General features: G+C 43.9%; 8 protein-coding genes, 1 long non-coding RNA gene and 1 pseudogene across 19 annotated transcripts; 2 read left to right on the forward strand and 8 right to left on the reverse strand.

Annotated features, from left to right (window-relative positions):
- Positions 1–74,693: 74,693 nt before the first annotated feature.
- On the reverse strand, positions 74,694–81,381 carry LOC115141827 (dynein light chain 2, cytoplasmic). 2 transcript variants are annotated; one of them, XM_029681064.2, is made up of 6 exons: positions 80,868–81,381; positions 80,037–80,389; positions 76,539–76,639; positions 76,351–76,399; positions 75,323–75,459; positions 74,694–75,151 (listed from the first exon to the last, which is right to left on the reverse strand). In XM_029681064.2, exons 5-6 carry the CDS (start codon positions 75,452–75,454, stop codon positions 75,014–75,016), a joined length of 270 nt encoding a protein of 89 aa, XP_029536924.1. In that variant the 5' UTR covers positions 75,455–75,459; positions 76,351–76,399; positions 76,539–76,639; positions 80,037–80,389; positions 80,868–81,381; the 3' UTR covers positions 74,694–75,013. The 2 variants fall into 2 exon arrangements, with proteins under 2 accessions (XP_029536924.1, XP_029536923.1); XM_029681063.2 differs by lacking the exon at positions 76,539–76,639.
- A 217-nt stretch (positions 81,382–81,598) lies between these two features.
- Positions 81,599–89,792, reverse strand: LOC115141826 (serine/arginine-rich splicing factor 1A-like). The gene is given in 5 exon segments (XM_065000354.1): positions 81,599–81,708; positions 81,828–82,000; positions 88,766–88,883; positions 88,886–88,973; positions 89,333–89,792. Coding segments are annotated over 5 exon segments (573 nt in total). The 5' UTR covers positions 89,524–89,792; the 3' UTR covers positions 81,599–81,705.
- Positions 89,793–93,380: 3,588 nt separating this feature from the next.
- On the reverse strand, positions 93,381–97,905 carry LOC115142177 (fructose-bisphosphate aldolase C-like). Its single transcript, XM_029681639.2, has 9 exons — positions 97,819–97,905; positions 95,892–96,028; positions 95,467–95,678; positions 94,992–95,046; positions 94,693–94,853; positions 94,482–94,565; positions 94,211–94,385; positions 93,818–94,017; positions 93,381–93,552 (listed from the first exon to the last, which is right to left on the reverse strand). Exons 2-9 carry the CDS (start codon positions 96,001–96,003, stop codon positions 93,466–93,468), a joined length of 1,086 nt encoding a protein of 361 aa, XP_029537499.1. The 5' UTR covers positions 96,004–96,028; positions 97,819–97,905; the 3' UTR covers positions 93,381–93,465.
- Positions 97,906–101,462: 3,557 nt separating this feature from the next.
- On the reverse strand, positions 101,463–109,941 carry LOC115142178 (ribosomal protein S6 kinase-related protein-like). Its single transcript, XM_029681640.2, has 12 exons — positions 109,772–109,941; positions 108,296–108,574; positions 107,952–108,035; positions 107,757–107,825; positions 107,375–107,444; positions 106,639–106,746; positions 106,489–106,529; positions 106,340–106,367; positions 105,717–105,806; positions 105,539–105,627; positions 105,270–105,380; positions 101,463–105,170 (listed from the first exon to the last, which is right to left on the reverse strand). Exons 1-12 carry the CDS (start codon positions 109,796–109,798, stop codon positions 104,868–104,870), a joined length of 1,299 nt encoding a protein of 432 aa, XP_029537500.1. The 5' UTR covers positions 109,799–109,941; the 3' UTR covers positions 101,463–104,867.
- Positions 109,942–110,178: 237 nt separating this feature from the next.
- LOC115141828 (bridge-like lipid transfer protein family member 2) lies at positions 110,179–139,433 on the reverse strand. 7 transcript variants are annotated; one of them, XM_065000355.1, is made up of 39 exons: positions 138,306–139,433; positions 135,479–135,605; positions 132,300–132,349; positions 132,006–132,150; positions 131,793–131,911; positions 131,621–131,681; positions 131,322–131,505; positions 131,064–131,187; positions 130,826–130,950; positions 130,598–130,665; positions 130,305–130,441; positions 129,942–130,096; positions 129,265–129,458; positions 128,681–128,978; positions 128,302–128,507; positions 127,118–128,195; positions 126,028–126,219; positions 125,613–125,815; positions 125,379–125,497; positions 125,014–125,237; positions 124,490–124,680; positions 124,067–124,166; positions 123,638–123,837; positions 122,366–122,672; positions 120,913–121,070; positions 120,550–120,756; positions 119,862–119,961; positions 118,422–118,601; positions 118,027–118,148; positions 117,518–117,673; positions 117,162–117,283; positions 116,794–116,974; positions 116,441–116,527; positions 115,302–115,412; positions 115,004–115,139; positions 114,159–114,286; positions 113,761–113,862; positions 112,752–112,886; positions 110,179–112,127 (listed from the first exon to the last, which is right to left on the reverse strand). In XM_065000355.1, the coding sequence occupies exons 1-39, from the start codon at positions 138,371–138,373 to the stop codon at positions 111,939–111,941; spliced, it is 6,789 nt and encodes a 2,262-aa protein (XP_064856427.1). In that variant the 5' UTR covers positions 138,374–139,433; the 3' UTR covers positions 110,179–111,938. The 7 variants fall into 7 exon arrangements, with proteins under 7 accessions (XP_064856427.1, XP_029536926.1, XP_029536929.1 ...); XM_029681066.2 differs by having other exon boundaries at positions 129,244–129,458; XM_029681069.2 differs by having other exon boundaries at positions 129,942–130,060; positions 131,322–131,508.
- A 98-nt stretch (positions 139,434–139,531) lies between these two features.
- On the reverse strand, positions 139,532–146,405 carry LOC115141831 (glyoxalase domain-containing protein 4-like). The gene is made up of 9 exons (XM_029681074.2): positions 146,316–146,405; positions 145,850–145,899; positions 145,601–145,721; positions 145,348–145,492; positions 141,587–141,723; positions 141,217–141,303; positions 140,241–140,354; positions 140,068–140,154; positions 139,532–139,976 (listed from the first exon to the last, which is right to left on the reverse strand). Exons 1-9 carry the CDS (start codon positions 146,403–146,405, stop codon positions 139,911–139,913), a joined length of 897 nt encoding a protein of 298 aa, XP_029536934.2. The 3' UTR covers positions 139,532–139,910.
- A 315-nt stretch (positions 146,406–146,720) lies between these two features.
- LOC115141832 (rRNA methyltransferase 3A, mitochondrial-like) lies at positions 146,721–148,761 on the forward strand (annotated as a pseudogene).
- Positions 148,762–149,746: 985 nt separating this feature from the next.
- LOC115141830 (nucleoredoxin-like) lies at positions 149,747–206,558 on the reverse strand. The gene is made up of 8 exons (XM_029681072.2): positions 206,030–206,558; positions 163,251–163,368; positions 160,202–160,335; positions 157,394–157,494; positions 157,075–157,181; positions 156,056–156,235; positions 155,257–155,381; positions 149,747–150,433 (listed from the first exon to the last, which is right to left on the reverse strand). The coding sequence occupies exons 1-8, from the start codon at positions 206,336–206,338 to the stop codon at positions 150,251–150,253; spliced, it is 1,257 nt and encodes a 418-aa protein (XP_029536932.1). The 5' UTR covers positions 206,339–206,558; the 3' UTR covers positions 149,747–150,250.
- A 4,810-nt stretch (positions 206,559–211,368) lies between these two features.
- LOC115142179 (uncharacterized) lies at positions 211,369–213,082 on the reverse strand. Its single transcript, XR_003865477.2, has 3 exons — positions 212,570–213,082; positions 212,201–212,282; positions 211,369–211,445 (listed from the first exon to the last, which is right to left on the reverse strand). It is a non-coding gene; the product is annotated as an uncharacterized LOC115142179 (long non-coding RNA).
- Positions 213,083–213,639: 557 nt separating this feature from the next.
- On the forward strand, positions 213,640–240,727 carry kiaa0753 (KIAA0753 ortholog). Of its 4 annotated transcripts, none has more exons than XM_029681075.2 (17): positions 213,640–214,053; positions 216,542–216,829; positions 216,947–217,214; positions 217,449–217,621; positions 217,717–217,938; positions 218,399–218,591; positions 219,589–219,773; positions 219,901–220,043; positions 220,151–220,306; positions 220,850–220,939; positions 221,244–221,331; positions 221,792–221,878; positions 222,093–222,263; positions 222,464–222,545; positions 222,751–222,871; positions 236,502–236,732; positions 237,898–240,727. In XM_029681075.2, the coding sequence occupies exons 1-17, from the start codon at positions 213,952–213,954 to the stop codon at positions 238,049–238,051; spliced, it is 2,754 nt and encodes a 917-aa protein (XP_029536935.2). In that variant the 5' UTR covers positions 213,640–213,951; the 3' UTR covers positions 238,052–240,727. The 4 variants fall into 4 exon arrangements, with proteins under 4 accessions (XP_029536935.2, XP_029536938.2, XP_029536937.2 ...); XM_029681078.2 differs by having other exon boundaries at positions 221,795–221,878; XM_029681077.2 differs by having other exon boundaries at positions 219,904–220,043.
- The last annotated feature ends 3,066 nt before the right edge of the window (positions 240,728–243,793 follow it).

Genomic DNA, 243,793 nt, shown 5'->3' on the forward strand with positions numbered 1-243,793 from the left:
ACTGAGGAATGAGCCAAATAGCTGCACTAAAACCAGACATGTAAGGCCTCAGCTAAATCAAATCAAATCAATCAAATCAAATGTTATTTGTCACATACACATGGTTAGCAGACGTTAATGCGAGTGTAGCGAAATCCTTGTGCTTCTAGTTCCGACAATGCCGTAATAACCAACAAGTAATCTAGCTAACAATTCCAAAACTACTACCTTATAGACACAAGTGTAAGGGGATAAAGAATATGTACATAAAGATATATGAGTGAGTGATGGTACAGAGCGGCATAGGCAAGATACAGTAGATGGTATTGAGTGCAGTATATACATATGAGATGAGTATGTAAACAAAGTGGCATAGTTAAAGTGGCTAGTGATACATGTATTACATAAAGATGCAGTAGATGATATAGAGTACAGTATATACATATACATATGAGATGAATAATGTAGGGTATGTAAACATTATATTAGGTAGCATTGTTTAAAGTGGCTAGTGATATATTTTACATCATTTCCCATCAATTCCCATTATTAAAGTGGCTGGAGTTGAGTCAGTGTGTTGGCAGCAGCCACTCAATGTTAGTGGTGGCTGTTTAACAGTCTGATGGCCTTGAGATAGAAGCTGTTTTTCAGTCTCCCAGCTTTGATTCACCTGTACTGACCTCGCCTTCTGGATGATAGCGGGGTGAACAGGCAGTGGCTCGGGTGGTTGTTGTCCTTGATGATCTTTATGGCCTTCCTGTGACATCGGGTGGTGTAGGTGTCCTGGAGGGCAGGTAGTTTGCCCCCGGTGATGCGTTGTGCAGACCTCACTACCCTCTGGAGAGCCTTACGGTTGTGGGCGGAGCAGTTGCCGTACCAGGCGGTGATACAGCCCGACAGGATGCTCTCGATTGTGCATCTGTAGAAGTTTGTGAGTGCTTTTGGTGACAAGCCGAATTTCTTCAGCCTCCTGAGGTTGAAGAGGCACTGCTGCGCCTTCTTCACGATGCTGTCTGTGTGGGTGGACCAATTCAGTTTGTCTGTGATGTGTACGCCGAGGAACTTAAAACTTACTACCCTCTCCATTACTGTTCCATCAATGTGGATAGGGGGGTGTTCCCTCTGCTGTTTCCTGAAGTCCACAATCATCTCCTTAGTTTTGTTGACGTTGAGTGTGAGTTTATTTTCCTGACACTACACTCTGAGGGCCCTCACCTCCTCCCTGTAGGCCGTCTCGTCGTTGTTGGTAATCAAGCCTACCACTGTTGTGTCGTCCGCAAACTTGATGATTGAGTTGGAGGCGTGCGTGGCCACGCAGTCGTGGGTGAACAGGGAGTACAGGAGAGGGCTCAGAACGCACCCTTGTGGGGCCCCAGTGTTGAGGATCAGCGGGGTGAAAATGTTGTTGCCTATTCTCACCACCTGGGGGCGGCCCGTCAGGAAGTCCAGTACCCAGTTGCACAGGGCGGGGTCGAGACCCAGGGTCTCGAGCTTGATGACGAGCTTGGAGGGCACTATGGTGTTAAATGCCGAGCTGTAGTCGATGAACAGCATTCTCACATAGGTATTCCTCTTGTCCAGATGGGTTAGGGCAGTGTGCATTGTGGTTGAGATTGCATCGTCTGTGGACCTATTTGGGCGGTAAGCAAATTGGAGTGGGTCTAGGGTGTCAGGTAGGGTGGAGGTGATATGGTCCTTGACTAGTCTCTCAAAGCACTTCATGATGACGGAAGTGAGTGCTACGGGGCGGTAGTCGTTTAGCTCAGTTACCTTAGCTTTCTTGGGAACAGGAACAATGGTGGCCCTCTTGAAGCATGTGGGAACAACAGATTGGGATAGGGATTGATTGAATATGTCTGTAAACACACCAGCCAGCTGGTCTGCGCAAGCTCTGAGGGCGCGGCTGGGGATGCCGTCTGGGCCTGCAGCCTTGCGAGGGTTGACACGTTTAAATGTTTTCCTCAAGCCGGCTGCAGTGAAGGAGAGTCCGCATGTTTTAGTTGCGGGCCGTGTCAGTGGCACTGTATTGTCCTCAAAGCGGGCAAAAAAGTTATTTAGTCTGCCTGGGAGCAAGACATCCTGGTCCGTGACTGGGCAGGTTTTCTTTTTGTAATCCGTGATTAACTGTAGACCCTGCCACATACCTCTTGTGTCTGAGCCGTTGAATTGAGATTCTACTTTGTCTCTATACTGACCCTTAGCTTGTTTGATTGCCTTGCGGAGGGAATAGTTACACTGTTTGTATTCGGTCATGTTTCCGGTCACCTTGTCCTGATTAAAAGCAGTGGTTCGGGCTTTCAGTTTCACGCGAATGCTGCCATCAATCCACGGTTTCTGGTTTGGGAATGTTTTAATCGTTGCTATGGGAACGACATCTTCAACTCACGTTCTAATGAACTCGCTCACCGAATCAGCGTATTCGTCAATGTTGTTGTCTGACGCAATACGAAACATATCCCAGTCCACGTGATGGAAGCAGTCTTGGAGTGTGGAATCAGATTGGTCCGACCAGCGTTGAACAGACCTCAGCGCGGGAGCTTCTTGTTTTAGTTTCTGTCTGTAGGCAGGGATCAACAAAATGGAGTCCTGGTCAGCTTTTCCGAAAGGAGGGCGGGGCAGGGCCTTATATGCGTCGCGGAAGTTAGAATAGCAGTGATCCAAGATTTTTCCAGCCCTGGTTGCGCAATCGATATGCTGATACAATTTAGGGTGTCTTGTTTTCAGATTAGCCTTGTTAAAATCCCCAGCCACAATGAATGCAGCCTCTGGATAAATGGATTCCAGTTTGCAAAGTATCGCACAAGCAAATTCAAACCCTGAAAAGAAAAACAATCAATTTTCACTCTTTGTCTGTTTCACACACACACACACACACACACACACACACACACACACACACACACACACACACACACACACACACACACACACACACACACACACACACACACACACGTGAGTATGCACAAGGCACACACACACAAACGCACAAACACTCATAAATACATACAGTATCTCCATTGACCTCATTCAGATTAGACTGAAAGCAGAGTGTGCCAAGAAAAAGCTAGGTGTGGCGGTTGGTTGCTATAAATCTGCTGAGAGAAAACCGATGAAATTCTGACTTGACTTGTTAGATGAAAGGAATTCAAATCAGATACAATCCATTAGCTCCTGTTCTCAACGGTTAGGCATACATGACCTCAAATCCTGGAACAGCCTGTTACAAAATGTATAGCACGTTACAGTTTTTCCCAATTGCTAAAACACAATTTTGCAAACTAGGCTGGTTTTATCAAAATACTTAACACATCTCACAAAACCACACCCCCAAACTGCAAAATACCTCATATATCCTACAAAATGAAGCACTGCAACCAAAACTACATATAGCATTATCAAAATCAAACATTTGCACAAAATGGCACACACTTCATTCATATTACCAGATTTTTGTCTAACCAACTACACACTGTTGGGCATAATGAAAAGAACTCTCATCTTTCGTATGCTTTGCCATAATACTAAAATAGTTCAAATTGTAGAAAATTCTTCAGATGCACAGAAAGATTTGCAGATACACACACATGCTGTTGAAAAATGTATTTCTTTATTTTTCACCAAACAAGTCAGTGCAACATATACACAGCAGATATATTTACATTGGACTGAACAAAAATATGATCACAAAAAAACAGTAAACTGAAAAATAAAATTGCAGAAAAAATATATAGAAAGAAAGAGGCAAGAAAAATAATAAGGCAGCATCTTGCCGCACAGCTGGGTCTGGCCACAACGCCTCGTCCACATCACAGGCAATATCTTCCCTTGCCAGACATCGAGGGAAGAAGCGCCTTGAGTGCCTTATCCATCCCTGAATCACACCCACATCAATCTCATCACGTGCCTCTTCCATAGCCTGCACAAGAGGCCTGCGCACAATGGGCTGCCGGTCGTATACCTTCCACCGCCATGCCGAAAATAACTTTTCTATGGGGTTCAGAAATGGTGAGTATGGAGGGAGGTATTGCACAAGAAATGGTGGGTGGTCAGCAAACCAGTTTTGGACTGGGGCTGTACGATGAGAGCTCACGTTGTCCCATACTACAACGTACTGGGTTCTTTGATGGTCTACATCATTCAGCTCTGGTGGTATGAGAATGTTGTGGAGTCTGTCCAGAAATGTGAGAATATGGGCTGTGTTGTAAAATCAAATCAAATTTTATTTGTCACATACACATGGTTAGCAGATGTTAATGCGAGTGTAGCGAAATGCTTGTGCTTCTAGTTCCGACAATGCAGTGATAACCAACAAGTAATCTAACTAACAATTCCAAAACTACTGTCTTATACACAGTGTAAGGGGATAAAGAATATGTACATAAGGATATATGAATGAGTGATGGTACAGAGCAGCATACAGTAGATGGTATCGAGTACAGTATATACATATGAGATGAGAATGTAGACAAAGTAAACAAAGTGGCATAGTTAAAGTGGCTAGTGATACATGTATTACATAAGGATGCAGTCGATGATGTAGAGTACAGTATATACGTATGCATATGTGTAACGGCTTTCTAATGGTGAAGGAGAGTCGGACCAAACTGCAGCGTGTCGATTGCGATTCATGTTTATTCAAACAAACGTAAACACGACTAAACACGAACACTACAAAACAATAAACGAAACGAAAACCGAAAACAGCCTATACATGTGTCAACTAACATCAAACACGGACATCAAGACACTCAGGACAATCACCCACAATACAACCAAAGAATATGGCTGCCTAAATATGGTTCCCAATCAGAGACAACGATAACCACCTGCCTCTGATTGAGAACCACTCCAGACAGCCATAGACTTTCCTAGAACACCCTACTAAGCTACAATCCCACTAACATACACACCAAAACCCCCAGACAAAACACACCACAATAGAAAAACTCCATGCCACACCCTGGCCTGACCCAATACATGAAGAAAAACACAAAATACTTAGACCAGGGTGTGACAATATGAGATGAATAATGTAGGGTAAGTAACATTATATAAGGTAGCATTGTTTAAAGTGGCTAGTGATATATTTACAACATTTCCCATCAATTCCCATTATTAAAGTGGCTGGAGTTGGGTCAGTGTCAATGACAGTGTGTTGGCAGCAGCCACTCAATGTTAGTGGTGGCTGTTTAACAGTCTGATGGCCTTGAGATAGAAGCTGTTTTTCAGTCTCTCGGTCCCAGCTTTGATGCACCTGTACTGACCTCGCCTTCTGGATGAACACGGGGTTCAACACGGGGTGAACAGGCAGTGGTTCGGGTGGTTGATGTCCTTGATGATCTTTATGGCCTTCCTGTAACATCGGGTGGTGTAGGTGTCCTGGAGGGCAGGTAGTTTGCCCCCGGTGATGCGTTGTGCAGACCTCACTACCCTCTGGAGAGCCTTACGGTTGAGGGCGGAGCAGTTGCCGTACCAGGCGGTGATACAGCCCGCCAGGATGCTCTCGATTGTGCATCTGTAGAAGTTTGTGAGTGCTTTTGGTGACAAGCCACATTTCTTCAGCCTCCTGAGGTTGAAGAGGCGCTGCTGCGCCTTCTTCACGACGGTGTCAGTGTGAGTGGACCAATTCAGTTTGTCTGTGATGTGTATGCCGAGGAACTTAAAACTTGCTACCCTCTCCACTACTGTTCCATCGATGTGGATAGGGGGGTGTTCCCTCTGCTGTTTCCTGAAGTCCACAATCATCTCCTTAGTTTTGTTGACGTTGAGTGTGAGGTTATTTTCCTGACACCACACTCCGAGGGCCCTCACCTCCTCCCTGTAGGCCGTCTCGTCGTTGTTGGTAATCAAGACTACCACTGTTGTGTCGTCCGCAAACTTGATGATTGAGTTGGAGGCGTGCGTGGCCACGCACGCCTTGTATGGTCCAAGGTTGGCATGACGGTGGAGGACACCATGCGTATTGGAGATGGCAGTGCACATTGTGATGTTCCCACAACGTTGTCCAGGAACATCTATAATGGCTCTGTGGCCAATGACGTTTCTCCCCCTTCTTCTGGTCTTTGCTAGGTTGAACCCAGCCTCATCTATAAAGATGGACTCATGTGGAATTGCATGAGCATCAATTTCCAGTACTCCCTGAAAACAAAGAACAAAAGCAGTCAATATGGTGTTATCCAGTACACTGGGAAACAATGTTGCGTGTAGTGTACTGCAGTCAATATTGTACTTACATCCACATATGCTCGTCTGACCTCTTTGTTTCTTTGAGAGTTTCTCTCAAATGGCACCTTATGAAGTTGTTTCATTCTGATTTGGTTTCGCTTGAGAATGCGAGCCAATATGGACAGACTGACTCGTTGAATGTTGTTGAATATGGTGTTGTCTTGGATGATGTGGTTTTGAATTTCTCGTAATCTGATTCCATTATTTTCCAAAACCAAGTTTACAATGGCAGCTTCCTGTACCCCGGTGAACATGTGGCCCCTTCCTCCACCATGGTTGGCCCCTTCCTGTACCCCGGTGAACATTTGGCCCCTTCCTCCACCATGGTTGGCCCCTTCCTGTACCCCGGTGAACATGTGGCCCCTTCCTCCACCATGGTTGGCCCCTTCCTGTACCCCGGTGAACATTTGGCCCCTTCCTCCACCATGGTTGGCCCCTTCCTGTACCCCGGTGAACATTTGGCCCCTTCCTCCACCATGGTTGGCCCCTTCCTGTACCCCGGTGAACATGTGGCCCCTTCCTCCACCATGGTTGGCCCCTTCCTGTACCCCGGTGAACATGTGGCCCCTTCCTCCACCATGGTTGCCTCTCTCAGCCCTTTAGAAAAACAAAAAAACAAAAATATAGGGCTTGGACAATGCAGCCTAAAGATATTTCCCCCACAGTAGAGTAAATTCTACAGGACATTTGTGCAATTAGTATATGACATCAACCATTCATGAAGTAAACAGGTGTCACCCAACTGATACACTATGACATGGGGTGTACTACATAGTGTGAAAGAAATGTTGGTTACATACTTGTACTCCAGTCTAAATGTCAGGATGACACAGGCGACAGTAAAACGGCTCAAGTTGGGCTGCACTCTCTGTCCAGCCTCTCGCATTGTCAGCCCATGGTTGATGACATTATCAACTAAGGTTGCTCTGATTTCACTCTCTGTCCAGCCTCTCGCATTGTCAGCCCATGGTTGATGACATTATCAACTAAGGTTGCTCTGATTTCACTCTCTGTCCAGCCTCTCACATTGTCAGCCCCATGGTTGATGACATTATCAACTAAGGTTGCTCTGATTTCACTCTCTGTCCAGCCTCTCACATTGTCAGCCCCATGGTTGATGACATTATCAACTAAGGTTGCTCTGATTTCACTCTCTGTCCAGCCTCTCACATTGTGAGCCCATGGTTGATGACATTATCAACTAAGGTTGCTCTGATTTCACTCTCTGTCCAGCCTCTCACATTGTCAGCCCATGGTTGATGACATGATCAACTAAGGTTGTTCTGATTTCACTCTCTGTCCAGCCTCTCACATTGTCAGCCCATGGTTGATGACATGATCAACTAAGGTTGCTCTGATTTCACTCTCTGTCCAGCCTCTCACATTGTGAGCCCATGGTTGATGACATTATCAACTAAGGTTGCTCTGATTTCACTCTCTGTCCAGCCTCTCACATTGTCAGCCCATGGTTGATGACATGATCAACTAAGGTTGCTCTGATTTCACTCTCTGCCCAGCCTCTCACATTGTCAGCCCATGGTTGATGACATGATCAACTAAGGTTGCTCTGATTTCACTCTCTGTCCAGCCTCTCACATTGTCAGCCCCATGGTTGATGACATGATCAACTAAGGTTGCTCTGATTTCACTCTCTGTCCAGCCTCTCACATTGTCAGCCCCATGGCTGATGACATGGTCAACTAAGGTTGCTCTGATTTCACTCTCTGTCCAGCCTCTCACATTGTGAGCCCATGGTTGATGACATTATCAACTAAGGTTGCTCTGATTTCACTCTCTGTCCAGCCTCTCACATTGTCAGCCCATGGTTGATGACATGATCAACTAAGGTTGTTCTGATTTCACTCTCTGTCCAGCCTCTCACATTGTCAGCCCATGGTTGATGACATGATCAACTAAGGTTGCTCTGATTTCACTCTCTGTCCAGCCTCTCACATTGTGAGCCCATGGTTGATGACATTATCAACTAAGGTTGCTCTGATTTCACTCTCTGTCCAGCCTCTCACATTGTCAGCCCATGGTTGATGACATGATCAACTAAGGTTGCTCTGATTTCACTCTCTGCCCAGCCTCTCACATTGTCAGCCCATGGTTGATGACATGATCAACTAAGGTTGCTCTGATTTCACTCTCTGTCCAGCCTCTCACATTGTCAGCCCCATGGTTGATGACATGATCAACTAAGGTTGCTCTGATTTCACTCTCTGTCCAGCCTCTCACATTGTCAGCCCCATGGCTGATGACATGGTCAACTAAGGTTGCTCTGATTTCACTCTCTGTCCAGCCTCTCACATTGTCAGCCCCATGGTTGATGACATGATCAACTAAGGTTGCTCTGATTTCACTCTCTGTCCAGCCTCTCACATTGTCAGCCCCATGGTTGATGACATGATCAACTAAGGTTGCTCTGATTTCACTCTCTGTCCAGCCTCTCACATTGTCAGCCCCATGGTTGATGACATTATCAACTAAGGTTGCTCTGATTTCACTCTCTGTCCAGCCTCTCACATTGTCAGCCCCATGGTTGATGACATTATCAACTAAGGTTGCTCTGATTTCACTCTCTGTCCAGCCTCTCACATTGTCAGCCCCTCTGATTTCACTCTCTGTCCAGCCTCTCACATTGTCAGCCCCTCTGATTTCACTCTCTGTCCAGCCTCTCACATTGTCAGCCCCATGGTTGATGACATGATCAACTAAGGTTGCTCTGATTTCACTCTCTGTCCAGCCTCTCACATTGTCAGCCCCATGGTTAATGACATGATCAACTAAGGTTGCTCTGATTTCACTCTCTGTCCAGCCTCTCACATTGTCAGCACCCATGGTTAATGACATGATCAACTAAGGTTGCTCTGATTTCACTCTCTGTCCAGCCTCTCACATTGTCAGCCCCATGGTTAATGACATGATCAACTAAGGTTGCTCTGATTTCACTCTCTGTCCAGCCTCTCACATTGTCAGCCCCATGGCTGATGACATGGTCAACTAAGGTTGCTCTGATTTCACTCTCTGTCCAGCCTCTCACATTGTCAGCCCCATGGTTGATGACATGATCAACTAAGGTTGCTCTGATTTCACTCTCTGTCCAGCCTCTCACATTGTCAGCCCCATGGTTGATGACATGATCAACTAAGGTTGCTCTGATTTCACTCTCTGTCCAGCCTCTCACATTGTCAGCCCCATGGTTAATGACATGATCAACTAAGGTTGCTCTGATTTCACTCTCTGTCCAGCCTCTCACATTGTCAGCCCCATGGTTAATGACATGATCAACTAAGGTTGCTCTGATTTCACTCTCTGTCCAGCCTCTCACATTGTCAGCCCCATGGCTGATGACATGGTCAACTAAGGTTGCTCTGATTTCACTCTCTGTCCAGCCTCTCACATTGTCAGCCCCATGGTTAATGACATGATCAACTAAGGTTGCTCTGATTTCACTCTCTGTCCAGCCTCTCACATTGTCAGCCCCATGGTTAATGACATGATCAACTAAGGTTGCTCTGATTTCACTCTCTGTCCAGCCTCTCACATTGTCAGCCCCATGGCTGATGACATGGTCAACTAAGGTTGCTCTGATTTCACTCTCTGTCCAGCCTCTCACATTGTCAGCCCCATGGTTGATGACATGATCAACTAAGGTTGCTCTGATTTCACTCTCTGTCCAGCCTCTCACATTGTCAGCCCATGGTTAATGACATGATCAACTAAGGTTGCTCTGATTTCACTCTCTGTCCAGCCTCTCACATTGTCAGCCCCATGGTTGATGACATGATCAACTAAGGTTGCTCTGATTTCATTTGAAAGTTGTTGTCTTCTTTGGCCATGAACTCCTCTACCAGCTCTACCCCTACCTCTCACTCTTCCTCCCCCTCTCATTCTCACCCTCCCTCTTCATCTTCCTCTTCCTCTCTCTGCAACGGCTTCCATTGTTGTTGTAAAACAAAAGGTGCTCACCTGTGGTCTTTTCATAATGCTTACTTCCTGATTGAAGTGGTAACAATTAACCATTGAAGTTTTTGGCCAGGTAACACATGTATTGGCCAATTAGCTCATGTAGTGTCATTTTCAATGGCAGTGTTTTGAAATGGCAAACATGTGACTTTATGTCAGATTGTTGTGTCTTATGCAGAGAACCGTGTGCAGTGCATTTAAAAAGTGCCATTTTGAATTGCAAAATGTGTGTAAAGCAGAAAATGTGTTTAGACTTTTGAAGACTTGAGGAGAGGTTTTGCTCTCTGTGCGTCAGTTTAAATAATTGTGCTGTGCAGGTTATTTTAGTGTGTTAGCAATTGGAAAAAAACTGTAAAAGCCCTCTTTATTTAATGATACATTTAAAGTAGTTGCAGTGTTACGTTATAATCCATCCACTCCAAGTTGACACAATGGACACAAAGAAAATGGCAGATAAATGTTCCCGAAAATATATCTCATTGTGAAACTTGTGTAAAATCTATCTGGTTGATTGTTGAGACAGTTAAGTGAAAACCTTTCTTGCTTTCTTGAGAAATAGTCTCAGTAATCTTTATTCCAATGTAATCCAATTTCCTGTTGTTGTGGATTTGCATAATGCAATCAGAGGAAGAGGTGGGAGAGAGTGGAAGATAAATGGGACAAGGCAGAGTTTACTCTCCCAGAACTGATTCTAACAGGTGGATTTAATGAGGCAGAATCCTCCCTCATCTCCATGCATCACACACACACACACACACACACACACACACACACACACACACACACACACACACACACACACACACACACACACACACACACACACACACACACACACACACACACACGCACGCGCACACACACACACAGACACACTCACACTCTCATTGGTTGGTCGATGCCCGGGCTTGTTGGTCGATACCCGGGCTTGTTTCAGTGACCCACAATGCTCTTGACCAGAGCACTGATGCATGTTGGGGTGAGGTCTGGCTAGGAGTCAGGAGTGCATGTGATTTTGGCCACCCTCCTCCTCCTATGCTTCCCCTTCCCCCCTCTTTTCCCTCCCTCCCTCCCTCCCTCCCGCCCAATGTTTCCCTTTCTCCTCCTCCTCTCCACAATGAAAGATTCAGAGGTTATTAACTGCTTGGCTTCCTCTGCGATTAGAGCCGGGTTCACTGCCCCCTTATTAATGCAGAGGCACACACCACTGCCATTAGCAGCCATGAGAAGTGGAATGTTCTGACTGAGACCCTGCGGAGCAAACATCGGCACACAAACACACTCTGTGACACATGCACACACACACACACACACACACACACACACACACACACACACACACACACACACACACACACACACACACACACACACACACACACACACACACATAGACAAACACTCACACAGGCACACACATAGACAGACACACACACACATTGACTGCACACACTTAGCATATTTACCACAGAGGGCACATTCTTTGGCACATAGGAGTAAGAGAGACTTATTTCAGTAGGCTATCATTTAGACCATAAGAGGTCAACCACAAGGGGTAGACCATAAGGGGTAGACCACAAGAGGTAGACCATAAGGGGTAGACCATAAGGGGTAAACCACAAGAGGTAAACCACAAGGGGTAGACCACATGGGGTAGAGGGAAAAAGCACCTGAGTGAATACTGGTACTACTAGGTAGGCCACAGGTTGCATCCCAAATGGCACCCTATTCCCTAGCCTAGCCTATATAGTGCACAACTTTTGACCAGACCCAAATGGGCCCTAGTGCATTACTTTTCACGAGACCCCAATGGGCCCTAGTGCACTACTCAATATTTGGAAGGTGTTCCTAATGTTTGGTATACTCACCGTATAGGGAAATATGATGCATTTCAGAAGCAGCCACAGATTCACCATTCCCTAGAACAGCCAACATTTGCCTACAGTGGGGAGAACAAGTATTTGATACACTGCCGATTTTGCAGGTTTCCCTATTTACAAAGCATGTAGAGGTCTGTCATTTTTTATCATAGGTACACTTCAACTGTGAGAGTCGGAATCTAAAACAAAAATCCAGAAAATCACATTGTTTGATTTTTAAGTAATTAATTTGCATTTTATTGCATGCAATAGGTATTTGACCACCTACCAACCAGTAAGAATTCCGGCTCTCACAGACCTGTTAGTTTTTATTTAAGAATCCCTCCTGTTCTCCACTCATTACCTGTATTAACTGCACCTGTTTGAACTCGTTACCTGTATAAAAGACACCTGTCCACACACTCAATCAAACAGACTCCAACCTCTCCACAATGGCCAAGACCAGACAGCAGTGTAAGGACATCAGGGATAAAATTGTAGACCTACACAGGGCTGGGATGGGCTACAGGACAATAGGCAAGCAGCTTGGTGAGAAGGCAACAACTGTTGGCGCAATTATTCGAAAATGGAAGAAGTTCAAGATGACGGTCAATCATCCTCGGTCTGGGGCTCCATGCAAGATCTCACCTTGTGGGGCATCAATGATCATGAGGAAGGTGAGGGATCAGCCCAGAACTACACGGTGGGACCTGGTCAATGACCTGAAGAGAGCTGGGACCACAGTCTCAAAGAAAACCATTAGTAACACACAACGCCGTCATGGATTAAAATCTTGCAGCGCACGCAAGGTCCCCCTGCTCAAGCCAGCGCATGTCCAGGCCCGTCTGAAGTTTGCCAATGACCATCTGGATGATCCAGAGGAGGAATGGGAGAAGGTCGTGTGGTCTGATGAGACAAAAATAGAGCTTTTTGGTCTAAACTCCATTCGCCGTGTTTGGAGGAAGAAGAAGGATGAATACAACCACAAGAACACCATCCCAACCGTGAAGCATGGCGGTGGGATGCTTTTCTGCAAAGGGGACAGGAACGACTGCACCGTATTGAGGGGAGGATGGATGGGGCCATGTATCGCGAGATCTTGGCCAACAACCTCCTTCCCCCCGGTTAGAGCATTGAAGATGGGTCGTGGCTGGGTCTTTCAGCATGACAACGACCCGAAACACACAGCCAGGGCAACTAAGGAGTGGCTCCGTAAGAAGCATCTCAAGGTCCTGGAGTGACCTAGCCAGTCTCCAGACCTGAACCCAATAGAAAATCTTTGGAGGGAGCTGAAAGTCCATATTGCCCAGCGACAGCCCCAAAACCTGAAGGATCTGGAGGAGTGGGCCAAAATACCTGCTGCAGATCTTTGTAATTGCAAACAAAGGTTTCTATACCAAATATTCTGCTTTTCTGATGTATCAAATACTTATTGCATGCAATAAAATTCAAATTAATTACTTAAAAATCATACAATGTGATTTTCTGGATTTTTGTTTTAGATTCCGTCTCTCACAGTTGAAGTGTACCTATGATCAAAAATTACAGACCTCTACATGCTTTGTAAGTAGGAAAACCTGCAAAATCGGAAGTGTATCAAATACTTGTTCTCCCCACTGTATATGTTATAGGATAGAGGGTAGGTACTATTATACACTGAGTGTAAAAAACCCCCATCAAGAACACCTTCCTAATATTGAGTTGCAACCCCACTGGCAGAACGGGTGTTGTATGTGGAGGATGAGGGCTGCAGTAGGTTTCTCAGATAGGGGGGAGTGAGGCCTAAGAGGGTTTTATAAATAATCATCAACCAGTGGGTCTTGCGACAGGCATACAGAGATGACCAGTGTACAGAGGAGTATAGAGTGCAGTGATGTGTCCTATAAGGAGCATTGGTGGCAAAGCTGATGGCCGAATGGTAAAGAATATCTAGCCGCTCGAGAGCAGCCTTACCTGCTGATCTATAAATTACATCTCCGTAATCTATTAGGATGGTTATCTGAATCAGGGTTAGTTTGGCAGCTGGGGTGAAAGAGGAGTGATTACGATAGAGGAAACCAAGTCTAGATTTAACCTTAGCCTGCAGCTTTGATCTGTTCTGAGAGAAGGACAGTGTACTGTCTAGCCATACTCCCAAATACTTGTATGAGGTGACAACCTCAAGCTCTAAATCCTCAGAGGTAGTAATCACACAGGTGGGGAAAGGGGCATTCTCTTACCAAACCACATGACCTTTGTTTTGGAGGTGTTCAGAACAAGGTTAAGGGCAGAGAAAGCTTGTTGGACACTAAGAAAGCTTTGTTGTAGAGCATTTAACACAAAATCCGGGGAGGGGCCAGCTGAGTATATGACTGTATCATCTGCATATAAATGGATGAGAGAGCTTCCTACTACCTGAGCTATGTTGTTGAAACTCTACAGCCTTAAAAATGAGCTTTGTATTTTGGCTATAAACAGGGACAATATAAGCTGAAAACATGACAGTAGCGAGGATGACCTTTGGGTTCAAGTTCTTTTTCTGTCAGCAATGTATTTGTCTTGTCTGATAGCCACAGTAGCAGGTTATCTATCCCTGTCTATGAGCTCTTTTTATTTCGGCTCAATGTTAATAGATCACTAAATGTGTGAGGAATCAGCACATTTCCTTTTACCTCAGAAACCAATCAATGCTGGTGTGGCCCCACAGAGAGAGGAGGACTAAATGAGAGCATTGTTGAGCTCACTTACTGTACAGGTACCTAATCCTCATCCAGATATAGAAGACCACAATCACCTTCGGTGCTATAAAGACTTAAGAAAATGAATGCAAAAGATTGCATCTCACCTGAAGAAGAATGATTTACAGTTGAAGTCGGAGGTTTGCATTCACCTTAGCCAAATACTTTTAAACTCAGTTTTTCACAATTCCTGACATTTAATCTTAGTAAGAATGTCCTGTTTTAGGTCAGTTAGGATCACCACTTTATTTTAAGAATGTGAAATGTCAGAATAGAATAGAATAGAGAGAATTATTTATTTCAGCTTATATTTCTTTCATCACATCCCCAGTGGGTCATAAGTTTACGTACACTCAATTAGTATTTGGTAGCATTGCCTTTAAATTGTTTAACTTGGGTCAAATGTTTCAGGTAGCTTTCCACAAGCTTCCCACAATAAGTTGGGTGAATTTTGACCCATTCCTCCTGACAGAGCTGGTGTAACTGAGTCAGGTTTGTAGGCCTCCTTGCTCGCATAAGCTTTTTCAGTTCTGCCCACATATTTACTATAGGTTTGAGGTCAGGGCTTTGTGATGGCCACTCCAATACCTTGACTTTGTTGTCATTAGGCCATTTTACCACAACTTTGGAAGTATGCTTGGGGTCATTGTCCATTTGGAAGACCCATTTGCGACCAAGCTTTAACTTCCTGACTGATGTCTTGAGATGTTACTTCAATATATTCACATAATTTTCCTTCCTTTTGTGAAGTGCACCAGTCCCTCCTGCAGCAAAGCACCCCCACAACATGACGCTGCCACCCCTGTGCTTCACGGTTGGGATGATGTTCTTCGGGTTGCAAGCCTCCCCCTTTTTCCTCCAAACATAACAATTGTCATTATAGCCAAACAGTTCTATTTCTGTTTCATCAGAGCAGAGGACATTTCTCCAAAAAGTACGATCATTGTCCCCATGTGCAGTTGCAAACCGTAGTCTGTCTTTTTTATGGCGGTATTGGAGCAGGGGCTTCTTCCTTGCTGAGCGGTCTTTCAGGTTATGTCAATATGGGACTCTTTTGACTGTGCATATAGGTATTTTTGTACCTGTATCCTCCAGCACCTTCACAAGATCCTTTGCTGTTGTTCTGGGATTGATTTGCACTTTTCACACCAAAGTACGTTCATCTCTAGGAGACAGAATGCGTCTCCTTCTTGAACGGTATGATGGCTGCGTGGTCCCATGGTGTTTATACTTGAGTACTATTGTTTATACAGATGAACGTGGTACCTTCAGGCATTTGGAAATTGCTCCCAAGGATGAACCTTGAGATCTTCGCTGATTTCTTTTGATTTTCCCTTGATGTTAAGCAACGACGCACTGAGTTTGAAGGTAGGCCTTGAAATACATCAACAGGTACACCTCCAATTGACTCAAATTATGTCAATTAGCCTATCAGAAGCCATGACATCATTTTCTGGAATTTTTCAAGCTGTTTAAAGGCACAGTCATCTTAGTGTATGTAAACTTTTGACCCACTGGAATTGTGATACAGTGAATTATAAGTGAAATAATCTGTCTGTAAACAATTGTTGGAAAAATTACTTGTGTCATGCAGAAAGTAGATGTCCTAACTGACTTGCCAAAACTATAGTTTGTTAACAAGACATAGGTGGAGTGGTTGAAAAATGAGTTGTAATGACTCCAACCTAAGTATATGTAAACTTCCGACTTCAACTTTACATTTATATGTATTCATATGTATACAACAGTGGAGGCTGGTGAGAGGAGCTATAGGAGGACAGGGTCATTTAAATGGCTGGAATGGAATAAATGGAACGGTATCAAATACAACAAACCAATATAAACAACATTTGACTCCATTCCATTTACTGTTTCCTGCCTACCATCCAAGTGATAACTCCAGATGGAATAAGGACAGGTCTGATAAATGTGTTGTTCCAATCAGAAGATAAACAGAGGACCACATGGAACAGGTCTACTGTACACTACACCAGCAGACGTCGGCTATGTTATTATCTAAAGCCTACAGAACATATCCATAACCCCTCCTATGGAAATAATGGAAATGTGTAGCTACTGTTCTCTATAAATTTAGGATACTATAGGCCTACTACTTACAAAGCTCTAATGTTGATCACAAGTAACAAATACTTCAAGAGCCCCCATTGGGTCTACTCTGCTTGTTTAAATTGGTTTAGAACTTGAACAAATACTAGTCTGGCCCTTTGCCACCTAATGTGAAACCTAAGTTATCTATTATAATATGAGTAAAGAGAAGAGCTTCACACTCAATCAACCATGGCGTCTGTCTTGTCCCTCTCTGACAGCTTGAAGCAGCTACAGTCACCTTCCACTCTGAGTGTGTGTTGTCACCAGACATGACTCTTACCTCGTGACAAATGACGATGATCTTCACAAGAGGAAATCAAGGTTATTTCTTGATTTCAAATAAGACACACAATAATATCATTAAATATTGACTGAAGATTTGTTTGAATAATAGCAGTACTGAAGTATTTCCACAGTCACTTATGAAAACAACTGTTGTCACAACCGACAGTTGAACGTAACAAACACCTGATTAGGTCAACCGACAGTTGATTGTAACAAACACCAGATTAGGTCAACAGACCTAATTGTAACAAACACCAGATTAGGTCAACAGACAGTTGACAGTAACAAACACCAGATTAGGTCTACCGACAGTTGACAGTAACAAACACCAGATTAGGTCAACCGACAGTTGATTGTAACAAACACCAGATTAGGTCAACAGACCTAATTGTAACAAACACCAGATTAGGTCAACAGACAGTTGACAGTAACAAACACCAGATTAGGTCAACAGACAGTTGACAGTTACAAACACCAGATTAGGTCTACCGACAGTTGACAGTAACAAACACCAGACTAGGTCAACCGACAGTTGACAGTAACAAACACCAGATTAGGTCAACAGACAGTTGACAGTAACAAACACCAGATTAGGTCAACAGACAGTTGACAGTAACAAACACCAGATTAGGTCAACCGACAGTTGACAGTAACAAACACCAGATTAGGTCAACAGACAGTTGACAGTAACAAACATCAGATTAGGTCAACAGACAGTTGACAGTAACAAACACCAGATTTGGTCAACCGACAGTTGATTGTAACGATCACCAGATTAGGTCAACAGACAGTTGATTGTAACAAACACCAGATTAGGTCTACCGACAGTTGACAGTAACAAACACCAGATTAGGTCAACAGACAGTTGACAGTAACAAACACCAGATTAGGTCAACCGACAGTTGACAGTAACAAACACCAGATTAGGTCAACAGACAGTTGACAGTAACAAACACCAGATTAGGTCAACAGACAGTTGACAGTAACAAACACCAGATTAGGTCAACAGACAGTTGACTGTAACAAACACCAGATTTGGTCAACCGACAGTTGATTGTAACAAACACCAGATTAGGTCAACAGACAGTTGATTGTAACGATCACCAGATTAGGTCAACAGACAGTTGACTGTAACAAACACCAGATTTGGTCAACCGACAGTTGATTGTAACGATCACCAGATTAGGTCAACAGACAGTTGACTGTGACAAACACCAGATTTGGTCAACCGACAGTTGATTGTAACGATCACCAGATTAGGTCAACGACAGTCTCTATCAATGGGAAAGCATCTTAAAGGTCTTGGCCGGTGGTCCTTTGGCCTGGTAAAAACAGTTTATGATATTCTCTATCATGTAGGATAATGTGTACCCATCTCTGACACTTTTCTGTTGGTAACTGATTCATTTTAATGGGTATGTTTTTGTGTGTTATCGTTGGCATCACTATTGTACCAAGTGAAGCGTGTAGTGCCATGATGATCACTGGGGGTCAGGGAGCATGTAGGCAGATCCACCTGACAGTGATCAGGATGAGGATGAGTGCCAATGGAAGTGCCCAGATCAGCCCCCTCACATTACCACCCCCTAACCCCCCTCTGCTCCCCCCACCTCCATGGACTCTGCCCGCTCTGTCTCCACGCTCCTCTGCTCATCCCTTAAATTAATTCATCTGCACATCTCTGTCCCTTTAACACCACATTAACCCCGGCCACGGGAGGCATCCTGTCGGAAATAAATGTCCCTATGTGACTCAACAGTGCAACATCAGTTTGACCTTTCCAACTCTACCCCTGAGCACCCCCTGGCTTTAGGCATGTTTCATCTGAATTTCTACACAGGGCCAATGCGTAACATACCCACCCAACCGCCTGCTCATCTCTCCCTGCTCTCTAACATTTCACAGGGTCCAGGTGTATGGGGAATGGGGAACAGGGGTTTTGAGATGGGGGCTTTGTGTCACTGTGCACCATCATTTCAACCCCCCTAGTTCAAGAAAATACATTCACAAAACCTTGCTAAACATGTGCTGTTGTGTAATGATAAAATATCTCTATTATTTCCATGGAGAGGGATGTCATTGAGCTGGGTCATGCTACACTGGCTGCTATCTGGAGGACAGAGAGGGTGTATTAGCGATGACTCAGGACAAGTCATACAGTATAGATTGAGACTTGGTGACTGCACAGCTGCATCAGTACCCCCTACCTGTGTGACTCCCCAGCCCCCCTGGCTCCCCCGAACCCCCACATGATCCCCTCAGTCTCACATCACACACACAGACACACACCCATACACACACACATACACACACACACACACACACACACACACACACACACACACACACACACACACACACACACACACACACACATACTGTCATACAAACATTGAGAAAAATATGGGTAAGTAACAACTAAATGAGATAAAATATCACTTTTATAACACCTTTACAATTGTAGCAGAGCAATCTAGACCCCACACATTATCTCTGACACAACTTGGTCATTTATTGTAACTAAACATGCAGTATTTTACCTTTGTCAGTATTTCTGTCCAAGCACACTGTACCTCACCACTGTTTAAATGTTTTGAACCATTTCCCTCAAGAGGCATACAGTACATGTTAGATTCCAACGCTATAGGGAAATGTACTGTGTATTTGAGGATGTTTCCTATTCCGGAATCATTTACATAAATCTTCAATCTTGGAAACTTTTACCAGGAAAGAAAGGGCAGCCAAATGAGCTGAGGGTGAACAGCACTGACGGCTTGGCTGGCGGACTGTTTCAGTGCCTCTGCCTCCATTTCAGAGCAGTGCAGTGTAGGCCCTGCAGCCTGGGAGGCAGAGGCACTGATGACCTGGCTGGCGGACTGTTTCAGTGCCTCTGCCTCCACTTCAGAGCAGTGCAGTGTAGGCCCTGCAGCCTGGGAGGCAGAGGCACTGATGACCTGGCTGGCGGACTGCTTCAGTGCCTCTGCCTCCACTTCAGAGCAGTGCAGTGTAGGCCCTGCAGCCTGGGAGGCAGAGGCACTGATGACCTGGCTGGCGGACTGCTTCAGTGCCTCTGCCTCCACTTCAGAGCAGTGCAGTGTAGGCCCTGCAGCCTGGGAGGCAGAGGCACTGATGACCTGGCTGGCGGACTGCTTCAGTGCCTCTGCCTCCACTTCAGAGCAGTGCAGTGTAGGCCCTGCAGCCTGGGAGGCAGAGGCACTGATGACCTGGCTGGCGGACTGCTTCAGTGCCTCTGCCTCCACTTCAGAGCAGTGCAGTGTAGGCCCTGCAGCCTGGGAGGCAGAGGCACTGATGACCTGGCTGGCGGACTGCTTCAGTGCCTCTGCCTCCACTTCAGAGCAGTGCAGTGTAGGCCCTGCAGCCTGGGAGGCAGAGGCACTGATGACCTGGCTGGCGGACTGCTTCAGTGCCTCTGCCTCCACTTCAGAGCAGTGCAGTGTAGGCCCTGCAGCCTGGGAGGCAGAGGCACTGATGACCTGGCTGGTGGACTGCTTCAGTGCCTCTGCCTCCACTTCAGAGCAGTGCAGTGTAGGCCCTGCAGCCTGGGAGGCAGAGGCACTGATGACCTGGCTGGCGGACTGCTTCAGTGCCTCTGCCTCCACTGCAGAGCAGTGCAGTGTAGGCCCTGCAGCCTGGGAGGCAGAGGCACTGATGACCTGGCTGGCGGACTGCTTCAGTGCCTCTGCCTCCACTGCAGAGCAGTGCAGTGTAGGCCCTGCAGCCTGGGAGGCAGAGGCACTGATGACCTGGCTGGCGGACTGTTTCAGTGCCTCTGCCTCCACTTCAGAGCAGTGCAGTGTAGGCCCTGCAGCCTGGGAGGCAGAGGCACTGATGACCTGGCTGGCGGACTGCTTCAGTGCCTCTGCCTCCACTTCAGAGCAGTGCAGTGTAGGCCCTGCAGCCTGGGAGGCAGAGGCACTGATGACCTGGCTGGCGGACTGCTTCAGTGCCTCTGCCTCCACTTCAGAGCAGTGCAGTGTAGGCCCTGCAGCCTGGGAGGCAGAGGCACTGATGACCTGGCTGGCGGACTGCTTCAGTGCCTCTGCCTCCACTTCAGAGCAGTGCAGTGTAGGCCCTGCAGCCTGGGAGGCAGAGGCACTGATGACCTGGCTGGCGGACTGCTTCAGTGCCTCTGCCTCCACTTCAGAGCAGTGCAGTGTAGGCCCTGCAGCCTGGGAGGCAGAGGCACTGATGACCTGGCTGGCGGACTGCTTCAGTGCCTCTGCCTCCACTTCAGAGCAGTGCAGTGTAGGCCCTGCAGCCTGGGAGGCAGAGGCACTGATGACCTGGCTGGCGGACTGCTTCAGTGCCTCTGCCTCCACTTCAGAGCAGTGCAGTGTAGGCCCTGCAGCCTGGGAGGCAGAGGCACTGATGACCTGGCTGGTGGACTGCTTCAGTGCCTCTGCCTCCACTTCAGAGCAGTGCAGTGTAGGCCCTGCAGCCTGGGAGGCAGAGGCACTGATGACCTGGCTGGCGGACTGCTTCAGTGCCTCTGCCTCCACTGCAGAGCAGTGCAGTGTAGGCCCTGCAGCCTGGGAGGCAGAGGCACTGATGACCTGGCTGGCGGACTGCTTCAGTGCCTCTGCCTCCACTTCAGAGCAGTGCAGTGTAGGCCCTGCAGCCTGGGAGGCAGAGGCACTGATGACCTGGCTGGCGGACTGCTTCAGTGCCTCTGCCTCCACTGCAGAGCAGTGCAGTGTAGGCCCTGCAGCCTGGGAGGCAGAGGCACTGATGACCTGGCTGGCGGACTGTTTCAGTGCCTCTGCCTCCACTTCAGAGCAGTGCAGTGTAGGCCCTGCAGCCTGGGAGGCAGAGGCACTGATGACCTGGCTGGTGGACTGCTTCAGTGCCTCTGCCTCCACTGCAGAGCAGTGCAGTGTAGGCCCTGCAGCCTGGGAGGCAGAGGCACTGATGACCTGGCTGGCGGACTGCTTCAGTGCCTCTGCCTCCACTTCAGAGCAGTGCAGTGTAGGCCCTGCAGCCTGGGAGGCAGAGGCACTGATGACCTGGCTGGCGGACTGCTTCAGTGCCTCTGCCTCCACTGCAGAGCAGTGCAGTGTAGGCCCTGCAGCCTGGGAGGCAGAGGCACTGATGACCTGGCTGGCGGACTGCTTCAGTGCCTCTGCCTCCACTTCAGAGCAGTGCAGTGTAGGCCCTGCAGCCTGGGAGGCAGAGGCACTGATGACCTGGCTGGCGGACTGCTTCAGTGCCTCTGCCTCCACTGCAGAGCAGTGCAGTGTAGGCCCTGCAGCCTGGGAGGCAGAGGCACTGATGACCTGGCTGGCGGACTGTTTCAGTGCCTCTGCCTCCACTTCAGAGCAGTGCAGTGTAGGCCCTGCAGCCTGGGAGGCAGAGGCACTGATGACCTGGCTGGTGGACTGCTTCAGTGCCTCTGCCTCCACTGCAGAGCAGTGCAGTGTAGGCCCTGCAGCCTGGGAGGCAGAGGCACTGATGACCTGGCTGGCGGACTGCTTCAGTGCCTCTGCCTCCACTTCAGAGCAGTGCAGTGTAGGCCCTGCAGCCTGGGAGGCAGAGGCACTGATGACCTGGCTGGCGGACTGCTTCAGTGCCTCTGCCTCCACTTCAGAGCAGTGCAGTGTAGGCCCTGCAGCCTGGGAGGCAGAGGACATCGAGCGGAGCCACACTTTAACAGTCTGTCCCACTCATAAAGAGTTGCATGGTTTTATGACCCCGTTGCTCAACATCATGTGTCTCCACTGCCTGGATGTAGCCTAAGATAAGGCTGAGGAGAGAATGAGCCATGTGCTGAGCTCTCTGGCTACTCTTAGACTACTCACAGTTACACTACTCACAGTCACACTGCTCACAGTCATACAACAGTGGAGGCTGGTGAGAGGAGCTATAGGAGGACAGGGTCATTTAAATGGCTGGAATGGAATAAATGGAACGGTATCAAATACAACAAACCAATATAAACAACATTTGACTCCATTCCATTTACTGTTTCCTGCCTACCATCCAAGTGATAACTCCAGATGGAATAAGGACAGGTCTGATAAATGTGTTGTTCCAATCAGAAGATAAACAGAGGACCACATGGAACAGGTCTACTGTACACTACACCAGCAGACGTCGGCTATGTAATTATCTAAAGCCTAAAGTACATATCCATAACCCCTCCTATGGAAATAATGGAAATGTGTAGCTACTGTTCTCTATAAATTTAGGATACTATAGGCCTACTACTTACAAAGCTCTAATGTTGATCACAAGTAACAAATCTTCAAGAGCCCCCATTGGGTCTACTTTGCTTGTTTAAATTGGTTTAGAACTTGAACAAATACTAGTCTGGCCCTTTGCCACCTAATGTGAAACCTAAGTTATCTATTATAATATGAGTAAAGAGAAGAGCTTCACACTCAATCAACCATGGCGTCTGTCTTGTCCCTCTCTGACAGCTTGAAGCAGCTACAGTCACCTTCCACTCTGAGTGTGTGTTGTCACCAGACATGACTCTTACCTCGTGACAAATGACGATGATCTTCAATTCAATCAGAGAGAGGAGAGAGGAAATTCAAGATACAACGACAGCCCAGTATTGGAAATTGCTACTGCCAACTACACCAACAAAAAAGCCCACTGAATGAGACTTGTCTGATCCTGGCTCATAACAACAGCAGTCTATTTCATACCATGGCCTACTTATATTTCTTTATCAGAGGACAGGTCAACCAATAGCCCACCATACTGACCCTTTGCCATTTAGAACATTTCACTTCAATGAAAGGGGGACGGTAAAACCACTGAAATGCCCTTGTTGCTTGCAGATTCTATAAATCATGTCTTTATGATAAGCTAATTGCCTTCTCCTTGACAGCAGCTTGCAGTGAGGGCAGTTAAAGGGGCAGGATTACAAGACGATGGCCTATAAAGAGTTTAGCTCAGATTGTAAGTGGGTGTGTGGGAGGGAGAGGGAGGGAGGACTGGTGACTGGCTTTAGGTCAATAACAACTATTTTTTCTTCTGGATAATCTGAGACAGATAGCTACTTACTGTATCCCTGTGAACTATTCAAATATTCACTGTCACCACATTGATAATCATAATTTATCAAGGAAAAGTTAAAAAAAATATCCCTGTTTCTGCCTGTCTGTCTCTCTCTCGCTCTGAGTGTGTGTGGACAAGGTAATAAAAGTGCAGCTATCTATCAAATACAAGTATTGCGGCCCCATGAAAGACAGCCTTTTCAACCTTTAACCTGTTTCCCACCTCGTCATGCAACTCCATGTTGGCTAATCCCATCAAGACAGAAATCAGATTGGAGCTTCTATTCACAAGTGTTTTAAAGTTGTTTGCTTTCTCCTTTATAGATTCATTTTATGATCACCTTTGCACTATAAAAACCATATCAGTGGGAGAACTGCTTGGATCCAGGGGTAAGTAAAACTGCTGAAACTGCTAAAGACAATACATGGGAATATATCGAACTGAACAACCACAGACTGTTCCAGTGATGTGATGGACAACATGTGAATGTTGTTTTGAAATTCCTCTCACCCTCTCATACACCATGACCAGTAATTCCCCCAGAGATGCCTAACTTGTGTCTTTTCATTAGTCTGAATGGGTTTATTAATGAGTTCATAACACATGAGTGATACTGGACCAGAGAGAAACTGCATAGCGTGACTGCCTCAGACTACTTCCTGCATTGCTTTGCAAAGAGCCTCATGGCTGTTGGCTGCCCAATCCATTCAGAGGAAGCCATTAGAACAAACGACTCTCGGGGGCAGCAAAGCAGACCGGGCATGACATTTAGAAACATAATCACCTCCCAGTCCCCTATGCAAGGACAAACCACAGACTGTCTGCATACAAACACAATGAAGACAAGGTGAGGTGAGGGACTTCTACTGATATCCCCATGCAAGGTCCTTGTTTAATCCACAAGGCTTCTGGACAGGTCTAGAATGAGAGATTAGACAATGAGGAAACTCTTGAGGAAGAAAGACAACATTAGTTTTGAAACAGAGACTATCCCGATTCCCTTTACATACACTACCTGTTTCTTCCTGCCTCTCGACCAAACGCATCCACTCTGTTCTCCCTCACTCTCTCTTGCGCTCTTTGTCTTTCCCACTGGTGGCATCAGAAACTGTTAATGATTATTACCTTGTTCTGCTTCAGAGCCACCAGGCCGCCAGCTGACACCTGAGGGTGTGGAAAGGGGCTATTCCTCTTCATCCCAGGGTAACCCAGTGAGCCTAGAGAAGAATGATGTCACCTCTCTCATGGCTATGTTACGTCCATTGTCCGGAGAGGACATAATCCCAGTAGCTGAATACCTGATGTTAAATAGGATCCTTGTGTTTTTGTGGTCAGTCTACTAACCAAGGAATTGTATTGTTTGTGTATTCCAGAAAAAAGGTACATACACTACTGATCAAGTTTTAGAACACCTACTCATTTAAAGGTTTTTCTTTATTTTTACTATTCACTACATAGTAGAATAATAGTGAAGGGCCTCTCGGGTGGCGCAGTGGTTAAGGGTGCTGTACTGCAGCGCCAGCTGTGCCATCAGAGTCCCTGGGTTCGCGCTAGGCCGTCCGGGTTAGGGAGAGCTTGGTCGGTAGGGATGTCCTTGTCTCATCGCGTACCAGCGACTCCTGTGGTGGGCCAGGTGCACGCTGTACCCTCAGACGCATTGGTGCGGCTGGCTTCCGGGTTGGATGCGCGTTGGGTTGTGTATCGGAGGACGCATGACTTTCAACCTTCGTCACTCCCAAGCCCGTACGGGAGTTGTAGCGATGAGACAAGATAGTAGCTACTACAACAATTGGATACCACGAAATTGGGGAGAAAAAAATTAATAATAATAATAGAATAATAGTGAAGACATCAACACTATGAAATAACACATATGGAATCATGTAGCAACCAATATCTTATATTTGAGATTCTTCAAACTCTTTACCTTGTTGACAGCTTTTAAGAATCTCAAAAATAAAATATATTTTGTTTAACACTTTTTGGTTTACATGATTCCATGTGTTATTTCATAGTTTTGATGTCTTCACTATTATTCTACTATGTAGTGAATTGTAAAAAAGAAAGAAAACCCTTGAATGAGTCAGTGTTCAGTGACCGGTAGTGTATATTTTTCCCTTGTACACTGTCTGTCATCTTGACAAAACCATATTTTGATATCAAACTACTTAGAAAGGATGTCACTTATGTTGTTGCTTTACATTTCTCTTCCTAAGAACATGACCATAGACGACCTGCAGGAACGGTCAGTGAAGGCGATTGACTGGGTGGTCAGTGTAGTCAATTAAGTGGTTCTACCTGCTATAGCCTTGTACCAGAGATGACATCAGCACTGGGCAAGATGGATGACCTCTATAACCAGAGAAGTGCAGGTAAGGCGGTTTGTTAGTGGCACTATAGCCCTGCAAAGCTTCACGGTTGTTTCTTCGTTTGTTGTTTTTGTTGGCAACATTTTAAATAAAAAGGAAAATGTACGCTCACCACGCTGCACTTTGGTCCACTTCTTTTGATGGCCGTGAAACCAGGAGACAATTTCTGTGACGGTAATGGACCATGCCCTCTTCACATCTGGATTGGAGAGCCAAAGTGAGTTCCTCTCCACAGAGGAGAAATTTGAGCTGGTCAAGGTGGTCATTGGAATTATCGTTGACTAGCCTGGTTGCCTCTGCCCGGATGAGAACAGCGTCTCTGCAGAGTCATTGGTTGACAAAGTGATAGTGGCTTGTAACATTATCATGGTACTTAGAAATTATTATACAGTGCAGAAAACAATTATTGAGGAGGAAGAGGAGGGCATGGAGACTACCCCCTGCTGGTATGTTGCCTGAACCACACTTTGGTAAAGGATGCTGCCAGTTAGCTTGAGGTCATGAGAGCTCATCCTCAGGTCACCTCAATCCAGTCCACCATTGGTGAGGCAGTGCTGGGGAGAACTAAGGTACGGGATGCCCATAAAGCCTTCTGTCCTATTTCAGCCCAGTCTGATACATTGGCTGCTGTATGTATCACACACACACACCAACCCGTACTTCTCCTGAGTCGTTAATAATGTGCTGATGACAATATTGAGGTTAGTGACCCATAGCAACACCATTAATCACACAATACACCCATCATATGATTGTAATAAATATGCTATAGATTATGTCTCAGTCATGTGCACATCCTTTATTTTGTGTTGTGTAAAAAAAAGGACACATTTGATACAGGAAGGATACATACTCCATATTGTTTGCTCCTAAATCAGCATGGTGAACAGAGCTGGAGCAGAGATCAGTCTCCCTCCCACTCTCCCAGTCCATGACAGACTAATCTTTTCCTGCAGAGCCTATGATTTATCTTCTTCTACCACCATCTAGTGGCTATTTAGTGTATGACGTTTCTAGAGTAGAGCCTGAATTATTAGATCAAATCAACAACAAAAATGTCAGATGTGCCGAATACAACAGGTCTTCCCGTGAAATGCTTACTTACAAGCCCTTAACCAACAATAGGTTAAGGGCAGTAATAATCTAAGTATTAAAAAATGTATCATGATCAACATAAACGTGTGGCTAACCGGTTAAGACAGGGAACGTGCACAGGACAGTTGGGCCTGAATGGACATTGGGCCTAAAATGCATCGCTTATGGAGAGAAATGTCCATACTGTAATCATTTTAGCTATTAAGCCAGCTAGTTGAGTAGACTGAGTCGGTATAGGCTACCTTGACCTTGATGTGCAAGACAAGCCATTGCGATGATGATATTTTGCAAGTGTATATACACCATGCATACAAAAGTATGTGGACATTAGTGGTTTCAGCTATTTCAGCCACACCCGTTGCTGACAGGTGTAAAAAAATCGAGCACACAGCAATACAATCTCCATAGACAGACATTGGCAGTAGAATGGCCTTACTGAAGAGCACAGTGACTTTCAACGTGTCACCGTCATATGATGCCACCTTTCCAACAAGTCAGTTCATCAAATTTCTGCCCTGCTAGAGATGCCCCTGTATGTGGTGTTATTGTGACGTGGAAACATCTAGAAGCAACAACGGCTCAGCTGCGAAGTGGTAGGGAACACAAGCTCACAGAACGGGACAGCCGAGTGCTGAAGAGAGCAGAGTGTAAAAATCGTCTTTCCTCGGTTGCAACGCTCACTACCGAGTTCCAAACTGCCTCTGGAAGCAACATCAGCATAAGAACTATTCGTCAGGAGCTTCATGAAAGGGGTATCCATGGCCGAGCAGTCGCACACAAACCTAAGATCACAATGCGCAATGCCAAGCGTCAGCTGGAGTGGTGTAAAGCTTGCTGCCATTGGACTCTGGAGCAGTGGAAACGTGTTCTCTGGAGGGAGGAATCACGCTTCACCATTTGGCAGTCCAGCGGGCGATTCTGGGTTTGGCGGATGCTAGAAGATTGCTACCTGCCCCAATGCATAGTGCCAACTGTAAAGTTTGGTGGAGGAGGAATAATGGTCTGGGGCTGTTTTTCATGGTTCTTAACGCTACAGCATAAAATGACATTCTAGACGATTCTGTGCTTCCAACTTTTTGGCAACAGTTGTGGAAAGGCCATTTTTCTGTTTTAGCTTGACAATGCCCACGTGCACAAAGCGAGATCCATGCAGAAATGGTTTGTCGAGATCGGTGTGGGAAGAACTTGACTGGCCTGCACAGAGCCCTGACCTCAACCCCAACGAATGACTTTGGAATGAATTGGAACAACGACTGCGAGTCAGGCCTAATCGCCCAACATCAGTGCCTCACTAATGCTCTTATGGCTGAATGGAAGCAAGTCCCCGCAGCAAAGGGGGGGAACAACTCTTTAATGCCCATGATTTTGGAATGAGATATACAATGAGCAGGTGTCCACATACCTCTGATCATGTTGTGAATGAACACAGCTGCCACTTCATTAAAGCCGGTAGATGCAGTTTATCATAGCAAACTAATCTTTATTACAGGCAATAGGTTCACTCATCACTGCATTCTCTACCAGAAACTTGGTTGGCCCTTTTGTGTCACATCGGTCAATACATCGCTATGTTCCAATTTATAATGCCCTTTTACAAAAACTCCCACTGTACCTAACATCATTAGGCCTAATAACCTTAGACATATGAGTTACCCAGTGGCGGCCCGTCATTCAGGGTAGGAGGGGCAGAGCCTGTTTTGAGCCCCACCTGTTTAGCAAAAACAAACACTTAAAAAAATAAATTACTATTATTTATTTTTTACAAATGTGTTGCCTGTTTTGCATGTTATTTTGGCACTAATGTGTCACATGTCAGTTTGCAAACAATGCAAAAATATATATTTGAGTTAATTATATAAAGCGGCATACAAACATGGTCTCTTTTTTGCTTTCTTGAGTACGGCAGCTCCCAAATGTAGGTGTTTCAGCCATGCTCAGTGCTTTCTGTGATGGTGGGGCAGCCAGTGGAAAATCCAGAGCGTAGGGGTTGGTAATGTTCTCTAATTGCACGGTGATTGGCTCAGTGTTATGTCACTCATGGGGAAACTATGCCACCGCAAAATCTACAGGGGAGAGCTCAAAAATTAAATCCCTTTGGGTGCTGCCATATATTTACATTAGAAGTGCCCATCCAAGAACGCTCAAGGTCATTTGCCACAGATAAAATGAAGTCAAATCACATATCTACCGTAGCTTTGATTGGACTGATGTCAACATCATCCTTTCAAAATCTTAGCTAGTAAACTAGACAAGCAGTCATCATCATAAATCAAGTTGACAATCTACTTGCAAATCCTTTTAAATCCTTGTCATATGAAGACAAATTATAGATAAAACATCGGTGCTCATCGGCCATTGGACATAAACATTACACAACAAGTTTGAAATCTCAAATTCAATAATGAGGGGTTTGAAAGGAGTGGCTAACTGCAAGCGTTGCAAAGCAATCACTAGCCTGGTATTCAGTGGAGAGTGTGTGTGGTCCAAGTGTGGATTTAATGGTCTCTTTTCCAAGCTTAAAAGGATAAACATTCACATGCAACACCATGGGCCAAAAAAGGTTGAAAACATTGGCCATGCTGTCAATCCAGCATGACTTCTGGACAACTGGAAACTGGGAAATCTCAGAGTTCAGTGAGTTCAAGACAACTAGGAACTCTGACAACAAGCTCCGACTGGGAAATACGTTTTGAACGGTCATCCAACTGGGAATTCCAAGTCGAGAACTCAGGCCTCTTTCTAGAGCTCAGACCTGAAGATCACTGACGTCATGATTCAACCTTGTTTTTTCAAAGTTCCCAGCTGTTTTGAAAGCACCATAAATCCAGAGAATGACAAATTTTGATGACATTTGCCGACAAGAAGGACCGCCGCGCCACCTTCCTGTTAAAGTGAGTACAGCACAACAAGTTGAGTCCAAAAATGTATTGTATGCTGCTGCATAAATGATGTAATATGCCAGGGAGATATGTATACTGTAGCTAAGAAAGTAATACAGTGTATGCTGTGTAGTAAGCTGTTAGTAGCTCATGTGCCTCACCCCAATAATTTGGTATATTCCCACCTCATAACTTAGCCTACTGTTCTGACTTGGTGGTGCATATGTAGCCTATAGACTGTTTTAGAGAAATGTCATCATAGAATATCGTAAGAGCTTTCATTGTCTGCTTATATGCCCCCTTTATTTACGGTTCTGACTTGGTGTACAGGGAGAATACTGTAAGAACGGCCCATGTTCCGAATTACGTCACTGTACATTTCAAAAGTGCGTAAATTCGAATCTGGTATCAGGATAAATATAACAATGAGTCACCGATTTTATACTTTGTAATTTTTATTAGCTAAGTAATAAATGGCAAATGCAACTTTCGTATATAGGGGCTCTCTGTAATACCACGCAGGGCAGAACAGAAAACTGACAGGATGTACTTAAACAGTTGTTCTTATACTGTGATAGACATAGTTCCAACCCGTCTGTTGGCCTATCACAGTAGAGACTGGGCGTGGTTTAAATTTCCCGGCCTATCGCAGGCGCTCAGGCGGGTCCCCGCCTCTTGGCGCTTCTTGGAGTCCTCCCTCCGTCGATGTATAGATCCTTACTGTTCTGGTATCGCAGCCTAGTTATAACAGTGGCTCAGTTCCTGCTATTGTGTTGTTCAGTATTTTTCCATCTCAGTTAAACCTCGTGATGACCACCCCTCCCTATCACAACTTTGCAAGTCACACCATGTGCTCAATATTGTTACATACAAACACAAGGACAAAGCATCTGCTGGGCTGTTATCTACAGTTTTGCAACATGCAGGTCACACCATGTTACTCAGTTCTTGTCACACACAAACAGGCAAGTAGCAAGCAGTTGTTTAATCTCATAATGATGCTCCAGTGCACAAATGCAGACACCTCACACAACCAACATCAGATAATATTTAATCATATATATGCTAATGGCTATTTACATTTACATTTAAGTCATTTAGCAGACGCTCTTATCCAGAGCGACTTACAAATTGGTGCTTTCACCTTATGACATCCAGTGGAACAGCCACTTTACAATAGTGCATCTAGGTCTTTTAAGGGGGGGGGGGGGTGAGAAGGATTACTTTATCCTATCCTAGGTATTCCTTAAAGAGGTGGGGTTTCAGGACCATTATAATGTATAATGTATAATGTCAAATACAGAATCCAACAGGCCTTAGCTCGCTCATGCAATATAACTACGTGCGACGCAGATGCGACGCAGAACTAGAAATAGCCGTACCGGTAATAAAGCTGTAGGTCGAGTGTGAAATCTTGGACTGAGCTCAAATTCAAATAATATTTTCCAGTGAGGGAGCTTTTCTTGTGGGGTCATTCACGAAATACTGTAGGCTGGCAGAACAAGCATGTGTCAGCACTATGGAGATCAGCGCTATGACTGGGCATTTAAAAAATAACCTCATCATCAACGCTGCTACCATTGTGCTGAATGGTACCTGATCGATTTGTAAAGCGATCTGAAATGGTCTACACGTCACTTTAAATTATTTTACAACGTTTTAGACATGGAACATAACTTCCATTTATTTCTTAGGGTTTTGAAAATATAGAGCTATTTCTGTGGATAATAATATGGTTAATAGATTTAATATGTGATTAAAAAGGCATTAATTTCTTTGGTGGGTAGGTGGATGAGGGGCGTGGTCTTGATGCGGAGTTGTACGTGACACAATAATGTCAGACATCAAACGTCATAATGCAACCGATAGAGATCTTATTCATTTGTATTATAATTCCTAATTCTATGAAGCAACCTTCATGTAATGCCAGTTGTAGTTGAATTTTGTAGACATGGCAGGCAAAAACTGAATAGCTTTTTCTGTGCTTTGGAAAGGACCAAGGTTGATGCACTTCTGTGTAAGTAATACAAAATGTGGCGCCCATTCAAACCCCTGCTTTGTGTTTTGTTGATTCCTCTATATCATTTCCCTGGGTTTGTTTTACAGGTCTTGTTTGGATAAACTGCTGCAGAAATGGAGGAAAACTGTAAATCTAAGAAATTACAGAGTTCCAAGCTCAAAGTAAGTCTCACTAACTTGTTAATTAACTGTCAAAAGTTGCTTCATGTGCTGTAATGTATATTTCTCTGTTGTGGGACAATTACACTGTTATAAGCACTCATGTAACTTCATATGGATGGAAGTTGTAAAAATAAAAGCCAACTCTATAGACAGCAAAATACAGGTTGGGAGACTTGAAAGTGGCTGTGAAATGATTTATTACTCACAAGTTAATTGTCCATTGTCACACTGATCAAGGTGGGTAAATGGTCAAATAAAGCATTGTAATCCAGATGAGGTTATGCTATTCTAACAGGTGAACCAACAACAAGCCACACTAGATGTCATAATAAAACATAAAAAGATATCCATATACATACAGGTAACTGCCAAAATTATGCAAACACTTGAGTAAATGAAGGATATAATGTGTATTGAAAGCTGATGTTTCCACACACTTATGGCTCCTGAGTTAATTAAACAATTAACATCCCATCATGCTTGTATAAAACGCTGGGCAGGCCATTATTTTGGCTACCATGAGTATGCCCACATAGAATGACAATTCCTCCATCCACAGGGCACGATGGGTCACTAAATGGTTTGATGAGCATGAAAATGATGTAAACCATATGCCATGGCTGTCTCAGTCACCAGATCTCAACCCAGTTTAACACTTAAGGGAGATTCTGGATTGGCGCCTGAGACAGCGTTTTCCACAATCAACAAAACATCCAATGATGGAATTTATTGTGGAAGAATGTTGTCGCATCCCTCCAATAGAGTTACACACATTTGTAGAATCTATGCCAAGGTGCATTGAAGCTGTAGTGGCTCATTGTGGCCCAATGCCCTATAAAGACACTTCACACTTGTTAGTGTTTCCATTATTTTGGCAGATACCTGTATTCACCATAATAAGACAGTTTCCATACAATTCTATACACAATAAGTACTTCTATATTAATTATGTAGTTCTATCCAATCCTCAGTCAACCAAACAATTCCCATACATTTGATTTTCTATACACAAAATGGCTCTTACATACCAGACCCATTATTATTACGGCATGAGGCAAAACAATAAACAACGTCATTTCAATAGAGCCAAAAAGAAAATGACATCATAAACATAATACACAAAACTTGAAAAAAGTGAAGTGTCTCTTCGTGTGTGTGCATGTGTTGATCTGCAAGTCACAGGAGGCTGCTGAAGGGAGGACTGCTCATAATAATGGCTGGAATGCAGTCAATGGAATCGTATCAAACCATGTGTTTGATATGTTCAATACAATTCCATTTATTCCATTCCAGCCATTACTATGAACCAGTCCTCCCCAATGAAGGAGCCACTGGCCGCCTGTGGTGCAAGCATATGTGTGTTCTTGAGCTGAATGGTTAAGATTGGAACTGGTTTGTCAGGTCAGTAAGTCGTTGTTGTTGGTTAGTCTTAACAGGGTTTTTTTCAGTCAAGTGATTCAAAGTTGTAGTAAGTCTAGTAGTGTTCTTTGGTAACATAATGGGTTAACTCTAGGATTTCCATCTTGTTCCATCTTTCATTGTTCTTCATCCTATTCTAAGTAGTCCCTTGTTTTACTTTAGGCTTTGTTTTGTTCCTTGTGCTGTCCCTTCTGACAGTCACATTTTCTTCTCTTTACTGTAGAGGTGCCACTGTCTCCACTGTCAGTGTGTGTGCTTTGGTGTACTGATTGTCCTGGGGCCAGTTCCCCAAAAGCATCTTAAGGCTAAGTTCATCATTAGAACCATAGGATCCTATGGTTCTAAAATGAATTTAGTCTAAAGATGCTTTTGGGAAACCGGCCCTGGTTTGTTTCTTGAGTTGAACTGTGTTCAGTCTTTCTTTCAATCCCTTATCCAGCTGTAGAGGTGGGTTCTTGTTGATTTCAGTGTTGTCTGTGTTGAGTGAGGTGAGTTTAACTGGAGGATTCAGAAAAGTCTCTTCAACCTCCTTGAGGGAGACTGAACCACTACTCCAACCTTTACATTTCAAGAAGACCTCTTCTGTAAAACCTAAATCAGTAGGATTGATCACTTCAAGGCTACCTTGTCTCTGCAGCTTGACCACGGATGGTTCTCTGATTTCACTCACACTGTCACTGTTTGCAGCAAACATTGAATTTACAGGTAGAGGCTGTGACTCTGTTTTCTGCATCTTTTCCATGCACCTTTGAAGTCCCGGGGCGCTGTCAGTGGGAGAGTGCTCTTTGTCCAAGGATATGTCCTTGGTTTCTTCTGCCTCAGTAATGGAGGTCAATACAGCTTGGATGCTGCACTTTGTCTCCACTACGATATTATATATTTTATTGTCCATTTACAAGGAAATTCATTTTGTGATGTCAGCATAAAAATACACAAACACAACACACTTTAGTACGGAAACCTGTAAAGTTAGTACACAAGTCACAAAAATTCAAAGTCTATGCTGCCTACAGCCCAACCGTGTATTGGGCCTGCATCTGTCCTATGTCCCATTGTTCAGCAGTCTGATGGCTGCCAGAGTGAAACTTGCCAAATCAAATCAAATCGAATGTTATTTGTCACATACACATGGTTAGCAGATGTTAATGCGAGTGTAGCGAAATGCTTGTGCTTCTAGTTCCGACAATGCAGTAATAACCAACAAGTAATCTAGCTAACAATTCCAAAACTACTACCTTATAGACACAAGTGTAAGGGGATAAAGAATATGTACATAAAGATATATGAATGAGTGATGGTACAGAGCGGCATAGGCAAGATGCCTACAGGATGCTCTCGATTGTGACTTGTCACCAAAAACACTCACAAACTTTTACAGTGGCACAATCGAGAGCATCCTGTCGGGCTGTATCACCGCCTGGTACGGCAACTGCTCCGCCCACAACCGTAAGGCTCTCCAGAGGGTAGTGAGGTCTGCACAACGCATCACCGGGGGCAAACTACCTGCCCTCCAGGACACCTACACCACCCGATGTCACAGGAAGGCCATAAAGATCATCAAGGACAACAACCACCCGAGCCACTGCCTGTTCACCCCACTATCATCCAGAAGGCGAGGTCAGTACAGGTGCATCAAAGCAGGGACTGAGAGACTGAAAAACAGCTTCTATCTCAAGGCCTTCAGACTGTTAAACAGCCATCACTAACATTGAGTGGCTGCTGCCAACATACTGACTCAACTCTAGCCACTTTAATAATGGAAATTTGATGTAATAAATGTATGACTAGCCACTTTAAACAATGCCACTTTATATAATTTTTTACATACCCTACATTACTCATCTCATATGTATATAGTGTACTCTATACCATCTACTGCATCTTGCCTATGCCGTTCGGCCATCACTCATTCATATACAGTGTGAATGTCAGGACTGTCACCGGCCCCAGTATGACCAGGTAGTGTCTCCAATGAAACCAGAGCACTGCTCAGTCGCCGATGTTTCTTTTGTCTCTGTATCGTCTCCATCCCCTTTCTTGTAGTCTTTACTTTCAATGTGCATCTCTGGGCATGACTTGGTTCCATGATCTTCTAAGCAGAGAAAACAGGAAATGTGGATTTTGGATGTGTTGTGGAAAAGTTTGGTCAGGTTAGCTTGTGAGCTGATGTTTCTGGCATCTTTGTTTCCTTTATATATTTCATGATCCCTTTCCTTGTCTCATTTCCTTGGTTTCTCCAATACCTTGATTTTTGCTGCTCTGGCTGCAATTTTGGTTTCCAATGCCAACTTGTTTTTTTCTAGCTAGCAATTCATCTGGCTCCTTTCCCAGTGCATTTTTTTTCTTTATGTTAGTGGCACATTTCACGAGAGATGCGCGTTCAGCTTCAGCTTGAGGTTTTAGGTGAGAGATAGAAGTAGCCGATGACATTTTACTGATAAAACTCCTTCCGCTTGACTAAGTAAAGCTAGGCAGATACCACTTGGAATGACCATCATGCTCCTTGTTCTCCTTACACAGTAGTTGATGTATTGATGATGCTTCGTCAGTTTTGCCCTCCTTACAACCCTTTGCATTGCAATCTCTTTGTTACATATTTGCCATTCAGTTTCAATGATGCAATTTCAAAGTTTAAGTTTGCACACAAACAATGTGCATAAAAAATGTTGCTAACAATTTCCACATTTCAACTTCATGATCAACCTGTCGGCAATCGTGACATGAATTCAAGTTTCATTTCATGCAGAGCTTGTCCATCCCATAGAATTAGGAATTAAAATGGACATGAACAACCATGTTGGTCAGGGAGTTAGTCTACCATGGTTTGTTAGTGCTGTGATATTGTGTAAAATAATTCATTTAAAGAATTTATCTGCACTGTACATTTGTTAGCTAGCTAGCCAGTCAGTTTTAGAGGGAAGATTCCATAAATCTTTCAAATTAACTGCCAATATGCCAACATTCCATTTACAAAAATGCAGTCAACCCCCAGTCATACACTGGCTGAAATCAGTTGATGATAGGACGTAGACAAGTTGTAAATGCAACAAGTACTGATATTGTATCCTAATAGCACTCACAGCTTTCCAAGAAAACAAAATCTGAGACATTTATCATCTGTTTACATATATTTTAGAGGCTATTTATACAGGAAATGTGTATAATACCTGTATAAACTGTATTTGTAATTATATGACTATTTTAGGTTGACTGTAATACCATTACAACATTTCTGATACATCACATGCCTTACTTGTATTTTCCTGCATAGGTAAAAGCAGGAAACGCCTCACCTATGCCTCTACTGCCATTCATTCCAAATATACCAGTTTTTGATTTCTCCCTGACCGAGATGGCTGCCATTTTCGCCCCATTATATGACTTTGAGGGTGTATGGCATATGCCACTCTAGTAATTTAATAGGATCTCCATGGTCCTTCCATTCATTTCGCGCATGGGACTTCCAACATTCAATTTTCACATGATCCGACAGACTGACATGAAGACACATTCCACAGCACTCCTAGCACAATCCACTCCACAACCAATTCCACCATGTCCACAATTCAAAGTTCCAATATGCAATATTGCACATTCAAAATGAAGCCACAATATTCACTGCATGATTCAACAAAGTTCCAATATGCAACTCATTCAGGATTGCCACTACTTCATGGCAATTCCATAGTTCAGCAATTCGACAATATGCAATGCATCCAAATATTATGCATTAAACCACTTCATGGCAATTTCACAAAGTTCTAAGTATATTCGCATCATTCAATAGGCTATTGCACACGAGGCCTATCTTCAATAGGCTATTGCACACGAGGCCTATCTTCAATAGGCTATTGCACACGAGGCCTATCTTCAATAGGCTATTGCACACGAGGCCTATCTTCAATAGGCTATTGCACACGAGGCCTATCTTCAATAGGCTATTGCACACGAGGCCTATCTTCAATAGGCTATTGCACACGAGGCCTATCTTCAATAGGCTATTGCACACGAGGCCTATCTTCAATAGGCTATTGCACACGAGGCCTATCTTCAATAGGCTATTGCACACGAGGCCTGTCTTCAATAGGCTATTGCACACGAGGCCTATCTTCAATAGGCTATTGCACACGAGGCCTATCTTCAATAGGCTATTGCACACGAGGCCTATCTTCAATAGGCTATTGCACACGAGGCCTATCTTCAATAGGCTATTGCACACGAGGCCTGTCTTCAATAGGCTATTGCACACGAGGCCTATCTTCAATAGGCTATTGCACACGAGGCCTATCTTCAATAGGCTATTGCACACGAGGCCTGTCTTCAATAGGCTATTGCACACAAGGCCTATCTTCAATAGGCTATTGCACACGAGGCCTATCTTCAATAGGCTATTGCACACGAGGCCTATCTTCAATAGGCTATTGCACACGAGGCCTATCTTCAATAGGCTATTGCACACGAGGCCTGTCTTCAATAGGCTATTGCACACGAGGCCTATCTTCAATAGGCTATTGCACACGAGGCCTATCTTCAATAGGCTATTGCACACGAGGCCTATCTTCAATAGGCTATTGCACACGAGGCCTGTCTTCAATAGGCTATTGCACACGAGGCCTATCTTCAATAGGCTATTGCACACGAGGCCTATCTTCAATAGGCTATTGCACACGAGGCCTGTCTTCACAGCATTTCCCCTTTTTCAATATTCCACTGTTTCAAAATGCAATGCGTTAAATAGGCTGGGCCTACTTGCCGCAATTTCTCTCACCATATTCCAAGCACATTGCATTCCAACGTTCCAGTTCTATTTTCATCCAATGCAGTCCTAACATTAGCAGGGGAATATTTTTATTCACTTCAATCGAAACAGAGCGTTGCATTGTCCAATTCCATTTGATACAAGACAGTTTTCTACTAATGCAGTGGCGGTTCCAAAAATGTAAAAAGCCACTTCTATAGACGCCAAAATACATGTTGGTTGCGTACGTGTTTCCATTGAGAGACGTGAGAGTAGGTCTAACTGTTGCAGTTAAATTATATTTATTACTCACAAATTAATTGTCCATCATTTGTCACACAGATTTCAGGTTGGTATCTGGTCAAAAAAAACTTTGCAATCCAGATTCAGGTTCGACAGGTTGCAAGTGATATGAGTGGCGAAAAAGTAATATCCCAAAAGGTTAAAAAAAAATGATAAAGTAGCAGGTAAATAAAATCAGAATGAAACTGTAGAAAACTGGTTTGTAATCATTAGTCCAAACAATTGCGTTATGCAACAAAAACTAGAGTTTCTATTGGATACATTCAGGTAGGTTCCTCCCTGTTTCATTCCGTTTGCTTCCGTTTAAGAAACGTTTTGCAACAGAATCAGCATAATGAATATGCCCATGTTGCTCTACATGGCATCTTCCAGGTCCTATCAGGCTGCAAATACCTGTCCTAATTAGCTCAACTGATGCCTTCTTTACCCATAACCCTTTAAGTTGTTCTAAAAGATGAACCAACAGCAGGTCCCTAGGTGTCATAATAAAAAATATAATATATAATAAGACAGTTACCATAATAGGTTTCTATACAATTATATGCTAATGATATATATGGGCCTAAGCCCCACCCACATACAGTTTTGTTTCAAATAGTAGCCCAGGGCAAAGTGAGAACCCATGACAAAATGTGAGTTCTAATTCTATGGTTAGAGCCTCTTGTCACTTGGTATTATCATGTCTTTGGTGAAAGTGTTGGTATCTATGGTGATGTGATTTTCTTACTATTGTTGTTAATCTCAGGGCTTTGTGCTAAAGCCTCCATGTGGCCCCAGACCGAGCTGCAAGGCAAAGGCAGGGAGGGAGTTGAGGGGAACAGCTGAGGCAACCAAGGTTAGAGGACAGAGGACTGCTGGAGTCTGCTCAACGCTACCCCCTCTGTCAGCCAACTCTAGTTACAGTGAGTACTGATCAGGAATTCAAGTCTTCCAAATGGTTACATTTTGAAAGAGAACAATCCGGCTCATAAGTATTTTACTGGTTTGTGACCCACTGACACCGCCCCGGGTAGACGGAATAAGGCAGTACAAGAGTTAACACACACAGGGAACTTAATTCCCACACAGGAAAAATGTGAACATGGGGATAGTCTGATTGGCTGAAGCCACGAGCTGGAGGTGGTGATATCTCTCACACAAGGGGGAGAGCTAGACAACATGGGGCCAGCCAGACATAAACAAACAACACACACACTGAAAATTTGTCCCACAGCGCCCTTGGCAGGGGGATTCTTTTTATTATTTTTATTTTACCCCCTTTTTCTCCCCAATTTCATGGTATCCAATTGTTAGGAACTACTATCTTGTCTCATCCCTACAACTCCCTTACGGGCTCGGGAGAGACGAAGGTCGAAAGTCATGCGTCCTCCAAAACACAACCCAACCAAGCCGCACTGCTTCTTAACACAGCGCGCATCCAACCCGGAAGCCAGGGGAGGAAACACCGTGCACCTGGCGACCTTGGTTAGCGTGCACTGCGCCCGGCCCGCCACAGGAGTCGCTGGTGCGCGATGAGACAAGGATATCCCTACCGGCCAAACCCTCCCTAACCCAGACGTGGATCGCCCCACAGACCTCCCGGTCGCGGCCGGTTATGACAGAGCCTGGGCACGAACCCAGAGTCTCTGGTGGCACAGCTGGTGCTGCAGTACAGTGCCCTTAACCACTACGCTCCCTAACCCGGACGATGCTAGGACAATTGTGCGTCGCCCCATGGACCTCCCAGTCGCGGCCGGCTGCGACAGAGCCTGGGCGCGAACCCAGAGTCTCTGGTAGCACAGCTAGTGCTGCGAGGCGGCAGGGGGATTCTTTAACACATTTTGTTGGTAGAATTCTTAAAGATTCTATCCTGGAAGGATCCACCATTCACATCTCTTTTCCTCTCTTTCTGTAGACGTTCTTCCACCTATCAAACGCACAGTAACAGTCACAACACTAAAGACTACCGGTGGGTGACACAGTAGATAGATCAACATTCTTTCCTATGGGATAGCCTGATTTGCTGGTATTTTTATGAATATGACCACGTTCTGCTTCAGAGCCACCAGGCCGCCGGCTGACACCTGAGGGTGGGGAAAGGGGCTATTCCTCTTCATCCCAGGGTAACCCAGCGAGCCTAGAGAAGAATGATGTCAACTCTCTCATGGCTATGTCACGTCCATTGTCCGGAGAGGACATAATTCCAGTAGCTGAATCCCTGATGTTACACCCGTGAGTCTTGCTCTTGCTATGAACCATTTATTGTCCAATAGAATAAATAGGATCCTTGTGTTTTTGTGGTCAGTCTACTAACCAAGGAATTGTATTGTTTGTGTATTCCAGTCAGCAGAGGTTGGTTAAGAAAGTGCTTAGAAAAAGGGTAAATATATTTGTTTTCTTGTACACTGTCTATCATCTTGCCAAAACATATTTTGACACCCAACTACTTAGAAATGATGTAATTTGCATTTTTTTCACCTCCCTACAACAGGACCACCAGGAGGCAGTAGGGGCCATCTGCCAGGTCTTGATTACCAGGGTGCAAGACATCCTCCATGAGACCTGCTATAACCCTAAAAATGCCAGGGACATCATCCAGAAAGGCAGGCTATATTCATAAGCTGTTTCACATATTACATGTCCCAATTCTGAACTGTAACACTAAGTTGTAACTTTGGAGACGTAGGCCAGATTTGGGCCATAATATATTTACTGTCTGAGAAGATACTCCATAGTGCTGATCAAAAACAAAGAAAATTTTAGCTTCAAAACAGTTTTAAGTGTGACTATGTTTTTCTTAGGATTGGATTCTGGGGCTAGGGCCAAGGTTCCGGAGGTCACCAATGAGGAGGGCTATGTAGGGAGTCCCACTCTGGTGGTGGACCAACCATCATGTCAGTTGGAGAGGATCTTCAGCCACTCCCTACTAGCTGGGCCCTCCACCTCAGCCAAGGCAGCATTGGGAGCCCCTGCATATAAGGTGGAGGAGGTGAGAATTGCATTTCCATATGGCCCAGAGGCCAGACAGGACTTGCTGGAGAAGACTCCCTCCATCCTGCAGGGAGATATCCTGGCTAAGGAGCACATTCTGCCACGCAGCCCACAGGGTGACTGTAATCAACTCAGATAAAATGGAGGAAAACTCTAAATCTAAGAATTTACAGAGAACCAAGCTCAAGTCTCACTAACTTGTTTATTAACTGTAACATGTTGTTAATGTGCAGTAATGTCTCTTGGCCTGTTGTGGGACAATTAGGATCATTATAAGCACTCATGTACTGTAGCTTCATATGGGTTGATTCTAAGTTATTTTCTCTACTCAAGACTGAGACCCGTTTGAACACCCAGGCGCTCCAGCGCACTCCCTCCCCAGACCCTGGACTCAGTGAACTGAAACTTTCAGTTGTGGTTCCAGATGTGGTGTGTGAGAGGCAGCTGCCCACAAAGAACAACCCCTTGCAGGTAAGAACCAGAACCCATGACAAAATGTGAATTCTGATTCTAATTCTATGGTTAGAGCCTCTTGTCACTTGGTATTATCATGTCTTTGGTGAAAGTGTTGGTAACTATGGTGATGTGATTTTCTTACTATTGTTGTTAATCTCAGGGCTTTGTGCCAAAGCCTCCATGTGGCCCCAGACCGAGCTGCAAGGCAAAGGCAGGGAGGGAGTTGAGGGGAACAGCTGAGGCAACCAAGGTTAGAGGGCAGAGGACTGCTGGAGTCTGCTCAACGCTACCCCCTCTGTCAGCCAACTCTAGTTACAGTGAGTACTGATCAGGAATTCAAGTCTTCCAAATGGTTACATTTTGAAAGAGAACAATCCGGCTCATAAGTATTTTACTGGTTTGTGACCCACTGACACCGCCCCGGGTAGACGGAATAAGGCAGTACAAGAGTTAACACACACAGGGAACTTAATTCCCACACAGAAAAAAATGTGAACATGGGGATAGTCTGATTGGCTGAAGCCACGAGCTGGAGGTGGTGATATCTCTCACACAAGGGGGAGAGCTAGACAACATGGGGCCAGCCAGACATAAACAAACAACACACACGCTGAAAATTAGTCCCACTGTCACAGCCGTCGAAAGAAGTGGACCAAAGTGCAGCGTGGTGAGCGTACATTTTCCTTTATTATGGAATGACACCAACAAAACAATAAACAAAATGCACAACCGTGACACTTACAGGGCTATAGTGCCAATAACAAAGATAACATCCCACAAACACAACAGGGATAAAGGCTGCCTAAGTATGATTCCCAATTAGAGACAACGATAGACAGCTGTCCCTGATTGAGAACCATACTCTGCCAAAACATAGAAATACCAAAACATAGAAAACAGAACATAGACTGCCCACCCAAATCACACCCTGACCAACCCAAAATAGAGACATAAAAAGGCTCTACGGTCAGGGCGTGACACCCACAGCGCCCTTGGCAGGGGGATTCTTTAACACATTTTGTTGGTAGAATTCTTAAAGATTCTATCCTGGAAGGATCCACCATTCACATCTCTTTTCCTCTCTTTCTGTAGATGTTCTTCCACCTATCAAACACACAGTAACAGTCACAACACTAAAGACTACCGGTGGGTGACACAGTAGATAGATCAACATTCTTTCCTATGGGATAGCCTGATTTGCTGGTATTTTTATGAATATGACCACGTTCTGCTTCAGAGCCACCAGGCCGCCAGCTGACACCTGAGGGTGGGGAAAGGGGCTATTCCTCTTCATCCCAGGGTAACCCAGTGAGCCTAGAGAAGAATGATGTCAACTCTCTCATGGCTATGTCACGTCCATTGTCCGGAGAGGACATCATTTCAGTAGCTGAATACCTGATGTTACACCCGTGAGTCCTGCTCTTGCTATGAACCATTTATTGTCCAATAGAATAAATAGGATCCTTGTATTTTTGTGGTCAGTCTACTAACCAAGGAATTGTATTGTTTGTGTATTACAGGCAGCAGAGGTTGATTAAGAAACTGCTTAGAAAAAGGGTATATATATTTTTTCCTTGTACACTGTCTGTCATCTTCACAAAACATATTTTGATATCAAACTTCTTAGAAATGATGTCACTTATGTTGTTTCTTTACTTTTCTCTTCCTAAGAACATGACCATAGATGACCTGCAGGAACGGTCATTGGAGTCCATTGACTGGGTGGTCATTGTAGTTAATGAGGTGGTTGTCCCGGCCATAGCCTTGTACCAGAAGTCCATAGACGACTTCTGCATTGGGCAAGATGAACGACCTCTCTCATCAGTGTCCCTTGGGGAATCTGTTACCTCTGGTAACACCAGCACTAGCCAGGGATGTGCAGATACGGATATTGTATGTTTCACTCCTAGGTTCAGGAGGGGAAGCCCAGGGTTGCCTCCCCCCTCCTCCCAGGGGTCAGGTAAAAAACGGATCCGGGGGGTTCTTAGGATAATTGCTAAAAAGTTCCACCTGCTGCTGAAGCTTAACTTGGAGCCTAGGTGTAGGCTTATGGGCCGGCATCTCCCAACGCTCCCCTCAGACATGGAGGATGAGCTCCAGAATAGGGCAGCTATGACTGTGGCTGTGATTCTGCACAATGTCCAGCTCTTCATGGAGAGTGATGAAGCTGGACCATCCTCCCCTGGGGCTTTGTCCCTTCAAGGCCTTTACACCTCTGTCACTGATTACTTGGTGTCCAGAATGTCTATGATATCCTCCATGATGTTCTGGAGCGCATGTAGGAAAGCCAAGGAGAAGCTCCATGTTCTAACATCAGGCAGTGACTGCAGAATTTCTGGAGCATCAAGGTTCAACATATCAGAGTTGGCAGTCGACGTTTGTCGGGAGATAAAGGATGCAGCAAGCAAGGATCTTCCCTTCTCTGGTGCTGTAAATAGCTTCCCAGAGGAGAGAATGGCAACCATGAAGATGGGAGGTCTCATATTTGAGAGAGTTGAAGTCCCTGATGCTCTTCCAAGCTTCACGCCATCTCAAGGACGGACAGAGCAGGGATGGATGGTTGAGCACATTGGCTCAGCCCTAAGTGAGGACACCTTGGACAACATCACAAGCACTCCATTGTTCCAGAACATGGACTACAGCCCGGCTACCACGCCCACAGAGGGAAGGGCCTCAACCCTGCACACTCTACAGGACACCATAACTCAGACAGTTATGGACCATGCCCTCTTCACATCTGGATTGGCGAGCCAAAGTGAGTTCCTCTCCAAAGAGAAGAAACTGGAGCTGGTCAGGGTGGTCATTGAAATTCTCATTGACCAGACTGGTGCCCTTCACTGGGATAAGACCTGCATCTCTGCTGAGTCATTGGTTGACAAAGTGATAGTGGCCTGTAACATTGTCATGGTTATCCTAAGAAATTACTATACAGCCCACGACACAATTATTAAAGAGGATGAGGGCATGCAGGAGCTCCTGGACCCCAACATCGATGGCTACCCCCTGCTGGTACAGTGCCTGAGCCACACCTTAGTGGGAGATGTGGCCTGTGAGCTGGAGGTCATGAGGGCTCAGCCTCAGGTCATCCCAATCTGGTCCACTATTATTGAAGCAGAGCTGGGGAGGGCTAAGGGAAGGGACTCCCATGAAGCCTTCAGTGAGGAGTCCCTCCCTATCATCACGCAGAGGCCTGTGGAGGTGCAGCAGGCAAGCAGCCCTGCTAAGAAAATGGACGATACCCAGCCTCCCATCAGTCCCATTTTGGCCAGGTCTGAGCTTGACAGTAACAGCAGTGGCAGAAGAAGACAGAACTTAGACAGAGATGCAGGCGTTACAGCCGATAACATCTTTGATGTCATTGTCAGGCTGGTCTATGCTGACAGTATCAGTGCAGATGATTGTGGGTTGTACAATCCTGCAGCTATGCTCCTGGGACAGATCCTGGCCTCAAGTAGGCTTTGTAACAGGATATTACGGGGTAAGATCCATTTATTTTCTAAAGAGATGATCTGCCGGGTGTACCAGTTGCTCCTGGACACCAAGATGGGCCGGGAGACAGCATGCCGAAAAAGCGGGTCGGAGCCTGTTCTCAAAGAAATGGCGGCCAATCCCAGGCTCTCCAAAAAGTTCTTCACGGACCTGATCTATTTTATCGTAGAGCGGGCAATGAAGAATCTGGTGGAAAACTTATTGGGCTTGCCACACACCCCACCAGAAGAAGCACTACGGTTGAATGACAACTTGGCAACCTCATCCAGTGATGAGTCACTGCATAGCGACAACACCTGGTCGTGTGGGGTGTGGGGCACTCTGGTGAGGGAGAGCTCCCTGGACATGGACTCCTCCAGCTCTTTAAACCAGGACCACTGGGAGGCAGTAGGGACCATCTGCCAGGTCCTGAGCACCAGGGTGGAAGACATCCTCCAGGAGACCTGCGACAACCCTAAAAAATCCAGGGACAGCATCCAGAAAGGTAAACTACATTTATAAGCTGTTTCACATATTACATGTCCCAAATCTGGACTGTAATACTAAGTTGTAACTTTGGAGACGTAGGCCAGATTTTCTGTCTGGGCATATACTTCATAGTGCTAAACATTAAAAAATCACTTTTTTAGCTTTAAACCCTGTTTTCTTAGGATTGGATTCTGGGGCTAAGGCCAAGGTCCCTGACGTGACCAATGAGGAGGGCTGTGTAGGGAGTCCCACTCCAGTGGTGGACCAACCCTCACATCAGCTAGAGAGGATCTTCAGCCACTCCCTACTGTCTGGGCCCTCCAGCTCAGCCAAGGCAGCATTGGGAGCCCCTGCCCAAAAGGTGGAGGAAGTGAGAATTGCTTCTCCATATATCCGAGAGGCCAGGCAGGACTTGCTGGAGAAAGCTCCCTCCATCCTGCAGGAAGAGAGCCTGGCTAAGGAGGACATTCAGCTACGCTTGGCCCACGGGGTGACTTTCATCAACTCAGAGACCCTCAGAGACATTGTGCAGGGGATCATGGGTCACCTGACATTCATGGAATCACTCCCAGCTGGGAGTGTGAAGGCTCCTTTCCAGCTCCAGTCGATGCTCTTCGACAACATACGGCATGTTCTGAAGTATATGGCCGGCATTGTCGTTGTATTCAGCCAACAGGAGAGCATTCAGTTTAGGGGTGATGATGCAGTGGCCGCCATTGTGGAGGCTTCTGCTGATAGACTATCACTAGAGGCAGAGGCAAACAGTGCCCAAATGCACAAAAGTTGTGAGATTGCCATTCAATGCATGGCTGAGACCATCGCATGCAGCATTTGTGATCACGCTGAGCTCTGGAAGTGGGAGGCCAGGAGCTCTGGAAGTGGGAGGTATACCCCCAGCCTCGAGGGAAGTGACAGCACTGTCTCTGAGGAGCTCCTAGACAATAGGGAAGACCTGGAGGCTCCAGCAGAGATAGCTGAAGATGACACTGGCTCAGAGAAGATCAGTGTCAGATCAGAGATCTTTGAAGACGATGCTTGCTCAGAGAAAACCAGTGTCAGATCAGAGGTCTTTAAAGACTACTGTGGTTTGGAGACAGACCACCACATGGCCGACCAGTCACTGGAGACCAACCAGTGTCTACTCAGGGCTGGACAGAGTGCCTTCTCACAGGTAAGGAGAGAGTCAGATACCTGAACTAAGAATCAGTAGGTAATTTAGTTATTGGGAGTTTGATTGTGATGCATTGACTCATATCTGTTTCTTGCTGCTTTCATTCTCAAACCAAGAAGGTGAATGAAGAGGCTGTGGAGACAGGACCCGAGACAACAGGAAAGGGGAAAAACGAAAAGAAGGTGAAGGGCTTTATTTGACTCTTATTTTCTTGGGGAATATTAAGCCCACATGTAAATGTAACAGGCGAGTGTCATTTACATTATTTGGTTTGTTTTATTCACAGAAATCCTCTAAGAACAAAGGAGAAATAGAGAGAAAGAAACCATGTAAGAGCAAAGTGGCTCCCCTTGGCTCTGATGGTAAGAGTCGTAATATTGTTTTCTGTCAAAATATCCATCTGAAGGGCCTCCCGGGTAGCGTAGTGGTTAAGGGCACTGTACTGCAGCACCAGCTGTGCCACCAGAGACTCTGGGTTCGTGCCCAGGCTCTGTCATAACCGGCCGCGACCGGGAGGTCTGTGGTGCGATCCACGTCTGAGGGTTTGGCCGGTAGGGATATCCTTGTCTCATCGCACACCAGCGACTCCTGTGGCGGGCCGGGCGCAGTGCGTGCTAACCTAGGTTGCCAGGTGCACGGTGTTTCCTCCAACACATTGGTGTGGCTGGCTTCCGGGTTGGATGTGTGCTGTGTTAAGAAGCAGTGCGGCTTGGTTGGGTTGTGTATCGGAGGAAGCATGACTTTCAACCTTCGTCTCTCCCGAGCCCGTACGGGAGTTGTAGCGATGAGACAAGATAGTAGCTACTAAAAACACTATTGGATACCACAAAATTGGGGAGAAAAAAAACTATCCATGAGGCTATACTATTGTAATGTGGTGATTAGGTCATGTAATCTGTTCAGGTGCAGTGGCTGCAGATGAGAAAAGGAAGAAACCATCTCTCCTCCAGCACATCTGCAGTGCCTTTGCAAGGGTCTTTTGCTTCTCCCACAAGAAAAATAGTAGATTATTTCCCTCTAATGGAGTGAGAGCTGTGCCTGCACGACTTTTTAAGGCAGCACCTCAACACCTGTTACCAGTCCCTCTGCTTACAGTCCTACAATAAAACATATTTTTGCAATCATCTTGTGTTGTTTTTAGCTCCTTATCTAAAGATATCACAGCCTTATCAACTGTTCATTTAAGTGTAGTTCAACTCTTTTACTATTCCCGTGGTAATGAAACAACACATTTCAACACTGTAAAACAACACATTTCACAGCATCTTTACAGTTTGTGATAATAACATATATATAACATATATTATTTTTGTTATCCTTGTTTATGTAATTTGAGTGGAAATCAATAGTTGTGTTGTGTTGCTGTGAGCCTGTGAAGGCAAACTGTGAATGACAGGTAGGCAGAGTGGATGTTGGTGTTACATCAGGGAAAGAAACATTGGCTCAGCTGACACATGGAACACAGCCTCAGCCTCCAGGCCCTGTTGCCTTGCCAACCCCATCCAGTACTGATACAGAGGGGGTTATGTATAAAACATGGCTGTGCCAACGGAAATATAGGTTAGAGGAGAGTGGGGTAAATTGAGCCAAAGGGTTAGTTGAGCTACCCCTAGATGAGCTGTGGGGGCTAATATAGTATACATGTTTGTCTTGGGGTAAGCTGAGCCAATGGCCACCATATCCCATACAAATGATTACATTTTGTCAGTTTTATTTATAATATGCAAAGTATTTTTGCAATGCATCACGCATATGAACTCAAGATTTATATTGTTTCAGAGCAGACATCATTCCCTGTGGTTACAAATATAAAACAAGCAGGGGTCTAGCCCCCTTGAGGTTCTTGAGAGAGCAGCCAAGGAGTGAGAGAGGGAAAGAAGCCCATTTGAGCAGCAGCGAGGGATGGAAAATAAACTGAAGAGATACATTGTCAAAACAAAAAACATGTATCTGTGCATAAGAGCACTATAAAGTAGCAGAGGCACACAAGGTCTCATCTCATGACATGGAGTCTGAGCTTGCTAAACATATCAACTCACTGGGCACACACTGGGTGCGTTGAACCAACGTGGAATAGGTGTTGAATTAATGTCTGTGCCCAGTGGGAAGAATCACACGGACCAGTTTCATGGGCTTAATAGCCACAAATGCAGAGAACTTGTCTACGAATTGGCATATCGAAACAACTTCCCTGATATTGAACAGAGACAAAAAATTAGGAACACCTGCCTAATTAATTAAAAAAATATATTTTAGGCAAGTCAGTTAAAAACAAATTCTTATTTACAATGACGGCCTACACCGGCCAAACCCGGGCGATGGTGGACCAATTGTGCGCCGCCCTGTGCGACTCCCAATCATGGCCGGTTGTGATACAGCCTGGATTCAAACTAGGGTGTCTGTAGTGATGCCTCAAGCACTGAGTTGCACCCCCTTTTGCAATCAGAACAGCCTCAATTCATTGGCGCATGGACTCACAAGGTGTCGAAATTGTTCCACAGGGATGCTGGCCCATGTTTAGAAACACCTGCTTTTCCTTTAGGAATACATGCTCTTTCCATGACAGACTGACCAGGTGAATCCAAGTGAAAGCTATGATCCTATTGATGTCACTTGTTAAATCCACTTCAATCAGTGTAGATTAAGTATTCTCAATCTGTGGTACGCTCAATGCCATCGGGGGTACGCCAAATAAAACTGTGATTCACATTTTCACATTTTCAAACACGACATTTATATTTTCCAACAGGGTTATACATTTGGGTGATGCTTTTTTCTCGCCTGAGTAGCCTTGTTTCACTGCCAAAAATAAAATGACACCATCTAGTGTTCAGCGATATTAACAACACAATGTTAATTACAGGTAGCCTAGTCAAATAATGAACATCCAATCACATTAACCGTTACTCTCTCGCGGGAACCTTCCCTCTTGCGCAGACATTTAGAAACGAAACGTGACAATTTCAAAAATAAGCCAGAGGATTTTTTTGAGCGAGAATAAGATGACTTTTGAGTAGTTACACATGTTTAAAAGCAACAGATACCATTAATAAGAAGGGTCTGGAAGCATTTTATATGGTGAACTACCGAGTGGCTAGGACAGGCAAGCCCCATACTGTTGTGGAGGACTTAATTGTTTCTGCTGCCGTGGATATGGCTGGGACAATGCTGGGGGGAAAAGATCAAGAAAACTATACAGACAATGCCTTCATCAAACAACACTGTTTCACGACGCATCAGTCACATGGCAGGAGATGTTTTGAAACAGCATTACAGCTGGATGAGTCAACAAACGTGGCTGGCCTAGCACAGCTCCTGGTATATGTCCGTTACATTTATGGCAGATCAATTAAGGAAGACATCCTCTTCTGCAAATGACTGGAAACCAGGACAACATGAGAGGATATTTTCAAAGTACTGGACAGCTTTGTGACGTCAAATGGACTTTGGTGGTCAAGATGTGTTGGTACCTGTACTGATGGCGCAAAGCCATGACAGGGAGACATAGTGGAGTGGTAAGGTGCGTGCAAGCAGTTCCTCCCGATGCCACTTGGGTACACTGCAGCATCCACCGAGAGGCTCTTGCTGCCAAGGGAATGCCTGACAACTTGAAAGACGTTTTGGAGACTACAGGGAAATGGTTAACTTTGTTAAAGCAAGGCCTCTGAAATCTTGTGTATTTTCTGCATTGTGAAATGATATGGGCAGCGACCATGTAATGATTTTACAACATACAGAAGTGCGCTGGTTATCAAGGGGCAAAGTATTGACACGTTTTTTTTAAATTGAGAGACAAGCTTAAAGTTTTCTTTACTGACCATAATTTTCACTTGTCTGACCACTTGCATGATGATGAGTTTCTCACACACCTGGCCTATCCTATTATCTCGGCTGAATGATCTGAATCTAGGATTACAGGGACTCTGCAATTATATTCAATGTGCAGGACAAAATTGAGGCTATGATTAAGAAGTTGGAGCTCTTTTCTATCTGCATTAACAAGGACAACAGACAGGTTTTTACATCATTATATGATTTTTTTGTGTGCAAATGAACTCAAACTTACGGACAATGTCAAATGTGGTACAGCGAAACACCTGGGTGTGCTATTACGCAGGTACTTTCCCAAAACGGACGACACAAACAACTGGATTCGTTATCCCTTTCATGCCCTGCCTCCAGTCCACTTACCGATATCTGAACAAGAGAGCTTCATCAAAATTGCAACAAGTGGTTCTGTGAAAATTGAATTTAATCAGAAGCCACTGCCAGATTTCTGGATAGGGCTGCGCTCAGAGTTTCTTCCCTTGACAAATCAATGCCTTTTGCAACTAGGTACCTATGTGAGAATGGATTCTCGGCCCTCACTAGCTTCACCTGGAATGCTTTCCAACAGTCTTGAAGGAGTTCCCACATATGCTGAGCACTTGTTGGCTGCTTTTCCTTCACTCTGCAGTCCAACTCATCCCAAACCATCTCAATTTGGTTGACGTCAGGTGATTGTGGAGGCCAGATCATCTGATGCAGCACTCCATCACTCTCCTTCTTGGTTAAATAGCCCTTACACAGCCTGGAGGTGTGTTTGGGGACATTGTCCTGTTGAAAAACAAATGACAGTGCCACTAAGCGCAAAACAGATGGAATGGCGTATCGCTGCAGAATGCTGCGCAACACCATGCTGGTAAAGTGTGCATTGAATTCTAAATAAATCACTGACACTGTCACCAACAAAGCACCATCCCATATCATAGCATTCCTCATGAGAGCCTGTTTCATCATAGCGCTTGATGGTTTTTGCAACTGCACTTGAAGAAACTTTCAAAGTTCTTGACATTTTCTGGATTGACTGATCTTCATGTTTTAAAGTAATGATGGACTGTAGTTTCTCTTTGCTTATTTGAGCAGTTCTTGCCATGATATGGACTTGGATGTTTACCAAACAGGGCTATCTTCTGTATTTTGTAATTCTATGTATTCATTATTTAACTAGGCAAGTCAGTTAAGAACAAATTCTTATTTACAATGACAGCCTACCCCGGCCAAACCCTAAGCTGGATGACCCTGGGCCAATTGTGCGCCTCCCTATGAGACTCCCAATCACGGCCGGTTGTGATACAGTCTGGGATAAAACCAGGGTCTGTAGTGACGCCTCTAGAACTGAGATGCAGTGCCTTAGACCGCTGCATACCACCCCTACCTTGTCACAACACAAATGATTGGCTCAAATGTATTAAGAAGGAAAGAAATTCCACAAATTAACAGGCACACCTGTTAATTGAAATGCATTCCAGGTGATTGCCTCATGAAGCTGATTGAGAGAATGCCAAGTGTGTGCAAATCTGATTTGTTTAACACTTTTTTGATGACTACATGATTCCATATGTGTTATTTCATAGTTTTGTTGCCTTCACTAGTTTTCTACAATGTAGAAAATAGTAAAAATAAAGAAAAACCCTGGAATAAGTAGGTATGTCCAAATTATTTTATTTCTTATTATTACTTTTATTGTCCTGCAATGTTGCGGGGTACAGATTTTTACTGTACCCCGCATTTACATCTGCAACCCTGTGACTATTAATCTTCTAATCTACCAGTATTAATGGCCAGCAGGCTCAGACAATATCAATAATGACTATAGCGAAAGGGGAGGGTCGGTGACTTGTGGGGGAGAAAGAACCAGTGGAGGCAGCAACAGACAGGTAGAAAGTAGCAGGGGCCAGGTAGGATTGGGCCAGGTGTCAGGCTAGGGTGTCCTCAGTCACGGTCCTGGAGCATCAGGAAGGAGAGACAGAGAAAGAGAAAGATGAGGATTAGTGAGAGCATGCCTAAAACCATAGTACACCACATACACTAGGGGTAGAGAATAATCAGTAGTGTTGCTGTGGACACTGGATAATCTGACTGACACACACCTGTTTGACCTCGCTGTGATACTGTCGGCCTACAGTGGGGCAAAAAAGTATTTAGTCAGCCACCAATTGTGCAAGTTCTCCCACTTAAAAAGATGAGAGAGGCCTGTAATTTTCATCATAGGTACACTTCAACTATGACAGACAAAATGAGAAAAAAAATCCAGAAAATCACATTGTAGGATTTTTAATGAATTTATTTGCAAATTATGGTGGAAAATAAGTATTTCATCACCTACAATCAAGCAAGATTTCTGGCTCTCACAGACCAGTAACTTCTTCTTTAAGAGGCTTCTCTGTCCTCCACTCGTTACCTGTATTAATGGCACCTGTTTGAACTTGTTATCAGTATAAAAGACACCTGTCCACAACCTCAAACAGTCACACTCCAAACTCCACTATGGCCAAGACCAAAGAGCTGTCAAAGGACACCAGAAACAAAATTGTAGACCTGCACCAGGCTGGGAAGACTGAATCTGCAATAGGTAAGCAGCTTGGTTTGAAGAAATCAACTGTGGGAGCAATTATTAGGAAATGGAAGACATACAAGACCACTGATAATCTCCCTCGATCTGGGGCTCCACGCAAGATCTCACCCCGTGGGGTCAAAATAATCACAAGAACGGTGAGCAAAAATCCCAGAACCACACGAGGGGGACCTAGTGAATGACCTGCAGAGAGCTGGGACCAAAGTAACAAAGCCTACCATCAGCAAGGGCATTGAAGATGAAACGTGGCTGGGTCTTTCAGCATGACAATGATCCCAAACACACTGCCCGGGCAACGAAGGAGTGGCTTCGTAAGAAGCATTTCAAGGTCCTGGAGTAGCCTAGCCAGTCTCCAGATCTCAACCCCATAGAACATCTTTGGAAGGAGTTGAAAGTCTGTGTTGCCCAGCAACAGCCCCAAAACATCACTGCTCTAGAGGAGATCTGCATGGAGGAATGGGCCAAAATACCAGCAACGGTGTGTGAAAACCTTGTGAAGACTTACAGAAAACATTTGACCTCTGTCATTGCCAACAAAGGGTATATAACAAAGTATTGAGATAAACTTTTGTTATTGACCAAATACTTATTTTCCACCATAATTTGCAAATAAATTCATTAAAAATCCTACAATGTGATTTTCTGGATTTTTTTCCCTCATTTTGTCTGTCATAGTTGAAGTGTACCTATGATGACAATTACAGGCCTCTCTCATCTTTTTAAGTGGGAGAACTTGCACAATTGGTGGCTGACTAAATACTTTTTGCCCCACTGTATGTTAATTTTCTGAGTCAATTCAGGTAGCATTCAATGTTCTGCGTTTGTGTTAACAATGGCAGCCAGCATTGAAAATAAAGAGATATGTAGAAAGATAATCAGCCTCTGTGTCCGTGGATCCTTTCTCTTAATGTATTTTTCATGTCAGTCCCTTCTTGTCATGTATTGTCATGTTATGTCTTGTTCCTGTTCTTTCTCTTCACTTCGTTTCCCCCTGCTGGTCGTATTAGGTTACCTTCTCTCCCTTTCCTTCCCCCAGCTGTTCCTCATCTCCTCTAACTACCTTGTTTACTCTCTCCCACCTGTTCCCTTTTTTCCCTCTGATTAGGTCTCTATTTCTCTCTCTGTTTCTGCTTCTGTCTTTGTCAGATTCTCGTTTGCTTCACCCTTGTCCCGTCCTGTCGTAATCTGCCTCTTCATCAGATGCTACGTGTGATCAGGTACCTCTGTCCTCTACAACCCGCGCCTACGCGGAGAGACCAGCAGTCTGTTGCCGCTAACCCTGCTATTCTCCTCTGCTGCTAGAAGGGGACTCTCCTGTAAAGATCAGAGGACTTTATGATTTATTTGTCGCCCTCTCTGCGGGTTGTCTATTTTGTCAACCGATACATCTGAAGAGGATTTATGTCTTCCTGTGTTTGGACATTAAAAGACTGTTTCTGTTAAACCGCTTTTGGGTCCTCACTCACCTGCATAACAGAAGAATCTGACCAAGAATGGACCCAGCGACTTCGGATCCTCTCCACTCAGCCGTCGAGATCCAGGGAGCGATGCTAGGCAGACACGAGCAGGAATTGTCTGCTGCTCGACATGCCGTTGAGACCCTGGCCGCCCAAGTCTCCGACCTCTCGAAACATATTCACCATCTCCGCCTCGATCCACCGGCTACTTCCAGGGCTTCCGAGTCTCCGGAGCCCAGAATTAATAACCCGCCGTGTTACTCTGGGGAGCCCACTGAATGCCGCTCGTTCCTCACCCAGTGTGATATTGTGTTTTCTCTCCAGCCCAACACGTACTCCAGGGGCACAGCTCGTATCGCCTACGTCATATCTCTCCTTACTGGACGGGCTCGTGAGTGGGGCACGGCAATCTGGGAGGCGAGGGCTGAGTGTACTAACCAGTATCAGAACTTTAAGGAGGAGATGATACGGGTTTTTGATCGTTCTGTTTTTGGGGAAGAAGCTTCCAGGGCCCTGTCTTCCCTATGTCAAGGTAATCGATCCATAACTGATTACTCTATAGAGTTTCGCACTCTTGCTGCCTCCAGTGACTGGAACGAGCCGGCTTTGCTCGCTCGTTTTCTGGAGGGTCTCCGCGCGGAGGTAAAGGATGAGATTCTCTCCCGGGAGGTTCCTTCCAGCTTGGATTCCTTGATTGAACTCGCTATTCACATAGAACGACGGGTTGATCTTCGTCACCGAGCTCGTGGAAGGGAGCTCGCGTTATCCGTTGCCCCCCTCTCCGCATCACTACCATCTTCCTCCACTGGCTCAGGTGCTGAGCCTATGCAGCTGGGGGGTATTCGCATCTCGACTAAGGAGAGGGAACGGAGAATCACCAACCGCCTCTGTCTCTATTGCGGTTCCGCTGGTCATTTTGTCATTTCATGTCCAGTAAAAGCCAGAGCTCATCAGTAAGCGGAGGGCTACTGGTGAGCGCTACTACTCAGGTCTCTCCTTCAAGATCCTGTACTACCTTGTCGGTCCATCTACGCTGGACCGGTTCGGCAGCTTCCTGCAGTGCCTTGATAGACTCTGGGGCGGAGGGCTGTTTTATGGACGAAGCCTGGGCTCGGGAACATGACATTCCTCTCAGACAGTTAGGGGAGCCCACGGCCTTGTTCGCCTTGGATGGTAGTCCTCTCCCCAGGATTCAGCGTGAAACGCTACCTTTAACCCTCACTGTCTCTGGTAATCATAGCGAAACCATTTCTTTTTTAATTTTTCGTTCACCTTTTACACCTGTTGTTTTGGGCCATCCCTGGCTAGTGTGTCATAATCCTTCTATTAATTGGTCTAGTAATTCTATCCTCTCCTGGAACGTCTCTTGTCATGTGAAGTGTTTGATGTCTGCTATCCCTCCTGTTTCCTCTGTCTCTTCTTCACAGGAGGAGCCTGGTGATTTGACAGGGGTGCCGGACGAATATCACGATCTGCGCACGGTGTTCAGTCGGTCCAGGGCCACCTCCCTTCCTCCGCACCGGTCGTATGATTGTAGTATTGATCTCCTTCCGGGAACCACTCCCCCCGGGGTAGACTATACTCTCTGTCGGCTCCCGAACGTAAGGCTCTCGAAGATTATTTGTCTGTAGCTCTCGACGCCGGTACCGTAGTCCCTTCCTCCTCTCCCCGCCGGAGCGGGGTTTTTTTTTTTTTTTTGTTAAGAAAAAGGACGGGTCCCTGCGCCCCTGCGTGGATTATCGAGGGCTGAATGACATAACGGTTAAGAATCGTTATCCGCTTCCCCTTATGTCTTCAGCCTTCGAGATCCTGCAGGGAGCCAGGTTTTTCACTAAGTTGGACCTTCGTAACGCTTACCATCTCGTGCGCATCAGGGAGGGGGACGAGTGGAAAACGGCGTTTAACACTCCGTTAGGGCACTTTGAATACCGGGTTCTGCCGTTCGGCCTCGCTAACGCTCCAGCTGTCTTTCAGGCATTAGTGAATGATGTACTGAGAGACATGCTGAACATCTTTGTTTTCGTTTACCTTGACGATATCCTGATTTTTTCACCGTCACTCCAAATTCATGTTCAGCACGTTCGACGTGTCCTCCAGCGCCTTTTAGAGAATTGTCTTTATGTGAAGGCTGAGAAGTGCTCTTTTCATGCCTCCTCCGTCACATTTCTCGGTTCTGTTATTTCCGCTGAAGGCATTAAGATGGATCCCGCTAAGGTCCAAGCTGTCAGCGATTGGCCCGTCCCTAAGTCACGTGTCGAGCTGCAGCGCTTTCTTGGCTTCGCGAATTTCTATCGTCGTTTCATCCGTAATTTCGGTCAGGTGGCAGCTCCTCTCACAGCCCTTACTTCTGTCAAGACGTGCTTTAACCTCTTGCCTCTACTTGGGACGCTTGCGTCCCAACTAGAGCTCTGGAAATGCAAATGCACTACGCTAAATGCTAATAGTATTAGTTAAAACTCAAAAGTTCATTAAAATACACATGCAGGGTATCAAATTAAAGCTACACTCGTTGTGAATCCAGGCAACAAGTCAGATTTTTAAAATGCTTTTCGGCGACAGCATGAGAAGCTATTATCTGATAGCATGCACCAATACACTACAACAGAAAAGCACAGCAGGGGACGTAAACAAAATAATTAGCATTTCGGCGTTACACAAACCGCACAATAAAATAGAAAACAGTCATTACCTTTCACCATCTTCTTTGTTGGCACTCCTAGATGTCCCATAAACACTATTGGGTCTTTATTTCGATTAAATCGGGCCATATAAAGCCAAGATATCGTTATATGTAGACTGTGTGATAAACGAAAAAAACAGCGATTTCACAACGTAACGTCATTTTTTAAAATTCAAAAAGTAGACGATAAACTTTCACAAAACACTTCGAAATACGTTTGTAATGCTACTTTAGGTATTAGTAAACGTTAATAAGCGATAAAAATCATCCATAGGCGATGTAGAAATCATTAGCTGTCGTCTTGGAAAAATTTCAGGAGAGAGCTCTTCCGGAATGATCTGGGCGGAGACCGGAGGTAAGTCGTGCCCCTCTTTCGGTTCAACCAAGAATCAAAGATGATTCAATTCACAAGACTCTAGACAACATGGGGATGCTGTGGGAGTTGAATGCTCGGTCTTATCTAATTCGGCTCACTGTTAACAATTGCTGGAAGTGGCGCAAGGATATTTATTTCCATTTTCTGTGATCAGGTTTTCCTGCGCTTTCCGATGTAACGCACGTTATGTAATAGCCACAGTCGTGATTTAACCAGTTTTAAAAACGTCCGAGGGTTTCCTATCCACACATTCTAACCATATGAACGTACTATATTCCTGGCATGAGTAGCAGGGCGCTGAAATGTTGCGCGATTTTTAACAAAATGTTCAAAAAAGTAGAGGGTCGACTGAAGAGGTTAAGTGGTCCGTTTCTGCCCAGGGAGCTTTTGATCTCCTCAAGAAGCGTTTTACATCCGCACCTATCCTTGTTACACCTGACGTCTCTAGACAGTTCATTGTCGAGGTTGACGCGTCAGAGGTGGGCGTGGGAGCCATTCTTTCCCAGCACTCCCATTCTGACGACAAGGTCCACCCTTGCGCGTATTTTTCTCATCGCCTGTCGCCGTCGGAACGTAACTATGATGTGGGAAACCGCGAACTGCTCGCCATCCGCTTAGCCCTAGGCGAATGGCGACAGTGGTTGGAGGGGGCGACCGTTCCTTTTGTCGTTTGGACTGACCATAGGAACCTTGAGTACATCCGTTCTGCCAAACGACTTAATGCGCGTCAGGCTCGTTGGGCGCTGTTTTTCGCTCGTTTCGAGTTCGTTATTTCTTATCGTCCGGGCTCTAAGAACACCAAGCCTGATGCTTTATCCCGTCTCTTCAGTTCTTCAGTAGCCTCCACCGACCCCGAGGGGATTCTCCCTGAGGGGCGTGTTGTCGGGTTGACTGTCTGGGGAATTGAGAGGCAGGTAAAGCAAGCACTCACTCACACTCCGTCGCCGCGCTTGTCCTAGGAACCTTCTTTTTGTTCCCGTTCCTACTCGTCTGGCCGTTCTTCAGTGGGCTCACTCTGCCAAGTTAGCCGGCCACCCCGGGCGTTCGGGGTACGCTTGCTTCTATTCGCCAGCGTTTTTGGTGGCCCACTCAGGAGCGTGACACGCGTCGTTTCGTGGCTGCTTGTTCGGACTGCGCGCAGACTAAGTCCGGTAACTCCCCTCCTGCCGGCCGTCTCAGACCGCTTTCCATTCCCTCTCGACCGTGGTCTCACATCGCCTTAGACTTTATTACCGGACTGCCTTCGTCAGGGGAAGACTGTTATTCTAACGGTTGTCGATAGGTTCTCTAAGGCGGCTCATTTTATTCCCCTCGCTAAGCTTCCTTCTGCTAAAGAGACGGCACAAATCATCATTGAGAATGTTTTCAGAATTCATGGCCTTCCGTCAGACGCCGTTTCGGACAGGGGTCCGCAATTCACGTCTCAATTTTGGAGGGAGTTTTGCCGTTTGATTGGGGCTTCCGTCAGTCTCTCTTCCGGTTTTCACCCCCCAGTCTAACGGTCAAGCAGAACGGGCCAATCAGACTATTGGTCGCATCTTACGCAGTCTTTCTTTTCGTAACCCTGCGTCTTGGGCAGAACAGCTCCCCTGGGCAGAATACGCTCACAACTCGCTTCCTTCGTCTGCGACCGGGCTATCTCCTTTTCAGAGTAGCCTCGGGTACCAGCCTCCTCTGTTCTCGTCCCAGCTCGCCGAGTCCAGCGTCCCCTCCGCTCAGGCTTTTGTCCAACGTTGTGAACGCACCTGGAAGAGGGTCAGGTCTGCACTTTGCCGTTATAGGGCGCAGACTGTGAGAGCCGCTAATAAGCGTAGGACTAAGAGTCCTAGATATTGTCGCGGTCAGAGAGTATGGCTCTCCACTCAAAACCTTCCCCTTAAGACAGCTTCTCGCAAGTTGACCCCATGGTTCATTGGTCCGTTCCGTATTTCTCAGGTCATTAATCCTGTCGCAGTGCGACTTCTTCTTCCGCGACATCTTCGTCGCGTCCACCCGGTCTTCCATGTCTCCTGTGTTAAGCCCTTTCTTCGCGCCCCGTTCGTCTTCCCCCCATCCTTGTCGAGGGCGCACCTATCTACAGGGTCCGTAAGATTTTGGACATGCGTCCTCGGGGCCGTGGTCATCAGTACCTAGTGGATTGGGAGGGGTACGGTCCTGAGGAAAGGAGTTGGGTTCCATCTCGGGACGTGCTAGACCGTTCGCTGATCGATGATTTCCTCCGTTGCCGCCAGGTTTCCTCCTCGAGTGCACCAGGAGGCGCTCGGTGAGTGGGGGGGTACTGTCATGTATTGTCATGTTATGTCTTGTTCCTGTTCTTTCTCTTCACTTCGTTTCCCCCTGCTGGTCGTATTAGGTTACCTTCTCTCCCTTTCCTTCCCCCAGCTGTTCCTCATCTCCTCTAACTACCTCGTTTACTCTCTCCCACCTGTTCCCTTTTTTCCCTCTGATTAGGTCTCTATTTCTCTCTCTGTTTCTGCTTCTGTCTTTGTCAGATTCTCGTTTGCTTCACCCTTGTCCCGTCCTGTCGTAATCTGCCTCTTCATCAGATGCTACGTGTGATCAGGTACCTCTGTCCTCTACAACCCGCGCCTACCCGGAGAGACCAGCAGTTTGTTGCCGCTAACCCTGCTATTCTCTTCTGCTGCTAGAAGGGGACTCTCCTGTAAAGATCAGAGGACTTTATGATTTATTTGTCGCCCTCTCTGCGGGTTGTCTATTTTGTCAACCGATACATCTGAAGAGGATTTATGTCTTCCCTGTGTTTGGACATTAAAAGACTCTGTTTCTGTTAAACCGCTTTTGGGTCCTCACTCACCTGCATAACACTTATTTTCAAAGAACCCTTACAAAGAAAGATTGCAGTCAGAGTAAAATATATTGACTCAGTACACTGTCCAAAATATCACAGTCGACTGCAGTTACTCCACTTTTACTGCAGTTTCAAAACTGCAACCAATTTTTATAATCTGTAATTGAGTAAAATAAGTAGTTTTGGTCTGGTCACAAGATAATCCAGAAAATTGCGGTAAACAGCATCACACTCAGGCAGAAACTGAATGTTCTATTCTCAGCCAGGCCCATCTTTTAAAAGAAAACACAATATAAACAGAATCTCTATTTGAAAAAAAAAAACGTTTTGTTGTGATGACAAGAAAATTCTAACAGAATCAGGTAATGATGTCAGACAGTCAGGCATAAAAATCTGAATGTTCTATCATAAAGTGAAAACAATTATTTTCCCTGGCTGTTTTGTCACTACACACCAGACGTGATCAGCACTCGCAGGTTGAAATATCAAAACAAACTCTGAACCAACTATATTAATAATTTGGGGACAGGTCGAAAAGCATTAAACATTTATGGCAATTTAAATAGCTAGCTTGCTGTTTCTAGCTAATTTGTCCTGGGACAGAGTCCTCTACTCTGTCAATTAATATCCACAGATAAAAGGGTAAAAGTTTATTTTCAAGTTATCTCTCCTCCTTCAGGCTGCTGCTTCTTCTTCAGACTGCTGCTGCTTCTTCAGGCTGCTGCTTCTTCTTCAGGCTGCTGCTGCTTCTTCTTCTTTAGGCTGCTGCTTCTTCTTTTTCTTCTTCGGGCTGCTGTTTCTTTTTCAGGCTGCTGCTTCTTCTTCTTCAGGCTGCTGCTGCTTCCTCTTCAGGCAGCTGCATCCTCTGCTTCCTCTTCAGGCTGCTGCTTCTTATTTTTCTTCTTCGGGCTGCTGCTTCTTCTTCTTCAGGCTGCTGCTTCTTCTTCTTCAGGCTGCTGCTGCTTCTTCTTCAGGCTGCTTCTACTTCTTCTTCAGGCTGCTGCTTCTTCTTTTTATTCTTCAGGCTGCTTCTACTTCTTCTTCAGGCTGCTGCTTCTTCTTCTTTTTATTCTTCAGGCTGCTTCTGCTTCTTCTTCAGGCTGCTTCTGCTTCTTCTTTAGGCTGCTGCTTCTTCTTTTTATTCTTCAGGCTGCTTCTATTTCTTCTTCAGGCTGCTTCTACTTCTTCTTCAGGCTGCTGCTTCTTCTTCTTTTTATTCTTCAGGCTGCTTCTACTTCTTCTTCAGGCTGCTGCTTCTTCTTCTTTTTATTCTTCAGGCTGCTGCTTCTTCTTTTTATTCTTCGGGCTGCTTCTACTTCTTCTTCAGGCTGCTGCTTCTTCTTTTTATTCTTCAGGCTGCTTCTACTTCTTCTTCAGGCTGCTGCTTCTTCTTTTTATTCTTTAGGCTGCTGCTTCTTCTTCTTCTTTTTATTCTTCAGGCTGCTTCTACTTCTTTTTATTCTTCAGGCTGCTTCTACTTATTCTTCAGGCTGCTGCTTCTTCTTTTTATTCTTCAGGCTGCTGCTTCTTCTTTTTATTCTTCAGGCTGCTTCTGCTTCTTCTTCAGGCTGCTGCTTCTTCTTTTTATTCTTCAGGCTGCTGCTTCTTCTTTTTATTCTTCAGGCTGCTTCTGCTTCTTCTTCAGGCTGCTGCTTCTTCTTTTTATTCTTCAGGCTGCTTCTACTTCTTCTTCAGGCTGCTGCTTCTTCTTTTTATTCTTCAGGCTGCTGCTTCTTCTTTTTATTCTTCAGGCTGCTTCTACTTCTTCTTCAGGCTGCTGCTTCTTCTTTTTATTCTTCAGGCTGCTTCTGCTTCTTCTTCAGGCTGCTGCTTCTTCTTCTTCTTTTTATTCTTCGGGCTGCTTCTACTTCTTCTTCAGGCTGCTGCTTCTTCTTTTTATTCTTCAGGCTGCTGCTTCTTCTTTTTATTCTTCAGGCTGCTGCTTCTTCTTTTTATTCTTCAGGCTGCTTCTGCTTCTTCTTCAGGCTGCTGCTTCTTCTTCTTCTTTTTATTCTTCGGGCTGCTTCTGCTTCTTCTTCAGGCTGCTGCTTCTTCTTTTTATTCTTTAGGCTGCTGCTTCTTCTTCTTCTTTTTATTCTTCAGGCTGCTGCTTCTTCTTTTTATTCTTCAGGCTGCTTCTACTTCTTTTTATTCTTCAGGCTGCTTCTACTTATTCTTCAGGCTGCTGCTTCTTCTTTTTATTCTTCAGGCTGCTGCTTCTTCTTTTTATTCTTCAGGCTGCTGCTTCTTCTTTTTATTCTTCAGGCTGCTTCTGCTTCTTCTTCAGGCTGCTGCTTCTTCTTTTTATTCTTTAGGCTGCTGCTTCTTCTTCTTCTTTTTATTCTTCGGGCTGCTTCTACTTCTTCTTCAGGCTGCTGCTTTTTCTTTTTATTCTTCAGGCTGCTGCTTCTTCTTTTTATTCTTCAGGCTGCTGCTTCTTCTTTTTATTCTTCAGGCTGCTTCTACTTCTTCTTCAGGCTGCTGCTTCTTCTTTTTATTCTTCAGGCTGCTTCTGCTTCTTCTTCAGGCTGCTGCTTCTTCTTCTTCTTTTTATTCTTCGGGCTGCTTCTACTTCTTCTTCAGGCTGCTGCTTCTTCTTTTTATTCTTCAGGCTGCTGCTTCTTCTTTTTATTCTTCAGGCTGCTGCTTCTTCTTTTTATTCTTCAGGCTGCTTCTGCTTCTTCTTCAGGCTGCTGCTTCTTCTTCTTCTTTTTATTCTTCGGGCTGCTTCTGCTTCTTCTTCAGGCTGCTGCTTCTTCTTTTTATTCTTTAGGCTGCTGCTTCTTCTTCTTCTTTTTATTCTTCAGGCTGCTGCTTCTTCTTTTTATTCTTCAGGCTGCTTCTACTTATTCTTCAGGCTGCTGCTTCTTCTTTTTATTCTTCAGGCTGCTGCTTCTTCTTTTTATTCTTCAGGCTGCTGCTTCTTCTTTTTATTCTTCAGGCTGCTTCTGCTTCTTCTTCAGGCTGCTGCTTCTTCTTTTTATTCTTTAGGCTGCTGCTTCTTCTTCTTCTTTTTATTCTTCGGGCTGCTTCTACTTCTTCTTCAGGCTGCTGCTTCTTCTTTTTATTCTTCAGGCTGCTGCTTCTTCTTTTTATTCTTCAGGCTGCTGCTTCTTCTTTTTATTCTTCAGGCTGCTTCTGCTTCTTCTTCAGGCTGCTGCTTCTTCTTCTTCTTTTTATTCTTCGGGCTGCTTCTGCTTCTTCTTCAGGCTGCTGCTTCTTCTTTTTATTCTTTAGGCTGCTGCTTCTTCTTCTTCTTTTTATTCTTCAGGCTGCTGCTTCTTCTTTTTATTCTTCAGGCTGCTTCTACTTCTTTTTATTCTTCAGGCTGCTTCTACTTATTCTTCAGGCTGCTGCTTCTTCTTTTTATTCTTCAGGCTGCTTCTACTTCTTCTTCAGGCTGCTGCTTCTTCTTTTTATTCTTTAGGCTGCTGCTTCTTCTTCTTCTTTTTATTCTTCGGGCTGCTTCTACTTCTTCTTCAGGCTGCTGCTTTTTCTTTTTATTCTTCAGGCTGCTTCTGCTTCTTCTTCAGGCTGCTGCTTCTTCTTTTTCTTTTTCTTCTGGTGGTTGGCAACCAACTTCAAGATGCGTTACCACTACAGACTGGACTGGAGCATAGACCTCAGTTCATCTTTCAATCACCAACGTGGGTATATGCTCCTAAAAACCAATGAGGAGATGGGAAAGGTGTTAAGCGTTAAGCGTCACAAATAGAACCACAGAACCATAGACCTTGATGCTCCTTTCCAATAAATATTTCAGGTCTTATTATGGTGACAAGATGATCAATGCTAGACCGCTGTTTAATTAAATAAAATGATCGCTCTTATCCATAACCTCATCATGTAGACTATCCTACCTGCACAGTATACGCCTTCCTATATTGATGGACATCCTTTTGGTGATGGACATTTGTTGATACACATGGGAAACTGTTGAGCGTGAAAAACCCATCAGAGTCGTAGTTTTTGACACAAACCGGTGTGCCTGGCACCTACTACCATACCCTGTTCAAACGCACTTAAATATTTTGTCTTGCCCAACAAGTAACATCAACAAGTAACATCAATAAGGGATCATAGATTTCACCTGGATTCGCCTGGTCTGTCTATGTCATGAAAAGAGCAGGTGTTCTTAATGTTTTGTATACTCAGTGTACATGCCTACCTTGATGTGAATTACATGCATGTCACTGGCTTTTTATCTATTTGACCACAAGAGGGACACCTCCTCCTATACTGTAGACAAACCACTGACAAAGTCACTGTTACTCACTGTTCGAAATACTCAACACCCACACATACTCTCAAAGGGACACTTATGCTTTCACTCTTATGCCCTCGTTCTTTTCTGAGCCCTCCAGATGACCCTAATCATTGAGCTCAAATCTCTCCACTAAAAATCCCTATAGTCACTGGAAACAGTGCACAATTACTCTGCTGAGTTTAAATGATTATTTGCAACCTTTTAACATCCTCATTTCACTGAAGGGCCAGATGGGAGGAAGAACATCAACATCCTCTGAGGTAGACCAGTTCTGGAGGAACACATTTACTAACATCAGAGGCATACTCTGTGTGAGTGTCAGGTCTGTGTGTGAGCGTCAGGTTTGTGTGTGAGCGTCAGGTCTGTGTGTGAGCGGCAGGTCTGTGTGTGAGCGGCAGGTCTGTGTGTGAGCGGCAGGTCTGTGTGTGAGCGTCACGTCTGTGTGTGAGCGTCAGGTCGGTGTGTACGCGTCAGGTCTGTGTGTGAGCGTCAGGTCTGTGTGTGAGCGTCAGGTCTGTGTGTGAGCGTCAGGTCTGTGTGTGAGCGTCAGGTCTGTGTGCACATGCCTATGAGGGGCCAAGAGTTTGTTAAAAGAGATGCGATTTTGTATGAAATGTTTCCATGTACACTGTGGCCAGTTTATTGGGTACACCCATCTAGTACCAGGGGGGACCCCCTTTGCCTCCATAACAAGATGAATTCTTTGGGGCATGGAAACATGCCCCAAAGACCTCCCCTGCTGAGGGGAGGCCGGCTCATGAAAATGTTTGGAATGAAGTGAATAGTTTCAAGCACATGAAAACCGTGTGTTTGATACCGTTCCATTTATTCGGTTCCAACCATTACTATGAGCCCCTCCTCCTCAATGAAGGTGCCACTGGCCACCAATGGTGATCGCATGCCCACTGGAGCCGTTCCTTGTTGTTTTTAACTGATAGGAGTGGAACCCAGTAAGGTCACCTGCTACAATAGCCCATCCATGACAAGGATCAACAAGTTGTGTGTTCCAGGATGCCGTTCTGCACACTACTGTTGTACCGTTATATGCCTGTTTGTGGCCCGCCTTTTAGCTTGCACAATTTTTGCCATTCTCCTTCAATACTCATCGACAAGCTGTTTTCTCCCACAGGACTGCTGCTGACTGGATGTTTTTTGTTTGCTGCACCATTCTCTGTAAACCCTCAACTGAAGCTAGCCAGCTAACCACCAGCCATGCTAGCGGTCTTCAGCTAACCGGTCATCAGCTAACCTTCAGCCCGGAAAGCTCTCGCCAGTTCGAACAACGCGACTCTAACCAGAGCATAACGGACCTATTTATTTTTCCTCCCCGGATTCATCCCCGGATTCCCACCGCAAACGGAACATTTTTCAGCTGGATCTTCACAACTAGCTATCTACGAACTGTTAGCTTTCTAGCACAGGCCTGCTAACCGTCTGAATCGCCTCGTCCCAAACACCCATCTCTTTTTGATTTTTAATTTGTTTATACCTTCCGGAAACTTGCCTCACCCAATGTGATACGGAATCGCTATTATTTTAAAAAAAAATTTAGAACACACTCAAGAACCTCCAGAAGCTAACCAGCTAACTAGATACAAGCTATTTAGTCATTGTTAGTTAAAAAAAAAAAACTGGATAACACTCGCCAGTCCAGCTTCCCTGCCCCATCCACCGCTGCCCCCTGGACACTGATCTCTTGGCCACATAGCTGATGCACGCTGGACTGTCCATTAATCACGGTACTCCATTCTGCTTGTTTGTTTTATCTGTTGGCCCCGTTGCCTAGTCAACGCCATTTTACCTGCTGTTGTCGTGCTAGCTGATTAGCTGTTGTTGTCTCACCTACTGTTTTAGCTAGCTTTCCCAATTCAACACCTGTGATTACTGTATGCCTCGCTGTATGTCTCTCTCAAATGTCAAAATGCCTTGTATACTGTTGTTCAGGTTAGTTATCATTGTTTTAGTTCACAATGGAGCCCCTAGTTCCACTCTTCATACCCCTGATAACTCCTTTCTCCCACCTCCCACACATGCGGTGACCTCACCCATTACAACCAGCATGTCCAGAGATACAACCTCTCTCATCATCACCCAGGGCCTGGGCTTACCTCCGCTGTACCCGCACCCCACCACACCCCTGTCTGCGCATTATGCCCTGAATATATTCTACCATGCCCAGAAACCTGCTCCTCTTATTCTCTGTCCCCAACGCTCTAGGCGACCAGTTTTGATAGCCTTTAGCCGCACCCTCATACTACTCCTTCTCTGTTCCGCGGGTGATGTGGAGGTAAACCCAGGCCCTGCATGTCCCCAGGCACCCTCATTTGTTGACTTCTGTGATCGAAAAAGCCTTGGTTTCATGCATGTCAACATCAGAAGCCTCCTCCCTAAGTTTGTTTTACTCACTGCTTTAGCACACTCTGCTAACCCTGATGTCCTTGCTGTGTCTGAATCCTGGCTCAGGAAGGCCACCAAAAATTCAGAGATTTCCATACCCAACTATTAAATCTTCCGTCAAGATAGAACTGCCAAAGGGGGAGGAGTTGCAGTCTACTGCAGAGATAGCCTGCAAAGTAATGTCATACTTTCCAGGTCCATACCCAAACAGTTCGAACTACTAATTTTGAAAATTACTCTCTCCAGAAATAAGTCTCTCACTGTTGCCGCCTGCTACCGACCCCCCTCGGCTCCCAGCTGTGCCCTGGACACCATTTGTGAATTGATCGCCCCCCATCTAGCTTCAGAGTTTGTTCTGTTAGGTGACCTAAACTGGGATATGCTTAACACCCTGGCAGTCCTACAATCTAAGCTAGATGCCCTCAATCTCACACAAATCATCAAGGAACCCACCAGGTACAACCCTAACTCTGTAAACAAGGGCACCCTCATAGACGTCATCCTGACCAACTGGCCCTCCAAATACACCTCCGCTGTCTTCAACCAGGATCTCAGCGATCACTGCCTCATTGCCTGTATCCGCTACGGAGCCGCAGTCAAACGACCACCCCTCATCACTGTCAAACGCTCCCTAAAACACTTCTGTGAGCAGGCATTCCTAATCGACCTGGCCCGGGTATCCTGGAAGGACATTGACCTCATCTCGTCAGTTGAGGATGCCTGGTCATTCTTTAAAAGTAACTTCCTCTCCATTTTAGATAAGCATGCTCCGTTCAAAAAATGCAGAACTAAGAACAGATACAGCCCTTGGTTCACTCCAGACTTGACTGCCCTCGACCAGCACAAAAACATCCTGTGGCGGACTGCAATAGCATCGAATAGTCCCCGTGATATGCAACTGTTCAGGGAAGTCAGGAACCAATACACGCAGTCAGTCAGGAAAGCTAAGGCCAGCTTCTTCAGGCAGAAGTTTGCATCCTGTAGCTCCAACTCCAAAAAGTTCTGGGACACTGTGAAGTCCATGGAGAACAAGAGCACCTCCTCCCAGCTGCCCACTGCACTGAGGCTAGGTAACACGGTCACCACCGATAAATCCACGATTATCGAAAACTTCAATAAGCATTTCTCAACGGCTGGCCATGCCTTCCGCCTGGCTACTCCAACCTCGGCCAACAGCTCCGCCCCCCCCGCAGCTCCTCGCCCAAGCCTCTCCAGGTTCTCCTTTACCCAAATCCAGATAGCAGATGTTCTGAAAGAGCTCCAAAACCTGGACCCGTACAAATCAGCTGGGCTTGACAATCTGGACCCTCTATTTCTGAAACTATCCGCCGCCATTGTCGTAACCCCTATTACCAGCCTGTTCAACCTCTCTTTCATATCGTCCGAGATCCCCAAGGATTGGAAAGCTGCCGCAGTCATCCCCCTCTTCAAAGGGGGAGACACCCTGGACCGAAACTAATACAGACCTATATCCATCCTGCCCTGCCTATCTAAGGTCTTCGAAAGCCAAGTCAACAAACAGGTCACTGACCATCTCGAATCCCACCGTACCTTCTCCGCTGTGCAATCTGGTTTCCGAGCCGGTCACGGGTGCACCTCAGCCACACTCAAGGTACTAAACGATATTATAACCGCCATCGATAAAAGACAGTACTGTGCAGCCGTCTTCATCGACCTTGCCAAGGCCTTCGACTCTGTCAATCACCATATTCTTATCGGCAGACTCAGTAGCCTCGGTTTTTCGGGTGACTGCCTTGCCTGGTTCACCAATTACTTTGCAGACAGAGTTCAGTGTGTCAAATCGGAGGGCATGCTGTCCGGTCCTCTGGCAGTCTCTATGGGGGTGGCACAGGGTTCAATTCTCGGGCCGACTCTTTTCTCTGTATATATCAATGATGTTGCTCTTGCTGCGGGCGATTCGCTGATCCACCTCTACGCAGACGACACCATTCTATATACTTTCGGCCCGTCATTGGACACTGTGCTATCTAACCTCCAAACGAGCTTCAATGCCATACAACACTCCTTCCGTGGCCTCCAACTGCTCTTAAACGCTAGTAAAACCAAATGCATGCTTTTCAACCGATCTCTGCCTGCACCCGCATGCCCGACTAGCATCACCACCCTGGATGGTTCCGACCTTGAATATGTGGACATCTATAAGTATCTAGGTGTCTGGCTAGACTGCAAACTCTCCTTCCAGACTCATATCAAACATCTCCAATCGAAAATCAAATCAAGAGTCGGCTTTCTATTCCGCAACAAAGCCTCCTTCACTCACGCCGCCAAGCTTACTCTAGTAAAACTGACTATCCTACCGATCCTCGACTTCGGCGATGTCATCTACAAAATGGCTTCCAACACTCTACTCAGCAAACTGGATGCAGTCTATCACAGTGCCATCCGTTTTGTCACTAAAGCACCTTATACCACCCACCACTGCGACTTGTATGCTCTAGTCGGCTGGCCCTCGCTACATATTCGTCGCCAGACCCACTGGCTCCAGGTCATCTACAAGTCCATGCTAGGTAAAGCTTCGCCTTATCTCAGTTCACTGGTCACGATGGCAACACCCATCCGTAGCACGCGCTCCAGCAGGTGTATCTCACTGATCATCCCTAAAGCCAACACCTCATTTGGCCGCCTTTCGTTCCAGTACTCTGCTGCCTGTGACTGGAACGAATTGCAAAAATCGCTGAAGTTGGAGACTTTTATCTCCCTCACTAACTTCAAACATCAGCTATCTGAGCAGCTAACAGATCGCTGCAGCTGTACATAGTCTATTGGTAAATAGCCCACCCATTTTCACCTACCTCATCCCCATACTGTTTTTATTTATTTACTTTTCTGCTCTTTTGCACACCAATATCTCTACCTGTACATGACCATCTGATCATTTATCACTCCAGTGTTAATCTGCAAAATTGTAATTATTCGCCTACCTTCTCATGCCTTTTGCACACATTGTATATAGACTCCCCCTTTTTTTCTACTGTGTTATTGACTTGTTAATTGTTTACTCCATGTGTAACTCTTGTGTTGTCTGTTCACACTGCTATGCTTTATCTTGGCCAGGTCGCAGTTGCAAATGAGAACTTGTTCTCAACTAGCCTACCTGGTTAAATAAAGGTGAAAAAATTAAATAAATAAATAAATAAATAGACACTTTCATGCGTGAAGAGCCCAGGAGGCTGTCATTTCCCGAAATATTGGAACCGGCGCGCCTGGTTGCTTTGGTCACTCGTTTTGCCCATTCTTTATTTCTTACCCCTTTTTCTCCCCAATTTAGTAGTATCCAATTGGTAATTACAGTCTTGCAACTCCCGTACAGACTTGGGAGACGCGAAGGTCGAGAGCCACGTGTCCTCTGAAACACGATCCTGCCAAGCCACTCTGCTTCTTGACACACTGCTCGCTTAACCCGGAACCCAGCCACAGCAGTGTGTCGGAGGAAACACAGTACAACTGCCGACCGAAGTCAGCGTGTATGAGCCAGGTCCCCCACAAGGAGTCGCTAGAGCACAATGGGACAAGGACATACCGGCCAGCCAAACCCTTCCCTAACCCAGACGACGCTGGGCCAAATGTACACTGCCTCATGGGTCTCTCAGAGCCTGGGATCAAACCCGGATCTGTAGTGATGCCTCTAGCACTGTGATTGCAGTGCCTTAGACCGCTGCGCCACTCGGGAAGCCGTTTTGCCCATTCTAACATTGAATGAAACAGTAACTGAATGACTCAACGCCTGTCTGCCTGCTTTATATAGAAAGCCACAGCCACATGACTGATTGTGGCTCATTCATTGAGTTCAATTGAGTTACAATTGGCTCATTAATTTCCCCTCCTCTCCCCTGTAACTATTCCCCATGTCACTGCTGTCAATGAGAATGTGTTCTCAGTCAACTTATCTGGTAAAATAAGGGTTAAATAAAAAATAGTCTGTAAAAGAAAACCATTTTTGTGAACGACGTGGTGTACCTAATAAACAGGCCACACCATTGTAACACAACACTCAAGTCCATATAAGAAGGCAAAAAGGAACACACAGTCACACACGATGATGAGTCAGTGCCCAGTGGCAGGGACATTGAGTGGGGTAAGAGCGGTCATCAGAAGGGAGCATAGTGTGCAGTACATAACAAGCAGCCTGGGAACAAGGACATTAGCAGGTTTACAGCTTTAACAGACTTTAACTATATAATCTGTATGAGAATAATTTCACATATATCTTACCCATATCACGTGGCATCAAATCAAATTGTATTTGTCACATGCTTCGTAAACAGATGTAGACATATAGTGAAATGTTTACTTACGAGCCCTTCTCAACAATGTAGAGAAAAATACTAAAATTATCCCCAAAAGATTGTACACGAGTACTAAATACACAATGAGTAACGATAACTTGGCTATATACTGTACATGGGGTAGCAGTAGCAAGTCGATGTGGAGGGTTAAGAGGTAGTTGAGATATACAGTATATGTACATATAGGTAGGGATAAAGTGACTAGGCAACAGGTTAGATATTGCATATGGCAATATGATATGGCAGTTCTTAAAACATTTGATAAATAACTAGCTTTATCGGCTCTCTGCTTTTCAGGACTGTTCCTTGAATATTTACAATGTATTCATCTGAATGAGTTTCTATAATCAGGAAAGCACATCTACACACACTACATTACAAAGTGACTGTGACTGTCCAACAGTTCATTGCTGAATGACAGAACTATCTAGAGCAGAGTTTCCCAAACTCAGTCCTGGGGTCTCTCCTGGGTGCGTGTTTTGGTTTTTGCCCTAGCACTACACAGCTGATTCAAATATCCCAAACTTGATTTGAATCAGCTGTGTAGTGCTAGGGCAAAAAAACTAAACGTGCACCTGGGAGGGTGGGGAGTCTATTGACTCTGTTGCAACCCACTTCAATGTACTCAATGTATCTCATCCATTGTCTAGCTCTTTTGTTATTCAAGCCTTGGATAGATTAGCAGTGGAAGAAGAGATCCTTACTGAATGCTTCCCTCACCTGGCTGTCAGGTGACGGACCACACATTGAGGTGCAGTGTACAGTATACGCAGCTGGACAAGAATAGTTACCATGCTGAGAAACAAAAGGCACCTTGTTTTCATAGTAACCACATGCATGTCTGTAATCCATTAAAAAACAAGAACATTGATTGTCAGTGCATGTTTCCCTGCAAGGTCTAGAGTAGTATTTGTGAGATCACATCCACTGGCCACAGTCTGTCCCCACACATAATTTAGTCACTTGTCCTTCACTTGGTCTTCCTCCTCTGTAGCCTTGCCTGCAATTGACCTCTATGCAGGACTAGTGTCTTCTGAACTAGGAAGGGTAACATATACTGCCAATTGGTTGCAAAAGCATGACTAAGATTATAATTAGGCCCCATAATCAATATTACTGCTCAGTTGCAGAAATAAACTATACTCAGGTTATTAGGGTTCAACAGTGTTCACACTTCAGTACTGAAGAGTACTCCAGAGAAGCACACATACTACCACCGTGGTTAATTCATTTGCCAGCCAATACCTGTCTTGATCAGTCACTACATTATTCCTGTTTTGGGGTGTAGCAACCATACTGAAATATAATGGCCAATAGCCCAAAGAATGTGTGGTGGGTTCAACCCCCCATGGTTTCGCAGCAATGGCTACACATTCTACTGTATCGTCAAAGACATGGTTAAATTTCACTGCTGAAAGTGAAGAGAAGACAAAAACAGTGACTTGATTAAACATTTTATTGACTAAATTAAACTTTACTGGGCACCTTTACCCCTTTAAAGGGATACTTTGGGATTTTGGCAATGAGGCCCTTCATTTAATTCCCTGGAGTCAGAACTCATGGATGTCATTTAGAGGCGTTGAAGCAATGTTTGGAAGTACATGGTATTTACTAGCAACATCCATTGATTGCACCAACACTAATTAGCATTTGCTTGCCAAACGATCTCCAACTTCCTTCATACTTGTTCAAAGAATTCCACACAGTCGGCTGAGGAAGTAGATAAAGGGCCTCATTGCCAAAAACCTAATTATTCCTTCAGTGAAGTGCAGTTGTACTCCCATGCAGAGAGGAGGTATGCCTGTGCAAATCATATAGAAATGTGCATCAAACCATAGACAGACTTGAAACGACCAAAGCAGACAGTTAAGTCACTAAGATATGTAAGTCTACAAAAGGACCTGAATGCCAACATAGAGTCCTTTGTTGCACAGCCAGAATAGGTTCAAGTATGGATGGTTTCCCTCTGCAAATGGAACCTCCAAGCCACCATTCTAAAAACATCTGCATGTTAACATAGGAACTCAACTAGCAATAGGACATTGCCAACACCCTCACTATGCCAAATGAGACATTACACCTATGAGATATGACTGGGAAATGGGATCCATAAAAGCAATTGCAAATCTGGGAAGATGTGTCCAAATAGATTGTGCTAGTCTCACTTGTACCTTTGGCAAGATACAGGCATTACAAACTGCTGTAGTAGTTCAAGGTCTGGAGCAACTCAGCACATTCAAACAGTAGCACAGGAGTCACAAAACAGCTCTCTGGGGTAAAGCAGATGCACGACTACATTCTCTAGCTTTCCTTTATTATACAATCAAAGGCCACTGTTAAAGCATTTACAACTTAAGTATAACAAAATGTAGAACAGCATTAACAAAAATCTCTTCGTTGCATTTTATGGCAACTAGTGAAAGTAGTATTTGTACTGTAACATATACACATTAAATATGGTACATCTTAGTCCATGCAGTTGCGCACAGCCAGTTGTGTATCATCATGGTATGTTTTCATTTTAATATTTGAAGTGTGTGGGAAGTTGTGACATCAGCCACCAGTGCATTACAGTCCAGGTTGGGAGGAGAGGAACTCCAGGCCTCACAGAACTCAGCCAGACTTGAAGAGGAGGATGGCCACCTGCCCCAAATAGAAGTAGATGAAATGCTTTGTCTCATGAGTGACGTAGCTGCCGAAGTTCCTCCCAACAATGCAATGCCATGTAGGGTTATACTTCTTGTCAAATTCCTATAGGGATTTATAAAAAAACAAAAACAGGGCTTAAGTAATCCATGACTACACGAGGAAGAAAATGACCTCATGCAGCACATGTCATATTTTAAACAGCTTGCACCATGGAAGACAAAGGCCAAAGGCAGCAGGCCTGACTGGGTTGATTCTACAGTATGCACATCTCACCTTCTTTATGTAGGCTGCAATGTCCTTCTCTATATTGTACTTCTCCATGGCCTGGGTAGCACAGTCCACTGCATCCTGCTGCATGTCCTCTGACATGTCAGCATTCTTGATTACTGCCTTCCTGTCAGTCATGATGCCTGCAAACAAGAACAAAACGTCACAACTAACGTTGTCACTATAGATACAAAATTACAAGTCTAGTGAAGTGATAAAGCCTGAATTCACAGGCAACTACTGCAACTATGGGGCGGCAAGTAGCCTAATGGTCAGAGGGTTGGGCCAGTAACCGAAAGGTTGCTGGATTGAGTCCCCGAGCTGACAAGGTAAAGATGTCATTCTGCCACTGAACAAGGCAGTTAACCCACCGTTCCTAGACCGTCATTGTAAATAAGAATGTTCTTAACTGACTTGCCTAGTTAAATAAAAATGTTTGATCGCTTGCCCTTTAATCTTCACCGTTAACTAAGTCTTGTTTACTGTGAAAGCCAAAGGACAAGTCAATTAAGTACTGATACAATGTGGCAAACTATCAATGTATACGAATGTACTGGGCTACTTTGTATTTCGACACAAGATTACGTTATGACAACGACCCTGTGTAGGTTAGGTACAATACGAATAGGCTACGGAGAAACTCGATACAGGTCGAATTAAATTACAAGGCAAAAATCACATGGCGACATTACATTATTACAATATGGAATTGGTCCCCTGGATGATGCACAGTTCTAGTCTAGTGCAAACATCAATATACATTAGTTAGTCGTTAAATTTCTACACAAATCCTTTAGATTATGGACGATTGAACAGGTCTGAGGGAGATCTGATTCGTGCCAATACCCTGCAGGTGGTAGCGACTGCGCATTAGTTCATAGACTCATCTTTACGATTTAAATCAAAAATAGTAAAAGTACACTACCTTGTATGAGAAACTTCGATTCAATATTTTAAAAAATACACGAATCACCACCATTCATGCGAGTCAAGTGTGAGTGCGTGTAGGCTACTAAATAAACGTTGTCACTCACCTTGTGTAGGAGATGAAGCTTCTTTCCACTTCGCGATCAGGTAACTCACCTTGATGGATATAAAGCTTTATTTACTTACTAGATCGTGCTGCGACAAATAATTTTTATAAGCTTTAGTCAAAGCAAATGTGGGAAACTGCCCTGCAAAATACCTCCCCCGCCCTAACACGCTGCCCTACGCCACTTACACTGCGATTGGCTGCGCTGCCACCTCTTCTTGTGTTGCGAGCATTTTCTACCAGCTCCTCTCTGCCAGCATCTTATTTCATCCCACAATGCATCGTTGACACTACATGGTGAGGTAGGTAGATAAGACCCCCTGGCAAACTCAGGTGTACCGAGTATTTATGCTCAATGTGTAATCTTATTGTTAGCAGCATCAATTAATGTATGCGTGATATCACATTATCTAGGCTATATTATTACATTGTTGTCTTATCATAGAAATACAATCCATGTTTCTACTGGACTTTATATTGTATGTGTGAGATGCACACTGAACAAAAATATAAACGCAGCATGTTAAGTGTTGGTACCATTTTTCATGAGCTGAAATAAAAAAGATCCCAGAAATGTTCAATAGTCACAAAAAGCTTATTTCTCTAATTTGTTTACATCCCTAGTAGTGAGCATTTCTCCTTTGCCAAGATTATCCATCCATGTGACAGGTGTGGCTTTTGTAAGGAATTGCTATTTCGTATGCAGGTGACTAACTTACTGCTAATTACATGGCTACAACTCACAGTAAAGCCTGTGGGGTCCCCTACAGGATAGCTCCCACATTACACACAATCTCCTTTTAATTTTAACCGAACACTGTGTGCCCGAAGAAGATCCTACGATGATGGACAGACAACTGAGCCAATGGCGGAAGACTACAGACTACAACCAGCTGAACCAATCCGGAGATCCGATCTTCCTAGGGTCAACCTACTTTCTGTGACGTATATAAGAGCTGTGCTGACTGTTTACGCTCTCTGCCTGCTGTTCCAACACGAACTAACGGAAGAGCCGTATTTACGTGTACCAGATATTTTCACTCTGAATAAACTGTTTACTTGTCATAAAATTTACCACTTAGTCTGAATCGATCCTTGACCGGCTCACCCATCTACATATCCAATTGCTAACACATTTCAAGAAGTTTTTAAACAGCATGATCATTACACAGGTACACCTTGTGATGGGGACAATAAAAGGCCACTCTAAAATGTGCAGTTTTGTCACAACACAATGCCACAGACATCTCAAGTTTTTCAAGGAGCATGCAATTGGCATGTTGACTGCAGTAATGTCCACCAGAGCTATTGCAAGAGAATGTAATATTAATTTGTTTTAGAGAATTTGGCAGTACTTCCAACCAGCCTCATAACCGCAGACCATGTGTATGGCGTTGTGTGGACGAGCGGTTTGATGACACCAACGTTGTGAACAGAGTGCCCCATGGAGTTGTGGTATGGACAACAAACACAATTACATTTTATTGATGGCAATTTGTATGCACAGAGATAGTGACAAGATCCTGAGACCCATTGTCATAACATGCATCCATCGCCATCACCTCATGTTTCAGCATGACAATGCACAGCCCCATGTTTTAAGGATCTGTACACAATTCCTGAAAGTTGGAAATGTCTTGGTACTTCCATGGTCTGCATACTCAACAGACATCAAGCATGTTTGGGATGCTCTGTGTTGACGTGTATGACAGTATCCCAGTTTCCGCCAATATCCAGCAATTTCGCAGCCATTGAAGAGTGGAACAACATTCCACAGGCCACAATCAACAGCCGGATCAACTCTATTTTTTATTTATTTATTAACCTTTATTTAACTAGGCAAGTCAGTTAAGAAAACATTCTTATTTACAATGACGGCCTATAATGGCCTAACCCGGACAACACTGGGTCAATTGTGCACCGTCCTATGGGACTCCCAATCACAGCCGGTTGCAATACAGCCTGGATTCGAACCAAGGTGTCTGTGGTGACACCTCAAGTACTGAGATGCAGTGCCTTAGACCGCTGTGCCACTCAGGATCCCAGAGACTGACTGGTTTTCTGATCCATGCCCATACTTTTCACGTAAGCACATCTGCTTGAAATGACATTTTCCTGAATATTTTACATTTCCTCACTAATGCATACAACTCATAAACAGGTAGTTTTATCACTTATTGACAAGTTTATATTCAGTTATTTCATGCAACCCATGAGGTCAGTATCCTGATTAAGCATAGTCCTGGTCTAAAAGGTGTGGTCAATTCAGAATCTCCATTGAAATATACTGAACAAAAACGTGAACACATGCAACAATTGCTAAGATTTTACTGAGTTCATAATGAAATCAGTCAATTTAAATGAATTCATTAGGCCCTAATCTATGTATTTCACATGACTGATAATACAGACACGCATATGTTGGTCACAGATACCTTAAAAGGTAGGGCTGTGGATCAAAAAGTCCATATCTGGTGTGACCACCATTTGCCTCATGCAGTGCAACATTTCCTTTGCATAGAATTGATCAGGCTGCTGATAGTGGCATGTGGAATGTTCTCCCACTCCTCTTCAGAGGCTGTGCAAAGTTGATGGATATTGGCGGGAACTGGAACACGCTCTCATATACCTCAATCCAGAGCATGCCAAATATGCTCAGTGACATGTCTGGTGAGTATGCAGGCCATGGGAGAACTGGGACATTTAACTTCCAGGAATTGTGTACAGATCCTTGCGACATGGGGCAGTGCATATTTATGCTGAAACATGAGGTGATGGCGGCGGATGAACGGCACAATGGGCTTCAGGATCTAGTCACGGCATCTCTGTTCATTCAAATTGCCATTGATAAAATGCAATTGTGTTCATTTTCCGTAGCTTATGCCTACCCACACTATAACCCCACGGCCAACATGGGGCAATCTGTTCACAACGTTGACATGAGCAAACTGCTCGCCCACTCGACGCCATACAGGTTCGATGTACTGACAGATTCTCTAAAACACGGAAGGCAGCTTATGGTAGAGAAATTAACATTACATTCTTTGGCAACCGCTCTGGTGGACATTCCTGCAGTCAGCATTCCCATTGCACGCTCCTTCAAAACTCGAGACATCTGTGGTATTGTGTTGTGACAAAACGGCACATTTTAGAGTGGCCTTTTATTGTCCCCAGCATACAGTGCAGCTGCGTGATCATGCAGTTTAAATCAGCTTCTTGATATGCCACATCTTTCAGATGGATGATCTTGGCAAATGAGAAATGCTAACAGGGATGTAAATACATTTGTGCACAACATTTAGGAGAAATAGGCTTTTTGTGTATATGTAACATTTCTGGGATCTTCATAAAACCAACACTTCACATATTGCGTTTTTACTTTCTTTCAGTGTAACTTTAGTCCAGGACTAAGATTAATCTGTGTCCGGGACACCGCCCCATGATGTAGAATGTAATACATTAGAGTAGATGGTCTACTGGGATATTCTTCAATTTGGCCTCTTATTACATAATGGGGCCATTAAGTTCATATTTTACATTACTTCAAAAGAAAAAACTAAAAAACAGGTACGTCTTTTCAGGATTTTATTGAAAATGCTAAACTAAGAGTAAATTAAATTTAAGAAAGACAGACTAACTATACTAAATATAATCCCCAACCATCACAAATTTGAATCCCTTATTTACCAGACTCCTACGTCTCCTTCCATTCTTTGATCCAACTTCCTGGTCCTCAGTTTCCTTTTCTTACTCCAAAAACGTAAATAATCCTTATCCTTTGACTCTGCGCAAATTTACCGCTCAAAAATTGAAATAAACTGGGCCATTCAAAAAGTTGCATCTAGGATTCCTTAATTAGTTCAATTGATTTGATTCCTGGAAAATGGATCCCGCTCCAAGCATCCATTCTTGCCTATCCCTTCCCTAAACGCTCCTCTGATCCGGCTCCAAGCATCCATCCTTGCCTATCCCTTCCCTAAATGCTCCTCTGATCCGGCTCCAAGGATTGGGATCCACTGAGCCACTCCTCCAATCAAAACCTTGAAATACCAGGAAAAAAAAATCAGAGGGAAACCATTAGAATCATGTCTGATTTGGGCCCAGCCCACTTCTTATTTTGTGCATTCATGACATGTCACTACTAAAGATCAATTTGAAAATGTCAGTGAGCACCCAAACCATCAAATTCATACTTTAGAAAATGTCTAATATTTCTCAATGTTTAAGCTGAAACAAGCCCAGAGCCCCTGTCTAATATTAAAACAGCATCTATAAAAATAAAAAAAAATAGATAAATGGTTCTTATATAGCATTAAAGTTAAAAAGGTACATTAAGGACCTTTGTCCTGGCACAAAACCAAAGACATACACTGTTTCAGTGCTAAAAAGGTTGCCAAACAATAGATAGGGCAGGTATATATATAGGATATAGAAAATTGTGCTACATTCAAGAAACAATCATGCATCCTGTAGCAACGACTTTATCAATAGATGCAAATAATCAATACTAAAGCATACCATTGCCTCGACCTGACTCCTCCTAAGATGTCCTATCCTGATCAAACAAATGAAATGTGCTCCACAACTTTTATTCCAAATCACTCTTTAATCCTTATCTTCAGATGTCTAAAGGAAGACACAAGGGTAAAATACAGTTTAGCAATGAGACTCCCGCCATCTCATGAAAAAGTACATACATTTTCCAACACTTACAAAAACATTGAACTTGTTAAGATCAACATTTTTGAAGTTCAGAGCAATAGGGTTTCAAATGTTGCAACATTTTTGGAGGAAAGACAACAGGTCAATTAAAATGAATTGAGAAAGGAGATCAAAACAAAAGGACTAAAGTAGGGAGGGTTAGGGAGGAAAGGTGACAGGAGGGGATACACCTACATACCAAGACCTTCCACTAGGACATCAGGAGATGGAATGCAAAAATTAAAATCTATAGTTGACTTCTGAAAAACTCAAAAGGAGGTAAAAACAAGTGGAAAGAGGAACTGCTAACAGGGGATCCACCAAAATGGCAACAGAGTTTAGGAACGGGAGCGAGAGCGGCTATGGCGTGGAGAGTAGCGAGGAGATCCTCTGCCACCACGGGTACCACCACCGCGAGAGTTGCTGCGGCTGCGACTGGCTGCGCTGCGGCTCCTGCTTCGACTGCGGCTCCTGGAACGGGATCTTCCATAGCTCGGGCTGCGGGGACCATCTACTTTCACGCGAACGTATGCGGTCTCTCCCTGGTAGACACACAAAAAGAACTAGACGTTGAAACAAAAAGCATTTCCACCTCAAATGGTTCCTTCCATTGCATCAAAACAAGCCTTAAGTTCTTGAAAGGCTGCACAAGTAGTCACTGAAAATGGGGAGAGGTTGAGGGGAAAGATTCAATGGTGTTGGTAGTCACTTTACTTACCTTTAACGAAAATATCATCCTAGCCTTATAATCAAATCCAATAAAACCTAAAAGCATACCTCGTGTGATCGGAATTTGGTGTTATCCAGCTTTCGAACAGCGTAGGTCATGTCTTCTTTGCGCACAAACTCCACAACCCCAGTTCCATCTCTGAAAACGTCAGCATAACATACATCCCCAGCCTCACGCATGTGATCCTTGAGGTCCTGCCAGCTGCCACTCTGGGGAAGCCCTTTGAAGAGAAGAGCGAATAAATTAGATGTTTTACTCAAAGTGATTACTTTCAACACTTTACTGAAATGGTACAAACTTGCTCAATAGATCTGTGGCATAGCAATATAATTCAGAATGTGCACAGACCAAATAAACCAGGCTGGTTCTACACAACCAGAAACAATGAACTAATGTGGAAGGAATGGATATCACTATTTAGCCGACCAAAAAAGACCAGTGCTTCTGTCTGGTGAAAAAGGAACTAGCCAATTAGACAGTAGCCTCTGCAGAGTCCCCAACAACTGGATGTTCTGGTTTTCAGGGGAAATGGAAAGAGCACCTGTGACACGACTTCTGCTTTTGGAAGTTAAGGCGACACTCCATCTTGACCACTTCTCCACATTTACTGGATTGGTTGAACAGTGCAGAAGAGAACCTCCCGACAGTTTATTTTCCTTCTTGTCAAGAGCTGAGGTGCGTTCAGTACGCTTCAATGCTTGCTACATTCTTGAACAGACTGAGGTTTGCTGGGTATGGTGAGTTTTTAAATGGCAGTGGCCATGTCGACAGCATTCCCTAAACCTTGACAGTTTTTCTACTGGCCGTTCAGTACAGCAGGGGACCTAGTTTCAGGTGGTTCTTTTACACCTGCTACATTACAGTAGGTTAATCTGGCAGTAACACAGGGAGTCTATTTGTTAGTTAAATAGAGAAGACCACCAGCACTGTGTCATTGAAACATTAAAGACTGGTAAACTACCAATTGCACAGTGCGGTAGTGCAACCAATGATGTATATAAACCCAACCCACATTACACTAGGGTGTTAAGTGACAAAACAATGGACACTAGGCGAGAATTCTACAAAACTGCAATAAATCAAATACATTGTCACTCATTTCAATAATGTGGTCATCAAAATATATAAATAATTTGAAAACATGAATGTGGAAGTTGTTAACCATGTGGAAGTTGATATTTACATGATATGAGCCCAAATGTAAAGTAAGTGCTGTGCTTAGAACGTTCAATTCTGTGGGACAGCATAAAAAAAAAAAAATGGAACTCAATCTGAGCGTTCATATTTGCTCTTTGCGATGGGTATTCCTCACTACCAGAGTAAGATTGATGTGACATTGTATTGCCAACAAGTATGGGAATGTCCTGAGGGTGTTTTACAGTCATCAGACGTCCTTGGACTGCAATTTAAGGTTAAACGTTTTTCCTTCCTCTTCAGTCATTCCACAATGGTCTCAGACTAGACTTAACATAGTGAATGTAAATCCAGGACACTCAAATTAGTATGATATGTTACATTTGGTTCTTAAGGCATAACAGAAAGGAGGGTGGTTGGTCAGGGTGGATGGGTGGGCGTATAACGTGAACATCTAGCAACCCAAAGGTTGCATTTTCGAATCTCATCAAGGACAACTTTAGCAACTAGTTACTTTAGAACTATACTGAACAAAAATAAACACAACATGCAGTGTTGGTCCCATGTTTCATGACCTGAAATAAAAGATCCCAGAAATGTTCCATATGAACAAAAAGCTCATTTCTCTCAAATTGTGCACAAATGTGTTTACATCCCTGTTAATGAGCATTTCTCCTTTGCCAAGATAATCCATCCACCTGACAGGTGTGGCATATCAACAAGCTGATTCAACAGCATGGCCATTACACAGGTGCACCTTGTGCCACGGGACAATAAAAGGCCACTAAAATGTAGTTGTCACACAACGCCACAGATGTCTCATGTTGAGGAAGTGTGCAATTGGCATGCTGAATGCAGGAATGTCCACCAGAGCTGTTGCCAGATAATTTAATGTTCATTTCTATACCATAACCCACCCCCAACATCGTTTTAGAGAATTTGGCAGTACGTTCAACCGAACTAACCATAGCAGACCACCTGGAAACAAGCAAGCCCAGGACCTCCACATCCGGCTTCTTTACACACGGGAGCATCTGAGATCAGCCACCCGGACCTCTGATGAAACTGAAGAGTACGTGTGTCTGTAATAAAGCCCTTTTGTAGGGGAAAAACTCATTTGGAGTGGGTGGGCCTCCCAGGTGTCTTTGCCCAATAATGTGAAATCAAATGTATTTATTGAAATTGACTTATTTACTGATATGAACTGTACCTTAGTAAAATCATACAAGTTGCATTTATATATTTCTTCAGTACACTTAGCATGTTAGCTAACCCTTTCCTTAACCCCTTGAGCTAGCTAACGTTGTTAGCAACAACTAATTGGAATTCTTAAGATATCATACATTCAGCAAATTCTTAACATATTGTACATTTTGCAAAGTCTCACTCACGAATTGCAATTCGTAACATACAGAACCAGTCAAAAGTATGTATACACCTACTCATTCAAGGGTTTCTCTTGATTTTTTACTAAACTCAGCAAAAAAGGAAACATCCTCTGTGTCAACTGTTTATTTTCAGCAAACTTAACATGTGTAAATATTTGTTTGAACATAAGATTCAACAACTGAGACAAACTGAACAAGTTCCACAGACATGTGTCTAACAGAAATGGCCCTAGCCCTCTGATCCAACAGGTCCCAGGCATGCTCAAGGGATTGAGATCTGGGCTCTTGGCTGGCCATGGCAGAAAACCGACATTCCGGTCTTGCAGGAAATCGGGAAATCGCACACAGAACAAGCAGTATGGCTGGTGGCATTGTCATGCAGGATGAGCCTACCGGAAGGGCACCACATGAGTGAGGAGGATGTCTTCCCTGTAACGCAGTGTTGAGATTGCCTGCAATGAAAACAAGCTCAGTCCGATGATGCTGTGACACACCACCCCAGACCATGACAGGCCCTCCAACTTCATCCCGCTACAGAGAACAGGGCTTGGTGTAACGCTCATTCCTTCGACAATAAATGCAAATCCGACCCTCACCCCCGATGAGACAAAACCGTGGCTCGTCAGTGAAGAGCACTCTTTGCCAGTCCTGTCTGATCCAGCAACGATGGGTTTGTGTCCATAAGCGACGTTGTTGCCGGTGATGTAAGGCAGGTCCTCACCAGACAACAGGCCTACAAGCCCTCAGTCCAGCCTCTCTCAGCACTGATGGAGGGATTGTGTGTACCTGGTGTAACTCGGGAATTTACTGCAATCATGTACCTGTCCCGCAGGTGTGATGTTTGGATGTACCGATCCTGTGCAGGTGTTGTTACATGTAGTCCGCCACGGCGAGGATGATCAGCTGTCCGTCCTGTCTCCCTGTCTTAGGGGTATCACAGTAAGGACATTGCAATGTATTGCCCTGGCCACATCTGCAGTCCTCATGCCCCCTTGCAGCATGCCTAAGACATGTTCACGCAGATGAGCAGAAACCCTGGGCATCTTTCTTTTGGTGTTTTTCAGTAGATATGAAAACTTAGGCCTCTTTAGTGTCCTAACTGTGACCTTAATTGCCTACCACCTGTAAGCGGGTATTGTCTTAATGACCGTTCTACAGCTGCATGTTCATTAATTGTTTATGGTTCACTGAACAAGCATGGGAAACAGGGTTTAAACCCTTTACAATGGGGGGGGAATAACTTCTGTGAAGTTATTTGGATTTTTACAAATTATCTTTGAAAGACAGTGCCCTGAAAAAGGGAAGTTTCTTTTTTTTTGCTGAGTTTATTTTCTACATTGTAGAATAATAGTTTAGATATCAAAACTATGAAATAACACATATGGAATCATGTAGTAATCAAAACGGTGTTAAACAAATCAATATATTTCATATTCTTCAAAGTAGCCACCCTTTGCCTTGATGACAGCTCTGCACACTTTGCATTCTCTCAACCAGCTTCACCTGGAATGCTTTTCCAACAGTCTCGAAGGAGTTCCTACATATGCCGAGTACTTGTTGGCTACTTTTCCTTCACTCTGCTGTCCAATTGGGTTAAGGTTGGGTGATTGTGTAGGCCAGGTCACCTGATGCTGCACTCCATCACTCTCCTTCTTGGTCAAATAGCCCTTACACAGCGTGGAGATGTGTGTTTTGGGTCATTGTCCAGTTGAAAAACAAATGATACTGGGACTAACTGCAAACTAGATGGGATGGCGTATCGCTGCAGAATGCTGTGGTAGCCACTGAGGTGCCGTTCCCCTCACAGCTCCATAGGCAAGCACCTATGAGACGTGCGTTACTTGAACTCTGAAGCATTTATGTCGAATGCAATCTGAGGTGCAGTTAATTTCAGATTTCCGAAGCTGATAACTAATGAACTTATCCTCTGCAGCAGAGGTAACTTTGGGTCTTCCTTTCCTGTTGCGGTCCTCATGAGCCAGTTTCATCATAGCGCTTGATGTTTTTTGCGACTGCACTTGAAGCTTTTCGGTATTGACTGACATGTCTTCAATAATGATGGACTGTCGTATCTCTTTGCTTATTTGAGCCCATCTTGCCACAATATGGACTTGGTCTTTTACCAAATAGGGCTATCTTCTGTATAACAACTAAAAGTCTAAAAATGAATCGGCCTTACCGATTTAATTAGGGCCAATTTCAAGTTTATAACAAATCGGTAATCTGCATTTTTGGACGCCGATTACATTGCATTCCACGAGGAAACTGCTTGGCAGGCTGACCACTTGTTACGTGAGTGTAGCAAGGAGCCAAGGTAGTTGCTAGCTAGCATTAAACTTATCTTGTAAAAAACAAATCAATCTTCACACAATCACTAGTTAACCTAGTAATATCATCAACCATGTGTAGTTAACTAGCTTGTCCTGCGTTGCATATAATCAATGTGGTGCCTGTTAATTTATCACCGAATCACAGCTTACTTCGCCAAACGAAGTCAGGGTATATGCAACAGTTTGGGCCGCCTGGCTCGTTCAAACTAATTTGCCAGAATTTTACATAATTATGACATAACATTGAAGGTTGTGCAATGTAACAGCAATATTTAGACTTAGGGTTGCCACCCGTTTGATAAAATACAGAACGGTTCCATATTTCACTGAAAGAATAAACAGTTTTCGAAATGATAGTTTCCATATTAATGGCTCGTATTTGTGTTTGTTATATTATAATTAAGTCTATGATTTGATATTTGATAGAGCAGTTTGAGCGGTGGTAGGCAGCAGCAGGCTCGTAAGCATTCATTCAAACTTGACTGTGTTTGCCAGCAGCTCTTAGCAATGCTTGATTACAGCGCCGTTTATGACTTCAAGCCTATCAACTCCTGAGATTAGGCTGGCAATACTAAAGTGCCTATTAGAACATCCAATAGTCAAAGGTATATGATATACAAATGGTAGAGAGAAATAGTCGACGCACGGTAATACCTATAATAACGGCAACCTAACATTTCTTTACTGGGAATATTGAAAAACCAGCTTTCATATGTTCTGAGCAAGGAACTTAAACGTTAAGCTTTTTATTTTTACATGGCACATATTGCACTTGTACATTCTCCAACACAGTTTTTGCATTATTTAAACCAAATTGAGCACGTTTCATTATTTATTTGAGCCGAAATAAATAAAATCGATGTATTATATTAAGTTAAAATAAAAGTGTTCACTCAGTGTGGTTGTAATTGTCATTATTTCAAATATATCAAAAAAATTGCCCGATTAATCGGCATTGGCTTTTTTTGGGCCATCCAATAAAATCGGTATCGGCGTTGAAAAATCATAATCGGTCGACCTCTAATACCAACCCTACCTTGTCACAACACAACTGATTGGCTCAAACACATTGAGGAAAGAAATTCCACAAATTAACATTTAAAAAGGCACACATGTTAATTGAAATCCAATCCAGGTGACTATCTCATGAAGAGAATGTCAATTGTGTGCAAAGTTGTCATCAAGGCAAAAGGTGGCTACTTTATAGAATATAAAATATATGTTGATTTGTTTAACACTTTTTTGGTTACTACATGATTCCGTGTTATTTAATAGTTTATGTCTTCACTATTATTCTACAATGTAGAAAATAGTCAAAATAAAGGAAACCCCTTGAATGAATAGGTGTGTCCAAACTTTTGACTGGTATTGTATGTTAACAACATGTCCACCTTATTTTAAATGAATGGGCCTACCATCCTGTTTTTTAATTTAATTCCATATAGTAATTTGCGTAATAAGTACCTATTTTGCACAAAGTCATATTAAAAGTTGATTCTAATATATGAAATTGGTGCAAACGTACTTTTACACAAAGCACAAAGATTTGTTAATATGACCACCCTACCTTAACTTTTGGTCTTAAATTACTGTAATTGTGTACTGACTCATTTGATCATATTGATTTAACCCTTATTTAACCCTTATTTAACTTGGCAAGTTAAATTCTTATTTACAATGACGGCCTACACTGGCCAAACCCGACGACGCTGGGCCAATTGGGAGTCCTATAGGGCGGCGCACAATCACGGCCTGTTGTGATACTGCCTGGATTCGAACCATGGTGTCTGTGGTGACACCTCAAGCAATGAGGTGCAGTGGCTTAGACCACTGCGACACTCGCTACTGAAAATGACATTACATTTGGCCACCCTACCTTGAGATATTGGACAAAACCTGTTGAAATATAGACTACATACAGATGGATTTGAGGCCATTATTGATTTGGGATTAACAATGACCAGTCCACAACCTTTTTTCGATCACTTGTAAATGAGATCTCAGCAATTGTAAATCCCTAACCTCATAAAATAGTGTTCCTGAGAAGCATGTCTATAAAATTGAGTACAATACCAAGTATAATACCAAAAGCAGTTTCATTTTGACCCTTAACACCCAAGTTACATGGCTCACCTGAGACAATGACCCTATACTCGGAGCGTCTGGATGGCGGCCCGTATCTGCCTCTAGGAGCGCCACCAACCCCCCCGCCACCACCACCACCACCGCCACCACCAAAGCCGCCTCTCCCCCACCCCTTCCGCTCCGAGGGAATTCAACTCGCAGCCGATAACCGTCGTAGTCATAGCCGTCTCGTCCGTACACTGCATCGTCTGCGTCCCTGAAAAAGTGATAATAGAAAAGTATTACTACACAATCGTCCACACAGCACTCTGCGGTGTGCCTCATTAGCATATTATATGTTACCAGTAGATAACCGGCCCAACTTAACTCCACGATTTACGATGATAAATCTTGGAGTTTGGTCGGCTAGCCACAAACAAAGACACCTTCACAAAATGTAAATGCAGAAACAGAAGCAACTAACTATCAGGCCAATTGATGTTACTGTACATTCCTAAAACGAAAATAGATAGTTACGGTAGAAACATGTGCAGAGAAGATTCACGTTGTCGCATGAGCAGATAACGTTAGAGCAGTGCACGAGTTGCTAACAAGCTAGCCTTTAACGTTAGCTACCTGGGATCTTCAAATTCGATGAAGGCAAAGGGAGGTCCCCCTCTCCGATTTTTCAAATCGATGTCTCGAATAGCTCCGTATTTGTAGAACACGTCCTCGACATCTTTAGTGCGAATATCAGGAGGTAGATTTCCGACATAAATTCGACAATCGTTATTTCCTGCGGGGCCTCTCACGACGCCTCCCGACATGTTAGCTAGCAAGCTAACGTTAGCTAGTTTATTTTAGCGGTAGGTTGAAATAAAAAGCGATTTCGCAAGACGGTATTCAAGTATATCACCGCCGATTATAAATTCATTTGAGTATAGTACACAAACACTGCTGAAAACACGAAATAAGGTATCACTCGCGCTTAAAGTTATGTACTAGATAGCTACACTTCTCCCCGTTCAGAATCGCGCTTCTCCGCGAGGGCATTCATGAACACCAGAAATGTGCTCAGTAGAGAACTAGAAATGGCTACGTCCGCCAAATAAAATAGTCCACGGTAATACAATCTGTAAAAGAGACCTGGGTCTCAGTATGCCTCCCTTATAGAATACATGTCAAATAAATCAACGCAGGTGTGTGATATTGGTATGATTACGCGAATAATTTCAGGTGAGCAGATTCTTAGATTATGATTGTTTGGCCATTTTCATCTTGCAATTTTAAATCATGATTATTTATCATTTGGCCTTATGAGTAGTGTCCAGCAACCTATTATTATAGGTAGACGGCCTACACCAATAATAGTGACTTCACAAGTGAGTGTGCATCTAAAGTATACAGACACTACATTGATTATGAATTAGGACCTTGGAGCCTAATATACTTTATCAACAACCTCTCCCTCAACGTGATCAAGACAAAGGACATGATCGGGGACTACAGGAAAAGGAGGGCCAAGCATGCTCCCATTGTCATTGATGGGGGCTGTAGTGGAGCAGATTGAGAGCTTCAAGGTCCTTGGTGTCCACATCACCTACTATCATGGTCCAAACATACCAAGACAGTCGTGAAGAGGGCACGACAACGCCAACGCCAAAGGAGACTGAAAAGTTTTGGCATGGGTCCTCTGATCCTCAAAAAGTTCTACAGCTGCATCATCGAGAGCATCCTGACTGGTTGCATCACCTCCTGGTATGGCAACTGCTCACATTCTGACCTCAAGGGGCTACGGGCCAGTACATCACTTGGGCCAAGCTTCCTGGCATCCAGGACATCTATACCTGTCAGTGGAAGGCCCTAAAAATTCCCAAAGACTCCAGCCACCCTAGCCATGCCGCACGGCAAGCGGTACTGGAGTGCCAAGTCTAGGTCCAAAAGGATTCTTAACAGCTTCTACCCCCAAGCTATAAGACTGCTGAACAGCTAATCAAATGGCTACTCTGACTATTTTCTTTGACCCACCTCACTTTTTTACACCGCTGCTACTCACTGTTTTTATCTATGCATAGTCACTTTACCTACTGTACATGTACATATTACCTTAATTACATCGACAAACCTGTACCTCCACACATTGACTTGGTACCTGTACCCCCTGTATATAGCCTCATTATTGTTCTTTTATTGTTTCTCTTTTGTTTTTTTACTTTAGTTTATTTAGTAACATTTTTCTTAACTCTTATTTTTCTTAAAATTGCATTATTGGTTAAGGTCTTGTATGTAAGCATTTCACAGTAAGGGCTACACCGAAAACGTGGATGCCGATTAAGAGCCCCCCGCACTTCTCTAATTCAGAGGGCTTGGGTTAAATGCAGAAGACACATTTCCGTGGAACAACTGACTAGATATCCCCCTTTCCCTTACCTGTTGTATTTGTCACACGTGACAAATACAACTTGATTTGATCATCAACTACAATGTTTTGGCCAGTAGATGGTGCCATGGAACAACGTATATGAAAGCAAATCAGACGACAAGCTACAAAGAGCCTACTAGTTTATGGGTGAGGATAAATTAACTAAGAATATTTTCCAGATACACTACCGTTCAAAAGGGGTCACTTAGAAATGTCCTTGTTTTTGAAAGAAAAGCAATTTTTTTGTCCATTAAAATAACATAACCTTTTTCAGAAATACAGTGTAGACATTGTTAATGTTGTAAATGACTATAAAATGGAATATCTATGGAATATCTACATGTAGGCGTACAGAGGCCCATTAACAGCAACCATCACTCCTGTGTTCCAATGACACACTGTGTTAGCTAATCCAAGTTTATAATTTTAAAAAGGCTAATTGATCATTAGAAAACCCTTTTGCAATTATGTTAGCACAGCTGAAAACGGTTTGAACTGTACTGATTGAAGAAGCAATAAACTGCCCTTATTTCGACTAGTTGAGTATCTGGAGCATCAGCATTTGTGGGTTCGATTACAGGCTCAAAATGGCCAGAAACAAAGCACTTTCTTTTGAAACTTGTCAGTCTATTCTTGTTCTGAGAAATTAAGGCTATTCCATGTGAGAAATATGAAGCTGTAGGTTGAGGACTTGTGAGGCATCTGTTTCTCAAACTAGACACTCTAATGTACTTGTCCTTGTGCTCAGTTGTGCACCGGGGCCTCACACTATCTATTCTGGTTAGAGACAGTTTGCGCTGTTTTGTGAAGTACACAGCGTTGTACGAGATCTTCAGTTTGTTGGCAATTTCTAGCATGGAATAGCCTTACTTTCTCAGAACAAGAATAGACTGACGAGTTTCAGAAGAAAGTGCTTTGTTTCTGGCCATTTTGAGCCTGTAATCGAACCCACAAATGCTGATGCTCCAGATACTCAACTAGTCTAAAGATGGCCAGTTTTATTGCTTCTTCAATCAGAACAACAGTTTTCAGGTGTGCTAACATAATAGTAAAAGGGTTCTCTAATGATCAATTAGCCATTTAAAATGCTAAACTTGCCTTAGCTAACACAACGTGCCATTGGAACACAGGAGTGATAGTTGCTGATAATGGGCTTCTGTACGCCTACATAGATATTCCATAAAAAGTCATCCGTTTCCAGCTACAATAGTCATTTACAAGATTAACAATGTCTACACTGTATTTCTGAACAATTTTATGTTATTTTTAATGGACAGAAAATGTGCTTTTCTTTAAAAAACAAGGACATTTCTAAGTGACCCCAAACTTTTGAATGGTAGTGTAGGTATTCTGTTAAAGTCAAGAACTGGATAACATTCTCAGCGTTTAATCCTACGGTAGAAAATATTCTAAAAATAGTGCAATGTGTAGGTAGGCCTACTCTTTGGTGCAGTTACAACAAATCAAAAAATTATGACTAGGCCTAATCTCTCCTGGACAGACTATGGAGCATGAGCATCTGTCCAAATTACGGGATATTTTAATTATGGTGTAACCAAGATTAATTAATGAGAAATAAAACCAGAATTCTCAGATTGTTTCAACTGAACTTAATTTATTGTCATTATGATTTACTTTTGCACGACAGTATTTGATACATCACTTGCATAGAGAACAATACTTAGCTAAATCACAAAAAATAACATTTTACACCTAACATTATTTACTGTAGGTCCAGATGTCCATGAGTTCATCCAAAAGGAGAAGTCTTTGGAACTCTGTGCCACTATGAAAGAACACCCAATTTCTACAAACTAGTGTCTTTACACAGTTATTTTGTTTAGACACACATCTCTAATACACAGCCTGAATGTGGAATGGCAGTATGGTTTCTTTAAAAAGTTCTCCATTCTCATCACACACAATAGGCCTACACCACACACCCTATCTGACGCTTATCCGAGTATGCAGCAGTTTGGAAGGTGGCTTTACATGGCAAAAGATCATTCTGAATCTCATCGAAATATGTAATGAAACAACCAAACATCAATTAAGTTTCATTTTCCTACTACCACAAGAACATGTTGTCATCTCAAAGGTTACAATAATATTGTTGAAAGTGTCTAATCAAAGGCCATCCTTCAATGACTAATTTCATTAGACCCTTATATCTCGTGTGTCCACCAATGTGCAACATTTTTTTAATTACCAGTGTGTACATTCAAATAACTATAATATAACTCCTAGAATACAGATTGTAGATAGCATATGCCTGCGATTGGCCAATTGGTATGGCAGTGACAGCGGACTATGCTATTGGTTGGCCAAAGCTGGAATCACTGGCTCATTAGTATGCATGATTGGCCACATAGATCTGGTCGGATTCACTGTCCCCGCCACCAGTGTACTTCCCCTGACAGGCCAGGCCATTCACCTGATAGTAAGAGAAAGGGGGTGGGGGTATGAGGGGCAAACACACAAACACTGTTAGGAGCAAACTCACTTAATATCAACTGAAAACATAGATCACTTCCTCAAATGACCGTTCCACATTTGAGAAATTGTGAAATGTTCTTAATAGCATTGTCCAGTTTTATTAAAAACAATATTAAGAAGAAATATGTTCCTCAACAATGCTTTCGTGCTAAAAGACGAATGCCAGGTTGATTAAGAGTCTGAAAACAGAGTGATGTACATGCCTCTGCTCGCTTGATAAACTGCTCAGTTGCAGCACTCTCATTCTCTTTATGTCCCCGCCAGGTTTTGAGTGCGGACACCTGCAGGGCTCGGCCGTACGAGAAGGTGAGGGTCCAGGGCTTCACCAGGGAGCAGTTGTTGATGGCATTCAGGTGGACAGAGGCCTCCTCTTCACTCTGACCCCCAGAGAGGAACGTCACTCCTGCACACACAGAAAACAAATAGAGTGAACAGTCAATGGATTTCTATCAGCACCATAAGTGCTTTACAAACTGCCAATAAATTAACCTATGTTCAATATGCCAAATCACTGGTATAGTGACTGAATCTGACACTAGTACTGTATATACCCTCTTTCTGAACTTCTCTGAGAGGCCAATGGCCTATGACCCTACCCGTGACAGCAGGAGGGACGGTGCGGCGCAAGGCAGTGACTGTTGCCATGGCGACCTCCTCTGCGCTGTATTTTGTGGGGCAGCTGTGGCCAGGAGTGGCCATATTGGGCTTGAGCAGAGTGCCCTCCAGGTACACATGATGGTCAGACATGGCCTTGTACAATGCAGCTAGGACCTGCACAACATGGGGAACACATGGAACATGATAAACTGGCAATGTTAGAAATACATATTACACACTAACAGGTTACAGGTTGGGGTACGGTCCCACCTTCTCTGTGACATACTGACAACGCCTCAGATCATGATCTCCATCAGGCAAAATCTCTGGCTCCACAATAGGCACAATCCCATGCTGGGTGACAGAAAAGGGACATAATTAGCATCATGATTAGAAGGTGATGCTGATGTTACGTACTGCAATTATAATATTTTCTCATACCTGACATTGTGCCTTTACACTGCGTTTGCGGAGTTCTTACCTGCTGGCAAATGCTTGAATATCGAGCCAGAACATTTGCATTCTCTTCAATGGACAGTTTAGAGGGGGTGGCCTCACTGATCTTGAACACACAGCGCCACTTAGCAAAGTTTGCCCCGTCCTTCTTATACCGAGCACAGCGTTCTGAGAGCCCATCCAGTCCTACAGGATGAGAAAGAGATGAATAAGGCTGTAAAGGATTGGGATTCACCAGTGAGTGGCAGACTACATTTTGTAATTGTCAAATTCAGATAGTTTTGATGATCAGATTGAGTGTAACCCGAGGGTTCTCGGCCCTACCCTGAGTGGTAGATTCTCCATTGGTTCCTGCCAAGGGGACAACACCCTTGTCAACCTGAAGAAAAGGAGGTAGAGCAGATAATAAAATACAAATGACAATGGTCAATCCTCCCCTTCACACTGATCTTCTCTTTGTCTTAAAGCCAGCTCATTTTCATCCAGATGGTGTTGATATTAATAGCAGCTATTCTATCCATAGCACTGCCATCCATCAGGGGTAGAACTCCTGATCAGAGTGTATCTGTACTACCCTTTGGTCTCCATAATGTTGAAACCTTTTTCCTTCCTGGGACTGTCCATTGGAGCATATCAAGTAGCCTTATGCTCCACATTCCCATTCATTCCTTCCCTCACAAATGTTATATACAGTAGAAGTAGGGTCAAGACGTATTCTTGCCCAAGCTAGAGACCAGAGACATAAAACATACTTCAGATATCACCATTGGCCCTTTTGAACCCTGTGCTCATACATTACCTTGATGCCCACAGTGATGCCCCTGTCCTTGATCATCTTGACGAAGGGCGTGCCGTCGTCAGCGTGTTGGTACAGCGTTTCGTGGAAGAAAATGACTCCTCCGATGCAGCTGTTGATGCGGTCGTCAGCACTGAAGAGGATCTGGCGGTACTGCCGGCGGTTCTCCTCAGTGTTCTCAACCCCTATCTGGTTAAGGCGCTTCGCCATGCTGCCTGTTTCCAGGAACATTAGAAAAAGCATGTTCACAGTCTGGTAAACCTACAATTATAAAAACGGAATAATCTATTGGACACCATCCTGTACCACTGCTTTGTAGAGGGTTCTGTCAAGCACCACTGGAAATGAATGAAATGAATAATTTGTCTAATCGTTTTCATTATGATGGTTTTCCAATGCATAGAGAAGATCCAGAGCTCCTTACTGACCCACAGACTCATCAGCAGCCAGGATGCCCTTCCCTGGAGTGACGATACGAAGGGCAATCTCCTGGAGCTCCCTCTTCTGACCACTGGAGAGGGCTGGGAACTGGTGCGTCATCCTGAGAGATGGTCGATCACACAACCTGCATAGGGATATCATTAGATATCAGATCTTGCACATCTTTGCTGGTCTAAATTGATCAACATTCACTCAGGGAATATTTAGCTAGAGACATAGATCAACAGGTAGGCTACCCTGGGGCGGCAGGGTAGCCTAGTGTTAGAGCGTTGGACTAGTAACTGGAAGGTTGCGAGTTCAAACCCCCGAGCTGACAAGGTACAAATCTGTCGTTCTGCCCCTGAACAGGCAGTTCCCAGGCCGTCATTGAAAATAAGAATGTGTTCTTAACTGACTTGCCTGGTTAAATAAAGGTTAAAAAAAATAAAAAAATAAAAAAAACAGTAGGGGCATATCTCTCCCATCCAATGGAGTAAAGTACTTAAGTAAAAATACTTTAAAGTACTACTTAAGTAGTTTTAGGGAGTTTCTGTACTTTACTATTTATATGTTTGACAACTTTTACTTTTACTTCACTACATTCCTATATAAAATAATGTTCTTTTTACTCCATACATTTTCCCTCACACCCAAAAGTACTTGTTATGTTTTGAATGATTAGCAGGACAGTAAAATGGTCTAATTACATGTACTTATCAAGAGAAAACATGGTCATCCCTACTGCATCTGATCTGGCAGACTCACTAAACAAAAATGCATCGTTTGTAAATGATGTTGGAGTGTGACCCTGGCTATCCGTAAATGATGTTGGAGTGTGACCCTGGCTATCCGTAAATGATGTTGGAGTGTGACCCTGGCTATCCGTAAATGTTAAAAACAAGAAAAGGGTGCTGTCTGCTTTGCTTAATATGAGGAATTTGAAGTAATTATACTTTTACTTTTGATACTTAAGTATATTTTAGCAATTATATTTCGTTTTCATACTTAAGTATATTTAAAACCAAATACTTTTATACTTTTACTCAAGTAATATTTTACTGGGTGCCTTTCACTTTTACTTGAGTCATTTTCTATTCTATTCTTTACTTTTACTGGAGTCTGAGAATTGGGTACTTGTTTCACCACTGCTCACATCCTCTGAAATCCCAGTGATTTTGGCTGAGTGACTGTCCTTATTGGCACATTGTCAGCTGGGATTAGGGATGTGTGGACCTTTGTGCTGACTATGCAGCCCACCAAACAAATAGCCCAGGAGGCACAAGAAAGGTGAGGGAATTCTGTCAGTCCAAACCAGAGAGTTTTTCAGAAATATTACCCTGGTTCTGTGTAGCAACATCAAATTGGCAAGTGAAAAAAAACAACTTAGGAGGTAGTAATACATACAATTCACATAGAGACAATACATTTCTACTGTATGAGTACTATTTATTGAGAGCAGAAGGCCCCTAATCACGCTTCCCACTTGCTGATGTAGCAGCGCTGACTACAGTGATCTGTGGGGTAGCACAATGCATTTGTTGATTCATGCATTCATATCACATCCCTTGATAGTGGGTATGGCAAATCACCATGTCAACACAGACCCTCAGCTTTCGCACTCCACTGTCTACAATAACCAAGGAAAATAAAACAATAGCCAGTCAAAAAAAGTAAATCTACCACTTATCATCATGTCACTCCAATCCAGTCTTTTAATTTGGTTTAGTAAATTGGAAGACAATAACAATCCATTGTAATATCTTTAGTTTTCCAAATAAAACATAAAAAACATTACTTTAATAGCATCATCCACATCTGTGTGCCACTCGTCCAAAAGTTGAACATTCATAGTAGCTCAATATCATATTCTCTATCCTGTTTACTAAAGCTTGCTGAAATGAAAAGTAAATGTAAAAAAAACCTTAAGAACCTTACCTGACAGGATGCTAATTCAGAATTCACTTTTTTCACTGCAGAAGTGATAGCCACTGCGCTGTCTGACAGACTGCTGCTCCCTTGTATCCCACTCAGCTCTGTGACCTCCAAAACCAACACCTCTAGGGCGGGGCTTAATGACAGGGTGGGGCTTGTTGATGTATAATAAATAAATATGGATGAATACATTCAACAAGAGGATGCTGTTGGGAGGAGCTATATGAGAACAGGCTTATTGTAATGGCTGGAATGGCATCAATGGAACGGAGTCAAACAAGTTATTGTGATGTGTTTGATACCATTACATTGATTCCCATCCTCCTGTAGCTCCTCCTACCAGCCTCTTCTGCATTCAACATAAACTCTGCATTCAACATAAACTAATCCATCATTCCAAGTCTTTACAATAATAATGATACACTTTGCAGGTACGGTTGTCCCAATGGCAGTTGTCCCAATGGCAGTTCAATCAATAGTTCAGTGGATGAAACGAAGCTAATTAATCATTCCAAACAACAGTTTTGTGTTTCTCTACATTGTTTTCACATAAAAGTTAGATTTCAAGAAGCCTGGCTACTTAAAACAGCCCCATTTGTGTACACCCAGGTGCCTTGCCTGGTTCACCAACTACTTTGCAAACAGAGTTCAGTGTGTCAAATCGGAGGGCCGACTCTTTTCTCTGTATATATCAATGATGTTGCTCTTGCTGCGGGCGATTCCCTGATCCACCTCTACGCAGACGACACCATTCTATATACTTCCGGCCCGTCCTTGGACACTGTGCTATCTAACCTCCAAATGAGCTTCAATGCCATACAACACTCCTTCCGTGGCCTCCAACTGCTCTTAAATGCTAGTAAAACCAAATGCATGCTTTTCAACCGTTCGCTGCCTGCACCCGCACGCCTGACTAGCATCACCACCCTGGATGGTTCCGACCTTGAATATGTGGACATCTATAAGTACCTAGGTGTCTGGCTAGACTGTAAACTCTCCTTCCAGACTCATATCAAACATCTCCAATCGAAAATCAAATCTATAGTCGGCTTTCTATTCCGCAACAAAGCCTCCTTCACTCACGCCGCCAAACTTACCCTAGTAAAACTGACTATCCTACCGATCCTCGACTTCGGCGATGTCATCTACAAAATTGCTTCCAACACTCTACTCAGCAAACTGGATGCAGTTTATCACAGTGCCATCCGTTTTGTCACTAAAGCACCTTATACCACCCACCACTGCGACCTGTATGCTCTAGTCGGCTGGCCCTCGCTACATATTCGTCGCCAGACCCACTGGCTCCAGGTCATCTACAAGTCCATGCTAGGTAAAGCTCCGCCTTATCTCAGTTCACTGGTCATGATGGCAACACCCACCCGTAGCACGCGCTCCAGCAGGTGTATCTCACTGATCATCCCCTAAAGCCAACACCTCATTTGGCCGCCTTTCGTTCCAGTTCTCTGCTGCCTGTGACTGGAAAGAATTGCAAAAATCGCTGAAGTTGGAGACTTTTATCTCCCTCACCAACTTCAAACATCTGCTATCTGAGCAGCTAACCGATCGCTGCAGCTGTACATAGTCTATCGGTAAATAGCCCACCCATTTTTACCTACCTCACCCCCATACTGTTTTTATTTATTTACTTTTCTGCTCTTTTGCACACCAATATCTCTACCTGTACATGACCATCTGATCATTTATCACTCCTCCAGTGTTAATCTGCAAAATTGTAATTATTCGCCTACCTCCTCATGCCTTTTGCACACAATGTATATAGACTCCCTTTTTTTTCTACTGTGTTATTGACTTGTTAATTGTTTACTCCATGTGTAACTCTGTGTTGTCTGTTCACACTGCTATGCTTTATCTTGGCCAGGTCGCAGTTGCAAATGAGAACTTGTTCTCAACTAGCCTACCTGGTTAAATAAAGGTTAAATAAAAAATTAAAAAATTGCAGTATGTTGGCCCAATAACGCTTTTTTTAAAGCTATAATAACTCTGAACCCTTCAGCGCAACCTCATTTAAGTGTTAAACCAATTTGCTCACTATTTTCCTCTAATTAGTTGAAGTCATAGACTAATATAATTAGGTTGAACTATGCCTTAGGCACATTTCTGAATCTCTTGGCAATTCAGACCTCCCCCTAAGACCCAGAAGAAAAGCTCAGTCTCAGAGCAATGCAAACACCCCTATGCATATCTGCATTATGCATTAGTAGTAAATAATGTGTATTAGTAGGTTCAGAAATAGTGTTTCCAGGTTTCCAGTGGATGGAAATGATGAAATATAGAACTGTGACATAGATAAGAGAGAAATGGGGTCAGAAAGATTTTTTTTATGTGAACAAGATATAACAACAATCAATGTTTGAGTAGTTTACATAGGTCGATAATCAGGTCCATCACATGAAGATCAACAGTGATAGGCTACATTGTATTTATGGTGGCATTTTCAGTTGTTACATTTCCACTTGAAGTGGTTGGATAAAATGCATATGTAATTCTATAAAGAATGACATGCATTTGACAGTAAATACTTAATTCAATCATGCAGGCATTATATAAATTCTCTTCAAGTGTTTGAATTTTATCCTTTATTTGGCAAGTTGAATATCTCCCATTTTCTATATAGAAATGAGAAAATACGTGTTCCCACTTTTCTAAGATATCTCACTTGTTCTAGTGTTATTTTATGGGACTTCTCCATCCCTCCCTCCATAATTGTGTCAGTGTGCTAGAGGTGTCTACCAATGTAAAGATGTGGGTCACTGGACTAACACCACAGACATACTGTACCAGACCTGTTTAAGACAAGGGCCTGAAGGGGAATTCATTGTCAGACCACAGAGAGAGGAGCCCACTACACCTTCCTATTCAGGAGACATTTTAGGAAGATGACTGGGACTTGTGCTTAGATTATATTTAGCCGTCTCCATTGGGGCAGTAGCTATTTTTTTTCTGTTCGAACCTAATTAAAACATTTAATGACGATGCTTTATCTGGTCTTCAATTTTGACATCCTATTAGGTTGCTCCCTTAAGGATTTCTCTGTGTTCTCAGAGTTTTACCAAATAGGTCACCGTCACACCAAGGTCTTGGAAAAAAGTTGGTGTTGTGTATCCAGGTGTAGTGCAATATAAATACTGTACAGTATGTCTTAACATAATATATAAAATATGCCATTTAGCAGATGCTTTTATCCTAAAGGACTTACAGTAGTGTATCATCCATACATTTTCATATGGGTGGCCTGGGCCCCAGCAGGAATCGAACCCATGACCGTGACGTTGCAAGCTCCATGAACCACACGAATTTCAGAGGAAAAACCATTTGAAATACCCAATGAATGATACTCTGTAAGATGTATACTTTTCTGTTTGGTAACAATAAACGGAAAGCCTCCTCTTGTATTGTACTGGCTCAAACATGTGTATGTTCTCTGCTGGCATGACTGATGATCAGGTGTCTGAAGTGACTCAGGCTTTATACCTCGAACAGCTAACATCATCTAACCTAAAAAACCTGTGGAACTTATCAACTCTTTTTTAACACTTCAAGTGGCTCCAAAGAAGAGGCTATGCTTAAACGTACATATTTCCTTTGATATTTCTCCTAGTATATCATGACAGGAGACAACTCCATCGTGAGTTTATAGGGGTTTTCATTATTCAGCTGTTACTGTGGTTGGGTAAAACACATAAAAAATGAGTGAAATCTAATGAGAAATGGGTATACAGCAAGACTTCGTGAACAGTCAAAGGCATTGTGATCAGTCACACAACAGTCAATCAAACATAAAATTAGGCAATCAAACATAAAATTACACAGAAGAAAACATTGTTAAAAAAATATATGTGAACGGATTTTCAGGAAAATAGAGATATTTTTATATAAATGTAATGATAAAGGTAAAAGGTCAAACATGCAGGTGTTTGATCCACATTTTAAAATAGTGTGCTGTGCCTTGAGAGGCTTTGAGTTTCAGTACTGTTAATCTCAATGGGAAATATAATTGTTATAAACCCTTTTTGGTAAATGGTGGTTTTCAGTGTATTAAAGCTCATCTATATTTATCACTCCATTAAATGGGTATGCAAAGAGGTATACAGAGGAAGAGAGGGAGCCAAATAGGTAAAGTAAATAAAGAAAACACAGTCGTGGTCAAAAGTTGAGAATGACACAAATATAGATTTTCACAAAGTCTGCTGCCTCAGTTCATATGATGGCAATTTGCATATACTCCATAATGTTATGAAGAGTGATCAGATGAATTGCAATGAATTGCAAAGTCCCTCTTGCCATGCAAATGAACTGAATCCCCCCCAAAACATTTCCACTGCAATTCTGCAGAAGGCTTCAGGGCGCCCAAGAAAGTCCAGCAAGCTTCAGGACCGTCTCCTAAAGTTGATTCAGCTGCGGGATCGGGGCACCACCAGTACAGAGCTTGCTCAGGAATGGAAACAGGCAGGTGTGAGTGCATCTGCACGCACAGTGAGGCGAAGACTTTTGGAGGATGGCCTGGGGTCAAGAAAGGCAGCAAAGAAGCCACTTCTCTCCAGGAAAAACATCAGGGACAGACTGATATTCTGCAAAAGGTACAGGGATTGGACTGCTGAGGACTGGGGTAAAGTCATTTTCTCTGAGGAATCCCCTTTCCGATTGTTTGGGGCATCCTGAAAAAAGCTTGTCCGGAGAAGACAAGGTGAGCACTACCATCAGTTCTGTGTCATGCCAACAGTAAAGCTTCCTGAGACCATTAATGTGTGGGGTTACTTCTCAGCCAAGGGAGTGGGCTCACTCACAATTTTGCCTAAGAACACAGCCATGAATAAAGAATGGTACCAACACATCCTCCGAGAGCAATTTCTCCCAACCATCCAGGAACAGTTTGGTGACAAACAGTTTGGTGACAAACAATGCCATTTCCAGCATGATGGAGCATCTTGCCATAAGGCAAAAGTGATAACTAATTGGCTCGGGGAACAAAACATCGATATTTTTGGTCCATGGCCAGGAAACTCCCCAGACCTTAATCTCATTGAGAACTTGTGGTCAATCCTCAAGAGGTGGGTGGACAAACAAAAACCCACAAGTTCTGACAAACCCCAAGCATTGATTATGAAGGAATGGGCTGCCACCAGTCAGGATGTGGCCCAGAAGTTAATTGACAGCATGCCAGGGTGGATTGCAGAGGTCTTGAAAAAGAAGGGTCAACACTGCAAATATTGACTCTTTGCTTCATGTAATTGTCAAAAAAAGCCTTTGACACTTATGAAATGCTTGTAATTATACTTCAGTATTCCATAGTAACATCTGACAAAAATATCTAAAGACACTGAAGCAGTAAACTCTGTGGAAATTAATATTTGTGTCATTCTCAAAACTTTTGGCCACAACTGTACAGTGCATTCGCAAAGTATTCAGGCCCCTTGACTTTTTCCACATTTTGTTACATTACAACATTATTCTAAAATGTAATGAATACATTTTTCTTAATCTACACACAATACCCCATAACGACAAAGCAAAAACAGGTTTTTAGAAATGTTTGAAAATGTATATAAAAAAAGTATTCAGACCTTTTGCTATGAGACTCGAAATTGAGCTCAGGTGCATCCTGTTTCCATTGATCATCCTTGAGATGTTTCTACAACTTGTTTGCAGTCCACCTGTGGTAAATTCAATTGATTGGACATGATTTGGAAAAGCACACACCTGTCGATATATGGTCCCATAGTTGACAGTGCATGTCACAGCAAAAACCAAGCCATGAGGTCAAATTAATTGTCCGTAGAGCTCTGAGACAGGATTGTGTTGAGGCACAGATCTGGGGTAGCGTGGCAAAGAAAATATTCAGCATTGAAGGTCCCCAAGAACACTGTGGCCTCCATCATTCTTAAATGGAAGAAGTTTGGAACCACCAAGACTCTTCCTAGAGCTGGCTGCCCGGACAAACTGAGCAATTGCGGGAAAAGGGCCTTGGTCAGGGAGGTGACCAAGAACCCGAACACTCCAACAGAGCTCCAGAGTTCCTCTGTGGAGAAGGGAGAACATTCCAGAAGAACAACCATCTCTGCAGCACTCAACCAATTAGGCGTTTATGGTAGAGTGGGCAGACGGAAGCCACTCCTCTGTAAAAGTTTGCCAAAAGACACCTAAAGCACTCAAACCATGAGAAACAAGATTCTCTGGTCTGATGAAACCAAGATTGAACTTTTTGACCTGAATGCCAAGCGTCCCGTCTGGAGGAAACCTGGCACCATCCCTACAGTGAAGCATGGTGGTGGCAGCATCATACTGTGGGGATGTTTATCAGCGGCAGGGACTGGGAGACTAGTCAGGATGGAAAGATGAACGGAGGAAAGTACAGAGATACACTTGATTAAAACAAGTTCCAGAGTGCTCAGGACCTCAGACTGGGGCGAAGGTTCACCTTTCAACAGGACAACAACCCTAAGCACACAGCCAAGACAATGCAAGAGCAGCGTCGGGATAAGTCTCTGAATATCCATGAGTGGCCCAGCCAGAGCCCGAGCCAGATCGAACATCTCTGGAGAGACCTGAAAATAGCTGTACAGCGACACTCCCCATCCAACCTGACAACGCTTGAGAGAATCTGCAGAAAATAATGGGAGAAACTCCCTGAATACAGGTGCGCCAAGCTTGTAGTGTCATACCCAAGAAGACTTGAGGCTGTAATCACTGCCAAAGGTGCTTCAACTAAGTACTGAGTAAAGGGTCTGAATATTTATGTAAATGTGATATTTCAGTTTTTATATTTTTATACATTTGCAAAATTTTCTAAGCCTGTTTTTGCTTTGTCTATATGTGGTATTGTGTGTAGATTAAGAGGGAAGAAAACAATTTAATACATTTTAGAATAAGGCTGAAACGTAACAAAATATGGAAAAAGTGAAGGAGTCTGAATACTTTCCAAATGCACTGTACAGTAGCTTTTTCACAACCAAGTATACATGCGGTACAAAGTATATATCAAATGTTTCCATTAATTTGCAGGCAGTATTGAGGCAAAGTAGAACAGGCACATCTCATTCACTACAACCCTGAGCTGTAGCCAGAGCCTGGCTCAGGTCAATGTTGGCCAAGGTAGGTGACAGGTCAGTGGGGCTGGTAGGGGAGTGGAGGATGTCACAGTCAAAGTTCTGGAAGTAGTCCATAGACAGGCCCCGCATTGCTTTGACTGGACGATCAGGATGGTTCTTCAGTTCAAGAATTAATTCAACAGGTCTCTTCTGTAGTAGCTGAGAGTCAAAGGAAGTGCCATGGAAAAACATCTGCCTTTTGAAGCGCTCCAGGCTATGCAGGCGATGGGCTGGGTTCTTGCATAGGAGCTGGAGTCACAAACAGGATGGAGAAAGAAAAGCATTGAGAATTTGTTGTGATGGTATTTTGTTGATACTCAGAAAATCCTACTACAGATGACTTCTGACCTCTGTGAGCAGAAGGGCTAGTGCAGGCCTGAAGGTCTTGGGTATGGAGTATGGGCAGTCTCTGACCTTTCTCAGCATGTTGCAGTGGTCTGGCTCTGGAGGTACAGGGAACTATGGAGATGACAGAATTAGCACCAACAACATCTCTAGACTAGCATTTAGATTTGCATGACAGGACAGCTTAAAAAAAGAAGAAAAACAACCTTTCTAACAGCTATTACATCATCACATATTCATTTAATTAAGATGAACTGTGGTGTTGACCACACCTTTCCAGTCACCATTGAGAACAACAGAATGCCGAGAGACCACCAATCAGCAGCATGGCTGTAGGGACCCCCACTCAGGACTTCAGGAGCTGTTTGGACAGAGGACCATCCCAGTGAGATTATAATAGGTGCCTCATGTGTAGTGACCATTAACTTTGCCTGATCCCAAGAATCTCACCCATGTATTGGATTGTCCCACAAATTGTAAATGCTCTTGCGCCCCGCTCAAGACGGCGAGAAAGTCCAAAGTCAGCTAAACGCAGGTGACCTGCATCAAACAGATACAGCAGTATTTTACATACAGTACTTTACAAATCCAATTCCAGTTGTTCTACCTGACTAATATGAAGCTTAAACTACTTTCACCATAAAAATGATATCTTCGAGAATATTCCCAACAACAACAACACTGAAATGTCCACTGTATTATAAGGCCCTCTAGTGTTGTCTTATATTTTTTGCAGTAGAAAGTAAACTAAACCATACGTCAAATGTATGCATGTGTAAAGAACGTCACTCTGTTTGCTTAGCGAGTACAACTTCCTCCCGATTCGGCCTGGTTGCGAACTCGGGATCTCTGCCTCGCAAAATACACGTGACCGTCCTCCCTCAAGCGGCTTAGCTGATAGCGCCACCTCAAAAGCTAGCTAATGAGACGGCGCAAGCAGGACACTTAAGGCTGAGGAGTACATTTCACACATCCCCATGTGCTACACATGCATGACTGTTCTGTAAACTGCTTTGGATAAAAGTGTCTACTAAATGGTTTATATATGAATATATTTTTTAAGCCAGCATTACCTTGGTCAGACAGAAGGACATTCTCCATCTAAAAAATCCAGAATAATCAGATGATTATAAACTTTCCAGTGAAGTTATAAATATGAGTCATTTAGTTGCAAGATTTATGTACAAAGAATCATGTTCATGATCAAAACAAACGTTCATACCTTCACATCCCTATGCATGATCCCAAAGTCGTGAAGGAAACCTACCGATCAGACACACCCATTATAATGAGTAAAGGTGATATTTAAACATTGATCTCATACACATTTTTGGAGAATATACAAGTGTACACACACTTGAGGGACACTCACCCAAAGCACAGCCTAGCTCTGCAGCGAACACCCGGGCCTCATCATCCCCAAACTGGCCCTTCAGTATCCAGTAGGTGTACAGGTCTCCAGTACTGCAGTACTCACACACTGTAGGAAGACAGACACAGTCACACACAATGATCCATCTTAGTACATAACAAGGCTATGTACAGTACACTGATCCAGGGCTGGGAGTAGATGACCCCTGCTGAAACACAAGCACTTGAAAAGGAAGGAGCAGTGGAGGAGAGAAGCAATAGGAGAACATTCATTTGTCGGAAGTCACAGAGATGCAAGTTTTTTAAGGCTGGGGGAAGCATAGGAAGGGAAAGGGCTGATGTTGGGGAAGGAGCTAAGTGTCAGTGAGAGACACAAATGAACTCAAACATGCCTTTATCCACTAATAAGGGTGCTGTTAAAAAATCTAAAGGAAGGGAAATTCGGATCAGAGGCCACAGGACTGTATGATACACACTAAAATCTCAGTAGATGGCAGTATAATTCTTCAGACGAGTCATGGGGCTCAGACTGAGGAGACAACAGTAAATAGCAGAAAGGCCAGATAATGCCATAGTTAACACTCCTGCTAGGGAGAGCAAGACAACCCATTGGGCACACACTGGTTGAATCAACGTTGAACTGACGTACCCAGTGGGAAGCTCCTATGTGAGACACAGGGAGGTTAAAGAGAGGAGCGGATAAATAGGGATCTAGCTATATCACATTAGTCACTCACTAATGAAGAGGTGGCGCTGGGTCTGCCAGCAGTCCTGCAGATTGTGGAGGAATGGGTGGCTGAGCTGCCGCTGCAACGCAACAGGCAACACACACAGCAACAGTGTGGATGTCAGCAAAGACACTCAGTAGAACTAAATGTGATTTAGGAGGGATCTGAATGTAACCAGGTATTTTCAAAGATGGCAAATGTTTTTATTTTATTTTTGTTCAGCAAAAGCTCCATGGGACCATGTTTGTTGTAGCATAGAAGCTCATACGGATAATCGTCATAGTCATTGTTAGAGCTCAGTGAGTCATTGTTTCCAGCATGTTATCCCTAAACTAAGTCAGGAGCTAAGCTAGGATAGCAGCTTTACAGGTCATCCTGCTGTGTGACCTACCTGAATGATGACCTCCTCCTTTGACTGTTCCAGGACCCCATGCTTCAGTATCTCAGACTTGGGTAAAACCTGTAGAGCAACACAATACAATAAAATGAAATGCAGGGTAGGAATAGAATACACTAGATGTGTGTAATGTCACATGAAATATAGTGCTGGTAAAATGTGATGTGACAGGAGGCTGAGGAGACTCACCTTAACGGCATAAGTCTTCTCCTTCGACCTGTCCTTTACTTTCAAGATAGGACCAAAGGAGCCTTTAGCTATGAAGCCCAGGATCTGAATGTCATTGAGAGAGTGAGATTCAAATGTTGCAATATTATTCAATATCATTCAAGGTAGGTTTCACACCAGATAGACCATCATATCATTTATTTCCCCCCCATATAGAATAACCAAGAAGTAATAAGTTACTGATTTATCAGTTGTTTGCCTATCAATGAATGATTTCATTACATCTGCTGAAGAGACAACGTTTTCATCAAAGATTGAAATGTGTGGTCCAGGTGTTCAATCCAAATGAAGTTAAGGAGGACTACCTGGAAATCGTCTTGCCCAGTAAATGTACGGTGTGGGAACTCAGGCAGAAAGACAGAGATGAAGCCAGGGAGAGTCGACTCCATGCCAGGCTTCTGAGGGCTGTGTCCTGGGGGGAGGAGGTCCTCAGGGATTGGGGCTCCGCTGCCGAGCACCATGCCCTGTGTGGCCAGAACAGGTGGGCCAAGGTGGCGAAGTCCATCAGTAAAGGATATTCCAATATTGGAGAGAAGGCCATGCCAGCCTTGATTGCGTCGTCTCTCCTGGCTTGGCACCCGTTTCTACATTGAGGACAGCGGCTTTCTAATTAGTGATGGTTCTAATTACAAGTTGTGCTGTGAGTAGCAAGTAACTATAGCTAAATGTCAAACATCTGTTGATGTTACTTACTGGCATATGCCACACTAGAATCATGCAGGACTAAATCAGCATTGGATAGAGATTTCACATGAACATGTGCCAACATAAACAAACGATTGTTGAAGAAATTCATTAAAAACCTCTTAAAGATCAGCCCCTTTTTATTTATTTTTGTCTAAAATGACATACCCAAATCTAACTGCCTGTAGCTCAGGACCTGAAGCAAGGATATGCATGTTCTTTATACCATTTGAAAGGAAACACTTTGAAGTTGGTGGAAATGTGAAATGTATGTAGGCGTATAACACATTAGATCGGGTAAAAGAAAATACAATGAAAAAACATGTTTTTTTGTACCATCATCTTTGAAATGCAAGAGAAAGGACATGTCTTATTCCAGTGCAGTCGCCACTAGATGGCAGCAGTGTATGTGAAAAGTTTTAGACTGATCCAATGAACAATTGCATATCGGTTCAAAATGTATCTAGACTGCCCAAATGTGCCTAATTGGTTTACTAATTCATTTTCAAGTTCATGATTGTGCACTCAAACAATTGCATGGTAGTCTTTCCATGTAATAGCTACTGTAAATTGGACATTGCAGCTAGACTAACAATGTAAGCTTTCTGCCCCTATCAGATATGTCTATGTCCTGGGAAATGTTCATGTTACTTACAACCTCATGCCACATTAGCTTAACCGTCCCGAACAAGAGAATTTCCCAGCAGCCACAGTGAGCCACTCCCCCGTCCCTTTTAATATAACTCCCCAAGGACCCTTAGGCGCTTTGCATTAAAAACTGTTCAGTGCACTCATATTGGCCAGCTCCACGTGAAATGTCATTGTAAAATATTTACTTAATATCATTGTTCAGTTTACATATACATTTCGGTAAAAAGATTAATATTCCAATGCATATTCATAAAAAACTGTTCAAAGTAAGGTGCTAAACGCCAATATTGTCGCGAGCTAGCGGCTAGCCTACTATACAAAAGGTATAAATGTATCACTTATGTGGAACAGACCGTAGATTTGTAGGCTAAAGCAGTCTGAATAAACATGTGATCAAACCTGATAACGTCATAGATAGGTGTAGACTACGTCTGAAGATCTCTTACCTTGTGTTTACTTGAGTTGCTGCCCATTACATTGCTTGGTAAACCTCGATCAAACCCACATCATTATTTTCCCAATTGGTTAGTTTTAACACGGTATTACAATGCCTTGTAAAACATGGAGCGCACATTCCTGACCCGCCATGACTGAACAGCGAGCAGGGTGGGTCTGATCATCTCGAGAGACGAATGATAACCTCACATTCGATGGTATTCTACAGAAGGCGAAATTCCGCTCCAGTTCACCCTGTCAGATGAATGATCAAATCAGCCACTCACACTCCACTGGGATAACGGCTAAAATCAAAACGCCACATTTCTGTTAACCAATCATACATCTAATTACGAAATAAATGATAAATTAACGGTGTAGTGACCTGAGAACATACATGAAACATTCAGATATAAGAGACATTAGAACAACTATTTTATTGACAAACATTTATAGTTACATATATGGTGCTCATTTCATTGAGGTATAATCCATTTTTCTTGAAATATTTTGACAGAAATATTTGACATCTTGCACTTTAAGGAAGCTGTAACTGAATAACAAACTCAGTAGGTGTAGGTACAGTTGTGATTGAAAAGAAATAACCATGGTTACAAAAATATCTGAAAATACTTTGCTTAAAAAGTGCTGTAGTGTTAAAATTTCAAAACATTATCAAGACAAGCTGCAACAAAATTATTTTTGCAGACTATCAAAGCTGACAGAATAACTGCCATAAAATAGAAAACAAGAACATATTTTCGCACAGATATGTTTAGGAACTGCAGTATAAAACGTAAGTCTGCTGTGGCATATATGTTGTTGGAGAAGTCTCATGCAGGGTACCAAATTATATATGTGTGATCTTTTACAGGGATGCACTTCCCAGTCAGTGTGACAGTATCATATAGACTTGAGTAAAATTCCAACAATATAATAAAAGTACAAGGCTAGAATATATCTCCCCTGTACGAGTGAATCAGACATTTCTAACTGTTGCAACAGACAGCATTTCTATGGTTGTCAAGGTGCTTTCATTTGAGATTAAAATGTTTTACAATCTACCTGATTTACATTTGCTTGAGGATACAGTATTCCTGAACCAGCAGGAAACAATGCTCTCAACAAATAACATTAGCTGCATCTTAAATGGCATCCTATCCAATATAAAGTGCACTACTTCGGCATCCTATCCTCTAAAGTAGTGAACTATATAGGGAAGAGGGTGCAATTTGAGACAGTCAACATATAAACTATGAAATGTTCTAATTGATTTACAGGGGAAATGAGCAGACAGTGAAACTAAAATAAAATACCCATCACCCTGCAACAAGTATAGGCTGCTGATTCTGAAAGTTCAGGACCATGTGTGATGCATTGAATGAAAATTAAATGTTTAATGTATGGCACAAAAAACAAAGATACATTTGGTCAATAAGACCCTGGCATGTTTTTAGCAGAGAAGTGGGCCCCGTATCCATAACACCTCTTAGAAAAAGAGTGCTGATCTAGGATCCGTTGTTACTTTTAGATCATAACAAATACAATTATATGGACAGGAGGGGATTTGATCCTAGATCAGCACCCCTACTCAGACACATTGAATATGGGCTCTGGTCATACATGAAAATACATGCTTCATTGGACAGCAGTTGAGAGAGAATTATTACATACTTTCTATATAGTTTTGTACGTTCAAATATGGACTGGAGTAGTTTATCCTAAAATAATAATTTCAGCCATCGTGGGCCATATTTAATTGGCTGGTGTGCCGGACTTGGCTCGCAGGCCGTAGTTTGTTCCCCTTCACGTAAGAAAGAACAGGGTGTGTTTTATTATCAGTCTCTGTTCCCCATAATGACCTGCTACCTCTATCTTCACACCAGAGCATACAGTATTCAACCAGGTCAAGTGTCATCAGATAATACGCTAGTAAAGACATTGACCTCTCCATGATTCCCTGGGTGTGTGCTAATGTAGCTACCATAGACTGCATCCCAAATGGCACCCTCTTCTCTATACAGTACACTACACTACTTCTGACCAGGAACCATAGGGCCCTGTTTGAATGTAGTTCACTGTGTGGGGTATAGGGTGCCATTTGGGACACTTCCATAGACTAGAGCGCAGTGGTCCAGTACAGTACTGGTTCAGTGTGAGTGTATGTGGGCCTATGGGTCACTTGCGTCGGCTGAAGATGCTCTTCTTGCTGGAACTCTTGTCTGAGCTGCTGAGACCGATGAGGAGTCGGGCCTTCTCATCCTCCTCCTGCTGCTGCTGCATGCTACTGTCTGACTTCCCCTCAAACGCCTTGCTCCGAGAGTCAGAGCCCGACGCCGGCTTCAGACGCAGCTTCTCCTTTATCATCTACACAGAGGGAGGGGAGGACACATGTCATAGGTCACTTCAGAAAATATGAAATAACATATGGTTCAAGAACTCCTTTATCATCTACACACAGAGGGAGGGGAGGACACATGTCATAGGTCACTTCAGAAAATATGAAATAACATATGGTTCAAGAACTCCTTTATCATCTACACACAGAGGGAGGGGAGGACACATGTCATAGGTCACTTCAGAAAATATGAAATAACATATGGTTCAAGAACTCCTTTATCATCTATGGATGTGAAAATGAAAAAGTGACAAATATATAGGACATATGACTGAAGTAACCTATACATAGTCTATATTGTGAGAGCTTTAGGCAGGGATTGGCATTTTGGTAGCTTGGAACATCATGAAGTGCCATTTTTGCCATCAAACTGCTACTGTAGGACATGACCGTGTTGGTAATGAGAGAGGCCAGGGTTCTGTGCAGTATGGAGTAGGATGAAGTTGCCCCTATATGCTGACCCTGGGTTAGTTTGGTATTTCCCCAAATAATGGTCAAGGGGAAGGGGAGGCTGATCCTAGATCTGTATCTAGGCGAACTTCACCCCACAATGGTTGGGTTAGTAATAAGCGGGACAGGGTTCAGTGCAGTACCTGTGCTACCAGTGCTTTCCTGCTGTCCCTCTTAACAGCCATGGCAAAGTCCAGCCAGGTCCACGTGTTGTTGTGGTACTCCAGACAAGGTAGAACCAGGTTCAGATCCTTCCAGTCAACACTGCTTTTCTCTCCCTATGTGGACACACAAGCACAAAATACATAATGAAACTGCATTGTCTGTGAGTTAAAAAGTACAACAGTTGTTCATATAATTCTACAATAATCATATCTTCATTACATGTCTGTGTTTATTTATCTCCCATTTAATGATATTACATTTTCATACACGAATATTACATTTTCAACATTAAACATGTACTCAAATCAGCTATGGGATTATGTAATCTGGAAGGCATGACAATGCTGTCATTGGGAAAATAACGATTATTTTGCAAATCCCTGAAGACATGAAATTGAAAAATCGGAGGATTAAAAACAAAGTCCAAGTCACAAAAAGCCATCAGTGTGAGAAGGTTAACATATACAAACAGATAAAACACATGACAACACACCAGATGTTGAGGTATTTTTTCTAGTCTGAGAACAAAACATGTGACCTGGTATGGGGTCAACACAGAATCATGATGACATCTCTCTTAATCAAATGATGGCTGAGTGAGATTAGTTATTTTACCTTTATTTAACTAGGCAAGTCAGTAAAGAACAAATTCTTTTTTTCAATGACGGCCTAGGAAGTGGGTTAACTGCCTGTTCAGGGGCAGAACGGGAATTTGTCAACTCAGGGATTTGAACTTGCAACCTTTTGGTTACTAGTCCAACACTCTAACCACTAGGCTACCCTGCCGCAACATCTCTCTTCGAGGGGAATGTTTATTTATGAACTCACTGACACACCGACATGTATATAGAATCAATAACTGACTTGAATCAAAGCATTGAGTACCGTTTTCCTTTAGCTAGTTGCAAAATCCAGACAACTTCTGGTACATATCCAGATTTTCCAGAAATGTTGCTACCCTTAACTTCAGCACATGGTGATACCTACCTTATAACTGACACACAGGGGAACCTGGGGGATCTTGATGTAGATGAAGGAGTTATTCATGGCTGCTCTCTCCTTCATCTTGTCGATGTCATCTACAGGATGCTAGGTAGGGAAATAAGACATACTTCGGTTTCAATACAGTATGGAAGACTTAAGGCTGCATCTGAAATGGCACCCTAAATACTCATCATAGTTCACTACTTTTAAACAAGGCCCATAGAGCGCTGGTCAAAATAAGTATATAACAAGAAAGTTGGGAAGTGCTTGTGAAAACAACGAGCCAATTACCCCAGCAGATGTAGCTGGGTGGCAACGTAGTACGGCTGTATGAACATTGGGGATACATCAACACAAAGATACATATTTTCTCATTTCTCATAAAAACAACAACAAAATACCTCAACAGCCTTTCGGAAGGACCTCCTGACCCCAGATGTACGGTTCAAGCCCTGGGTGACCCCTTTGCTGGGGCCCATGACCCCCATGGTGTCTTCCGAGAGCTGCCGAGGCTTGGTGACAGGCATGCCTGAGATACAATTTACATTAGTCATTTAGCGGACACTCTTATCCAGAGCGATTTACAAGTCACTGCAAGTGTAGTAGGAAAAACAACCACATAACATAGTAATTATAGTAGTTATACACCCTTCTTTGAAATAGCCGCAATCAGTAGAACCAGTGCCAGGAAGAAAAACAAGTGTGGATGTGAGTGCAAGAAAGACAGCAGCAGCACCACCACAACCTCTGAATGACTCCACCACCCCTTAGAGTCCACACCCTATACTCCTGTAACTCTGCAAAATGTCCAATAGGGCACCCTATCCCCTTTATAGTGCACTACTTTTGACCAGGGTCATAGTGCACTATGTAGGGAATAGGTTGCCATGTGGGATGCACGGTCTCACCCAGCCCTCAAGGTCACAGTAGACCCAGGCTATTAATAGCCACCAAGGGTTACACAGCAACTACCAATCCAATACCATGTGTGGTATTGAAGAGCTGGCAACGATAATGGAAACTAATATTGATTGGTTGGGTGGAGAGAGGTGTGGATTTCAGGCTGGTCAACATGTGAGGGCAAGTGAACGTATACAGTACAGCATAACTGTTGCACGTCAATAACTGGTAAGTAATAAGCCTTGTCCGAGTCAGAATGGCCCATAGGGCAGGCACCTATCTTCTGCTTCTGCAGCTTGATGTACTCCCCCTGGGCAGGATGCTAACAGCTAGAGGCAATACACACCAGTAGTGACCATTCGGGATTTGTCCTCCTCATCAGCAACTTCCTCCTCCTCCACATTCCTTCCTGGGAAGAAGAATCCCATCATCCTTTTGAAGAACTGGTACATGAGCTGGATGGTGAGAGGAACCACGTTCACCTGGTGACACAAACACATTACAACAGAGAAACACTATCTACCTGTATGCTCCCAATGCTTTCATAATTAAATGTTATGATCACATATGTTATGAGATCTTCAATGTTATGATCGAACAGGTTAACACATCTCTAGTGTTATGATCACATGCTTCCTCCTCACCTCAAAGTGCTCCTTGACTGAGATGCCTCCCACTGGGGGGCGGACCTTACTGAAGATGCGCAGGGCAAACTGACGGCCAGACTGACACGGGCTCTGAGGACGCAACACCACCTAGGAGACAGGTTTCATGAATTTAAAAGTCACAACACAGAGGCTGCATCCCAAATGGCCCCAAAAGTAGTGCACTATATAGGGAATACGGTGTCATTCAGGACGCAGACAAAATAACCACTGGAATAATGCCATGCTCCTAACTGCTGATTCATGAAGCAACCCAAAAATATATTTAATGTCATTTAGGAAACCAATTTAATTCAGAATACAGCATATTCTGTAAAGACAATTAAATGAATCTGAAATGTCTCCATACAGCATGAATGGTGAGCAGGAGGATAAATGAATCAATTCATGGGATTTTTCCTCCCATATGAACAGGAAAACATTTGGAAAACAAACCTGACTTACACAGCGACATAAGACATGGTACCGTAAAACATTCAGATGACGGTGCAAATGCAGTGAGGAGCACGCAATAAGAGGAAGGACTGGAGGTGGGCATTGGAATGACCCAGTCCCATGGTGGACATGCAATGTTGAATAACAAAGGATACGTCCCAAATGGTACCCTATTCCATGAATAATGGACTACTATTAACCAAGGCCCATAGGCCTCTGGTCAAAAGTAGTGGACTATGTAGAGAATAGGGTGCCATTTGGGACATATACATTATATTCTGAGAGGGATTTCCGTGATGCTGACTGGATAAGCATGATGGTGTCAACAACAGTGACATGAACACCCAGTTACTGTACCAGCACCATACATACCCTCACATGCTGCACATAGGAAACCAAGTAGAGAGTTATCAACACAAGCAAACACTGCTTTAGGAGGTCTTTGTGAGCACATTTTGGGTGCAATAGGACCTGGAATCATTGGATCAGTAACAGCAGGAGATGGAAACTTCTTGTTTCTGACAAAAGACTGAAAAACTCAACAAAAAGGCTTGTACTATAAGAGATCCCTTTCAGATGCAATATTTGTAAGCTTCACAGGTTCACAGCGCCACCGGTTGTAAAAATGAGCTGTTGACTACCCTTACCAAAGAAAAGGTCAGAGATAAGCATTATTTCCTGACCTTGTATGCAGCGTTGGGGAGCAGGTTGTTCATGGTGAACCAGCCCAGTTCCAGGAGATGCTCGGCTGTATCATCTGACTTGTTCAGCTGTGGAAGGAGACAGTTTAACAGATGTTTAGCATCAACATCAGGGCCCGCATTCATAAAGCGTCTCAGAGTAGTAATCTAGGATCAGGTATCCCTTGTCCATATCTTATTATCTAAAAGGCTAAACGGATCCTATTTCAGCACTCCTAATCTGAGACTTTTTGTGAATATGGGCCCAGCTCTCTAGCCAAAGCACAGTATCAAAATAGTTATGGTCATCTCCTTGTTAGGACAGAGCAGCAGTGTCCTCCCTGCCCCCTGCTCACCTTGCTGTACATGAACCTCTGCAGCTCCAGCTCAGCGATGCCCAGCTGTCCATCCTCCTCAGTGAGACACCAGCGGGCCTGGGCAAAGCAGATCTCTGTCCTGCGAACCACACTCACGTCCTCCGGCGGCTTACGCAGCTCCAGCTTATTGGTCCTCTGCAGCTGGAAGTCTTTAAAACATCTGGGAGCAGAGAGTGACATGCAGGGAAGAACACAGGAGAGGATGAGTCAGTATTCTTAGGAAGTATCTCAGAACTTCCCATGGCTGGCCGAGTAGTTTTCCTAGGCATTGAAAAGATGGTGTTGTGAAAGTGTTCGGTAGTTTGACTTGGCATTGAATGGTGTGTCTGTGGCGGTGTTGGGCTGACCTGATGAGGATGTTGAGCTCCTCACTCTTCATCTGCATGTCAGTCTTCTCCTGATTGAGCTGGTTCTGAAGCCTCACGTTGATCTCTGACAGCTCATCTCCTCTCAGATCCTCAGGCTGGGCCTGGAGGGGTCACACCACACAGGTCAAATATACTCAAGTAGATATTTCAGTGCTTTGGGGTTCGTAACTCAGGGATGTGTTTTAATCCCTCTCTAGATTATAATTGGATGAAGTAAACTAGGAATTACCTTCACCTTTGGTTTTCACCTCACAAGTAACAGTGCTGAAATCAGCCATTGCCTCGCCACACAGGGCCTATGAGAAGAGTGTGAGTCAGTCCGTCCAATGGCTCACCCTGATATTGGAGTAGATCTGTTTCTCCAGGCGTCTGATCTGGGCCACGTGCTGCCTTACGGCCTCCTGCAGGTGTAGAATGCTGCTACGCTGCTCCTCTGGGTTACTGGAGATCTCCAGCTGGAAACGCACACGCTGCTTCTTCTCACTGTGCTCCTGAGGACAGAGCCCACACACAACATGGTCAGAGGGTAGGACACGAGGCATCCCAAATGGCGCTATTCCCTCTTTTGCCTATTTAGAACCCTGGTCAAAAGTAATGCACTAGATAGGGAATATCATGCCATTTGGGATGCATAAGGGACAGTGTAGAGACCTCAGCTATCATACAGTAGGGGTGAATCCGAACTTCCACTCAAGTACAATTTTCACTTAAGTCTCCCACTGACCTCAAAACATGACTAAGTGAAAATTCGACTTAAGTAGAAGTTAGTAATTGCCCCGTATATACAGTTGCATATGCTATAGGACAAAACACTGCCTAGTCAGATGTTGAGGCATCTCGTTACCTTGCGTTTGGGCTCAACGTGCAGCAGTAGGTTGTTGACGATGTCCAGGATCATAGCATACTGCACAGGGTTGGTGGAGATCTCCAGGTCATGGTGAATGAGGGTGAAGGTGTCCACAGCCCCTGATAGTGAAGTGGGGGGAAAGACACCAAGTCGAAAGGCTCAAGCCTTTACACTGAATAACACTACAGCAACATTGTAAGCATGTTCTGACATTGTATTTGAAGATGTCGGCTGCCTCACAGAATTAAATAGAACAATGGACTTTGGCATCCAAAAAACAGGATTTAATTCAGAAAAAAGTTCATTCTAGAAACTGATTTAAAAAAAAAGTGAAATATTGTATCAAATGTTGTATAAAATAGTGCATATATGAGCTCTATGGGGTGCCTTACCAGCTTGTTTTTTCAGCAGGTCTTCCTTCTCGTTGCGGCGTATCTCTGGAGGTTTGATCTGCGTGGCCAGCTCAGGGTCGATGTCGTGGCTGTAGCCGATGTAGTACATGCGACAGCTGCAACGAGAGATGATACGCTGGACCTGCTGAGTGTCATTCACCTGGGCCGGCTGGTTCCAGTCTGGATTCAAAGAGAACAGAGAGGAAGTGTTACATTTACCTTGACACATAAGTTAAAGGGTAAATATACCACTTTAAAAAGTCTTAAGTGCCACGATGTTAACTACAGAACATAAACACTTTCAGTATACAGATTTCAGTTGACAGATTTCAGTTTACAGGGCATTCGGAAAGTATTTAAACCCCGTGACTTTTTCCACATTTTGTTATGTTACAGCCTTGTTCTAAAATGGATTAAATAGATTTTTCCCCTCATCAATCTACACACAATACCAAAGCAAAAACAAGTTTTTAGAAATGTTAGCAACTTTATAAAAAAATACAAATTTGAAATAATACATTTACATAAGTCTTCAGACCCTTTACTCAGTACTTTGTTGAAGAACCTTTGGCAGTGATTATAGCCTCAAGTCTTCTTAGGTATGACGCTACAAGCTTGGCACATCTGTATATGGGGAGTTTCTCCCATTCTTCTCAAGCTCTGTCAAGTTGCATGGGGAGCGTTGCTGCACAGCTATTTTCAGGTCTCTCCAGAGATGTTCCTGCCGCTGAAAAACATCACCCACAGCATGATGCTGCCACCCCCATGCTTCACCATAGGGATGGTACCAGGTTTCTTCCAGACGTGATGCTTGGCATTCAGGCCAGTGAGTTCAAAAGAGTCTTGGTTCCAAACTTCTTCTGTTTAAGAATGATGGAGGCCACTGTGTTCAGGGGGACCTTCAATGCTACAGACATTTTTTGGTACCCTTCCCCAGATCTGTGCCCCGAAACAATTACATTTACCACAGGTGGACTCCAATCAAGTTGTAGAAACATCTCAAGGATGATCAATGGAAACAGGATGCACCTGAGCTCAATTTTGAGTCTTATAGCAAAGGGTATGTATAGTTATGTTAAAAGGTATGTTTTAATTTTTTATATATATATATAAAAATTTGCACAATATTTCAAAAAAAAAAAAACTTTTCTCTGTCATTATGGGGTATTGTGTGTAGATTGAGATATTTTTATTTAATCCATTTTAGAATAAGGCTGTAACGTAACAAAATGTGGACAACAAAATCAAGGGGTCTGAATACTTTCCGAATGCACTCTATGTAGACACTGGCATGGTGCTGGAGATAATAATATATATATATATTATTAAATATGGAATTTCACTTTAAGGAAAGATTCACATCAAGATGAGATTTTCAGCTTTGAAGGGCCAGGGTTTAAACATTTCATGAAGTAGAGTATGTGCGAAGAGCAGCAGTACCTGTTGTGGTGCTGACCATGCCTCCAACAGCCTGGCCACTCTCCATCAGCTCCAGCACTGAGTCCAGGTGACGCTGCCTGTGCTCCTCAATGTTTTTCACCTGCAGACGCACCATGCACAACCAAGGCAAAGACACACGGTCAAAGCTGTAACAGCACCCTGAATCTGAAAGATACAAATATGCTCTCTACTATGCACCTACTATAAAAATACTCTGTCGTGCAACTTGGACTTGAGCCCGAATGTAAACCATACACAACACATCATCATTCAACGCTACAGATGATCATTTATGGTAGTTCTTGTTAAAGCTTTTGGGTGACCTGACCAAATTCACATGGAAAAGTGAGCGTTTTTGATCTGTCACTCATTGAAAGAAAGTCTAAGAAGCGGTAGATCTGTTCTATGCGCGCCATTTCTATGCTTCTCTTTTCTTAAGCTCCATTTTTGCGTCTTTTCCTTTTGTTGTTTTGTACACCAGCTTCAAACAGCTGAAAATACAATATTTTTGATTATGGAAAAGATTGTACCATCTACACCGCTGGGATCTATGATTCTCTACACTATACTTGCTTCATCACAAACTGAAATTAGAAACTATTTTGAATTTTAGCAACCAGGAAATGGCGGAGTGATTTCTGGATAGTGCATCTTTAAGAGCCTGTTAATAATGTTTTCACTGGCCCACCTCAAGCCACAACTGCCAGTCCTCCTGCTCTGAGGGGTTGGGTTCCATGGTGGCAAAGTACTGCATGCCGTCAAGCAGACAGGTCCAGGTGGTCTTCTGCTTGAGGGTGTCGCTGTACCAGGCCGGGTGGTGCTCACACTGCAGCAGCTGAGCCTTGGCAGCAGACACCAGCACGCAGCCAGCTGTCTCTGTGCCACGCAGCATCATCTACAGACAGACAGCAGAGAAGGATTATAACTTTGGGTCCTGTTCGCAAACATTGTTACATTTGGGGGCAAATAAAGTGTGATTGGCCCACTGGGCTTTACAATCCAAATCTGATTTGCCATGAACCTAAACTTCCAGACTAGTTGTCAGTTGTACCTGACAGTTGACCAGCTCGATGAACCAGTTGCGGTTGTAGACGTCGTCTGTCTGGCAGGCAGCGATGCCACACAGTTGATCACTCACACCAGAGTCCTCCTCTGAGAACACCACAAACTTATCAGTCTCCTCAATCAGCTTCTGCAGCATGGATGTCCCTGCAGAGTGAAGAGGAAGGAAGAGTTGAAGAAACAGTCAGTAAATTCTATTCAAAGACGCTTTATGTGGCATGGCTGGCCTAGCAGTAATACTGCAGCCTCTAACATACATACACTACACGACCAAAAGTATGTGGACACCTGCTCGTCGAACATCTCATTCCAAAATCATGGGCATTAATATGGAGTTGGTCTCCCCTTTGCTGCTATAATAGCCCCCACTCTTCTGGGAATGCTTTCCACTAGATTGAAACATAGCTGCTGGGACTTGTTTCCATTCAGCCACAAGAGCATTAGTGATGTTGCGCGATTAGGCCTACCTCGCAGTCGGCGTTCCAATTCATCCCATATCGATGGGGTTCAGGTCAGAGCTCTGTACAGGCCAGCCATGTTCTTCCCATAACAATCTGAATGTACCATTTCTGTATGGACTTTGCTTTGTGCATGGGTGAAACAGAAAAAGGGCCTTCCCTAAACAGTTGCCACAAGTTGGACGCACAGAATCGTCTAGAATGTCATTGTATTCTATAGCGTTAATATTTCCCTTCACTGGAACTAAGGGGCCTAGCCGGAACCATGAAAAACAGCACCAGACCATTATTTCTCCTCCACCAAACTTTACAGTTGGCACTATGCATTGGGGCAGGTAGCTTTCACCTAGCATCCGCCAAACCCAGATTCGACCATTGGACTGCTAGATGGTGAAGCGTGATTCAGCACTCCAGAGAAAGCCTTTCCACTGCTCCAGAGTCCAATGGCGGCGAGCATTACACCACTCCAGCCAACGCTTGTCATTGTGCATGGTGATCTTAGGCTTTTGTTGCTCCTAGACCTTTCCACTTCACAATAACAGAACTTACAGTTGACTGGGGCAGCTCAAGCAGGACAGAAATCTGACGAACTGACTTATTGGAAAGATGGCATCCTATGACGGTGCCACGTTGAAAATCGCCAAGCTCTCAGTAATGGCAATCTATTGCCAATGTTTGTCTATGGAGATTGCATGGCTGTGTGCTCAATTTTATACACCTGTCAGCAACTTGTGTGACTGAAATCGCCAAATCCAATAATTTGAAGGAGTGTCCACATACTTTTGTATATACTGTATAGTGTATCTACAGTGTTGACATGGGTTGGAAACCGGCCTAGTGGCCTTTGACACATCATCCCTCTTTCTTTCCCCACTGTCATCCTCGATCACTATCTGTTCAACACAATCTGAAAATACCTTCAAAATATATATTTAAAAAGAAAATACCATAAAATACCATCAACTTAGGCTGCACTTCTCCTACCTTCGTGCTGGCTCTTCTCAGGGCGGCTGGTGCTGGGCATGGTTGGGGTGGAGGGGGCCGTGCTGGGGCCGCCGGAGTAGTTGGACAAAGAGCGCTTGAGCTTCTTGGCAGCTTGCAGTGTAGTGTCTATCCTCAGGCCCTTCAGAGCCTCTGTGGAGAGGTTCCTCTTGAGAACGGCTGCCTTCTTGTAGCCGTCGTACAGACCGAACGCTATGTTCCTGTTAGTGGTGGTCCAGGAGGCTCGCAGGTCAACCAGGCACAGCTTGTGGGTGTAGGGGGCATTTGCCTCATCTTTTGGGTTCCCCTCCTGTCACAATGAGAAACACCATCATTACACTTCAGGTTTTTACAAGAGATCTAGCTTCACCTTTTGACTGGAGAACTACAAATGAAGGGTTGAAACACAGAGCCAGAACAAATATAATTCATTTAAACCTGACTACAATGGTTAAGAAGCTACTGTGTGCGTCCCAACTTGCGCCCTATTGGTCCTGGTCAAAAGTAGTCAATGACATAGGGAATAGGGTGCAAATGGAGACACAGCCTGTGCAATCAACTTTGGGGTGTCTACCATGCCCTCCCCATCAGTTGCGGTTCGAGCTTGTGTGGCTTCCTGGGCGAACCCCCCCCATAACATTTAAAACTATATAAATATATACCAAAATAAGACTCATAAATATCAAAAAGTAACTAAGACAAATATAAACAAATTGTAGTATATAAACACAAATAAAAAAAGAGAATCAAAATTACACCATTACTATTGCTAACAAAAGACACAAATGAAACTTAAATTGCACAAATACACAAATAGAACACACTTAAAGAGAACATGATTATTACACTATTGCACTTCAAACAAGAGAAACACACTAAATTACTCAACTAATTGCATTACTAATTGTACAAAGTTAGAGGTGCGCTATTTGATAAGATTCCCCGTTCCACCTACCTCGGGCATCCAGCGGGGAGACCTGAGGTCAACCTACCCCCCCTCCCCATATCGTACTTCTGAATTGGAGACCTTCCCAGGCAGTAGCCTGCCTAGCTCACAAACTAGAATCAGGGCGCCCACTCCGACAAGGATAATTGACCCACAGTCCCACACGGTGACATGACTTCATTGATGTGACGTGCAAAAGAGCGATAGAAAACCGATCGCGCAAATGTCACCATTCCAAATGTGTTTTTTGTTGTTGTGCGGGTGCCCTGTGACACCCCCGGCAAGATGCCGCCTATACCTAAATCCGCTACTGCTCCCCATCGTCTTACCTCCTCCATACGGTTGCTCTGGCGCTGGTAACTGAGGGAGGACAGGCCGAGCAGGTGGGTTTTCTTCACCTGGGCGTTGATCTGGTGGTCAGCCGTCTCGTCCCAGGTGGAGGCCATGAGGTGCACCGTCATCAGGGACAGCTCTGACACCATCTGGGTCACGTTCCACTCAGAGATCAGCCTCCTCATCACCGTGCCCGCTGAGAGAACAGACAGACAACACACACACAATTGAGTTAGACCAACAGACAGGCTGCTCAACAACTCAGTCTCAAATTATACCCAATTCCACATATAGTGCACTACAGTATATGGGAATAGGGTGTCATTTGAGAAGCAAACATTAAAATAAAAACCAATTAGACCATTGCTTGAGTGTGTAAATAGCTTGTGGCATTTCTATGCCCGTGTTGTGCCCTCTCTTCTTACCCTGTGGGATGAGTCTCTGAGCCCCTCTGGTGAAGACGTGGCCTTTGCTGCATTCCACCTGGATGCCCCTCTGCTGAGCAAAGGAGGCCCAGTAATGCACCTGGGGAGGAGACAAAGTCAAATCTCAAATGTTAGCGCTCATTGGAGGTAACAAGACCATGCAACGGACAGCGCACTCTGAAAACATGGAATCAGTCAAAATAGAACATATAAGGTCTTTAAAAATGTCAATTGTATCCTATATTGACAAAGAATTGTCTGCTTTGTTCTTTGGATGTAGGCTGAACATAAGCAGTGAGTGTATGGGTCCCAAATAGCACCCTATTCCCTATATAGTGCACTACTACTGGTAAAAAGCATCGCACTATAAAGGGAATAGGGAGCCGTTCGGGACGCGTTGCATAGTGTTGGTGATTTACTCACTTGTAGTTGAGGAAAGGCTGCTGTATAGGACATCTGTTTGTAGTGCTGGCCCAGCTTCTTTCGGATGGGTCTGAGGCTGTGGAAGAGCTTGCCTCTGCAGATGGGTCTGGAAACGCTGGTCCAGGTGGCCCAGAAGTTCTGCATCCAGCGCAGGGTACTGCTGTACAGGAGGATTCTGGGCTGGCATGGCTCTGAGAGAGAGAAACAAATGCCCTCAATAAACAGACAGTCAACATTAGAGCTAATGATTTAAAGATGAATAACAAAACATTATCGCATGCAAGCTAAATACAGAGACTTGATTTGACAAGCGTTCACAGTATCCCAAATGACACCCTATTACCAAAATGACTTACTTGACTGAGAGCCTGACTCACGGAAACTATGGGCACTGATCATAATTAGTGCATTATATAGGGAATAGGGTGCTATTTGGGATGCAACCTCTGTGGAGAATTCCTCAGTGAACCTGGAAAAAAGCCAAGCCACACAGCTATCACAAGGTAACTGCTCAACCGCCTCACCGGTGCCACAGTGTTGGTTGAGGTCCATGGTGATGGAGAGGTTGAGGTTCTCTGAGCGGAAGGCTCTGAAGGAGTCGTGAGGTTGTCCTGATGTCACATCAGCTACATTCTCTGCACAGCAGAGCATTACAGCGTGATGGTCATGGGGGTTGCCATGGCAAAGCCACTGGAGGTCAAGGGTCATGCACAGATTTGGCAGGTGCAGGAAACAGATGTCATCATACCTGAGAACAAGAAATATATATATATATATTTTAATCAAATTATGAACAATTTCATGAAACATGAAAATCTAAACGTTTCACAGGTGAAGCCGGTTGCAGAATTTCTGATATTTGAAAGCCAGATTTCAGTCTGCCACCTACTTGGAGGCTGTCCTGACGTTGACATCCATGTCACCTTTGAAGACAAACTGCCCAGGAGTCCACTCGTAGTTGACTTTGTTCCATTCCCAGTGCATGTTCTCTGTAGTGTTATAGGGGTCCTACAAAAGACCAAAATTATGTCAAACAATTGCAGATAATCCTAATTCTCAGGCCAACACATTTTTCAGAGGCAGTAAGTGGCTAAGAAGTGTTGCTCAGACTCTGTGTTTTAACCTCCGTGGCCAGCTGATGGAGGTTGGCCTGTTCTATGTCCATGATCCAGCGTCCATGTACCAGCAGACGACTCTTGTCCCACCAGGCCAGAGGAGGGGAGGGGTCAACCGTGGGTTTGGTCAGCAGATCAACCACCTGGCCAATCAGGGTCCAAGCTGGGTCCCAGCAAGGCCCCCACACTATAGTGTACAAGGATATATTGGCTGCATGGAGAGAAGAGGAGATGGGAAAATAATAGTTAAGAGTTGAATTTGCACAACTGCCAGTATATGTTTAGAAATTAGATGACACTACATCAAACAAATTCATACAAAGTTATGTGATCGTCCGCTATGTGTCTATTGCCTATTGTTGAAAATAAATACAAATCATCACAAAAAATGAGGATTGTGCTTCATTGAAACACTTTACTTACATTTAAAATCGCAGTAGAACTTGAGTGGTGGCATGTTCCTGTGGACGGTTATGTCGCCCCATGGCTGGCCAAGTGGCACAGTCTGCCTTCGGCGAGCCCGGCCCTGCCCGTCCTGCTCTGTCCCGATCAAGCGGCCTGACAGCTCCCAGTCCCGGATCTCAAACAAGTAACGAGGATAGTCCCGGATTCTCACTGTCACAGGGAGAGAAATAATAAAAAATGATATATGTATCACCTCTTCACTGTTGACGTTGAGACCGGTGTTTTGCGGGTACTATTTATTGAAGCTGCCAGCTGAGGACTTGTGAGGGGGCTGTTTCTCAAACTAGACACTAATGTACTTGTCCGTTTGCTCAGTTGTGCACCAGGGCCTCCCACTCCTCTTTCTATTCTGGTTAGAGCCAGTTTGCGCTGTTCTGTGAAGCGAGTAGTACACAGCGTTGTACGAGATCTTCAGATTATTGGCCATTATGAGCATGGAATAGCCTTCATTTCTCAGAACAAGAATAGACTGATGAGTTTCAGACGATTTGCTTCTGGCCATTTTGAGCCTGTAATTGAACCCTCAAATGCTGATGCTCCAGATACTCAACTAGTCTAAAGAAGGACAGTTTTATTCTTTAATCAGAACAACAGTTTTCAGCTGTGCTAACATAATTGCAAAAGGGTTTTCTAATTATCAATTAGCCTTTTTAAAATGATAAAATTGGATTAGCTAACACAATGTGCCATTGGAACACAGGAGTGATGGATGCTGATAATGGGCCTCTGTAGATTATCCATAAATTAATCTTATATATATATATATTTTTTTTTTATCACCCATTTCCAGCTACAATAGTAATTTACAACATTAACAATGTCTACACTGTATTTCTGATCAATTTGATGCTATTTTAAATGGACAAAGAAAGGTGCGAATTCTTTCAAAAACAAGGACATTTCTAAGTGACCCCAAACTTTTGAACGGTAGTGTGTGTATATACAAAAATAGTATCAATATTAATAATTAACGTATGGAACAATGGTCAAATGTAGTGCACTATCAAAAGCAATAGGGTGCCATTTGGGACGCACACCCATCACTCACCTAGGAATGCAGTGAGGTTGAACGTGACTGCCCGGCACCACTGGACCACCAGGGGGAGCCCGTCTCTGGGGAAGGGGCTGACTCCGTCGATGTCTCTCAGATGCTCGCGGACGCGCTCCGGCCCATGGAAGGACTGGTCGGCCAGGGACACCAGCTCCAAGTCGGACACCGTCCAGGTCAGCAGAGACTTCCTCATGGGCGTGTTGGAGTAGAGGCGACGGGAGCGCTGGATGTAGATCTCTATGTGTTTGCGCTCTAGCGACGTATACAGCTCTTCTATCTTCCTGGCAGGCAACAGTTCTCCGTGCTGCTTCCGTAGGTCAGCCACCTTCTTGTCCAGCAGCTGGAGCCTCTTGGAGCTCTCCTTGCTCTCATCCTTCATCAGCTCGTAGTTGTCCCTCAGCTTGATCTCGAAAACGTCATCCAGGAAGACGAAAGAGAACTGACTGATCTTGAAGACCAGGTCTGGGGGCAGGCGCTGGGGGCCTGGGGTCTGACCAGGGCTGCTATGCAAGGACTTGAGCCACTTCTGAACGCTGATGAACTTGTCAAAGGTGTTGGAGAAGTTGTACTGGTAGGGGAACTCCACAGCCAGGCAGGGGCAGGTGACCACCCAGGCACGGTTGTGTCGGGTGGAGAGGAAGGGAAAGAGGTGGCGTTGGTCCAGGGCCTGATCAGGGTGTGTCTGGACCTCCAGGCCCTTGAACGAGAATATGTTGTTGCCGTCGAAGTTGAGAAACATGTGTGGAGAGCGGACGTTCATGGAGCCGGAGTGAGTGGAGAGGGACAGGGCGTCTGTGTGCAGCAGGAGGTAGTTGTGCTCTGTCACCTGGGCTGTGAAGCGGGTTCTGCCCAGTTCTACACGCACAGACAGGTCCTTGACCGTACTGTGGACTGGAGAAGTCTTAGTAGATCTACTCTCTGGAGGATCTGCTAAACTCTCGTCATTTCTTCTCTCTGTCAGGCCTAGAGAATCACACAGAGTATGCCAGCAACCCAGGCTCTCTGTCACGTGGTGATATAAAAACATGTGGTCTGATGGCGTCCACTGCACTGCCAGCTCCTCTTCACACTGGACCTGCACAAGGGAAGAGGACAAGGCATGTGAACTTATCTGAATAACACAATCAGGAAGAAGGAATAGGCCTGATGGACTGACGGTAGGAAGAGTAACTGTAAGCTACCTCCACGTTCCCGGTGGCGACGTGGTAGCAGATGGCCAGGGTGGAGAGGCTGAGGACAGGGTTGGGGGTTTGGGCTGAGGGACAGCAGGGCTCCATGGTCTCTGTGAGAGCCTTCACTACACATAGACGTACACCCTGGACAGACAATGTGGAGCTTTCCGCCGAGCCTTGGGCCTTCACTTTGTCCACCCGCAAAGACACAGCTCCTAACACAAAACAGGAGCCAATTACCATACAGAATGTAGGCCTAGCTGGAGATGGAGATTAAGCGTCCATCCAAAATGGCACCCTATATAGTGCGCTAATTATGACCAGGGGCCATAATATAGGGGATAGGGTGCCGTTTGGGACGCATCCCTAAATAACACTTTTAACTTACCTGCTACATTAGAGAGTGTGAACACATTGACATCCTCCAGGTTACACTCAATCTTAAAATAAAAGGCGCCCTGACTGGGGGAGGTTGTCCCATCAACAAGGGCAGGAACAGGCACCACATCTGGCTGCTCTGAGGCCTCCAGCTTCCTGCCATTGGCCAGGTTACAGAGGGCCAATAGGCGGGACAGGCACATGGCACAGGTCTCGGAAACCTCCAGCTGTAGGCCCTTCAGATTGGACTCCACACTCACACTCTCAGAATGACTACTGGACTCACTCTGGGGCTTGTTGAAGCTCCCCTGGGGGGACAGAGACAGCAAATATAAATAATGTAATATTGGTCAAATACTAATCAGGGCTGTGATCATCAGGTCAACACAGTAAATTAGGAAAAGTATGTTATTAGCTTAGAGGTAGGTCAATTTCAATGATCTATGAATAGAGTGTAATTTCAGAAAAGTAGGATTTCCTGTAGCCTGATTTTGATTTTCTTTATCACAACATTGGAACTGAGGAAAAACCACAGGGAGTAGTAGTGAGTAACCCTAAATAGTTAATGCCTACCTTGTTGTATGCCTGCGTTACCTGCAGTGTAAGGGAGTCCAGGATGAGGGCTTCTCCCCACACATGTTTGCCAGGGGGGTGGGGGGCCTGCTGGATGTGGGACCCCTGGCCTACCCTCCACCAGAAGTGGTCCAGGGACAGAGCGAGGCGGCGGTGAACATTCTGGAACTTGAGGCTCTCTGCGTTTGTGCTGATGTCCAGGAGGTGCTGCATCTCTACATTATACATGACATATTCAGATCTACAAGATCACAAATCACATTACTATATTTTGGGATGCAATTTTAACTCAACTCACTATGTGTAGGTGTGTGATGATTCCCGTGGTGTAAAAGGATATTGCATTTAATTCCCATATTTTCAGGGATAAAGTAATTGTAGTTAATGTGTTACAGACTGACAAAAGCTGACTGCCTTACAAAAACACTTCTGATGACTTATCTAATCTATCAGGGCCGTATGTTTGGAAAGGGTTGATTCAACAGCACGCCAAGTACCATGATTAATCTCTTGAAACCGCTGCAATGTTGAACGCAGAATGAACTGAAGAAAAACACCCACTGCTCTCCATTAGCATTCCTATCATTCCTCTCCAGGCAAGACTAAACTTTGTGTTCCCACAACAACATGCTCGACCTTTAATGCAATGGGAGTATATTTTGACCATGGCCTGTGTGAGTATGTGTGTGGTGCTGTACCTGAGCTGACTGAGATGAAGCCCAGGGCGAAGGGAGGAGTGTCTCCCAGCTGGACAGAAACGTTGACATTGGACACAGAGGAGCTGATCATCACTGGGGCGTCCAGATGGGGGAAGTTCCTGTAGGACGGGAGGGTATGCAAATACTCCACTGGACTACACACCACAATACACAACAGAAACATGAAGATGAAGACAGGAGAGGAGTGTTAGTTGATTTCAGGTGGGCTCAAAATCAAAAGAAGTCATGCTTTCTGGCCAGGTTAGTAATATATGTTGGATATTGTCTTTACATCTGTTTGAAGCAATGAACTGGTGTGCTTGACATTCTCCAGTCTGGTTTGTCAGTTGAAAATGCTCATACCTCTTTCTATGAGCTTCTTTCCTATGAATAAGCTGTTTCCAAGGAAACAGGTCTAGCCAATGGGAGAACTCCTGGTGACGGTAGTGGATGATGCAGGTGTTGACTGTGACTGACCCTGAAATGTCCACTGATGTCACCTGGGGACATGAGTGGGAGATGAGCAAGAGACTTCAGATCAAACAGATTTCTTACAAGAGGTCAAATGTTAAGCATATTTACAAAGAGCTTTGATAATGCGGTGCAACTATGATAACTAGTAACCGTATCAATCAAATCCGAAGCACACCACTCACCTGCAGGACAGTCCTGAGGGTGTTAAGACAAAGGATTCTCTGTCTGCTCTGGGAGAGGAGAAGCCCATCTGTTGACACACAAACAAAGAATGGTTATTTTCCACCCTCCCAGACCCTCTCTTTCCCTTCTCTATGGCTACATCCCAAACAGCAACCTATTCCCTAGGGAATAGATTGTCGTTTGTGATGCACATCTTTCTGGTGCCCAGTGCCCAGCTCTCCACTCACCCTCCAGAAGTAGCTCCAGGCTGCTCTGAGGGAAGCTCATCTCAGGGGTGAAGCTCCTGAGGGGCAGCTGCTCGTCCTCACGTCCGTATCCCACCTTCAGAGACTTTAGGGTCCAGTTCAAGTGTCTGGATGATTCAGATATACAGTCAGAGGAAAAAGAAAATTACATTGTGCCTTTTTAAAAAAAATTTATAACAAAAACACATGATTCATACCAACTCTGTTCCCTATGACTCACCTTTTCTGGCTGTGCATGGACAGGGTTATACTAGTATTCTCAAACTCCATGTTGACCTTTTGGGGCACCAGCTGATGAAACTGCTCCACTGCTTCAGTCTGGATATACTCGTCCTTTTCACATTCTAGAAGAAAATGACAACAGAGAAATGGTTGTGAATAATGCATTGCCGAATGGTTCTCAAAATCTTTTCCCTAAAGTAGTGGACTATGTAGGAAATAGGGTGCCATTGGGACACAACCCTTTGCACTTTCTCACCGTCTGCAGAGAGAGTGCTCTCCAGAGGAGGAGGTGGAAGCAGTAGCTGGCTGAGGAACAGGCCCTCGTGCAGCTCAGCAAGCAGTGTTCTCACACACAGAGCCAGTCGGCCTGGACGCAGCTCTGGCAGGCTGACATCCCCAGACAGCACCAGGCTCAGGGACACCTCTGCCAGACATGTATCCTGCTGAGCAGTGAGTTGGGACAATGCAGTGAAATACATTCTGTGAAGTAACACTTCTTTAAGATAGACCCACTTAAAAGATTGCTATGTTTACATGGTAAGAAACCCCACATACCAATCGACTGCTTTTAAGCACTTTACTGCTTAGCTGTCCAACAGAAAAGTCCCAGGCCAACCTGTTATGAAAGTTTGAGAAATTGTTATGAAGAATATGAAAATGTAAATAGTCAGGCTAAACTAAAAAGACTGATCTGTTTAGATGAAGTTAGTGTGAAGAGGTTTAATACCTTTTGCCCTGGTGGTCGAGCAGTAAGTCGATACTTGAGGTGGTCATGTACCATAAAGACTCTGACAGGGCTAGGTTTAGCACCATCACATTGATGGAGTCAATATGGAAAGACAGCAGCTGAGAGCGGAAAGACAGCAGCTGAGAGCACTGTTTTTCATGAATCATTTAATGAGTCAAATTCATATATAAACAGTTGTGTGTTTGTCCCTACCTGGGAGAGGAACCGCAGGGCTGCAGGGCTAAGGGGAACCTTCCCTGACTCTCCTCCATCACGGCTCTTAGGCGCCCGAGGTCTTAGAGGCTGCTGCAAGTCCACTCTCACTCTGGACTCGCCCACACACAAAGCCAGGCACCTCCTGAGAGAAAGAGAAGAAAAAAAGAGTTCACAACCTTGTATTGTTAAATTATTCACAGGTCCTTTCCCTCAAAGGCCAAGAAAGCTGAGAGATATGCAATTAAGATATGAGGGTATAAGATTGTATAAACATGTCTTTAAAAAACTCACGGCAGGTTCTGGTTTAAAAGTTTGCTTGAAATCCATATCCTGTCTATTTCCTGCAATAAAAACAAGGAGAAATGCACCTGGTTTACAACTGAATTGTAGTCTTACACGAGTTGAAAAAGGTTGTATATTCTACAATGTGTGACAATACACAAATAAATACCCTTCTCAATGAAGACATAGAAACAGGATTTCTAGGGATATAACGATTCGCATCGGTCCCGGATTCAAATGTTTAAGAAGCAAGTGCATTAGTATGTGGACCCCAAACCGATCCAAATGTAGCATTCAAACGTTACAAATCGCAGGATCACAAAAATGTTTTGCTCATATTAGCAACATTTTTTTCCACCTTCGGAAAATACCTCTCATATTTTGTGACAACTGATGCTTCCTCTCCTTAAGTGTCGAAACTGCATGTAACTGTGTTGAGTCATTGATCTGCAAGTCATTTTGCCTGCCGAACAACCCTAGGAAATATCAGTATCCTTGTCAAAGTGCGAACTGTGCCCAGCTTCACGTAGTGACCAACGGAGGTAGGCGCAATGTTGCCAATTTAGTGACTTTATCGCTATTATTTATTGGTACAGGCTAGCGAAAAATGCAGGTACTTTTCAGGCTGCCTTTGGGACGTTTTGCCACAGTTTCTATGCTTTTGATAGCATTTAGCGACTTTGTCACTAAATTCTGCCGCAAACGAGTGTGAAAAGAGGTCTGCGTTAAAGCCAATTTACGCTTAATCCGAAAATGTGGTTGGAAGCGTGATATGGATTGTGTAACGCAAATTTCGGCGACTCCAGATGCATGCAGAGGCCAAATTTGGCTCCGTACCACATCGCCATTCGCCCCTCAAAATGTAAAACAACGCGGAAGACCTCCGTTTAGCTCCGCATTGACATGATTGGTTGACGTTAGGTGAGGGCGAGATGTCCTGCATAAACACAAACTCCTGATATTACGCATGTGCGTGCGTGGCACCTTCAGCATTCAAATGCTAAAATTATAGACTTTATTAGTTGAGTGACAACCTATTGTCGTCTATGCACTGTTGAAAAGTGTTTAAATAATTTATTAAAACTATTTTGCAATGAACATCTACAGTATCCTCAACAGCAATCTGTAGAGTAGCACCATGGTTTAGCCAGAGCTAGTTTCTGTCCTCCTCTAGGTACATTGACTTCAATACAAAACCTATGAGGCTCATGGTTCTCACCCCCTTCCATAGACTTACACAGTAATTATGACAACTTCCAGAGGAAGTTAAATGTCCTCAGAGGCAATTCATCTTGCAGCAGTCAGAAAACATACATTACCATTCAAAAGTTTGGGGTCACTTAGAAATGTCCTTGTTTTTGAAACAAAAGCACATTTTTTGTCCGTTAAAATAACATCAAATTGATCAGAAATACAGTGTAGACATTGTTAATCTTGTAAATGACTATTGTAGCTGGAAACGGCAGATTTTTTTAATGGAATATCTACATAGGCCCATTATCAGCAACCATCACTCCTGTGTTCCAATGGCACGTTGTGTTAGCTAATCCAAGTTTATAATTTTAAAAATGCTAATTGATCAATAGAAAACCCTTTTGCCATCATGTTAGCAAAGCTGAAAACTATTGTTCTGATTTAAGAAGCAATAGAAACTGGCCTTCTTTAGACTAGTTGAGTATCTGGAGCATCTGAATTTGTGGGTTCGATTACAGGCTCAAAATGGCCAGAAACAAAGCACTTTCTTCTGAAACTCGTCAGTCTATTCGTGTTCTGAGAAATTAAGGCTATTCCATGCGAGAAATTGCCAAGAAACTGAAGATCTCATACAATGATGTGTACTACTCCCTTTACAGAACAGCGCAACCAGAATAGAACCAGAATAGAAAGAGGAGTAGGAGGCCCCGGTGCACAACTGAGCAAGAGGACAAGTACATTAGTGTCTCTAGTTTGAGAAACAGACACCTCACAAGTCCTCAACTGGCAGCTTCATTAAATAGTACCCGCAAAACACCAGTCTCAACATCAACAGTGAAGAGGCAACTCCGGGATGCTGGCCTTCTAGGCAGAGTTCCTCTGTCCAGTGCCTGTGTTCTCTTGCCCATTTTAATCTTTTCTTTTTATTGGCCAGTCTGAGATATGGATTTTTCTTGGCAACTCTTTGTAAGCCCAAAAAGACAGCTGTGGTGTCATTTCTTGGTTCTTCTCTAGTGCATAAAGACAGCTACAGATAGAGTGTACAAGGTGGAATGGAATGTGTCAATCAATGTCTGTCACCTTGATTACTCAAATTTTTCTTGACATGTACACCTACGTGGTAAACCTTCATTCAGAGGCTAGGTTGTAGAAACCGCATGATGGGTTTAGGGAAAGATTATAGTATCATGTAGTAGCCTAAACCTATCGATGTTACATTGAGCTGGGTGTATGGAATATGAATGACAGTCATCCAATATGCTGTAATAGAAATAAGGCCATGCTCATTAAAAAAATAATCATCCTCCCTCATCTTAAACGGCACTGACTGCCACTGCCTGCTGAATTGGGCTTACAATACATTTTATTTTTGTTGTTCAGGTTCACCATCAAGCAATAGTTTTGGTAGATTTGCTTTAAACAAATCAGTGTATATGGTCATTTTTAAATATACAGGGTATATCTAGTATACAGGGTATATCAAGTTGATAAATTCATAAAAGGACAGCAATCACTTTTGCGAGGTGCACTGCATGGCCAAAGCGAGGAGAAGAGAAAATCACTCAGTAAACGGTCAAAACCATTTGATTGTCAGATGGAGGTGAAATTCAAAATTGTGCTATATAGTGCCTTCAGAAAGTATTCATACCTCTTGACTTATTCCATATTTTGTTGTGTTACAGCCTGAATGCAAAATGTATTAAATAGGATTTTTTTTCCCACCCATCTACACACATCAGCAGCAGATTTGATTTAGAACGGAAAATGAATGTGTGTATGCAACAAATGTTAGTACATCTAATCGTAACGCATCGAACCAAATCGCATCGATTCGTTCTCTAATCAAACTGAATCGTTTCACACTAAAACATATCGTTCCTGTATGGTATCGGAGCACATGTACCCAGCTAGATATGTATCGGAAAGATGCACATCCCTAAATTTAATTTCATAAGCCACATGCTTTGCGTAAATGTAATGTGAACAAAGCCTACCAGAGTGTGCTGGGGCTGAAACTGGATACTTATTCCATGCACTGAAAAGAGCCCTACTGATTTGATCTTCAGCTCAGCATTCAGTGTGTTGTGGAAGAACCGTACCGCCAGGCTGCATATTAACCATCTGAAAATAACCAGAGAGAACAACATACCATGTCAAATGATTTGATAATGTCACCGATCATAAAGAAATTATACATTGAACAGACTGGAAGTCAACCGATTAATCGGAATGGCCGATTAATTAGGGCCGATTTCAAGTTTTCATACCAATCAGAAATCGGTATATTTGGGCACCGATTTCCGATTTTTTTTTTAATGTATACCTTTTATTTAACTAGCAAGTCAGTTAAGAACACATTCTTATTTTCAATGACTGCCTATGAACTGTGGGTTAAGTGCCTTGTTCAGGGGCAGAACGACAGAATTTCACCTTGTCAGCTCAGAGGTTTCAATCTTGCAACCGCACAGTTAACTAGTCCAACGCTCTAACCATTGCACTCCACGAGTAGCCTGCCTGTTATGCAAATGCAGTAGAAGCCAAGGTAAATTGCTAGCTAGCATTAAACGTATCTTATAAAAAACAATCAATCATAATCACTAGTTATAACTACTAATCCAGTTTAGCAAGCAATATTAACCAGGTGAAATTGTGTCATTTCTCTTGCGTTCATTGCAAGCAGAGTCAGGGTATATGCAACAGTTTGGGCTGCCTGGCTCATTGCGAACTAATTTGCCAGAATTTTACGTAATTATGACATACATTGAAGGTTGTGCAATGTAACAAGAATATTTAGACTTAGGGATGCCACCCGTTAAATAAAATACCGAACGGTTCCGTATTTCACTGAAATAATAAACGTTTTGTTTTCGAAATGATAGTTTCCGGATTCGATCATATTAATGACCAAAGGCTCGTATTTCTGTGTATTATTATGTTATAATTAAGTCTTATTTGATAGAGCAGTCTGACTGAGCAGCAGCAGGCCCGTAATCATTAATTCAAACAGCACTTTCGTGCGTTTTGCCAGCAGCTCTTCGCAAGCACAGCTGTTTATGACTTCTAGCCTATCAGCCTAATGGCTGGTGTAACCAATGTGAAATGGCTAGCTAGTTAGCTGGGTGTGCGCTAATACTGTTTCAAACATCACTCGCTTTTAGATTTGGAGTAGTTATTCCCCTTGCGCTGCAAGGGCCGCGGCTTTTGTGGAGCGATGGGTAACGATGCTTCGAGTGTGGCTGTTGTCGATGTGTTCCTGGTTCGAGCCCAGGTAGGGGCGAGGAGGGGGACGGAAGCTATACTGTTACACTGGCAATACTATAGTGCCTATAAGAACATCCAATAGTCAAAGGTATATGAAATACAAATGGTAGAGAGAGAAATAGTCCTATAAATACTATAATAACTACAACCTAAAACCTTTTACCTTGGAATTCTGAAGTCTCATGTTAAAAGGAACCACCAACTTTCATATGTTCTCATGTTCTGAGCAAGGAACTTAAACGTTAGCTTTTTTACATGGCACATATTACTTTCTTCTCCAACACTTTGATTTTGCATTATTTAAACCAAATTGAACATGTTGCATTATTTATTTGAGGCTAAAATGATTTTATTGATGTTTTATATTAAGTTGAAATAAGTGTAAATTCAGTATTGTTGTAATTGTCATTATTACAAACAAAAAAAATGGGCCGATTAATCGGTATTGGCTTTTTTGGGCCTCCAATAATCGGTATCGGTGGTAAAATCATAATCGGCCGACCTCTAGATCAGACACATCTTATGTCTCTCACTTCTCCATCAACAAAGTTGTGTGCATTTGTTTGCATGTCATTTTCAAATCAAATCATATTTGTTACATACACATTTTGCAGATGTTATTGCAGGTGTAGAGAAATGCTTGTGTTTCTAGCTCCAACAGTGCAGTAATACCTTACAATTCACAACAATACACACAACCTAAAAGTAAAAGAATGGAATTAAGGAATATATCAATATTAGGATGAGCAATGTCGGAGTGGCATAGACTAAAATACAGTAGAATATAATACAGTATATACTCATGAAATGTGTAAAGCAAAAATATGTCAACATTATTAAAATGACTAGTGTTCCAGTATTTCTACTTGCACATCCTCATCTGCACATATATCACACCAGTGTAAATTGCTAAAGTGTAATTACATCGCCACTATTTGCACACACTGTATACAGATTTTTCTATTGTGTTATTGACTGTACGTTTGTTGATGAAAATGTGTAGCACTGCTTTGCTTGATCTTGGCCAGGTCGCAGTTGTAAATGAGAACTTGTTCTCAACTGGCCTACCTGGTTAAATAAAGGTGAAATAAAATAAAAAATAAATAAAGTGGCCAGTGATTAAGTCTATGTATACGGGGAAGCAGCCTCTAAGGTACAGGGTTACGTAACCTGAAAGCCACCTAGATATTGAGTTCCATCAAAGGACAGGCTGGCACTTGTGTTAGTGCACAAAGATAGGGCATTGTTCTAGCCAACTCTTGCAGCAAAGCTTCAGCAGTTCAGTTGTCTGATTGCCCAAGTCATTCCCATTACAACATTTAGTGCGTTCTCTACATTCCTCAAGTCACATGAATAGTGATTTTCAGAGGTAGAAAGAATCAGGTATTCCAATTGTAAGGTATGCATAGATACTTTCTGAAAAGGGGACAGATGCATTATTTTATGATTTGGCAATAGTTGTTTTGGCATTAGAAGGAAGGTATATTAGACAGGAATATTGTGTGAAAGTGTTCTTCCCCCATGTTATGTAAATGTAAATGTTACGGCATGTTTTCTTACCTGAAGAGTAGAACAGATAGGAGCAGGAACAGGAGAAGTGCTAGTATGACGATCAGCAGGAGAGACATTTGTCCTGATGTTGACCCCTCGTTCACACCCAATGTGTGGTCATGGGGCTGGTTATTTTGATTTCAATGCCTCACGGTGGGAAATTAAGACAGCTCAGCTCCTCTTTGGAGCCCGGAGATACCTGTCATGCAGGTGCCTCGAGCTTAATGTCACGTTCTGTCTTGTTAGCTAAAGAAGTGCAATCATGGCACTATTCAATAGCTATTAAATAACATATGCCAGCTAACGCTGTCTTGTCTAGTCTGGAAAATCTGATAGCTACACTTCACTAGCTAGGTTAGCTCGCAGGGCCAGACTGGTATGCTAACGTCGTTACCGAACGTTGGCTGACACAAAAAAAGTTTGAAGGAACCGATATAGCTAGCGGGTTAGATGGAAAGCTGGAACTGGCTCACAGTTTCGAGTAGCGAGCTAGCTAACTATACTCAGATATCACTGGTCAGTCACTATTTGGTAGCTAGCTACGACGTTCGTTGGCTAGCTAAATAGCCACGTACTAGCTAGCAAAAGCGTCAATTGAAACCAATGTTGGCAAATTTGGTAGCTATCAAACAAATATAAGCCCCTTTTCAACCTCTGGTAAATCTGACGGTCTCAAATGTTCTTATCCCGTCTGGAGGGTTCTCATCCTCCTTACATTTTCAGTGGCAAAGCACCATCATATTCTAGGATTGTTGTCCACAACCGTAAACAGAGGAGCGATGAGCAGAACCAAAAAGTCAATATGGAAATGGCCAACCAATTTGTTTCCCGGAGTTCGAAACGCCTCACACTGAACCCATTCTGGATGTCTCTGGCCTAGCTACATTGCACTTATCTTTTCAATCAGTGCACACAAGTTTATTCAAAAATGATTAAATATGTTTCTCCCTCTTTATTATCACTAGAAGATGATACGAGTGAGTTGTTAGCAAAGGTTAGGCAATTCTCCCATCTTGATGAAAATGTTCATGGCACCCCCTTTTGATATAGTTCATTTTCATTTCCCCATTTGAAACAGTTCAATGAGCACAACACAGCTTCAACATCACATGATATGCATATGCCCTGTCATTTCATTGGTTTTTCAACCTGCAGCGTCTGCACCTTTTACAAACCTTGACCTACAATTTGGCAGTGTGAGGACTTCAAATTGAAATTACTTTTCTACCACACACTTGCAGTCTTGCACTTCACTGTTCTGATGAAGTCAGTGTTTTATTCATTTCATTGAGCTGAACAGGTACAATTGTTTTCTTTGCATACAAAAACATGATTCATTTTAAAGTTGTCCATGTTCATCAAGCTTCTGCCACAGTATGAATGAAATATATGTACACTTTCAGTCTCCTAAACATCTCTAAATAATGCTTCTGGTTGAGTAAAATCTACTGACGTAAGTGCAGCTGGAAGGGTAATGCCATATACGGGGCAAAATATACAGGCAATTAGAGATCCCATGCTCTACACCTCTATTGGAGTGTTCACAAACACATCCAGGTACAGTAGTTGGAGATGTCCAGTAGACCCGTGACGGCTCAGCTATGTTCTAAGCATTTACCCTGAAGCCTTCTGCTTGCTGTGCTTGGCAAACCACTCATCACTTTTATCTTCAGCCATAGCCTGAAAATAAATTAGGGTAATAGATTAAGACTATGTACTCAGTGATAATGCAAAGTATGGTTTAATTTTCATAATATTTCTAAATACCAACCTTATCCAGCAATGCATTTCCATTGGGGTCCATCTGGGAGAGTTGTCTGAATGCCTCATCTCCCACAAAGCAGATCTCATGGCCATCCTAGACCACATATGACCACCGTTATTATGTGCAGAATGTAGAATTAATACATTTTACCCATGTTAATCATTTGGTAATGCACTCACTGGATCAGCCAGAATGACCACTTCTACTGTAGCCTTCCCAGGGGTGTCCAGGCTAACCAAAGGAGTAAGGATTTTATAGTTTTCTTTTGTCATCAGGGCTTCAAGATCTGGCAACTAAAAATAATTAAACAACAATTATTCAATATTGCTTTCTGTGTGCATGTGTAACCGGTGTGAAATGGCTAGCTAGTTTGCAGGGTGTGCACTAATATCGCTTCAATCAGTGACGTCACTCGCTCTGAGACCTTGAAGTAGTTGTTGCTCTGCAAGGGCTGCGGCTTTTATGGAGCGATGGGTAACGGTGCTTCAAGGGTGACTGTTGTCAATGTGTGCAGAGGGTCCCTGGGTCGAGCCCAGGTAGGGGCGAGGCGAGGGACGGAAGCAAAACTGTTACACATGTAAATCATTTATAGCATTGTATAGACCCCTTTCTGTGTTAGCAAACATTGCTGCATGAGGGCGATGCGAGCAAGCTGATGGCAGAACAAGGGCTAGTTCTTATAGAAACGCCAGCAAAAAAATACTATTTACATTTTGCTTATGAGTGATTTCACACTACTTTTGGATTATAAGGCTCGTATGAATGTCCTGTTTAATATGTTTGTGTCATCATCGCAAATCACTGCATTATACTTTCAAAAAATAATAATAACTCGGAAATGGTGTCTTTGGCTAGCTTTTGCAACAGCCTATTTCAATGATCGTTAACATTCTAGCTAACAACTGCTGCATCCAATAGTTATTTTGCAAAGATTACAACCAAATATAACCTTTGTCAACTGTTCAAGCTAGAATCAAAACATTGTAAGCATATGAGAGCCCAAAAAAGTTATTTTGTTTAGAATAATAAAAATGTTAATCTAGGTGATGTTGAATGGGCGCAAATGGCGACGGCTTTCTTACTGCCGTCAAGAGACACGCGGATATGTGCATGACATCAGTGTGTCGTGTACTGGAAAAGGGTCTATTACTTCACCTGCTTATGTGGACAAGAGAAAGCAATCCTCCCGAAAGCTGTCCCATGATCTACTGTCCCATCAATGTTGTAAAGCTCTAGTTTACACTGCAAATATACAGAAAAACACACCTAGCATTAGCACCATCTTATCAATTAATGCAAACACACACTCGTGTTCTAAGTGTAGAACACAGGAGGCTGCTGAGGGGAGGATGGCTCATAATAATGGCCGCAATGGAGCAAATGGAATCATCCACATGGAAACCATTTGTTGGATGTATTTGAAACCATTCCACTAATTCCACTCAAGCCTTTACCACAAGCCCTCCCCAATTAAGGTGCCACCAACCTCCTGTGGTGTAGAACCAAGTGTCTCTCTCTCACACACCTGAGTGTCTGTGAATCCCATCAGCACAGTCTTTTTCTCCTCATTTCTCTCCATCACCTTCATCCCCAGAAGGGAGGACCAGTAGTGTGTTGATTTCTGCAGGTCAGACACTGCCAGACATACCTTCTGTACAGGATCTTTAAACAAGTGAAAAACAGATACACATACAGTTGAAGTCGGAAGTTAACATACACTTAGGTTGGAGTCATTAAAACTCGTTTTTCAACCACTCCACAAATTTCTTGTTAACAAACTATAGTTTTGGCAAGTCGGTTAGGACATCTACTTTGTTCATGTCTACTTTGTGCATCTACTTTGATTTCCAACAATTGTTTACAGAGAGATTATTTCACTGTATCACAATTCCAGGGGGTCAGAAGTCTACATACACTAAGTTGATTGTGCCTTTCAACAGCTTGGAAAATTCCAGAAAATGATGTCATGACTTTAGAAGCTTCTGATAGGCTAATTGACATCAGTTGAGTCAATTTGAGGTGAACCTGTGGATATATTTCATGGCCTACCTTCAAACTCAGTGCCTCTTTGCGTGACATCATGGGAAAATCAAAATAATTCAGCCAAGACCTCAGAAAAACAATTGTAGATCTCCACAAGTCTGGTTCATCCTTGGGAGCAATTTCCAAACGTCTGAAGGTACCACATTAATCTGTACAAACAATAGTACGCAAGTATAAACACCATGGGACCACGGAGCCATCATACAGCTCAGGAAGGAGACGCGTTGTCTCCTAGAGATTAACGTAATTTGGTACGAAAAGTGCTAATCAATCTCAGAACAACAGCAATGGACGTTGTGAAGATGCTGGAGGAAACAGATACAAAAGTATCTATAGCCACAGTAAAATGAGTCTTATACCGACAACCTGAAAGGCCGCTCAGCAAGGAAGAAGCCACTGATCCAAAAACGCCATAAAAAAGCCAGACTACGGTTTGCAGCTGCACATGGGGACAAAGATCGTACTTTTTGGAGAAATGTCCTCTGGTCTGATGAAACAAAAATAGAACTGTTTGTCCAGAATGACCATTTGTTATGTTTGGAGGAAAAAGGGGGAGGCTTGCAAGCCGAAGAACACCATCCCAATCGTGAAGCATGGGGGTGGCCGCATCATGTTGTGGGGTGCTTTGCTGCAGGAGGGACTGGTGCACTTCACAAAATAGATGGTATCATGAGGGAGGAAAATTCTGTGCTTATATTGAAGCAACATCTCAAGACATCAGTCAGGAAGTTAAAGCTTGGTCGCAAATGGGTCTTCCAAATGGACAATGACCCCAAGCATACTTCCAAAGTTGTGGCAAAATGGCTTACGGACAACAAAGTCAAGGTATTGGAATGGGCATCACAATGCCCTGACCTCAATCCTATAGAACATTTGTGGGCAGAACTGAAAAAGCATGTGCAAGCAAGAAGGTCTACAAACCTAACTCAGTTACACCAGCTCTGTCAGGAGGAATGGGCCAAACTTCACCCAACTTCACCCAGCAGCTCTTGCTGCTGGTGAGTCTCTGATCCACCTCTACGCAGACGACACCATTCTGTATACTTCCGGCCCTTCTTTGGACACTGTGTTAACAACCCTCCAGGCAAGCTTCAATGCCATACAACTCTCCTTCCGTGGCCTCCAATTGCTCTTAAATACAAGTAAAACTAAATGCATGCTCTTCAACCGATCGCTACCTGAACCTACCCGCCTGTCCAACATCACTACTCTGGACGGCTTTGACTTAGAATACGTGGACAACTACAAATACTTAGGTGTCTGGTTAGACTGTAAACTCTCCTTCCAGACCCATATCAAACATCTCCAATCCAAAGTTAAATCTAGAATTGGCTTCCTATTTCGCAACAAAGCATCCTTCACTCATGCTGCCAAACATACCCTTGTAAAACTGACCATCCTACCAATCCTCGACTTTGGCGATGTCATTTACAAAATAGCCTCCAATACCCTACTCAACAAATTGGATGCAGTCTATCACAGTGCAATCCGTTTTGTCACCAAAGCCCCATATACTACCCACCATTGCGACCTGTACGCTCTCGTTGGCTGGCCCTCGCTTCATACTCGTCGCCAAACCCACTGGCTCCATGTCATCTACAAGACCCTGCTTGGTAAAGTCCCCCCTTATCTCAGCTCGCTGGTCACCATAGCATCTCCCACCTGTAGCACACGCTCCAGCAGGTATATCTCTCTAGTCACCCCCAAAACCAATTCTTTCTTTGGCCGCCTCTCCTTCCAGTTCTCTGCTGCCAATGACTGGAACGAACTACAAAAATCTCTGAAATTGGAAACACTTATCTCCCTCACTAGCTTTAAGCACCAACTGTCAGAGCATCTTACAGATTACTGCACCTGTACATAGCCCACCTATAATTTAGCCCAAACAACTACCTCTTTCCCAACTGTATTTAATTAATTAATTTATTTTGCTCCTTTGCACCCCATTATTTTTATTTCTACTTTGCACATTCTTCCATTGCAAAACTACCATTCCAGTGTTTTACTTGCTATATTGTATTTACTTTGCCACCATGGCCTTTTTTGCCTTTACCTCCCTTCTCACCTAATTTGCTCACATTGTATATAGACTTGTTTTTTTACTGTATTATTGACTGTATGTTTGTTTTACTCCATGTGTAACTCTGTGTCGTTGTATGTGTCGAACTGCTTTGCTTTATCTTGGCCAGGTCGCAATTGTAAATGAGAACTTGTTCTCAACTTGCCTACCTGGTTAAATAAAGGTGAAATAAAAAAAATAAAAAAAACTTATTGTGGGAAGCTACCCGAAACATTTGACCCAAGTTAAACCATTTAAAGGCAATGCTACCAAATACTAATTGAGTGCATGTAAACATCTGACCCACTGGGAATGTGATGAAGGAAATAAAAGCTGAAATAAATCACTTTATACTATTATTCAGATATTTCACATTCTTAAAAGAAAGTGACCTAACTGACCTAAGACAGGAAGTTTACTAGGATTAAATGTCAGGAATTGTGAAGAAAAAAACAAACATTTAAATGTATTTGGCTAAGGTGTATGTAAACTTCCCAACTTCAACTGTACACAATATACAGGTAACTGTCAAAATAAAGGAAACACGAGTAAATGAGGGATACAAAGTATATTGAAATCAGGTGCTTCCAAACAGGTGTAGTTCCTGAGTTAATTAAGCAATTACGTTCCATCATGCTTAGTGTCATGTATAAAAATGCCTAGTTACCCATTATTTTGGCTACCATGGCTAGAATAAGAGATTTCTGACTTTGAAAGAGGGATCTCAAAGGAGCATAGTGGGTTTAAAGTGTGTGTGGGTGTCTCGGTCACCAGATCTCAACCCAATTAAAACACTTATGGGAGATTCTGGAGTGGCACCTGAGACAGTGTTTTCCACCACCATCAACAAAACAAAAAATTATGGAATTTCTCATGAAAGAATGGTGTCGCATCTGTCCAAGAGTTCCAGACACTTGTGGAATCTATGCCAAGGCGCATTGAAGCTGTTCTGTTTTGGCAGTTACCTGGATGTAAGGAGTATTGATATCTAGATTGGTTACAGATACGTTTGTGCTCCTGTCTACTCAATGCAAACCAAACATGGCAAGAACTGGCATGATGGCACAAACAGACTGGTACCCAGGTTAATTTCCTCCTGGACTTTTAAAAAAGCATGGTAGACTATAGTCTACTTTAGAGTCTACTACAGCAATGATCTTTTGTGCAAAGCACTGTTGACCCACCATTGTGAGGCTGCTCTTTGTCCACCAGGTAGAAGCGGTAACCTCCAGGAGCCTCAACCAGATAGAGAGCCTCTCCAACCTCAGTGAGGGGCCAACCAAGCCGCTTAGCATTGCTGACAGCCTGGCTAGACTGCAGAGTTAGACCCTGAAATAAAGACATGGTGGCATACATTGAGTTAGGATTGGGTTAAAAAAAATATATATATATATATATATATATATATATAGTGTTCATGAATAACCATTCTCTTACCAGGAAGTCATTGCCAAGGCGATATTCTCCCACTCCATAATTGTAGGTCAGCTCAGCCACAAAGTGATCATCCTCTGGACCAAAGCCGACCATTGTCTTGCTCCATTTTCCATCATAAGGGCTGAATACACACAAGCAAGTAGGGCATCATATGAGAGAGACCGTGACTATTGTTACACAACAAGTAATTCAAACATTTCATTTTCATAAGAGGTGTTGGTTGAACAGTAAAGTTGGCAGCCTGCCTACCCATTACAAGTGGCCTTGCATCCCTCTTCAAACTCTTCGTGACGCAAAATCTGAAATCAAATCAATGATTTTGACATTTTGGCAAAACAGTGATCTAGTCCCCAATATCACGTGAGTTTACAGCACTATGAACACCATTGAAGCACAAATCATAAACGATTGAAACAAATTAAATGTGGCGCAGCAGTCTAAGACACTGCATCCCAGTGCAAGAGTTGTCACTACAGTCCCTGGTTCGACTCCAGGGTGTATCACATCCGGTCATGATTGGGAGTCCCATAGGGCGGCGCACAATTGGCCCAGAGTTGGCCGGTGTAGGCCGTCATTGTAAATAAGAATTTGTTCTTAAGTGACTTGCCTAGATAAATAAAGGTTCAATTAAAAATACAACGGTGGTACACTCTGTGCAAGTGAAATCTATTGGTCACATGTTTGAGGATGTTCTACGAAAGAGCTGGAAATGTACCTTCATGCCTAGCACATCTCGGTAAAAGGTGGCCGTTTTGCTTCTGTCACCCACTTTGAAAACGAAATGCAAGGCTCGTCTCAAAGCCATTATATCCCAGGTGAGTTCGCTGTGTACTTATGTTACGACGTTTTTTTCAAACGCTCTGTTTGTCTACGTCGAATGAGGAACCTTGCAATCGATTGCTCTGGTATCGATTCTATGGAAGACAACGTTTTTCGGTACAGATAAAATGATTTGCCGCTGAATCGCAGATCAAATCTATCAAGATAACGAGGAGTATTTAAAGTTAAGCATATTATATTGTTTTACAGATCAGTATTACCAACAAAACACGTTTTACTTGGATTACCCCCCACACATTTGTTTATGGTATAAACCAACCAATCGTCATGCCGCTGTTTAATGTTTCCACGCCCTCTTCGCGAAGATGGTGACGTCCATGAGAGGCATCTTCTTCCAACAACGAAGTCATATTATGAAAAAGGCAAAGACTGTATCGTAGATTCAAAAAGATACGTGCGAGCATTGAAAAGGAGACCCGTGAAGGTGTTGTATCCTGATAGTGAGAGGACATTTCAAACATCGAAAAAAATGTCAGATCAAATCGGCACAAGCAGTCTGACAGTTGTCTCCAAAATGAAGGAGTCCACTGTCAACGACCATTAAAAAAATTAGACCACTGATCGTGTTTTCAGCAAGTCATGGAGTGCCAGAAATGACAAAGCATCCTCAGCGCCGGGAACATACAACCAATCTGAAGGACCAACTAGGTGGCCTCAAATTCGAAAGGACCGTCCCTGGTGACAAAAGATTGGCGTAAGTATCTGTGCATGTTGGCTATCGACCCTATGTTAGATAATTGAGTGAATATATCCGCTTTCATTATAGTGGCTAGTAGAGGTTTAGTAACTACGGTCTGTGATGTATGTTTGCATGTAGACTTTGTATGAAGTCAAGATACATAGCCTGCTATCTGGACTAAACATCAACGATCTTCTCGCCCTCCTCAGGAGGGTGGTGAGTGTGGCTTGCTCCATGACGTTTCGGGAGCACCAGTTTAAGATCCTGCTAGGGGGGGTGTACTGGCTGCTGGTGCCAACCCCCAGATGGTGTTCTTCAGTTCAGTGTACACACTTTGTGAGCTCCCCTTGGACAAACTGAAGAGGGCCACTCTGGTTAAAGTCACGTTTGAGGAATATCAAGATCTGGTCTGACCTTGTAGCGCCAAAGGGAGTGATAGGTATGCTAGGGTGTATGATTTTTTTTTTTAAAACAGCGCCCTTAACCACTGCGCCACCCGGGTGTATGATTTTGAAGTTCTATACTCTACTGTATATTGACAATACTTTCCCCTTGTAGCCATATTTTCTCAGCCAGACCCATCCTGGATGACATTCCCTCAGGACCAGCGAGGTCAGTCTGTGCCACTGTCCCTGATTTGTGACAACGTGCGGGAACCTGGGCACCATCCTGCCACAATGTCCTGCTCGCCAAGGGTATGTCATGATGATAAACTGGGGATGGGCATAATCCAATTTATAGAAATGTTACACCCTATTCAAGTCAATGATGCCATATTGGGTGGACTGGTGGCCATTTTGACTGTACCCATAGGAGCTGATAGTGAGGAATTAGTGTGTGAACTTGTGCACTACTCTGGATGGTTCTTTCACTAAGTATGTTGTGTAGGTCTCTTTTCACAGGCTGTGTGGACGCTTGGGAACCTAAGGTGCTGCGAGCAGTGATTGGTGCCCATTTCCGCCTTCCCCAGCTTGGACTGGGACGACATTCAAAACCAGCTGCCAAAGTCTGACTGTCCACGTAGCAGACAACTGCAGCGGCTATGAGAGAGAAATAGCTGAGAACATGGAAGCAAACCAGTCCAACAAACCTTCAAAGGCAGGGGACTTTGGATGGGTGAGTAGCAGGCCTAATTGTAAAGACATGCACTATGAGGAATATCAGATTCCAAACGGTCACTTCCAAGAGCGGCGACCAAGTTGTACCATGAAGGCTGGGCTCAGGGGAACACAGGCCTTGTGATTGGTGGAGAAACTCATGGACTGAGTCTGGAAGCCGTCCAATTGGCTGAGAGAACTGCCGGTCCAAGACTGTTCATCCCGGTGGTCCCTGGAGTGGACAGTCAACTCAGCCATGGCAGCCAGCATGCTCCTGTTTGAAGGCAGCTGTTAAACATAATGGAGACGTCTTGGAGGAAAGCTTAATCTAAAGTGCAATTTCCATGATTTTCCTGGAAGCCATTTTGAGTGTAACGGACATGTTATTCCTGGTGTCACTTTTTCCATGCATACATTCTAGACTGCACAACACCTCTTCACTGTACCTCATGTCAGACTGACTCATATGGATGGATTTCATTTCCATATTCAACTCTGCTAATAAAAGTGAAATAAAATCAGCGTTTGGCTGAAAATGACAATTACCACGATGTGAAATGTGTTCTTTCCGGGCCGCCTATTTACTCAATTATATCTTCCAATTCCTGCCAGTGTGGCTTTGTAAGCTTCACTTACACTCCACACAGTTGCCTACTATATTTCCTGCCAGTTATGACTAAACTGCTGCCATTCAAGATGACTGCTTAATCTCTATACTGGACATGTGCATGTCTGTTTAGCAAGGGAAATAACCTGTCAATTAACAACTTCACTGATGGGCATATGAAAGCAATTATCATAGTAACCACAGTGGCACCTGAAGCAATTTGGGAACATTTACTGTAGGCAAGGAAGTTGTAGGGTAAAAAAAACAACTTAATTGAAAGGTGTGAAATACTTGGGTTGTCTTACACTGTAAACAAATGGGTTGTACACAGTCTGACATCAAGACAAATTGTACTTAAAAAAAAATATATATACCAAGCTAATACTTTAAAATACATTTTCTCAATGGAATAAAACTGCTTGACCAAGTTAATGAGAACTGGCCTCATGGATAGAGGAAGTTGCCAGACAGTTGTGCTTAACAGTGAATTTTAATGGCTGTGAAGTTATGACTAAAGAGGACCAGGGAGTGACAGAAAATGTGAATTAATACTTCACTTAGTTGCTAAGATGGATTTTAAATGCCATTTTTGTGCCTTAAATATCTGGCCTTTTCAAGAGAGGATCTTCACAGAAAACCATCTTAAATGTCAGTGGTTGAGATGGAAACATTATGATAAGACTACCATCTCTCGTATCATGGAGAACATGACATGGTATTTGAAATACCATTCACAATACAAAACAAGCAAATACAGACAAAATGACCTTTTAAAACAGGGAAATCAGACATTGTTAGGTCTATACTGTATGCACAGCGGTCATACTATTCTGCAGCACCTTTTAAACAGAAGAACAATAACACCAGATGGAAGATCAGAACATTTTCTGCACTGCATACTTGTAAATTACAACTACAGAACATTTGTTGCAATCATTTTATTCTTTCCCAGCAATGAGGGTTTGGCAAAAGAAAGACATTGTGAAAATTCAAGTCCATTGGGTCAACATTGTGTGGTTTCTTCTAGTATCAAGAAATGCCAATAACGAAACTGATCAAATATGCTATTGGAGCCAAAAAGCAACAGAATGTCCATATTACTGTAGGGGCTTTAGTCAATGCAAGGCACCACAGGAGAAGACTCCATGAGAGAAAGCTGTCCTGTCTAAAAAAAAGTTGATGTCAGTCAAAAGTGAGACCTTTGACAGAAAGGGAGAGACTGGAGAGGAGGCTGGCTGGTGATGGTAGCCAGGAGTTCAGGGTTTGATGGAGGTGTGGGTTCAGTCCCATAAGTTTAGGTGTGTCCCCCAAATGGCACCCTATTCCCTATATAGTGCACTACTTTAGACCAGGACTATGGACCTTGGTCAAAAGCAGTGCACTATGCAGGGAATAGAGTGTCATTTGGGACAGTCTAGCCATGCTCTCTAGATGGGCTCTGGTTTGAGCTTTTCAGCCAGAAAGTCTTGGACAAAGGTCTCCACCACGGCCGGTGTGATCTCCTCCACGTCCTTAACGTACTTGGCCCGGGCAGACATGTCCAGGATGGTGAGCAGGGGTGCTGCCTCTGGGAGGTTGGTGTAGTCACGCAGGGAGTCACTCATGTCATCCTGGGAACACAGACAGGTCAGTCATGATCATACAACAATCTTGTCTACCAGCGGTAGCAATTGTGCCTGGGGAAGAAGTTGTATGACAAAGTGAAGTGGCGTGGCCTAGTTTACATATAATCAACAACACTTTATCCTGTGTGTCATGCGAAAGGAATTGCTAGATAATTGCTAACATCCTTATGACCGAATATAAAAACGTAATTGCTTTCAATCAGTTCTGACTTGATTTTGGTATAAAAAAACTGGGACACAAGATGAACTATGGCACTTAATATAACTCAATGGATTCATAACTGAAGGTGATAATGTCAATGTCTGCTTGAAGACTGAGGAGGGAGCTCTTCTTTTCTCTCCTGCAGGGAGTGTTCACCACTAGCCAGGGCTCCGTCATGCACCCCACTGTGGGAGAGAGCTGGGGGGGGGGTTCCAACAACATCCATCCCTTCAAAGCCTCACCCACAGACTACAAGGCTGGGAAGCTTCAGAGACACATCACAGCGTGTTTGGATAGTGTACACGTGGGTGAGAAGGAGGGGGAGAAAGTGGTGTATTCCCTCATGTCTGGTGAGAAATAGTAAAAATGTGTGTGTGGTGGAGCTTTGAGGACAGACTTATGTCACTGAATGTCTTTTTACAAGCCTTGTTCAGTCCCAGGCTTGATCTCACCTCTCACCCTTTTAACAACTGGGAATTACAGACAATCATAAGACAGCAGGAATAACTCACTATAACACCACAGCAGACAGGAAGCGGCACCCCAGCCCACTCGGAGGGGCTATCAATTATTCAGAGAAAAAAACATGCACTTTTTGGCAATACTTGCAACCGCATGTCATTTCAGTTAGTAATCTTAGAGGAAGCTTTTCCCCACTTCAACAAAGCTGCATTAGTTCCAGTCAGTCCAGACTTTTCTTCTCAATGTTAAAGAGGATTCCAAGTGTTGATTTGTGAAGTCAGATTTCAGCTCTGTCATGCCAGATTAGTATATGACATCTTCTGAGATGGTCTCTCCCTTCCTCGTGACAGGATGAGTTGATTTCTACTCAACTAAGCCCTCTGGGTGAGAGAGACTTGGAAGAGATCAAAGAACAATTTCATATGGAAAATATTTCAAAATAGAGAAGTGACAGAACACTACCACCAGCTGGCGCTGTCGCAAAGGCTTGGCCCCGTCATTAAATCACAGCTTTTCACAAAATGTTTTTTCTTTTTTGGAGTAACGCTCCCGTTATCTGGAAAAATGGCAGTAAAATATTTCAACCTAAATGGATTGAACTGCACAATCAGCTCTCCGACCAGTTTGGCCACTTTGTTACCTAAAAAGGACAAGTATGTATGCAAACACAGTTTGACTTGTTGCGAAACCGCTAGCAGAACAGTTGAGTTATCCTGTGGCATGTAAGATCTGGAGAGCTCACTTCCCCTGAATCTCTACCATCTGATCTGGGAGCAGATAGTCTTAAACCTATTCAACTTCAGAAAAATATACAATGAAAGTAATTGCTACACTTATGAGGATGTTTAATGGATGATTCATGTAGCCACAAGCTACATTCCCAAGCTTGAGAAAATCTGTGACTCCTCACATCCCCCATAAAGTCTTCTCTTGCAAGCTTAGATTGAAGATACATCCTCGTCATTTCCTTCGAAAGGAACCACAGAAAGAGAAATCACAGGAGTCTCTGTTAGCATGGCCTCCCAGCATCTTAGATATGAAGAGATGTAATCTCCATGGCTGTCTTCTTCTCTGTGGGAAGTCTCGAGTCTTCCTTTGTGTGGCTGCTAACCATGTGTAAACTGTTCTTCATGAGAAGCAACCAGTCCAGCTGTGCGAGTGATAAAGAGACTGGCCCCCATCCTCGCTCTCAGCCCAGCTCTGAATACAAAGACAAAGGGTATCTATGCTATGCTACGTATGGCCTGCAGTCACTGACTGACTGCTGTGATAAGGCTCCCGTGTGCGTTGACCGTATGGAACCTCCTGCTGCACCATGTCAGGTTTATTCTGACCATTGTAGCACTGTGGCATTCCAAAGAGTAGACGACGTTCATCAGATAAGGACCTGCAAAGATAAGAAGCTCCCGTTGGCCAGACGGCCTGGAAAGCAGCCTACTGATTGGTCAGCTTGAGAGTCTCCAGGCGTTGTGAAATTCAGGATACAATCGGCACAGCGATATGACTGGCTGAACAACGGCCTATCAGTCTGTATCACTGGGAGATTCAGGCTGGAAACCCATAGTTACTGAGAATCACTGTATCAAAGGATAGGATATAGGCCAGCTCGCCCCTGTATCTTTACATACTGTACATTGTAAAGCACTGTTAGACCTAATGAAAAGTGTTTTTAATTCAATAAAGTTATATTGTTGCTTTAAATGACAGGGATTTGCCTGTGAGGGTATTGCTTCTTGATGATTGATTGTTTCATTTCTAACTGTTGAACTGTATTGCCAGTAAGAGACACAGGAGACGAGTGTTTTCTAAAAACACCACACTGCTTGGACGTAAATAACTAGTGGAGAGGCCAACCTGTCTGGCTCACAACACACACAGTGTGACACAGGTCTCTGTGTCTACATGACCTTTGTACCCTGGGGTCAGGGAGGTTAGCAGGTGATACGGGTGGCAGACTAAACTATTGTCAGGATCTCCTATTCCTGGCTAAACCTGGGAAGATCAAGGCAAAGAAGACAACTATACCCCAAGTATCTCATAGTTAACAATATAGAAACACTGTAGATATAAAAGACATAAGACATTTACAGTATTTATTGCAATCACAAATATCCATCAATCCCCATGAATTTTCTCTGTGAATAGGGCATCTTCTTCATCTTCAGCCTCCAGTATTTATGCTGCAGTAGTTTGTGTCGGGGGGTTAGGGTCAGTTAGTTATATCTGGAGTACTTCTCCTGTCTTATTTGGTGTCCTGTGTGAATTTAAGTATGCTCTCTGTAATTCTCTCTTTCTTTCTCTCTCTCTCGGAGGACCTGAGCCATAGGACCATGCCTCAGGACTACCTGGCATGATGACTCCTTGCTGTCCCCAGTCCACCTGGCCGTGCTGCTGCTCCAGTTTCAACTGTTCTGCCTGCGGCTATGGACTCCTGACCTGTTCACCGGACGTGCTACCTGTCCCAGACCTATTATTTGACCATTCTGGTCATTTATGAACATTTGAACATCTTGGCCATGTTCTGTTATATTCTTCACCCGGCACAGCCAGAAGAGGACTGGCCACCCCTCATAGGTTTCTTCCTAGGTTCTGGCCTTTCTAGGGAGTTTTTCCTAGCCAACGTGCTTCAACACCTGTATTGCTTGCTGTTTGGGGTTTTAGGCTGGGTTTCTGTACAGCACTTTGAGATATCAGCTGATGTACGAAGGGCTATATAAATAAATTTGATCTTCTAATGGTACAACCGTAGGTTGCAAGTCCGTTTCTCTTAGCCTCTCTGTGACTGATAGGGGATCTCCTTACCCCACCCTCTCATTTTCTTCAGGCCAGGTTCTCCATGTTGGGCTGCCAGCATTGTACTGTCTCACTGATTAAGTAAACCATCCCCAGCACAGCAGCTGGCAGACAGAGCCTAGTCTGACCACGTGCAGGCAGGCCTCGCCCAGGCCAGGGCCCTGCGGGCTGCATGGGGGTCCATCCTGTAACCTCAGCCTCTGCCTGGCATAACAGAGAGCCCAATGGGTCCATGGCAGGGAGTGATATCTAACAGGGTATACACATTCGGTCTCCAAAATGTTACCTTATTCCCCATAGGGCCCCATATAGGGAATAGGGTGCCATTTATAGGGAATAGGGTGCCCTTTGGGACTACCCCCAGTCGAACAGATCGAGTGCTGGTGAATTCAGATCCAGCTACATGTAACCCAGACGATGAGAAAACTGTACCTGCCTGTTATAGACTACCACAGACTGAACATTAACCTAGAAAGCAACACAGACCTTTCAGCTGAGAAACAGATTCACTGATGTAACATTCATTAGAATGGGTCCAATCCAGATGAACATAAATACCAATCAGTATGCAACAAATCCCCAAACAGGTGAAAAGGTAAAGAGAGAGGGTGTTAGTATGTGGTCTTAGCCCCAGTGTCTGTCTGTGTCCGTAGCATTAAGTCTGACAGAGAGCAGAGTGGCCTCAGGCAGCCAGGCAGAGGGTAAGACAGGACAGAGAGGGAGCACCTGTGCAGCTCCCCATGGCTGAAACCTAAACCATCTGACATGGGACACCGTCCTGACCCCCCCGAGCTCTGAGCCCTGTGAGCAGAGGAGTGAGGGAGGCGAGGGGGAGCTAGCTAATCTGGTAATTACGGCTGTCCCTGCTGCTAACTCCACAAGCTCTTGAAAGGATGAGAAGGAAAATCAAGAGATAACAAATGTTCCCTCCTGCACTGAGGGCAGGCAAGTGGGTGGGCGGAAAGATCGAGGGAGAACAGCCATCATCAGACACACGGCCAGCTAAATTCTGGGCCATGGGCCTTGTGGTGTGCCTCACATAAAAGTGAAAGGGGGTTTCATCCCTCAGAAATGGCCCCTCTGACATTATACTGTAGCTTATGTCAGTTGGGGAGTAATGGCATGTTCTCTACCAGAGGATGATGATATGTGATAACTAAAGCAGATGGAATATCATGCCAGAGCATAGCAACAAGCAAACACACAGACACCCACAGTAGAGGAGATGTACAGTACACAAGACAGGAATGCAAAACAACTAAAATGCCAAAATATAAGACAGATTTCATCACATGTGAATATTCTCATCTAGGTCAGCTGGAGGTGTTTGTGTGTGTGTCCATTATCTTACCTCTCCAGCCACGAAGAAGAGCAGTGGTGTCTCCTCCTCCTTGGCTTTGTACTTAGCCATGATCTTCTCTGCGATTGGCTGGATCAGCTCCTTCGCCGGCTCCAGCTCTCCCTCCTCCTCCGTATCTGAACAAGAGATACACAGGTGTCAAAAGAGGAAAGGTTGAGAGAACGTGAGAGAAGAAGAGGAGAGAAATTGGCGTGAAGGCATGAAGACTAGAGAGAGGACAGGAAGAAGAGAGAAAGAAGGTAAATGAGCAGAGAACAGGAGGAGGAGAGGTCTGAGGGGGTGAGTGAATGGACAGATGAGCAGATGAGTGAGGAGACAAAAGGAGGAGAGCAGATGGTCTGTGGCTGACCCCTTCGGATCTGATCTCAGGGCCTGAAATCATGAGGTCATCAGTTTGCACCCGGTCACTCCATTCTCACATTGCTGTCTTATTGTCTCGTCTGGCTTGATGGTTGCCCTGTCCACTTTGGCCTAAGCCACTTAGCAGAGGATGGCATCCATCTCTCGCACTGCTAACAAACAAATATACAGACAAACCATTTCCTTCGCTCCGCCCTACTCTTGCATGTTCACAGACTTAAAATAGCATGTGGCCGTACAACTGATCTGTTCACTTTTACTACATGCACAATGCTATTTAGAATGTAGAATACATAGTCTGAAGGATTGGTTTGGTAGAAACCAGCACTGAATGCTCCTCCATTCACCCACAAAGAGCGCGAGGTAGGGCCTCTCGTGGCGGTGCACGGTAGGGACTGACATTGAAATGTTCATCCACTTATCTACTCACCCACAAAGAGCACGAGGCAGGGCCCCTCGTGGAGCTGCACAGCGTTAGACTCGCTGAGCTCCAGTACGGGCCGGGGGTGCCAGGGGAAGAGCCGACACTCTGGGTCATTCAGCACCTCCACACGGCCCTGTCGCGTGATCATGTGACCCTCCGCGTCCAGCAGAATAAGGGTGGGAATACCTGGGAGGGAGGAAGACAGAGGAGAGAGAGGGCGCGAGAGAGAGGGGGAGGCAGGGTGGGAGAAAGAGGAAGAAAGAGAGAAATATGGAAACCGGGGGAGAGAACAATCATGAACTGTAGATTTTCACTCTGCCACCGCCCCTCCTGTTCTTCCATGTTTTTCAGTTGCTCTCACCACATATGGCTGCATCTCTCACTGTTTATCTGTGTGGTATGGAGGAGCTTTTAATCCCTGAGGCTCTGACTGTCCTCTGCTCTCTGAACTCTCTCCAGTTCCCTCCCTCTCTCCATCTCTTCTCAGACTCCCGCTGATTTTTCTTAACGCCCGACCCTTCTCTCCCACAGTCTTTCAGATTAGAATATCACTGTGTATTAACAGCCTTATCAGACACAGAGTGCACAGTGTGTGTTTGGCTGGGAGGAAGGGTGTGTGTGGTGATGGGCCAGTGTGAATAACATGGGTTTGAATGGGGAAGCGGGGCAGTATCGACCAGTCCTGCAAGCATTCTGAACATTCCAGCCAGAAGAGGTAATGAGCCAGCACTTTGTCTACAACCACACTACTCCTCTCTACAGACAGACAGAGAGAGAGAGAGAGAGGACCCTTACTCAGCGAGCAGAACAGTAAACTTGATTACCAGCTCACATTCCTTCAGCTTCAGGGCTATCTGTTCACTGTTCCCTACCCAGCACAGCGTAGAGCTGGCTGCCATTAGGCCGCTTCTCCACATCAACACATTATTAAGCCAGACCGCTAGTGTTTGATACTCACTCAGCATCATGTCCATGAGGACTACAGTATATCAGTTCAGGAGGAGACATCAGAGACAGTGTTGTACCTTGTATTCCAAAGAGTCTGTTGAGTCGTGATCGTCGGGCCTCGTCTGAGTATGGGACTGCCAACCAAGGCATCTCACTGAAGTACTGCTGAAAGGACTCCTCCGACCTGCATTGGTGGGCAAACACAAAACAACACTCAGTTCCACTGTCAACTCCATTTATTCAGTCAATTCAATTAACATATCAGAGGAGCATGAGACTCTGTGTGTGTGTGTGTATATATATATATATATATATATATATATATATATATCTATATATATGCGCGTGAGAGAGCGTGACAGAGAGAGAATGTATACGCGTGTGTGAAGGGAATACCGGTCAGCGCTGACAAACACCATCTCAAAATGTTGACCCGATTCCTTCACAGTGCGATATGATTCCAAGAGCACTCGGGTCAGACTGCGGCATGGAGGGCACTGCAGGGACAACACACACGGACACACTCAACAAGTTATGGCATTAGTTTACAGAATGACCTAAATTGATCAGTCTATATAAAACAGTATATAATGATGACATGGTGTTTTCTGACTCTCTCTCCCTACATCTCTGCAGTGCTTCACCCTCATTTTTTTATGTATTTATTTATTTCACCTTTATTTAAACCAGGTAGGCAAGTTGAGAACAAGTTCTCATTTACAATTGCGACCTGGCCAAGATAAAGCAAATCAGTTCGACACGAACAGAGTTACACATGGAGTAAAACAAACATACAGTCAATAATACAGTAAAAAAATAAGTCTATATACGATGTGAGCAAATGAGGTGAGATAAGGGAGGTAAAGGCAAAGAAAGGCCATGGTGGCGAAGTAACTACAATATAGCAAGTAAAACACTGGAATGGTAGATTTGTAGTGGAAGAATGTGCAAAGTAGAGATGGAAATAATGGGGGTGCAAAGGAGCAAAATAAATAAATAAATACAGTAGGGGGAGAGGTAGTTGTTTTGGCTAAATTATAGATGGGCTATGTACAGGTGCAGTAATCTGTGAGCTGCTCTGACAGCTGGTGCTTAAAGCTAGTGAGGGGGATAAGCGTTTCCCATTTCAGAGATTTTTGCAGTTCGTTCCAGTCATTGGCAGCAGAGAACTGGAAGGAGAGGCGGCCAAAGTAAGAATTGGTTTTGGGGGTGACCAGAGAGATATACCTGCTGGAGCGCATGCTACAGGTGGGTGCTGCTATGGTGACCAGCGAGGTGAGATAAGGGGGGACTTTACCTAGCAGGGTCTTGTAGATGACCTGGAGCCAGTGGGTTTGGCGACGAGTATGAAGCGAGAGCCAGCCAACGAGTGTACAGGTCGCGGTGGTTAGTATATGGGGCTTTGGTGACAAAACGGATGCCACTGTGATAGACTGCATCCAATTTATTGAGTAGGGTATTGGAGGCCATTTTGTAAATGACGTCGCCGAAGTCGAGGATCGGAAGGATGGTCAGTTTTACAAGGGTATGTTTGACAGCATGAGTGAAGGATGCTTTGTTGCGAAATAGGAAGCCAATTCTAGATGTAACTTTGGATTGGAGATGTTTGATGCGAGTCTGGAAGGAGAGTTTACAGTCTAACCAGACACCTAGGTGAGAAACCAAATGATTGCCTCGCCTGGTTCACCAACTATTTTAACTAATGTTTCACCAGAAACCAGGACTAACATTTCCTTTTGTTTCCTGGCCCATTCAAATGTGAGAACCTAAGTACTCAGGATGGAACTCAGGATGGCCTTGGCTTGGAGGCATTTGTTGTTGTGAGTGAGTGTTTTGAGAATGGTCTCTGGTCTAGTGTGTGTGTGTTGTATTCCCTCCCTGTCTCTCCCTTACAGGATATGGGCCAGTAGAGTAGAGCAGCGGCTGTGTGTGTGTGTGTGTGTGTGTGTGAGACATTAAGGTGGTATCAGAGTGCCAGCGGAGGCAGAGCTGTGTCTGAATAAAACAAACCAGACCAGTCTCATCAATCTCCATTTCATCCTTTTCTTTCTCAGCCTCAGTGAAACACACAGCTAGAGATGAGCTTAAAGTCAGTGAGGAACTGTGTCTACTCTATCCTGCCGAGGATCACTTCAGGTCGTTGGTAAAAAGTAATCTGCTGGCCATTTCACGATTGTAACCATCTCCTAATGGCGGGTGGATTTACGCTGGTAAGACAGGGGAATGTAGCCTTAAAATAATGCACAAACCTATACGATAGCTACCTCAATTACCTCATACCCATGCACATCGACATGGTACTGGTACTCCCTGTATAGAGTCATGTCATTTTCACTCGTTACTTTTAATCACTATTTCAATTTTTTTGTAGATAAAAAAAAAACCCTGCATCGTTAGAAAAGTAAGCATTTTACTGTTAGTCTACACGTGTTGTTTACAAAGAAGTGACAAATAAAAATGTACCAATTTGTATTGGTTTGGAAAGTGGACTAGTCAGAGTGTGTCATGGCTTGCTACTGGCTTGTCTCTGGAGCTGATGCCAGCACTGGCAGCTCATCATTGACACAAGCCTTTCATGAGTCACCAATTCACGACCTTCACACAGATGGGCAAGCCCAGCACTGATAGAGACAGACAATGGGTCTGAAGCCCACTGCCCACTTTAATGGGCACTAGTAGGTGATGACAGCAAGGAGTGGAATAACTAGCGACTGTAGTCCCAGACAACGGAAGTCCCCTAACTTCTCTGTCCATCCCCTGGCTACAGGCTGCTGTGTTTTCTCCCGCTGCGCCCTGCCACCCTGCCCTGGCTTTCACGGATGCCTCTGTTTTAACAGGGATAAAACTCATATCAGAGGACAGCTGGATGCCTGAAAGGGAAAATGAGGCTCCCCCTGCCTGCCCCACTCCCTGTGTGTGTGTGTGTGTCTATGTGCCCCACCCTGCCCCACTCCCTGTGTGTGTGTGTGTGTGTGTCTATGTGCCCCTCCCTGCCCCACTCCCTGTGTGTGTGTGTGTGTGTGTGTGTCTATGTGCCCCTCCCTGCCCCACTCCCTGTGTGTGTGTGTGTGTGTGTGTCTATGTGCCCCTCCCTGCCCCACTCCCTGTGTGTGTGTGTGTGTGTCTCTATGTGCCCCTCCCTGCCCCACTCCCTGTGTGTGTGTGTGTGTGTCTATTCGCCCCTCCTGGCCCCCCACCACTCACCCAGTGTGCTGAGAAGTACACTCCCACATAGTGGCCCTCCAGGGAGCTGATGTCTGTCGTCTGCCTGTTGTTCCTGAGCAGAGGACCGGCCACCACCTCCGCAAAGGGCTTGGGCCCCCAGGGGAACTCCAAGCCTGAGAGGGAGGACAGAGGGGAAGAGAGGGTAAGGGAGGGGGGAGGGTTTGGTGTTGGGGAGAAAGGATATTGAGAGCCAAGGGTCTGATTAGTGAACAGAGAAGAGTTTTTTCTATGTGTGACAAACTGCCCATTCAAAACCAGAGCACTCGCTCTCTCCACCCCTCTGGAACAGCTATTACATATTAAACACATCAAATCAAATCTAATTTTATTGGTCACATACATGTGTTATTGCAGGTGTAGTGAAACACATTTGAACTATTTTTCTGGGCAATTAATGTAAAGAAATAACAAATTTGCCTTGGGGCTAGAAGGACGGCTTCCTTATCTCCCGGCGCCATTTTGTAACCAGCATTTGTCATACATATACAGTACCAGTCAAAAGATTGGACACCTACTTATTCCATGGTTTCTCTTTATTTTTACTATTTTCTACATTGTAGAATAATACAAATGGAATCATGTAGTAACCAAAAAAGTTACTACATTTTCTATTTGAGATTCCTCTGCCTTGATGACAGCTTTGCATACTCTTAGCATTCCCTCAACCAGCTTCATGAGGTAGTCACCTAGAATGCGTTTCAATTAACAGGTGTGCCTTGTTAAAAGTTAATTTGTGGAATTTCTTTCCTTAATGCATTTGAGCCAATCAGTTGTGTTGTGACAAGGGAGAGTGATATACAGAAAATAGCCCTATTTGGTAAAAGACCAAGTCCATATTATGGCAAGAACAGCTCAAATAAGCAATAAGCATTTTGATTTGTTTACTACAGAATTCCATGTATTATTTCATAGTTTTGATGTCTTCACTATTATTCTACAATGTAGAAAATAGTAAAAATAAAGAAAAATCCTTGAATGAGTAGTTGTGTCCAAGCTTTTAACTGGTACTGTATCTAAACCCAGCATGTTTCCTACTCACAAGTTCCTTTGTACTATGTGACATCTGCGTTTGGAAATGGGACCGCACAACAGATGCAAAATGTTGTTTTAATGATGATTGAAAGCCATGCTTTTCCACTTCCTATACAGGGAGCGCTACCAGCCTTCCCTCCTCTCTTTCCCTCCCTCTCGTTTCTTTTTCAAGGTGTCTTCATTGTCAATGTCAAGCACGAGATGCATTTGGGATGACCAAATAAAAAGTTGTAATCAGAAATAAAGCACTGTCGGCAGGGCTGTAAAGGTTCCATTCCTCTGTAGGGCTTCATTAGGCAGGGCTGTAAAGGTTCCTTTCCTCTGTAGGGCTTCATTAGGCAGGGCTGTAAAGGTTCCTTTCCTCTGTAGGGCTTCATTAGGCAGGGCTGTAAAGGTTCCTTTCCTCTGTAGGGCTTCATTAGGCAGGGCTGCAAAGGTTCCTTTCCTCTGTAGGGCTTCATTAGGCAGGGCTGTAAAGGTTCCTTTCCTCTGTAGGGCTTCATTAGGCAGGGCTGCAAAGGTTCCTTTCCTCTGTAGGGCTTCATTAGGCAGGGCTGCAAAGGTTCCTTTCCTCTGTAGGGCTTCATTAGGCAGGGCTGTAAAGGTTCCATTCCTCTGTAGGGCTTCATTAGGCAGGGCTGTAAAGGTTCCTTTCCTCTGTAGGGCTTCATTAGGCAGGGCTGTAAAGGTTCCTTTCCTCTGTAGGGCTTCATTAGGCAGGGCTGCAAAGGTTCCTTTCCTCTGTAGGGCTTCATTAGGCAGGGCTGCAAAGGTTCCTTTCCTCTGTAGGGCTTCATTAGGCAGGGCTGTAAAGGTTCCATTCCTCTGTAGGGCTTCATTAGGCAGGGCTGTAAAGGTTCCTTTCCTCTGTAGGGCTTCATTAGGCAGGGCTGTAAAGGTTCCTTTCCTCTGTAGGGCTTCATTAGGCAGGGCTGTAAAGGTTCCTTTCCTCTGTAGGGCTTCATTAGGCAGGGCTGTAAAGGTTCCTTTCCTCTATAGGGCTTCATTAGGCAGGGCTGTAAAGGTTCCTTTCCTCTGTAGGGCTTCATTAGGCAGGGCTGACATCCCCACGGCCTCCGCCTCTGCAGCCTTTTATTGTTGTCCCCATTCACATTGTAAAAAAAGGCACTCCTTCCTGGCAACTTCTCCTCTGCTCCGCCACTCAAGACAGCTAGGCCCTTTCATAATGCTGAAAGAGAGAGGGTCCTGAATCCTCCCCCCAGCCCACCTCAAACTCTTACTACTCCGCCTGTAGCCGCTCTGTTTCCCTTCCTCACCACAACACAAACAAACACACACCCCTTTTCCTGCCACCGCTACCACACTACACACCCCCTCTAACAACCCTGAAAGCGGGGGAGGGGCGGGGGGTGGGGGGTGGGGCAAGAAGATGAATCTCTTCTCTACCCACTTCTACTGTAGTTGGTAGTTAATGAATCATGGAAATGATAGAGTATGTACTCTACTGTGGGCTGGGAGGGAGACTGGGATTCATTAGGCAGACTAATGTGAAAGTCTGCTCAGCTCATGTGAAATCCATTCCCCTGCACCACGGGTTCTACTGCCACGATGCTGGATACTCTACCACTCTCCACTCCCTCTCCTCCTCTCTGACTAAATGGGCCTTTCTCATGTTGTACAATAAGGGCTCTGAAGACCAGGATGTCAAAATATTGAGATGAGATGACATCCTCATCTGTCTACCAGAAAGGAATGCAAGCCTGCTCTTGCTAACAGGCAATCTCCCACTTAAAAGACAGGAAATTATAGGTCTGCAGATGTGGGAGTAAAAGGGGGCACTTTATAATATTCATGCAATACCAGAAGAGTACAGAAATGGAGAAATATGGCCAGCTCTGTGAAGGATGTGGCACAGAAACGTTGCAATATGAAATTGTGGCAAGGCATTTTGCATGTAATAAACTGTATGCTTGTGTGTACCGGTACATGTGCAGCTTCTCAGATGCTGAGGCTCAGGCTGACTGAGGAGACTTACCTTTGGGGTCATCTCTCACCACCAGTAGTCCATTCCGACACACCACCTTCCCCGTGGCTGCATCCACAAACACCAGCGAGGGAATACTGGTCACCTTGTACTTGTTCCACAGCTTCATCTGGACAGACAGAGGACAGGAATGGAAAATGTACCATTATTATAAATATACCTATACTCTGGTAAATCCACCGAGCAACAATGAGAAAATCAAACAAAGAAAGAAAGAGAAAAGTAATTGAACGTCATACATCTTACTAGTTGTTTTCCCATCTGGTTTATAACATCTGTTGATAAATCATTATTTGTCAGACATCATTGATCCAAAAGTTGACAGTGAAAATGGCTGTAAGCCTTTTACTACACCAAAAGTGCAGAAGTACCAGTATCTATTTACAAGGCAAGCTGAACTCTGAAGTATAAAAGGGACTAGAAAATGAGCCAGGTTGAATAAAACAGCAGCAGAGAGTCACCCTGCAGTGAATTAGCTGAAGGCTAGAATCACACTACAGCGAACTTAAAAGGGAACTGGCAGAGGAGGAAATTGACAGGGAGCGTTTTGCCCCTGCTGTGTCATGAACAAGAGCAACACGGAGTAAGAGGAGCAGAACAATCCACACTTGATACAAACCTTTTTCCACAGACTCTGCTACTGTACCACACCCCATAGAAAGATAATAACTAGATCGTAGTCATTTTAGGCTCATAGTACTATTCTATGTTGTACCCTCGCACTGTGGGTGGCACTTTATTTAGCCGATCCTTCTTCAAATGAAGACAACGCTGTACATGATTCTGTCTGTTCAATATGTGAAGCAAGCATACATCCACAGGCATTAATGGAGGAGGAACACACACTACTACATCTAATTATACTGAACAAAACTATAAAATGCAACGATTTCTATGGTTTTACTGAGTCACAGTTCATAAGGAAATCAGTCAATTGAAATAAATTCATTCGGCCCTAATCTATGGATTTCACATGACTGGGAATAAAGATATGCATCTGTTGGTCAGATACCTTAAAAAAAGGCACTCTGTTCACAATGTTAAAAAAAAGTGGTACATTTTAATCACTTTTTCTCCCCAATTTCGTGGTATCCAATTGGTAGTTACAGTCTTGTCCCATTGCTGCAACTCCCGTAACGGTCGAGAGCCACGGGTCCTCCGAAACACGATCCTGCCAAGCAGTACTGCTTTTTGACACACTGTTCGCTTAACCCGGAAGCCAGCCGCACCAATATGTTGGAGGAAACGCAGTACAACTGGAGACCGAACCCGGATCTGTAGTGACGCCTCTATTGCTGCGATGCTGTGCCTTAGACCGCTGCACCACTCGGGAGGCTCTCTGTTCACAATGTTGACATCAGCAAATCAGTTGTCCACATGACGCCATACACGTGGTCTGCGGTTGTGAGGCTCGTTGGGCGTACTGTCAAATTCTCTAGGCGGCTTATGGTAGAGAAATAAACATTAAATTCTCTGGCAAAAGCTCTGGTAGACATTCCTGCAGTCAGCATGCCAATTCTACGCTCCCTCAAAACTTGAGACATCTGTGGCATTGTGTTGTGTGACAAAACTTCACATTTTAGAGTGGCCTTTTATTGTCCCCATTACAAGGTGTGGCTGTGTAATTATCATACTGTTTAATCAGCTTCTTGATATGCCACACCTGTCAGGTGGATGTATGGGATCTTTTATATTTCAGCTCATGAAACATGGGACCAACACTTTACATGTTGCATTTATATTTTTGTTCAATGTATAATGACTGTTGTGACTGTATATTGTGTCTTGATCTGAATATACAACATACCGCAGAAAATCGGAAACAGACTCTTTATGACCGCAAAAGTGTGTTTGAAACTGGGACTATTTATAATGTGTACGTTCAGTGTTGTCCTCAACGGAGAGCACATCAAGAATACCACGAAGAGGAAACTCACTTTACATATCAGAGGGAAGATGGGTTTTGCTTGAAATGACTAGCTCCTGAAAAGTAGCACTGAGTGTCTGAGGTCACTTTTCTGAGAAGTATAGAAACATTGATGTTTGAAAGTCTGAGCCAGAATTGTACCAGTGACCTTGAGATTGCCAAGCCAATACACCAAGGACCGTACCAGTCCAGACAATTTGGTATAGGCACATAGTGCTGAAATCATTATATGGTACTGTTATCTAGTAATTTCAGTGAAGGGGAGAGCCAAAATGTAGGAGTGAGGCCTGTCTGCAGTCTGTCTATGAGGCTCAGTGGTGGAAGCCTCCAGTTGGGTTCAGTTCTAGTTCTGCTCCAGTCCAGGTCTGGCTGATGAAAACCTTTTGTTTCTCTTCTAATGAAAACAATGACTTCACTTCAGGAGCAAAGTTAGCATTTTGACGTGCAGACGGAAGGCAGGCCCAGACTGCTCCGAGAGACTGCCATTTTACAGGGACTGTACGGGGGGGGCTCCTCTCAACTGTGGGACTGGAAGTCCCTCCAAAGTACCACTCATTTCAGGGCCCTATATAGTGAGCTACTTTTGACCAGAGGCCATAGCCCCAAATGACAACCTATTCCCTATATAGTGAGCTAGTATTGACCAGAAGTAGTGCACTATATAAGAAATGGGTGCCATTTGGGATGCAGATAAGGAGACTTGAGAAGGCAATAACAGTTAGAGAATAATAGGATCTGCAATAGCTGGGAAATGTCAGGGAACAGCTCCCATGCCAACTTCCTGAAGTGTCCTCACAGAGCTGAGAGAGGACAGCTTAGGTGTTTACAGTAAAGCACATTGGAAAACTGAAATTGAAAACTAGTATATGTTATTTTAATAGTGTAATATATAAAAAGGGCATGGCTTTGAATTGCTAAAAGCATTTCATAACTTGACCAAAATGCGCTGCCTGCAGCAATTCTACTGTACAGGCAAGTCTGCTAATTTGGTCTTTTTGGAGACATTGAAGTCACAACAAAATATATAAAAATCATAGTTAGCTAAAAATGCTCTAGGGCCAATGGAATCATAAGGTCTATTTGCATGTTTCAAATACTGTCCTGTTATGAACTAAACAGACTAGGAGGTGTTCGCCATAATATATCCTAGTACGTAGCCTTTGGTCAGTGTGTTTATATACAGTTTGTCTAAAATATACATCATACGTATGATGTGTACAGTAAGTGTAGAATGTCAATGTGCATACATAAATGCATGTCTATCTATTAGTGTGTGTACCAAATCTGAACCCCTCTCAGCCCCACTCTGCTGTAGTCTGAGCCTGGTTCATAGAGAGCACTGCTGAAAGAGAGATTGGTTCGGAGGCAGAGAGACCTCTGAGCCGATTCAGCCTCGATCCTTTCACTACTGCTAATTTACTGCATGATCCGGAATTATGTCTGCCTGGCTGTTTGGCTGCAGTTCAGAGCACAGCAGGACACTAAATCACGTCAGCTGTAGATCTGTAGATCCGCCTGGAGGCTAGGCTATGTGTGACAGACATTAGGGGTGTTATCATGATTTCAGGGCAGATGATGGGCCTGGTAATTAAGACAGTTACATCACCTACATTCATTCATTAATGGCAGCTACATACATTTCACCACCTTGAGACACGATGATTCATACTGTAAGAGGTATGGAACAGTCATTAATTTATACTTATGTCTCTGTTTAGAGGCAAAACAAGATGCCTTGCTGTGCGTGTTCTCATGGTGATTCTTCCTCAGGCTGGCTAAATTCAACACCAAAAGGAGAACCTCAGTTCTACGCAGTGGGAGTTTTTTTTGCAGTCTTGAAGACAACAGCACATGTTCCCAAGGGCATGCATGTTTTGGAGTGGTATGTTTGAAAATGTTGAAAACAATGTTGAAAACAATGGCAACATTTGTTCAGAATCTCTAGAGGTTCTGCCGTGCACAGTACAGAATGTACTTCTTTCTACTCCTCTCCTCTGTTTACCTTTAGGGACTAAACAGAGGAATGTGATGCCATAGTGGTCCCTATAATAGCTTTAGCCACTCCCTCTGGTACCTTACTCCAATCAGACGGTCAAAGTCTGAAGCTAACTGTTCAGAGTGGGGTGTATTATAAGCTGCAGAGACAATAAACAGAACTGGTCACACACGGTGAGCCACAAACACTCATAAATCACTGTGTCCAAACTAAACTTATCCCCCAGCCAGGGCTCATCTCCAACATTCTTCACATGGGTTATGTCCCAAATGGCACCCTATTCCCTATATAGTGCACTACTTTTGACCAGAGCACTATTGGCCCTGGTCAAAAGTAGTGCACTATATAGGGAATAGGGTGCCATTTGGGAACGCATGCATGGTCATCTCCAAACCAGAGCTCTGTAGTTTGTCTAGATTTCATTCGTATCTTGAGGAAATGATTTAATCAAAGTATTGAATATCCACTATGCTGTGTTTTAGTCATCTACTGTAGGAAAGTCTGCGTCTGTGCAAGAGCCAAAGAAATAGAAGACCCTAGCATGTCTACATGTGTCTGCTACACATCTCCCTGTCCTCCTGCATGTTTTTAGGGGGACAACCCTTTTCATTACCCAGAACAACACACTAGACTAGATCAAATGTGCCAATAACCCCAGCGAGACCCAAGCAACTGCTTAGAGACCCGGAAATCCATACTAACAATCCATTTAGTGTCTCTCACACACACACACACACCCTGCGTTAGTCCAGCACTAGGTAGCATCCCAAATGGCACCATATTCCCTTTGTAGTTCACTCATTTTTTTTTTTACCAGTACACTGTAAAGAGATTAGGGTGCCATTTCAGATGCATCCCAAAGCCTAGCTACTACTAGGCGCTAATAGGATCACACATGACTGCGGTTCCACTTATGGAGGCTGAGGGAGAGGAGAGGAGGCCTCCGAGGGAGCAGCACATCTGCCTGTGTGGACGTGTAGATGTGCATAGCAGGGCCAGATCGCCAGGCCTATAGCTTAATGCAATGCTCTGTATGCAGCTCACATCAGAGATGTTCAACATGAGGTGAAAAGGTTGAAAGTTCCGACTGCCTGTCAAAAAGTGATATTGTTAAATCCACTGAGGAGTCTTGTGATTGCACTAAGTAATGTCACACTGTCTGCATGTCATTCTATGGTTTGAATGAGGAGAAAGAAGGGGGGAAAATTCTCAGTTGCCCAACTTGTCCACATACAGTAGTACTGTATCCATGTCTGGTGTCATGGATGGTAATCCATTCTTCTTTGCACTGTTGCACTTTAGTATCAACACTGTGGGGGTTTAAAGGGGTGGGGGTAGTTACGAGACTTAGTACTGGTGTTCCCAATGCTCTCACACAGACACATCTGCTTCACTTTTGACCCACTCCCACACATCTGAACCCCTACTGAGGTTTCTTCCCCCGACCCCACCTCCTCTCCCTTCCCCTGGGCTGACCACGGAGAGAGAGAGAACCCCCGCTGAGAGAGCTGGAGTGGAAGAAATTCCTCCAGTCATAGTCCCCATTCACCTCTCATTGTTCCTGCACAGACTCCACACAGACCTGCTTTCACTGGCCCAGGCGGCCAGACCTGAGGCGCTGGCCAAACGCTCACATTGCAGTCCCATTTTAGCAAACACAGCAGTCACAAAGGGATTTCAAAAAGCCTACAAAGGAGTGCATGTGCTCCACCCTGCTGAGTACTGGCAGGGATAAAGTTCTCTATCTCTCAATAGAATACTTAAGAATAACACAGATGGGCATTTTAAAAACAGACACTACAATAGGATGAAGAGAGTCAGAGTAGCTATTTCTAGAATCAAAGCTTTGGCCTTTCACATAGTACTGTAGGCTATACCTAGAGAACAATTCCCCATCTGATAGTGGCTAGCTAGTTTGCCTTTTAACTTATTTATCATGGTCTAGAGGGCATTCCTGTACTTTATCTTACATTCGGACATTTCTGGGGCTAAGACTCTCTGGACTCATGTCTCTTCAACTAATGAACAAGCAGAATCCTAATTAGGCTGGATTCCCTTAATCCAAATATGCTATGTCACAATGCATTTTACTTTAAGAGCAATGCATTCCTGAATTAACTCACTTCCCAATTCTTGTCCAGAGGAATTTGTTTCCATGTGAATTCTGTTAGATTGGGGGCGTGTCTCTACAGCGGGCCAGAACAAGATCGTGTACGAACGCTGCGGAGGAATCCGCACTGACCCGTTTAATACCCATGATGGCAAAGACACCAGTGGTCAGATGATCATTCACTCAGTCGATAAAACCTTAGTTGGTGGTATTTGAAGTAAAGCTATCCTGTTAGATGTCTCAGGGACATGAGAGCTCTAGTAGTCTCTCCTGTTGCCTTTCAACAGGCTGATAGAGGATGTCGGTCTGTCTGTTTATCCAGCTCACTCCAGACCAAAGCGTCCATCTTTTATTAGGTAGTTCTATCGAGCCTGCCTGCAGGCGGCCTGAGCCCTGGCCATGAGGGTTTACTGGGAAGGACCAGGAAAGGAGATAGGAGAGCTGAGGTGTATCCCAAATGGCACCCTATTCCATATGTAGTGCACTACTTTTGACCAGGGCCTATAGGGCTAAAAATGTGAGCACCACATAGGGAATAGGGTGCCATTTGGGGCATAACCATGGGCTACTTTGTAAAGGACAATACTATAACTTAGAGCTTTTCATGTTTCTCACAAAGCGACTGCATAAAAATTAGATCCCCCCCCGAGATGACTGCTAGACAGCAGAGAAACTGTAGAGTTGGGTCCTCAACGATGGGAAATTCATCCCATCCCACATTTGGATCCCAACTTGATCTCATTTACATTGATGTAGTGTTCAACCGTCTGCAGCTTATTCATTCTACATGGAGCTTTCAGCCTTTGCCTCTCGGGGAATAGAGGAGAACCGGGAAAAATATGAGGCATATTGGATAGAAGCCTTGTGTTCTAGTGCTTAGACAGGGAAGGAGGGAGCAGATGACGTGGAACAGAAGAGATTCATCCAGTCTCCTCACACCCTCACCAGACATTCCCAGTCAGAACCCCTGATTAACATTACAGGCCTCTGGTCTCTCTGTTCCACTGAGCTCATTACAAAATCTGTCCCCGAACCACAGTACAGTATGTTATGATGGATAAACACTCTGTACCACAGTACAGTTATATAATATGACATCTTATGATGGAAAAACACTCTGTACCACAGTACTGTTATAATATGACCTCTTATGATGGATAAACACTTGAAATGCACAACAGTAATACACATCAGTCCCCTGCCTTTTCAATGCAGCATGTTATTGCTATATCATATTTAGCTCTTAAAATATGAATTGACCCAACCAACAATTTTGCCGTTGTGGACGCCCTTACACGCACACACGAAACTGCTTTTCAATAAGAGGCCTGCGTTGCCATGGAAACCCCCGTCCCCGTCAGGACATGTCACGGAGTGCCAAACACATTGTGGGCTCTTAGTTAATAATTCAGTGATAAATTAACGGTTTTCTGAGGAAAACAGGTGCCAGAATGTCAGAGGGCTTAGGGGGAATAGCTGGGTGGAAAAAGAGAGAAAAAGAGAGGGGGGAGACAGTAAAAGAGGGGTGTTTCTTCTGCTCCTCTTGTGTTTGAGGCACAAAAGCTGCTCTCTAAATGCAGGCTATTAATCCTAACTCGGACTCTGTATGGCTGGGCTCCACCGTGCAAGTTGTTTTTAGGGAAGAATACAACGTAAAAGCAGGGGGATTGTAAAGGAGTAAAAAGCCCGTACTCAATAGATATATACACATCATTGCATCTTTCACAGGCGTGGGTCGCCTCAGGGGGCTACATACTGCAGGGTCAAAGATCACCAAGGCAGGGGGTACAATCTTCACTCCCGCTGGTTTTTAGAACAATCCTCCTGCCTGGCCCCACGTCTCCCTCTCCCAGTGTGTGTGCAGGTTTGACTGGTTTACAGAAAGGGCAGACCAGACGCACACAGGGAGATCGTCTGTGTAAAAGCAAAAATGTATCTCTCACCCTAGACCTGCATACCCCATGAGTCAATTATTAAATGAGTGTAGCCCACAACTGTAGGAAGTTCACCGCTTGCATTGCTGTGGAATAATAACGTTCACAAGATACGCTGCAAACTAGGGCCGGGAACGATACCAGTATCACGATACTAGTTAGTACTGCATTGTCGGAACTAGAAGCACAAGCATTTCGCTACACTCGCACTAACATCTGCTAACCATGTGTATGTGACAAATAAAATGTGATTTGATTTGATTTATTGTGGTACGAAGAGGATTTAACTTCCTTTAAGAAAACAGCTCTAATGCTGGAAACAAACCATGTCACAACATACATCAGGTTTTTAAAGGACCAAAGAGTTGTTTGCTTCGTGTTTTCAATTTTGCCATGAGTGGTGGGGCTCCCGAGTGGCACAGAGGTCTAAAGCACTGCATCTCAGTGCAAGAGGCGTCACTACAGTCCCTGGTTCAAATCCAGAACCCTAATTCAAATCCTGAGTCACATCCGGCCGTGATTGGGAGTCATAGGGCGGCGCACAATTGGCCCAGCGTTGTCTGGGTTTGGCCGGTGTAGGCCGTCATGGTAAATAAGAATTTGTTCTTAACTGACTTGCCTAGGTAAAGGTTAAATACATGAAAAAAATATTCACAGCCCAAATTTATTGTATAAAAGCTCCAGTGGTGAATGTAAGCTGCTGTCGTCCTGCCTCTCGTCAAGGCCTGCTGGCTCTCTCAGATAGAGAAGAGAAAGATAGCAGAGAGAGGTTCTGGCTTTGGTCTGGCCAACGGGTACGGCCGCCAGTCCGTTAGAGATTGGCATCACCATGGCCCGCCTGCCTCACCCACTGGGAGAGAGCGAGAACTGCCCTCAGGGCAAATTTTCCTGGTTGTCCCAGGCGCCTGCCAGAGGTAATTCAAATCCCACTCTCTCATGCAAAAAGTGTAATCCAATACATTATGGAGTGGTTCCTGGCATGGGGCCGGCTAGACAGTGCAGCCTCAGCATCCTCCTCAACTAAAAACACCACATGTCCTGAAAACACATGCCCACACAAACACCTTGTTAAGACCACATTAAGCCCTTGTTGGCACCTGCTTAGCCTCCATGATGATCGACTAGAAAACATTACTGAGCATTACAATGGCATAGCCTACTATAACACACATGGAGAAACCACTAAGAATAACCTGAATATCCTCCAATGTCTTTAGTGAATAAACAAGAGGGATACATTTAGCTACATAAATAAAGTGAAACCGGGTTCTGTTTAGGCTAGATTGGAGGCTTCGGTCCACTGGGTTCTTATGTGCATTTACACAGCTCCCTCCCTCTTTTGACCCCTGATTGACCCCACTTTTAACTCCCACTCCTCCTATTCCCTGTTAGAGACTGATGCTACATCCCAAATGGCACCCTATTCCCTTTTTAGTGCACTACCTTTGACAAGGGTCCTGGTTAAAAGTAGTGCACTATAGAAGGGAATAGGGTGCCATTTGGGATGCACCCCAGAGAGACTGACTGGTTGTGCTCCTCCAGCTTCAGGTCCCATCACAACACAGGGGATTAATATTGATAAACACTGCAGCAGCACAGCAGCTTTACATTGACAGACATTATCACGTAGATCTTTCAGAACACACCATCTCCTGAGGATTTCTGCCTTCCTGTACTTTGAGTTTACTGAAACACTAGGATTGTTAGATCCATTGTCATCATGTTAGGTGTTACATAGCAGTTATTTTATGCATGTCTTATATAGGCCTACTTGTTGATAGTGCTGGGCTTGGACTTCTAATTGGACACTACTACTGCAATAAACACAAACTAATCCTTACAAAATATAGCATTTTCTGATGTCCTTGAAACATTACTAGGCTCCTCAAAGAGCCTGAGCAATGTTATGAAATGATCCAATAAAACATTAAGCTACACACACACTGTAACCCCCAGAGATATATAGTGCATCTTAGTGAAGGTGTATTTTAGGTTTCATTGTGCTCTCCATGGCCAATGAGTAGGGTTGTAAATCACAGCTCCAACGCCGCAAGACCAGAGTCAATACAGACACCCCACTGTTATATATATATATAAATAAATAAATAAAGCCTTGGATCGCAGGCAGGCATCTGAGACCGATTTCTCACCTCTACTACAATACACCCACATCATATTCACAGTACAGAATGCATGTCATAAAGAGATGGGGCGGTCTTGATAAAAGCCACTAGGGTGAAACGTCGACCAAAGTGCCCTGTCCACCTCTGTGAACATGGAATAAAAAGATACAGATCACCAGCATTTCTGCCTCCCAGACATTCATTTTATACAGAAATGGAATGACATGTACAGTATACATGTATTGCGCTGTCCTCTGGGAGAAGAGTTGTAGCTCGTCCCGTTCCTCCCTTAACTGGTACCAGATTAAATCTACAGTGACATTGGGTTACATTGTGAGACTTAATCTCCATCCATTAACCCATTTCCTCCTCTCCTCTTACGCTCATTAAAAGGCACATCTGTTTTGTGTTGCTGCAGGCAGGGCTCTGGAGTTTACGGCTGAGCTGTACATCTGGACACCCGCCTAAACCCCCCCCCCCCCCACAACCCCCACCAATAAACCCCTCTCCTGCTCCCTGACAGTTTACAACCCCATTCTCACAGCAGCATCAACATGTATAGAGAATCTCCTCTACCCTCTGACTCCACCCCCTCCTCAACACACCCATCCTCTGCAGTCTCTCCCACTTCTCCCCGATCTGCTTTGCTCCGACAATATGTTCTCAAATCAGAGGAGCATGGATTGGGAGACTGGTCAGAGAGACTTATGGATGCAGCTTTCATTGGCGTTCCGGCTTAAGACCTCAACATGGACCAAAAATCCCTCAACTCCTTGACCTCATTTTTGCCAAGTCATTTGAAATGGCAATGCATGGAATGAACGCAGGTATGAAAACATATACTGATATGGATTCCCCTGCAGCCCAGGAGAATTATGAGAGTTAACTCTGAAGTGTGGGTCTGACCGGGGTGTATGTGTACAGTACAATAGTTATTGTCTTCTGGGTGTAAATGTCTGTACATGTCTGTGTGTGAGAGAGAGAGAGATAAATAGAGAGAACAAGCCTGAGAGACAGATTAGGAGAGACGGAGAGGGAGCCAGGCAGAGGGCAGCCTGCCCTACAGACAGCTGCGAAGCCAGTTCAGTGTCACTAACTAACTGGGGGGGGGGGGGGGTCAAAGGTCAGGTTGTTAATTCCCCAGCAGGAAGAACATGGCCTTAAAGAAGACTCCTGCCACTTGCCTCCCCTAATGTTCCCCTAGCCAACCCTCATCCCCTCTGACCCGCCAGCCCTGCCATGTCACATCTCAACTTTACAAGGGAAACCTTTTAAATAAACACTGAGCAATATCCTTCTTCAAAGCCTTTCCATCCTGCACAGGCCTTCTTATCCTATGAGGCCTCTTCCTGAACACACTCAGGCGCACACACAGAAAGACAGTGAGTCAGAGGATAAAACACAGCTGAGAGAAGCAGCTAAAATCGGCGGTCCCCAGCAGAGCGTTCTATGTGTAGAGGTAAAGTGACCATCCCTAGCCTCCTCTTCAAGCTTCCCATGTATCAAAGAGTGAAAGGCACACAGTGAGTTGTGCTTTGCACTCTGTAATTCAGCACCAGCATCCCAATAGCACAGATCTGAAGTCTCCCAGAGACAGGGAGAAAGGTCACTAGCCCTTGGTAAGCCCTGGTTTCTGTAATGTCTTATTTCAGCAGTTTAGGGTTTTGCTAGACAAGATGATGTAATCCACACAGCCTAAAATCCTATTTCCACCATCCAGTCATTCGGTCGCCTATAATACCTCATGTAACTGCATTGTTATTGGAGCCAATAACAGTCAAATCTCATTGATCTGTATGAATAGGTATGCATGATCCCGGTGGGAGAGGCTAGGCAGTGAAACCAAGGAGAGCCTCTGGTAACCCAATGACGGTGATTGCTTTGGGCTAGACTTTACGTCTCTGCATAGGAGGGAGGGGTGTGAAATTGTACATAAAACCGCAGAACAATTGCTTATTTTATTTTTGTAAAATCCCCCAAGTACAGTATTAAGACTGGTGGAGTAGAGTGGTGATCTGTGTAGTAATGTTTTAAGCTGCCTCATGAGTCTTCAGTTGACTTACTGGACTCAATCTCCTACAAATCACCCTTTCGTCTCAATCCACACAGCAGCACATCATTACACAGTTAACCCACAGAGACACTGTGCTGCTCTACTGAAACATCACCAGACTGTATAACTGTCAGGCAATAACTACTGTTAGAAAGAGTCTAAAACATATGATTGAATTGGCTGTGACGGGCACATTTTCCCCGTTTTACCCTGGGTTCAGAGAGACAGTATGTCTCCTCCATCTCCTGCCTTTTTAAACACTTCAAGCTGCACAGAGAATGAAGGGAAAGGCTGGTCTAGGCGAGCTTCACAGTGATTTGTAATCAGGCCTAGCATTTACAGGAAAAGGGAAAACTCTTTCAAAGCCTGCCAAGAATCGAGAAGGTAGATGAGAAAAAAAGAAGAAAAAACACTGACTCAATGTTCCAAAGATGTGCTCGGTCCTTTTTTCCCCTCAAAAAGACGGGAGGAAGAGTGATGGAGTTGGAACATTGACTGTTGGGAGGAGGGAGCTTATCTTTTCAAGTGTGTTTGCAGTCGTTAAGAAGTGGCCCAGAGTTGTTTGCTTCATAGCAGTTTCCCTTCCAGTAAGTATGAACAGTGAAACACAAGCAAACAAATTCCTATATCCACACAGTCATTTTGACGTCATGTACCGTAGAAACCATTGTCTCATGTGATCTGTGGCCTGCAGCGAGAGAGAGTTGTGGAGCTTAGATGACAGAGTTGGTTAGGACAGACCTATGTTACTTCCTGAATTTCTTAACAAGCAGAGCCTGGTTAGAGGGGTGGAGAAGTGGAGTCCTTTAGCAATTGGACCTGCTCCAGAACTGCCTCCACTGCACTGCTACAGTAAACTGGCTCACAACTGGAGCCAGCAGAGAGAGAAGTGGCTGGAGAGAGGAGACTATGTCCAGAGAATAAATTGACTGCCTTTCCTTGACTGGCAGCTCATTGTGGGTTTAAATCCTGGCTGGCCAGAGAAGTGTGATTAATGTTTTCCATAGTCTGAGATAAAAGGAGTGTCAGGAGGAAAAGAGAGGGAGCGAGAGAACCACACTCTGAGCATTAATTTTAAAAAAGGTCAAATTCAGCTGTTTTTATCTCTATGAAATCATTTCTGGGTAACAATTAAGTACATTACAGTGATTCTTTCTGATTATTTTAATTAGCAAAAGAGCAATTTCTCAAGTAAGAATTTTGCTTGGACTGTCTTGGAGTGGTCTGAGTGGAAAACTAGCTGTTATTGGCAAAGACGTTTGGGACTCTTTCCTATTTTTATTTTTTTTTATTTTTTATTTTACCTTTATTTTACTAGGCAAGTCAGTTAAGAACAAATTCTTATTGGTCCATTAAGTAAAACTCCGTCCCACCAAAACAGGCTGAAATTTCAGGTGGTCTTTCAAACAGATCTTACACTAAAATGACAATCATCATTTTCATAATTTCACAGTATTATTCCAACCTCCATGTGGAAATGTATATAAAACACAGGAAAATCACATTTGACTGCACTGGGCCTTTAAGTAATATGTTAACATGAAACCTAAGACCCTGTTGCCAAGTGAGGACGAACCTCCCAAATATGAGTCACCGGAAGACCACAAGCATAGCCCATAAAAACACAACAGCCAGGACAAAATTAAAGAGCACAAAGTCCCATAAACCAATTGCAAGGGTCAAAGTTAAAAAGCCATAGGCTGCCAACCTTACGAGAAAGACAATTAGTCCCCCAATGTGTAAAAATGTCCTTTGCCGAATTGCCTCTCGTTTCAGCAAACGTCAATATAAACCACCACTGAATGGCCCTGAGTAATGTTGTTCCAGATAAAAGTAAATTCCCCAGAGCTCTAGTCAGAGACAAAGAAGACACACATAGGTGAGGTGCAGCTCTGCTCTGGCTGCATCTGTGGCAGGCTGGAATGTGATGAGGGTTTACTGGGTTTAGAAATAACTGTCCGAAACAGGCAGACAAAAGGCAGTGCTGTTCTGAATCTGCAGGGCCGGTCTCTCTCCCTCTCAGACAGCACCCTCCTCTGCGCCCACCCTGCAGCCCACTCCATCTTACCACTTTCCCATGAATGGTTACCACCAGCACCCCAGCCCCACTCCATCCCGCCTCTCCTCACCATTGCTAGCATCACCAGAACCATTGAGTCTGAATGTAGAAAAGAAGTTAAGGCAACTCAGGAGTGTGTAAAGGGAGATATTGTGGCGTGTGTGTGTGTGTGTGAGAGACACTGAGGTAGCTTACAGCAGTGCACTTATCCTCCAAATTCGTAAAGAGGAAGTGACTGTGACTAGCTATAACCAGCAACCAGATCATAGTATAATAGTATCTAATGTCTTCAATAACTCAAAGAATGTTAATAGGGAGAATCGATACTCCAATTTCAAAACAATAAGAGAATCTCCAAAGTCTCTAGAATAGAACACAGAAAAACAAAAATGTGGCTAATTCATAACAGTATGATACCTAACCACCCATTGAAATATGCGTGGAGCAGAAAACCCAGCCAGAGCTAGTTTCAGTGTAAATCTGTGCAGTGCTCCAGAGCTGACAGGGGAGGTTTATGATGAGAATCAATCGGTTGTCAGATTACAGCTTTCATCACTCTCCCTTGGTTTCCAAGGAGCCAGAGTGGACTGCCACACTTCCTGTATGCCTGAAGCTTAACCAGCAGAGATAGAAATCACTCTCCTTTATCTCTCATTCCTTATGCCACCTTTCCCTCCTTCCTTCCTTCCTTTTCTAATGACGTACCGTCATGATGTGTAATGACATGCACAGAGACCGAGGGAGGGAAGTAGGGAGGGAGGGAGGGGAAAGGGGAGATGGGAGGAGGTGAAAGACTGAAAACGGCTCCACAATAGCCAGTCACACCACATTTAAATGCCTTCGTACGATCCAGAGTGAAACGGTTAGGGGGAGAGCGGGGAGGACGGTGAAATGTGCATTTATGTTCTATTCTTCATTGTGTGGCAAATTGGATTGTGATGCTGGATCTATGGATCAATGTGATTTGGCTGTGAGTCACACACACACACACAACACAGACTGGGGAGAGAAAACACCACCATCTCAACCAACCAGCTCTATTGTCTCCCCAGCCAGGACACACATCCCTTTATTAAAACACATTCAAATAAATATAGACAATTAAATCACAGAAAAACTATGGGTGAGTTCATGTATGATGAGGCATCATTAGCTACAGTATCTCTACTCTACCCACCCGGTCTGTAACTCCAGTTGGATTAACAGAGGCCTGAGGGAATGTATTTGAACTTCCGACATGTTCACCCTCCACTATCAGATCTCACATAGGGGCATTTATGTCATATCCACCCAGTTCTCAGCAAGGGGTTTCCCCTATATAGAGGAGCTTTGTTGAAGAGTTCAAACAAACAAGAAACCCACTCAACTGCCCACCACAGCTGGGCTGAACTGTAACCTAGCCACCCTGGCCCACATACACTATCCCTTTCTCCTATCAGCACAGATCAAAAGGACCAATCAGAGACGCTAAACAGCAGATGAAGCCCATTTCAGATGTATACCTATTTCTTCACGGTCTGTACTTTCTGCGACTCAGCAAAATCTGCACAATGTTGTTTGCTTTTCCTGCACTGTTCCAGGGACATCCAGTGAGATGTTACTCTACAGACACCCGGGCCGTCCACCATGTTGAGCGGATCTAATTAAATGCTGTTCCACATTAACAGGATTGGGTGAACTCACTGTTTCCTGCCCCGCTCCCCATGGCCTTTGAGTGGCACTCAGGCTAATGCATACAAACAGGAACAGGATGAAACGCCAGACACAAGCGAAACCGACATCAACACACACACACGGCAAACCTGCTCACATTATTGCCTTGCGGTGGTGGAACATGGTGACATGGCAGAGGTGTTGTACAGTCACACAAAAGCGGTGTTGAGACCACTGCCGACAGAGGAACAGGCTGTAAAGGCCTGAGTCTTTATGTATCCCAGGGCTACAGTAGAACTAAGAGGTGTAATGCTATGGAATTACATCTAACAATTTAATAGGATCTCTGTGTAATGCCCTGTAATAATGTCATTCCTAATCATACTACATTTATAAGCCTGTTCTTTAACCGCATAATTTCCCTCTTCATTTCCTTATTTGTTTGCAGTCATTTAGTCGTTATTGGACTTCAGGGTTTGACCTTTCAAAACATAAGGCTGCATACGCCTCAGCCTCACTTTCCCACTGCCATCAGCAGGCCCCTGCCAAAGACCCAACCAGGAAGCGGAGGTTTGCCAAGCAAATAGTTACGCAATGTGGTAGTCAGAGTAAGTGTCAAAAGCTGCGTTTGTGAGCTGGTTGATTAAAACTGCCTTCATCCATAGATAATCATGCTGAAGTTTCGCCTTCTAACTGGGGACTGAAGACAGTCATGCTGAGAAAGGCAACAAGGGGAGAGGGGATAAGTCAACAAGGGGAGAGGGGATAAGCTTCATATCTTGACAGAGGAGAGAAAAACACTATGAAATACATGTTGCACAAGTTCCCCCTTCCATTACACTGGGCTGCTAAAAGACAGTTAATTAACTGCATGTTATTTGGTTCCACATAACATGGCACCCTCTCTACGTGTTTTTGGCTTGGGACCAGCTGCAGAACCAAATGGTAAAAACAGACAAAAACAAACAGTCTAGAGGACATCTAAGCTAAGAGCTTTGAGACATAAACAGTAGGCCAATGTTCCCCCTTGGCAAACCAAAAGGTCAAATAAGAGGCTTCTAGACCACCTCCTGATCCATTCTGTTTATGTGGTAATTCACTTCTGTTAGACAACACATAGCAACTGTTCAAAATCTCCCAATTCACTCGTTTGTCCTCCTGCACAACTGCAATAGCTGGGTCGGAATGGGTTAGCTCAAATAATATTTATAATTTGTGACAGAAGACCTACCACAAGCAGACCACACAGTCTGCTCTTTGCTCCTACGTGTCACTCCTGTTCTACTCTCTGTTTTACAGGGACTGAAACATTTCCTTCCATTCTAAGCTACTTCAAATACTCCCAAACATACGGCCTCCTCCCCTTAAACCCCCAACACTCCCCCAGCCTCTCACAGGGTGAGTTCACATTCACAAGGCTGAAAGGGAGGTGAACTGCAATATCCCTCTGAATGACAATGTATAGTGTTGTAATCAAAGTGAGACAAAGTTCATCTGTTGTTCTCTATGGCCAAAAATATCCTATAAATTACCTATAGAGTCTATGTGATTCGATGACCATGGCTGGATATTTTCTGGGTGTTTCTGAAACCTCCACCAGGGGAAGTGTGTGCTGTGCAGCGATGGTTCCCAACCATCTAAACAGCATGGTGTTCATTGGTCTGTATCAGCAGAGGCTCCTCAGAGGAGGACCATTCTCCTCAGTGAAATTTCATACAAATAGGGAAACATTTAGATAAAACTAAATATATTCATAGGTCACCAAATAATTGGTTAAAATACTGTAGACCTTCATTGCAAAACAGTGTAACTGCAACAGAACTGTCTGGGTTGGCACCCTGGTGTAGCCGGAGGACAGCTAGCTTCTGACCTCCTCTGGCTTTATTGACTTCAATACAAAACCTAGGAGGCTGGTAGGCCTCACCCCCTTCCATAGCTATACATGGTAATTATGACCACTTCCAGAGGATGTCCTCCAATCAAGCAAAGCTTTTGCAGTACGAACTGACATGTCCATCCAATCATAGATGTAGGATCAGAGAACGAACCTAGTGTGTGTTGTATTGGGATTGTGTCACAGAGCATTATGGGGGTTTTGTGTTGAGAAGATTGGTGACATTGTTGGATAGAAATTAAGAGTGATAGTTGAGCATTTGAGACATTCAATTCAAATGAGTTTAAAATTACAGGAGATGGAGGAGGTATATTATAAATTGTTTTCTTGGGTTTAGAACTTTGTGTCCAGTTAAGGCAAATTTCAATAAATTGCACTGTTAACTTCAGTAGCTAGCTAGCTACCAGCGCGAGTGTACAGTTTTCTCCACCAGAATAGTAGAATGGCCAACGCTGCCGAAAATGTTGTGGACTTTGTTGAAGAACCCCTTTCATTCTCTGGGGTACACGGAAAAGGTGCGAATTAAACGAGAGTCGACCTCTGCCCGAGATCAGGATGAAAGAATGAAGAAGGATGAAAAGGTGAGAGCGTTCAATACCAACTGGTATCAAAAGTATAGCTGGTTAACAGGGAGCCTATCATCAAGCCGCCTGTAATTGTACGTTAAGATGCTTTACATGCCGAACATCTTTTCTGGGATGTCGAAAACAATTCCGAATGATTTGATAGCTTCCATCACATCTTCCATTAAACGTTAGGATTAAAGAGAGGTTGATGCAGAACATGTTTGCGCGTGCGCTCAAGTAGGCTTTGCACTTTTCTCCGGTATTTATTTAGCAAAGATGATAACAGCTAATCACTCCAGACAGACACAAGCAAAAACTCATGACAGAAATGTTGCAGCAGCCTAGGCCACACCTAAACATTAGAGATCTGACATGCTGTACGGGATGAAAATATTATTCCATCTGATCAACTGTAGGCTACTAATAAGAGCAGATGCATACAGCCTATGCGCCCTGTTCATCTGGTCAGGGTAAACGAATTGGTAACGTTATGTATTTATAGTCCATTTGTGTGTCAGGAGAAAATGTGAATGTGATCCAATTTAGATTATATTCCAAATAGGGCTGGCTAGGCTGCCTACACGTTTTAAATCCAAAATGATTACCTGGAATTAATCAATCGACATAATAGTGATGGCAAATGTGAGTACTTAAAAAAAAAAGGCCTACAGTTGCATAGGCCTGCATGATGCAAACATGCATAAAGAAAGCTCAGCCCTGTGAGTTCTAATGCTTGTGTCTGGGTAGAGGAAATCCCCCTCCTAATCTAGTCGAAATAGCATTTATATGAACACATATAAAAACGGTAGCTGCAGTTTGACAGGGTTCTCATCTCCCCCAGGGCCATTTTTTAAAAACCACATAAACATTTGCCCACCACTCTGAGACCTATGGTGGCAACAGTCTGCTTGCAGTTGTCTGTTATTTTCAGGTATGTGGATGATCAGGGCTTTATTCAGGAACGTTTCTTGGGATACTTTGATGTGTCAAGTGGGCGAGATGCGCAGTCCGTTTGACTTTATGAATTTTGAGATGTCGGAGTTGAACTTCATAGAGAAAATAGTTGTCCAAACCTACGATGGCGCAGCTGTAATGAAATGTATCTGCTATTTGTATTTAAAGCTACGTCCCCTCATGTGCCATGATTAAGAGGTGATAACTACTCCATTACCATTGTCAACTTTCTCCTGACATGAACGGAAGCCACATTGTCTCATGTGCCCACTCATGCACATTGAATGTTTCCTCTCCAAGCACTGTGAGTACCCCTACACATCTTCTCTCATTACTGTATGTAGAGTCAATCACACACACACAATCACATTATTACAAAGATTTTACTCCTTGCTTGGACTAACTCATTCTTAGCTCTTTTGTCGAACTGTGTAGTGTCTTGTGTTATCGTTTTGTCTTCCCAGTCAAATCCTGTCCTGCACTGGTCAAGGCTCTGAACACCTCAACTCATGCCTCATACATGCATGCAATCACTGCTGAGATCCCTTTCCAACACTAAGTAGCCCTCTCATTCCCCTTCCCCATAATATTGTACCTTAAAATGTTTATTAAAATCATTTGTCTATGATTTCTGAAACACACGTTGTGGTCTCCGTGCGTTCCGCACCTATACCGTGGGTCTCCCATCCTCCTCAATTGTTCAAGTCACCAGCCTCCACTGGTCTGTATTCAGTAGTACCATAGCAAAACCCCACAATGATTAATTCCAAATACCCATTTAATTGCTGAAGTGGCGTGTTCCATTAGCCCATGGCAAGCGGAGCAGAGCAGCACACAGCCTCTTTACAGGAGTCAAAATAAAGCAGGATATCCTGGTCACAGTTCCCTAGCAATGTGTTCATGATTCCCCAGACTAAAAGCCACGAGACAGCTATTATTCTGAATGTTTCCTAGATTATTAGAATTAAAAGAGGAAGTTTGAGTATACATACTTTTGTCTTTATGTCAAATCAAGAAATGTATATATCATGGAGTAGCTGCTTGTACTTCTTAAAAATGTATATAAGCATACAGAATCTGAAAAACACAAAATGGCTGGACTCATTAAAATAAAAATGTGTTTTATTTTGTTTTATTTCACCATGTAAAAATTGTGTAATTAAAGCGTTACTTCTATAAATCTGCTTTAATGTGGTGCAGTAACAAAGACATTTCTCTGCAGTGCTAAGTTCCAATTTCTAAACACTGTACGTGTGTTTTCTCCTCTCTGTTCATCACACCTCCGCTCCCAAAGCCAATATTTCTCAAATTAGACATGAGTGTTTACAAAGACAGAATGCCTCATCACACTAGAGCCATCTCCCTCCCTGGATACTCTCTGCATCCAACAAGATTTGACAGTGTCATGCCAAGGAAATAGAAAAATGGACATAATTCAATTATTTGTATTTCTTCTATCATCTAGGAGTGGATGAGTGTGGGTTCTTTAAGCCGAGAGCTGCGGACTATTCAGGATACAGCCGCTATACAGCCACTCCAGCAGCCAATACACAACTCATTTAAAATGGTTCCTCCCACAAAGGGAGTAAAGCCAGGGGTTGAAGAGACTGTATTAAGAGTAATATTCCTTATTGAAATAAAGCTCTGGAGCAGGAGAGTAGGTTTGATGTTTAGTAACGGCCCGCCAAGAGAGAGAGGGCTTTGCATATATTGAGAGGCATTGTAAGCGTTGGCAAGGGGTCGCTCCACTACTCCATAAAAACAGCTTTTCGCATACCCAGTCTGTCCTCCACACATACATGCTCTCCTCTGGGCTGGCCAGCCCCTTCTCATACACTACATGAGTAGTCTATAGTCCAACACCCAGCAGCCTAACTGTTCCTCAGACACCCTACGCCCAGATGCCAAGAGCTCTACAGTGGGCCAGTGTGAACCCGGCTAATAATTAATAGCATGTAATTAAGATGGCAGGCTCCCTGTACTTGTAAAGACCCATTAGCCCAATGTATCAGCATGCTGTAATGGCTTTGTTTGATGTGGATTTCTAGAGTATCACCCCTCCCCCCTCTTCTCCCGCTTCCAGCCCTCACGCTCCCTCAACTTGAGTGACATTGACGCTTGTTGCGGAGCCCTGTCGAGGGCAGAAAGCACTCAGTGAGGGTTGTAAGGAGAGGAGCGGCCCTTGTACAGTTGGCAATTTGCCAGACTCATGATGACAGGCGAGGCAGGGTGGACTTCATAAGCGGGCCCATTTTAGTTCTTGCCATCAACAGCACATCAACGATCCCACCGGTCAGTCAGCCAGCTGCCCAGGCCTGAAACCCAGCAGCCCCCATACTCTGTCCTCCCCCTCACATCCCATCATACCCTGCACCCGGTTCTCAGCCTTGATCTGCAATTACCACCAGTCAGTCGCCATTCCATTGAAGAAAAAAGGCAATTTAATGCATAAAGGGATAAATGGGTGAATAATTACAGTTTTAATCAAGCTGAAAGGATCTCTTCAGCTCAAAATGGGAGAAGGGGAAAGTTAAAAAGGGGGAGATTTGCTTGTTTCCAAAAAAACGTGTTTAATCCTTGACACCTGTCAAACGGCTCACACTACACAGACCCCCGGGGTTCATAAAAGGCTGCGGTTGAGGCTTAACCCTACGAGTGCCTCGGCATTGAAAGAGTGTCCCTGCTCAGTCTCCAGATCCTTGCAGGCTCACACACATAATACGGTCATGCCTGGTGTGGTCGCCACACCAACACTGATATATACAGTAAGTGTTCATCCCATATGGCACCATATTACCTATTAGTGCACTAATTTTGACCAGGGCCCATAGGGAACGTAGTATATTCCCTAGTATAGGGAATAGGGTGCCATTTTGGATGCACACTCTGCTGCAGCCTCTGCTTCAGTGCTATGGCTAAAGTGATCTTACACATGTAGACTGCCTGAAACTAGACACAGACCAGAGGACTACAGGAAGTAAGAAAGAATGTTAAGGTCCGTGTTGAACATTCACACAATACTCTACCACATACGGGAGGGACACACAGCTACAATAAGGAATAGAGGCCAGTTGTGGGTTAGGACCTGCTGTGAATGGAAAGAAAAGACAAACACGATGGAGAATGTAGGGATTGAATAAAAAGCCTAGATAACAAGAGGCTCTCTACGGTGGGCCTTATCTGTACCGCGTTTCCTTTTTCCCCTCAGCAGTGCTCCACTGCCTGTCGTGTTGTGTTGTCTCTGCTCTGTGTTATGGGAATTCCATTCTCAGATATCAAAGCTGCTCGCCTAGCAGGCTATAGCAACGGCATTACATACACATTGCGTCAGGAGGGAGGCGGAAGTTGGAACGATGGCCCGCCTCGCGAGCCTAGGGCCTCTGGGGAAAGCAACTAGACTAGGAGAGAATGGAGTTAGCTTTGGACTGCATCCGCTGGGTCAACTTGTTGAATACCTCAGCCAATAAGGAGTTGGAACACTGCCACGCTAGCATCAGTTACCCTCCATTTCCCTCTATAACCTCACCACACAGAGGCCTTGAGAAGGCATGAGTTAAGGCTTTAAATGATCTGCAATTCCATATTTACTCTCAGTCAGGTCAAGTCTCTGAAGTTTACTCCACAAGTTGAGACCAGTGGTATGAAAGAGGCTTTAAAAATGCTGAACATGGAATCCAGCTCATTATTTGCAGTAACCCTCACGGTTATTGGTTGATGTTGACAAGACAGCGGGGTGCTTGGCCTATGGAGGAGGCTTAGTGGAGAAGAGATGGGGGGCAGTAAAGAGGATTATGGGGGGGGGGGCAGCAGTGAGGGCCAGTCTATTGTTAGAACTTGAGAAAGTGTTAGAGCAGGAAGAGTGGCAGACACACTGGTTAGAACGTCCCAAACTCAGGAAATACTGAGATACAGGTCTGGATGACAAGCTACTGTCCAGTCCTGCTGCATGGGGACTACAGTCTTGGAATTATACAGCCACAAAAACTTCCACTCACAGAAGAATCTAAGCTGAACTGCTCGTGCAAAATAACATGATGGAGCATCATGTGAGGTTTTCCAGTTTTGTACACTGTATAGTTTTGTCCAAATCAATTGAATGCTGAAGTGTTTTAGCCTTTGAAAACAAGGCCTGCTGAAATGTAGGCTGGGAGGGCTGCTCATTTGGCAGATGGCTGGGAGGGGTTGTTGAGAGGCAGAGATCTCCACCAAGCCTGTGAATACAATTATCCCTGAGCTCTTGAGTTGGGGCCACAATCAATAAATACATGTTGTTATCATAATCATACCACAACTATGCTTGGAAATAGAGCTAAATTATTTTGTCATTTTGTGTCGTTTGTGGAACAGAATTTAAATTGATGTGTGGGTTACTTTTTGGATGTGTATCCAGTCCAGACCCCCACCTCCTGTGGGAAAAACAAACAAAAATAAGGACCAACAACCTCTTGGAGAGAAGGCGGGAGGGCAACGAAGGATGGAAGGAGGGAGGGAAGGCAGAGAGAAGGGAGGGCAATGAAGGATGGAAAGTATGGAGGGATGGGAGAAGGAGGGAGGGCAACGAAGGATGGAGGGATGGCAACGAAGGATGGATGGCAACGAAGGATGGAGGGATGGCAACGAAGGATGGAGGGAGGGCGGAGAGAAGGGAGGGCAACGAAGGATGGAGGGAGGGCGGAGAGAAGGGAGGGCAACGAAGGATGGAGGGAGGGCGGAGAGAAGGGAGGGCAACGAAGGATGGAGGGAGGGCGGAGAGAAGGGAGGGCAACGAAGGATGGAGGGTGGGCAACGAAGGATGGGAGGGAGGGCGGAGAGAAGGGAGGGCAACGAAGGATGGAGGGAGGGCGGAGAGAAGGGAGGGCAACGAAGGATGGAGGGAGGGCGGAGAGAAGGGAGGGCAACAAAGGATGGAGGGGGAGGGAGGAAAGGCAGAGAGAAGTGAGGGAGGGGATAGAGAAGGGAGGGAGGGAGGGCAACGAAGGATGGAGGGGGGGAGGGAGGAAAGGCAGAGAGAAGTGAGGGAGGGGATAGAGAAGGGAGGGAGGGAGGGCAGAGAGAAGGATGGAAGGAGGGAGGACAGAGAAGGAGGGAAAGGTGGACACAATCTGCTCTTCCTGCTTTCCTTTGTGTTGGAGGAAAAGGGACACTGCTGTGGGGGTGGAGTCAATCAAAAAGAGAAACACAACATAGTGGGAGGCAGTGTGTCAGTGTGCGTCTTCACACAGGTGTGTGTGGGCTATATGTTTAGCTTTAGGTGTCCCTCTACCCCCCTCACCTCACACGGATAATACATCTTTAGGCAGCCCTTTCTGCACTTAAGTGTCTGTTCTCACTCTCCATGCATCGCCCCTGACTATTAAACTTGAAATTGTATTTACTTTCCATAATGGCACCGCAGCACAGTGATGCCTCGAAGATCTAGTACCTAATAAAGTACCTAATAGTGCCTGCCGCATCTATACAATAACTACTTAGCCATTTATCCTCTGAACATTATTTTAAACACCAAAGCAAACAGCTGCAGTGGTTAGGCTGTAGTCAGTGACCCAGCTCACATACATACACAGCAATCTTTTCCAACTCTCCTTCGGCTGGTATCCTACAGTACTACAGCTGTCCACGTGTCACCCAAGGGCACAGCCAAAAGTAGGCCATGGCTCCAAGAGGAACTCAAGCTCCTGTTACTGTTGGAGGCTTGACTCCCAATCCCTACGTTAACACAATGCCAACACAAATCACTAATACCTTGGTCTGTAACCCCAGGCCCACCACTAAGTGTAAACTCCAAAGCCAGCCCACAATCTACACATTTCAGTGGCATCCACAGGGCTGGCTGTGAGTGGAACGAATTCCCTACATTTGGAAGGTGGGAAATACTGTATATTGTTTTACCTTTATTTAACCAGGCAAGTCAGTTAAGAACACATTCTTATTTTCAATGACGGCCTGGGAACAGTGGGTTAACAGCCAGGGGCAGAACGACAGATTTGTACCTTGTCTGCTCGGGGGTTTGAACTCACAACCTTCTGGTTACTAGTCCAACGCTCTAACCACTAGGCTACGCTGCCACCCCTATATAGAGCGTGTTGGCATCCATTAGTATAAGATGAGCAATTAAAATGAGTATATACATCAGCCATAATTATAGCATGATGACATCAAAGTGAAACGTGACACACATATTTCACTTTGTCACAATGGTACTGAATATGAAAGCCTGGTAATCGAGGAATTTACACGCTGTATTATGACATGTAATGGCTGCAATTTAAAGATCAAAGTTGGGACACATCTTTAGGAATGCTTCATTTCCCCCCCTCTCTTCATCAGTGTCCTTAAGGAGAGAAGAAAGGAAGCATGAAGAATGGCCTCTGACTCCAGTCTTGGATTCTGATTTCCCATGGGCGCCTCCACAAACTGAACGTCATGAAGCCTAATGTCAGCCAAATGAAGAGAGAATTCTAGGACAGCAAGTTTGGCATTCATTGCCAAAGGCACTCATGGGTATCACTTCAAAAAGGAAACTAAACGGGAAGGGAAAGAGCGACAAGGGAAAACAGAACACCCACAGCAGGAGGCTGGAAGGCAAAACGCATGGGTAGAACCTTTATCTACTGTACGGCACCACCACCGAGCCAGGGGTGACGGAAACCAGAATGGTAGGTCACACCTACAGGCCTCGGTCGGTAGGTCGGTCTGTGTGCGCGCATATAATGTAGTAATCCTTGCAATACCATGCTTTGTATTCAGGATACAGGACTTGAAATATTCAGAACAATAACCTTGACTAGCACCCCATTTCTACAAACCAATAAAAACATTGTGGATGTACTATGCTATTATTCAGAAGTATCAATGCTTGGGAGAGTTGCCTTATAAGATCCCCCCCCCAACAGCTCAGAATACCTACACCCCCCCTCATAACTGGCAACTAACTGGCCACAAAAGACATGTGATCTGTTATCTCTGTCCCTGAACTTACATAAACCGCTTTGCTTTCCTCTGAAATATTCTTAGCTTTGAGGCCAGATATTTAGTTTGGCTGGGCTTTCAGCTGTGAAATTAAAAAAAAGTTCTGGCAGAATAGCCCTGGGGAGGCCAGTAAGCCACAAGAATAGAGCTATTTTGCTTCGTTTCCCCCAACAGAGTCTCACCCAGAAACCCTCTAAAAACACTTGCATAGTCAGCATGAAACATGCAAGCATTAAAATAGACACTGCAATAATCGCCATTTCAGCTTTACCTAACCGGTATTACATTAGCCTGTCATTCTTAACCATGGAATTGGCTGAATTATGTTGGTTCAAACACCAATATAAAATGTGGATTGATGGTGTTAATAACAGTTGCATCTCCAGAGACAGTAGGGCAGGATGGCAGGAACACCACTAGTCTTTTAGAGACAGTGTAATGGGACATGCTGCTATGATATGTTGTAGATCTCCACTAACTAGAGAGGTATACATTATGAACATCTCTTCTCCAATTTACTGGCAAATCCCAACCCAGCGCCGCAACACTAAACGTTCTGTCACCACAACAAAGAGACTGGAGAATTCCCTCTCGCAGACACTCCTTCAGACTCACACTGGGAGGGTCAACTGGGGTGAAGATATGGAGACAAGGCATTAAAGACAGTTATTTCTTACTGTATATGTTTAGACGGTTTCTATACCTCTTTAGAACATGTTAGCTGTAGAGGGAGTGAACACCTGTCAATAGCAGACCTGGGAGGCGATATATGCTGTATGGTGGGAAATGTCTGACCTTGGAGGCTTCTCTCAGGGGCCAGGGTGGTTGAGGAGGGGGTGAATCTACAGGTGGGGTGTAATCTCACAGACCATGGACGAGTTATAGAGTACAGCAGTTCTGTTCAAATGTTTAGAAATCAATGTCATGAGATGAACCTCTTTGGCAGTTCGTCTATAGATTTTTTCTACTTTGCACATTCTTCAACTGCAAATCTACCATTCCAGTGTTTTACTTGCTATTTTGTATTTACTTTGCCACCATGGCCTTTTTTTTGCCTTTACCTCCCTTATCTCACCTCATTTGCTCACATCGTATATAGACTTGTTTATACTGTATTATTGACTGTATGTTTGTTTTACTCCATGTGTAACTGTGTCATTGTTTGTGTCGAACTGCTTTGCTTTATCTTGGCCAGGTCGCAGTTGTAAATGAGAACTTGTTCAACTTGCCTACCTGGTTAAATAAAGGTGAAATAAAAAAATAAATTAAAAAATTTGGACAGTTTCTCAGCTTGAACTGGGCTTTACTCGGTTAACATTTAGTTTCATTCCCATAAACCTTTGGAAACCCCCCCCTGCTCCATTTCAACCATCCCTCCTAGTACATCTCCGCTACTCCTCTTACTCACTTTCTGCTTCACTTTCATTGCTTACACTTGACCTCAGTGCATATAGTACCTCCGCCGCTCACTGTGCTCAGTAATTACATGATAGAAGGGAACGAAAAGGTGGTGCTTGGCAGAAACACTGACATTCCAAACGTGAAACCTTCTCCTTAACAGGCCTTGAGCCTTTATTCTGCTCCAACTCTACAGCTTTGCCAGTCTGTTGGGAATCACATGAACAAACAGGAAGACCTTATCAAGGCTACATGAATTACTACTAAATAACATGACTCTGGACAACCATTACATTCAACAGTAAATAGGCTTTCTGCATGCGGCAGAGCAAAGGATGGGTTGTACGAAATGCACCGACTACCCGTTAAATACTTTAAACTCACCTGCTGGTTCTGAAAGCACGAAGGCGGTCAAATGAGCAGGTGGTGAGTAATATGCTGCTGCGCCATGGAAACCAGGAGGGGTTAACATGCACTCTGTCTATGGTCGGCGTCCAAAATGGCACCCTATTCCCTATCTAGTGCACTACTTATCACCAGGGCACATAGGGATCACTATAAAAGGGAAGAGGGTGCCATTTGGGACACATTCTGTGTCTGTACGCTCCATCTGTCCTCCTCCCAGACTCTCCTGACTGGACTTAACATCTCACCAGGCTGGGAATCCCATTACACTAATGACTCTGAATGTACACTAAGTTTTCATTTCCTAAAGCATGTTTCAAAGAAAACATGGAGGGAAGTGGGATAACCTTTCTATTGGACAGGGATCAACTTCGGTCTTATAAAATGTCCCCTTATACCAATGACAGGTTCCATCCGGTCCGACATGGGTACGTTTCTGAGTTGCATAGACTCATCTCAACTCATCGATCTGAAGTAACTGGATAGCAAGGGCCATCCATCAGTTCATTCTGCATCCAGTAAACCTGATTGAGGCTGAGAGTATGTGCTAGCTTCTACACCGCATGCTGAGAAGAGCCGAGCTAAACATGTTTCTTTCATTTGGAGCCTGTGTTAACAATGTAGTGCAGGAGAAAAGTCTCTCTCTCTAAAAAGCTTAAGCTGATAAAGGCTTTGATGCTACATGGCCGTGGGATCGGTTCCCCCCCAGCCCAAACAGATGCACAGCAAAAGAATCATCAAAACAACGATTAGCCCCCATCACAGAGGCACAGGGTAACCCACAGCATGGGCTCAGCCCAGCAGGGGGTCAACTCCAAACCCATCACCAGCCACCAGGCGTTCCCTTTCATGATTTCCCTGTGCTTATTCTAGACTTATATTTGGGAACTTGAATGTATGCCTTTAAAAATAACTATTACCTTCAATATGTTTGGAATGTGTGTAGTGGGAGTTTTATTGAGTAACCAAGACTTCCAATAATAGATTTTACAACGGGATGTGACAGCAGTGGAAATGTACACTGCTATAATTACTAGGTTAACCTGACTGGCTACAGTATGAGGCTCTAGTCAGACTCATGCCAGTGATGCAGCTCCACGGACCTTAGTGATCTCAGGCTCCGTACCAGTGACACTCGTCAGTATCGTGGCATGGAAACATTTACATTTAAGTCATTTAGCAGACGCTCTTATCCAGAGCGACTTACAAATTGGTGCATTCACCTTATGACATCCAGTGGAACAGCCATTTTACAATAGTGCATCTAAATCTTTTAAGGGGGAGGGGGGGGGGGGTGAGAAGGATTACTTTATCCTATCCTAGGTATTCCTTAAACACAAACTGGATTTACTTTAGGAAATTAGCCCTGATGTTGGAAACAAACTTCATTTTGTTGTCATCCAGAGTCACATTTATTTACCAAGCTATATCACACAGTATTTTATATTCAGCTGGTTTTTAAAAGGACCAAAGAGGTATTCCTTAAACACAAACTGGATTTACTTTAGGAAATTAGCCCTGATGTTGGAAACAAACTTCATTTTGTTGTCATCCAGAGTCACATTTATTTGTCTGCTTCGTGTTTTCATTTTCGCCATGGAAAGAATATCGTATCGTCACAGCCCTAGTACCAAATAGCCCCTTATTCCATATGTAGTGCACTTCTTGTGGCGGCAGGTAGCCTAGTGGTTAGAGCGTTGGGCCAGTAACCGAAAGGTCGCTGGATCGAATACCCGAGCTGACAAGGTAAAAATCTGCTATTCTGCCCCTGAACAAAGCAGTTAACTCCCTGTTCCTAGGCCGTCATTGTAAATAAAAAGTTCTTAACGGACTTGCCTAGTTAAATAAAGGTTCAAATAAAATAAAAACAATTTGACCAGAACCCATAAGGTGCACTATATAGGGAATAGGGTGCTGTTTGGGATAGAGACTCAGTCTACATAACTTTCAGGCAGTCTGTCTCCTCTCACAACAGATAGTGAGCACCTCCAACATCATCCTCTCTCTTGCTAGGCCATCTCTGGATGTTTCTTCCAGTCTCTTTTAAGCCTCTTTTCTCCTCTCTCTGTAATACCACCATTACTTATTCCTCCATATTGGTTGCCTTGCCACCAGCTCCCATATCTGTACTTTGGCCTGTACATTCTGCAGATTCCTTGTCATTTCTCAACAATGTAATCACAAGACATTCTTTGCATGTACAAAGTTTACAGCTGCAGTGAGCAGACAACTCTCTGGCTTTACCGTGTGAGATTGGGTATATTTTAAAAGTCAATGTAAAATCTATTTAATTTAGCTCTGGGAATCACTTTCATAATTCTAGACTATTGAAAGCAGAAGAGAGGAGACCATAATAGCTTGCTAATGTGATACATTATTTGAACCTATAATGATATGAATCAGTATGCGGTGCATTACTATTCATAATTAATTTGTTTTCAGGACCAGCTTGCCAAGCAGTACCCTTGAATAATGGTTAGTGAGTGCTAATGTGTCCAAGTGCTCATACGACATACTAATAGAACTGCTGAATCTGTAATGAGGTCAATAAAAAGCAGATGGAATGATGTGAATGTCCTGCCAGGCAGAAGGTATCCGCATATTGCATGGGGGGCATATTGCTGTAGTAATGTGTAGGAATAAACAGACCGACACAGCCTGACTGATTAACCTGGCAGCATAATAGACTCGATATTTGGATTACTAATCAAGAAATGGTTGGAAGAGCATTATGTAAAATCCAAAAGGAAACATTAGATTTTGCCAGCTATCTCCAGAGACAGCAGGGAGGGAATGAAAACCAGGGTTGAATCTGATTGGATTCTGACTTCCCCCTGGCTGCTTTGACGACTGACATTGTGCAAAACTGCCTTGGGCAGTGCTCTGCCAAAGTTCTGATCTCAGTCACCACCGCCACTCAATTCACCGGCTCGACACCAAAACAGTGCATGAACTACCCACAACATTATTGAGTTTCACTGTGGGTTGTACAGAACAAGCACAAATTCCCACAGAGATGCACTACATATACACAAAAGTATGTGGACACCCATTCAAATGAGTGCTATTTCAGCCACACCCATTGCTGGCAGGTGTATAAAATCAAAACACACAGCCATTCAATCTCAATTGGCAGTAGAATGGCCTTACTAAAGAGCTCAGTGATCAGCGTGTCACTGTCATAGGATGCCACCTTTCCAACAAGTCAGTGTGTCAAAGTTCTGTCCTGCAAGAGCTGCCCCAGTTAACTTGAAGTGCTGTTATTGTGAATTGGAAACATCTAGGAGCACAGCTCAGCCGTGAAGTGGTAGGTCAAACAAGCGCACAGAAAGGGTCCGCCGCGTGCTGAAGCGCGTAAAAATCAACTGTCCTCGGTTGCAACACTCACTACAGAGTTCCTAACTGCCTCTGGAAGTAACGTCAGCACAATAGCTGTTCGTCGGAAGCTTCATGAAATTGGTTTCCATGGCCGAGCAGAAGTACAAGCCTAAAATCACCATGTGCAATGCCAAGCATTGGCTGGAGTGGTGTAAAGCTCGCCGCTATTGGACTCTGGAGCTGTAGAAACACATTCTCTGCAGTGATGAATCACGCGGAACCATCTGGCAGTCCGACGGACTAATCTGAGTTTGGAGGATACCAGGAGAACGCTACCTGCACCAATACATAGTGCCAATTGTAAAGTTTGGTGGTGGAGGAATAATGGTCTGAGGCTGTTTTTCATGGTTCGGGCTGGGCCCCTTAGTTCCAGTGAAGGGAAATCTTAACGCTACAGCATACACTGACATTCTAGACTATTCTGTGCTTCCAACTTTGTGGCAACAGTTTGGGGAAGGCCCTTTCCTGTTTCAGCATGAAATGCCCAAAGCGAGGTCCATGCAGAAATGGTTTGTTGAGATCAGTGTGGATGAACTTGACTGGCCTGCACAGAGCCCTGACCTCAACCCTTTGGGATGAATTGGAATGCCGACTGTGAGCCAGGCCTAATCGCCCAACATCAGTGCCCGACCTCACTAATGCTCTTGTGGCTGAATGGAAGCATGTCTCCGCAGCAATGTTCCAACATCAAGTGAAAGCCCTTTCCCAGAAGAGTGGAGGCTGTTATAGCAGCAAAGGGGGGACTAATGCCCATAATTGTGGAATGAGATGTCCACATACTTTTGCTGTAGCTACATTTGGTTCCTTCTGCCATAACCATTCTGACAGTTAGGGGAAACTTGACAATTTCATATTACCCCAATCAGCTCAAATTGAAAGATCTTTAGAGAAGTGTTGACGTTCTGCCATAGAGATTGGCTGGAAAATGGCTGATTTAATATTATGGAAAGGAATCTTTCAGAAAACAATGCGTTGCCATCCAACCTCATTAGACACACACCAGCTCCTGCCCTCTAACACCTCATTATCTAGTAGCTGGAGATGAGCGGCTTTCCAACAATCAAATCAGTCTTTAGAGGGGGCTAGGATCAAAATACAGCACCACAATGTAGAGAAACTAATCTAACCAAGTCGTCAGAGTCAAAAACACTTGTAGGGTGAACTCTGTCCAAAAAGCAGGACAGGAGCATGGGGAACCTTTTTTTAAAAGTGACTTTTGAGGAGGTGCTAATTGGCTGTAAGATACCTGACACTGAGATTAAATGGCTTGGCCTGAAACCAAGCCTTGCTTGCTCTCCTCCCAGGAGAGATGACTGTTGGAGCCAAATTCTTTGAACTGTCGCAAGGGATGTGACAGAACATTACTTCAGAGTTGTGACTGTTCCCCTTTCACTGGGGCTTACTGAGACCTCAAATGGAACCTTACCCACATCAGTCCCCCTTTTAGGTAACAGAGACTTGCAGTACAGTAGGGTAAAGAAAAACATCTGCTTGGAAAGTCAATGGTTATTTGAAAATCTGGACCAAAAAATTCAAATCTATAATTCAAGAGAGGATTTATTGAAAACGTTGTACGTTTCCAGCCACAATAAGGATCATCTCCTTGAGATTCCTGCTCTTTCTCAACTCTTAAACTCACCCTCCTCACCACATATTCTCTCCCTCAGCACCACCCTCTCTGCACTCTTACAGAGAGGTGGATTGGATACAGCTCCGTCCTCTTTGTCACAAAGCTTTTTAAGATTACAGCAGTGCAGAGCAGTCAGTCTCTTTGGCTCCCACAGTCACACTACCAGTCCAGTCCTCATATTATTCCTCTCCTGCTCAGTGCCTTCCTACAGTATCTGCACTGTAGTTATACATAGATTACAGATTGATTATACTGGCAATGTAATATTATAATGTACCCTGTAATGGTATTTGGGTTCTCACAGCAGAATAATACAAAAATAAAAAATAAATACTCCCACCACTTGCTCCCAACAACTCAATAGTAGACAAGACAGCAGGGCTAGAGCCAATGTGTCAGTCTGCCAGGCTACAAGCTGAGACAGTGGGCCTGTTTGCATAGTAAGCCTCTTTCAGACAGGAGCCAGAGCTACAGAATAGTCACATGACCAGGATTCACACCCTTCTCATTCAACGGTCTGCCATCCATCTCCTATTAGGCTGGTGAGACAATAGCACAGGGAGAGAGGATATTTGAGGGGAATGTTTCAGTGTAGAGACTAAGGACTTCTTGCATTGTATACAAAACGGTCATTGAAAATCAACTGTTATTACGCAGAAAATGTAAACAACAACTGTGAGAGCTGTGCATGTGTAATAAAATGTGGAGGCTTGGCTCAATTGACCTTCCTTCCAGATAAACATTCCTCCGTACATCAGACCACTACACCATGTATTCACTGATCACCATGGTTTCCTATGCCTCCTCTGGAGAAATATGATCAGAAGGTATGATGAGAGGGAAACTGTAACTGGGGAAAGAAACAAAAGCCTTGCAATCTAGGAGAGAAAACAAAAGGAAACCGAAAGACATGAGCTCTGTTCCGGATGGCAGACTGCCTCTGGGGGGCGGGGGTTGCTACAGAGTTATTATGCTGGAAATGAATGCAGAACTGGGGTGTGGGGGGAAATGACAGACTAGAAGACTGTTTTCACTGGAGAGGGGGGGTAGGATCATCAAGACAGAACGACAACAATGTTTATTTCCATGGAAAATAAACAAAGTCATTCTTAATTAATATCTAGTCAGTGTCTCTGGTATTCCATTTCCTGTATTTAGCGCATTTGAAGAAACTAAATGAGGAAAGTGGGCATTCTTGGAGAGGCTAGTATGTGCTAATTGAGGTTGGTTTGGAATAATGTACATAAGCTGGAGAATCATCAGTTGTTCTCATTGCAGTGTTACTGTAGACAATGTGGTGAAGACATGGCCATGCTAGTACTCTACTGTGGAAACTTCTGGTCGAAAACCACAAACAGAGAGCCTGTATCAATGGGTCAGCTGCAGAATAGTGGGGAAAAAGCCATAGGCCCAATCCCAGTGTATCTTTTCAGTAGTTCACAGACCAAGGTCACAGCCTCAGCGTCTTTGTGTGTTTACATTTACAGGCAGATAACGGATGTAGAAACAGATCAGGTTGCTTAGAGGACACACAGAAATTCTGGTTGTAGTCTACAAGTCAGCCACACTGTTTTCACCAGTTTTCAGAGGGTAACTTAAACTCCCCTTTAACATCAACCTATTGTCACCTCTCACAAACACCAGTCTCAACGTCAACAGTGAAGACGCGACTCCGGAATGCTGGCCTTCTAGGCAGAGTTCCTCTGTCCAGTGCCTGTGTTCTTTTGCCCATCTTAATCCTTTCTTTTTATTGGCCAGTCTGAGATATGGCTTTTTCTTCGCAACTCTGCCTAGAAGGTCAGCATCCCAGAGTCGCCTCTTCACTGTTGACGTTGAGACTGGTGTTTTGCGGGTACTATTTATTGAAGCTGCCAGTTGAGGACTTGTGAGGCGCTTGTTTTTTAATCTAGACACTAATGTCTTCTTGCTCAATTGTGCACCGGGGCCTCCAACGCTTTCTATTCTGGTCTGAGCTAGTTTGCACTGTTCTGTGAAGGGAGTAGTACACAGTGTTGTACGAGATCTTCAGTTTCTTGGCAATTTCTTGCTTTAAATAGCCTTAATTTCTCAGAATAAGAATAAGAAAGTTCTAAGAAAGTTCTTTGTTTCTGGCCATTTTGAGCCTGTAATCGAACCCACAAATGCTGATGCTCCAGATACTCAACTAGTCTAAAGAAGGCTACTTTTATTGCTTCTTTAATTAGCACAACAGTTTTCATCTGTGCTAACAATTGCAAAAGGGTATTCTAATGATCAATTAGCCCTTTAAAATGATCAACTTGGATTAGCTAACACAATGTGTCATTGGAACACAGGAGTGATGGTTGCTGATAATGAGCCTCTGTACGCCTATGTAGATATTCCATATATATATTTTTTTAAATAATAAAATAGTTTTTTTTTTTTTATCTGCCATTTTCCATCTACAACATTAACAATGTCTGCACTGTATTTCTGATCAATTTGATGTTCTTTTAATGGACAAGAAAAATGTGCTTTTCTTTAAAAAACAAGGACATTTCTAAGTGACCCCAAACTTTTGAGCGGTAGTGTAGATTATTTACATTACATTACTTTGTGGGCTATTTATTTTTATTTTACCTTTATTTAACTAGGCAAGTCAGTTAAGAACAAATTCTTATTTTCAATGACGGCCTAGGAACAGTGGGTAGAACGACAGATTTGTACCTGGTCGGCGCAGGGATTTGAACTTGCAACCTTCCGGTTACTAGCCCAACACTCTAACCACTAGGCTACCCTGCCGCCCCTATACTCAGTCTTGTCTCAGGGTAGTAAGTTGGTGGTCTGTTGACATCCCTCTAGTGGTATGGGGGCTTTGTTTTGGAAAAGTGGGTAGGGTTATATCCTGCCTGGTTGGCCCTGTCCGGGGGGGTATCATCGGACAGGGCCACAGTGTCCCCCAACCCACCCCACCTTGTCTCAGCCTCCAGTATCTATGCTGCAATAGTCTATTATGTGCTGGGGGGCTAGGATCAGCCTGTTATATCTGGTGTAATTCTCTGGTGTCTTGTGTGAATTTAAGTATGCTCCCTCTCTCTCCCTTCCCTCCTGGAGGACATGAGCCCCATGACCATGCCTCAGGACAACCTGGCCTGATGACTCCTGGCTGTCCCCAGTCCACCTGGTCGTGGTGCTGCTCCAGTTTCAACTGTTCTGCCTGTGGCTAAGGAACCCTGACCTGTTCACCAGATGAGCTACCTTGTCCCGGAACTGCTGTTTTTGACTCTCTCTCTCTCTCACACTTGCGGTCTCAACGTCAATGCTTGGCTATGAAAAGCCAACTGACATTTACACCTGAGGTACTGACCTGTTGCACCCTCTACAACCACTGGGATTATTAGTTGACCCTGCTGGTCATCTATGAATGTTTGAACATCTTGAAGAACAATCTAGCCTTCATGGCCATGCACTCTTAAAATCTTCACCCGGCACAGCCCGAAAAGGACTGGCCATCCCTCAGAGCCTGGTTCCTCTCTAGGTTCTTGCCTTTCTAGGGAGTTTTTCCTAGCCACCATACTTCTACATCTGTATTGCTTGCTGTTTGGCATTTCAGGTTGGGTTTCTGTATAGCACTTTGTGACATCTGCTGATGTAAAATGGGCTTTATAAATACATTTGATTGGCTGGTGCTGTGGTGAGAGAGAAGCGTGCCTGCATCTCTCACAGAACTAGAATGAGATTCACTTTCTATCATCTCTGTTAGCCATGAGGCTGCAACCATCTCTCCAGCATTGTAATTCATCATTTATTTCCTGATAGAATCATAGCTGTGGGAAGGACGCTGCAGCACCCCTGATAAATGTAAATACATTTTCCAAAGTTAAAGAATTACTGCCATCTGTTCAGAAAGAAATGTAATGAATTCAGAATACTACACCAGGAATATAAGCCTATCATTTACCCAAAGAGGATCAATAGTTTCTTTTTTTATTGCCTAGATGTGGATTGTGTGTAACAGTCCTGAATGTGCGGCAAATCTGTCAGTGAACAGCATGCAGCCAAAACAGGTCTTTTGCAATATCTCAAATACAATCAGGGGAAAACACAGGTTGGAAAGCAAATGGCTCCTGCTGAACAGAGAAGTCTAATCTGTCTGTAGAGGCTTCGAAAATATTCTATCAACTTCCAAATAGGCCTATTGAGTGAACAGCATTGTTTTACAAAGTAAAACGAGAGAGGCTTTTGGCATGAGCACACAGGCCATCTCCGGTGCGTGAGACGATCATCATTGAGTGAGTTATAGAAACTGGAAAACTTTTCTAGAACTAGAATGTCCTCCTCAGATTGTAAAACATGTGTCTCCACACACCTAGGCCTTAATCTATTGAAGGATTCAAAACAAAGTCGTTTTTAATGATCTCAGATTCTGCTTATCAGTAGCCGGTCATTTCGATCATTTGTGCGGTATTAGAAAAAGATTATGCTAAGGTCTCCAGTCATGTAAAATGACAGAAAATTGCATGAAATGAGTTTATAGAAAGGCCAAATCTTTCTCGGACCGTAGCCTATAAAAAGATATCCCATGTAAGCAACTCCTGCAAGCACCTCTACGATGACATGTATGCAATGCTTTATTAGAAAGTGGTTTCCCCCCATACGTTCATCCGGTATCTCAGAGCCCCATCTGTTACCACCCTTTCACGCTCCCTTTTTGTTCAGGCACCTCCCGATTTACAAATTAAGCACTTGGGGTCACCCCACTGCATAGCTAGACTTGATCATTTATGTATGCAATCTTATCATGGTGGTCTTACTTACCATCTCTTCAGGAGAGGGTTATCTAGCCAAGTCTTTCATCCTGACTGATGGGAATAACTTTAAACTATGTCCTCTCAGCATGAGCCATACGGTTTATCAAAAGGGTTTACCCTGTGTGTAATAAGGCTCAGTGTTTGTTCACCTAGTTATCCACTTATCAGCAGCAGTATATCAGCCCAAACTATTTTACACACATGTGAAATTGACAGGTGAGAGAGCATCTACACAGGTCAACCCCAAACAAATGTGACGTTTACAGATCAGGAATTGCACATTATCACCTGCAGACAAGAGGGCAGGCAGCAGGCTTTTTCCAGCTGCTCCTGCTGGAATCAAAGGAGTGCAGCAGGCACAAGGAGGCGCAGGGCTGAGATATGTGATGAGCATGGCGCGGTGCGGTTTTCATCAGATCAGTGACACCCTGATGATAGGCACCCTTAGCCCCTCTCTGAAGCACCTAGCAGCGGTGGCTCTAGTCCTCATGAAGCTGGCTCCGACCCAGGGGAGCACGACACTGCAGTGGGCCAGACTCCTTATGTGACTCTTCAAAACGAAAACCTGCCTAATAGTCACAAACCTAATGCCCCCAAGGTCCTTTCAAAACACTAAATCTCCTCACTTGTAAAAGACGTAAGACGATGTCTTCAGTATGTCATCTCGTCTCTGCATAGTTAGATAATAAACATTCCCAGCATTGTGAGCAACAGAATAGACTACATAGGACAAGAGAAAGCAAGTGCAGTGTAGGGAATGAGAAGGGAGGGGAAACTACTGTATGAGGGGTGGACTGAAGGGTGGACGGCGGGAGGGAGAGAGGGGCCTAATGGGTGATGGGGCTCTGAAAGCGGCGATGGAGAGAGATTGCTGGCTGTGCCAGGAGATGAGCCCTGTGTCGAGCAACAGAGCTGCCTCTCTCGCCTCCCCTGCCTACAGCCAGAGCCCAGCCAGGCCTGAGAGGAGGGGGGGAAGAGGGCCACTTACTACCCACAACGTAGCCCTCCACCAGGTCAACATCATACACCAATTAGGTATCGCTCTCCCTCCCCCTCTTTCACACACACACACTCTCTCTCTCTCTCTCTCTTACTGGTTGCTATGATCAGGCAAGATCTGGACTCAAATGTGTTTCTTCTACACAGACATGTTGATGTTAGAATAGAGCATTACCTTGTCTTACTTCCCTCCCATTTACTGGAAACGGGTTCTGATCGCAATATAGGCACGGATGATGCCTTTGGACAACTGTGTATGATAACAAGCACTGATAAGTCATATTGGTGAGGTTGTCACCTTATTTTTTAAATAAACTAAAAAATCCTGTTAATATAAAATGTGAAGAATGAGTGGAAAATAAACAGCATATAAATGGTAATAAATAATTAGCCAGCTCATGTAGACGCAGCTGATACATATATACAGATGATATCTCCTCTGGAGCAAAGCTTCTCTTATCAGGTGCCAGGAGCTTCATATACCCGTCCTGGTGATAAGGCCACATCTGTGCAGCAGACAAAGGCGGAGACTACATAGCCAACCCACAAGGCTACAACGCCATCTAATGCATTATAAAGCCTGGCTACAGGAGCAGAAATCACATTCACGTCAATGCCAAAAGAATCATTCTGAAGGGGGGAAATATATAGGCCACGTGAAACCTTAAGTAAACACTAAACATGTACTTGCCTTAGGACATGTCAGAAGACTAGGGTAGTGTAACCTACATCTGACTGCTCAATGAAACAGCAACTCTTCAGTATACAAAACAGAGCAGGCCAGAGGTTAATTAAACCCCTAACATACACACTCATTCAGGCCCCTGCTGTACTGAAGGTCACAATTACTCTGCAATTAATACTGGTGGCACTGTCCGAGTTAAACGCAAAGTTGTACACAACTCTCAGGTAGCCAAGTCATGGCCGCACTCGAATTATGAACAATGGCAATGTTAATGCTGCAGAATATTTTCCACCAGCAGCATTCAGAACACAATAAGGCTGCAATGTGGCTATACGCTCCTCCCAGACTGGCCCAAAACAACTCCCATCCCTCCCGCCCTCAAATCAAATGCATCCATCATTCCCCTCCTTCACGCCTGGACTGCATAATGAAGTGAAACACAAACCATCTGCAGCACATTAAAAAGGGCCTTGATTGAATCTAAATAAGCTGCACCTATTAAAAGTGAGGGTTAGGGTTCTACAGGAAAAGACTGCACTAAGAAAATTCACAAATAGTTCATAAAATATACAGCACGCTATTTGATGAACATGGGGAAGGGTTGGATGGTGTGGAGCCAAGAGGCCAAGGCTCATTTAAAAGGTCCCGTATACCCTTACAGTTGAAAGATAATCATCCTAAATGTCTCCATTTCATTGAAGAGGTGGTCAAATGTTGATGTAGTAATTACTTGCTGGTATGTAGGTAAACTGGGTAGGCCTAGATCAGGTAAATACATTAAAAAAACATCCCCTAAAATGGCACATTGTACAAAATATCATTCCACTGGCTGATAGTAGTGCATGCAGAACTATTCTTACAGATATCTTCTGCAAATCCTTTTTACTAGCCTAGTTGTACACATATATATACACACACACACACACACACACATATGTATATATACACATATACATATAATGTTAATACAGAGAGAATATTTCCAAATAAAAGAGTTGCCCTGGCAATTTAGGACAAGGAAATTATTACCATCCAACTAAAAGCCAGCCTCCTTTATCACCATATTCTGCTCCCATTATTTTAAAGAGATAGAAACAGTATGGTATGATTTCCTGGTTTGTTTTCTTCACTGTGAGATTGTATTTTCTACCTATCCTGTGGGGCCTAGAGACCATGATAATGTCTTCACCAGCCATTACTGGATTTAATGTCCTGTACTGCCAACAGGGTAGCAGCAGCAGGGCACTGAGAATGGCGCAGGTCTGTTCTCTGCAGACAATTAGATTTATATTCACACTAACTCGGCTCTCTCCCTCTACCCTCCTCTCCCTAACGATTGCAATGTACACAATGATATTCTTTATAGCATATGGATTATGTGCATGCAGCTTCAAGCCGAGACACATCGGCTAGCCGAGACAGTCTCAGTGGGATTAATTGTAATTTGTTATTAAGGATCATCATTTGTTTTTAACACAGACATGCTGACGTATGTAGGAAACTGGAGGTGGGGAGGACCCAAAATGGATCCTGATGTGGGTGAACCTGCAGCATTATGCAGGTATCATCTAGGTATACTTTATTTCTAATCCTGTACCCATGAATGTACATTATACAAAACACTCTGACATCAGCCTAAACATTTAAAAAGGCTTTCACATGCTATTTGTATGTTTATTGAATTCATGTCCAGAAAATAAATACAGACATGAAGATATTGTGGTAATCATATTTACAATATAGGCCTAGATTAATTATATGGGACAGTAACTGTAATAATTTGTCAAATTGCACACACGGAAGAGGGCGGCAGGTAGCCTAGTGGTTAGAACATTGGGCCAGTAACCGATCAAATCCCCAAGCTGACAAGGTAAAAATCTGTTGTTCTGCCCCTGAACAAGGCAGTTAACCTAGGAACAGTGGGTTGTCATTGTAAATAAGAACGTGTCTTAACTGATTTGGCTAGTTAAATAAAAAGTTTTTTTTTTAAACATAAAAGAACATCAGAATAATTGTGATACATTAAGGACATTTAGTTTGTTGTGTGCAAGGTAAAATAATGAATAAATAAATGGACAGTGTACATAGAAAAAGCTTTTCTGTGAAAGGTTATGATGATTAAGCTCAATCTTTCTCAACATCCATCTATTTTGAAACCATTACATTAAATTCATATGAAACAAATGGACAGATAATGCGAATAAAATTAATGACAGTGTCACCTACAGGTTTATTTATAGGAAATTTGATTAAACCTTATCCTTTTTCAAAATGTATGGGTGTTTTCCAATAGCTGTGTAATGTGTAGGCCTATTGTGAGATGTTGACTTCTGTATCCTAAATAATGGCCCTGCAATTAAATAACTAATTGAACAACAGCCTAACAGCTAAAGACTGGGTCATTGTATCGAGTCTCACATATTTCACGAACACTTGATCAAAAACACATACCTTTTTCCTTTGTATTTTTACAATAACAATTTTCAGCATTGATCATTTCACCTTGGCTAGAATAAACCTTAGATATTAGGTATCCATGTATAGAACAAACAATTAAAACAAAACCTTTTGAACTATATTTAAATCAATATTTATACAGCATTGTCACTATTTCTAATTGCTATAGGCCTACAATAAGTCCAGTTTTGGTCAATATCTTGACAATATGTTTTTGTCAATTGTCCTGCCCCAAAACAATGTACTTTGTTACTTGAGTGTTTGAATTAAAAAGGATTCTACAAATGCCACTATGAATAACAATACATTTTAACATTAGCATTTATTCCCACTACCGGTGTGTGTGTGTGTGTGTATCATTCTCTTATTTCAATATGGATATATAGGCTGTAGAGAACCTGTGACATGCCACTGGGGTGCACAATAGATAGGCTATATATTATATCCAATACAAACAATGGAACCTGGAATAAATACATTGGGCCTTCTGTAAACCATATTATGTATACATGAGAGACAAACGAATCTACCTACTGAAAAATAGGTCAGCTGGCAACATTAGAAACAAAATATGTTAGACCCTGTATCACCTTTTGGTTCCACCGTCAATTATGTCCAATGACCCAAATAGATGCATATACCTGTGCACCGTAAGGTAGGCCTATGTAATTGGGCCAAGTGTTTAATTAAGTAAGGGTTTATTGGCCAAATGGCCAGGGTAGGCTAAATATATTTCTGTCACATATGTTTTTTTTAATATCGTGACTCAATTCCAGATTCACATTTTTATTAATTGGTCACTTCTTACCTTTTTGTGTCTATCTTTGAAAGGCAATGCCGGCCATTGCATCTCCTGTAAAAAGTCTTGCCAATGTTTCTGGTCCTGATCAGATGAGACGAAGACGATTTCCAATGTGTCTTTATGTTCAGATGATTTTTTGAACTTGCTATAAAACTCACACAGACTGGCGTTGAACTGCTTACAGGGGCCGTTTAAACTGCAGCCGAAGTAAAGCCCGACCAGGGACAGCTTGCTGCCCAGCGCCTGTACATCCACCTCGGCTGTCTCGCTGTTGACGAGCCGCTCCCCGAGTAGATTCACCAGAAACTCTGACATCTCTGCTCGAGTCCTTGAAACAGACCCTAATATATTCCGTTCTCTTACCAAGACTGCAGAAAATGAAAACTGAAAGGCTCAGTAAAAACAAACACGCCCTCGTCCTCCAATTTAGCTTCCTTGGAGAGCCCCAATTCGTGGTATAGCCTATGCTCAAATGTGTGCACGACGACAGATACCCTTTTCCGCTTCTCAGCTCAGCCGCTCCAATGTGCGGTGTGCAGGAATGCGCTCCACTTATACTCTTATTGTGGTTGCGCTCATCACTTCAAAGCAAGCAACTATTTCATGATACCTAGTTATAAAATGGCGATGTTGAGTCAATATAATATTATTGATGTATGTAATATAAAACATTTAGACCACCTTTGTTTGGTCTGGTATTTAATAACACTACTTGATTAAGTTCACTATTCAATGACTGATTGTTGTCAGCATTGAGCATGTTTAGGCCTACATGGTAGACACATGACATGTTTAGGCCTATGTGTACAATAAACCCATATGACAGCACTAGGGATAGGTTACTTTTTTCTTCTTCATGAGCCTATAAGGAGCTTACTTTTTTTTCTCGGTTTACAAAGACATATCAAATGTGCCAATTATATGTTCTAATTTGTAATTTCGCATAAAAAGTTAAAATGTATATTTCTATCATTTCAGATTTTTAAAAATGTTTTATTATAAGACATATTAGGCCTAACATATTTAGACAAGCTGAGGGAGCCACCTAGCTTCTCACAAAGTGAACTGCACTATAGACAAACTTCTTTTCACACATTAAAATGTTTTCATCCAGCCATCATTTCTTTTCATTTGACTAAGTTATACACTATAACAATCACAGTATACCAGGTAATGCTTCAGTTTATATCCTCACTCTATAGATTACTGCCGTAAGTAAGAAACAAGAATCATCAATTGATGAGATTCAGTTCATTTGACACAATTTGTCTGGCCCAACACATTCTAGGAGTAGGCTGCCTACCACTTATGGGAATCTAATTTATTTGTCAAAAGTGGGCTGTTATTATAACTTGTCTATTTAATTTACTAAATTAAACATCAAGTTCTAAAAGCAGTCAGCTAGCTCTACCAAGGCCTCTGGTTATGTTACAGTTGCTTTTTATTTCCATGTAAGAATAGCAACACATTCACTGATTGACACTACCTCGCAGGGAGAGGAGTGTGTATTTGAATTCCAAAGAAACAATCAATTCAATCAAGTGTAGTGAAAAGGTGATTGGGCTGGGACTGGATCTCAGGAGAGGGGGAAATGGAAGATGACCAAGTGCAGGGCGAGTGTGGTCCTCTGTAGCCCTCTAGTCCTCAGTGAACATCATCCTCACCAGGTCAGCTTTGAAGCACTCCTCCTCAACCAGCTTCTGAGGCTGAATTAGATGGAAGAAAAGAAACATTTACATTTAACATTTAAGTCATTTAGCAGACGCTCTTATCCAGAGCGACTTACAGAACTTAGCATGTTTTGGTAACCCTTTCCCTGAAGGTATATTTCATTAAGAATTTATAAATGGTTAATAACAACCTCACTAATGTGTTAACACGAATGTGTTTTTATTTTATTAATTTTTTACAGATTGACTATCTATAAAATTATAATAAAACGCTTTTGGGACCCATTGAGTGTTACCACAAAATCCAAAAGAAAATGCCACACTTTTAAAATTGATAACAGAAACTCTCCTTCTTTGTCATCTTGCCATGCACTTATGCTCACCGTGCCATATTGGATCAGAGTGGGAACTCCACTGAGCTTCAGAGTCTTCTTGAATTCATTATTGGGATCCTTCCAACTGGTCGAAGATGAAAAGGTACAGTGGGGAGAACAAGTATTTGATACACTGATGATTTTGGAAGTTTTCCTACTTACAAAGCATGTAGAGTTCTGTCATTTTTATCATATGTACACTTCAACTGTGAGAGACGGAATCTAAAACAAAAATCCAGAAAATCACAATGTATGATTTTTAAGTAATTAATTAGCATTTTATTGCATGACATAAGTATTTGATCACCTACCAACCAGTAAGAATTACGGCTCTCACAGACCTGTTCGTTTTTCTTTAAGAAGCCCTCCTGTTCTCCACTCATTACCTGTATTAACGGCACCTGTTTGAACTCGTTACCTGTATAAAAGACACCTGTCCACACACTTAATCAAACAGACTCCAACCTCTACACAATGGCAAAGACCAGAGAGCTGTGTAAGGACATCAGGGATAAAATTGTAGACCTGCACAAGGTTGGGATGGGCTACAGGACAATAGGCAAGCAGTTTGGTGAGAAGGCAACAACTGTTGGCGCAATTATTAGAAAATGGAAGAAATTCAAGATGACGTTCAATCACCCTCGGTCTGAGGCTCCATGCAAGATCTCACCTCGTGGGGCATCAATGATCATGAGGAAGGTGAGAGATCAGGCCAGAACTACATGGCAGGACCTGGTCAATGACCTGAAGAGAGCTGGGACCACAGTCTCAAAGAAAACCATTAGTAACACACTACGCCGTCATGGATTAAAATCCTGCAGCGCATGCAAGGTCCCCCTGCTCAAGCCAGCGCATGTCCAGGCCCATCTGAAGTTTGCCAATGACCATCTGGATGATCCAGTGGAGGAATGGGAGAAGGTCATGTGGTCTGATGAGACAAAAATAGAGCTTTTTAGTCTAAACTCCACTCGCCGTGTTTGGAGGAAGAAGAAGGATGAGTACAACCCCAAAAACACCATCCCAACCGTGAAGCATGGAGGTGGAAACATCATTCTTTGGGGATGCTTTTCTGAAAAGGGGACAGGACGACTGCACCGTCTTTAGGGGAGGATGGATGGGGCCATGTATCGTGAGATCTTGGCCAACAACCTCCTTCCCTCAGTAAGAGCATTGATGGGTCGTGGCTGGGTCTTCCAGCATGACAACGACCCGAAACACACAGCCAGGGCAACTAAGGAGTGGCTCCGTAAGAAGCATCTCAAGGTCCTGGAGTGGCCTAGCCAGTCTCCAGACTTGAACCCAATAGAAAATCTTTGGAGGGAGTTTAAAGTCCGTATTGCCCAGCGACAGCCCCGAAACCTGAAGGATCTGGAGAAGGTCTGTATGGAGGAGTGGGCCAAAATCCCTGCTGCAGTGTGCAAACCTGGTCAAGAACTACAGGAAACGTATGGTCTCTAATTGCAAACAAAGGTTTCTGTACCAAATATTAGGTTCTGCTTTTCTGATGTATCAAATACTTGTGTCATACAATAAAATGTATGATTTTTAAGTAATTAAATTGCGTGATTTTCTGGATTTGTTTTAGATTCAGTCTCACAGTTGAAGTGTACCTATGATTAAAAAAAAAATAGACATCTACATGCTTTGTAAGTAGGGAAACCTGCAAAATCGGCAGTGTATCAAATACTTATTCTCCCCATTGTATATTAAGATAAATCCAAAAGTCAAAGACATTTAGGTCAAATGTATAATTTTGTGCATTGTATATATACACACTAAACATAAATGCAACATGCAATAATTTAAAAAGATTTAACTGAGTTCATAAAAGGAAATTCATTAGGCCCTAATCTATGGATTTCACACAACTGGGAATACAGATATACATCTGGTTCCAAGATGCCTTGAAAGGTAGGGACGTGGATCAGAAAACCAGTCGGTATCTGGTGTGACCACAATTTGCCTCATGCAGCGTGACTAATTCCTTTGCATAGAGTTGATCAGGCTGTTGATTGTGGCCTGTGGAATGTTGTCCCACTCCTCTTCAAGGCCTGTGTGAAGTTGCTGGATATTGGAACACGCTGTTGTACACGTCTATCCAGAGCATCCCAGACATGCATGACATTTGGGTAATTATTCCACCACTGCATGTCTGGTGAGTATTCAGGACATGGAATAAATGGGAAATTTCCAGCTTCCAGGAATTGTGCCCAGATCCTTGCAACATGGGGCCGTCAATTATAATGCTGAAACATGAGGTGATGGCAGCGGATGAATGGGCCTCAGGATCTCATCACGGTATCTCTGTGCATTCCATTTGCCATCGATAAAATTAAATTGTGTTGTCCTTAACTTATGCCTGCTCATACCATAACCCCACCACCCCCATAGGGCACTCTGTTCACAACATCAGCTAACCGCTCACACAATGCCATACACATGGTCTGTGTTTGAGGCCAGTTGGAAGTACTGCCAAATTCTCTAAAACGATGTTGGAGGCTTATGGTTGAGAAATTAACATTAAATTACCTGTCAACAGCTCTGGTGAACATTCCTCAGTCAGCATGCCAAGAGTGGCCTTTTATTGTCCCCAGCACAAGTTGCACCTGTGTAATGATCATTAATTTAATCAGCTTATTGATATGCCACACCTGCCAGGTGGATCTGTCAGGTGGATGGATTATCTTGACAAAGGATCAGAAAACCAGTCGGTATCTGGTGTGACCACAATTTGCCTCATGCAGCGTGACTAATTCCTTTGCATAGAGTTGATCAGGCTGTTGATTGTGGCCTGTGGAATGTTGTCCCACTCCTCTTCAAGGCCTGTGTGAAGTTGCTGGATATTGGAACACGCTGTTGTACACGTCTATCCAGAGCATCCCAGACATGCATGACATTTGGGTAATTATTCCACCACTGCATGTCTGGTGAGTATTCAGGACATGGAATAAATGGGAAATTTCCAGCTTCCAGGAATTGTGCCCAGATCCTTGCAACATGGGGCCGTCAATTATAATGCTGAAACATGAGGTGATGGCAGCGGATGAATGGGCCTCAGGATCTCATCACGGTATCTCTGTGCATTCCATTTGCCATCGATAAAATTAAATTGTGTTGTCCTTAACTTATGCCTGCTCATACCATAACCCCACCACCCCCATAGGGCACTCTGTTCACAACATCAGCTAACCGCTCACACAATGCCATACACATGGTCTGTGTTTGAGGCCAGTTGGAAGTACTGCCAAATTCTCTAAAACGATGTTGGAGGCTTATGGTTGAGAAATTAACATTAAATTACCTGTCAACAGCTCTGGTGAACATTCCTCAGTCAGCATGCCAAGAGTGGCCTTTTATTGTCCCCAGCACAAGTTGCACCTGTGTAATGATCATTAATTTAATCAGCTTATTGATATGCCACACCTGCCAGGTGGATCTGTCAGGTGGATGGATTATCTTGACAAAGGATAAAATGCTCATCAACAGGGATGTAAACAAATTTGTGCACAACATTTCTGGGACCTTTTTCAGCTCAAGAAACCAACACGTTACATATTGCGTTTATATTGTTCAGTGTATTTTGCTCATTTCAAATATGCTGTCCAAGAGAGACAACAATTCATGATGTTACAACCTGTACAATGTATTTAAGCTCTTCAAAACTTCTAGCTGCATTTGAGGGTGTAACGGTTTTCGTTAGTGGAAGAAGGAGTAGACCAAAGCGCAGCGTGGTAAGTGTTCATGTTGTAAATTTAATCAAAACGGAACACTAAAAAAAATAACGAGCCATAACGAGTATGAAACAGTTCTGTCAGCTGATACACACAAAATAACTACCCACAACTCAAGGGCGAAACCAGGCTGCCTAAGTATGGTTCTCAATCAGAGACAACGATTGACAGCTGCCTCTGATTGGGAACCATACCAAACACATAGAAATACAAACATAGAACAAAACATAGAATACCCACCCACATCACACCCTGACCAAACTAAAAATAGAAACATACAAAGCAATCTACGGTCAGAGGGTAAGAAGAATACTTATTTTCTATCGCCTGTGGATTGCACAACACTATCATTCTGCTATCATCACCAGTGAATATGAAGAAAAAGTTTAGTAGCCTACATACTATGGCCTCTCTCCAACCTGACAGTAGAAGAAGACTGAGCCCTCAGGAAGGTGGGACATCTCTCCTCTAACAACTGGCTCAGCTGGAGGGGAAGGAGGAGAAGAAAGATGGCAAATGTGTGTGGCTTTGATTTATGCACACCATAAATTACACAATAGTACAGTACAATATATAAAAATACAGAAAATATTGCACAAAACAAGCACCCCCTGTAAACACTTTACAGAGATTAGTTGGCTTGGCTACCATGAATTGCCAACCATAATGTAGCAGAGACTGACACACTGTGACAGACAGCTGGGAAAGAAAGCCAACTGCTATACATGTCTGGTACACCAATGTATAGCCATAAAACAATACTTCTGTTACCTTTCACACAATCTGGACACCAGCTCAACCCTTGAGCGTCTTTTATCACCAGAGAAATATGCAAATGTCCTTTCCTTTCCTCTCAGACACTGCTTTGCAAAATTCATCATAACCATGGACCTTTACTGCTTCGTAATGAGACATGATGATACTAGAATAAGAAGCACTATTATCAATTATCGTAGGCTAGGCAAGCAGGTATGAAGCATTTCATGCAATTACAAATACGACATGGACTCTTCGCCCTATGATCGCTTCTAAAATACTACAAGCAGAGTGTAAGAGGTAAAGAGAGAGGCTTAACTCGGAGGAAAATCTGCCTCGGTCCATCAGGTGGCATTTTTGCCCACCAAGTGGGGAGTTTTTGTATGGATGTCAATGAGATTGTCGAATTTGGTTAATGGCTTATTTGCTACGTGATGTTTAGTTGATTTAATATAAGTTTCGTAATTCTTAGGTTGTTACGAGTGCACTTATATAAGTAGGACACCTGACACCCACGCAACTTTTAAAAATATTTTTTAAACAATTTATATCGGAGTTGTCTCTATAGCTATGCATATTCATGATATGAGGCTCGTAGCATAGCAGCTCTCCATTGAATACAGACGATTAACGTCAACAACCCTCATCGAATATTCAAACAAGTATTAAAATAATGAGATATCCACCAATCCAAAGAAAGGATAGGTGGGATCTAAACAGCACACTGTGCCGCTTTGTGGACAACGAATCCCATTGTTAGGGCAGAGAGACAATTATCTTGTCAGTATATCCATAATATTTGCTAGAGTACAGAACACGCATGACAAGGCTTCCTCTTGTCTATGAAAAATAAAAGTGATTGGACAACTTCATCCTATTCGTGTAATGTGTTTGATGATTGTTTAATCGAAACAAACATAATCTTATGGACACAAATAGATAGAACAATTAAAATCGAATAATATTGATCAAATGTTAGTCAAATTGTACGGTAAAATTAGTATTTTAAGTGTCCTACATTTGGTTATGTTTGATAAGTTCTGCTATCCGTAGGTTAGAAATACTCACTTCCTGTTTTTACGGAAGACAGTGCTTATTATTGGTTGTCATGGCGGCGTTTTAATAAAAAAAAAAAAACTGAGATTAGATTGCTAGCTAGCTGTCGAAGTGTATCCCGTACAAATAGTCCCAGAGCCACATATTTTCAATTTATTTACATGATAATAATCGAAGCATAATGTTGCATGGCTAGATACGTACTGAAACGTTAGACTAAGGTTGGCAAAATGGATCAAAGCTAACCGTTAGCCTAACCTTAGCTAGCTATCTAGGCAGCTAGCCAGGGTTACAGCTGATGTAGATATACCGGTAGCTAGCTAGCGGATTTAGGAACAGCTATGGCTGCAAACTTTCTGAAGGAGTCTCCGATGACCTTAGGACAATCGAAAAGCTGGGTCACATTAGGTACAAATCGTAGCTCTCGACTTTCTCAGAATCAGGTAAGACAACGTTAGCTAAAGAACATTCATGTAAACCCACATATGGTCAAATGAATTGTGAACTATCTGACCAATAAACCACGATTCGTAAAACTGAACAGGAGGTACTATCAGACCAGGTATGCACAAACACGGTAACGTTAGCCCTACAATGGACGGTCCAGTCACCTTTCCTGGTTACCTTTCCTGGGGCGGCAGGGTAGCCTAGTGGTTAGAGCGTTGGACTAGTAACCGAAAGGTTATAAATTCGAATCCCCGAGCTGACAAGGTACAAATCTGTGTTGTTGTTTTTGTCGCACTGCTTTGCTTTATCTTGGCCAGGTCGCAGTTGTAAATGAGAACTGGCCTATCTGGTTAAACAAAGGTGAAATAAAAAAAATGTGCTGGAAGGGAAACTTAGCGAAAGGATTACAAACAAACTGGACAAAATCATGAAGAAACCAAGTGATACAATCAGATGCAGTCGAGTCAATGCAGGACATGTTCATAAAAAGGCTGCAAGCTAAAACACACATGATCATGGACAATGCTACACACCCACTCCACAGCGCTCTAATGCAACATAAACTCAGCAAAAAAGAAATGTCGTCTCACTGTCAACTGCGTTTATTTTCAGCAAACTTAACATGTGTAAATATTTGTATCAACATAACAAGATTCAACAACTGAGACATAAACTGAACAAGTTCCACCGAAAATGAATAATGTGTCCCTGAACAAAGGTGGGGGGTTGAAATGAAAAGTAACAGTCTGGTGTGGCCACCAGCTGCATTAAGTACTGCAGTGCATCTCCTCCTCATGGACTGCACCAGATTTTCCAGTTCTTGTGAGATGTTACAACCCTCTTCCACCAAGGCACCAGCAAGTTCCCGGACATTTCTGGGGGGAATGGCCCTAGCCCTCACCCTCTGATCCAACAGATGGGATTGAGATCCAGGCTCTTCGCTGGCCATGGCAGAACACTGACATTCCTGTCTTGCAGGAAATCACTCACAGAATGAGCAGTATGGCTGGTGGCATTGTCATGCTGGAGGGTCATGTCAGGATGAGCCTGGAGGAAGGGTACCACATGAGGGAGGAGGATGTCTTCCCTTTAACGCACAGCATTGAGATTGCCTGCAATGACAACAAGCTCGGCCCGATGATGCTGTGACACACCACCCCAGACCATGACGGACCCTCCACCTCCAAATCGATCCCACTCCAGAGTACGGGCCTCGGTGTAATGGTCATTCCTTCAACGATAAACGCAAATCTGACCATCACCCCTAGTGGGACAAAATCTTGACTCGTCAGTGAAGAGCACTTCTTGCCAGTCCTGTCTGGTCCAGCGATGGTGGGTTTGTGCCCATAGACAACGTTGTTGCAGGTGATGTCTGGTGAGGACCTGCCTACAAGCCCTCAGTCCAGCCTCTCTCAGCCTATTGCGGACAGTCTGAGCACTAGCCACATCTGCAGTCCTCATGCCTCCTTGCAGCATGCCTAAAGCACGTTCACGCAGATCCTGGGCGTCCAGGGACCCTGGGCATCTTTCTTTTGATGTTTTTCAGAGTCAGTCGAAAGGCTTCTTTAGTGTCCTAAGTTTTCATAACTGTGACCTTAATTGCCTACCTTCGGTAAGGTGTTAGTGTCTTAACGACCGTTCCACAGGTACATGTTCATTAATTGTTTATGGTTCACTGAACCAGCATGGGAAACGGTGTTTAAAACGTTTACAATGAAGTTATTTGGATTTTTCAAATCTTTGAAGGACAGGGTCCTGAAAAAGGGACCCTGATGAGTTTAGTAGTAGTAGTAGTAGGTTCATCCTGCCCAAAAGGTCATTTTTACACACAGCCATTATAAATGACTAATTTGTTATGCCTTTTTAATGTTTAGTTGTTGCCTATCCTCCTGAGAAACAGCATCATTTCTTACCTGTCTTTTATGGCTATTAACGTGCATTGTCTTATTTAAGGAATAAGGCTAGAGGAGGTGTGGTATATGTAGGTACAACCCTTAGCCGTGCAATATTGGCCATTTATCAACCCCCCGGTGCCTTATTGTTACTATAAACTGGTTACCAACGTAGTTAGAGCAGTAAAAATACATGTTTTGTCATACCCATGGTTTGCTGTCTGATATACCACGGCTGTCAGCCAATCAACATTCAGGGCTTGAACCCCCTCGGTTTATAATGTGTTTTATCATGTGTTTGTCACTGATACGGGTCCTGTCTTTGTCAATTTATTGATATGATGCTGAAGTGATAAAACAATTTCCCAAGTTGGGATTAATAAAGTACTACTGTACTCTCTGCTCTCTCTCTCTCTCCATCTTATGATACTAGCATGCCATCATGATGGATATTGAAATATAAATGGCATTATGAATGCCAGTTGATGTGGCCAGATCATAAATTGGACAGCCGGATGTAACATCAACTAAGTTGGTCATTATGTCATTGCAACAACAGGAATGATGCCAGTGCACTATTGTTCTCTTTCAGTTACTTTTCAATGCAGCCATGCCTGCCAACGCCTATAACCGTGCTACCCAAGTTGGCCCACCTGCACCCATTGTGATTGAGAAGCTGATGCCCTGGGTAGAGAAGCGGGATGACCTGGATAGCACCTGCAGCTCTCTGTGTTTCTCTGCTCTGTCTGAGGAGCGTCTGCTGGCTGCAGTCAGGCTGGCCAAGAGAGATCTGAGGAAGAGACGACAGGAGTCATTGAACAGCTCCCCCATCAGACCACAGCCAGAGGAGACCACTCCCATCAAGAACAATGTGGAGCAGGTAAATAAGAGCTCATCAGTATACTCCCCTTTCACTTGTACTGTTTATATCCATCTTATTCTTCTCCAAGAACGATTCATCGATGATCAGCCTTTATCATTTTTCAATTTCAAACAGAAGGGGGTTGTTCCTAAGGGGAGGTCCAAGACCGCCGGCCCCAAAGAAGATGTGATTCAGTCTGGAGCCACGGTGCTTGTTTACACCCCCCAGAAGTACGTCTCTATACCCCCTGGGCCTGATCATGGCCGGTCACCCCCAACCAAAGACCCAGGCCCAAGGCAAACAGCCAGCAAGGAGCCCCACACAGCCCTCAGCCAGGAGGTCCGCAGGCTGCAGAGAGAGCTGGCCAACTTCATCCAGAGAATAGATCAGCTGGCTAACAGAGGTAACTCCACATAAATAAAGTCACCTATGAGTTTACCAGTCAAATGGCCATGGTCAGAGGTTCTAGTGATTCTATTTCTATGGGTAACACACCTGGAGTGGCAACTTGTTGCCATACAGGTGCTAATATGCCAATCTATTTAATATGCTGTTATGAACTTATTTGAATGGTATTTATTGTATGGGACACTGCATGCAATTTAGAGGCCCATGTGTATTGTGCTGTGCATTGCAGGGCGAATGGTTGTAGAGCCCTTGGAGCCTGATGAGCAGCGCAGGGTGGTGGTCCGCAGACAGGAACAGGCAGCCCGCTCTGCACGCATCATCTATGTGCTACAACAACAGGTGAAAGAGATCCAAGAGGATTTAGACAAATTGCGCTCCCAGAAGATTCAGCACACAAACAAAGTAAGTCTCACTTAATAACCCAAGCTGTGATGAGGTTCATGATGAGGACAATGACAAAGACTAACACCCATCTCCCTCTGTCTTCGTTTTCTCAGTCCAGAGCGATGGACAGGTTGGCTGCTGCCCACAGAGGGGCGGTCAGGGCCATGCAGGTGTTCACTAATCAGCTGTCTGACACGTCTGAGGGCAGGATGCCCTCCTATTATAAAGAGCTGGGCCAGCTGATCCGCCAGCTGTCTCTGTGCTCGGCCAAGGTGGAGGTGGGCCAGGGATCAGCCGTTCCAGAGACTGCCCTAGACATCCTGCTGAAACTAGAGGTCAGTCATAGGCTGAGTCCCAAATGGCTACTTATTCTCATTTATAATGCAGTACTTTTGACAAGGGGCAGGGGTCAAAGTTCTCTGGTCCTATGTAATGCACTATATAGCAAATAGAAAGCCATTTGTGATGCATCCATAGATTAAATCCATCACCTACAGGTCACACTCACCTTATGACACAGAAGATGGACACCAGAAAATGTCCCAAATCTATTGCTAATTTTTGATAAGCAATCCAACTTTGTAAATCAATATTAAGTTATACAAGCAATGCTCTATTTAAAAAACGAAGCTATTCAATCTAAAGACATTGGAAATAAATGTGCTGGAGAGCTACACAACCATAGGTAGAGCTGATGTATTATACACTACATTTAATTTAGATTTGATTTGGCTTCTTGAATTTGAATGTTAACAGAATATATTTGATTTTCCTGTCTCTCTGTGTGTTTCTCAGACCCTGGATACTGCTCTAAGCAAACAGGAGAGTCACGCACCTAGGAGGCAGCCCCGAGTACGCAGCTCCTCCCCTGCACGCCACCGCAGGTCTCCACATCGCAGCACGTCTCCTCCCCGTCCACCCAGGGGCTCTGCCACCAGGGGTCTCAGAGGACCTCGTAGAGCAGCAGGTCCCAAGAAGTCCTTCCCTGGTGAGCAACGAGCAGGTGTTCTCATTCTAATTCTGGCTGAGTGACTCAGCATTCAGAGACACTCGTTATCTCAGTCAGCTGTGCTGCTGAAGCTATTTTATTAGCATTTTAATAAAGATAGCCTAATTAGCTTGTCTTTTTTTAAATTACTTGCTTATTATTCCATATCCTCATAACATCAATAAGTCATGTAAAGTAATTTCATACATCATAAAACTGGGAACAACCAACACAGCAAATGCGTCAGACAAATCAGCATCCCCCTCCTTCGGTTGAAACCACCCACACACTGACACAGCAGTTGATAAAATATCTGATTCAAAAATAGGACATTTATTGCGGTGGGCGGAACATTTCCTGAAACTGCATTTTTAATTTGAACGTCTCTGTTATCTCATTGTGAACGAGGGAGCAGATCTTTACGGCTCCCTTGGCCCAGGAATCACCTGAATGCTTAAGTGCTGCGTGTGTTTGGGCCTCCCACCAAGCCCGAATCAGGGCACCAGGGTGGAGATTAATGAGGGGTTGGCTGAGTGACACAAAGAGGGGAAAGAGGGGCTGGGTCTGGTTCTCTGGCCATGGGTCTCCTGCAGGCAGTTCATTGTGTGGGTAGCTAGGTCCTACTGTATACTGTCTCTATGTGGGAGAGTGAGTGCAGCCACCACACATCACGAGAGGGTTTGAACTGCGTCGTATGCACAGGTCTCCTTGGCAACTAATAACAGGTCCCACTGTCAATGAGCAAGCCCCCTACCTTCTCCACACTGCCAAACAAGCAGCAGGCAGGTGTCTGTTTGTGTGCTTGTTGGCCAGGTAATTGGGTAGTCTGTCAAAGGAGTAGGCAGATGTTATTCCTACGGGCCATACAGGCTTTACTAGTGTTTGATTAGTCATGTCAAGCACCGTAACACTTATCTATTGAGCACATAGCCTCACTGAAGTGTTTCAAAACAACATTTCAATCAAAACTGATTATGAGCCAATGTTGTGATGTTAGCAGATAGGAGAGCGGTCCCTCGGCATCAGCAGCCCCCCGGAGCCACAGAGCCTCCTCCACACCTGCATCGCAGCCAGATGCTCAGCGCTGGCCTGGAGAGTTTGGTCCATCTCAGAGAATTCAGGGAAGGAGGGGGGCAGGTCCCCAACAGTCAAGGAGGACCACTGCACCCCGACAGGACTAAGGTCAGTGAGTTTAATACGAACATTTTTGCGGCAATTACATTTATTTTAAAATGTTCATTATATAACGGTCTAGCCTGAACTATTTTCACTACAATTGTGTCTCTTAAACATGATCTTTGTCCAAAAGCAGGGAGCCCATGTGAGGGATGCAGGTTTCCAGCAGCCCACAGTGGCTTCCAGGCTGAGAGTGTGTCAGCAGCCACAGAAGGAGGCCTCTGTGCCCTGGATACCCACGTCACCTCACTCTCCTAAACAACAACAACAACAGCGGTGAGCTCTTTTGTAACTTACTCTCGCTGTGTGTTCTCTCTCCTTCACTTAGTCTCTTTTAATTGTCATTTTCTTCTAATCCACTTCCACTTGTGTTATGTGACCAGCTCCCCTCAGAAGAGGCCAGAGCCTCGATGTCTCTTCTCCCCCCTGAAGCCCTCCTCAGGACCCTCAGAGCAGCAACTAGTTGGTGTGGTGACAGCAGAGCAGGACCAGGGTCTGACCTCTGATAGACAGAGACAAGCCCACAATGAAGCCATCAGGTCAGTGATAATGGCAGTAATAAATTGTATTTGCGTAATGCTTTTCCTTTAACACAGAAAACATAAACCATTGGACATGGCAAACAACCTTGTGCCTTATTAGCCTCACTTGTTTGAGGTTTTAGTTGATGTATAATATAGCAAAATGAATGAACCAAAGGAAACTGCCCAGGGAACAGTTAAATTAATGGATCTGCTCATTTTGAGTAATTAAGTAATTTAAAACCCTGATCTCAGACCCCACTTTCTGAAAGCTGCAAGCAATACTCTGATTCCAATTCAAAGTTAATTTCTCCAATAAATTTAATCTACATGCTTGCTTCTTCGATTGGGGACATTTTTTTTATTTTAAGCACCGTGATGGATAGCAGTACCTGTCTTCCGGCACTAAATTCAAGTGCACAGCAACCCTCTGCACTAATCAAATCTTAATTAGTGCAATTGAGGTCTATAATTAATCCAACGCCTGCAGCCTGCTTTCGGTAGCTAACATTAGGACTGGTTCTGTCTGTGTTGTACTGTGTGTTTTATGTGAATGTACAGGCAAGCCTGGCTGGACAGGATGACCATGCAGAGACTGAGGGACCTAAATCAGCTGAGTAAAGATGAAGCAGAACGCATCCAGAGACTCCGGTACACTAGTGTAGTACTACGTCCTGTACACACTCCCTGTCATAGCCTGTGAACAAATATACTGTTAGTCTACCCTGTCAAGCTAAAAGTGGAAGGTCAAAATATTTTGTAGTTGTGTCAAGGTACTTGTTCCTCAGTGTGAAACTATTAAAACTGAAGCCCTCCAGGTTTGTGACAAGTATGAGTCTGGAAATCAATGGACAAACACAATATTACCAAGCCAGAGGGGAATAACTGAGTAAAAAGACAGGATTCAAAGCCTATATATTGTCACACCAGGCTTGCGCGTGTGTGTATGTGTCAGGTCTGAGGTGGGCTCTCCAACCCAGTGGGCTGAGAGAGCTGAGCAGGAGGCCCGAGGGAGACTTCAGCCTCTGTTGAACCAAGCCCTGGTAAAACAAACATTTCAACTCTCCTCTCAAAAAATAAAGGCTTGTATGCACACAAAAAATAGACTTTAGACAATCCTTTTTAGTTTTTTCTTGCTTTTCAGCAGGCAGGGAATAAATAACTGAGTGTGTAACTTTTCTGCCACTCAATACCCACATTGTTGTTACATAAGAAAAGCCTGGACCAGGGAGCCCCCCCCCCCCCCCATGGAATCCACTGCCCTCAGAGGAGTGGGAAAATCAATACATCTAATTTGTAATTGAAAAATCCATACAGCTCTTTACCACCAGATTTGTGCCACCACAGTGAAATGAATAGGGAATTTACAGGCCTAGGGTGTACTGCTGCAGCCTTGTGTATGTGCTGAGTGACAAGACCGAGTTAGAGTAGGAGAGGTTGGTGTTAGGTAGGAGAAGGTCAGTAGTGGTGTGGTACTGAGCTTGCCCCACCTGTGTACCCCAGCAGATGGGAGCTGCTGCCTCTCAGACCCGGGACAGAAAGGCCACATCGTCACTGAGGCATCAACTGTCTGAACAGACTGCAGACAGAGTGAGGAACCCTGTCATATCGTAATGATACTGACCTATATTACCGATTTTATTTATGTTTTCTAAGTATTTGAGTCCCAAATGCCCGTAGGGCTCTGGTCAATAGTAGTGCGCTATATAGGGAATAGGGTGCCATTTGGGGAAACAGCCCTGAAGTGATTCCATAAAACTCTTTCCCATGTGCTGAGCTCTGTGCTATCTACCTCCCTCTCCAGGCTGCGGAGAGCGCTGAGGTGCTGAGTGAGGCCCTGCTAGAGGAGCTGCTGGCCGATGCAGCGCGGGCCGCCTGGGCGGTGGAGACAGACAGACGGACAGAGGGTTTGGCCCAGCTCCAGCTCCAAGCCCCCACCCTGGAGAGCATGCTGCTACGCATGGAGGAGATGGAGGTGAGCCCTGAGCACAGCCCTAAGGAAAGGCCACCACACAGGGAGTTTGAAAGGGCACCACTGGTCAGTTTGTGTGATGTTTGACAGCCTTGGTCAAGCTGTGCTGTGGAGACAGTGAATTCCTGAAAAGGCTTTGTATTTTTGTTTGGCTGAATAATTCATTAAAATAATGTACTTCTGTTGTCTATGTGTCTGAGCAGAAAGACCAGGAAGCTGTGAGGAGGCGTTTTGCTACCCTCACATACTCAGACCCTTACTACTGGAACAGAAGGGACACTACTGGTGAGTAAACAGACCAAGTAACTCCTCCACACAGCCACCACACACTTTTGCATGGGGGTTTGAATTGTTGTTCCTCTGGTACCCTGCAGGTGAAGGTATTGTGTTAGTGCTGTTTTAGCCAGTAATGCTAGCAAGGCTATTCCTCATTCTCACTCCTTTTCCACTCCTCTTTCTCTTATCCCCCTCTCCCCAATCTCTTTCTCAGGGCCCCAGAGGTCTGTTCCAATCTCCAGGCCAGTCTCTCCTCAGCCCGTTAGGATCACCAGGCCAGCACTGAGACACACCACCACAGCTGACATTGTCCTGGAGAGCCCTGTGGAGACCGGGTGAGTTGACATGTGCTCTTCTGTTTTCTCCCTTTCCCAGGTTATTTCTGGTGTTGCCAAAGTGCTCTTCTCTGTGAATAGTCCTATGCACAGTATTCAATAGAATATTGTGTATTATTATAGTAGCTGTGTGTTTAATATGTTTGTTTTGTAGTAATCACCATGCAGTACTGCAGCCACCATCTTAGAGAAAGCCCTGTCTGAGTTTAATGGGTTGATGTGTGGACAGAGGGTTTACTTTTATAAACTGGGTGGTTCAAGCCCTGAATGCTGATTGGCTGACAGCTGGCGATTCCCTGATCCACCTCTACGCAGACGACACCATTCTATATACTTTCGGCCCGTCATTGGACACTGTGCTATCTAACCTCCAAACGAGCTTCAATGCCATACAACACTCCTTCCGTGGCCTCCAACTGCTCTTAAACGCTAGTAAAACCAAATGCATGCTTTTCAACCGATCTCTGCCTGCACCCGCATGCCCGACTAGCATCACCACCCTGGATGGTTCTGACCTTGAATATGTGGACATCTATAAGTACCTAGGTGTCTGGCTAGACTGCAAACTCTCCTTCCAGACTCATATCAAACATCTCCAATCGAAAATCAAATCAAGAGTCGGCTTTCTATTCCGCAACAAAGCCTCCTTCACTCACGCCGCCAAGCTTACCCTAGTAAAACTGACTATCCTACCGATCCTCGACTTCGGCGATGTCATCTACAAAATGGCTTCCAACACTCTACTCAGGAAACTGGATGCAGTCTATCACAGTGCCATCCGTTTTGTCACTAAAGCACCTTATACCACCCACCACTGCGACTTGTATGCTCTAGTCGGCTGGCCCTCGCTACATATTCGTCGCCAGACCCACTGGCTCCAGGTCATCTACAAGTCCATGCTAGGTAAAGCTCCGCCTTATCTCAGTTCACTGGTCACGATGGCAACACCCATCCGTAGCATGCGCTCCAGCAGGTGTATCTCATTGATCATCCCTAAAGCCAACACCTCATTCGGCCGCCTTTCGTTCCAGTACTCTGCTGCCTGTGACTGGAACGAATTGCAAAAATCGCTGAAGTTGGAGACTTTTATCTCCCTCACCAACTTCAAACATCAGCTATCTGAGCAGCTAACCGATCGCTGCAGCTGTACAGTCTATTGGTAAATAGCCCACCCATTTTCACCTACCTCATCCCCATACTGTTTTATTTATTTACTTTTCTGCTCTTTTGCACACCAATATCTCTACCTGTACATGACCATCTGATCAGTTATCACTCCAGTGTTAATCTGCAAAATTGTAATTATTCGCCTACCTCATGCCTTTTGCACACATTGTATATAGACTCCCCCTTTTTTTTCTACTGTGTTATTGACTTGTTAATTGTTTACTCCATGTGTAACTCTGTGTTGTCTGTTCACACTGCTATGCTTTATCTTGGCCAGGTCGCAGTTGCAAATGAGAACTTGTTCTCAACTAGCCTACCTGGTTAAATAAAGGTGAAATAAAAAAATAAAAAAATATTAGCCTATTTAAAAAATAATAAAAAAAACATTTAAATGTTATTTTTTTATTTCACCTTTATTTAACCAGGTAGGCTAGTTGAGAACAAGTTCTCATTTACAACTGCGACCTGGCCAAGATAAAGCATAGCAGTGTGAACAGACAACAACACAGAGTTACACATGGAGTAAACAATTAACAAAGATTAATTAAGTCAAGATCAATTAAGTCAATAACAAAGTAGAAAAAAAGAAATCATTGACAAAACATTTTATTTTTAATGCTCTAATTACATTGGTAACCAGTTTATAATAGCAATAAGGCACCTCTGGGGTTTGTGTTATATGGCCAATATACCATGGCTAATGGCTGTGTCCAGGCACGCCGACTTGTGTCGTGCCTAAGAAGTTCCTTATTGCTTAATTCTACATTTACTGTTTGAATATGGGAATGGCGTACCCTGACCATTTGTTGATGTTGCAGATTGTAGTTAAGGTTTATGCGATGCTATACTGGGAGATGGGACCTCTGGAGTCTCCTCTAAATGTCACTTCATTACAGAGAAGAATGGTGTATGGCATCACTTAACCTGCTCAGACAGGAACTCATTAAGGTGTCAATGATGGCATGGGACAATATAACCAGACAAAACTGATGCAGAACATTGATCCCATTAAATTAAGCCACCGTCCCAAAAATTGTCAATTGCTTTATTTTCCAGTTGGCGTCCACAACAAAACTGATGGAGGTGGAATGTTGTTTATTCCTTTCCCAGAAGGCACTGCTTTGTTGTGCCTCAATTCTGGCTGTTCATCTCCACTCCTAATGTCTCCTGGCTGCAATGAGACCAAGCCTAACTCCTTCCAAACCCCCTCTCCCTCTGGCAACACAAAGAGGGAGTGTGCCTCTGCCTCCCTCCCCTGCCAGAGCTTTAGCTGTAGCTGCCGTTGCTTAAATGAACTAGGAAAGTGAAGGAAGAAGAAAGATTTGAGAGTGTGAGAGATGGGAGCCAACGGCTGACAGGGGAAGTAAGTTGTTGAGAGCGGAGCGGACATGCCAGCATGATGCAGTGGAACAGATTCAAGCAGCAGCACCATTAGCAGATTAAAGACCGAGTAGTTCACTGATTCTGCCCCAACTGGACCTTCTGGACGGGCTCAGACCAACTCTTCTGTGACTCATCTCTCACTCAGTCTGTCTGCTTTTAGCCACCCATCTGTAACCTTCTGTTGCTGTCTTTGAAGAGCGGGCAAACTAGTCTGGGCACCAGTCTTTAACATCCCACTCCTTGTGTCTTTGGCAAATGACACGGAGTACAAGGAGTGGAATGTAATAACTGAACAGAGACTGGCAACTAGGTTATGGGCAAACCACCAGAAAACTATACTTCTTGTTGTCTGTTTTGTGAGTTAGGAGGAAGATGTGGTAAAACCCAAACTCCATGCATAGCGCAGGTTATGACTTTGTCTAGTAATTGATATGGTTTATGGGTAAAACAATGCTTGCAGAACTCGCTGAGCTTGGCTTTCTTGATCCTGTATTGGAGGTAGTGATTGGCCAGATTAGCTTTACTTCTAACCTTGTGTTGTAGATAACAGCTACCTGTATCATCCTGCCTCTATGAATATAGTATTAGACTCATCCAGGGCAGTCTGCCTCTGTGTCTTCTTCTCTCTCATGGCCCAGTGAATTACACAGTCCAATGGGACTTCTCACCTCTGCCTGAGTGGCAGGTCATTTAGTTTGTGTGTTTAAAAAAAGGAAAGTGGCCCGTGTCTTCCGCATTGCCTCTGACACACTGCTCTCTGACAGGAATCCTATAAAAAGACTAGCAGAGTGCGTCATGAAAATTCTCTCCCTTGTACTTCCCTTGCTTTCCCCCCAATAGCTGTATGATGGAGATAATGTGGAAGTGTCTGATCGAAAATGAAGCCAGGTATTTGTTTGTATCGACGAGTGCCACTCGTGTGAAAGCACAACACAATGATTGTCTGTTGTGTGTCTGAGAATGCCGGGTAAGTTTTCAGCGTATTCTGTCTCATTTGTAAAGCAATAGGCATTGATTCTAAATGGCACATGGATATTGTCTCGTCCCCCACAAACCGACAGAATGACAGAGCATATTCTGGAGTTCTTCCATCCACTCTTTCTATTATCCTTGAATACGTAGAGAAAATTTGTCAACCAAACACTCAGGACTGAAAAGGATTGATCTTTATGTGCACACATACAGGGAGCGTTTTCCACGTCCTTTCTTCCCAGTATGTTTCCCTGTAGGCCTGTGTTCTGAGTGCTAGCTTCAAAGGGTTGACAGAGATAAAGGTGCCACTAGAGAGTGATTCCATAGAAAATCGGGGGGGAACATGATTTTGGATATTTTCACTAAATGTAATCCATAGGATTGTCCTTTGGAGGAAAGATTGTTGACATTCTGTATATCTGACATTTGTATCTAAAAGTGTAATTGGGAAATAATTAATGGAAGTTGGCATATTTATTACATTTTGGCCTTACCCTCCTTTAAGACTCCGTAATGCAGTGGTCACCAACTTTTTCGTCACAGTCAAAACCCAAGCCTAGATCTACCGCTCAGATTTTTTTATACATGACTTAAAAAATGTAACATTAACCTAATGAAAACTGTTCTGTAGGAATGAGGTTTGTGCAGTAGGCCTTATACATTATCAAAGCATATTGCTTACAAGGTAAAATCCTGACATCAGTGATCTTTGGGTCTGAAAGTCTGAGCTCTAGAAAGAAGCCTTAGTTTCCGACTTGGAATTCCGAGTTGGATGACCGTTCAAATATATTTTTCCCAGTCAGATCTCGTTTTTTCCAGGGTTTCCAGTTGTCTTGAACGTATTGAAGTGGAAAGTCTAAGATTTCTCAGTGGAGGGAGGGAGAGTCTGACCAGAGAGAGGGGACACCGTCTTCCACCTTACATGCTGACCACACCGCTCGCATACATACATGTTATTCAATCATTGCACCCACACTACTCGCGCGTGCCAACAAGTGTCTGCGTTGCCAAGCACTAAAATAGAAGTCTGTTCTATTTGTAACGCTGAACGCGGTGCAAGTCCTGCCTCTCCCATCTCCTCATTGGTTTATTGAAGCAGATACCCACGTGCCATCTTCTCATTGGTTATACCCACATGGGTGATTGAAAGATGAACTGAGGTCAGTCGGTTGTGGTAATACACCTTATTATGAAAGTTCGATGCCAATCACCATATAAAGTCCAAAGAAGAAAAGGCCTGGAAGGAGGAGAAATGACTAGAAATTATTCGGTTGACCGTTTTGTGTGGATTAATTGTCAGAGTAGAGGACCTTGTGCATTTCAGGTAAAATAATAAATAGGACAAATTAGCTAGCAACTGCAAGCTAGCTAGCTAAATTGCCATAAATGTTTCATGCTTTTTGACCTGTCCCCAAATTAATATAATTGGTTCAGAGTGTTTTGATATTTCAACCTGTGTGTCGTGATCGCCTTTTGGTGTGGGTGGGACAAAATCAATTTGTGCACGATGGCTCTTGGGCACGTCCGGTTTGGGCATGGTGTCATGGTGAAACTCGAGTCGCACCGCATCTGACTCATGCATAAATTAATGTTGTTCCTATGACCAGAGAAAATGTAATATTCCTTGATATTAAAATAGACCCGGCGAACTGCTAATAATAAAAATTCAGGGATATTGATACACTTGGCTACTCATTCATTGCAGCTGCAGCGTAAGTGAAAGTAGGGAGAAGAGTGTATCGTAATAGTACTGAATAAAAACGTACACGTGAAAGAGTGTATCGTAATAGTACTGAATAAAAACGTACACGTGAACTCGCTCCAAAAAAAAAGCAGCTCTTTGCTGTATTCTTGGATCTTCCGGTCCACCGTTATGCGGAGTTTGTATTCAGACAAATGAAATGGTTCAAAGTGGGAACACTTTGCCTACCTGGTGCGCAGGGCTACTGAATCATATGCACGTTGGTTTTTCTACATAAATGTTTGGTGATCGACTAGGAATGCCTTAGAGATCGATCAGTCGATCGCGATCGACAGGTTGGTGACACTTCCATAATGTTTCGTCTGTAGGTGCTACAAGCTTAAAAAAATGGTTTTATGAAGCTTTACTGCTTGCTCTGTAATATGAGTAGTATTTTAATTTCAATACACTTTTTTTGACATTAATGTATGAATGTTGCTTATTTTTCTGCTGGTGATTTGCAGGATGTGCAGAGATCATTGCACATCCTGCCTACTGTGCCAATTTCGCTGTATAAAATGGGCCGTAACTTTAAAACTAGCAGAGATTCCACTCTAGAGCTTTGAGATTCCCGTAGAGTGTTCAACAATATATTGAAAGATACATTTTTTCAATATTCATGTTTATATTTGTCAGTACTCATACATTATTGTAAACATAGTTTATTACTGAAATTTAAAAAAAATACTACAGAGCACAAATCTACAGAGCACAAATCTACAGAGCACAAATCTACAGAGCAAGCGGTAAAGCTTCATATGACACATTGGAGTCTTAAAGGAGGTCTGGTTAAGGCCAAAATGTAATAAATATGCCAACTTTGATGAATTATTTTTCAATCGAATCAGCTGTGTAGTGGTAGGGCAAAATCCCAGGACCGAGTTTGGGAAACCCTGCTCCAAAGGTCCATTCTAAGGATAACATTTTGTGTAAAACCTCCAAAGTCATGGTCTTTTTTTGTCCTGGTTTCGTATGGAATTACTCTAGAGGAGTTTCTGTTCCGTGTAGTGTGTCTGGCTCCCTGATTCTTCTCTTGGCGAGATAGTGTTTGTCTTGGGACATCTTCACATATCGAAGAGACATAATTATATTTCTACATGTTTCTCCTCAAGTGTGCAGCCACATCTTGCTGAAGGCAGCGATTGTTGCTGAGTACATATCTCTAGTACTGCACTGCCAGCGCTAAAATGTATATTTCTCTGGAGGTTCTTCTGCCAGCCCTCATAGTCCTGTCAAGATCACATCTGTTCTTGATTTATCAGAAGTGCTATTCAGACCAGAGGTGATTATTATTCAGTAAGTGAAGCTCTTCTGGTAATTACAGCACACTATTGCCTGTTGGATGGCTCATATGGGAATGACATTTCTCAGATTGCTTTCTGACTGTTCAACCAGCCCTCCCTCCTCAGATCAGAAGATATGAGCAGGAGCACAGGCTAAATCTATTACCGCCGTGTAGCTCCTAGCTTCAAAAGGATGATTCCCATGCCTAGTCTTGTATTGTTCTCATTTGATTATTCTTATTACATTCCCAACTCCGGGAAGTTGCTCCACTGAAATTGTGGAGATTGAAATATAGCCTATCCACCATATGATAATGCTCACTTTGATGCCAGGCAAAAGACAATCAGTAGACTTGATTTAGTGAAAATAAATAATGGACCAGATGATGGTTATGAAACTGGTTGATGTAATGCCTAATCTAAGTTCTGGTTCTTTTTCTGTGGCTGTCCTTATTCTTCTCTACGTCGTTCATTCATTTGGCCAGGTCTCCCCTATAAAAGAGGTCTTCTGACCTCAATGGGACTTCCTTGATTTAAAAAAAGGTTAATTCAAATCAAATAGATCCCCTTGGGACCACATCAGACAGAGGTGGAGTGGAGCTCTGGGCCGTTGTACAATACAGTGAAGAGAGCTCTAGGTAGGTTGTGGACATAGCTAAATTGCTCAATTAACCTATGCCCAATTTACTACTCATGCATACTTGTTGTGATGAAGTACAAACTTTTTCAGGTTTCTGCGTAATGGAGTGTTAGTGGAAAATAGGTCAACTGAGGATACATCTAAAGGGAGAGAGAGAGTTATTGGTATCATTATGTTAATGAAACACTTTTTATAGGGCTGTCCATCACAGGAGGATTTATACTAAGTTTAAGTTGCTGGGGAGCAAAGCCCTTCAGTATGTCAGACTGTCACTAGAGGGGGCTAGTCATTCTATAAGGAACGGATAGTGGTAGCTAGTGTGTGTGTGTGGACAGTTGTTGTAGTGTAGAATGTATGAAACTGGTGATTACTGCTGTGTGTTTGGGAAGCGGTGAGTGGGCACAGCTGCTGATTTAGTGTTGGGAGCTCAATATGTGAGTGTGTGTGCCTGCCTGTGATTACATCCAAACACTGCTCAGTACAGGGAGTCAGCAGGCCCCTCCACTGCAGACAACACAAACACACACACAACAGGGATTGGATGCATAATCATATCTCATAGCTTAGAAAGCAGTGCACACATCATTCAGTATGCCTATCACTCTTAAATTATTTGATTCTATTGTTTGTCATTGAGGTGCTCAAAGGCTGTTATTGTTTATTTTTTCTCCTGGATGTTGAGAATAGAACACAATGTTGTTATAGAACACAATGTTGTTATAGAACACAATGTTGTTATAGAACACAATGTTGTTATAGAATATGATGATGTTATAGAACACAATGTTCAAACAACTGTCATCTGATTTGTTATGGAATTCATAGGAACTCTTTGCTCCACATTCCCTTTTCTTCATGTGTTTTGTTATTTGTCATTGACAAGTGTCACTTTCATTTGGGGTAGGTACAAAGCCTGTTGTGCTGTATTGAGATCCCCTAAGACAAAAAGACTACACTCCCCAATATTCAGTCTTTGTGTGGCAGATGTTGAATTCATATCTTTCCACCATTTCCAATCATCATGTGTATGTATATATGTGCTATAACATCCTCTTATAAAGTCTTCTTACCGACAAATGTACACTTCTGTTGAGGTATCATTTGCCCAAAGCTCTCCTTAGAAAATGTGGTTATAATTGATGATGAGGAAAAAATATAATTAGCTATGGCTAATTTACAAATATGTAGCCCCCTTTCACTCCAATGAACCACTTAGCTATTGAGTCTAGACTAATAGTTCATCATAAAGATTGAATTAGCTGCTACAGTCTAGAGCTTTAATGGAGATACTTCATCCTGAGAAACACTCAGTACTCAGTCCAAATGCATTGCCTGTAATTCTAATATTTCAACAGACATTAGACTAGAATACAGTTGAAGTCAGAAGTTTACATACACTTATGTTGGAGTCATTAAAACTTGTTTTTCAACCACTCCACAAATTTCTTGTTAACAAACTATAGTTTTGGCAAGTCGGTTTGGACATCTACTTTGTGCATGACACAAGTACTTTTTTCCAACAATTGTTTACAGATTATTTCACTTATAATTCACTGTATCACAATTCCACTGGGTTAGAAGTTTACATACAGTTGATTGTGCCTTTAAACAGATTGGACAATTCCAGAAAACGATGTCATGGCTTTAGAAGCTTCTGATAGGCTAATTGACATAATTTGAGTCAATTGAAGGTGTACCTGTGAATGTATTTCAAGGCCTACCTTCAAACTCAGTGCCTCTTTGCTTGACATCATAGGAAAATCAAAAGAAATCAGCCAAGACCTCAGGAAAAATTGTGGCCCTCAACAAGTCTGGTTCATACTTAGAAGCAATTTCCAAATGCCTGAACCACGTTCATCTGTACAAACAATAGTACGCAAGTATAAACACCACACAGCCGTCATACCACTCAGGAAGGAGACGACCTCTGTCTCCTAGAGATGAACGTACTTTGGTGCGAAAAATGCAAATCAATCCCAGAACGATAGCAAAGGACCTTGTGAAGATGCTGGAGGAAACAGGTACAAAAGTATCTATATCCACAGTAAAAATGAGTCCTATATCGACATAACCTGAAAGACTGCTCAGCAAGGAAGAAGCCACTGCTCCATAACCGCCATAAAAAAGCCAGACTACGGTTTACAACGGCACATGGGGACAAAGATTGTACTATTTGGAGAAATGTCATCTGGTCTGAGGAAACGAAAATAGAACTGTTTGGCCATAATGACCATCGTTATATTTGGAGGAAAAGGATGAGGCTTGCAGGCCGAAGAACACCATTACAACCATGAAGCACGCGGGTGGCAGCATCATGTTGTGAGGGTGCTTTGCTGCAGGAGGGACTGGTGCACTTCACAAAATAGATGGTAGCATGAGGGAGGAAAATGATGTGGATATATTGAAGCAACATCTCAAGACATCTATCAGGAAGTTAAAAGCTTGGTCGCAAATGGGTCATCCAAATGGACAATGACCCCAAGCATACTTCCAAAGTTGTGGCAAAATGGCTTAAGGACAACAAAGTCAAGGTATTGGAGTGGCCATCACAAAGCCCTGACCTCAGTCCCATAGAAAATGTATGGGCAGAACTGAAAAAGCGTGTGAGAGCAAGGAGGCCTACAAACCTGACTCAGTTACACCAGCTCTTTCAGGAGGAATGGGCCAAAATTCACCCAACTTATTGTGGGAAGCTTATGGATGGCTACCTGAAACGTTTGACCCAAGTTAAACAATTTAAAGGCAATGCTACCAAATACTAATCGAGTGTATGTCAACTTCTGACCCACTGGGAATGTGATGAAAGAAATAAAAGTTGAAATAAATAATTCTCTCTACTATTATTCTGACATTTCACATTCTTAGGATCACCACCTTGTTTTATCTGACCTAAGACAATGCATTTCTACTAGGATTAAATGTCAGGAATTGTGAAAACTGACTTTGGCTAAGCTGTATGTAAACTTCCGACTTGTATCTGTACTTCATAAGATGCTGTAGATCCTTATCTCTCTCTGTGACCTGGGTTGAATTGGGGTGAGTGATTTATGTTGGAGATGATGGGTGATTGTGCTGGAGATGATGGGTGATTTATGTTGGAGATGATGGGTGATTGTGCTGGAGATGATGGGTGATTTATGCTGGAGATGATGGGTGATTTATGCTGGAGATGATGGGTGATTTATGCTGGAGATGATGGGTGATTTATGCTGGAGATTATGGGTGATTTATGCTGGAGATGATGGGTGATTTATGATGGGTGATGATGATTATGAGTGGTTATGATGGAGATGGGTGATTATGATGGAGATGATGGGTCATTTATGCTGGAGATGATGGGTGATTTATGATGGGTGATGATGGGTGGTTATGATGGAGATGATGGGTGATTTATGCTGGAGATGGATGATTTATGATGTGTGATTATGAATGGTTGATGATGATTGAGATGATTATGGGTGGTTATGATGGGTGATTTATGATGGAGATGGGTGGGTAGAGAATCTACTCCTCAGTATGCGTCTGGTGAGAGCAGCGGAGTGGGAGTGGGGGGGGGGGGTCATGCATCATTGGAGTGGAGGGAAAGAGGTCTCCATGGTGAGAAGACCTAGTGGAGAGAGTCTGAGAGCTGCCCTACGTGTCCCTCGCTGACTGACCACAGCTCCACCACCACCACCACCACCAAGACAAACAAATCTATGGTCAGATTAAAGACTGGTCTGCTGTTGCTCCATACTTTCTAAAGACTCCAGTCTTTTGTCCAGGGCTTTCTGACCCTGTTCCTGGAGAGCTTCCCTCCTGTATGTTTTCCCTCCAATATGTTTTCCCTCCAATCCCAGTTGTATAACTAACTTGATTCAGCTCATCAACCAGCTAATTATTAGAATCAGGTGCGCTAGATTAGGATTGGAGTGAAAACCTACTGGACAGTAGCTCTCTTGTCCCTGGTGTGTTCCCCTTTCTCTCAAACTATCACTCTCTTGTACTGTTCTCTCAGAACAACTCTTCTAAACTTGTTCCCGGAGAGGAGCATCTCAGTAGATTTGGTGCGGTGATGGCTGTTACCCGCCCATCTAATCAACCTCTAGCTCCCGAGAAACTCTTGTCCTTGTCTCTGCGATTGGCCCTGATGGGTAGAACCATCTGTGATTGTTGTAGGCAGAAAGAAAATAAAAGTTGCTACCACATTGTAATGATTCACCTCCTTTTCTCTGCACTGTTTTCTCTATCCACCTGTTTTCTTAATGCATTGAATTCTTCCTCTGCTCTCAGAACCTAAGCACCATTTCTCTAGCAGTAGAGCTGTAGCCAGCATCTTCCCCTGAATCACCCCCCACTATCTCTGTTAACAGATTTGGGTCTCTCTCTCTCTTTCTCGTTATTTCACTCTCTCTCGTACGCTCTCGCTGTCTCAGAATCAAACCCAGCTCAGTCTGCTTCCTGTTTGATATATCACATATGGAGCTGGTGTTTTGCCACTTTCTCTGTTTCCTTGGCGATAGACTTCTGGAGTTGTTGGAGAAGAATGAGACAACGTAAGATATTTGAAGACAATTTCACACACTTCTCTGTGGGAATTTATGGCTCAGGCTGCTCATCAGTTTGAGTTGTTTGTGTTTTTTCCCACTAGGCTTTTCTGTGGTAGGTGGATGTGAGAGGGCTGGGTTTGTCAGGCTATGATCAGACTGCAGCTACCCTCTCCTCTCTCTCTGTCAGCAACTGCTGCCCATTCACAACAGTGAACAGGCTGCAAAATATTCACCACTGACGATCAACATGTCAGTGAGTGTGTCCTCATTGTCTCCTAACTTTCTAAGCATCCTTGTAGAGCCAGGAGAAAGAGTAGTGCAGCTTGTATATTTTACTGGAAATGTTAACATTCACATGGTCTTACCCACCAAGGTGAAAATCACTCGATAAATATGCAGAATTAATCTTCTCTTTTGTGAAATTGTGCTGCCACTTGAATTTGTGTTCCCTTTTATTTTTATTGTGTAAATTTTACCCCTTTTTTCTCCCCAATTCCGTGGTATCCAATTGTTGTAGTAGCTACTATCTTGTCTCATCGCTACAACTCCCGTACGGGCTCGGGAGAGACGAAGGTTGAAAGTCATGCGTCCTCCGATACACAACCCAACCAGCCGTACTGCTTCTTAACACAGCGCTCATCCAACCCGGAAGCGCGCCGCACCAATGTGTCGGAGGAAACACCGTGTACCTGGCAACCTTGGTTAGCGCGCACTGCGCCTGGCCCGCCACAGGAGTCGCTGGTGCACGATGAGACAAGGACATCCCTACCGACCAAGCCCTCCCTAACCCGGACGACGCTAGGCAAATTGTGCGTCGCCCCACGGACCTCCCGGTCGCGGCCGGTTACGACAGAGCCTGGGCGCGAACCCAGGGACTCTGATGGCACAGCTGGCGCTGCAGTACAGCGCCCTTAACCACTGCGCCACCCAGGAGGCGAATTTGTGTTTCCTGGCTGTGCTGCCAGGCTGGTGCCCTCATTCCCACACTCTTAGTTGCACATAATGCTTGGGAGTCTTCACACTGATTTGAATCTAAATGTGTTATTCTATTTTTTGTGGACATAAAGGAAACCTTGCAGCAGGGAAAAGGGAAATGATCGCCACAGTGGCCCTTAAATGACCCAAGAGCATAAATGGGCCCTGTGTGTAGTCCAGGGATGAAGCAAATTGGTAGGGCCAACAGTGAATTACCCACCCTGGCACTTCTCCCTGTGTGTCTGTGTGCCCACAGCCTGGCCTCATGTTGTGTAGACACCAGGAACAGCAGGAGCAAACAGGGCCAGGGACTGGACCTGGCTTGGTGTGTGGGGAGAACATTAGAGAGACATTTTGCTCGTGGAACTGCTGCATCTGTCTCTAAATATAGTATCAGCCAGAGTGCTGTTGCCAGAGCTAGACTGATTTGCTCACAGAAACAAATATTACAACCCTGGCCTGGACATTGCCCACCTGAGCCCCTCAGGGAAGTGTGGGGGTGAGGGATGTGAGTGGAGCACACAGACTCTAGGACGTAGCATCACACCCCTCTCAACCTCCTCTCTGTGTGTGTGTGCCTCTCTGGGACCACAGTGAGGACATGGCTCTACGAAGAGGTTATTCGGTTACCAAGGGCCTCCTTCCTCCTCCAATTGACTCGGGCGCCTCTCAATATGGCAATTGGCTCCGGCCCCTACCTCAATGAATAGCAGTTCTATTCCAGGCTGCTGCTTTTCCTCTTCCATTGACAGTTGTACCCAATTGAATCAGACTGAATGGAGATGAGGACAATGTAATTAAAAGATGGTGTGAAGCTCCATCAGTCTGGTATTCAGCCTGAGCATCCTGTCTGTCTGTTTCTGTCTTTCCACAACCCGAGCATACTCTGTCTCTCTCTCTCCAGTCTGAACACCATGTCTTTCTCTCCATCTCTCTACAGCCACAGTGTCCTGTTTGAGGGCAGCAATAGGGAGGAGGTCTCCCCAGGTCAACCTGGCGGCAGCAGCACCTTCCCAGCCCCAAGGGAGAGGTGGGGAGACGGGACGCGACTCTCTGTGCCAGCCAGCATGCAGAGGAATATCCAGCAATACAGACAGGACCACGAGGCCTACCTCCGCCTGGTAGCCCACGAGGCTGTGGGCAGCTTCAACCCCTGGGCCATTGCAGACAGGTGAAATGGCACTATTTCTGACCAGGGACCTATGGGTACAGTTTTACTAGTTCCATTTGGGATGTAGCCTAGCAGTACAGGCACAACTATAGTACTTTTCACTGTTTCACCTATTCAAATGTACATTTTGCTGCTTGGGTTTGTTGTCCCCTAAGTCATCTCGACAGATTTGTCTTATTTGCCAGCCAGTTATGAATGACACTGTGTGTAGGAGGATGGATTATTCACCTGGCTACACAACTCTTCCACAAACATTGTGCTCTTTCCTTATTCAAACATTAGGCCCAGTGTTTGACTAGTTGTGGGGTGCGTGTGTCTGCATGGTTTAGCATACTGCGCTACAGGATCTGGTCTCTGGTGTTCACAGTTGTTATTCTAGCCCACCCACACATTTGCATATTTAAAAGAATTCTTAAGTTGGTGCAATGCAGAGAATCCCACTTGTCTCAATGAGTATACTGAATGCATTAGAGTGTGATAGATCAGAAATTCATCATATTCAGACATTTCAAAGAGAAGCAGATATAATTGAATAATCTGGCAATTTTTGTTAACGTTACCAAAGGAGAGATACTCAGGTCTGGCATTTGGAGATGCCCCTCTCTCCTCTCACCATATACGTGTGAGGGAGTGTGAATTGCTGCAAAAAAAGTGAGCGAAGAAAATCAACCCTGCCAGCCGAGGGACAACTCTTATTGTTGCCTCATTACTTTTAGAGAGGGAGAGATGAGAGCGATGACAGGAGAGAGAGATGACAATCATATGCCGTCCTCTTGAGCTATGCATCTGAACTATTCTTCATTTGTTGGGGGAGGGAGGTTGTTTCAGAGGGACCAGTCCAATTACTCCAGTATCAAGGGAAATATGGGGGGGAAATGCCATGTCAATTAGCCTGCTATTCTCACTCATCAGAGTAACCTGTCTATCTGTGAGATGTTGGTAATAAGCTGGCCATACCAGTCAGTGTGTGGTGAGGTCCCTGATGTGTGCTCCCTCCCTCTGTCTGATTTGAAAGACTAAGCAAGAACAACCTTGTATTTTTTGCATGTGCACCCTTGCAAGACTTTTTTTGGTAAGCACGCAAGCTTTATATACAACTTTATCTTTTTGTTTGGTTCAGGGACTCCTGACATTTTTCTTTCTCTAATTTTGCTTCTGCTCCCAGTCTGTCAGAGGAGCTTATGTCCGAGGCCCTGGCTGACGTAGCAGCAGAGTTCCAGGACGTCTGTGAGGAGTACGCAGAGGCTGTCTTCACCTCCGAGTTCCTTCAGCCAATCACGTCACCTCCTGCTTCAGTTCCACCGTTAGACATCCAATAGATCCTCTTCCTATTCACAGACATTGGGTGAGTTAGTTAGGTGTACTGCGTAGATGGATATTTCAATTCAGGACCAACAGAATAGTCCAAAAAGTGCAAATTCCGCAGTCAGGAAATCATCCTGACTGTATTGATGTGACCGTATTCAGAATAGAATGGAACTAAAGCAATGCAGATTCCTATTTGGCAGGTTCCTTTCTGTTGTTCTTCCAGAAGGATGGGTGAATTCCACTGGGAAAGTTGCTTTTGATAAATTAAGAGAGAATATTACTACATTACAGGGGATTAGAAGATTATGTCTCCCCTCTTTCCATAAATAAACCTCTCCCAGAGGATTACTCACGCTTTCCGTTTCCACATTGAAACATGGAAGTAAATGAATTGTTTGGGGGAATTAACAATAGGGGGTAAGCAAGCCAAGGGCGCGATTCATTGGTTAATAGGAAATACGGATAGCATATTGCACTCATTGAAATTGTGTGCTTCACTTCCCATGGCATGCACCAATTACTCTGTTAGCCAAATGACAAATGTCTAATTCAATGACAGTGCATATATCATCAGTGCACGTTGGATGAGGGAGCGGCCTGAGAGGATATTCTCAGGCTGTGGAGAGAGACTTGAAAGCAGCTGTGAAGGAGGAGAGAGACACATCCAGATGTTGAGTTGGCCCCTAGAGGAGCTGACTGTGACAGGGGACAGAGAGTGACTGAGTGAATTAGCTCACTCTGAATCAGACACAATTCTCTCCGCCAACTGTGTTTTGTGTGGGTGTCTGAATACATACAGGCTTATGCACGTACACATGTCTCACTCTCATAGTTCTGTTTCTTCCCAGAGCTCTACACAAATTGGACTCTAGGAGCCATTTCAGCATTATAATAGGAGTTTTTGAATTGCTGAATTCTTGAAATTGAAAAATATATTGTTTGTCTGTGAGAGTCAGGATGGCTCATTTCTAATTATTTTTCATTGTCATTGTGCTAAATGCTGTTTGTTGATACCTAGGTTTTGAATGTATCACCTCCCGCCCCAAACAGCCAACACAGACTCATCACAGAAATGTATTTTCAACACAAACAAACAGAACAACAAGATCTGTTTATGATCTATTCTGATCTGTGAACACAGAACATAATGAAATTGGTTTTGTGTGCTTTGATGCATTTTATTTTGGATGTTTTATACTGATGCCCAAAGTTTATTTTCAAATGACTTTTTTCTGGTACAATATTTAAAGTTTGCTTTATTTTGTCAAAATGAGGTATCGGGTGATTCACTTGATAACTTTAATGATGTTAGTATTAAAACATATGTTTAAAATGAGATGCATCTTGCTTTATCGATTTGAACTACAGCCACCCAGATACAGGACTGTTCTAATGGTGAAAATGGCCTGTCCCTACAGTATGTTAGCCAGCATAATTATCCTTGTCAAAGACAGAATTCATGTGACCATGAATATTGACTAGCCATAATATGAATTATGTGGAACACACAGGGACTCATTTTGAGGCAATGATGTCCATTCAGGCTGGATAGAATCATTTTAGGTTTCCCTCAGGGACAGTTCAGCTGATGGCTGGCACTTTTCACGATTCTTAGAAAATTGGATATAATCTTTAGCCAAGTGAGATAATTTTTCTCTCTATAGTATCCATATGGACATATTTACCTATTTACAGAACCAGTGACATTTTCTTACTCTGAACAACTACTGAAGAGATTGGATCCAATCTCTGGGCGTGGATATGGGAGAGGAGTGCAGCTGCTCCAGTTGAGAAATTGATCAGCACAGTATGTGCCCTCCCTGGGCTGTGATATCCCTGACGTCATCATATAGTCTGACCTATAAAATCTCTGCATCAGCAACGAGAGAGAAATAACCTTGTTTCCCCCTCAATACAAGGCTGTGGCTAATCTTAAAGCAGTGGCAGTCAGAGCTAGCTATCAAACATGAAACCCTTATCCTTGCTTTGTCATAAGGCATGGTTAGAATTTGAAGATGTATTGAAAGCTACGTCTGTGTGGATGGTTAAAAGGCTAAATTAATTTATTTCAAGACTTGAGGTGCAACGTTGATTGTTGTTAATAGACAATCTGCACATCTCTTGGCTTCTTTTCTGCTAGAACCAACTGACCTTCACTCTGGAATAGCCCCATGGGACAAATCCAGTAGTGTAGAAAGACAATGGGTTCTGAGTGCTGAGATCTGGTGCTTTGAGTTTCACTCCCTTTTGCCCTCAGAACAGCCTCAATTCGCCAGGGCATGGACTCTACAAGGTGTCAAGCTTTCCACAGGGATGCTGGACCATGCTGACTCCAATGCTTTCCACAGGGATGCTGGACCATGCTGACTCCAATGCTTCCCACAGTTGTGCCATGTTGGCTGGATGTTCTTTGGGTGGCGGACCATTCTTGATACACACGGGAAACTGTTAAGTGTGAAAAACCCAGGCCTTTTCATCCTTGATGGAAACCATCAAGCATAATGTGATAAACATCCATCCCCCACCAGCCTTTGCCTTCCTACTGATTCTCTGTCTGTTTGCTTTTTGTTTGTTTACTTTGGAAAAATATTGTGTGCTTGTTTTCAAAATGCTTAATGTGGTTGATAAAGAATTTAAACCGTGTATTTATATTTGTTTTTGAATAAACCATTTTTTTATGAACAACCCATGCTGTATCCTCTGTCATGGTAGTGGGGAAAGATGAGTTGGGGGGGTCATGTCTCAAAGCAGAGCCTGCTGTACACTTGGCACACTGCCCTTAGTGGCTTGGGATGAGATTGTTTCTAAAGAATAAACCTATTCTACCTAAATTGAATGTTTTTTTTTCTTGTGAGTGAGGCCAATGGGCGTAATAAATTCTGTCTACCTCGCTGTCTTCCTGGCCCTGCAGGCTGTTTCCTTTCACTCTCCTGCTAGAATCACAATACAGTGTCTTGGGACAGAAGTATTTTGTCATTGGTCCTCCTGACTGGTACAAATATCCTGGGCCCTCATGGGGTTGGGTAATATAGCGTAATATAGCGTGGCCGTGGCCAGGCCGGTACTCAGATTGGAGGGAGATGTCTCCGGCATTTGGCTCCATTGATAGTCATTCGATGGCATCAGGGTGCAGAGCTGCAGATAGAGTGATGCTGGTGCTGCTCTGATCCAACACCTGTTCTGTGGTCATGTGTTAAGCTAGAGGATAGAACTAAGGTATAACTATATATCTATTGTTGCACCGCTGTGCACAACAACATACAATCACTGCTCTCCCATGTTTCCCACTGCGCTTGGTAGATGGTTCAAGTTGGGACTTCTCAAAAGAGTTTTTCAGGTTGTATTCACGTTGGAAATCTACAATTAATTTTTCAGGTTGTATTCATGTTGGAAATCTACAATTAGTTTTTCAGGTTGTATTCAGGTTGGGAATCTACAATGAGTTTTTCAGGTTGTATTCGGGTTGGGAATCTACAATGAGTTTTTCAGGTTGGGAATCTACTATGAGTTTTTCAGGTTGGGAATCTACAATGAGTTTTTCAGGTTGTATTCAGTTGGGAACCTATAATGAGATTTTCAGGTTGTATTCAGGTTGGGAATCTACAATGAGTTTTTCAGGTTATATTCAGGTTGGGAATCTACAATGAGTTTTTCAGGTTGTATTCAGGTTGGGAATCTACAATGAGTTTTTCAGGTTGTATTCAGGTTGGGAATCTACAATGAGTTTTTCAGGTTGTATTCAGTTGGGAACCCATAATGAGATTTTCAGGTTTGGGAATGTACTATTTTCCGTGTTATAGTACACTATCTTGTTTTCTGTTGAAAGGGTTTGGGTCGGGAACATGAGTGACCTTTGGTAATACGATTTCTATATATAGAGATTAATATGATATTACAGTTTTTTTTTCAATCGCTAACATGCATTGGTCAAAACTGAAGTCACATTGTCAAAATTCTTCACACAGTCAGTGAAACAGAAGGGTCTGTGGACCAAACTGAACATTTTTCAATTGCTTTCACACAAAATGCATTCAATGACCACATTCTCTGAAATCCATGAACTCTGTTCTCATTCATACTCCACCACCTGCAAAACTATATATTTGCAGCACATATTTTCAAATGCCAAAACAGTTAAAAACACATTCAAAACAGAATGATGGCAAATGTCATGCATTTCTGCAGTAACCAGATTGAAACAAATAGAACATGTTTTATCATTCCAAACACAGCTGATGAATTTCAGCTGAAAGCATACCCAAGTGTCCTGTTTTTAGTCTCCTTACCAAACAGACAAAAGAGGAAGGCTTCGGAATGATTTAGTTTGGAAACATGGATAAAGGAAGACAGCTTGGTGGGGAGAGAAGAGTAGCAGGGAGAGGGAGAATGCGTGGGGGACAAAGCAGAGGAAGACAGCTTGGTGGGGAGAGAAGAGTAGGAGGGAGAGGGAGAATGCGTGGAGGACAAAGGAGAGGAAGACAGCTTGGTGGGGAGAGAAGAGTAGCAGGGAGAGGGAGAATGCGTGGGGGACAAAGCAGAGGAAGACAGCTTGGTGGGGAGAGAAGAGTAGCAGGGAGAGGGAGAATGCGTGGAGGACAAAGGAGAGGAAGACAGCTTGGTGGGGAGAGAAGAGTAGCAGGGAGAGGGAGAATGCGTGGAGGACAAAGGAGAGGAAGACAGCTTGGTGGGGAGAGAAGAGTAGCAGGGAGAGGGAGGACAAAGGAGAGGAAGACAGCTTGGTGGGGAGAGAAGAGTAGCAGGGAGAGGGAGAATGCGTGGGGGACAAAGCAGAGGAAGACAGCTTGGTGGGGAGAGAAGAGTAGCAGGGAGAGGGAGAATGCGTGGGGGACAAAGCAGAGGAAGACAGCTTGGTGGGGAGAGGGAGAATGCGTGGGGGACAAAGCAGAGGAAGACAGCTTGGTGGGGAGAGAAGAGTAGCAGGGAGAGGGAGAATGCGTGGAGGACAAAGCAGAGGAAGACAGCTTGGTGGGGAGAGAAGAGTAGCAGGGAGAGGGAGAATGCGTGGGGGACAAAGCAGAGGAAGACAGCTTGGTGGGGAGAGAAGAGTAGCAGGGAGAGGGAGAATGCGTGGGGGACAAAGCAGAGGAAGACCAAGAGTGGTGGTCTCTGATGAGATAAGGGCCACAATTATTGACCCTGTTGTAAACCATGGTCTCTCTTTGAGAGAAGCTGGTTTAAGACTGCAACCAAATCTGCAGCGTTCAACAGTTGCATCAATAGTACGAATTTTCCGGCAAAATAACAGGTGAGATGTGGATCCTTCAATGATAATTGAAGTACGTATTACAGTACAATACAGTATGTTCACATTTTTACATGTACTGACATTTTGAAATATATAGATTGTTTTGTGTTTTTCAGTAGGATTCAAAGGTTGTCTACCACAGGAGGGAGAGGAAGAATATTATCAGATGCGCAGGAAATTGTCATTGTTGACATGGTAATTGGCAACAATGCAATAGAACTGTGGAAAATTTGGGACAGAGTGCTGGCAGACAATATCACTTTTAGGAATGTGAATACAGTCAGCACAACGATAATTGCCAGAGTCCCAGAGAAACATTAAATAAGGAATAAGCACTGTACACGGTACCCTTTAAGAGAAACGGTGAACGTGTGAAAGAACTCCGGTATCAATATATCCAGGTAAGATGTCTGTTCAATAACCAAACAGGTACATACACAGCTAGGCATAATGTAAAGTACTGTAAAACTGTGGATTTACTGTATTT

This window comes from Oncorhynchus nerka, linkage group LG14, assembly GCF_034236695.1.
Source record: "Oncorhynchus nerka isolate Pitt River linkage group LG14, Oner_Uvic_2.0, whole genome shotgun sequence".
Lineage (NCBI taxonomy): Eukaryota > Metazoa > Chordata > Actinopteri > Salmoniformes > Salmonidae > Oncorhynchus > Oncorhynchus nerka.

What these genes read in the sequence shown, in the direction of transcription:
- LOC115141830 (XM_029681072.2), bottom strand. Translation starts at nt 206,338, where the DNA reads ATGTCAGAGTTTCTGGTGAATCTACTCGGGGAGCGGCTCGTCAACAGC. An exon ending in TGTACTTCTCAGCACACTGG is followed by an intron (nt 157,495 to 160,201) that starts GTGAGTGGTGGG and finishes TTGTCCCTGCAG; the next exon opens with TGCCCTCCATGCCGCAGTCT. An exon ending in CAGACTCTTTGGAATACAAG is followed by an intron (nt 156,236 to 157,074) that starts GTACAACACTGT and finishes CCTCCCTCCCAG; the next exon opens with GTATTCCCACCCTTATTCTG.
- LOC115142177 (XM_029681639.2), bottom strand. Translation starts at nt 96,003, where the DNA reads ATGACGCACCAGTTCCCAGCCCTCTCCAGTGGTCAGAAGAGGGAGCTC. An exon ending in GGCTGCTGATGAGTCTGTGG is followed by an intron (nt 95,679 to 95,891) that starts GTCAGTAAGGAG and finishes TCCTGGAAACAG; the next exon opens with GCAGCATGGCGAAGCGCCTT. An exon ending in ATTCAAGCATTTGCCAGCAG is followed by an intron (nt 94,566 to 94,692) that starts GTAAGAACTCCG and finishes TCTGTCACCCAG; the next exon opens with CATGGGATTGTGCCTATTGT.
- LOC115141831 (XM_029681074.2), bottom strand. Translation starts at nt 146,405, where the DNA reads ATGGCTTTGAGACGAGCCTTGCATTTCGTTTTCAAAGTGGGTGACAGA. An exon ending in TGCAAGGCCACTTGTAATGG is followed by an intron (nt 145,722 to 145,849) that starts GTAGGCAGGCTG and finishes GTGTGTATTCAG; the next exon opens with CCCTTATGATGGAAAATGGA. An exon ending in TGGTCATTCTGGCTGATCCA is followed by an intron (nt 140,155 to 140,240) that starts GTGAGTGCATTA and finishes TATGTGGTCTAG; the next exon opens with GATGGCCATGAGATCTGCTT.
- kiaa0753 (XM_029681075.2), top strand. Translation starts at nt 213,952, where the DNA reads ATGGCTGCAAACTTTCTGAAGGAGTCTCCGATGACCTTAGGACAATCG. An exon ending in AGATCAGCTGGCTAACAGAG is followed by an intron (nt 217,215 to 217,448) that starts GTAACTCCACAT and finishes TGTGCATTGCAG; the next exon opens with GGCGAATGGTTGTAGAGCCC. An exon ending in GCCCACAATGAAGCCATCAG is followed by an intron (nt 220,307 to 220,849) that starts GTCAGTGATAAT and finishes GTGAATGTACAG; the next exon opens with GCAAGCCTGGCTGGACAGGA.
- LOC115142178 (XM_029681640.2), bottom strand. Translation starts at nt 109,798, where the DNA reads ATGGGCAGCAACTCAAGTAAACACAAG. An exon ending in AGAAGACTTATGCCGTTAAG is followed by an intron (nt 107,826 to 107,951) that starts GTGAGTCTCCTC and finishes GTTGCTCTACAG; the next exon opens with GTTTTACCCAAGTCTGAGAT. An exon ending in AGGAGGAGGTCATCATTCAG is followed by an intron (nt 107,445 to 107,756) that starts GTAGGTCACACA and finishes GTTGCGTTGCAG; the next exon opens with CGGCAGCTCAGCCACCCATT.
- LOC115141828 (XM_029681065.2), bottom strand. Translation starts at nt 138,373, where the DNA reads ATGTCTCTCCTGCTGATCGTCATACTAGCACTTCTCCTGTTCCTGCTC. An exon ending in CCCTGCGGTTCCTCTCCCAG is followed by an intron (nt 131,912 to 132,005) that starts GTAGGGACAAAC and finishes TTCCGCTCTCAG; the next exon opens with CTGCTGTCTTTCCATATTGA. An exon ending in CCCTGTGTGTCAGTTATAAG is followed by an intron (nt 112,887 to 113,760) that starts GTAGGTATCACC and finishes GTGTCCACATAG; the next exon opens with GGAGAGAAAAGCAGTGTTGA.
- LOC115141827 (XM_029681063.2), bottom strand. Translation starts at nt 75,454, where the DNA reads ATGACTGACAGGAAGGCAGTAATCAAGAATGCTGACATGTCAGAGGAC. An exon ending in TTGCAGCCTACATAAAGAAG is followed by an intron (nt 75,152 to 75,322) that starts GTGAGATGTGCA and finishes AAATCCCTATAG; the next exon opens with GAATTTGACAAGAAGTATAA.